Raw genomic sequence first — 236562 nt, 5'->3', positions numbered from 1 at the left:
TGGCTGGGTTAAGACACCTTAGTTAAGGTCCAACATGGTGTTGGCTCATGGTCTGTCATGGACTTTATGAAACAAGGCTAAATACAGGGAAAGTTCAAGAATAAAGAATAAGGTCTTTTGATGTTTGGCTGTGGCCCATTCATACTATTAAAGGGCAACACAGAAACTTCCAGAAGAGTAACATTGGTAGTGGTGAGTTACCCCACTCTCTGGAAAGCATTTCCTCTCCTACATCACCCCCTAACCCATCCAGGGGTACATGCTGAAGCAGCCCTAACATTCTCTAAGCTCCACATCCTGGTGGGGGTACTGCCCCTCTGCATAACTGACTGAGGTCGCCAGTACCCACTGCCCCATGTGAGATTCCCCAGCACCCCCAAGAGTGACAGTCCCAGGTCCTGGCGGTGTAAGACAGACAAGCCTTAAGTTTTGGAGGCTGTGCTACCACATTCCTTACAAGGCGCATGCTTTTCTTTTGGGTCCTGAGATGGTAGGAAGAGGCAGGGGATGTTTCTTGAAAAGCTTTAGGGGAAACTTATCCATTTCCTCATCCATCTATCCACACCTGTGATTCCCCTTTACCATGTCACAGGCCTAACCTAGTCCCAGGTTCCGGGAATTAAGATGTGGATATCTTGGCTGGAAGGGAATTATTCTGCTATCCACAAGTCTCCTAAGTCTCCTCCCAAAAAACATGCTGTATCTTGCCACGTTTGGGTATTTGATCCATCTTTCACTAATCTTTGTGTATAAGGAAAGGGAAGCCTCAAGACTTACTTTTTTCCCATTTAATATCTAAATGACCCCACACCATTTACTGAAAAGACCATTCCTCCCCGCCCCCATTAGGCTGCAGTGGTGGCTTTATTATAAATCAGGTGACCATAGTGTGGGGGTCTTCTGATCCAGGGGTCCCAAGGTACTCTGCAAAACAAATACTAAACATGGGGCTTGGCTGGGCTGGGCTGGAAGCCCCAGTTTGCAGAGTTTGCTCATTACCCCTGTAGCCAGCTTCCAAATACCACTGCGAAACTAGCAAGCTTGTAGCTGATTAAGTTTAAGTGGGCTCTGGTGTCCCAGTGAGGGCTGGCCCCACCCCTCTGCACTGGCTGGTCTGTTTTTGTGCCTGTATTGCATATTGACTCTAAAAGGTGAGGCGGAACAGCTAAGGTCTCCCCCATTCATTTTCCACTATCCTCTACACTGCCTAATGTACTCTGGCCCCAGAGTCAGTGTGACCACTTGGTTTTGATGAGTGGACCAGAGAAGGCAGCTCCCAAGGCCTGAGTGTCAGATCTCCACATGCTTGGGGGCTGTTCTTTGCACCAAAGTGCATGTGGTTGTGACTCTCCGTGGCACAAAGCGTGGGCCCTGGTGATGCACATTTCCAGTGTTATTGGCCCTGAGTTTCTCTCCAGTGACCTCAATTTCTGGAGCAGAGGAGCAAGAAGAGTGTTTTTGAACCAAAAGGACTTTTGCCACACTGAAGGCTTCTTCCCCATCCACTCTTTCTTCCTTCTTCCTCCCACCAAGTGACCGTGGAGGGCTGTTTTATACCAGACATTGTGCTCATCAGGGGAACGCAAGGGGGAATGCTTTCCGGGGGAAGGTCGGGTATGAAATTATTACCCCAAACATCTAACTGCACCTGCCGTCCGCTGCCAGGAAGGGAAACAGATGCTTATCTCCCACTCCTGGTGTCCGCGCCGAGGGAGGGGCATCCGTTCTCAGGGAGAGGTGCGGGCCTCTCCTGGCCTTCTTCCCCAGGAACTGCACCTGCTTGCTCAGTCTGAGAAGAGGGAACTGAGTGTGCTGAGGGGTGTCCTTTCCTCTCTCCAAGGAGATGGCTGATCTTGGACGTGGTTTACCATGAAGTCAATGATGTCTGCACAGACCCCTACCCAGGCCTGGGGGTGGGCTTAATGCTATGTCCACAGAGCCCTAGTTCCTGTACACTTTCAGCAACCAGAGGTTTGAACTGCAGCCAGTTAAGACATGATTTTCTTCCCCTCCTATGTCCCCGAGTATCAGGTGTCACTGGGGAGGCCATGGGCATTTCCAGGGTCGGGTCAGGGCAGATGGACTGGGATTCAGTGAGATGTTTCTGTGTGCTGGCTAGCCCAGCACAAACAGCCAGTCCCATACTACCTCTCCTGTATCAGGACGCAGAGTATGCAAGTACCGTGGCACGTGGTGTCAGAAGTGTGTGGCCCAAGGGGGAGGGACAGAGGAGCACCGAGCCAGAGGCTGGTCCACAGAACATCTCCTGGCTGCCAGATGTGTCGAATTTCAAGTGGAGAAATACTAGAATGAGGTATTATAGAGGTGAATGAGGCAATCCACCGATTTAAAAAACTATTTGTTTTGGATTTGTGATTTTTTTGTGGAATTCTGTAGGCTTAAAAAAACTAAATCCTTCATTCTCCTCTCCTCCCTCATTCTGAATATTGATTCACTTTTATCCCTTTGTAATTTCATTTGCTTTTTATTAAGCTCTTCTTCCCAAAATGTACACATTCCAGCACTCCCACCCCAGATCTGGTCTCCCTGTTCTTCTGTTCTTGTGGTGTTTCCAGTTGTCCCCACGGGGAAGGCTTGTGTCTGGGGCTATGTGTGTGGCTAGGTAGGAATGGAGGAGCGAGACTTCACAGCCACAGGACCAGTCGCAGCCCTCCAACGTGGCTCCATCAAGATCCATGTACAGATCTCCCCAACTGCTCTATGTCTCAGCTGGTTCCAAATGTGAATGGGAAATAAAGCCATGTTTATTTTTCCTCTCTTAGGCTAGAGCCCAAGGGGAGGGCTTGATCTTGTCTAGGGGCTGTAGGGAAGGTGCTTGATGTGAGTCCTGCCATTAAGATGTGAATGATGTTTACAGGCTTGTGAGGCAGAGATGAGGGGCAGGGTGTAGGGCTGTTCCAGGCCGGCAGCACAAACATCCTGTGCAAAGGCCCAGTGGCACGTGGGGGAGGACAGGTGTGAGGCCACGAGAAGAGACAGGCTGGGTGAGGGTGGGGCATCAGCGGGGCTGTGGCTGAGACCAGACCTTGCCAGGCCTTATGGTCTTTGTTAAAGATTTTGCTTTTTCTCCTTTGAGCAAAGAATGCTGCTGAAGTGTGCACCAGTCAGCTTTGGGTCTTGGGACATGTGGGCCAGTCAGAGGAGGCAGGGCAGACAGGAGACAAAGGTTGGAGCAGTTAGGAGTCTCCTGTTGTCCTGTCTAGATCAGCCCTAGAGGTAGGGGCAGGACAGACACCAGGCTGGCCAGAGAGGTCCCTGAAGAGCCCCAGCCTTCCTCCTTGCTGAGTTCAGACCAGACGGAAGGTGTGTGTGGAAGAAAGAATCCACTAACTTACTCACCATCCCCTTCCAGGTCACTTCTGTCCACCTCCCCAGCAACCTATCACCCGTAATACTCACTGAGATAGGAAGGGTTGGAGGAGGTCGGTGGCAATGTGTCCTCGGTCTCCTCTACACGTGTGCTGTGTTTGTGAACCCTGCCCCAGGCATCCCAGAGCCTGCGCCAAGCCAGTCCCATGGCTTCTGTTGTCCACGTTTTATTCTGATGTGGGCAGCAGATGCATTATGGGAGGCACCTCTGTGTCCTTGCTTGGAGGCTAGAAGGCTCCATCTCTACTGTGATGAGAACAGGAACAGTCCAGTGTCCACCGAGTCCTGTGCCCCGAGCTGTGCCAAGTGCAACAGCTATGCAGCAGGCCCGAAGAAGGGCCCAGCAGCACCGGCGTGCGACACCACCGCTCGGGCTGAGGATGCTACACACAGGAAACAAAACAATTTTCCCGCAAGATCTACAGAAGCTGAGCTGCCTTTGATCTTTCCAAGAGGACGGGGCTGCGGGGGGTCTGCATTTACCAAATTCAAGTCACCAGATCACACACGCCCAACTCCAGAATGCCTCTGTGTGGAGGACCCACGTGACAAAAGTGGTTTCTAAGTCAACCACGTTCCCAAAATACTGCAAGAAGGGAACCACAGCTTGTTCACAGACTCGGCAGAATAATGAAATGCTTTATTCAGCCACAAGAGGGAGCCTGTGGGCAGACCCATTGGGACCCGATGCTCTGATGGGAAGCATCCTTAACAAGCCAGGTAAGCACGGCGGATGGCTTCCGTCCCAGAGCCACTCTTTCCTGACTGAGAGAGTCTAACTGAGATTTTAAGAAATAAAAAGTCAGGCCACAAATGGCCCAGGAGATCGCCAGGACAGGGGCTCCCGGGGCCCACTCTGTCCAGACTTGCCAGGTGGTGGCACACTTTGATTCAGGTCGGGGTGATGCCTCCCGGGGAACATCTGGCCATGTCCCTGGAGACATGTCTGGATCCCACGGCTGGGCAGTGCTAGAATCTGGGGGGCCAGGGATGCCGTAAATTATCCCACTACGCACAGAACAGCCCCTACCCCCAAACGAAGAATTATCTCACCCAAAATGTCCATAGTGCCAAGGTTGAGAATCCCTGATTTCAATGAAAAGAATGATTTTCTTTCCGGGTGGGAAAGGCCTCTCCTGGCAGTTGTTTCAATAGGGCTGGTCTGGAAGCTCTGGGAACAGCAGAGACCCCCGCGGAAATGGGGTCTCCTTCCTCCCTGGGAATGTCCAAGGGGGCGGGGCTGCCCTCAGAAGACCCACAACAGGCGTCAGGATGTATCTGTGGGGCCTCAGGTCCCCAGGACTGGTGACATAGGCCCACAGGCCAGGGATTCTACAGTCTCTGTCAGGGTCCTGGGACCCTGAGACTTACCCCCAAAGTGACTGGCGTTAGCTACTAGCTGACCCAAACCCAGGAATGGGTCCAGATGAGAACACTGTAGCCAGGTGTGTGGGACATGGCACACAGGACACATCTCATGGGACAGACAGAACGAGGTGACAGAAATGGTGGAGAAAAGGCTTCTGGCCAGACGACCCCAGCCCTCCCAGAGACCACTGCACACCCAGCAGAACACCTGGGAGCGCCTGGGGAGCAGGGGCACCCTGGGGCTGGAGTGAGGCCACCTCACACTGGGTGGGCGGACTCGGAGGACAGCAGGACACCGTGGGGGGGTGGGGTTCCGACAGTCAAGGAGGAAGAGGTCCCTGAGGAAGGAAGCCACATCTCGAAGCCAGAAAGAGAGAAAACGGCAGACAGGTGTCCCACATGGGTTTCTAATTCCAGAGGTAGGAGGGTCCGCCCTGGTCACGGAGGCCTTGTCGGGCGCTGTCCATCAGTCTCTGTCCAGCCCCCTCACAGCGATCCTGGGAGGCAGAGGGGGACCCGTTCCCCCGGTGGCCCTCACTGCCTCACCCGGCTGGGGCAGGCAGTAGTGTCCAGGCCGGCTTCTCGGCTTCAGCCCTGACCACCGCCAACTACAAGTTGCTTCTTTCCCTCAGCAGCCTCTTGGGGCTCTCGCCATCACCAGCTTCATTTTCTTGCTGGTTCAGCCTTTTGCTGCTGAAAACGTGGACGCAAAGCAGGGATCAGAGCTCTGATTCCAGATCTGTCCAGAGGCAAGAACTTCTCCAATGTGATCAGAAAGAAAGGTAGTGACAGGCGATCTAAACCACCTTTCCTTTGACTGGGGTTGTTGGGAGAAAAACAAAGCTCCCAGTTTCCCTCTGTTTGATGTGTGTGTGTGGGGTCATCTGAGGACCACTGGGAAAGGGAGCCCCCTGCTCCGATGACTTGGTGCCCAGGACACATTTATCCGACTGGAAATCCCAGGGCGTCTGTAACGGTGGGGGCCTGGTGAGGGTTGGGTTTTGGGGGAACTGCCTGGTCATTTAGGCTGGATGCTGGTGGGACATGGAGCTAGGTCATGGGCAAACCAGCCATATAGGACACGGATGGCAGCTGTGACAGGGGTATTAACACCTCCCACCATTGTCTGTCATGTCTGGGAGCCTCTGGCCAACACCTCTGAGGAAGGTGCAGATTTCTCTGCCTGGACTTTGGGTGGTCAGTAAGCACCCACGAGCAGCATGCCGGGGTCCCCGCTGTACCTGAGCGATCCCGAGGGGTGTCTCCCCAGGGCAGGGTCATCGTCAGTGGGCCCTCCTGGGTCCCCTTTCTCCTGGGGTGGGGGCTTCTTCCTTCTCGTCCTTATAGGCTTCTCTGCAGAAGACACAGAAACCCGGACCTTGGCACTGTGACCCCCAGCATGGGACTCCAACTCAGGACAAGTATACACTCTGTACTTTCCACTATTGCACCCATTTAACTTGTAGGGAGACTGAGGCCTGGGGGATGAGGCGCTTTCTCAAGGCCACACAACCATTAAAGTGGCAGGGCTGGGGTTCGAATCCAGGACTGTCAGTCTCCCCATGTTTCTATCACATGAGCAGTAAGACCCCGAGAGCACAACACAGGTACAGCAGACCCCTGTGTCCTTCAATAGCTTCCCATCCCTATCCCGTTAGCAGGCCACACCACCTGTGAGGTCACTGAAGCTGCTGCTGGCAACCAGGTAATTAGTGGGGTGTTAATTATTCCCAGGGGGCCCCAGGGCCGCCCTGAGTCTGCTCATTTACAGACGAGGACACAAAAGCCACGCAGAGTATTAGTGGCGGACACGGGAATGGAATCCCATCCCCAGCCCCGAGAGCCTCCTGCCTGGGGCACTGCCTTCTAGGACTTACCTGACAGTCCACGCTTACTTGGCGACAGTCTACTTTGGGGAAGGGGCACCCGGGCCAAGGCCGCCAGCTCAGAGATGAAGCTCTGCTCAACTTCCTGAACGCAAGGAGGGAGGGTCAGCCAGGGGTCCCTCTGCCCGGTCCCGCCTCTCCACCGCAGCGAGGCTGAAGGGACTGTGTCCCTGGGAGCACACAGTACCCCCAGCAGCACCCCTGAGGGGTGCAGACCTAGGGGAGGGAGGGAGCCAGCGTTTTCTAGCTCCTCACTCACACCAGCCGGGGATCCCATTCTACAGATGAGAACGTTGAGGTGGGGGCTCCATGAGGGCCACAGAGGTGGAGCAGCAGAGTCGAGATCTAACTCGCTTCTGCCCAGCTCCGGGCTCTGAGTTCTTGGCTGCCAAGGCTGTGGGTTAACACGAGCATGGCTGCTGTGACTTATTAACTGTGGGGTGCTAGATGGTGACCAAGCTCTCAGTGTCCCCATCTGTAACCGGAATACAGCAGCGACCCCATCCTTGGCTGTCAGAGGGTGACATCAGAGGGCACATGTACGGCCCTCGGTTCAGTGACAGACCCTCAGTTAGTAAGCGTTCCCCGCCTTTACTGTCATCTCACCATGGCCGCACTGGGTCACCCCCAGTGCTGCCAGCCCCAGGGCTCATGGTCAAGCCCACGGCCAGAGACAACCTCATTGAGCCAGGGCCGAGGTGTCTTTGCTGCCCTGTGGTCACAAGAGTGGCGTTGTGCTGTTCCGTCCCTCATGGCCCAGCCCACCCACACTGGGCAGGCACTTTGCCAAAACTCCCACCTGCAGCTGGGCCTCGAGCTGGGCTTCCCCATGATCCACAGCCCTTGCCTTCTGCTTCCAAGCATCCAGGCGGACCCGCTGGTGCATGCTGAACTGGACCAGAAACGTTTTCCGCTGCTCCTCCATTCTGGCGGAAGGAACGGAGGCCATCAGCACTGCCCTTGCCGGCCGGTCAATCAGAGACCCAGCACAAGTTCTCCAGGTACCTGCTGAGTCGTGGGAACGGGTGGCCAGCAGTGGCCCATGAACCATGAGACAAGGATGGCCTCCACTGCTTTATGGCGCCTGCGCAGGGGGCGACAGCGGCCACCAGGGGGCTGACTCATCACGAACGCAATTCGCACTCTGGACCAGTTTCCAGAATCCCGCAGGCCTGTTTTTCACTGGGCCCTAACTGATCCTTGGGGATATCAGCAGGACAGAGAGCAGAATCATCAGGGTGGGAGCAGCTCGGGTCCCCCAGCTGCCAAGAGATTAAACAGCAAGTGGCCTCTTCATAAGAGAAATCATTGGAGCCCAGGGGTAGGGGGGCATGCTCCTGAGAGGACCAGAGGCCCACCAGCTACCCATCCATACTGAAAACGGAAACTAGAATGCTCATTGCCAAGCACTCGGCATTTGACAAATCCTGAATACGGGAGCCCAGGCCTCTGAGGGAGGCAGGGCTCCGAGTTGGGGCCTCAGGGAGGTCCCTGATCTGCAGACAGCCCCACCTTGCTTTCAGGGGCGGAGACCCTCCCCCCCATCCCAATTTCCTCCCTTCCTGGCCTGACCCTCATCTGACCCTCAGCAAACAGGCCCGATTCCATCCCTTCCACTGCGTTTGCATAACTGCTCTCTGCCTTTTTCTTTCCAATCTTCTGTGAATACTTTTCCAAACATGCTAAATTTCTGGCCCTGAAGAGAGAAGCCCCCTCTGGTGTCCACAGGTGGCTGTTTATGGTGTTCACCTGAAGGCACGTTTCACTTGGCTTTTGCTTCATGCTCTTCTCTTGGCCAGTAATATCTTTCCCTTCTTTGTATTTGCTTGGCAAACTCCTACTCATCCTACAAGACCCCTTCATTAATCCATCCATCCCCCTCCTTCAATTATACATAAAAATATCTCTGGCCTGAGTTTGGAAGGTGCAGGTGCCAGGAAGGGACTCACAGTGCCTGACTGAGTGAGGGGGCCCTGTGAGCTGGGGCTGGGGTGGGGACGGAGGAAGAACACGTCATCGGAGGAGCGGAGGTCCGGGCTCTGCCGCTCGGCCACTCCCACACCCTCTGGGAGGCTGCATTCATTTCCTGGGTCTGCTCTAATGAAGGACCACAAGCTGACATGGGGCACATAACAGAAATCTATTGTTTCACGGCTCTGGTGGCCCAAAGGCTTCAATCAAAGTGTCGGCAGACTGTGCTCCCTCCACAGGGCTAGGGGAGAGCCTCTTCCCTGCCTCTCCCCACTCCTGGTGGCTGCTGGCACTCCTAGGCTGGTGTCCACACCAGCCCGACCTCCGCCTCCATCCTCCCGTGGTCCCGTGTGTGATCGAACCTCCCTCGGCCCCACTTGCCGTTGGATTTAGGACCTGCGGAAATAATCCAGGACGATCTCTTCTCAAAAGCTTCAACTGGATGACATCTGCAAAGATCTTTCTTCCAAATAGGTCACATGCACTGGCTCCAGGGATTAGGACACGGGCAAATCTTTTGGGGGACCCCATTCAGCCGCTAGGTGGCTTCTTGCTGTGAGCACCCTGTCCCTTGCCTGGTCTGTCAACAGGCCTGGTCACTCTTGGCTGCCACCCACTGGGGACTTGGCTAATGGGAGCGGCAGGCTGGGGGAGCACCACATGGGGAGGGGTCCGGGTGGGGCTTCACTGTAAGGCCTGGGGAGTCAAGAAAGGGCCCAGGACAGCCTGAGACCCGGCTGTCTTATATTTCTGTGATGCCCTCATTGCAGTGTGGATGGCAGGACAAGATGGGAGCCTGGAGGCCACAGCTCTAAGCCAGGAAGGGGAGTGACAAGGATCTGAGACAGGAGAGTGGCCGAGGGAGGAGCCATGCACTGGACAGTCCTGCCTGTGGATGGACAGCCGTGTAGTGCCCGGCCCCAGCGCATGATCCCCTTCATGACTGCTGACCCTCCAGCATCCCTCCCGCCAAGGGAGGTCTGCCTGGAGGGTCTGTGACACCTGGACAAGGTACATCAGCTCTTAAACCCCTTATTCTTAGAACTCCATTTGAGTATGGAAATGGCGATTTCAAAGACCTCCGTTTGGTACAGTTCTGATGGCAAAGGTGTTCCAATCTCAAGGGGCACTGGGCACAGGGCAGAAGGCACCGTGGTGACGACTCTGCCAGTGGGGAGGGACATGGGGGTGCTGGCCATGCGCCCCCCCCGCCCCCCGCCATTGGCGCTACACGGGAATACATCAGTGCGGCTGGAGCTACTGCAACCCCACTTCACGGATGGGGAAGCTGAGGATTGGGGTGGGAAGGGACCAAGCTAGTGCGTGGCTCTCAGAAAGGGCCCTGCCACCGCAGGGCCACTGGTGTCCCTCAGATGGGCCTTCCCACGACCACAGCACTCACCAGAGATGCAATAATGGAATCTGCCATTGGACAGAGAACTGCTTTGTGGGCTCATTCTCGTGTTGCCCTTCCTAGTCGATTATCTGTTGTGACGACACGGCTCTGTCCCCAGGAGTTCTGGCCGGCTTTCACTAGGAACTTTGAGTAACTGGGCAGAGCGGGAAGGACACCGACGGCCACCTAGGAGGCCATCTAAGTCACAGTGAGCCTTGCTCATGCACCCACATCCTTCCTGGGCTCTGCTTCCCTCTTCCATAAGCCTGGTGGCGTTTGAATTGGGGGTGGCCGAGGCCCCTCCTCCTGGGTCATGTGGGTCAAAGTGAAGCCCTCAGACTACATCCACCATCATCCCTGGAGAGGAGGAGTGTGTTAACAATTCAGATTCCTGGGGACCCTCTCAAAGCCCCCAAGTCTGAGTGTGCGGGCCCGAGACCTGCTCGTCCATCGGGAGAACCAAAGGACACAATGCTGCCCGCACTGGATAGTGGCGGGTCCATAGGTGGATGGATCTGCCATGGTCAAGGCAGGATCGCACCTTGCAGCCTGATGGCAGGACACCTGCTGACCACAGCTGACGGCCCTTTGGAAGATTTGTGGAGAGCTGATGTAGGACATAGTCTGACCCAGGGGGCCCCGTGGATCTTGGTTCCTAAACCAACTGTCAGACAGGAGCTGGAACTGACCGTGAAACATGGCGCAGAGCCCACACCTCCATCATGCGGGGCGGTGATCATTCTGCTGCTGCTTCCAGCTGCCGGGATGCCTCTGCTTGGACAAGGGACCCATACCCCTGCCCCGCCGTCCTGCGGGGACCCTCCCCTCCCCCATCAGAACACCTGTGCCAATTTATTGCTGTTTCCCTGTCCGTCTCTCCCCCAGGCTGTGAGCTCTGGGGTTGCAGGTGCTGTTCCCAGGGGCTAGCTGTGAGCCTAGCGAGGGAGGTGCTTACAGGGGAAGGTTGAGGCAGCACTCACAGCCCCTTGCTCCCCGGGAGGCTGTCGGCGCATCCGAGGACAGTTTCCTCCCATGTCAGTGGCTCCTTATGCCAAGCTGCTGTGTCTATGTCTCAGGGCATTCTCTGTCCCTCGGGGGCTGGCCAGACGGGCTCATGACATCACACCTCCAAGGCGGGCCCTCAACCCATGGGAGCAGGGTGGAGATGGACAAACCCTTATTTTCCACATCCCTTGCTGGCAAAATTGGAAGTTGAATTTTATACAATCTCTCAGGAGGTCCAGAGTGGGCTTGAGCCTTGGGTGCTGTGGAAACACCTCACTGTCCTGGGGCTGATCTGCTTTGTTTTCTACTGTGGTCAGCCACACAGTGCCCCCCACAAGTGCCCTAATCCCCGGAACCCGTGAAGACGTTAAGTTTCATGGCAATCAGCTCCTTGCAGGTTTGATCAGGGTCAGCAACTTTTAAGATCTGGAGATTATCCTGGATTATCTGGGTGGGTCTCAATCATGGGGATGCTACCAGCAGAGAAGTTTCTCCAACCGGAGTCAAGAAAGACATGGCTGAAGAGGGAGGCAGAGCACAGGAGAGGTTGCTAGGAGGTCGAGGTGGCCCCCAGCCAACAGCTGCAAGGCAATGGGACCTCAGTTCTGCCAGGAACCTGGTGGTGCCAACAGCCCAAGGAAGTCTGGAAAGGGTCTTCCCAGAGCCTGGACAAGAGCTCAGTCCAGCCGGCTGACACCTTGGTCTCCCTAACTGGTCTTTCAGGAGTCACCTCCAGAGTAAACAGCCTGCCCCCCATCCTCGTGTCAGAGTTGGCACTGGGAGAACAAGCCGCACCCAGACTCCTTCTTTCCCTTGTGCCAGGCCCCTCCAAGGGGCCACAAGTCTAGCCGGGAGCCAGACAGAGGCGCATGGGCCTCCGGAACCAGACAGGTACAGGTCCCATCAGACACCAAAAGGGGGAGCTCACCTCTGATGGACCGCCTTGCAGGCTTTGCCAGCTTCACCTGCCACTGGGGTCCTTGATGAAGGCTCCCCGAGTCCTTGCTTTGTCCTCAGCTTGTAATTCTCCATTCTCTCACCTAGACCATTAAACACATGAGACTGGGGGCATGTCTGGAGACCACGTCTGTGCCAGGGCTGGGGCGGGGCTGGGGCAAAAAGATCAGCGGGACACCTGCTCTTGAAGCATATGTGTTTACCCAGCACCCACGCTCGCCCTGGGAAAGCCTCTGGATGCACAAGAAAGCACGACTTCCCTCACAGACCCTGCGCCCCTGGAGGAGGGGAAGGAGCTTTCTAGAACGTACAGAGAGGTTTAACCTGGATGGTCTCTAACCTGGGTGATCTCTAGGGACATAACCTTCTGTGGCTGTTCAATAACAAAGTACAAATGAAGCCAGAATTGCTCATGGGGCCAGTTAAGTTTATCATTTCAATGCATTGACGGAGAAATCCTCACATTAGAGCTGGGGTGTCAGGGAAGCAGGAGGTCAGAGCTCAGAGGATGCAGGGAGAGTGAGCCCAACCCTAGCCCCACAGATGGGGACACCAAGGCTTGAAGGATTAGTGAATGCTCCTGAATGCTCAGTGTGACAGCCTCGTCTGTCTCCTGCTGGCCCAGCCCAGCCCTTACTCTGGAGAACGATGAAGTATCCAGAGCCACCGGGCATGTCCCGCCCATGGCCTGCGGGGCTTCCCTGAGGAGGGGGCCGTACCTTGCAGGGTCTCCAGATGCTGGAGATTCCTCTCCTCATGGTCCTCCATGACCCTCCTGATCTGCTGGTAATAGGCTTGCACGAGCCGGTCGACCCCAGCCCTGGTCACGTATACGCTCTCCACGGCCGCCTCTGTCAGCATCCTCTGTGGCAGGAGGCAAAAGACTCAGCAAGGAAGTTGCATGCAGGGTCCTCTGCCTCCCCTTGTCCTGGTACTTGGCTTCCACAACTCCCAACCTTGACTGGTCAGGGAGCAAGCAGTGTGTGCTTGGTTTACACCCTTCTTGGTGACCTTATTTCCTTAGGCAGGGGTGGTCTGGGGCTGGCCGTATGACCCAGTAACCAGCCAATGAGACACAGTGTTAGGGAAAGACTGATGGGGGACCTTCCCTTTATAAACGTGAAGGCAAAGCTTAGTGTGTGGGGAAGATTTTGCTGTTTTCTTCTTTCTGCCTGGAATACAGATCTGATGTCTGGAGGGGAAGTGGCCATTTTGAGACTATGAGACAGCAAATTAACATCAAGAATGGTGGAACGGAAAGAAAGAGTTGGTGCTTAGTCACATCACAGAGCCTCTGTGCTAGCTTGAAGCCACCTACCTCCACGTTTCTTGTTATGTGAGGTGAATAACTTCTATTTATTTGCCATTTTAGCATGTCTTTCTGTTATAGGCAGCAGTACGCATTCTCAGGTGATAAACCTTCAGGCCCAAAATGGAGAGGAAATGCCCCCTCCTCATGGACATGTTGGCTGTGCACTGGCAAAGCCACCAACCATTACTTCATAAGATGATGGGAGAAAGTCAGACTCAAGGCTTCCCATTTCTACAAATATTTATCGAATGGTTCCAGGCTTTGGGCAAGAAGAGAAATGCCCATTTATTACCAAGTAGTTACTGCTGTGGTGTTGATTACGTTATGTCTCTAGAGCTATTCTGTTAATTTTTCTCTAAGCATCATCTGAGAAACGTACCCTGCTTTTGCAGGCGTGTGTGGAGGCTGTGGAGGTGAAGAGGGTCGGGGAGCAGGTCTGAGCGTCTGCAGCTCCCACAGCTACGCTCATCCCTCAGCGTGCCCTGTTTCTCTCCCTCTGTGCTGACTTGGGCATTCTCACAGAGGGGCTCCAACACCACTCCTCCAAGGACCTTGGACCTGGCCTTGCACTTCCGGTCAGGAGCTGCCACTGATGGCTATGGCCTGCTTTCACTTCCATTTAGAACATGGAGCCGGAACCGGAATGGGGAGACAGGAAGTCCCTCTTCTCCACCTCCCTCCCAAGTCGTTGGACCCACCAGCACCATCAGGCTTTCTGTCCTCCTGCCTCCCTGCCACAGGGAGTGGGGGCGCTGTCTGCTCCCCTCTGTGTCCTGCCCATCTGGCAGGAGGTGGTAAGTCCCACAGAGGGGAGATGCTGTCCACCTGGATCACTAGCCCAGCGTCTGCCATAGGACTCAGGGACAAAAAGTCCTGTGGCTGGAGCTTGAATAAAGGAGCATTCTTCCAGAAATGGAACACCTGTTCTTTCTTGTAGGTTTGTGGGGGGGTGAGCACCGTACCCTAGCCTGACTAAGAGCCCCTCTGGGAAGGGATGCCATGCTTATATTTATTCCATTTTCATGCTGTGAGCTCTTATCAGATAAGAGGTATAGAATATTAGGGCAAGGAAGTGACCCTACCAATGTCACAATCCAGGCACAGCCCGGATGTCTGGATTGCGTGTAGCGGACCTGAGATATTTGGAAGGAGAGGGGGCGTCCCAGCAATGTGGGTCCAACTCTTTGCCATGTGTGTTGGTAAAGTGACTGTATTTGAAGGAACGAGCTCATGAATGAAGCCCACAAGCATCCGGGCACATCGCAATGACAGCTAGCTGTTACAGGTTTCAAATCTGTGGCACCTGCTGTGCGAGCCAGCCACGGACACTCTTACTGTGGACATCGGCCACAAGTGGACGTGTCTCATCTTTCCTTATAGTTCAAGGTGAGAGGAAGCAGAGGGGAAACAGAGCATGTGCTGGCCATGCAGGCAAGACTGGGTTCCAGCCCCAAGTCAGCCACTTCTTAAATCTGGAAGGCTTTAAACATGTCTTGCCCATGATTAGCCTGTTTTCCCATCTGAACAAAGGAAAGGAAACTAAACTTTCTCTGCCACGTTTCAGTGCAAGCCTGGTGAGATAGGGTCCACACGGGTGGACTCAGAAGTACAGTGCTCCCTACTTCTGACCATTGTTATTTTTATTCCCATGGCTTATCATCATTGCCTGTACAAGGAGGAAGCCACGCCCTGCTACCCGCACCCCATCCCAATCCCTCTTGCCCCTTGGGTTCCCCTCACACCTGGAAGTCGTCCCTGTCCTTGGCCCGGCTCTTGGTGGCTGCGTTCCGAGCATGCCCCAGCAGCGCCTGCCCGATGGCTCGCTCTGTATGCTGCTGCAGGAGCCGCCCGACTTCCTGGGCCTCGGCCAGGAGCTGCTGCTGGAGCTGCAGCCGGATCTGCTGTCCCTCCTCCTCCAGCCTGCTGGCCTCCTCCACGACCCGTGCCTCCTGGAGGGAATGGAAGAGGTAGAGCCCCCGCTGCTGCACCGCGGGGAAGCTCTGGCTGGGGCCTGGACCAGGAGGTGTCAGCCCAGAACCCCAGCAGGGTTGAGGAAGGGATTGAGAAAGGGCAGAAAGTGGGGACCTCTGGGCTTGCAAAGTCAACAATGGATGAGCCGGGGTTTCTGAAGAAATCCCCCCCAAGCATTTATTGAGCACCGACTGTGTGCCCAGTGCCATCTGTGGCCTCTCACACCTACAAGAACTTCCTCATTCTTCCAAAACATCATGAGGCCTGAACACTGGGAGTGATGAGAATATAGAGGTCCAGAGACACTAAATAACTTTGTAGAAGTCACACAGCAGAGCTAGGTTTCGAAGCCAGAGCTGAGTCTGATTCCCATGGAGCTCTCCGGAGTAAAAGGAAAGTGACCGTGAGCTTCTCCCTCACTAATGGGTCAAAACACCAGCTGTTCCAGTAGCTCAGTGGCTCCACGGGAGCTGTCAGCCTGCTTGGGTTTAAATCCCAGCCCCACATATTACTAATTCTTTCTTTCGACCTGTTCAAACCTTAAAACAGATCATAGGACCCCTTCCTCCCAGCAACCTGATAATGATGGTATGGGTCTGTTTTCTGATTTCATATCTGTGTTTAGCATAATTCTCAATATAGCATAATTCCCAATATAGCATAATTCTCAATAATTCTCAATAAAGCCCTCTCGCACACCTGGTACCCCCCCATCCCCTTCAGGAGGCTGCCATTGTCTCACCCTGCACAAACAGGGGCGCCAAGATTTGGGCTTTGGCAACCATGGCTCAGACTGGAACCTGATGGAGTGGCATTGCCTGGCTGGGCCGGTAGGGGGCGGACATGCCGATCTTACCAAGGCTCTGAGTAGCTGCCACTGATGTTCATCCAGACACTGGGAGGAGCCCTGCTCCAGGGCATGCTGCTCACGCAGCTCCTGGAGAAGGCTCTTTTTCCCGGCAAGTCTCATGTGGGTCAGCGTGGTGATGGCGCTGCCCCGGAGAGCCAGCCTCCGGAGGGCAGAGCGCAGCAGAAGGTCATGTCCCTGCAGGATGCACCATGTGGACCTTTGAGGAAAGTAGGCACGGGGCTGGGAGTCAGTGCTCTTCGCTTCACCAAACGTGATGGTTACCTTTATTTGTCAGCCAGAATGTTCACAGGATGCCCGAATAGCTGATCAAATATTATTCTGGGTGCTTCTGGATGAGATTAATGTTTGGGTCAGTAGGTGGAGTAAACCAGACTGCACTTCCTAATGTAGGTGGGCCCCATCCAGTCAGTGGAAGTCGTGAAGATAAGAAAAGGTTGAACCTCCCATGGGTTGCATTGGTCTGGAATATGGGGTTCTTCCCCCCTGCCTTTGGACTTGAACCGAGATATCAGCTCTTCCTGGGTGTCAAGCCTTCAGACTTGGGACTGGAAATACACCACTGTCTCTCTGGGGTCTCCAGCTTGCCTGTGTATACATCCCCTGTTCGTTCCGTGTCTCTGGACAACCCTAATACATTGAGCTACCAAGAAACACCTCAAGTAGCCCAGCTCCTCAGGGAGCCTTTCCAGAAGGCAGTAGGTTGGAATTGTCCCATCTCATGCTGCCTGTTCTCTTAGACACGGCTGTTCACCTGTATTCAGCCATTTGTCCTTTTATTCATCTTTTCGACTTTATCTTATCCTGCCCCCAAGTTTCTGATGCATATATGCAGCTGTTTTCAGTAGATATCCACTTGAATTTCTTACATAACTTTCAAAATCAATGCATCCAGTACTGAAACTGTAGGCTGTTTTTGAGTTCCCATCCCAATGACTCAAGTGAAGAACCTGGTCTACCAGAGAGGTACACATTTGGTATTTTCTGACAGCCTGAAAAGGTGAGGAGAGTGTTGGCAGTCAACCTACTAAGGAGGAGAGACCTGGCAAACACTCCAGGCTTTCAGCTGGGGCTCTTATCCTAAGAATAAGGAATCATCCTTTATGGAAGCTTAATTTTGAATCAGCTACATTCACAAATAGGGTCACAGATCTGCCATTATGTGAAATCCCTGCTAGAAATAAGATAAATCCTTTCTGGAGAAAGATCTCATTATTCAAAACCTTAAATGATCTTTGCAATTTTCAGTTACAGGGTCCAGCATTCAATAAAAATAACCAGACTTGTAAACAGATAAGAACTGGTCAAAAATAGAAAGAAAAAATAGACAATAGAAAGACACCTAAAAGATATCAGATATTGAGACAATCAGACAAAACCTTTACAATAGTTATGATGAATATGTTTAATAAATTAAATGATAAGATGAAGAATTTCAGGAGATAACAGAAAACTATGAAAAGAAACAAATGGAAGTTCTAGAACTGAAAATTCAGTACCAACATTAAGAACAGTAGGTGGATTTAACAGCAGATGGGACATTGCTTAAGAGAGTGTGAACTTGGGGTGCCTGGGTGACTCGGTGGGTTAAGCCTCTGCCTTCGGCCCAGGTCATTATCTCAGGGTCCTGGGATCAAGCCCTGCATCGGCCTCTCTGCTCAGCGAGGAGCCTGCTTCCCCCTCTCTCTCTGCCTGCCTCTCTGCCTACTTGTGGTCTCTCTCTGTCCAATAAAAGTAAATAAAATCTTTTAAAAAAAAAAGAGAGAGAGTGTGTGAACTAGAAGACAGCTCAAAATAAGTATCTAGCCTGAATCACACAAAACAAAAGAATGAAAAATATAGGGTAGCATATAAGATGTATGTGGGATATGGTGAAAAATTCTAATAAAATGTATAATTGGAGCCCTAGAAAAGTAGGGAATGACTGGGCAAAAAGAATATTAAGGAGATAATGGCCGAGGATTTTAAAAAACTGATGAAGTACAGCAAACCAAAGAAGATTCAAGAGGCACTGCAAGTTTATTATGCAAACAAACAAGAATTACCCATGGAAACCATATGCATGTTTAGGCATATATAATAAACTGATGAAAACCAAAGAATAAAAGAAAATCCTTTTTTTTTTTTAAAGATTTTATTTATTTATTTATTTGATGGAGAGAGACATAGCGAGAGAGGGAACACAAGCAGTGGGAGTGGGAAAGGGAGAAAGCAGGCCTCCTGCCAAGGAGGGAGCCCAATGTGGAGCTCGATCCCAGGACCTAAGCCAAAGGCAGCTGCTTAATGACTGAGCCACCCAGGCACTCCAACAAAAGAAAATCTTAAAAGCAGCCAGAAATAACTGAAATGAAAATATGAAAGATTATCTTTAAAAGCATTTAAAAAATAACAACCAAACTAGGATTCTATACCCAATAAAAACATTCCTCAAAAGTGAAGATGAGACAGACCTTTTCAGACAAATAAAACCTAAGAGAATTTAGGTTCTAGCAGATCTGAAATAAAGAGAAACTTCATGCAAAGGAAAATAGTCCCAAATGGATCCGTAAAGATACAGGAAAGAACCAAGAGCAACAAAAAGGATAAATACGTGAGCAAAACTAAGTAAATGTTGACTGCATAAAATAATAATGATAACATCTCATAGGGTGAAAATAGAGAAGTAAAATACCCACTAAAAAAGCATACCTATGAGAGAGGAATAAATGGAATTAAAGTGTTCTAAGGTGTCCATATTGCCCGGAAGAAGGGATATATTAGTGTATATCAGATTTTGACACATCAAGGATGCAATTTAAAATCTTTGAACAACTAAAAGCACAATAAAGAATACATAACTAACATGCCAAAAGAGAGATAAATTAAAATTAAAAAAAGAAAAAACTAATCCAAAAGAAGGTGACAAAGGAGAACACAGAGCAGCAGAAAACAAACATAAAACAAACAGTAAGATGATAGATTAAAAATCAAAATATAACAATATTAAGATTTACATTAAATACAATTGGACCAAATATTAGTACAAATAAAAGACATAGGTTTCAGGCTGGACAAATCTTCCAATCACTCCCTATCATCTTAGCATGGCTCACTAGGTTTTTCTGCTTGTTTTCATCTCCTTCCCCTATATTACCCAATATGACAGATATCCAGCTACTTCTTGATGTATACACACACCAGGGTCCTGGAAAAGGCTGGCAACTAGAAAAACAGTCTTATCAATATAATTTTTCTCATATAAAACAAGGAAACACAAGGAAGTTGAATATGGTACTACACTAATAACTATAGAAAAAGTAGAAAAGAGGGGTGCCTGGGTGACTCAGTGTGTTAAGCATCTGCCTTTGGCTCAGCCTTTGGCTCAGGTAATGATCTCAGAATCCCCAGATTGAGTCCCATATCAGGTTCCCTGCTCAGTAGGGTGTCTGCTTCTCCCTCCCTCTCTGTTGCTCCCCCTGGCTTCCTCTCTCTCTCTCTCTCAAATAACAAATAAAATCTTTTTTTTTTAAAGAAAAAATAGAGAAGAATATGGATTTATTAATAAATTGGGAGTGGCTGAAAATGGGGACATGGGGGCTTTTTAAGTGATGGAAAATGTTCTAAATTTGGATCATGGTCATAGCTGAAGAACTCTGTAAATGTACCAAAAGTCGTTGAGTTGTAGACTTAAAATAATACATGTAAATTATACTTCCAAAAAAAGTATTCAAGAAGGTTGTTGTGAAAGAGAGCTCTATGAAGTAAGTATTGTTAGCCCATTTTATAGATGAGGAAATTGAGGGCAAGATTTTCCCAGATTAACTCTGATTGCAAGCTTTTTATCCACAGCACTCTACTATCACTCTTCTCCACATTTACCCTTCCAGACTGGTTGGTCTCAAAACCACACTGTAAGAATGGCAAGGGGCAGTTAATGTGCCCATCTAACAGATGAGAACACTGAGGTTAGCATGGAGATCGCACAAGATATAGGTCCTCACTCCTTCAGAAATCTGTACTCACTCTTCACTGAGGCCACCGAGTCGGCCCAAGACCTGGTGGACGATGCCCTCATGGTTATCTTGCAGGTGCGTCTGCAGCACAGAGGACAGGGTATGCTCCTCCATCCACACCTAAATCCAGCACAGAGCAACAGGGGTCAGCTCGAGGTCACGTCACCCATCATCGCTTTGTGTCTACGTGGAACACGCCTTCTGTTTCTTGTTTCCAAGAACATTTTCTCCTCTGATTTCATTAAAATTTTCTCTTACAGTTCCTTCTAAAGATTTTTTAAATTTCTAGTTTGCATTTAAGTCTTAAAACACTGAACATTCATTTTCCATGGCATGAGGAGGGCATCTAATTTTTTCTGCACAAATGGTTACCAGTTGTCCCAGCACCATTTTTTAATTTATATTTTTATGTCTGGCCTGTCATGTACCTTATCTTACACAGTTTCCACGTATACACAAATGTCATTCTAGGCTCTCTTAGTCTTTGGGTCTGTCTTTTTATTTCTGCATCAACACCATGTTGCTCTAATATCTGTTGCTTTATAGCAAAACTGTGTAGACATCAGGGCAAATTCTCCCATATTCTCTTAAACAAAACTATCTTAGCTATTCTTGCTTGCTTTGCCTTTCATATGTCAAGTTTTGGAAAACTGCCTTTTGGATTTTCTTGTAATTGGACTGACTTTATAGATTAATTTGGAGAGGATCACCATCTTTCCAAGATCAAGTTTTCCCATTCAAGAACATGGCATTTCTCTTCAGTCTTACTTTATGCCTCCAACATCAGTTTATCAATTTCTCCACTAAGCTCTTATACACATTGGTCAGGTTTATTTTTAGACACCCTACAGCTTTTATTCTGAAGAGGATCCTTATTGGTTTTATCACTCGGTGCTCCTGGTATTGCAGGAAATCTGCTGCCTTGGAATGCTGATTTTGTATCTGGGAAATTTACTAAGCAATTTGAATAGTTGCAATAGTTTGTAGATTCTTTGGGCTTCTCAATGGAAACCTTCATATCATCCACAAAAACCCTACAAAGAAGCCTCAGATCACCAATGGTGTTGTTTAGATCTTATCTTTATGGCCTGACTTTGGATCCCTATTTATTTATTTATTTTTTTGAGATGGGAGGGGGAAGAGCAGAGGGAGAAGCAGAGAGAGAATCTTAAGCAGACATGCTCAGTGAAGAGCCTGACACGGGACTCGATCCCAGAACCTTGGGATCATGACCTGAGTTGAAGGCAGATGCTTAACTGACTGAGCCACCCAGGTGCCCCTGGAATTTTCATCAAAGTCAATCTCTGACTTCTCTTGTAAGGAGTCTACAAGAACCTGTCAGAGTGCTTAGGGGGCTAGAACTTAGTAGAAAATTCTCTACAGCCCGGGTGTCTCAGTTTGTTAAGCCTCTGACTCTTGATTTTGGCTCAGGTCATGATCTCAGGGTTGTGGGATTGAGCCCTGATTCAGGCTTCACACTCAATGGGGAATTAGGCAGAGATTCTCTCTCTCTCTCCCCCTACCCACTCTCTCTCTCTCTCTCTCTCAAAAAAAAAAGAAAAAAAAAGAAAAAAAGAAGAAAATTCTGTACAGCCTTGCTGCTCTAATTGGTAAGTGAACAGTCACTAAAGTATATGGGGGTCTTTGGTGGGTACTTCAGAATGCAGATAAAAACAGCAACAGGACTCAAACACAATCGAGGGGACCAAGGCCATCTGACTCCAGAGTGCCTACAATTGTCACACCAACCTCTCCAATGTTATCAAGTGCTGGCTCATGAATGCTTAAATTCAGAAGCAACAAGCTGCTTCAGTTGGCTAGAGTGCTGACCTGGTCATTGTTACCCAGTAATTTTGTGACCTTGGGCAAGTTTACTCTTTATTTCAAGTTCATAGTTACCAAGGAGCAAAAGCAAGAAGCAATCAGGGCATGCCTGGTACCCTCATGGTTTTGCAGTGTCTTCCCATAAATGGGGCGGGTTTACAGGTGGCTCGTTCTAAAGCCAGCACCTCAGGCAAACATCGTCATGCTGAGGGAGGGGGACATTGCTGTTTTAAAAAACACAGTCAGGGCAGGTGTCATTGCAGGGGTGGTCTCATAGGAGGGTGACATGGGAGCAAAGACTTCAGCAGAACAAAGAGGTCAGAGGGAAGCCAGACCCTGACATGGAGGGCCTCGTAGGGCATGGTGAGGATCCTGGCTTTTCCCTGCATGAAAAGAGAAGCCACTGGGGGGTTGTAGCAAAGAAGTGACACAATGTGACTATGTCTTTTAGCAAAGCTGATGTGCTGGCAATTATAAGATGCACAATTATTTTAAGTATCACTAAGGGAGACAAATCACTGCCAATTAAATTATGATGCAACTCAATGTCCAGGCTGTTAAATGTTTTTAAAATGTGCATCTTAAAAATCAGTGTCATGTGGTATGTTTTTAAAGGATCGCTCTGGCTGGGGGTTGAGAGTAGATCACAGCGGGGGAGGCGGATTCAGGGAAACTGGGGGCCTGCTGTCACAGTGATTGGATGAGAGGTGTGGTACCTGTGACCAGGTGTAAAGGCAGACATGATGAAAGTGGCTCCGTTCTGGACTAGACAGAAAGGAGAGCCTGAGTGACTTTCTGTCAGTTCCACACTGGGGGTGAAAGAAGGGCAAGTTGAGACAAGCCCAAGGGTTTTGGCCCTGTCAACCAGAAGATGGAGGAAGAATGTGGATGGAGCAGGTTGGGCAGGAAGACCAACAATTCTGTTTTGGGGCATGGGATAGGTCCATGCCTATTCATCAAATACAGGAAGATCTCAGGCAGAGAGTGGAGTTTGGAATGCACTCTGAGCTGGTGACATAAATGAGGAAGGTGCCACCCTCAGTCCAAAAACGGAGGGACAGAGTCCTGCCGAGAACCATGTAAGTGAGCTTGGAAGTGATTTTCTTCTGGTCGAGACTCCAGATGAGACCCTGGCCACGGGCTGGGTTGCAGCTGTGAGACCCCAAGCAGAGGACTCCGTGAAGCCATGTCTGGACTCCTCACTTGCAGAAACTGTGGGATAATGAATGTATTTTGTCTTTTTCTTTTTTTTTAAGATTTTATTTATTTATTTGACAGAGAGAGATCACAAGTAGACAGAGAGGCAGGCAGAGAGAGAGAGAGAGGGAAGCAGGCTCACCGCCGAGCAGAGAGCCCGATGCGGGACTCGATCCCAGGACCCTGAGATCATGACCTGAGCCGAAGGCAGCGGCTTAACCCACTGAGCCACCCAGGCGCCCCTGAACGTATTTTGTCTTAAGCCACTGGTGATTATTTGTCATGAAGCCTTAGGACACCAGGACCGATGGTATGTGACTGGATGGGTCACCAACAAAGTACATGCAGACGGATAGGAGGGCACCGGGCTGCATCCTGGGCCACTCCACAGGCAGATGCGGTGAAGGTGAGAAGGAACCAGCAAAGGAGACTGAGAGCTCAGAACAGATAGGAGCAGGTGCGGTGGCCAGGTGAGGGAAACCTGCCTGCAGTGGGGCTGGGAGAGTGGGGGGAGAATGGGAGGTGATGTCAGGATTTAACACCTGGTGGACTGATGACCGAGGAGGTGTTCCAGACAATGGGACAAGCTACGGACCACACCCACCGCCATATGCCCTGTGAAAAGTGCAGACTCCCCTATGGCGGTCCACTGCTCTCCCACTGAGGCTGTTTCTACCACCTCAGTAGCTTGAAAACAACACAAACTCTGCAGCTTATGGTTCTGCAGGTCAGAAGTCCAAAATGAGGCTCAAGGGGCTAAATCCGAGGTGTCAGCAGGCTCACATGCTTTCTGGAAGCTCTGGGGCAAACTCCACCTCCCTGCCGTTTCCAGCTGCTGAAGACCACCTGCATTCCTGGGCAAGTAGTCCCTCCCTCCATCTTCAGTCCAGTGATGGCTGGCTGGACTTCCTTCCTCCAACCACATCACTCTGACTTTCCTGCATCCCCCTTTCACTTATACAGGACCCTGGTGATTCTATTGGTTCACCTGGATAGTCTAGGAGACTCTCCCCCGTCTCAAGATCCTGAACTTAACCACATACGTAAAGTCCCTTGTGCCACATGAGGTCCTATGTTCATAGCCACTAGGAATTAGGACGGGGACACCTTCGGGGGGACCCAGCACAGTGGACTGGGGAAAAGCCCAGAAAGCAACATTAGGACAGATTACATTTTGAGAACCACCATTCTACAACCTGTTCCAATTGGGTAATGGATAATGGACAGATTCCATAATATTTAACAATATTTGTGTTCCCTGAGTAACAGGACACGAAATTGCTATGGTCCTTTGGGTAGAAGACAATGTGGGAAAAGATTCGTACAATCTGGGTGTGTGTTTCATTTTCCATGAAGTTTTGTTGGTGCTTTTCTTCTTAGACTAAATATTCATCTGAATCATAGAAAGCTCATTGCTTGTTTTTATCATCAAGGAGGAAATCAAGTGAGGATGCACGTGCATCTCTAAATATCTTGTGGCAATTTAAGGCAATTAAACAACCAATCAGTAAATTAATTATGACATATACACGTTGAGAAAACAGTCCTGGGTCATACTTATTCAATCAGTTGATGAGGCCATTAACCACCCTGCTTGCTTCTTGCATGTAGAACTCTTGAAACCCTCCTTCACAAGACACAGAAAATTCATAGGCACATGTATACTCACTGAGTAAATAAATAGGAAGTAAAAACCAGAAACTATGCATTATCTAATATTTGTTTATAATAACTCAAGGGTTGCAGATGCATTATGGCTATTGATCTAATAATTTATCAGAAATGAAGTTCTGGATTTTTTTCAATGTCAGTATCATTAAATGAGAGAAAAGCTTTGTGAAAGGTCTTACCTTGCAACCCTGTTAAGTATTTTGATACTAATTTTTATTTTTATTTTTTAAAAGATTTTATTTATTTGTTTGTTTATTTTTAAGATTTTATTTATTTGACAGGCAAAGATCACAAGTAGGCAGAGAGGCAGGCAGAGAGAGAGGTGGAAGGAGGCTCCCCGCTGAGCAGAGAGCCCGATGCAGGGCTCGATCCCAGGACCCTGAGATCATGACCTGAGTCGAAGGCAGAGGCTTTAACCCACTGAGCCACTCAGGTGCCCCAAGATTTTATTTATTTATTCAACACAGAGAGACACAGTGAGAGGGAGAACACAAGCAGGGGAAGTGGGAGAGGGAGAAGCAGACTTCCCCCTAAGCAGGGATCCTGATGTGGGGCTCGATCCCAGGACCTGAGCCAAAGGCAGATACTTAATGACTGAGGCACTCAGGTGCCCCCTGATCCTTACTTTTAACTCAGCAGCCGAGATTCTGAGACATTTAGCAAGTTTTGCAAAATCCCAAAGATGAATGGGGTCGGGGGAAGTCAGGTAACCGGCCCGGGCCAACCAGCCTATGGACAGGGCTATGCTGGTTCAAATCCACATATCCAGCTTCCAAGGTTAGGGTCCCATCTGCAAACTACAGCTGCCTCTCAAAGGACCTCTCTCCTGTTTGGGGGGGCCTTCATCAGAGGCACATTAGACTCACATGGCCAGCCTATCCTCCACCCTCCCTAGAGACTGTAAATTCAGTGGTCTGGGCCCAGGATTAGTGTGAACCCATTGGATTCAGCTTCAACTCCATCCCTTGGAAGAATAGTAAGGTGACCCTGTGATAATTTCCAAAGCTGCGACATTGTTGTTGGTAATGCAGCCACATTTCCTGAGCCCTCGCTGTGTCCCAGCCCCTGGACTTTGAATAAGGGAATGAGAAACGGAAAGCAGAGTTGCTATCCTCTAGGAACTTAGAGCCAAGAGCAGGAGACAGACAGATTGAGAGGAACACAAGAGGCAGCTGTTGGAGGACTGAACGGAATTAGCAGGAGGTCTAACGAGAAGCGAGGCCCTCTGCTGCCCCATGGCTGTGAGCGGCCCTGTGCAGGCACAATGCCCTCAGCTCCTTACTAGGTACCCTGGACAGCGCCTGTTTGTTGCTTTGGAAAACCTCTCCCTTTCAGGAAGCCAGTGCACTTCGGTAGGAATTGGACCCCATGGTCATGAAGCAGGAGTTGTTTCTTATAACAAGCTCCCAAGAGGTGGGCAGTCCAGGGCTGGGACAGTGGCGTCCACTCTGCTCCACCATCCTGAGCCCATCCGCCTGCATCCTCCTGCTGTATCCTGGCTCTAAGTCAATGGAAGGCTGGCACGCCCCAGGCCTCTTACACATGCTCTGGGCAGGAAGAACAGAAGAATGCCAAAGAAGGGGATTTCTCCTAACAACCCTTAGCTCTTGTATTAGAAGGGAAGCTTTTTGCAGGGACCTTACTCTGTCTCATCAGCCAGGACTATGTCACCTGGTCACTGCTATGTACTGGGCTAATAAATACATTCTTATTACAGCCCGTGGTGTGCAGGAAGCAGGAAAGAATGGAAATGCAGGTGCTTTAGTACGGTCCCATTTGGAAATTCCTCCTTTATTTTACAAGTCTTAATTTTTTAAAATAAAAACCAATGTATATTAGTTTCCTATTGCTGCCATAACACATGACTACAAGTTCTGTGACTTAAAACAATGCAAATTCATGATCTTACAGTTCTGGAGGTCAGAAGTCTGACATGGGTCTTACTGGGCTAAAATCAGGTGCCGACTGAGCTGTGATCCTTCTGGATGCCCCAGGGTGGGGGAAGTCTGCACCTGCCTGTTCCTGCTTCTGGAGGAACCTGCCTGCCTTGGCTTGGGGCCATATCACACTGTCCTCTGCTCAAGTCATCACTTCTTCTCTGACTCTGATCCTCCTCCTTCCCTTTTAGGAGGACCCTGTGATTACACAGGGGCCCCCTGGGTATGCCAGGACATCTCTCCATTTCAATATCCTTAATACACTCACTTGGACAAGGTCCCTTCTGCCTTGTTAGTGACTAATCACAGGTTCTGGGTATTAGGATGTGGTCATCTCTGGGGACCATTATCCTATCTACTGCATGGATCCCCAGTTTTAATGAGGAAACAGGCTTTCACTGGAAAGCAGGAGCTCCCTGTGAGCACCTCCCCACCAGTCCACTCCCCCAGGAGCTACCTTCTCTTGCTGACTTCTGTCCTCCGAAAGCACAGGCATCACTGTCCTTTCTCGATGGACCAGTCAGAGGCATTATCTACTGACTTCCCATCCTCTACTCTCTTCTCTGCCCACCTTGGTTGTGAAGGGTTAGCAGGGCTCAGTGTTGGTCAAGTGCCCAGCACAGGCACTGATGAAATTTCTCATTATTCTTCCTAAGTGTGAAAACCACAGACCCCAGCCCCAGTTGGACAAAATGCCCACCTGCTTGTCTTGCTCCAGGAGATCTTGGAAGAGTTCCCACTGCTGCTTCCGGAAGCGATCTGACTGCCCCAGCTGCCGAGCTGCGTTCTCCTGGACCTCCTGCCTCAAGTACTCGCACTCTGCCCGGGAGAGGCCTGTCATGCCTGGCAGTGTCTCGAGGAAAAGGAGGTCCACAAACTTCTGGAAAGTTTCCATGGTGCCGCGGTACAGCTCCTGAAGCCAAGAGCATGTGATGGAGTTACAAGGCATGTTCTTGCCCTGGGCAGGGCCGCGGGCTTTCCACAAAGCTGAGAGGAAACCCAGCAAAGGCAACTCTCCAATCACACACACACACACACACACACACAGAGACACACACACACACACGAGGGCAGGGGGAGGGGTACAAGGAGAGTGAAAAACAGACTCTCTGCTGAGCGTGGAGCCCAATGCGGGTCTTGATCCCAGGACTCCAGGATCATGACCTGAGCCAAAGGCAGACACCTAACCAACTGACAACCTGGTTATCTCCTTTAGAAGCATCTACCCAGATGCACAGAATCACAAGCACACCTTCACCCTGCACCACACACCTTCGCATGCATGGTATTTCCAAGCATCTCCTAAGATACAGACTCCAGCAGGTGTAACCTCTCCACACCTGACCACCTCTCCCAATGTTAGAAAAAAAGGGAGTCTTTACCTTCGTGGCTCAGGCCCTCCCAGGCCTGGCAACCAGCCCCAGGCCCAGGAAAACCAAATACACAACATCCCAAGGACTTCGCTAGAAGGACGAGACCATGGTCACTTTAGAGTCACCACAAGCCTTTACTGAAATTGATATATTTGCTGCCACCCACTGAGACTGGCCCAGTGCTTCTACACTCCGTGCTCATCCCTCCAGTAGCAACACCTGATGGATGGTTTGGCCTTGCTTTGTGGAGGAGGAAAGGGGTTCAGTTGACCAAGATCTTAGGCTCGAGCCCTGGCTTAGGAGAGAGAGCTTCAGCCTGCTGGAAAATGTCCCCTACTGGGGGTGGGCTCAGGTGGGCTCAGGGGCCACAGGACAGGGCATCAAGGGCACCTTCCCCACGAGTATGAGCTCACTAGACCAACCCCATTCCCTCCATAACAGTAGTTCTCAAACTCGGCTGTGCGTTAGAATGCAGTTAAGATAGAGAAACTGAGGCATGAGTTAGATAAGCTGGTCCTGAGCCCAGAACTGGCCAATGGCCTGGCTGGGATTGGATGGAGCCCAGGCACCTGACTCCAGAGCCAGGATGTCCCTACCCTACCACAAGGCCCACACTGAGCGGCATGTGGTCTTCTTATGGGAATGTCCATCATTCCCCCCTAATTCAGGATGGCCTCATCTTAACTAATTAGGTTTTCAAGGACCCTTCTTCCAAGTAAGGTCACATTCTGAGGTTCCAGGGGAATAAGACATTTTGGGGGCTACTGTTATGAATGGAATCGTGTCCCCCAAATTCAAATACTGAAGCCCTAAGCTCCAATGTGACTGTATCTGGAGATGGGGCCTTCAAGGAAACGGCTGAGGGTAAGTAAAGTCATAGAGTGCGGCCTTAAGGCACTAGGGCTGTGTCCTAATAAGAGAAAGACCCCAGAGCTCTTTCTCTCTATGAGTACATGGGAAAGGCCAGGTCAGGACACAGCAAGGAGGTGGCCATCTAGTACCCAGGAAGAGGGTCCTCATCAGAACCCAACCCTGCCCACAACTTGACCTTGGACTTCTGGTCTCCAAAACAGTGAGACACTAAATGTCTGCTGTTTAAGGCCCTGTCTCGGGCGCTTTGTTACAGCGGCTGAGCTGACCGATACAGGCACCCTTCACCAGTACAGCTGCCAGGATGCTGACGGTTTGTATTTCCCACCTTCAGATGTTTTTCTGGGCCTGGGATGCACATTGACTGCTCATCCACAAGGCCTGTTTCCCCCTTCGAAGCTTGGCTCAGGCATCACTTCCTGCAGACAGGAAGTGTCTTTGACCTGGCCTTAACCCCAGGCATCGCTCATGCCTCTTCTCTGTACCCGTGAGCAGGGATGTTGTAAAGGGAGCCGACTGGGATCAGGCGCGTCCCAGATGCCAGCTGCCTCCTAAGGACTTCACGCCCATTCAGTGCCCACATCACCCCCGTGAAGGCCTATCATTGTCCCCATTTCACAGACACGGAAACTGGGAACTGCTAAGGCCCACCCAAATCTGGAGGCCACATCGTGAGGAAGGGGAAGAGCCGGGACGCAGACCCAGGATCTCCGAGTCTGGAGCGGACCCCGCAGGTGCTTCCCATCGCTGCAGCACTTGTCGATTTCCTTCGCGCTGAGATGTCTGCGTTTCGGCTTTCCAGCAGCTCTGGGTGTTGCCCGAGGCAGGGGCTCTGAGTCTCGGTCATCATCCCCTGCGAGGAGGCCCCTGTCACTTTGGAGAGGACGGATGGTCTCCCCTGTTCCCTGTCAGTCCTCAGTCCAACATGGAGTCCTCGTCGCAGTTCTGGAGTTGCATGAGTTTGCCCGGGGAGAAAGAGGTGCTGCTGTTCCTCCAACCCAGGCTCCCTGTTCTGGGGTCAGCTCCCAGCCCTCCGTCCTCAACACTGCACTGCCTACGGACCCCCACAAAAGCCAGCCTCCTTTCCATTCCTGGGAGAACGTTTGGGGCATTTGGAGGTCAGAATCCTGAACACCCCAGAAATGGAAGATGCCTCCAATAGGACCCTGGTGTGTGAGGCGGGGAAGGACCCACAGACGTCGTGCGGCTTGTCTGCTGCCCAGCCAGAGGGCCAGGGTGGGACCTGAGCCTGTATCTTTGGGGTCCGACCCACAAGGAGATGGATTCCCACACATACGCAGATCTGGAGGGTTCTCCGTAGGTCCCACCGCGAGGCCACGTACCTGGCAGAGCGCAGCCACGGCCTCAGTAGTTTTGACATTCTCCTCTTCCTCCAAGGAACTCCGGGTCAACCTCTGCCTCTCCAGAACTGCATGAAAAGCCTGTGAATGAAACAGGAGCTGAATCTTGTGGGAAAATGCCCATTTTTTTTTCCTAGAAAAATTCTCCCGAAGGGCCACTTTCATAGCTGGAGGATGTCGTCCCTGATTTATATACAAGGAAACCGAAGCATGGGGATATTATGTGGCTGTAATTGCAGACCTGATCCTGGCCACAAGCCACCCAGACATCATTCTGTGACTGAGTTGCTGGGGACCATCACCCAGGCGCCGGGAGATCACCCAGCAGAGCCCACCACCTAGCAGGGGCAAAGCACACAGGCCATGAGAGGTCAGTGTGGTCAGCCCTGACCACGTGGCTGAGCCCTGCTCCAAGGAGCCCAAAGAATGGGCTCCTCAGATCATGCCTCGGATATGATCAGAGGGACAGACTCCTCTTAGGGACGTCCCCTGGGGAAAACGCCCCTAGTTCACTTACTTATTCGTTCACTCATTCATTCATTCTTTTATGCATCTGTTCCACCCTCTTTCCTTTATCCGAGTCTGCTGAGCACCAGTGCACGCCTGGCCTGCGCTGAGGTGCTGGGCAGAGCCGACCTGGGCCGCCTGCCCCCCAGCCCCCCTGCACTCAGGATTATGCAATGCGATGGCCAGAAGTCTCTGAGCACACAGAGCAGCATAATCCTACAACCTCATTTAGCTGCATCTTCTCCAGGACAGAAATAGCTCCCCACTCTACCTCGCGACCTGGGAGGAGGCTCCTTGAAGGGGTGGGGTCTCTTCTCCTGGCTTCTCACTGGGGAGCTGCTGCGGCCACCAAGCTGGCCCCAGGGAGGTCCTGTGCCCGAGCTCTGGGTGGGGCCTGGATCCAGTGACCATCCCTCCGTCCCCCCGGCAGAGGTGAGACATGGCGCAGCTCACACCAATGCAGAGGCCCAGACAAATAGTCGGGCTGTGGCTGCCCCTCACTCTTTCTCCCAAGTTGTTAGGACAACCGGTGAGGTAGGTGCCAGGACTCCCATTGTGCAGATGAGGAAGCTGAGGGCTGGGGGTGGGGAGCAACGCGCCTGACATCACTCAGCTCCTTAGCAACGATGTCAGGATTTCAACCCATTTCCAGGTGGCCCCAGTGCCCGAATGCTTGACCATTGTGCTGTACGGACAAGCAGGCGCCCCAGCCCCTGCCCATTAGCAGGGAAATACAGGGGCAAAGGCCGTCTCTCTCTCTCTCTCTCTCTCTCTCCAGTCATCCTAGCCTGATGACCTCAAGGCGGGTGTCCTCTTGTTTCTTGTCCAGCAAGCCTCCTTGTCCCTGTCCTTGTCAAGACAAGGGCATGTTCTAGTCCAGTCACCTCCCTGGTCCTGCCATGGAGCCTCCCATTCACGGTTGTCCCTCCCTCTGGTCTGGCTGTGCCTGTGGATGTGGGTGAGTTGGGAGCAGGGTCACCTGGAGGAACCCGTCCGGGGCTGTGGTCGGCTGAGTCTCAGCCAGGAAGCTCCTTTCTTCCTCTTCTTGGGCCAGTGTGAGCTTGGCCATCTCCTCTGCTTGGCGAGCCAGTGACGCCTTAACCAGGCCTTTGCCTCTCTGGGCAAAATCTGAAATTAAAGTAAGCCACAGGACATCGCAGATTACTCCCCGGGCAAGACCTTCACAGTCTCCTGCCTGTGCTCAGGATGAGAAACATGGCTTTATCTTTCAGGCAGAGATGCTTCCGAAAGGCAAGTATTAGGAGCCCCTGACCATTCAAAGCCCACAGCCCCACGTTATTTGAAGGGAACCCCACTCCCTCCTCGGGCCCAGTACTCAGAACACCACAAGGGGCTACATTTTGTGGTTGTGCAGGGCGACTGGCCAACCTGACCAGAAGATGAAGAAGAGGTATTTTTGTGGGGAAAAAGGTGGAAGGCGTTGGTGACAAGGGGAGGGACAGGTGCAAGGACAGGACGGAGGAGCCTGGGTCCACAGGAAGACCGCGGACTCTCAGACTGCAGTTGAGATTTAAAAACCACGAGGACAAGTTATTAAATCAGCAGAAGATACAAGGAGGAGGGGGAGCCCAAGGGCAAGACCCTCTGCCTGGTGCGGAAGGTGAAGGTTGGCAGAGAGGCGGGGTCTAAACCCAATCTTCACCCCACCCGGTCACTGGGCTGGCAGAACTGTGCCGGGGGCTGGACTCAGTCGGCTCCTGGTGAAGTTCAGAGAAGGGCAGGGGAGAATCAGTGTCATGCCGGATGAGGGACAGGGTGGTGGGATGAGAAGGATGAGGGCTGATGGGCCGTGTAGGACCCCAGAGAGGGCTTCTGGAAGAGGAGACAAGAAGTGAGCCTGGTCCTTCTCCTTTGGGTTTTTACAGAGATGTTGAATGTAGAAGCAGGAGAAGTCAATGAGCGCCAGGCCCCCATGGGCCTGCAGTTCTGGGAGATGACTGTTTCAGGATTTCATACGTGTGTGTGCGCGTGTGCGCACACACAAACACACACTCTCTCTCTCAGATGAGCCTGCACGTACGATCCACACTTGTAAGACAAGCCCACTTTCTTGGGTTTTGTCTAAGAATGTTTAGTCTCTGGCACCAAAGAGTGTGACCAGGTGTCCAGGGAGACCGGAGTCCTCTCTCTGCCCAGGGTCCTTCCTCCAGCCCCCCGACTGTCTCCTTGCCTCTCTGTCCTGTCCAAGTTCAAAAGAGTCTGATCACTGCGGGCTGTTTTGGCCTCCTGTCCCTGTCACCCTGTGCTGCTGGGACCCCTTCCCACTGGGAGAGCCCAGGCCCCTGTGTGCAATAACCCCCAAGGCCTGATGTGCTTCATTCTACAGGGTCCAGACTCCAGCCAACAGCAGTCTTCCACATGGTCACAGAAGCCGTGACGCTGAGGGACACAAAGACCTCGTGGAAGGGCCTGAGGCCCCAGCTCTAAGTGCCTGCCCTCTGACTCCATCTCTGAAAGACAGCAGGCAGGCGTGGCAGAGGGGACATGAGCCACTGCAGAGAGAGGACCGGGCCACTGACTGCGACGAAAACCTCACACCATGGACTGAATTGCATTCCCCCTAAATTTTAACACAAAACCCTAACCCCCACGGTACTGCATCTAGAGGGTAAATGAGTTCGTGAGACTGGGGTCCTAATCCACTAGGCCTGGTACCTTAGAAAAAGAGGAAGAGGTCCAAGGAAGGGCTTCTCTGCCATGTGAGGACACAGAGAGAAGGTGGCCAGCTGCCGGCAGGACACGGTTTCTCACTGGGACCTGACTGGCCTGGCCCCCTGCTCTCGGACTTCACTGCCTTCAGAACTAGGAGAAAAGAAAGGTCTGATGTGTAAGCCCCCTCCCATCTGTGCTATCCTGATACTGTGGCCTGAGCTGACCAAGACCCCTGGAGACCCCCTGGTCCTAGTGTCCACACCGGCGTGGGTGTCAGAGTCCGCTGGGGAAACTGTGAAGTGCATGGACTCCGTGCCCTGGAGAGTCCTGATGGGGACCGAGAGAGGCCCCACCTCTGTGCGGCCACTCCTGGCCCTGGGGAGGATGTGCAGCCTTGGACCCAGGACTGCGGGACAGTGATGCACTCTCCTCCCTGGAGGCCTGCAGCAACTGATGCTGGTGGCAGAGGGGGTACCAGCCCTGCAGCCAGAAGTTCCTTTTTTCTAATGATGGGACCTGGACTAAGATTCGGATGCCCTCAGTGTCTTGAGGCCTGACCTGCCCACCTCCCAGGGTCCACCCCAGGAGCTGGGGGGTGGGCATGGGAAACAGCCACATCGGGTTCCCTCTCCTGCCCCACAGGCTCAGCCACTGCCCATCCTCGCCTGCGCTGCTGAGCAGGCCCTAGGACTCATGTCGAGCCACAGGCTATGGCTGAGTGGCACGTGTCTGGGCATTTTCCGGGTGTTGCCACCCTCCTTTGCCTTCTGCATGGTCCAGGGGCTTCTGCAGGAGGAACTCTGGGGCCTCGGTCAGCCTGGTCACTGATGGCTAATTGCAGCAGGCAATCCCCGCCCCTAGGGTCAGCCTTATGGGAAAGGCAAGCAAGACTCCTTCCAAGGGCCGGAAGGAGATCACAGCTTGTGCTGGTCTCCCAGGTCTCCTGAAGCTTCCGAGCTGCCCCCCAGGCCCAGGCCCCCTCCCCAACCCCGGCACAGGAGGGCTGTGCACCCTAGACCCCGCTGGGGCTCACTCACCCCTGCTGAAACGCTCCGCCTCCCCCCAGAAGGCCTTGTGCTGCTGGGTGAGCAGCTCCTCCTTCTGCCGCCCGGAGAGCTTCCCCTCGATGGTCAGCAACTCCAGGCCGCGGGAGAGGGCGGCCAGTCGGCATTTGGTCTCCTCCTGGATTTGGAGTTTCAGAGACTCGATCATCTTTGCCATGTGCGCCCGGCACATGGTTCTCTCCAGGGTGTCCTGGGAAGAGAAACCCTTGGGTCAGTGCCCCGCCCTGCAACAAGAGTCTGCCAAGGGCAAAGGGCTCCATCCTGGCACCCCATGCCCTGTGAGCCTCCCCAGTCTGCTTCTTGGCTGCGGACAGAATCATGAGGCTGACGTGGAGTAACAGATGTAAAGCCCTTGGTACAGAGTGAGAGCTCCTCGGGGGGCTGCACTTCTGGGGAGGGGTTCAGTGCAGGCACGTGACCAGAGAGGGACCTTTCTTATGGCCATCCCTCCCTGTCACTGGGACCTTTGGCCTCCAGAGCCCTGGAAGAGAAAGGCAAAGACACAACAAAGGTCATAGGGTTCCTGGGCTTTGGGGCCTCAGAGAGCCTGGGACACAGGGTTTGAAGAGATTTTCGAAGGTGAGACTGACTTGAGGAGTGTTTTCCTCGAGGTCAGACTTGAGAACAGCACCCCACCTCCCGCCCCGTCCCATCACAGCCTCATGACTCAGGACAGGACTCATGGAAAAGACCCCTTCCTAGGGCAGGAAATGCTGACCAGAGGCAGATGGGACTCTGTGGGTCTGGAAGGCTCAGAGGGCAGCTGCTCACCCTGCAGAATGACCGTGAGGACCGTGGAAGCAGGGGGCCACTTCTGAGTGCAGGAGGCCCATGTCCCAGGGCCAGGATGCCTCTCCCAGCTGGACATGGACCCAGCAGACTCTTGAGCCTGCCTCAGCCCTGTCTCGTCCTCCACGCTTGCAATCCTGCCTCTTCTCACTGGGCCCAGGCACAGCGGGCTCAGGCCCTGCTCACATCTATCCTGCCATCCTAGCCTCTCACCTGCCCCCTGGTCCCCGTGCTCTGCCCCCTGCACTGTGCCCAGCACACCTGGCTCTCATCTCTGCCAGGCCCCTGCATGCTCTGGGCCTTCCACCTGGGGCACACTCTCCATTCCTCTCACTCCTCTGCCTGCTAGTCCTACTCATCCTGGCCAGGCTGGGCTGTGGGGTGCCTTCCCTGTCCATCCTGCCCTGCCCCAGTGGGCCCCTCCTCCACACTCCCCTGCTCCGTGTGCTTCTGTCTTTAAGGAGCTAATCACACGGGATAGTCCTAGGTTGGACTGAGCTGAGCTTCACTGGTCTGTGTTCTCACAGTGTGTGACCAGGGCAAGGACAAGAATGGCCCAATTACAGGCAAGAATGCTGCGGTTTATTCTGGAAGGCCCCATAACTAGCCCAAGGACAGTGTCTTTGAACCTTCTATGATTAGGCACGCCTGACAGCAGTGAGCAGGCCCATGACCACTAGGGGGCGCAAGAGGATAAGCACTGGGTGGCCATGCGCCTGGTGGGAAGGCTCTGCTCCGCGAGGAACACAGACAGAGGACACTAGGGAGCAGGGCGCCGGAACCCTCCAGGAGCCACCTCTGAGGTAGCACGATGAGGCCTCCCAGCTCAGTACCGACAGCACAAGTCTGGGTTTATATTCAAAGGAAGACAGGAGTGGAGAGAGATGAGCGTGGACAGAGGGACATAGGATGGGAGGTGAAGAGCCCCTCCTTGCTCTGAGGGCGCCCGGGGCCAGAACTGGGCTCCAGCGGTCAGAGCTGCAGACTTTGGGGACAGTGTTCTCCTCGGACACCAACATACAGAGCTACAGTGAACATTAAGTTAAAACAACAGCCAGAACCTAGTAAGTGGTCAGGAACACAAGCGCCGGTCATAATTATCTACAAGGCCCTGGCATGGCCCTTGACCTGGCTTTTTGTTAGACATCCCAGGAGAGTGATTCTTACAACCCCTGGGGCTCTTTCCAGAGCCCTATTAGTTTGATTTTGATACTTAGTGATGTCATGTGAACATACAGGTCCAACTTCCCAGACTAGAATGCTCAGACGTGGACCCAAGAACTTAACATCCTTCTGGAATTGATCAGCCACATAACATGAGATCCACAAGCTGTATTTTGGGGGGATACACGGGATGTGGACAGAGCACCTTTCTTCTGTGCAAACACAGATTCCAGCCCTTTGCAGGCAATCCCATAAGGATTTGTTGTCTGTTTTGCCGGCGGTCCTACGGCCCACAGGGTCTAATCACTAACGCTCCGAGTGCGTCCCATGGGCCAGGCTCTGTTCCAAAGGCCTCGCATATCGTCCGCTCTCTAATGTTCTCAGAACAGGTGCTCTTCCGATCTCCACTTACAGATGATGAAATGGAGTCACAGAGAGGTTAAGTAACCTGCCCCAAGTTCATCCAGCTAACAAGCAGCAAGACTGTGGTATGAACTCAGGTTTCTAGCTCACGTCTGTAATAGTGTTTCTGTAACAGAACGTGGCCCACAAGTAGGTACTCATCAAATGCTGGCTAAGAGAAGGGCGTATTGATAACCTGGATAATTCTTTCCCTTCTTTCTATTTGGAAGTTACTGGCTAACATTCGGGCCAAAGTCAGCTAAGGAGACTTTTTTTTCCCCTGCATCAATATCCTGCTGACAGAATAATAAACAAAAAGACAAAAAGAAGGAAAAATAGTCTTTCTCTTTTGATAAGCAGTAATATCAGCAGCCTTATCAAGTTAAAATCCAATTCACAGGGGTTTGTATGACAAATCCGAAAGCTTGTTGCCAGGGCTCAGCGATGTCATTAAACAACCTGGGAATCCTAGGTGGGTCACTTAGCTGGCTCCCTGCTCATTGGGAAGAAAATATCCTCCATGCCTACCTTCTAGCAGTGCCGGGGAGGGAAAGGAGATTGTATGCGTACATGAGGAGCAAAAACATCATGTTCCCAAACAGCTGTTTTACCCGGGGAGTTTGTTAAAATGCATATCCTGAGACTGGCCAGGGGTGGGAGCGGGGGTGCCTGCATTTCTAAAAAGCCCTTGGGGGTTGTTGGGGCCTCTGGTCTGTGGACCACTTGGGGGTTGTTGGGGCCTCTGGTTGTGGACCAATGCAGGGATTGTCCCGTGAGACAGCAGGGCAAGGACAAGACCAAGCTGAGAAACCCCACAGTGACTAGGGCATTATGGGTCTCTGAGCACTTCCCCGAGCCCCACCTGCAGAAACTCCTGGGACCACTCTTTAATAAATAGAGTAATTGAAACTCAACGGGGTTAACTAAGTGGTTCAAGATCACACAGCCTCAAGTGGCTGAGCCTAGGTTCAAAGTCAGGTTTGTGGATTCCTCTCTACAATATACTATACTTGGATTGCATCTCCAAGTAAGTATCAGAATTGTTTGCAGAGCTTAAGACCAGCAATACCAGCACTTCACTGTAGACCAATCAGATTGGATCTGGGGGCATGAGGTCTGGGCAGAGGCATTTTTTGAAATCTCCTCGGGTGATTAATGGAGCCGCTGGAAGAGCAAAGAAAGCTTGATCCACACAAGTGGGCATCAACTATGACTACTCCCTGTGGTCACCTAGATCTCTAAAAACCCCAGACTCATTAAGTCAGAGTCTCTGGGGGTGGGGCCCCATCTGGGACCTAGCATCGATACTTTGAAAGCTCCCCAGATAATCTCAGTGTGCAGCCAGGACTGAGATCTAGTGCTCTCTGCTTCCACAACACAGAGCTGGCTGGAATCTCCACTTAACGAATGGGAGGGTGGATGTGTAGATGGATGGATGGGAAAATGGGTGGATGGATGGATGGAAAGAAAGATGGATGAGTGGATGGATGGATGGATGGATGGAAAGGTAGATGGATGGATAGATGGATGGATGGATGATGGATGGAAAGATGGATGGACAGATAGAAGAATGATAGATAGACGAATGAATGGTTGGATGGATAGATGAATTAATGGGTAGAGTGATGGATGGATAGACGGATGGATGAATGAAGGGAAAGATAGATGGATAGATGGATGAATGGATGGATTAATGGAGGATGGATGGATTCACTGTTATTCTCTGGGCTCTACACCCCCATCTACAATTTAAATGTGTTTGACTTGATCTCTATGGCGCATCAAGCTTCTGGATTCCACATCCCCAGTGTGGGTGTCTTCAGGTTCCCTCCCCTACCCCTTCAGCATACCAGAGCCTGCAAATCCTGAGAATCACGCAATAACCCTTCGGCTGCAATCATTCTTTCCGTGAGCGTCATCATGAGCTGTCGGGCTTTGGAGCTCGAACACTTAAATTGGTCCATAAGAAAGTGCTGGATGTTTTCCATCTGTTTCCAGAAAGCTTCCATCTGTGAAATGAGAATGAAAAGCAAGAGGTGGGTGTAGAAAACTTATTTAAGAAAGTGATAAAACCAGACTGTTCATGCTTGAGAATTACAATTCATTCCTTATCACACACTGAGATTCTAAACACTTGTGCAATTGGGAGCAAGTTTATCTCAGCAATAATCGAGTTCTATAGAGAGGTTCCTCCTTGGTGTATTGTAGGTGCCAGTCAGTTTCAAGGTGGCTTTTCAGCAAACACCAATGCTCTGCTGATAAGGAAGGCAGACACAATGAGATCGCCCAGCGTAAACAGCTTAAAGACTCTTAAACAGGCCATGATTGCTGCCTGGGGAGTGTGTGAGATTCACCAGTGTGCTCCTGGAAGCTTCCATATTTCCAAAAGGGATTAACCATGTTCTGGAAATAAAAGCACGAAGGGCATTTACATTTCATTTATTGCTCTAACAGTACAAAAGAGTAATAGGGCAAAGACGGTGCTGACCCTGAAAACCTTCTGCCTTGAAACCATTTTCCTCTCTCCCCATCTCATCAGAAGGAGAGGTGCTAATCACCGAGTGGCTGAGAATGTCGGGGCTCAAGCAGCCTCCCAGAGCTCTAAGAACCGGGATACTAGCAGTCATAACCCCCTCCCTTTACGGCATGCAGGGTGGCACGTAGGTGCCAGGCTCTAGGCCTCATGCATTTTGTGGGTCCAGGTAAAATGTCTACTGGCTGGCTGTGGGAATGGGTTCAGAAAGTTGGGTCACTGGTCAAAGGTCACAGAGCTGGGAGGCAGGGGCAGAGTTGGTGCAGGCCCACGGAACTCCTGGAGTGGTGGTTTTTCTCCACTGTGGCTCAGCCTCTCTGACTCTGAATTCATCTGGGCACCTCTTGCTGCACAGGGCATGGGAGGGGTCAGGGCTGAGCAGCACCAGAAGCCTGCCCTGACCTTGGGGCACTGAAGGAAAGGCGGAGACAAATGCAACCCAAACACTGAGCCACTCTGACCAACCACCTCCAGGAGGCAGCACACAGCAGAGAGGAAGCCCACACTGGGGTGGGCAGGCCCCTTACGCCCCCAGGAAACTGCTATGTGTCCCAGCCATCACACCTCTGACCTCCCTCCCGCTCCCAGCCCCCCACTGGATAGGCTCCTTCCAGACTATTCTAAAAGGACGTGACTATCACCTGCGACACCCTGCCCACCTCAAAACAGAGTTGGATGTCCAGCCAGCGCGGCTGCTTTTCCTCCAGCCCCAGAGATCCAGGATACCCATCCTATTTTTAGAAACTCTTGATTCCCTTGGCGTCTGTAACATGATTTTCTCCTGGTCCCTCAGAGTCCATATTCTGCCTTCCTGTCTCAATTCTCCTTGTCTCCTCCTCCTTAAACACCTGGTAGGATTCCAGACTGGGCACCAGGCACCCCTCCCTACCCTTTCCCCACACACCGTAGGCCTGGGCATCTCCACTGCTGGAGGTCACCACGTGTCCGAGAATCCTGAGTATACCACAAATCATCTGCTTGAAATACGCGGACGCGGACAGGTGCTCCACTGCTTTGTGGAGCCCATGGACCCGGGAATGCAGGCTGAGCACCATCCCTCTGCCACTCATGCCAGGAACATCCTCACTCTCCGTGTCCTCTAACCCAAGCTTAGTGGAGACTCTCCATCCTCAGGCATCTCCAGTTCAAGATGGCAAGCCAAGACTCACTCAAGGGGGCAAGCCGGCTCCCCTCCCAACTTGCTTCTCATTCTGGGATCCTTATTTCCATAGAACTGATCCTTTACACTCTCCTCTCCTCTAAACCTCATTATCTGCTAACCTATCAGCTCTCCCACCTTTTCTTACCATTCTCTTTTTGCAGCTGCATTCATGAAATTTTCCTATTGTCCTAGCCCCAGAGTGCATACCTATCTTCCACTGAGCTGCTCGAGTGGTCCTTCTAAGACAGAAACAGATCCAGCTGCCCTCTGCTGTCAAACTGCAGTGACTCCCACCTCCTTGGCATGAGATGAAAACCCTCAGGCCAGATTTCTGGCTTTCTCTGGCTCTGCTTGCTTCTCAGTCCGCCCTCGCTGCCTTCATTGTCTATCTATTGGCCAGCATCCACCCACATTTTCCCCAAAGGCCTCTCGATGGGTCTTCTCTTCTATGAAGACTTTCCTAACTCTAGGATAAAATGGATTCCTCTCCACTACACCTCTGCCTTCTGGTGTTCTCATCTATCACAACACTTGTAAGCTATAAAGTCCGCATCTGCTCACCTTTTGGTCCCTGTACTAGGCTAGCCTGTGCATCTCTCTGACAAGGCCAGGTCCAAGGCCATTCTGAATCCCCAGTGTGCAGCACAGTGCTTGGGTGTCAAGAAACAAAAAAACAAAAAACAAAAACCCATTTTTAAATACTTAATATAGGAACAGGGGGTACTGGAATGGAAATGCAAAAAGGGGTATTTGAAGGAAGCCACTCTCTCTGGAATTTAAAGCTTTTATGAGTGATGCCTTGGGTTGGAGAAGTTAGCCGCTAGCATCTGCTCTGATCCACAGGGCAGGAATGACATACAGGGTTAGAGCAATCTTTGCTTTGAATGACAAAAAGATCAATCTAAAATTTAAGCAAGGGGGATTCATTTAAAAAAAAAAACCAACTCTAAATCTTGGCCCCTTCATTTTACCTTCTCCATCACTTACTTTCTGAAACTAGATCCCTGGCTTTGAGGCAGAACACATCAGGGATTTCAAGTCTTAAACACGCTTCTAGGTGCCATTTCTTTAATCTCGCTAATTTAACTGCCCCAGAAATCAAGGTTCTTATAAGGAAAAAGAAAAGAAAAATCCATCACATACATTATCTATTAGCTGCTCAGCATATTCTCGCTCCTTCTTTTCCACATCCGCCAGAGTGATGTACTCAGAATCACCAGCCCCCAACATTTCCGTGTTTGACAGTTTTACCTGAAGTCCCTTTTCTAATTCCTCCAAGTCCTGGGGAAAACAGAAAAAGGAAAAAAAAAATGCAAATAAGCAAAGGAAAAATCTAACATATCTTAAATTCCAAAAAAGAAATGTTTTTATCTTCCAGCACAAAATATTTCTTAACCATCAATAGCTGATCTAGGTATCGTCCCACTTAAGGTTTGAGGATAGAAATCTCTTTTGCTCACTAGACATAGACTCTCAAGAATACTGGATTCTTTTCTTCTATATTGCTCTCTCCCTCCCTTAAAAAGATTGAATATACTTTTTAAAATGACGAATTAGTACCTTACATTTCTTATGAAGTCCTGGAAAATGCCATGACTTCGGGGGTTGCAAAGGAATACTTCTTCCCCACACCTCTGGTTTCCACAGGGAAGGATTATTCACTACACCCCAGGGAAGGCGGGACACGATGTGATTGGTGGGATCAACAGCAGGAAGTGGCCCCCTTAACTCGTCCGGCTTCTTCCTCTTTGGCATGGGTCCTCCATGGGGAGGCCATGATGGTGGTGTGGCCTCCGCCTGGAGTGTGCGGATAGTGAGGGCCTGCCACGGAGGTGGCCAGCGTGGTCAGCAGCGAGGTAGGCAGTCTGGGGAACCCTGGGCTTCAGAGCACGGAAGCCGGCCTCTCTGTAAGGACGCCGACTTTCTGTCCGCGTGCGCGCCGCTGGTCTGCTTCCGGAGGTCGGGGGCCATCAGACTGGCTCTCCGTCAGCAGGAGCCGCTGCGGTGACTATCGTGCTCTCTGGCGCGCGCGGAGGCGTCAGATCCGGGGTCTGCGGCCCGCAAAGCCCTTGCTCTGCCCTAGAACCCTGCTTCGCTATTCCGCGCGGAAGGACTCGCGTCACTGTGGTGGTCGTTGTTTGTGCAGCGGGGGTCACGCAGACTCGGTGCGCCTTCGTCTCCCCGGCTGCAAACCAAACCCTGACGGCCGCCCACGGGCCGCGGCGGGGCTGGAATGCAACCGCGTGTGCCTGGCCTGAGGGGACCGGCCCGGCAGCAGCGGCCCCCGGGTTGGGGGTGGTCATGGTGATGAGGCACAGCGTCCTTCCCGGGGCGCGGGGGGGGCGGGTGCGCGGCGACGCGTCCCTCCGCCCGCGACCCAGAGGAAGGGGGAGAAAGCTGCCCTCGGCAGCATCCCCCTCTTCTCGTGCGGCGGTGACTGGGAAACGGCGCTGCTGATGACGGGGACGAGGAAGACGGTTGTCGGGTGGTCAGGAGGATGGGGGCAGCCAACACGACGCAGGGGCTGACTCTTACTCGGCCAGGTGCCCCCTACACTTGTCTTGGCCCTTCCGCGATCCCGCAGGACGGGAGTCACGACCCCGGGGCCCAGGAGGGACCTGGGATTCTGAGAGTTTGCGCCTCCACCAGTTAGACTCCAAGACCCGACTCGTGTCACTGCCCGTAAAGCAATGTAAACCCCATGGAAAAGACGGACAGGGCAGCCCCCTAGTATAAACAGTTCAAACCAACAAATCAATTAGGTATTTAAAACACCCAACCTAGGGGCGCCTGGCTGGCACCGTCAGTCGGGTGACCGACTCTTGATTTTGGCTGAGGACATGGTCTCATCGTTGTGGGATGGAGCCAGGCATCGGGCTTCACCCCCAGCAGGGAGTCTGCTGCTCCCTCTGCCCTCCCTGCCTGCTTGGGGGGCGCGTGCTCTCTCTCTCTCTCAAATCGACCCATAAAAACTTAGCAACAGCAAACCTAGGAGTGCCTGGTTGGTCCAGCCGGGTGGGTGTCTTACTCTTGATTTCAGCTCAGATCATGATCTCAGGGTCCTGGGATCGAGCCCTGCATCAGGCTGTGCTCAGCATGGAGTCTGCTTGGGATTCTCTCTCTCCCCCTCTCCCACTGCCCCTTCCCTGCTATCTCTCTCTCTCTCTCTCAAATCTTTTTTTTTTTTTTAATAATTTTTTTAGTTTTTTAAAAATGTATTATTAGTCCCAGGGGTACAGGTCTGTGAATCACCAGGTTTACACACTTCACAGCACTCACCATAGCACATACCCTCCCCAATGTCTATAACCCCACCACCCTCTCCCTACCCCCTTCCCCCTGGCAACCCTCAGTTTGTTTTGTGAGATTAACAGTCTCTTATGGTTTGTCTCCCTCTTGATCCCATCTTGTTTCATTTCAAATAAATAAATCTTAAAAAGTAAATAAATAAAAATACCCGACCTTGTGCAGAAGGTGACAGTAACAGTGGTTCTGAGTAGCAGGTATGACCAACATTCTTCTCATTTTCCTGCTTTCAGTATTTTTCCAAATTTTAATAATAACTATGGTCATTTTTATATTTGTACACATATTTTTATATAATTGCATTGGGTTCAAAAGCACATATTGTAAGAAATTATTTTTACACATGAAAGCAAAAATAATTTCCTATAATATGTTTTATATATATTTTAATCAACTATTTTTTTATTAAAAATTTTTATTTATTTGACAGACAGCGAGAGAGGGAACACAAGCAGGGGGAGTAGGAGAGGGAGAAGCAGGCTTCCCGCTGAGCAGGGAGCCCGGGGCTGGATCCCAAGACCCAGAGATCATGACCTGACCTGAAGGCAGACGCTTAATGACTGAGCCACCCAGGCGCCCCTATAATCAACTATTTTTAAGTAACCTTGAAATGTAGGTTGAAGACTTACTTACATTTTCTTGCTTTGAAAGAATCCTCTGGTATAATTCATCATCAGACTTCTTTTTAGGCAGAAGATCAAGGAGGCACATTTTAAAAATCTGAATAAACATCTATTGCCAAGAAGGGAAACATAACCAAGAGAAAGGCTTAGAAATGGTATTGCCCTTTCCATCCCTCCCTCTCTCCCCTTCTTCTTTCTCTGTCCCTTCACACACACATCCTTTTTGCTGGAGGGTAAATACCTCAGGTTATAAATCATGACAATAGCCTATAATGGGCTGTATTTTCATTAAGAAGGATTAGAGGGACACTTGTTGGGAATTGCCAAGTATACAGTCCTCCTCCCCGGCCTCCTGTCACAATGGATGGAGGCGTCCTCTACACCAGAGGGAATCCTCCCACAAGCGGGGACACCCAGGAACGTCCAAGCCTCCTGTCCCCACACCTGCTATTCACCTCCGTAGGACATCTGTGTGTTTCCAGTTTGGGGCGATTGTGAATAAAACTGGTAAGAACATTCACATAACGGGTTTCTGTGTGAACATAAGATGCTCTGGGGTTAGGTTCACCAGAGTGCAGTTGTGGGGTTTTCTGAGAAACTGCCCATTCTTCGGTGTGACGCTCTGCATTCCCGCTAGCAATGCATGCGGGACCCAGTTTCTTCCCATCGTCACCTGCATCTCCTGTTGCCACCATTTGTTATTTTAGCCATTCTGATAGGTGGGTCGTCATAGCTCGTGTTTTTTTTTTTTTTTAATATATCTCATTTACTTCTTGTTACTCAAGATATCTCATTCCTTCCGTAAAGCCTAATGCTGTCCAGTGTCTTTTATCTCATTTTGTGTGTCTGTGTGTTTACCTGCCGGCTGTAGATGTCTGTTCACGGCTTTTGCCCTTTATCTTCTAACGGGATTGTTTGCTTCTGTGGAGGTTTGAGCGTTCTTTATATGTTCTAGGTTCTAGGTGTGAGTCCTCTGTTGACACATGGTTTGTGAATACTTCTCCTCTCCCCATCCTCTCTGATGGGGTCTTCTATAGAGCACAAGCTTATCTTTTTTTTTTTTTTTTTTTTTTTTTACCAATATCTGCTTTTCTAGATCCTGAAGATTTTCTCCTCCATTTTTTCCTAGAAGATGGATAGTCTCGCATTTTTACATTTAAGCCCGTGATGCATTTTTAGTTCATTTGTGCACGAGATGGAGGTTTGGTGTGAGTCCGTCTGTGTCTGCTTTGGACTGCTGATTGTTGCGATATCATATCCTGAAAAGCGTGTCACTCTTCCGTGGAACTGCTTTGCTCGGTTGTCAGAGGTGAGACGTATTTGTGTGGTGAGGCAATTTAGTACAAGGCTTAGCAAATGTTTTCCTGCAGAGGGCCACATGGTAAACGTTCCTGGCTTTGCGGGCCAACCTGTCATTTTTACAACCATTGGATTTTGCTGTTAGAGCATCGAGGCAGCCATGGTCAAGAGCAGGCATGGCTGGACTGGCCAAGGGCCACAGTTTGCAACCCTTGTTTTAAGGTTTGTTGAACACTGTGCTATGCCAGGCTAATTTATGTATTATCTCATTTGGTTTTTAGAGCATGCAGGACATTGGTACAATCTTCTCCATTTTACAGACAAAGAGCTCTTCGGCTGAGAAATCTGGATAACTGGCTTCATGTCACAAGGGACAGCCATGAGGGGCGGAACCTAGAACTTTCCCCTAACCTTCCTTAGGCTTGCCAGTGTTAACAAGCTCTAGGAACACAATGTCATGTTGGCTTTCTACCCACTGAAGTCGAGGCCACATAAGGTGACATTCTTTTCTCAACATGTTGGTCTAAACCCATTTTTCTTTGACCCCAGACTGAATGGGTGATGTGTATAGGTCTCATCTCATTCCTTTCAATTAATAATTTTTTAATAATACTGCTTTTATTTTTTATTTATTAATATTATTTTTTATTATATGTTCAATTAGCCAGCATATAGTACATCAATAGTTTTTGATGTAGTGTTCAACGATTCATAGTTGTGTAACACACAATGCTTATCACAACACATGCCCTCCTTAATGTCCATCACCTGATGACCCCATCTCCCCATCCCCCTCCCTTCTGCAAACCCTCAGTTGGTTTCCCGGAGTCCAGAGTCTCTTATGGTTTGTCTCCCTCTCTGATTTCTTCCCATTCAGTTTTCCTTCCCCTGTGGTCCTCTATGCTATTCCTTATGTTCCACATATGAGTGACACCATATGGTAACTGTCTTTCTCTGCTTAGCTTATTTCACTCAACATGATCCCCTCCAGTTCCATCCATGTCGATGGAAGGAGCTGAGATGCCCTTCAATAGACGCATGGATAAAGAAGATGTGGTCCACATATACAGTGGAATATTACGCAGTCATCAGAAAGGATGAATACCTACCACTTACATCAATCAATGAATGTTTTCTATTGGAAAAATTGCAGACTCGGAGGAAAGTGCCAAACCAATACAGAGTCCCTGTGTACTGTCACCTGGGTGGCATGTGACGTCACTGTGGTACAATACCAAAGTCCATCCTGACACGGACATTGGTCCGACTGTTTCCTACAGACCTCACTCCGTTTCCACTCACTGTCACATGTATTTGTGTGTGTGTTTGTCTATGCAACTTTACCCCAAGTACAGATTCATGAAGTCACCACCACAATCAAGACAGAGAATGTTCCAGCACCAGGAGAAGTCCCTAGGCCGAATGATCCCTCTGTTGGCAACCCCCGAATGCACACAGCCCCTAACCTAGGCTGTTCTTTCTGTCATTCTGCTTTTACTGGCATCAAAGGCAGCTTCTGTCCACCTCCTGACAAGCCAAGTGCTGGTTCCTCTGCCAAGGGCCACCAGGGAGCTCTGAGGTCCTAGCCTGCATGACCATCCCATCTGCTCTGGGTCACTTTTTTTTTTTTTTTTTTTTACTTTGTTAGTGACACAGCGTGGACTCAAAGTATGCAGGCAGTTTCAGCTGCACAACACAGTGACCCCCCAGCTTCAGTCTGAGTCACTTCTGAACTGACGTTGCAGACGGATCTCTCCCAGAGAAATGGCACTTGAGGCCTCCGCAAGGACTGGCGTGTGTCCCCAGGTCCCACTCACAATGAAGATGCGTTCTGCAGGGAGGGAAACGCCACACATGGACAGAGGTCCCCTAGGGCGGTGTCGGCATCTGCGGGCACATTTCTGTGGAGCGCCTACTGCACTGCAGGCCCACAGACCTTGCACTCAGACCTCATTTGGGTTCTGTGTCTATTATTCACCAGCTGTGTGATTTGGGGCGACTGAGCCAACACCTCTGCGTCTCAGGTTCCTCGCGAGCAAAAAACAACAGTAAGGCTTCCTTGAGCTCAGATGTTTAGAGGGCTTCCTTAGCCTCACAAGGGGACTGTGATACCTGATCACACAGCCTGGCCGAGCTCTGCCTATGGAGACCCTTCAGAGCTAGACAGCTTCAGTTCCTAGTACTTCCATGGGGTAAGAGTTGGAGAACATTATACCTTTTCTGAAGTGGCCCAGAAAGGGGAAATGACTTACCCTGTGTCACACAGCTCATGTGTGGGAGGGGGGACCAGAACCCAAGTCTCTGACTCCTCGTCCTTCCCCAGCTTCCCGCAGACGTGTGTCCCTCCAGGGAAGCCTGGCCGGCAGCCCCACACTCACTTAATGCCCCCCTTCCCCTCCCAGCACTGTACAGTTTGCTACGTGCTACTGTCGGCTGGGGAGCGTCTGTGCGGTTCCCCGCCATCTTCCCCTGGAGAGCGGGCCCCATACAGCTGGGGGCTGTCCCTGGTTCCATGCCAGGCCGGGAAGAAAGGCCGCCCACAGAGAAGACACGCAGATGAGCGACGGTGGCCGCTTCCCCACGGGCATCTGCTGGCTGCTGCGGGTGCGAGGTGGCCAGTACCGTGTCCCTCACCAGCTGGGTGGTGCTCTGAATGCAGACACCGTCAGCCCTCCAAGGAGCACAGAGCCTTCGAGAAGCCTGCCAGGGCCACCTGCCTGCTGGCCAGACGGGATGCGGCGAATGAGACCAGGCCACAGGCATGGGAAGGCCAGGGCTCTGCTGGATAGTGGGGCTGCCAGAATAGGGTCTATTTCCGGAGTCCTGGTAGGATTTCTGGTTTCCAGGACAGACCCCTGTTTACAAGGCCCATTCTGCTCTCACAGGGCCCCAGTTTCTTTCTACTGCATCTGCAACTTGATGTTTATATTTTTCCAGTGTATGACAAGGCACCCCGTGGGCGTGTCTGTTTGCGTCTCTGTCACTCTCTCCGTCGACCCCTCTCCCTTTCTCTTTCCAACAGGCCTCCCTGCTGTAGGTCACATCCCTCATTCAAGAATCCAGGAGAAATAACTCCTCTTTGTAGCTCTGTGGCCTGGAGGCCTGGCCAGCCCCACTGGGGTTCCACAGCTACAGGGTAGGAGGTGGCACACGTCTGTCTGGCTTCCTCACTGCATGGGCCCACAGTTGGTTCATTCAGAGCCTGTGTGCGTCCAGCAGAGACCAGTCGTGTTCTGCTGTCGTCTGTGGCTCCATAATTTCTTGTCTGTAATGTGGAATGATAACGGCACCCACCCCTCTAGGCTGTTCTGAAGTTCAAGGCTAACCGCCCGTATGACATGCTCAGGGCCCAGTACATAGTGAGCAGTCACCAAAGTCAGCGCTCCTAAATATTGTTGTCACTGTTATCATTCCTTCAGAAATGCTAGCGAGAATAAGGAGAAAAGGGGATCCCTCTCACATTGCTGGTGAGAGTGCCAACTGGTTCAGCCACTCGGGATGGCAGTATGGAGGTTCCTCAAGATGTTAGAAATAGAGCTACCCTACAACCCAGCAATCGCACTACTGGGTATTTACCCCAAAAGACACAAAGGTAGTGATTCGAAGGGGCACGTGCACCCCAATATTTGTAGCAGCAATGTCCACAATAGCCAAACTACGGAAAGAGCTCTGATGTCCATCAACAGAGGAATGGATAAAGAATATGCAGTCCATATATACAATGGAATATTACTCAGCCATCAGAAAGGATGAAATCTTACATTCATATTGACCTGGTTGGAACTGGAGGATATTATGCTAAGCGAAAGAAGTCCATCAGAGAAAGACAAATACCATAAGATCTTGCTTATATGTGGAATTGAAGAAACAAAACAGATAAATATAGGGGAAGGGAAGGGAAAATAAAATAAGACGAAAACAGATGGAGACAAACCATAATTGACTCTTAACTCTAGGGAACAAACTGAAGGTTGCTGGAGGGGAGGCGGATGGGGGGATGGGGTAACTGGGGGATAGGCATTAAGGCAGTCCCGTGATGTGATGAGCACTGGGTGTTGAATGTAACTGATGGATCACTGACCTTTACCTCTGAAACTAATAATCCACTGTATGTTAATTAAATTGAATTTAAATTAAAAAATGAAAAATGCTGCCCTTTTCCAGCACCTTTTACCTGTTCTCACCAGTAGGGGACCTGTGGGAGGATGCTGTCATCTGTCTGCCCCGCCCCACATCTCCCAGTAAAGGAGAGCATGTGCCCCATCAGCAGGCACAAATGGCTTCTGTCCCTTCCTGTCGCGGTGGCGCCACTGTCCCCAGCACCCATCCCCAGAGGGCATACATGACTCCCTGCGTGCAGGGAGAGGGAGAGCAACCTCACCCTGCACCTACCATGTGCTTCTCCCGCCTCAGAGCCGTGTCCAGATGCAGCAGATCTTTTAGGTGAAGGTTATATATACACAGCTCAAGATCCACACTGGAAAGTGGAAAGAGAAACAGAAAGCCACGAGAGTGTTTGGGATGGGGAGTCGGGGTTCCAGGGAGTTAGCATATCCCTGCTTTGTACAAGGCTTGGGGAACCCTGACTCCAGATTTTAAGTGCTGACCAACTCAGAGATGCCTAACAGCCGTCCCAGGTTTACACGAAGGAATCAAGGGAACTATTTGAAACTCAGCTGTGACCAGAAGGGAAGCAGCTGCCTGAGATATGGAGAGGAGGCAGCAAGAGTCAGAGGTGGGAGAAAAGAGGGTATTACACCCCTTCCTCAATCAAAATGCCCGTCACGTGTCCCCCTCCTCTGCCCCCGCAGGCAGACGTTCTCATGCCCATTTCACAGATGGGGAAATGGACTGAGAAAGTCAAGTAGCGGTCACACGGTCACAGGGCAGGTAAGTGGCAGGGCAGATTGGACCATCTGTCCTACGTGGGTAAATGCACTTTGAATGGTCACAGCTCCCCCGACCCTCCCAACTCTTTGCCATTCTGCTTTTACTGGCATCAAAGGCAGCTTCTGTCCACCTCCTGACAAGCCGAGTGCTGGTTCCTCTGCCAAGGGCCACCAGGGAGCTCTGAGCTCCTAGCCTGCATGACCATCACATCTGCAGGAAGGCCTGTTTACTTTGTTAGTGACACAGAGTATGCGGGCAGTTTCAGCTGCACAACACAGTGACCTCCCTAGCTGCTGTCAGGGTGGGCCCAGAGCACATCAGTGATTCAATGAGACCCCCTAATGGGTCTCTCCCAGGGGCTCAGGTCTGGCTCTATAACCCCCACATTGGTCAACACCACACAGTAGCTGGGGAGCTCCAGCTCGGACACTGCATAGCTGTGTGTGCGTGGCTGATTTGCTTAACCTCTCTGGGCCTCCATTCCTAATACTGACAGCGACTGGGTCCATTGGTGGGCTTCCCCAAGCTTCCCTCTATTTACCTCTCACAGATCAGCACCTCAGGGAAGCTGTTGGCCCCGACAAAGGTGCGGCTCAGGAACCTGTCGTAGCTGGTGGTTGAGTGGATGCTGGACGAGGAGCTGCAGTCCTCCTTCTCGGCCTGGCTCAGGCTCCCCAGGCTGCTGGAGGGGGAAGCCTCCACCGGCTGGTTTGGCAAGATAGCCTGCTTTAAGTTTTCGTGCAGAGAAGGGTTGGAGGAACCGTCGGCCAGCGGCTGGGGTGGAGGGACAGAAAGCACAGTCAGTCTTGGGGACCTAGTGTGACTTTGCTTCAGTAATTCCACCAGTGGCGAGGGACACCGGTCCCAGGAAGGCCAGGTGGGGGCAGACTGGGTGGGGATGATTAGACCATAGAGCTTTTGCCCCAGGGTCACACCCACACCCGAGGGACCCATGTCATGGCTCTTGTCCCCTGCAGGCCAGACCCTCTACAACAGGCTCCTACCCCTTAGCTCTAAGTCTGGGTCTGTTCCCCAGTGGCCCACCTGCACCCCACACTTGACTGCCAACCCTGACCTCCTCCACAGCAGTCCACCTGCCCCCCATCTTTCCCACCACTGGCTCAGACCCCTGGGGGTGCTCTGTCCACGAACCTGCTGACCACCCAGCTCTCCCACATACACTGACCTGGGTGTCACCCTCCTGTCCCCCGTCCTTTGAGGTGGCTCCCCACTGCCCTTGAATGGGCCCAAAGCTGCTCATCAAGAACTCAAGCCCCATGCACTGCCTTGACCATGTCACCTTGACCACACAAGGTGATAGCCTAGGGTCTCGCACAGCTGGAGGGCTCAACAGATGTCGGTCGCCCCCTCTGTCCAGCCTGTCCTGCTGCTCCAGGATGTGCCTGCCCAAGCAGTCCTGAGCCAGCTGCCAGCTCTAAACCTCCCCTGTCATTTCATACCTCTGGGCCTTTCCAGATTCTGGTCCCCCTGCCTGAAACAGCCCTCACTCACTGTCGGCTGGGCAGCAGCACCTCTCCCCCGGAGACCCAGACCCAGGGTTGTCCTCCCCAGCCCATGCGGGGTTCCACAGGCCTCTGGTCATTTCTGTCTTGCCTGGGCTCACCCATCATCCTACAAGCTCAGCCCAGACCGCGAGGGCCTTCAGGGTGAAGATGATGCCATCCCGACCACTGGATAATCCCCAGTGCCCACCAGGAGACAGCCTGCTGGGGGTGTGGACGATGAATCACGTCCCTGCTCTGGGAGTTTTGTCCCTTCAACTACCCACCAGATGGCTAAGTGCAGGGAGCAGTTCCCAATGTGTGTTCCTGGGAACAGTTGCAGTTACTGCTCCCCATCAGTAAGGGTTCCGCAGAAAGCTTAATTTGGGAAAGTCTGTGTTATGCCAAGTGAAGTCCTTGCTTTGATGCAATACTTTGCAGAGCCTGGCTCTGGCTGTCTTCAAAAGCAAATAATCATTGAAAAACAAACAGTGAACGCTTGGTTGTCACGCACCATGCTAAACCCTATGTCTCTTATCCCATTTGACCCTCAAGCAACCGGGGGAGGCAGGACGGCCCACCGCCCCCATTTCCAGATGAAGAAATGGAGGCACAGTCAGGAAATGGCCCACAGAAAATTGTTGAGACAGGAGTTAGGACGGAGTCTGTGTGACTCCAGAGCCTGTCCTCTTTATGGTCAGGAGAGCCGGCTGCATTTCCCTCAAGTACTGGACCAGGGACTCTGTCCTTCATGTCCTTGCAAACCTGGAAACACTCTGGGCTTTGCTGCTGTCTGCAAAATATCTGACCACAGGTGTGAATTCCCTGCTTCAGGTGTAAGACCTGCAGCCACGTGACCTCAAGCAGGTCATTAGCCTCTCTGTACCTCAGTTTCCTTAGGCATAAAGAGCCAATAACAGTCTGATTTACCTTATATGAAATGCCTAACATGTGACAAATGCTTAGCACTGTGCTAGCCCCCCCAGGACGTGTTCAGTAAGGTCGATCTGTGAGTGAGGAGCAGTGCTGGTAATTGTGTCTGTGCCTGGCTTTGTGTTAGTCTAGAACAGTGGGACGTGGCCCAGCTGTGCTGCCACCTGCTGTCCCTGGGGACACTTTGCTACACCCTGTCCCTGACAATGCTGTCATAAAGTGGATTCATCCTAACGTTTTCCTCCATCACAAAGCCTCAAAATTGTCCCTACTAAAATGACTTGCCATAAAACCCCCAGACAGGACCCCAAATCACTCACTCCATTGCCAACTCCCACCCCAATCTCTGGCAGTTACTGAGTAATAGCATTTCTCAGACAGAGCTGAGGACCCTCACCCGGAACTTCTGATTGATGGGATAGATGACTTTGGCCTTCAGTGCAAATGCTGTGATGTTGCTGTTGAAAGCCGGGTCACATTCCTGGGAAGGAAGAGCAGATGGCATGGGGTGCTTTATGTAAAAGGAAAGATAACGCACTAAGAGTTACCAAAATGCCATATCCCATTTGTAACAGTGGCCTCAGGAAGGGACCATAACAGGCACATTTACATCCAAGTAGGTTCTCACTTGCTAGGTGGGAGGGTGAAAGGGTGTAGGGATGGATAGATGGATGGATGGATGGATGGATGGATGAGTGGATAGGTAGAAGGAGAAGTGGATGGATGGTTGGACAGATGGACAAATGAGTGGATGGATGGATGATGGGTGGACAGATGCGTGGATGGGAAAATGGATGGCTAGGTAGGTTGATGGCTAGTAGATGGATGGATGGATGAATGGGTAGATAGGTAGAGAGATGGATGGATGGACAAATGGGTGGATGGATGGATGGATGGATGGGCAGATAGATGTCATGTAGCACATGCCTTATTTAATTCTAAGTCTTCAGCTTCGGAAAAAATAAGTATTTAAATATTGACAATAATTAAGTTTTCCTTAAAACTGCAAAATATCTTTTAGTGGAAAAAGGAAATACAGAATAGTTTTAGCGTTGCCACGGAGGTAAACACATCCACATGGCAATATTCACTCAAGACTCTGGATCGGATCCTTAAATGAAAAGCGGGTGGGCAAGTCTTTTCACTTCTCTGAGCCTCAGTCTTCCAAGACAGAAAACAGGTACCATATTCGCCCCCAGGACCACGTGGGTAAAGCACCCAGCGAAGTAGCTGGGACAGAACAGAATTGAGGCAATGGGCAGCTCTAAGGAAAGGCGAGAAGGAGCCACTTCTCCGGGGAGCCTTCTCTGGCCATAGCTGGACAGACTTCTTCATGGCTGCCCTACGTCTCCACACCCTTTCTGGGTCTCTCTCCTGCCAGGGCCGCCCCCTGCCCCTTGCTGGGTGGGCGCTGAATAAATGTTTTGGGAACCAGCTGCAGGAGATGCTGGTGACAGAGAGACAGTCAAGAGCCTGGCACTCCAGACCACGAGAAGTCTCTGCTTACCGGTTCTGAGCCGGCTGGTGGGCGAGCACTGCACCCACACTGACTTCAAGACTTCTCAACTACACCCTTTCTGAAGAAAGACCTTTGTGACAAATGACTGATTTCCAGTTGCCAGCTTGGAATGTGACACGCTCCCATGGGGCACACAGAGGGATCTGTTGCTTCCCCATGATGTGGACATTGACCGGCACTGCCCGAGCCTGTGGTGTGGACTCTGGGAAGTCTCCAGAGCGGGTGTCCCCACAATGTCCTTCTGAACTGGCTGGGGATGGGAGCCATGTGGTGAGGACTGGGCTTTGTCATTTCCATCTGTACTTTATGACTCACAAAAACAGACTTAGATGACAAGAATGGGTCAGACCACCGACACGTGCCACATTCTTCCACTTCTGAGGGCTCTGAGCCTTCCACGGAGGCTACTGTCTCCACCCTTGGGAGACGGGACACAGAGCAGTTAAGCTGTGAGCCCAAGGTCACAAAGCTAATAAATGCCAGAACTGGGATTTGAGCTCAGATTCCCTGGCTCCAGAGTCCTTCCTCTTTAGCTCACACCTTTCTGTCTCCTCCAACATCATGCAAATAAGAACGGGGGTGAGAGCCAGGAAGTGAGTGTTGGGTGGAGAAGCCCCTGGACTGGCCTCACCATGCTCCAGGAACACAAGGCAGATCCCAGATACTTTGTCACTCCCACACCCCAACCTGCCATGTCAAATCAACCACAAAGCCCACCAGCTCGAACTCCTAAATGTCATTCACGCCCATTGCGCTGGCCCAGGCCACCACCATAGGGCTACAGTAGACTCCAGGCTGGCTCCCATCCATGCACTGAGCGCCTACTATATGCTGGACTCTTTATGCCCTCTTGCTCATTTAATTATCACACAATAGCCAGCTTGGGGAGGTCTGTACTATTTCCATCATCTCTATTTCATGGAGCGAGTTTCCAAGGTTAACTCCTTCCAATGCATTCTCTCCATGGCCATCGGATGATCTTTTAAATCTAAAATCCCCATCACTGCCAGCTTCAACCCCTTCCTGGCTTCCTTGTGACCCGAGGGAGCCGAGCCTAGCCTGTCCCAGCCCTTAGCATCCAGCCCCAATCTCTGCTTGAAGCCGTGTGTGTACAAAAGCAAAGGATGGCAGTGAGATCAGAAAGGCTAATTTCAGACCAGGCTGTATGATTTGTGGGGCCTACTACAAAATGAGAAGGGGGACGTGTGTCTGATTAAAATATGATTAAGAATTTCAGGACAGGAGGGTACAGAAGCCAGAGGTGGGGCCTGACTGAGCTCGGGTCCTGCGAGACTGCACAGACAGGACCCCTGGGAAGCCAGCTGGCTGGGGCCACTTTCCAGCAGAGACTCACCTGCTCAGGCAAATTCAGGAAAGCAGAGGGCACCCTGCTTTCCTAAACTTGCAAACAGAGGTGAGGAGAAAGTCCAGCATGGAAGGGGTGGAAAATGAGAGGAAGACACAGCCCCTGCCCTCCAGGGCAGAGAGAAGCAAAAATTGCACTAAATGTAGAAAACATAATTAGCAGCACAAGGTGGAGATGCTGGGGTCCACCTGGAACGTCTGGAAGCAGAACTCGGGATGCACATCGAAGCACAAGGGACGGGTTACTGCAGCTGCCTGGGGAGCCCGTGCCTGTGTGCTTCCGGCCCATCCACCTGCAGACCACAAGCCCCTAGAGGACCAAGGACTGGCACCGTGATGGTCATGGTGTCCATCAGGATGAAGGACCCGGAAGCACTTGGCACACGCAATCCAGGAGTGAACAGACTTCTGCTGTTTTTTAGTTTTTTTCTCCCCCCCACAGCTTTTCTTATTAAGTTCAGATGCCTTCCAAATTCTGATAATCTTCTCAACCGTAGCAATACAATTGTACAGAAAATTGGTTTTAGTGCGAGCCTACCATGTAAAACTTCTCGGCGGAAGCAATGCAATTATTCAGAAAATTAGCGAAAACATAATTGCAGGAAAAGAAAAGGCCTTTCACTCACCAATGTAGAGGCGTCCTTTCAGTGAGTGCCCGGAGGCATCCACGAACAAGCCATCCCCTCTCCCTCCTCCGGAGCAAAAGGACAGGATGAAGAGAACCAAGGCTGTGCCGTGGCATGTGGAAGAGCCTTCTGGAATTTTCTGTTTGCTTTTGATTTGACGTGAGGTATTTATCAAAATAAAGTTTAGGCAAGGAGTGGCGTGAACTATAAGTGCCTTGGTTTTCCATGCATTCCGGGACATCACAGTCAGAGCTCAGCTCACCCTGTCAGAATCGGTCCTGGCCAAGATCTGCTGACAAGCTCGGTCTGCAGAAGGCAGGGCATTCTGGCGAGCCAGTCACTGGAACAGGCAAATCTTTAACTTGGCCCTTGGCAATGATTAGCTTGATCATCTGGTGTTGCTAAATGGTTAAGAGGTAAAACATTACTAGGTAAAAACATGAGCGAGGCTTCCAGGGAGGTAGAAGGACTTGGCTTCCCTGGAAACACTGATGAACACTTATCCTGTAGTTGGGAAGTTCACTGAGTCAACCAATCGGTGACCCGCGGGCCAGCAAAATGACCGTCTTCATGAAGCCAAGAAACCAGAGGCTCAGAGAGGTTATGTCTCTTGCCCAGCATCACACAGCAAACAGGTGACAGGGCTAGGTTCCTGGGATCCAGGCACCAGGATCCCCTGAGCCAGTGTGTTCCACCACGTCCAAGGCCGCCCTCTGCATGACCAGGACTGTATGCATGCAATTCGACCATGTGAAGCATGCATTTTAGTAATTTTCAGTATCTTCACATATATATGCAACTAGCCCCACAATCAGTTTTGGGACACTTTCATCATTTCAGAAAGACACCCCACACCACTTACCTCTCACCTCTGTCTCTCCTCTCTCACTCCCTCCCCAAGCACCCACTAGCCTACTTTCTCTGTCTGTCGATGTCTATTGTAGATGTTCCATATGAACGGTATCTCGTGATATGTGGTCTTCTGGGACCGGCTTCTTTCCATGAGCATGATATTTTCAGGGTTCCTTCATGTTGTGGCCTGTTTGGGCACTTCTTTCCATTTTCTGGCCCAAGAGTATTGCATTTATGGATAGAACACATTTTGTTGAGCCATTTGTCATCTGATGGACCCTTGGGTTTCCACATTTTGGCCGAAGAGTGCTGTTATGACCACAGTGTGTGTGTTTTTATGTAGCTGTGTGTTTTCATGGGTGTGAGCAGGGTTTTGATGAGACAGGCTGATAGGAACAGAGGGAGACAGATGAGGGAAAGAGAGACACCAGGAACCCACCTGTTCACAGAAACACAGAGATGCATGTGGAGAGAGACATAAGAGAGAGAGAGACAGGGGTCTCCAGAGAGCCACCCTGACACACACACATACAGACACATGGGGAGAGACAAGCACTTGGGGACGGGGAGGCAGGGAGTGTGGGCTGGACACAGAGCAACTATATGCCAGGGGCTCACTCCAGCCCTGGCTCTGGCTCCCCATGCCAGCCCCGCGAGGGCAGCCAGTCCTTCCCCCGGGCTGCATGATGGAAGCCAGCCTCTAGAATCCTCAAGAAGGGGACAGAAATAAAATCTACCTCATGGGGCTGCTGAAAGAGGTGCAGGAGGTAATTCACACGAGTGTTCACCTCACTCAAAAGTGACACATGGGAAAATGCCTGGTGCTCAATAAGTGTTTATAAAAAACAAAACCCAAACTGAACAACAAAAAAAACCTTTCCCCTTTTCTCAGGAACCCTTTACCTCTGTCTACCTACATATCTATCTCCCTAAATATCTATATTTCCTTTTGGGCATTTGAGGCTAAATGACCAGGATCCATGGTACTTTCTGGGGAGCAGCAAGTGTCTAGAAATAAAACCTTTGGCAGAAACATTGTCTCTCTCCAGGGAGCTCACGCACAAAGTGGTGCTCTATGGGCGGGCTTAGGCTGGACAGGGTGGGGGCCAGCGAGGAAGGACCAGGGAGAATCCACCTTTAACATGTCTGTCAAGAGGGCCAGAGCCCACACTCCTGGATATTTACTTGACATTCACTTAAAAGAAGTAAAACGACATGAAAAAGCTTATACACATACATTCACAGAAGCCCTAATCAGAATAGCCAGACACGGGAAACAGCGGCTCTACACTATATCCCCACAGTGGACTGGCGATTAAATGGGACAGATTATAGACACATGCAACAACATGATTAAGTCTTGAAAGCAGGACATTCAGGCAAGACAGGTGCGAGAAAGCACACGATCCCACTGATGTGAAATTCTAGAACAGCAAAACCATCCTGGTGATGGGGAATCACAGCAATGTCTCTTTCTGAAAGGGGCAGGGCGGGGGTGAGGGAGATGTGGGAGGGTAAGCCAGCAAGGGGCACTGGAGAACTTTCTGGGGGTGATGGAGCGTTCCAGATTGGTGCTCTGGTTACCAGGATGTATACACTTACCTAACCATAAACTTCAAATTTGTGCATTTTGCCACATGTAAATTCTATGACAGCAAAGAAGCCCAGTTGGGACATGAAATCTTTCAGAGGCTCATCTGGATGGCATCTGCACTGACCATACGCTGATGTGTACGACACCCAACACTCGACTCGGCAAATAAACCCAAAAACGCAGCTTACATCCACAGGCTCTTCTTTTGACGTCTGGGCTTCCCTCCTCCTCCTCCTTGATGGGGAGCCGGTTTCCGAGGGGTCCTGGACATTAGACTCTAAATTCTTGAGCAGACTCTGAGCGTCGTCTTTCTAAAATCCAAAGATGGGGGTAGGGAGAACACATTGAAGCCAGTCAGCCTAGTGCTCCTGAGAATCGAGCCATCAACCCCCTCCACCCCCGACCTGTGCCCATCTCTATGTCTCTGCCTGGCCCTCTGTATGTAGCACCACGCCTCCTACCCTGCCAGCCTTTGACACTGTCCAGGCATCAGCTTCCTGAGAAGCCCCAGTGTTCCCCACCTCAGGATGTCCTCAGGACCTGGAGGTCAAACTTGGATCAAAGGAGACTCCACTGTTCTTCTAGGCTGGGGGCCCTTGGTAGCCTGTGAGCAACCTGAGCTAACAGCTGAATACAGGATATGGCACATAATCATTAATTTTCCTATTATTTCCCATAATGCCATTGGATGATTTCAAGAAAATATTTTAGGTGCCCTTAAATTATAAAATCATTTGTGTAATGAAACTCGGTTGATCCTTGGTATTGGTAGATTCTGTATTTGTAAATTTGCTTACTTGCTGAAATTCATCTGTAACCCCCAAATCAACACTTGTGGTGCTCCTGTGGTCATCCCCAGGCACAGACAGCGTGGTGAAAAACCGAGTTGCCTGCCGTGCCTTGTCCAACAGAGAGTCAGCGAAGGTGACACCCTGCCTTCCTGGGTCAGCTCTCCTGCCACAGACTAGAGTCCCTTTTATGTTCCGTGAAAGCCATTCTTCTCCCACATGTCTGTGCTTCCCGTTGCTGATGTGGTTGTTTAAGAATGACCCGTACGTGCATGTTAAGTGCTGTGTGGTGTTCCTAAGGGCAAGAAGGCTGGTGTATGAGTCATGGAGAAAATGTGTGCTGGAGAAGCTTCTTCATTCAGGCATGAGCTATTTTGTGCCATTGGCTGTACGTTCACTGTTAACACAATAACAATATGTATTCAATAGGGTGTCTTTATATAGAAATACACAGAACACAAGGTTACGTACTGGCCTGTTAATGAAGATGTTGTGGCTGGAGTCTTGCAGAAACCTAGCCCTGTGTTTCCCCTGAGAGCAATGATTCAGTGTTTGTTAATTCTCTGTTTGCCATGATTCTGTAGATCATAATGATCAACTGTATTTGAAATCCAGTTATGCCAGAGACCCCAGATCAAGTCCCTCTTATGGCTGCTCATGGATATAATCTTTACACTGAAGAAGTTAGTTAGCAACTGTTACGAAGCAATACTAAGCATCGAGGCTTATTCTAGTCACTGGGAATGAGTAATGGACAAAATAAACCAAACTCCTGACTTCGTGGAGTTTACATTCCAGTGATGGAAGAGAGATGTAAATAAATAAGTAGTAAGTTAGCAGTGGTAAATGCTAGAGAGAAAAATGATGGAAGATAGGAGAATGGAGGGGAAGATCTCTTGAGCAAGGTGGCATTTGAGAAGAAATGTGAAGGAAGTGAGAGAGCCAACCATTCAGATATGTCAGGGACAAGCTTTCTAGGAGAGGGCACAGCAAGTGCAAAGGCCCTGTGGCAGAAGCATGCACAGCCTGCCCAGGGAAGGCCTTGTGGCTGCATCAGTCTGGGTATGGTGGAGAGGGGAGATGATGAAGCCAAGGATTTAGGAATTGTTTGTTGAGTTATAGCCGGCCATTACAAGGGTTCTATAGGAAAGGACCCAACCAGATCATCCTACAGTAGAGATATCCAGGCATAAAATTCATCCACTCCATAGAGAAGCATCATTATTTTGTTTCCCAGTTAAAAGTGACCAGGAAGCCAAGGCTCATTAGCCACTTGAGGACAGACTCTAACATGAAAGAAAACCCCAAAGGAACAAAAGGAAAAAGCAAAATGGAAACAGACGCTGTGTAAGGAGAAGTTGTTTATTAAAACAAACAAACAAAAAACAACTGTAACATCCTCAGAGAGCCAAGAGAAGATGTTGTACCCACAAAATAAGAATAGGGCAGCATGAACATAGGACGTTCCGAGGACAGAAAAGGACACTCAGAACTGAGAAATGTGAAAATCTCAACACAAGCGTTGTTGGGAGAAGCCTTCCACAAACGTCCTAAAAAGACAAAGAGACGGAAAACAGGAGAGAAGGAAGGCAATTGGCAGTCCAATTCAACAAGAACATGAGACGAGTTCCCAAAAGATGCAACAGAATATTTAAAAGGTAAAGAATCCTGAAGGAACTCAAGGGAGTGAGTCTGCCCCCTGGAAAGGCCTCCGGAGTGCACGCCCCGAGGAGGGCATCCAAGTGCCACCAACCCCCACCCTGTGTGATTCCTATGTGCTGGGAACAAAGAAGAGATGCTTCCAGATTCCACAGGGGAACAAAACAAAGTTATCAGGGATCAGAACAAAATCCTATTTCTCCCCCTCAACCATGGCAGTTGGGAGATGATGGGAAAAATGCCTTCAAAATTCTGGGGAAAAATTATTTCCAGCCTGGAATTCCATGACCTAACTACTCTCACCAAGTCAAGAATAAAGAGAGGAGGGCCTAGATAATTTCAGACACGCAAGTTCTCAAAAACCCTTCCCCCCATCTTTCTCAGAAAGATCCTGGAGGCTGTGCTCCACCCAAATGAGGAAATGAACCCAGAAAGACAGTGGGGGGTCCCTGAAAGAGGATGCAACTTCGGGGAGGTGACAAAATTTCCAGAGTGATCAGCCCTGAGAGGTCCCACTGGTGAGAGCAAGAGCCTAGGGGCAGCTGCTTCTCGAAGCTGAAGAACAAAAACAGCACTGGAAAGGCTCCTTAAACACAGCTTGCCGACCCCACCTGCAAAAATTCTCATCAGAGAGTCCGGGGTGGGACCCAGGAATTAGCATTTCTAACAAGCTCCCAGGGGCTGCTGCTGGTGCTGCTGGTCTGGTCCAGCTGAGACTGGCAGTGGGTCCAGAAAGCAACCAACTCAGGCTGAAGCAGGCGAGAAGTTTACTGGAGAGGTGTTTTGCAAGAAGATAAAATTGATCAAATACTTAATGCCTTCAGAATTCTCAAAAAAAAATGTACAGAAATGGAGGGGAATCCTGCATTAAGTGAGTAAGTACGCAGAATATAGGCCAATGTGGCGGGGTGCGGGGAGCCCTGGGTAAGAATTTCAGATGAAACAAAATATAGTAACAAAAGGGAGAAGAATCATAATCGTAGCTGATCCTTGACTTGCGGTGAAAAGTGCTTCTGGAATCGTAAGAAAGGAAACACTGAATACTGATTTAACCAAAACTGCCCAATGGCCACAGAGGGCAGGTGGCGGCGGGGGTGGCGGGGATGGGTGTGCATGTGAAGGAGGAGAAAAGAGAACTGAACCGCCCCCCAGTCCACAGCGGGAAGTCCATGCTATGCCCAGAGCCCCAAATGCAAGGAGCAGCCCAGTAAGCAGGTTGTTTACAAAGGGGAAGTAAATGACCAAAAAGGAGGCTGAAAGAGTTGGACGAGGTGGCTGCTGGGAAGCGGCGAGTGGACCGGGGCGTTGGCTGCTGCCCGTACATGAACGCTCGAAGTGCACGTGGAATGTCGATGCAATCCAAAGTTCTAAGGATGAAATAGAAACAAAAGAAAAGCAGCAAAAAGAAAGAGGTGCAACACGCGATTACGAGCGGGGTGAGGTGGACCAGAGGAAAACAGAGATCCCGGGGTGCACGAGGGTAGAAGTGCCTGGAGGGGCAACTCTGTGCATCCTGAAGGATGAGCGGGCAAGCCGAGAAAGGTCGCTTAGGCAGACAGAAGGGATGTGCAGAAGGGGAGCAAGGAGATGCGGGGGGATGGAGGGAGCAAGGGGGCTGGAATGCAGGGGTGCAGGGGCACTCGGCACCTTGCGTTCAGAAGGATGCCCCAGGGAAGGGCAACCATCTTGCGCAGCCCTTCTTTACGCTAGGAAATCGGACATGACCCTCTGCAAGCAGTCAGAAGTCGTTGGAAGCTTTTAACCCAGAGAGTCACTGCTGGATGTGTGTTTTAGGAAAAGACACTTAAAGAAGAGAGGAGGAAAGGTGTCCACTTAGGAAGAAGGCTATTGCTAAGGTCCCATCCACATCATCTGAAAATCCCATCAGCCGGACTCTGGAGCCAGAGACCGCATCCCACCCCCACCATGGCTCCTGCCCTGGTCTGAGCCACCATTACCTTCAACTGGACTAGCGCAGCCCTTACTGATCAGGGGCCCAACCTCAGATAGCTTGGTTAACCGCTGTGAACCTCAGCTGACTCAGCTGTGAAATGGGCCACCGCCACGGTCTGAAGGTGTGTGCCCCATTCCCCAAGCATAGGTTGAAATCCCAACTCCCAAGGTGATGGTATTCGGAGGTGGGGCCTTTGGGAGGTGATTAAGTCCTGAGGGTAGAAGCCTCCTTACGAAAGAGGTCCCAGAGATTCCCTGACCCTTCTACTCTCTGCGGACACAGTGAGAAGTCTGCAGCCCGGAAGCGGGCCCTTGCCAGAACCCAGCAGTGCTGGCACCTGGTCTTGGACTTCCAGCCTCCAGAACTGTGAGAGAGAAGCTTCTGTTGTTTGTGAGTCACACAGTTTATGGTATTTTTCTTAAGAGCAATCCGGACAGTCTAAGACAGATTCTACCCACTACGTCACCAGGTGGCAGAACACTAAACGCTCTGATTTAGGGGTTCCGACAGACTGGGGTTGAAACCCAGCCCTACGGTTTATTCATCACGTGCCCCTGGACCAAGAACAACGCGGGGGAGCCTGGACTTCCGTCTCTGGAAAGTGAGGATAATAACAGCTCCCCCACTCAGAGGTTTGGGGCGGGAATAGAGAACCAAAAGTCCACAAACACTCAGCTCGGAAGAGGACACCCGGCAAAGGTTGTGCGCGTGTTACTTCCCTCTTCACACAAGAAGCCAGTGTCCCTCAGTGTTCCTTAACCACCAGTAGGATGTGACAACTTCAGACGGACCTATAAGCATCTCGTTCTGTAAGTTCCGTTCAACCTTTATCATGCTTTTCCAGCAAAACACTCCCCAAAGTCTGCAGCAATCTGCCGGACTTGTCTCCTTCTTGCATGGGCCAGGAACGCAGGGGAAAAGACGCGAGCCTCATCTCACATCCTACCGTGTTCATCCCTCAAAGAGGTCAAAGTGGCAAGGACCCAGGGCAGTGATCACACCACACGGATCAAATGCCTGCTGCGTGCCCACATCTCCCCACAACATCCGATTCTGTAACAACGGTCATGAAAACCGTCCCTGAATCTCCTGTGACCACTGCCACCCATGAAGAATACAGTGACTTTGGGCTCAGACACACGTCTGTCACTTTGGCAAGTCACTGAACCACACTGCGCCTCAGTTTTCTCAAATGCAAAATGGGGTCCTTAGTAGAACAAACTGCCAAGGCTGTCCTGGGGAATCAGTGAGATAAGTCAGGGGCAGAGTAAGTCAGGTGCAGAGTCTAGTTCAGTGCCCAGCACACAGTGGCCATCTGCAAGTGCTAGCTAGCTTCATCACTTCCCATCACCCAACTCCCCAGCCTGGGCTACAGTCAGACGTTCACCTGACATCTAGTGTTTTCTGGAGACTGTGACCCTCCGGCAGCAAGGGCAGGGTCTATCCTGCACAGGACTGTGGCTGGCAGGGGTGATCAGCACACTTTTACTCTAGGGATGACATTGTGAATGAATGCATGAACGCATGCCAGGGTGGCAGCTGGGACTGGAGAGGCTATTCAGGTAACCCATCCGGCAAGCAGCAGAATGGACAGGGCTGGGAATTGCAGCCCTCCTGTCCACCGTGTTCAGCTGGGCCCCTCTGCCAGCGGCGAGTCCGGACCCTTGGTGCTCCCGATGAGAGACTGAGGCCTCCGTGGGCTTTAGTGGCTGCCTGTGATGGCACAGCGGAGTCGGAAGGAGCAGCCACTTCTGGCGGACCCCAGACTGGTGCGCTCCTGTCACTCCGCCGTCCCCCTCTGGACTCGGTCTCCAACCCTCTCCCGGGCTGGAGGGGAATCCAGGGCAGGACCCAGTGCGCGCGACGCCCGCGATCTCGCTCCAGCGCCGACGGGACCCAGGAGGCCCGCACGCGCCCCCCATCAGGCCACCCGCCCGGTGGACCCACCTGATGGCGCGGGCGCGACCGGGAGGCGCGGCAGCCGAGCCAGAGGCCGAGGCCGAGGCCGAGGCCGAGCGCGGCGCCCAGCAGTACGGCGGGGGCCAGCAGCGCGGGCGCCGGCCGCACCGCGTCCCGGCCCAGCGGAAGGCGCGTGTCGCTTTCGCAGGCCGCCGCGCCCCGGGCCATCGGGGGGGGCTCAGGCGGCGGGCCGGCCGCATCGCCCCCGCCACCGCGCGCCGCCTCGGCCCGCCGCCCGGGGCACCGTCCCCGCCAGCTCGGCGACAGCGGACTCACGGACCGGGCGGGCAGGGGCGCGGCGCGTTCCGCGGACTCCTCCGGCCTGCGCGCTCTCCTTCCTCTTGCTCCGGTCCCCCCCTTCCCCGCGCGGCCCCGCGGGAGGGAGGAGCCTGGGCCGTCCGCCCGAAACTTCGAGCCGCCCCCGCCCGGGCCTGCTTTTGTACTGAGCATGCCTGGCAGGAGGCGGGGGGTTCAGCCGGAGGAGCTTTCGGAGGATTCCGGGGGTCTTTTGGCTTCTCCCGAAGGAATTGAGTGGGGGGGTGGTTCTCAGCCGCGGGGGAGGGTGTTCCTCGGTTAAGTTTACTGAGCCTGTACAATGTGCTAAGCATTTAGCTTGATGATGTCAGTAACTTTCTCAACTGCCCTCTGAGAGGGGTACTATTCTCTGTTCATCTTCCTGGTGAGGAAGGTCTGGGTCAGAGTGGCTAAGCCAGGTCCCTTTTCTGTCCTGTTCCTATCTGTACCAATTGGTCGTCTTTGGACCGCACAGTCCACCACCACCTCTGAACTTGTTAGCCTGAAGCCTCGGTTTTAATCCTATTCTTCCATGAATAGTCAATACTTTTCCTCTATGATGATGTGTAGAGAGACCTTACACGGAGCCCCCACTAAGAACAGGACATTGTGGGGTCATTCATTCGCTCAGCCTTTACAGAGAACCTGCTGATGGAACCAGTGCCAGGCCAGCAAGGAATCAGGCAAGGTCCAGACATCCGGGATCTCATGGGTGTGTGGGGAGATAGACAACCAGATGAATTCAGCATCTGTTCTTTCCTTGAGCAAACATTTACTGAGCAGCTACTAGGTGCTAGCTCTTGTCCTGGGTACTGGGGATACAGCAGTGAACACACATGTATCTTTGAAGCTTAATTCCTTATGAGGGTCAGGGCGGAAGTACCATGGGAATCCACTGCAACAGAGAAGAGGAATTTTGTATCCTTAATCTGGATGTCCATCTCAAGTTTCTAGTTTTTATACTTCATCAACCTTCCAGGTGGGTAAGATGGCAACTAGTATCCAGATTTTCTTCTCATAGAAGTAACGGACAGCTAGAGTGAAGTTGCGCATTCAAGGTCTCACACCCAGGAAATGGGACGGGTATATTAACAGCTGTGTCTGGCTGGCTTCAGGACCCTCTCTTCTACCCCGGGCTGCTTAAATGTTTCCTTCAAAGCACCTCCAAGGCTTCTGGGAATGTGTATGGGACAATAACCTAAAGTTCTTGCTTTTTATGTTGGCTGTTTCTTTGGATACTCAAAATTTAGTTTTAAAAATATAGTGTTTTGGGGGATTACTTTATTATAAAGTTGCTTGGGTATTAAAATCATCTTTTAAATGACTCATGTCAAATAGAACTGATGGTTCCGCAATATGCTAGCATCTAGCCTTTGGCTGTGTCTCACTCCTGGCATTTTGCCAGGACCCCCCCCCCCCCCAGGGCACTGTACCTCTGGTGGGAAGCCTGGGTAATAAATTTTCAGAATCTCAAACCTTACTCCTTTGTCCATGTTGAGTTAGGGAGGGCCTGTCCTTCGAGGGGTTGGAGGGAAAGGGAAGTGACAGGTGCCAGGCTTCCTGGCCTGAGACTGCATGACAGGCTGCCCTCCTTCTCCCCAAGGAGCAAGTCACTGAGGACTCAGGGGAAGCAGGAAGAAGCAGAGAAACTCCTCTACCTGGCCTCCTCCCAGTATCTATCTTCCCCTGCAAGGCACAACCCTACCCCCATGGAGAGTTCAAGCCTCCTGGTTCCAGACACCAAATCCCCTCTCTCTGGTTCCCCAGAGATGTCCCACAGTGGCTGGCCTGACTACCAGTCTGGGTACCTGGGCAAGTCCAGGGGCTCCTCCACATTAGGGGCTCAGGCAGTAAGAGCCCAATGCGACTGAGCTAAATCCAATAGAAAGTCAGAGTGGCCTTTCCCCCTGTCTCAGGATCTGCCGGTCTCCCTCCCAGCTCATCTATGCTGTCCTGTCCTCTCTGGGCTCGCCAGCACTCAGGGCTCTGCCTCTCCAAATGCTTCTCAGTTCTCTAATAAGGGGCTCGTGCGTCTGGAGCAGATTCTGGGTTCAGCTCAGTATGGTGTGTGCATGTGTCAGGGAAGGCTTCCTGAAGGAGGTGGTTCTGAGAACTGGGTAGGCATCAGTGGAGGAGCACTTGGAAGCACTGAAATCTTTGGGAGCAGAGGAGTGACCCCATCTGAATCCGATTTGGGTGGAGCTGAGGCCCCGGGCGGGACTCGAGCAAACTCAAGTGTGGTTTGGTCCCTCCCTCCCACGCCCGCCCCCCTCCCAGCAGCCTCCCCGCCCTCCCAGCCCCAGATGCCGGAGTCCATTCCAGAAAAGTTTCCAGGGTGGCTCGCACTGAGCATGCTCCGCGGCGGGGCGGGCCTGGGGTCCGGAAGCTCCGGCGACTCCGGCTCGCCCGCCACTTTGGAGTCGCTGGTCCGGAGGGGCGATGGGCTCGGCGGGCGCCGCGGGGAGCGCCACGGCGGTGCTCGCCTGGAGCCTCTTGGCCGCCGCCCTGGCGCTGCCCGCTGGGCCCGGGGGCCGACGCTGGCACCCCGCGGGCCCGGATCTCCTCGGGCGCCCCCTCGGCCGGCAGCCCCTCCTGGATCCCCCTGCGGCTCCTGGGGCGGGGCCTGAGCGGACCACGCAGGTAAGGAAGGCCCGCCCCCAGCCTCCTTCTGTAGGACTTTCGTGGCTGAGCTTTGTCTACACTGGCGGCGGGGAGGCCCCTTCGAGTTGGGGAGATTATCGGAGGGAGGGCACGGTCTGAGTAGGATGCCTCGGGTGTTCCTTAGTATTTGGCGCTCAGGCCCGCAAAGTCCCAGGCAAGGTGGAACCCCGCAGGGCTTTGCCAGCCTCCCGGTCGAATCTCGCCCTGAAACCTAAAAGCCCTCTGACCTAGGCCAGGCGCTTCACTTTTTGTGCCTCGGATTCCTGGTCTGTAAGCCTTTGCGGCCTGTTCGCCGCGGGAAGGTGCGAGAGGTAGGCGCGTTTCCATAGACACCTACTTTGCAGAGGTGAGCACGCCCCTAGCCCCCCCCCCCCCACTCCCAGTGTAGGAATTTTTAGAAGAACAGTTGGGATTATCTTGGTTGCTGCATTTATCCACTTCCCATCCGCCCCTCCCTATGTGGCCCCAGATTTGGGAAGGCACAGAGCCTTCCTGTCTCCCTAGATTCCCCTTGCCCTTTCCTCCAAAGCTGGCCTCGAGTTCTGCTTTTGTCTGCAGCCCCCGCCCCAGTCCCCTTGTTCAGTGGCCACCACTTAGCCCCTGGCTTTTGGTGACTTTCTTCTGAGTCTCCTCCACCCCCTAATTTGTGCTCTCCCTCACCCATTTCCCCCTATGGCTGGTGTCCAGGACAGGTGATCTGTCCTTCGTGTACCTATGGCCACTTCCCTCTCCAGCCCTCACCCCCTCACACGGACTTCTGGCAGAGCTAGTCTTTTGTTCCCAGGACTGCCCTGTCCAGTGGCCTCTCCCCTCACAGCCTTGGGGTCCTCCCTGCCCACCCGCAGGGGCTGGCTTCCCTGGCTCTGTTGGTTCTCTCCTGGCAGGTCCCAAGGGGCTTGCTACACTTGCTACAGAGTTGTAATCTTTAAATCTTTAAAGGAGATTCTGTTCATTTTCTGTTATTAGATTTTCACTGGAGAATAGTGAATAATAACCCTGTATCAATTTACTGAGCTTTAAAAAAGTCCCATGACAGAATATTTTCACAAGGTCCTTCCACTTGCTCCTGTCCCATGAGGTGGGATGTGTCTGGCTCATTTTGCAGGGGAGAAAACTTGCCCCCCCCCGCCCCCCAGGCCTGTGCTAGGCTCCCAAGAAGGCCTCCAGGTTCAGAGCCCACTCACCTGTCCTGCTTTGCACTTGCTTTCGTCTCTGAGAAACCAGGGCCAGAACATTCTCGTGGACGCTTGTCCCCAGGCTCTACCGGAAAGTGCCTGAAGATACATGCTTAGTGTAAATTATCATCTGTCCCTTGTTGCAGAGGGGAAACTGAGAGCCAGTTACAGCAATTTCCCACGTTGCCCAAGATGCCTCGTCAGTGCAGGAGCCTCTAGCCACATGTGGTTATTTAAATTTAGACATTTCAGGTGCTTCGTGGCCACGCATGTTAGAGGCTGCTATGTTGCGGACAGCCCAGACTCTGCAGCATTCTCACCGTGGCGGAAAGATCTGTCGGGAGTTTGTTGGCAGGCGAGAAGACCGTGAAGGGTCAAGTGGACAAGAAGCTCTGAGTCAGCCATTCACTTCCGGTGTTCGGGGACGGCTTTCTGGGTGGCGGGCTCTGCTCTGGGTGCTGGGATAGTAGAGAACAAAGCAGGCTGTCTTAAGAAATCTGCCTTCTTGGGGCAAGAGAAGGAAGTAAACAGTGGTGCCAATCTGAGCCGTAGCTGGCAGTGGTTTGGGCTGCAGAGAGAGGTACAGCGGGCAGAGTGGACTGGGAGAGATGGCAGTGAGCGCGCTCTAGTCGCCAGGCAGTGAGCCCGCTCTAGTCGCCAGTGGTCAGGGAGCGTGCTTGGAGGAGGTGACAGGTGAGCTGAGCCTTGAGTGGAAGGAGGGAGGGCAAGGCCATGTCCAGGAGAAGAGCTTTTTCCCGAGTGCTGTGATAGCGAGGCCAGAGGCAGGGTGTGCTTGGTGTGGTCCAGGAGCAGCAAGGAGACCTGGGGGCCCCCGGAGTGAGGGAGTGGGTGGACGACCAGGAGGTTGAAGAGGGGCCAGATCAGGGAAGGCCGCGTGGCTTATGCCCAGGATCCCGGCTGTTTTTCTGAGTAAGGTGGAAGCCATACGGGTTTGGAGCCAGAAGCTGACACACTGTGGCTCATTTTTCTAAAGCACCCCGGTGGCAGGGGTGAGGATAGAGGACGAGGGCAGAAGCGGTTGCAAGAGAAGAGGTGGGTGGGAGACCAGGCCAGGGCGGAGGAGTACTGGACCGGGGTGGTGAATGGTGGGCTGCTAGCTGCGGGTTTCCAATGTATTTTGAAGGTGGAGCCAGTGGGATTTGCTGGGATCAGCTGTGGATTGAGAGAGAGAGAGAGAGAGGCGACCAGGATGAAGCCGAGGACTTGGGCCTGAGCAAGTGGAAGAATAGAGGCACCATTGGCTAATACGCCGAAGCCCTGTGGGGCCATCAGGAAATCTGTTCTGGTCTGGCTGACTTTGGCCAGGAAGACACGTACGGTAGAGAGCTGGACGGGCAAGTCTAGACTGGGGTGAGAGAGTCTAAATAGTCTCTAAAGAGACTTCACTGTTTAGATGAGGGTCTGAGGCTCAGAGAGGCTGAGAGACTTGGCCGAGGACACACAGCAAGGAAATGGTTCCCGCTAGAACCCAGTTCTCCGGACTCCATATCTGGCATCTTATGAGCCTCTCTGTTGGAATTTGCAAGATCTTGGGAATTCAGAGGCTGGGGGACCAGCCAGTGTCGCAGGATTAGTGAGAAGCAGAGCTGGGATTCAAACTCAGGTCTGGGTACATGAAATTTTGACCCTGCAGGGCTGCCTTCCGGGACAGCTTCCCAAAATGCAGTCATGGCTGGGTTGCTGGCCTCTGTGGGAAAGAGGGGATAATCCTGGACTCCTGGTGGGGATGGTTCACTTGGAAACATTTTGTTTCAGATTTCTGGGTAGGAGTGTAGCTCCTCTCCGTGTTTATGAAAATGACTTGTAGACACTTCTCATACGCATGTTCTTCATTAGTGACTTTTGGATTTTTTAGGACTTGCCCCATTTGATTTGGCCCAGTACGGAAAGCTCTGGCTTTAAGACTGCAGGTAAGTTTTTGTTTCATTTCATTTTCCTTCATGGGACCCTAAAGCCACGTCCCTCCCCACCCCCTCCTCCAACTCCCTCACGCCCTGTCCTGCTGTGGTGCCTACCATGGGCAAATGTGGTACGTTGCCCCCTGACCTGCAGAGCAAGGGCAGTGTGTGCACCTCCCACCCCCAGTAGCTGGCTAGAGCTCTCGTGCAGGGATCAAGAGTCAGGGGAAGGTGGCCGGCCCGCATTCTCCCCTGAAGGAGTCCGATGGATGGAATAGGGAATGTGCATATGAGCAGGTGTGTGGGTTTCCTGTGGCTGCTTTCACAAATCACTGTGGACTTCGTGGCTTAAAACAACACAGGTTTCTTCTCTTAGCATTCCAGAGGGCGGGTTGGGAATCAGCGTGGCTGGACTGAAGTCGAGGTGTGGGCACAGCCCATTCCCTCTGGAGCTCTGGGGAGAAGGTTTGCTTCTCTTCCAGCATCCCCAGCCACGCTCCTTGCCTGCCGTGGGTCCTGGTCCCTTGCTCCATCTCAGAGCCAGCATGCCAGCATCTTGCCTCTGGGGGCACATGGCCTTCCTCTCTTCTGCCTGTCAGCTCTCCCTCGGCCTCTTTCTTTAGAAGGACACCTGGGTTTACATTTCTGACCCACCCAGATAATCCAGACAATTTCCTTAAATCAGGGACCTTCATTTAATCCCATTTGGGAAGTCCCCTGTTGTACACAAGGTGACATATTTACCAGTTCCCTGGACTAGGACCTGGGCATCACTCCCCCCACCACACGGGGTGCCAGAAATTGAGCTGAAACTCACCTAAGAAAAGCAGAACTCGCTGCACTTAGAACTGAGCCAGGCAGGCCCAGCCGCTGCTGGTCCAGGGGCTCGGCATGCCAGGGCTGTGCCTTTCTCTTTGCGTCTCAGCTCTGTTTTCCTCTGATTCTCTCATTCCTGGAAGCCCTTTGGGAGCCGCACACCCGATACTTATACAGCGGAAGGCTTCCCCATATCTTGGTGAGAGTTCCAGGGAAGACCAGTGGGCTCAGCCTGAGGCTGGTGCCTATCCTCGAGCCCATCCCCGGGGCTGGGGTGCAGCATTCTGGGTTCTGAGTCCCATTCTGCCTCCTGGGGACCAGGATGGGCTTGGGTCCAGGTTGGCCCTGCTCTGTCTGCATAAACTGAGCAGGACACTTCCTAAGGAGAGGAAGGGCCTTGGTGCAAAACCGTCTTTCCATCCAGAGTCTCCTTGGCACAGATTGTGAATACACCTTCCTCGGGGATCTTGTTTTTTACAGATCTCACTTACTGGGGAGTTAAAAAGTATTTCCTGTGTCTTTTGTTACCCTCTACAGACTTCACATTTTACAAAATTCAGTGTTTTCTCTTGAGTACTGTAAGTTGAGGTGATTTCATTGCATTCCTAGAGACCTCTTATTCGTCAACAGGCAAACTCCTTGGGGAAAGGGAGCCCGACTATTACTCTGTGATTGTATTAAGAGCAGGGGCAGAGTGGCAAGGCCACTAGGAGAGGCTTCAGGGAAGGCTTCCTGGAGGAGGGGCTCCTCAGTACAGTCCTGAGAACTGACAATCTAGCAGGTCCAGGGGATGGAAGGAGAGGCTTCCAGGCATGTGACAGCCACAGGCAGAAGAGTGAGGGTGTAACCAAAGAATTGCACAGATGGTACAGACGGGCCCACTTGCTGGTGGCAAGAATGGGGAGGCCACTGGCTGGTGACCTGCTGGGTGGTAATAGTCACTTCATAGCATGAATTTCTTCTGTACTGTCTGTCAACACCTGCCCTCATTCAAGTCTTCATGAGAGCTTGTGGCTGGGCCTTTGAGGACCAGGGGGCATAAGCAGGTGCACCAGAGATAAAGCCCAGTATGGCCTTAAGGGTTTATATCCAGCAGATCTGCAAAGAAAGCATGTCCCTTAGCCTGAGGGGCAGGGTGAGGGTCCAGAAACAGATGTCACATCTCCCTGGCACCCATGGGATTTACTCAGACACTCCCGACTGAGTCAGCAGCTGGCCTGCGAAAGTGCCCACTTGCTTCCATGGCGAGTCCCCCGTGCTCACTTAGATCCCCGTTCCAACGTCATAACCCTGACCTGACTCAACCACAGACACTATAAGGCATGAGATTTTAATGTTATCCAGGATCCAGTTCTACATCTTTTTTTTTTTTTTCTTCAAGTTTTTCTTTCTTCCTATGTGGATTCTGAAATTGTAAAAGTTTTCGGAAGCACTTACAAAGATCTTGTTATCAATAACACCCTAAGAACGACTGAAAAATAAAGTCATTCTTTTTTTTTTTTTTAAGATTTTATTTATGTATTTGACAGACAGAGATCACAAGTAGGCAGAGAGGTAGGCAGAGAGAGAGAGAGGAGGAAGCAGGCTCCCCGCTGAGCAGAGAGCCGGATGCGGGGCTCGATCCCAGGACCCCGAGATCATGACCCGAGCCAAAGGCAGAGGCTTAACCCACTGAGCCACCCAGGCGCCCCCAAAATAAAGTCATTCTTAATCAAATCCCAGTTTGCATCTGGGTAGCATCTCCCAGGCATCTCTCCCACTGGCTGGTCTAATTCAGTAGATCTGGGAGGGAATGTGCATTGTAGCCTGCGATACACTCTTTGAGAAGCATTCTCTTTAGGCTTCATAGCCCACCTCCCTCCCCACTGCAAGGGGATCACATCTTACACACCTCATTTTCCTGGCAAAGAGACGAGCATTCATTTCTTGATTCATTCACTTACCCAGTTTCAGCAAACACCCTCCAGGGGCCTTCCTCATGCATGTGGTCCACGTCCTGAGTTCACCCCCACGTCTTACTGCCTCCTGCATTCTGTCACGCACGCGCTTCACTGTTTTGCAGTGGGAGCACCGTTTGGAAGGAAATCCAGCGGGAGAAGTGAAGTCTTTAATCCCCTCCCGACTTTGGCACCCTCCAGAGGGCCAAGGACTCAGTCTGTGCTTGCTTTCACACCCTCGTGGCCCAAGAAGACTCTGTTTAAAAGAGAGTCTCCTGTAACACACCGCCTGGTAAGTCCCACGTTTGGTCCTTTAATGGAATTAGAAGTTGGAAAGAAACTAGTTTGGGGCCCCCTGAGTAGCAGATGCCACGGGCTTGCGTTCTTCAGACAAGCTTATTCCTTCGAAACAGAAGGATCTAGTATTGGAGGTGAAGAGGGGGTGTGAATCTGAGCGGTGGGAGGCGGGTTCTGAAGCAGGGCTCCCGGTTCTGCTTTAATGGGCTCGCTTTGCCGCCGGCGGTATAAACACGTGCTGCATTCCTCTCGCCTGAGCATCAGACCCGGTGTTTGGTGTTCCCATGACGGGGGTATTGTTCACATGAGCCCCCTGGACTAGGGGAGAGCTCCAGTGTGACCACACGCCCACGTTCTTCCCTCCTCAGGGGCTAAAGTTCCAATCCTTTAAATGATTTCTTAAAAAAGTTTTCAAGATTACCTAAGGCAGTTATTAGACTACAGAAGTCAATCTCTATCCTTCCTTTCAAAATTCATCTTGTTACATGTATTTCCTTATTTTTAGTTTGTTTTTAACATCTTGTACTTTCATGAAACACGTATAGTATGCAGCGGTTTTCATGTTCTAATTGTTTCTGTATTTTATTGTAGTTCAGAGACATCTCAAGAGATGTTCCAGGGACTGCTGAGGACGGAGTGATTTTTCAGAAGTGTGCCGTGGTAGGTGTTCATAGGTGGTTCATAGTGGAAGAGAAAATAGTTGGATTTTGACCAAATCGTGTCTGGGTAGAGTTATGTATATGAGGAGTGCAAGTCATGGGGCTGTCTACCTGTGTCTGGACACACGAGGGATAAAGTACTGTACAGGGGATTTTCTGTTTCATATCATGGCACCAGAATCAAGAGTTTTGGTAACAATTAAACTCCTGTTTGTGAAAATGCACTGTGGTCATTTAGAAGGGGAAGGAAAGAATGATGTATTTTCTTTCAGGTTTTAACATTGATATGGTGCTTGGTGGTATAAAAATTTTATTCAGTGTTTTTAAAGTCTTGGATCTTTACTGATCCCCGTGAGGTGGCATTTCACATTATTGCTGTGTTGGAGGTCCCCAGGACCACCCTCCCTCGGGCTCCGTGCTTTACTGGAAGGACTCACATAACCCAGGAAGCCGTTAGACTCACAGTTATAGTTACAATTTTTTACAGCAGAAGCGTGCAGATTCAAGTCAGCAAAATGAAAGGCACATAGGATGGGGTTGTGAGATCAGGCACAAGCTTCCCACTGTCCTTTCCTGGTGGAATCCTGCGGCCGGCATTTCGTTTCCCAAAGCAGTGATGTGTGACGTCCTATGCCAAGTATTGTCCCCCAGAGACACTCGCCTGAGCTTCGATGTCCAGGGGTTTTAATGCAGGTCCCTCACGGAGATAGGCAGTGCCTGTGTGGCTGACTTTGGTAACTGGTTTCTAGCCGCTCCAGAGGTCCCCTTGACACAGCTTGGCTCAAGACCCCCACCTCTAGTCGCACCGGTTAGCACACCAATCACAGCCAGCGGAGGCCCGAGGCCCCAGGTATATAAAGGTGCTCTTCTCAGGCAGGATGGTCCAAGTGCTTTACAGGTCAACCTCCCAGGAGCTGGTCAGGAGTCAGTCCTTTCCTCTGGGTGGGTGGGGTCTGGGTGGTCCACGCCTACGGAGTTAGCCCTCTGCTGTATGAGCCTCAATTTATCTCAGGCCTTCAGCTGTCCTGTTCCCCTTCCTGGATAGAGTTGGTGCTACCAGATTTTCGTGCATCCTCCTGGAGCTGTTTCTGTTGTCTGCATGCGTGTGTGTGTGTGTGCGCGCGTGTGTGTGTATCTGCATATACAGACCTTGCTTCCCTCCTTCCCCAGCTTCTGTGTCTGTTCCAGCAGGGCTGGGAGAAGCGGGGCAGGGGTGTTGGGAAGAGCTTTGAGGGTGGGAATGGGGCAAGGTTGCAGAGCCCAGGCTGGGAGCCAAGCTGCTGGGGCCACCGGACAACTTCCAGAAGCCGAGCTGTTCAAATCCATGACCAAGCAGAGCCCGCCTGGGGGAGACTGGCCAGAAGGATGGAGACCTGCCAGCTCGCTCCATCCTGGAGGTCAGATGGCAGCCAGACGCCCTGGGCGGGGCTCTGGGACATGGCTGAGCCTTCAAAATGATGGAGCCATTATTTGCTCTTTCTTGGTGATGCCAGTGGTTACCATCTCCCCAACCTGACTTTGGCTCTGTGCTTCTAGTATTTCTTTCTGTTTCCGTGTAGGAACAATTTCACTGCATTTCAGGGTTCCTATGACTTTGAAAGAGTCACCAAACAATAGCTTAGCAGGAGTGAGTCAGAACATAACCTGGGGCCTTTGAAATCAGACCCAATAAGTTCTCCAGCCCCTGGGAGACTGTTTTGCCCTCCCTCTGCCTGAGGACGGGTCGTATGCAGGTTGAGCTGGGGGTCACATGAGGAGGTGGGACTTGCCAGCAGAGCTGCCCTCTTGTCATCTCCTGTCCCAGGTGTCCGGGCAGAGCGAACTGCAGACAGCTCAGGTGAGACTGCTCATAGATAACACCAGGACCCCTGCGGCCACCAACCTCTCCGATCTGCTCCTATTCGACAACATCACTGGCCTCTCCGTTAGGGGGTCAACGGGAAACCAGACCATGCCGGGATTCCAGGCTTTCAGGAAGAAGTTTCTGCAAGGTAATAGTGGCGAGTATGAAGTCAGGGAGGGAAGGTGAACCTACAGACGCTGTTGGAGTGTGTGATGTGCAACAGGAGTGTTCTTCAACATGTGACGTGTTCACACACGATGGATTTGACGATAGGGTATTGAAAAAGGAGACCAGCACTCAATATCCACACCCGAAAAGCTGGATTTGTTACTGAGGTTAGAGAGAGGCCAGATTTGGGGGAGGAGTTGTTAAGAAATAGGTATTTTTAGTATTTTTATTAGTGTATCAATTTTTATTATGAAGAATTCCAGACATAATGAAACAGAGTTTATAGCCAAACTCTGTCCACCACCAGACCAGATTTCTCATCCCTCAGTGAAATGCAGAGCTTGTCTGTGGGGGGTGCTGCTCGAGGTGGGAGTGGTTTGACACTGGCCCTGGAAGCATGCGCGTGAGACCTTCGTGCGTGTTCTCGAGTGTTCCCTGGAGTACCTCCGCACCGAGGGGCTAGCATTCTGAGCGCTATCGTACCCGGTTGGCTTTGGAGCCATGTGTCCTGAAGCAAGCTGTCATTGGTTAATGAAGCAGATTTCAACAAATTCTGGGATTCGTTGTTACCATGACCTCAGGACTGTCCATTTTCTTGGGAGGGTGAGACTTCTTTAACTCCAAGTCCCTGTCTCATTGACAGAGGAACAGACCACATGACCCTCGTGCTGTCGTGGATACTCTCACTTGCTCAGGACTGACTTCTCCGTGGAGCCCACGTAGCTCACCAGTCAGGCCACGCTTTCCCTCTGAGCCTAGATAGGGCCTTGGAGTCCTGCTTGACCACATCCTCTTGACAGAAGCTACCAGGTTGGCCCACAGGCAGCCACCTACCTCTTTGCCGGCGGTGGTTTAAGCAACATCGTAAAAACTGCTAGGATATGTCCCAGCCAAGAGATCCTCAGGGCTTTCCCTCAAAGATGGAAAAATAACCATCCCCCATCCCCCCCCACTGCATCCTGAAGTGAGTGAGCAGAGCACACACTCCATCTCGAATGGACCTTAATGTTAATCCTCACTTGGCCACTTTGGAGCTGGTCACCTCTGGAAATTACTGAGTTTTCCTGAACTTGGGATGTGACGTGTGACTGTCAGGACCTCGTAGAGTCATGGCAGAGACTGAGCAAGGCCATGTGCCCCAGCTCTGCCCGGGGCCCTCCCCACGCTCTTCCAGCCCCTGGTCCAGCAGGCCTGCCTCTCTCCTCTCATAGCCCCAGTGGCTCCCAGTGTCTGCGCTCCTGCCACACAGACCACACTTGTCACTCTCCCCTGCCCATCGGTATCTGCTCAGGCCCTGGTGTCTTCCTGGGAGGCCCCCCTCCCCTGCTCCTCACTTCCCTGCCTTCCTGCACGTCACCTGCCCGGGGCCTAGGGTCAACGCTGCATGCCAAGCCCTACCAACCCCAAGCTTTGTGCCCGCTGCACATCCCAGAGTGTCAGCCTCTTCTCTGTCCCACAGGGATGGTGACAGTGACAGTTTCAGGATGGGACTGTAAGGAGAAGGGAGTTGTTTCACGGAAGGCCTGACCCAAGAAGTGGGCCCCATATCAGTAGTAGTGATCTTGTGGAATGGTTTTGTGTATGTGTGTGTGTGTGTCTTGTATGGAGCACAGGTGATGGCTCTGTGGGGGAAGTGGTGTCCTGTTCATTCCCCAGCGGAGCAGGTGCAGGGCACCTCCTCAGCCTCTGCCTCCTGCTCTGGGCATCACAGGCTATGAGGTCTCCTCCGTCCACCTCAGGGCTCCCTGTGGGGCCGGGGGTCTGGCGCACAGGCTGTGAGGGTGACAAGCCACTGCATCAGGTAAGGTGCGAGCACAGGACCTTCACTGTGGAATCATCTCAGTTGTTTTCAAAGACATCACGCTGTCTTTGTGAGTTTCACGATCTATCATTGCATGAAAATACAGGTGTTCACTTCTCTTCTCCTTTACTTTTTTTTTTTTTTTTGAGGTCTCCACGTGTTGAGAAATGAAGCACGTGACAGCATTTGAGGGCTACAGTCTGACCCGTGTTACAGGTGGAGAAAGAGCAGGAGGACAGGCTTACGCTGATCAGGCAGCCCTAGTCTCTGACCCACAGAGCAGGATGGGCTTTGTCCCCCACTGGCCATTGCTGGCTGGCACCCTGAGCCAGCAGCCCACTCCCGTGGGCCAGTCCCTCCCATCATCAGGTGGAGTGCGCTGCCCGGTGAGGAGCGCTGGGAAGAAGCCCACCTTATCTCAGGCAGGGCGCCCGTGCTTGCGGACTGAAACGTCAGGGGTGTGTGGTGAGCCTGAGCTTCTGCCTTGGACCTCATGTGTTGTTCTCCACACTCCTGGGGCTTCTCACGAATCTGCAGATCAGTTCTGGTCCCCTGGGGAAGGAGATCAGCCTTGGTCAGGACTCAGGACAGCCCTGTTCCCCCAAACCACTCAGCCTTCACCCCTGTGTCTGTCCCTTGGGGACTGCTGGTGGGTAGAAGAGGTGGTTTTTCTGTCCTGTGAAGGTTTTGACTCAGAGATTGCATTACCCGATAACTCAAAGGGTACACTGCATCCAAGGCTGAGAATTCTCCGATTTTGACACCATTCAGTCAAGTCTTGCCCCACTAGTCAACAAGGCGTGTGTCAACCAGGTGGGTCACAAGATTTGCAGGGCCCTTAGGGGCCAACACTGAGTTCATTTGCATAAAGGTCTTCCAGCAGTGACCTGCCATCACCTCCCTTTTGCAAATTCTCAGGGAGAAATGAAAACCCTAGGAAATAATTCCCTGCAAGTAGGAACCCAAGTATATTCAAGTCCAAAAGGAATCAACATGTTTGCCCTTGTAAGTTTGAAGTCAAAAGTCCAACATACTCAAATTAATATGCCCTCTTCTTAATATTTTATTCTGTCCACTTCCTCCCCCCACCCTGAGATTTGTAACTGTCCAGAAGGAGTTGGGGTCCCTTCAGCGGCATCCTGGGTCTGTCCCTACAGTGGAAGACAACTGGCAATAAGAAGGAATGAATTACAGATTCACACACGACATAGAGGAACCTCAGAAAACATCTGCTCGGTGAAAGATATCAAAGACAACACATATTACATGATTCTATTTCTAGGAGATGTCCAAAAAGAACAAATTATTACCCTCCCCCGACCCCCCCAAAACCAGATTAGTGGTTGCCTAGGCCTTGGCGTGGCAGGGGAGAGTGACTGCCTTTCTTGTTCGGGTGATGGAAATGTTCTGAAATCAGACTGCGGTGTGCTCAAAAACCTCTCAATACACAAAATCCCTCGAAGTGCACACTTAGAATGGATGGACTGAGTGATGTGTATGTTTTATTTCAAAGCTGTTAAAAAAAATAAGGAAATATCACAAGCTCAGCCCTACCACTGCCCAGTGCAGACAAGAAGCCAGTGTCCCACTATTGCCAGGTGCAGCCATGTCCCCAGACCCCGCCTTCTGCGCTTCCACACGCGGTGGCTGAGGTGAGAGGGTATTGTCAGAACCGCAACAGAGATGGTCTTTCCGGTGTTAGTTTACAAAGTGTCTTGGGCTCTGCTGGGTGCCCAGAGCCCAGGAGAACGTTCGTCCACTCCATGGGAAGTGTCCGCTGTTGGGACTTAAGGTGGGCAGGACCCGTCTCCAACATCAGTTGCGAGTTCCCTCCAGGAAGCGGGGCTGAGAATGTGCGGCCTCCCGCAAAGCTAGAAACCTGCAGTGGTGGCCCCTCCACACCCCTCCACATCTGGGGTTCCTCTCTTTCCCAGCTGTTCGTTCACCTTGGGGTCTGAGGGTGGACCCTGTCTGGGAGCAGAGCTGCCTTCTCCAGAGATCCTGGATGTTCGGTTCTGACTTCTTACCAAGGAGAGCTTTGAGCCAGGGAAGCTTTCCCTTAAATACAGACGATTAATTTTTGTAATGAAGCCGTCGAGGGCCAGCTAGAGACCAGTGGGCCAAGGGGACCCCACATGAATCCACAGTGCTGGGTCCTGCCTCCTGGCGCCCCTTACCATTCTCACAGAACCAGCCGCTCAGGTCAAAGTAGGGCTTCATGTCCATCTGTCCACCGAGGCCCACAAGTCTGATCTAAGGCTCTTCTCCTTAGTTGTGTGAACAGAATTTTGGAGAATAAATAGAGATCCTTGCCTAGATTCCAAAGAAAACAGAAAGGTTCTGGATTTCCCAAGTGTGGGAGTTAATGATATCCTGGATCAGGAATACTGACCCGCCAAGTCCCGGGCAGTGCTGGATGGGCCGGAGGCGCAGCCAGAGAAGACAGCCCGGGGGCAGCAGGGGGCCCTAACTGGCTCCTTATACTTGCTGACAGCCTCTTCCAGGTGAAGAAGAGGGACCCCATGAGTGGGCACGCACAAATCTCTGTCCGCATCGTGGGCACCCGAGACCTGAGCGGCACTCTTGCTGGCCATGTCGTCTGTGGTGGCAGACTCCTTTGACCTGGGTCTTGTCTGGGGTCTGGCGGAAGGGCCCTCTTGACTCACATGTGCATTCTCTCTGAGCAGTGGGAGACTCCTTCTTGGTCAGCTACACAGCTTCCATCAAGGCTGGAGAAGTGGGGAACGGAGAGGTCCTGATGCTTCCTGCCCAGCTCACCTTTCAGAACTCAGCACAGGTATGTCCTCCTTACTCTGCTTCTAGAAGCCTTGATACTTAGACCACTATCTCTTAGCTTCTCTCTTCCTTTCCTCCCTCCCTCTCTCCTTCCTTACATCTTCCCTTCCTTTCTCCTTCCTTCCTTCCTTCCCTCCTTCCTTCCTTCATTGATACTGAATTCTAGATAACTGGGTGGGCCCCGGAATCTCACACATTTTGCTGTGAACTTGGCTCCCTTAGCATCTCAGTGGGACCTCTAGTAATGCCTTAACTCCTGTGGGTCTGACATAAAATTATCATAAAAATGTCAGTAGATTTAAGTTCTTTTTTTAGTGCCTTGCTTGTCATAAGCACTCAACCCGTAGTTTCTGTTTGTATGAGGTCACTAGGAGCTACCCTGACGAAGTTCCACAGCCTAGAAATGTATGTTTTCATGATCCTGGAGGCTGGGAGTCTGAGATCAAGGTGTGAGCAGGGCTGGTCTTCCTGAGGCCTCCCTCCTTGGCATGCGGATGGCATCTTCTCCCCGTGTCCTCATGTGGGCATCCCTCTGTATGTGTCTGTGTCCTGATCCCCTCTTCTTACAAGGACCCCTGTCAGATTGCATCAGGGCCCCCCTAATGGCCTCATTTGATGTTACTCACCTCTGTTAAGTCCCCACCTCCAGATACCATCGCGCTATGAGGTGCTGGGGGCCAGGCTTCAGCATATGGATTCTGCGGGAACACAATTCAGCCTGTAACAAAATTACTGTTTGTATCTTCGTTCACCCTTTAATCTGTGCATGCGTCAAATGTGGTTCATTGCGTGTCCTGCCGGGCACCGTTCACATCTTGGGGATGCAGGAGCAGTTTCTGTCCTTGTCCTCAAGTTGCTCATGCTCTAGCTACTTTGGTCATTTTGTTCTGACTTTGGCCTCTGGAGGAAGTACCTTTCGCTCAGTGGGGAAAGTGAGGCTCAGAGCACGACTGCCCTGGTCTCAGGACAGAATCCTAATCGGACCACACAGCTGCGAGCTCCTTCCACCCAAGTCTCAAGGATCTGTGTGTGGCATTGCTGCCACAATAAGAGAGAGAAAAAAAATACTAGATAAAACGAGATAAAAAGGGGGATTCCAAAAACGTAAAGACTAGATACAAGGAAACTATTAAACTGTCAGAAGAGACCAATGTCTCGGAAAATAATTAGATACAAAGTCAGGAACAGAGAACAAAGGATACAAAAATAGAGATAAAATCACCCAGAAGAAATACCGTCCCAATTTCGGAGGACACAAACCAAGCGAGTTAAAATCAGAAGGGGAGAAGGCAACAGTCAGAAACCAAGGGTAGAAACTCAGAACTTCAACAAAACCAAAGCCTCCACCTCCTCCTGACAGAGCATTAGGACTTCAAGATCCTGAAAGCACCTGGGGAAGGCGGGTGTGCGCGATAGAGGGAGGATGGTGGGGGGGATGAAGGGAGGGTGGGGGGGATGGAGGTGGGATGGAGGTGAGGCACGAAGGGGCTCCTCAATCACTACAGGACCCCTCATCTGTTCCTTTGCTTGGGGTCTCACCTGTCTGTTATACTGACTTTATTTCCCTAGGAAACCCCCATCCCCATTAGCCCCACGAGACCAGGGACCTCATCTTTCCTATTGACACCTGCATTCTCCGTGCCAAAAGTAGAGCCATGCACAGTCAATGCTCCGTAAATATTTGCTGAATAGATAAATGAACAAGTCCGCAAACTAAGGAATCTTGGGCAAGGTTTAGTTTTTGATTTCTCTGAAGCTCAGGTTTCTCATCTACATAAGGGAGATGTTTTTGGCAATGTCTCCAGTCTTCCGTGGGGGGTACATGAGATGTGTCTGTGCGCAATGGCCAACAATTTCCTACTCCTTCCAAACCGTCAGGGGCTCTCTGGGCAGTTCTGCAGGTGGAGCGTGAACAGCACACCTGCCTCCTGAAGATTCCTGAGTTCCAAGCTTCACTGGCCTGCGTTCTGGGCTTCTGCTTGCCGGCTCTGGTCGACCAGCAGCACGGCACCGACCTGGCTCCTGCCAGAGAGATGAGTTCTGGGAGGCCAGTACTTGCTGAGTGATTACATGCTGGAAGTTGACAAGGAGCTCCTGTACTTTGTTCTCAAGTTGTTTCATCTGTTTGGACTTGACTGTCGCTTGGGTGACCGCGAAGCTTTTCTCCATGACCTGTAGAAGATCAAGTGTATCTGGGGCTGAAAATGACCCAAGGCTGAGTCTGCACATGAGAACAATGATTTGCGCTGCTTGTCATTCAGTCCCAAGATGTCTTAAATGACAAAAGAGAAAACAGTAACAGATTTAATCAGGTGCGAGCCCGATGGGATGGAATCCTGGCCATAGAGAGGAGGTAAGGTCTGACAAGGCCGCGCCTAGAAACCACTGCCCAGCTGAGTTTCAGAAGCAGTGCCAATTCTTTGGGCTTCACTGTCCCCACCCCAACAACAAGAGGAGTGGGAAGATTCTCCCCCGATCTCTTCTCTTCCTGGCGTTTTAGAATTGCGTGAGCATAGCAGAGGAGAGGGGAGGAGTCCCCACCCTCCCCACCCCGCCCACCTCAGGCTGTGGTCCGGAAGCACAGATCCTCCTGATGTGTGGTCTGAATGACAATAGCAACTTCAGACAATGTCACCGTCCCTTTGCCCTTCATCTCACTTGGTCTCGTCACCAGGCGTTTTGTCTCGCAGATCTTCACAGAGGGATGAGTGAGAGACCGTGTTCCCACAGCTTTTATCATGGAGCATTGTTAAAATCGTTCTGTTTTATTGTTGGTTATTGCCGTCAGTCTCTTACTGTGCCTAACTCATCAGTTAAACGAGATGTATGTATGGGAAAGAATGGTGTGTCTAAGGTTGGGGACTGACCGTGGTTTCACATGCATCCGCGGGGGATCCGGGAACGGACCCCCAGCAGGTGAGGGTGGTGAAAGGGTCCGTAGACAAAAGGACGAGACTGATACAAAGCGAAGGTCAAGCAAAGCTTTATTTCGCGCCAAGCATCAAGAATCAAACTGACCGGCCAGGGCCGTCTCTTGCAAAGAGGCGACCCCTCCCAGTCTCACAGACTAACTTATATAGAGTAAAGGCCATGTGGTTGAGCCTGGCCACACACAGGTGGCCAACTGAATTACATTCTACCCCATGATAGTCATCTAATTTAGCCTATGACCTTGGCTAGAATTGGCGCCTTTGTCTTGTGCCCAAAAGGCGGGGGCTCACGCTCCCTGGCGGGTAATACGTGCGCTTTCCCTTGATTGGACGTTTCCATCTGGCCGGACACGTCCTTGAATCTGGACTCCGTTATCGGGGGCTATTTGGCCGTATTTCGCCAATTCTGTTTCTAAGCGCTTTTCTCTTGGGGGGAGGGGCAGGTTCAATCTAAGTTTACTGCATAAACAACAAAATGGCTCACTCTGGCTCAGTAGGCCCTTACAGGTGGGGACGGCTGTCGTTCACGCTCACGAATCGTCTAGTCGGAGGTGGTTCCGTCAGATGTGCGTTGTGTCTGGATCTGGAAGCTGCTTTCTCAAACGTGCCTGTGTACCCCAGATTCATACAGGATTGGATAAAACAGGCCCTACGCGATGGATGGTCGAGAGGGAAAGCCCCAGAGCCATTTCCAGTTTCTTGCACTATATTATGAAATGTCCTGCCTGCCTCACACACGCATCCCTGGATCTCGCTGGGCCGGCGTTTTCTGACTTCAGGCCATGATCTCAAACGTGTTTCTCAAGCCTTGAAATTTCTGTAGGAAGCACAGGGATGAGGACTTACATTTTGTGAGGAGATGAAGTCAAGCATCATAACATACTTACAGATTCTCTCTGCTTAGACGTTGGATGTCAGAAAACACACGGAGGAGGGGCCCAGAGGGAGAGAAGGGAATCGAACAATGTGATCGAATGTGGGCTTCTGAATGCAGCCTCAGGCTGCCGGGTCCGCAGCCCTGAAACTCACAGGCTATCGTGAATATCCCCAAACAGATTCAATCCAGGAATGGGAAGGGACAGGTGATTGTTTCATATGTGTCTTTTCTTTAAAGACTCATATTTTAAAAAATTCCCTTTTTCCCCGAAACAAGGACCTTGCAGTGTTTTTAATGTCCTTTCTGAGCCTCCGCTAGGGTGTCCTGCTGGCCCGTGATGGGTTTGGGCTGCCCCAGTGCTGCTATGGTAACTGTGGGGCTCAGGTTGGGGCTGCATCTTGGCTGGACCGCAGCCGGGATGGAATGAGCAGGGGTTGCCTCACTCACTGGACATCATGCCCCAAGCCTCTAGGCCGGGTTATACACCCAGACCGCACCACCACCGCCATCACCGACCACAGCCAACACCAGCAATACTTTCGGCACACTGCCAGACTCTAGATTAGCTAATTTAATCCTCACAGCAACCGTACCGAGTTGAATAGGATTCCCGTTTTATAGATGGGAAAACGGAGGCACAGAGAAGTCAATGCCTTGCCTGCGGTCAGGCTGCTGGTGAGCAACGGGGCCAGGTGCGAGCCCAGGCAGCTGGCTCTGACTACTGCCCTGTACTGCCTCTCAGTTTCAAGATCTTCCACCTGCATCCCCCCGACAAAGTGTGTTCTCTTGGTGCGTCTTCTCAGATACTGCACGCATGGACAGATAGCTGGCCTGACAGCTTCCTTCCTGAGCTTTGGCATGGGTCCTCAGCCCCCATCCAGCCTGAACCCACCCCCTGGTGTTTTACCAGCGGGCCCACGGCCTGTGCTTTCTTGCCAGTTAGGGAAACTGGTGTTCCATTCATACAAGCATCCGGGAGAGAAGGACACCCTGCAGATCCACAGACCTTTCCACCTGGAGGGACTTTCAGATCCTCACAAGCCCCGGCCCCCAATAGTCAAGGGCCTCCTATGGCTCCAGTCATGGCCAGTTGCAAATACAGCAAATGATACCTTCTGTGTCAGGCTCCAACAACTGTTGACGAAAGTGTTTTCTTTTCTCTCTCTCTCTTTCTCTCTTTTTTTTTTCTAGAACAGAACCCAGCTAAAAGCCCTTTTCACCATAACAGTTGAAGAAAAGATAAAGGTAAGAGCAACGGCTTGAGCCCCCAGACGCCCCTCAGTGTGCCTTTTCCTGCCTCTGGTGTGTTGGTGTCTGTCTGTCCTCACGGCCAAGGGGAGGGGGTGGCTGCTGGCCTTGGTAGCCCAGACGACCATGCAGTGTGGGGTCCCCCAGTGTGGCCGGAGGCTGTCGGACTCGTTCCCTGGATGGCCCGTCTGTCTGGGCAAGGTGTCCTCACCTTGTAACCACATTTCACATTGTTTCAGCATCTGCTGGGGCCAGACATTAAGCAGTTGACATGCACTGAATTGTGTGGTCTTCATCACAATCCTGGGGCGTAGATTCTATGTTAAAATCACCCTCATTTCATAGATGGGGAAATCGAGGCACACGTTGGCCAAGTAATTTGCCCAAGATCGCCTGGCTAGCATGAGGGTTCCTAGGACCATTCCCAGGCTCTGTGATTCACTGGGAGGACACACAGGATTCCATCCATAGTCATACTCATGGCTGATTTATTACCGAGAAGGATCCAGAGTCCAATCAGCAAAGGGCAGAGGTGCACGGGGCGAAATCTGGAGGATGCCGGGCACCAGCTTCCAGAGTTGTCTCCTGGTGGAGTCCCACGGGAAGCACGGAGTTGTCGAGAATGAGTGTGACAGCCCAGCTCATCAGAGACCAGCACCAGGACTTTCTTTGGGGGCTGGGCACATGGCATCCTGTGCGTGGCACAGACCACCCGGAGGAGTGTGTTCAGTGTAAACTGCATTCTTTACATGACGGGTTAGGTGCGGTGAGCCACTCTTATCAGGGAATGGTGGGAACCCTCCCGAAATCCAAGTTTCTAGATGCCAGCCACGGCTCCCTGCCTTGCACGCTGGCCTCTCAGAGGATAGCACTCCAGGGCGTGCCACGTGTGTGCTTTTCTCATACGGGTTGGAACTGGGATTTGAACACAAGCACTTTGGCTCCGGGGCCCTGTCGTTGGGCAGTGGGCTACACTGGGGAGCTGAATCCCTACGCTAAAGAGATGGAAACAAAATCCAGGTCTGGCTGTAGCGAGGGGAGGATTTATGGGGGGAAGGGGCGGGGGAGTCAGGAAGACAGGAGCCAGCAATGGTTCTGGCTGGTCTGTGCGCTCCGGAGGGCATGTCCGCGTCATATTTGCACTCCACTCTGTGCTTTATATTCTGGGTTGGCACTCGATAGGTAAATATCCCTCGATTGAGCTGATTGTTGATTGTCATCAATGCCGGTGATTGCTTCCCGGTGGAGCAGGTGTCCGGTCACTGCGTGATTGTAATAGAAGTCAGAGGATGTTTGCTTAATTGATGTTTATGAGCCCTTCCTCCAAGCCCCAGGCCCTCTCATGTGGATGGAGATAAGCCACACCCAGGTCTTTGGGGCAGCCTCCAGCCCACACCTTGCCTTCAAGGGCAGCAGGAGTAGGTGCCTGCTCTGGGGCGCAGACTCCTAGGTGCATGGTTTGGCAGTGGAGCACCGGGCTGGATCTCAGCCTCACAGCCCCTTGTCCAGGTGACCCTGCCCTGTGGACCACATTCAGGGACGTCACCACGGAGCAGGAAGATGAGGTATACAGATGTGATGGCCCTACAGTGTTGTGGGGACAGCAGGTCCTTGGACCAAGGGCCTCACTTTGAATCCCTGCCTGTCCACCGATTGTGTGTGACTGTGGGTATGTGCTTTGACTCCCTGAGCCTCAGTTTCCTAGCCGTGAAATGAATGATAGTGTGGTAAGCACTCGACACAGTGCCTGGCATTTTGTAGGGGCTCAGTTAACAACAGCCGTTGTCTTTGCTATCATCATCATCATCATCATCATCATTATTATTATATGCACCTGCAGACATCACTCCTCTGCAGGTGTTCTGTGATAATCGTGAATGACGTCAGGTATTGGGGTCTCAATCCCAGATGCCCACGGGGGCCATACAGGTGCTGTAAGTGTGAGTCAGGCCCAGTGCAAGATTCCAAGGCATAGTGGAGTCTGGGGCAGCCTGGAGACTCAGATCACCCAGCACCCACTGTCCCCCTGCCCTCATTGAGACCTTAAACGAGGGGGAAAAAAAGTCAACACCCAACTGCCATGACTGAATTTGCGAGGTTGTGACCCCAAATCTAGGTCATACATGCTGCAGATACTGACTGTAAAGTGCTGGGTAGATGGCAGGCTTCGTGGAGGAGGTAAGAATTCAGTTGGATGTAGTGAAAGGAAGGACATGGTTCAAGATGGAGGGAGGGTATTCTAGAATATTCCACCAAAGGTCTAAAGTCGAGTTTGAGCCAGCTGGGCTGGTGGTTGGATGTGAACCCAGGTCTCCTGGGGGCTTGGCACCAGTGGATTCACGTATGGATGAGGCAAGTCCCTTGCCAGCTACGGTGTGTTCTAGCGGGGCTACTGAGCACCCGCGTGGTGACATCATTGCACTAGGAAAGTGCGAGGGTGAATAGGAGGAGCAGGGCATGGGGATGGAGGCTCCCCCCCCCCCCGACATTCCATCATGCGGCTAAAACATGGAGGAAAGCCATTAACTATCCATTGTATGGGTTGGGATTTTGGAACCCTGGGAGACCCCATCAGCTCCTTCGTTTTCTGTTACATTCCCAAGGGTGAAACTGGCAGGTGTCAGCCAAGGAAAGCAAGGCCTCAGAAAACTGCTTCCCATTTCGTATCACAAGGTCCTCTTGCCCTTCTGTCTGCTGCATGGAGAGTCTGGGGTGGGGGAGGATCACACTGTTCGTGCTGGACATTGGTGTTTTGATTGGGCTGGAGCTCCCCACAACTTCTTGTGCCCTAAGAAGGGCCGGGTGCCAGGGCAGGGACCCGGAGAGCAAGGATCTTGGATCTAATCCAGAGAGAGACGTTTAAACCAGCTGTGACATCCCCGAAATTCATGTCCAGTGCAGTTGCAATAATGATTTTAGTAGCATTTGGGGGGAGATACCTGATCAAATTAATCAGAGTTTCACCTGAAAATATACATTTCTGAAACTAGATGCGAACATTGTGACAATGAAGAGGAATGTGGGAAGATTTGCCCTAGGAGGTATTAAAGAATTATAAAGCTACGTTAATGTTGTTTGCAACTCAAGAAAAGCCAGACCAATGGGACAGGATAGAGTATGTACACAGATTTCCATTTAATAAAGATGGTATTTCAAATCAATGGGAAAAGAATGTATCACTCATAAATTTATGGGCAACTGGCTGGATCTTTTGGAAGAAAAAGATGAATTCCCTCATCAGATTAAAATCTCGGTAAAACAATTTCTAAAAGGTAAATATAGGTCAGTATCACATGGTATGAAGAAAGCCATGAAGGAAAACCATGGATTTGAGTACACAAATAGGTGGAAATTTTACATTTAAAAACAGCATTAAGAAAGATAAGTGACAAGTTAGGGAAAATACTTGTAACAGACATAAAAAAAGATCCACATCTTTGATATATAAAGAGCTTCTATTAATAACAAAAAGGAAGTGTCAGTAGATAGCTATGCGACATGAGAATTTCTCAAATACAGAATTTTACAGTGTGTTCCCTTGACCACAGTGGAGGGAGTGTGTAACTGTGGGCAGAATCTTGTGGCGCTGGCTTGCCCTCAGAAGATGGGTGGTGTGCAATCATACATCACGTCTACCTTCCCTGTGTTACCTCTTGTGTGGATTACTGCACCAGCCTCCTGCCCGTTCAGCCCTAAGCTCCTCTAGCCCCATATCCTCGTCATCATCATCTTTCTAAAACATGAACCTGCTTGCTTTTCCTTTTCTGGAGGGACTCCCTATTGCCTGCTGGATTCAGCCCAATTACCTCAGGTTAATATTCAGGAGCCATCAGAAAAGTTGGCCTCTGCTGTCTCCTGGTGCTGTTGGGTCCCTCTGTTTTCCACACTTCTCCAGTTTTGCATATGCTGTTCTATTTTTAGACATGCTTTGGAGAACGTCCTGCAGGAGCCTAACCAACCTCTGCACCTCTGTGGTTCCTGACTCTGCCCCAGGCGTTCTGGTCCCACCCTTGGCTGGGATCCCATGCTGCTGGGACTCCTGATAAACCTTGTCGTTCTGTGACATTGAGTTAGTCTCCTGGTTGGCATTTAATACATTTTTGTGATAGCAGAATAGAATTTTTGCCCTGGAAGACTTTACAGATGCTTTAGTTTGACTTTTTCATTGAAAAAAATCAGATCTGGAGAGGCTGTGGGAACTGGCCAGGGTCCTGAAGCTGAGGATAGAGTTAAGGAACAGGGAGGGTCAAGCTGTGCAATTTTTTCTCAAATCCACTTCTTTAGGAGACTGGTACCTTAGCAAATCTCCATTAAGAAGTATGATTCCCTCTACCAGTGATTACTCCTAAACCCCTGCCTCCCTCAGGATTGTCAGCTGGGAAGCCCAGAGAAAATTTGCCCTCAAGGGCTGTGTGACAAAGGTCCACAAACCACTGACCCCCTTGTGCTTCTTGGATCTTTAACTTAAAGTGAAAGATTTCAACAAAATTACTTCTGAAATCTCTCCCAGAGAAGTTCTGTATGGTCTTCTCTTTTCTACAACCTTTTTCTGTCTTTGAGGGGTAGGTGGGTAGGATTTAATAGATGTCCGTTGTGGACTTTTAGAGGAAATGCTTGCTCTATATCACACAAACACAGAGAAAGCTGGAAGAATAAAATAACATTACCTCATAATCCCACCACTGGAGGACTATTACCGACATGTTGGTTTCTTGCTTCCACAAGTCTGTGGATTTATTTATTATGTAATTGAAGTCAAACTGTATAAACAATTCCTCCTGATGCTTTTGTAACTTGCCGTTGGATTATAAGCATTGAAAGCATTCCTTTTGAAAGGCTTTTTTTTTTTTTTTTGGTCCAGCATTGCTCTTCATAAATGCAGTGATAGAACTCATCAAAAAAATCAGCTCTCAGCTAATACATGATTAAAGAGATGGTAATAGCACATGATTCTTTGTCAGAGACAAGCAGGAAAGTAGGGGCCTGGGGATGAGGAGGTTGGGATCACTGAGCCGGTTCTCTTTCCTTATTCTTTCGTTCATGAAGTTTATGGTAAATAGGCTCTTTGAAATCTGTACTTATAATGCTTATCAGTGAAATTTGGCTGCAAGATTTCTGGAGGAAATCTCAAAAGTATGATTAACTTGGGGCTGATTTCTAGGGTCCAAATGCTTAAAGTTTTGCACCTGTCCCTGTGCTGGGGGAGCCCAGCACCCAGCCTCCCAAGTGAGACATCCAGGGACATTTCTGGTTCCTATCTCTGGCATCCCACACATTCATTTCATGCTCAGTCACTGGATCCTGTAGATTGTGTCTCCTAAATATTCCTGTAATTTCTGCCCTTCCCTCCAGCTTGCCAAAAGTAGCAGTAATAAACAGCAGCTCAGATTTACTGACTGATCTCTGTATCCTGCACCCCTAGCTAGTAGGTCCTACCTTGTGCATCTAGTAAAGTACACACATGTGAAATTTACCTTTATTGACATTTAGCATACTCAGTGTCGAGCAGACAAGCACCACTGTCGAGCAGACAAGCACCCAGCCTCTGGCAACCACTAATCTGCCTTCCATCTCTACAGATTTGCCTGTTCAGGCCATTTCATATAATGCAATGTGGCCTTTTGTGGCCAACTTCTTTCCTAAGCATGGTATTTTCAAGGTTCGTCCATATTGTCCTGTTTATTGGTACTTCCTTCCTTTTTATGGGTGAATCTTATTCCTTGTATGCGTGGACCACATTTTCTTCATCTCTTCATCAGGTGGGAGGATCTCTGGGCTTTCTCCATCTTCTGACTATTGTGAATAGTGCCCCTGTGAATATTCAGGTACAGATTTTCGTTTGAACACCTGTTTTTCTATTCTTTGTAGTATACACCCATGAGTGGATTGCTGGATTGTATGGTAATTCTGTGTTTAACTTAGCAAGGAACCATAGGCACTGTTTAAATCCTCAGTTTATAGACAGGAAATTGCAACTTACAGAAGGGTCCCACCATGTGGTAGGGGGTAGAGCTGAGAGCTGAACCCTAAGTGGAGCCTCCGTCTTTACTAGCATGTTTTACTGCTTGCCGCGGCCTTGTTTCATATCCTCATTCTTTCTTCCTTGGCTGTCACATCTAGTTTGTCCTCCTCCAGGCTGATGTCATGAAGTAGCCAGATTTAACTTTCTTTCTATAATACCCATCTGACCATGTGACTTCCTGGCTTCAAACCCTGCATTGATCGCCCCACAAATCCTTAGGATGATGTCTAGAATCACTAACCTGCCCTTGAATGTCCTTTGGGACCTGGGCTACATCTCTCCACCTGTGTGTGCTGTTCCTGCTCTTCCCTCTGCCTGGCTTGCCCTCCTCCCCGATCATTCTCCCCTGCCCCTGGGTCACCTCATGGAAAGCTTCCTTTGTCCTTTGAGCTAGGTTAAGGGCTTCCCCTCCTCCCAGCCCCACTCCTCCAGGCTTCTCCAGCCTCACCCCAGTCACACCGTGTCACTTCAGCCTGCTTACCTGTGTGTTTTTCTGCAGGATTGTGAGGTCCACAGAGCAGGACCTGGATCTGTTTCCCCCTTGTCCTTCCAGCATGTAGCCCTGGGCTCACTGAATAAACTAGATGTCAAGAAAGTTCACCACATCCAAACACTGAGTCAACCCTAGTAGCCCACTTAGAGAGTTTCAGCAAACACACTTATAGCAAAGCTTGGTTTCTGCACATATGAAATGGATGTAAGAATTCTGAGTTCAAAGTATTGTTTCAAAGACTAAAAAAGGAGGAAGGCCTGGCCTCTGGCAGAAGTTCAATAAAGATATTGATGGTTAAGGGTAGTTTCAAAGAATGGATTGTGAAAACTTTTGGCCAGACACTGGGAGATTTTTTTTTTTTTAAGATTTTATTTATTTATTTGACAGATCACAAGTAGGCAGAGAGGTAGGCAGAGACAGAGGGGGAAGCAGACTCTCTGCCCAGCATAGAGCCCGATGTGGGGCTCCATCCCAGGACCCTGAGATCATGACCTGAGCTGAATGCAGAAGCTTAAATCCACTGGGCCACCCAGGCGCCCCGACACTGGGAGATTTTTAAAATCTGCCCTTACCAGTCAGTCTAGAAGAGTGAGCTGTCTACTCAGAATAGGAATCACAATGTCCACAGTGGCCCAAGACCCTGATGACCCAATGCATGGCTGCTGGTAAAAGACCAGGCTGGAGCCCAAGCCCCAGAGAGGCAGCTGTGGTATGAGGGCTACTAGTCCTGGCTGCTGGGTGTGAAACCCAGGTTCACTATTGACTAGCTCTGTGATCTTGGGCCATTTATTTAGCATCTTAGTACTTTTGTGTTCTAATTTGTAAAATATAGACTAAAGCAGTGCCCAGTTATGATATTGTGAGAATTAAATGGATTAATGCATGTAAAGCACTTGGAACCACCTCTGGTACTTAGTGTCTGCTCAGTATGTGTCAGCTATGATGATGAGGATGGTGATGGTGATGATGGTGATGTGATCATGAGGATGATGGTGATAGTCATGATGGTGATGATTGTGGTGAAGGTGATGAGGATGATAATGGTGGTAGTGATTATATGGAGCCTCCTTTTTCCCATAAAGCTACATCTTAAGATTTTACTCTCTTTTAGCCATTTACATGGAGGAGGAAATTTGAATAGCAGAGGCATTTTGGGCAGATCAGGGGAGCAAGACCTAGCTTAATTTAGCAACACTGATACTGATAAATGCAGATTGAAAGAAGAAAGAGTTATGAGTGGACCTGCCCCAAGCAGGCAGTCTCTACCTACATGCACTTATTACTTGGTATCAGAAAGTAGGGATTGCAATAGAGAAGGGAGAAAGATGGCAGGATCTGGAAGAGCTTACCCTACCTTTGGCCTCTTCCTAGATAACAGTCATTCATTCCTGCCTCAGTGTCAGGTCCTGTTCCCAATGACCTGCCACATTGCCTCTACTCTTCAAATTCTCTTGGCCACGTGAATGGCCAAAGGAGGGCAAGACTTCAGGTGGAGATTCAGAGAAGGTGGAGGTGGGAAGAGGGAGACAAGCATGGTGGCCTGACCTAGCTGACCAGCTCTTCTTCATGAAGTAGGAAAGGAGAAGACAGAGGGAGACAAAGGAATCTGTTTCTACATTTTATAGTACAGTTTCTACCTTTCTACCTCCCTGCGTGTAATTCTGTTCTAGTCTTTGTTTCTGGTTCTCATCAGTCAGGCAGGTATGGGAGGCTGGGACTAAAAATGTTTTTGGAAAGCCACACAACTCCCTGGATAAAAGCAGTGTGATCTAATGGGTGGAGAACATGGACTTGGGAGTCCAGCAGGGCTAGGTTTGTTTTTTCAGCTATGGACTTTGATTTTTTAATCTCTTTCCATCTACATTTACCTATCAATAGGCTGGGGATAATACATACCCCATAGGATTGCTGAAGGTCGAATGATGCAAAGCATGTATCATACCGTGTTAGTTTTCTGGGGTGCCATAACAAATCATCACAAACTGGGGAGCTTAGAATAACAGAATCTTATTCTGTCACAGTTTGGAAGGTGAGAAGTCTGAAATTAGGGTATTGACAGAGCTGTGCTCTCTTTGATGGCTTTAGAGAAGAAGATTTTCCTCTTCCTAACTTCTGATGACTCCTGGGAATCCTTCCTTGGTTGCACCTACATCACTCCAATCTCTGCCTCCATGGTCACGTGGGTGTCCTTGTGTGAATCTGCCTCCACATTTCCCTGTCCTTTTAGGGAACATTCATTCGATTTAGGACCTACCCTAATCCAATATGAATTCAACTTGATTGCATTTGCAAAGACCTTATTTCCAAATATGGCCACATTTATAGGTATCGTGGGTTAAGACTTCAGCGTATCTTTTTGGAAGACACAATTAAACTCATCACATGCACCTAGCCTAGGGACTAGCATGTTTTGGGTGATGAGATGCCATTAATTCCCTGTATCTCCCCATTATTCTTGCTAAAGCTGGAAGAAAAGAAGCACTTACCTTCTGTGAAAGAGGAATCCTAAAAACAAATTGCTCATCAATATCCCCTTTGTTCTTTTTGGACACAGATCTTTTGTTTCCTTTCCATCGGTATTTTAATGTAACCTCTGTGCAGTTATTCATATTTATACAATGTGTTGTTTGTTTTTTTCTTATCCGGTAGCTATACCTATCAGGGCACAGAGGGCTATTTCCAGCACAAATGGAGAAATTGCATGTCATTTTGGTGTTAATTAAAATGTAATATTTAGAATCAGGAGGATATTCAAATATGGAAACAGAACTGTTTCCCTGACTGTGTTTGATAACAGCATCTTTGAACCAAGGTTGATTAATCAATAGCCAAAAAAAGTCCTATGTGCCATTGCTCTTTGATTCAGGTTCCAATATATGGACCAAAGCTCCTGTTTCTGAATTTACTTGGCTTTGACTGTCTTGAAGGTCAGGTAGGCCTTGTTGGTCTGTGAGACAAATTTAACCTGGACTAGAGCCTGCATTGTTCCCACAAGAATCAGGCCTGCTTTTGTTGTCTTCTAGCCCCTAAGTAATACATTTAATGTTCTTATAATCTATAGCCATTCCTAATTAAACTAGTCACAGACTGGCTTCTCCGGAAGCAGATACTGAGACAGAGTTTGGGGTATAATATGTTTACTAGTGTGCAGAAAAGAGTTAACATATCTGGCCTGAGATGGCCTGCTTGCAAGATTAGCCCTTGGCAAATGTATGAGAACTTGGAATTCAGAATAGTTGCCACGATTCCCCAAACTGTTAAGAGTGGCTCACTGTGTTGAAGCTATCATATTACAAATATAAATAAATACAAGTAAATGTATATAAATGTGTTATAAACAATACATTTTATTCTTCAGGCCTGCTTTTGTTCTGGGAGTCTGGAACTGGTACCTACTAGGGAGAGGGTGCCTAAGGGACCAGTCCTGGATCAAAGCCTTGGGCACTGAGTCTCTCATGAGCTTTGCTGTGTTGTTATACCCGTTGCTGGAGGAACTAAACAAGTCCTGTTTGATGGCCTTGGGAGAGGACTCTGGAAGCTTGCTTCTGCTTTCTTCAGGATTTAATCCTCTGTGCCTTTTCCCTGTCCTGATTTTGCTCTGTGTCTTCTCCCTGTAATAACTCAGAGCAGTGAGAATGACTTTAGGCCAACCTCTGGGTCCTCCTGGTGAATATCAAACTTGGGGTGGTTTGCCCCTCCCCCAACACAACCAGTGATTACCCATGAAGGGAAGAAGGAGGAAGCAGGATTGGGCAAAAGAAGACTGTGTGAGTTGTGATCTGAGCTGACAAAGCCGCACCTGGGAGTGAACTCTGGAGCAAGCATTGCCTGTCTGAGGGTCCCTTGTCAGGCTAAATGGCTGGCCATTAGGCTTCGCATCAAAGAGAATAAAATAATTAGGAATAAACTTAATCAGGAGGTGAAAGTCTTGTACACTGAAAACTACAAAACCCTGCTGGGGAAAACTAAAGAAAACACAAATAAATGGAAAATCATCTTGGGCACATGGAAGGGATGAAAAGTGTTATCAAAATGTGAGGCTCTCAGTCCAGGTCTGCTTTTGAGGCCACCTTCTGGTAAAATGACTCATTCTTCACCTCCATATAGCTTCTCCATTACTGTGCCAAAGGAGTTGCCTTTGTTTACACGGCCCACAAAAGAAGACGTGGCAAGAATCACTGGTGTTTAGTGAGCAAGTATTAAAAGACAGATGCTCTTTTAGTGACTTCATTCAACTTCATTCATATTCTTGTTTAATCCTCTGTACGACCTTTGGAGGGCTGCTGTCTCAGTTTACGGGACGGAGCAGAGGCAAAGAGAGATGAACTCATCTGACCAATACTGTATGACCAATAGGGTAGAGATGGTGCCGCACCCAGATGGTCTAGGTCTTGAGCCCAAGCTTCACCCGCTCTGCTGTTTGCAGTCCCCCTTACCTGTGAATAGGAGGTGGACCTGGGTCAGACCCAGTCAGTACCCACACACCCAGTGTCATCACACCAAGGGAGGAAGAACCGCGACTCACAGCCCGGCAGACAGCAAATACTCAGTAAATAATTGTTGATTAATAAATGAGCCAAGCTTTGCACTAATCTATCACTATTCTGTTTAATCCTGATTCTAGGAGGTATGTTTTTTTAAAGATTTTATTTATTTATTTATTTATTTATTTATTTGACAGACAGAGATCACAAGTAGGCAGAGAGGCAGGCAGAGATGGGGGGGAGGCAGGCTCCCTGCTGAGCAGAGAGCCTGCTGCAGGACTCAATCCCACGACCCTGAGGGCATGACCTGAGCCGAAGGCAGAGGCTTAACCCACTGAGCCACCCAGGCGCCCCTCTAGGAGGTATTTTTATCCCCCTTTTACAGATGAGAGAAGTGAGGTTGCTGGAGGTCAAGTCGCTCACCCAGGGTATCACAGAGGCGGCATTTCCATCCAGATCTGTAGGATTAAAAATCTAGAGCTCCTTGTTTGGATCAAAGTGTCTTTGGGAGAATTCAAGGTGTTAAATCTTGTGAAACCCTTAACCTAGCCATTCTCAGTGTGTTCCTCAGACAAACAGCTCAGCAGCTCAGAACTAGGAAAAGCCACTCCCGAGGCCGTGTGCCCAGGTCTAGTGAATCAGAAGTTCAGAGTGGGGCACAGGGACGCGTGTTTCCACAAGTCCTCCTGGTTCGGATGCATGTGTAAGTGTGAGCGTGGTCTCAGTCCTGCATCTGACCCATACGGAGTGCTTGTCAGATGCCAGCAGCTCCTGTGGTCTCGAACTGGAGGAGGGGCTGAAGGTGGAGCCTCTAGGACTCAGTCAGCTTCTCACAGCTGTCCGATGCCCACTGCTCCCAGCCTGTTAGGGATGTACGTTTGTCCCAGGCTCTCGAGTGCCGGAACCCAGGGGTGCCTCTGAGGCGTGAGAGAGGGCTGGGCATGTTAAGGCAAGCTGACGGCTTGCTTGGCAGCCAGCCGCCTCTGACTGTGGGAGGTTCCCCTGCCCCGTGCCTTCTCCAGCATGGACCTGAAGGCCAGTGTGCGCCGCGGGTTGCCTCTGCAGTGCTCTTGGGAAGGGGGAGCACATGGTGTGGGGAGAAGGAAAGAACACTACAGATTCTGACCCTGTCTCGAAACAGCTCACAGCTCACGGGTTCTTAGTGCACATTAGGTTTGTTACAGATGGATTCCCGAACGTAGTGTTCTGGGGTGCCTGCGGTCTGCCAAGCTGGGGGTGGATGGTCCACCATGCTGGGCTCCTGGGCAGTGTTTGTCCTGCTCGGTGCTCCAGACGCGCTGCGTGGAAGCCACGCTATAGGGAAACAGACTCCGAGAAGTCCAGCGATGGTCTCAGGGCGAGACAGTTTCAGCCAGTGGGTCCAAAGCCAGGCCAGTCTCTCTGCTTCTTCTGCTGTAACTCTTCCTTAGAACCTGACTGAAAGATGTGAAGCGTGACTACGGACAAGTACCCTTCTCTCTCTCTCATCCCCTAGGTCGTCCCAAACCATGGCCTTCATGCGGCAGGATTCTTCGCAGCCTCCATTGTCTCCTTTGTGCTGACCTGGGTCACGCTTTTCTTCATGGCTCGATATCATTGTTTGAAGGGAAGCCTGCTCACCAGACATGGGGTGAGTCTCCATGTGCGTCGTGTTCCTGGAAGGTAGTTAGGTTGACAGTAGACATGAGGTTGGCATTTGTCCTCCAGTTCAATGGGTCTCAGTCCTGGATGGATGACCCAATCCCTGGGGAAATGACAGACACATGCTCATCTCCAGGCTTAACCTGCAAAGACTCTGACTGGATGGTCCCAGGGTGTGCCCCTATCATTAGTCATTTTTAAACCTCCCTGGAGGATTCCAGAAGGTGGCCAGGGCTGGGCGCCCCTGTGGTCTGACTGAATCCCCAAGCACTGTCAGTGTGGCCAACTCTGCATTCATGCCATGCTAGTTCAGGTCCTGGTCCACACTCCCTGCTGAAAGGTCTTTGGCTCACTTCGTCCTCATGGGGAGACCAGGTCCTTCAGCCTGGCTTGGGAAGCCCCCTTGGCCGGCTTCTGCCAACCTCTGCTACCACTGTCTACTTCCCACCTCAGCCCCAATCGACCCAGTGACTCAGCATTCCCTGAGAGCGTGAGCTCACCACACTCACACCGGAAGCTTTTTTGATCCTCTCTGCCCTTCAGTGAGCATAGTTCTGGCTGGGCTGGGAGCCGTCTCTCTCAGTTCCTGCGCTAGCTTCCGTAGACCCCACATAGTACACCTCCTAATTTCTTGGGCTCATCTGTGAATGTCTTGATCTCTTTATTCCTGTCTTGGTCTGGGTTCCCACGGAAGCACATCCTAGGCCTGGGGTCCAAATGCAAGTAGTTTATATGGGGACTGATCCCAGGAAGTATTTGTGTGGGGTCAGGAGGTGAGGCAGGAAGGGAAGGCAGCTGGTCACGTTACCACTCTGGGCCCCTGGAGCTTCACCTTGCCCAGGAACTCAGCAGAGAGTAGGAAAATAGCCTCAGAGTCATCCCACCTAAGGAGGGAAGGAGCTGGGGTATATGTCATACACCATTGGTCATCGGTCAAGGACATGGGGGCGATGGAGCTGTTAGAAGGTGGGGGAGGAAGGACTGTTCTCCCCACTGAGAAGACACTTGGAGACCAGAGAAGGAAGCAGGCAACTCCATACCATTTACACAGACTTTTATTTAGGATAACTTACTGATAGGTGATCAGGTTGGGGGTGATCTGGATGCTATGCAGCTAGTCTCACAAAGTCCAGGCCTTAGTCCACAGATTGTATAGAGTGAGGGGTTGTGCAGAGGGCCTTTTAGTGAGAGCAGAGGACTCACTTCCTCCAAGGGTTTGCGTGCACGTAATTGACAGCTACCCTTTCATTAGATCTCATGGCACCGTCTGCATCAGGAGGGGGAGAGATCATGCTATCTTTAGCAAATTTACAGAGCGCCTAAACAAGCCTCCCCCTTCCAGCCTTGGTGGGCATTTCCAAGGTATGTGTCTTAATCTCCGAGGTCCCTGGAACACATAGCCTGAAGAGAGAACATGAACAAGATGGAGGGCCACCGAGGGAGTCAGTATTGTCAGAGTTCCCACAGGGGCCCGGACAAAGGGTGACATTATTTCCCTGGCATGGGCTCCGAAGGCCAGCACAAGCCTTTAGGGAAAGGAGCATAGGTATTGGCTGATGGATCTTCAGTGGACACTGAAACAGCAAGGGGGAGGGGACATGGGTAGAAAACAGATTGTATCTGCCACCATCCCCGCTGTGTGGTATGGAGCCTGGTGCTTGGAGGGCACTGAATAAATGTGTGAGGAAATGTATGAGCCCTCAGCCCATCAGTGGATGGACAGAGGGGAAGGAAATCAGGGCAGCAGTTCATAGAGTGAGATGGGCTGCCACCAGGAGACACTGTGGGAAGTAAGCGTCCGTGGCAGTTTGTTGGCCCCTCCAAGGTTGGGAGGGCTGGAGCTGCTGCAACTCAGTGTCACCCAGGGGCCCAGCACCTTGAAGGGAACATCTGCCATCTCTCCCCCTCATTTGTATTGAGGAACCTGAGGCCCATGAATTTAAACACTTGCTTCAGGCGGCCAAGTGTAGGCTGGATCTGGCTTCTGAGGGCCGTGTCTGGAGGCTGGAGGTCTTGTCCCCATTGTTCACTTGGTGTCTGCTTCCCAGAGGAGAGGATGGTCATTTCAAAGTGAGATCGGTCCGCAGTGTCTGTAGCAGGCAAAAGGGGGGAGGAGAAAAAGGACCCCTTTCATCAGACCTTGGGCTTGTCTCCCAAAGCCATTATCCATCACAGAACAAAACTTCCCCACTGCTTTGATGAAGGAGCAGGAATCATTTCCTGGGGATGAAAGGCTGATCGTTATACCTGCAGAGAGAAAAGAAAAGCGTTGATTCAAGGGTCTGAAGACCCTTGAAGTTCACAGAATGAAATCTTTTCACATTTTTCTTTATTTTTGGAAACCCGAGGCAACCAATGAGACAGTGTGCTATAAAACACAAGACAGACTTCTTCACCCCTTCTAGCCTTCTTCACTCCTTCTACTCTAGGAGTTAGACCGATTTGGGACCAGATACCAACCCTGACTCTTCATGAGCTGTGTGGATGCACATAATGTTATTTTACTCCTCTGAGTTATGGTTTCTTATATGTAATGTGGAGCAATAGCACTTATTTTGTTGGGACAGTTTTGTGATAATAACACATAAAAGCCACAGGGACAGGAATTCTTAAATATTAACTATAGTTATCACCCATTTTGCAGAATCAACAATAAGGACAAAACAGATAGAGCTATCCAATCATTGGCTCAGGCTTAATTATCTCCCATGTCACATCCATTTGACAATTCTATTTTCTGATTAGAAACCAGCCAGATGCATGAAGTTGAAGTCCATCTGCCAACTAGAATTTCTGTCTGCATGATGATTATGGTGGTGCTGCTGCTGATGGTAACGATGATGGTGGTGTTGGTGGTGATGATGATGATGGTGGTGATGGTGATGATGATGGTGTGATGAGATGATGGTGATGATGGTGATTGGTGATAAAGATGTTGATGGTGATGGTGGTGATGATGGTGATAGTGTTGGTGAGGATGGTGGTGATGATGTTGATAGTGGTGATGATGTTGATGGTGATGATGATGATGATGGTGTTGGTGGTGATGATGTTGATGGCTGATGATGGTGATGATGATGGTGATGATATGATGATGGTGATGATAGTGGTGATGATGATGGTGATGATGGTGACAGTGGTGGTGGTGAAGGTGATGATGGTGACAGTGGTGGTGGTGATGGTGATGATGGTGAAATACTTCACAGGTCTTTACAGGTTGCAAAGGTCTTTCCATCCATTGTTTTGTTAATATGCACAATATCCCCATGCAGGGCTACTAGAACTAAAATCCCATTTTTTTTTTTTTTTTATGAGAAAGTAGATGCCCAGGGAAATACAGTGTCTTGTCTGAGTTTACCCTGCTCACAAGTGGGGCCAGCAAGGTTCTCTGACTCCTGCCTTCCCTCATAACTTTCTCAGTACATGACATTCACAAGAAGGCCCACTCAGTTGTTTCTGAAATTTCTCTGCAGGTTCAGCATCATGAGAGCAAGCTGGAGCACTCCCAGTTCACCTCACCCGATGATGTCAATGAGGACCTTGCTCTCAATGACCAAATGATTGACATTCTGTCTTCAGAGGACCCCGGGAGCATGCTTCAAGCTTTAGAAGAGTAAGAATTCTTAACTGCCCTGTACTTGCTTGGATATGATGAATGCTTTAGCTGCACTAGCCTGAGAGCAAACACTGAGTACATTTCATTAATTAATTAATTAATTAATTATTCAGTTAATCATTCATTTGTTACTCACTAGTCATCATGGAACTACTGCTATGCTTAGTATTTGGGAAAAGGGATGAATAAGACATAGTTCGTGCTGTAAGCTAATGGGGAAGACAGACACATAAACAGAAGAGATCAAAACAGTTTGATGAACACCATGCTAAAAAGGAAATCAAGACTAGCTGAGCCAGGAAGAGGAAGTAATTACCTCAGAGAGGGTCAAGGAAATGCTTCCCAGAGGAGGTCACATTTTAACTAGTTCTTGAAGCATGGCTGTAGGCTTTCCAAGTGGGTTAAGAGAAGAAAGACTTCAGGCAGAGGGAAGAAAGGGCGGATGAAAGGATAGGAAATGAGCAAGATCCATTTGGTGAAGCAGAGTAGCTCAGTAGGACTGATGTGTGAATTGGGGTATTGAATACAGAGAAATAAAGGAAGAGGCAGCTGGAGAGAGAGAGGCCAGGCCAGGCAGTGTGTTTGATGAACTGAATTCTTTTTATTTATTTAACAAAAACTTACAGCGTCTCACTTGTGTACAGCAGAACCTAGAGCTGGACACAGTTCTGAACACTGCATGGATACGAACTCATAATCCTATTAGCCTCCTTACGGAGGTGTTGCTCTTTTTACCATCTCGTGGATGGGGGATTGAGAGAGGCTGCGGAGCTTGCCCCGGGGTGCACACTAGTAAACGAGAGATCCAGGGCTTCAGGTCTTTTAAGGGCTGGCCTGTTTCTGGCTCATCTTTACTCTTAAGTCATCTGTACCAACCAAAGGCTCAGTGTCTTCATCAGGGTGACCTCTCCTTGGAGTCCCTGGACTTGAGTTTCTGTCTCCCTAGTTCTACAGATCTGTTAAGGATTCTGCAGAGTTTATCTGCCCTTGGGCTGCTGCTTCCGGTATTTGGAAGGTACCCTTTGAAATGAGGTGACCCCAGATGTGGGGGTACCTACTTCTCTGAGTTTCTTTGTTCTGTTAGGTCTTGGCCTCATCTTTTATTACTCCTTCTTAGTTCTCGGATGGTCTCAACCTGATTGTTTTTGGTCAGCTTTTCATTGTTTTTGATGGGATAGTTTGTCCAGATTACCCGGATCACTCTTAGTAAGAACAGAACCTGTCTTTGTGTAAGCCACATTCTAGACGATGAACAGCCATGTTCCCTGCCATGGGGAGAGCCTGTGAGAGAGATGGACAGGGAAACAAGCAAAGCCCAACATAGCTCAGAGCTCCTTGGAGTTAGATCGGGTTTACGTCGGGCTGTGTCACCATGTACCCTGGGTCAAGTTACTTAAGTAGAAGTTCTGGGAAGGACGGGCTAGGTTGTGGAGGGTTCTGGATATCAGGCTCCACAGTAGGCACTGGAGACCCAGGGAGTAGCCTGTTAATATGGGCAGATCATGTTCCAAAGGCCACTCTGAATACAAAAGGAGAATGGCTTAGAAGGTTAAATCCAGACTTTTGTAGGAGATGTGGATGTATGACGAGGGCAGGAGCCGTAGGTTGGGTGAGGAGAGGGATCCAAAGGAAGAGCTTACAGAACTTGGTCACTGGTGGTCATGTGGCTGAGTAGGTCTGCATAGCGGGGTGTAGTTTGCCCACTGAAGGGGAGGGAAAAACTCAGGAAGCCTCCCTATAGTTCTGGGTTCTATTTGCTTGTTTGTTTGAGTGGGAAAGGAGGGGGCATCAGTTTTACTGCTTGGTAGATTTCTGGGTCTTCTGCTTGTAGAATGCCCACAGTGGCGTATGAGAGGGGTACGCCTTCACGAGGGCAGTGTGATGCTCAGGCTGGGCCACGATCTTTGGAAGATCCATTTTTACCAAATACACCATCTGAACACGTAGGATTCTTACTGGTTTTATCATGCTTTTATTTTTCCTTTCTTTGCTTCTTTTTATATTGATGACGATTAGCAACGGGACCCCGTGGGAACCCCTCAAACTGGATTCCATTTACTACAAGCTTCTTCTGATCCTAGATTCGGATGCATATCTTTACCTGTGCACTTCCCCCTAAACTAATTGCTGTCAATTTGGAGTCATCATGATGCTGATAAGCTGTAATGACTTGTATTTTTATACAATACCTTGTATTTGTGCAGTGTTTAAAAATGCAGTCTCTTTTCCACACGTTGATTTGGTCCCCATGCTAATGCTCTTTGGGAAGGCATCTTATTTTGCCTATATTTGAACTAGTTTCGCTAGTTGAAGGATCTGGTGCTCTTCTTGGTAACGAGCTGTATTCAGAGTCACTTATGTAGTAAGTGACAGGTTAGGACTGGAGCTTTCTCGATGGAATCTCGGCCACGTTATGTTTCACAGATACTCTCTGAGCCCCAGTGTCTTCATCTCTCGACTGGGGAAATCATAAGTGCCGGGGATTGCTGCTAAGTTTAATGATATGACAGGGACTTGGTGGCCAAGTCCTCTCTGGGTTTTGCCTCGGAGCTGGGGCCTGACTTGAAGGGCGATGATCAGGTGGTAAAGAGATGCCTTTAAGTAGATCAATCCCTCTTGGAGTCCTTCTCAAGAGCAGTGCAAACAGCAACTGAAAATGGGAGAGCTTCGGAGCAAGGTAGAGTAGCTCTGGTCCTATCTCCCGGGAGTCTGGAATCAGTGACCCTTGTTCATCCATTTCCAGGTCCAGAGTCGTACAGCTTGGCTAACTGAGCTTCGTGCCGCCATTCACATGTGATCCTTCATTTTAGCTTAATTCTCTAATCAGAATGCCAAGGGCGACCAATTAAAATTTGCCACACTACCCAAGAGGGAGGGGGGAGGAATGGATGGGCAGTGGGGAGAAAGGTGGCTGGTTACTGGCAGAGGTTCTTAAATGTCTCTTATTACATTAAATGGTAGAAGCACGTGATTAGCGAAATATTTCCTAGATAGAAGTCTGTTTTCTTTCAAAACGTGGAGATAAAAAGTGGAGTCAAATGATTTGGATTGTGTGATCAGCTCCTAGATATTTAATTTGCAAGTAGGTCATACACCACAACCTCTGGCCAGAGGAATTAGGGCTGTGATCAGCATACGCATGTGTGTAATACATGTGTATATTAATAAACAATAGTACTTAAGGTTGAGGGTCCATATCTGGGCTCTCTACTCTGTTCCGTTGGTCTGTGTGTCTGTTTTTGTGCCAGTACCATGCTGTCTTGGTGATCACAGCTTTGTAATAAAGCTTGACATCAGGCAATGTGATGCTTCCTGCTCTGTTTTTCTTTTTCAACATTTCCTTGGCAATTTGGGTCTTTTTTGGTTCCATACAAATTTTAGGATTGTTTGTTCCAGCACTTTGAAAAATGACGCTGGTGTTTTGATTGGGATGGCGTTGAACATACAGATTGCTCTAGGCAGTATAGACATTTTAACAGTGTTTATTCTTCCGGTCCGTGACCATGGAATGTTTTTCCATCTTTTTGTGTCTTCTTCAATTTCTTTCATGAGTGTTCTGTAGTTCCTTGAGTACAGATCCTTTACCTCTTTGGTTAGGTTTATTCCCACGTATCTCATGGTTCTTGGTGCTATTGTAAATGGCATCAAGTCTCTAATTTCCCTTTCTGTATTTTCATTGTTAGTGTATAAGAAAGCCACTGATTTCTGTGCATTGATTTTGTATCCTGCCACAATACTGAATTGCTGCATGAGTTCTAGTAATTTGGGGATGGAGTCTTTTGGGTTTTCCACGTAAAGTATCATGTCATCTGCGAAGAAAGAGTGTTTGACTTCTTCTTTGCCAATTTGAATACCTTTTATTTCTCTTTGTTGTCTGATTACTGTTGCTAGGATGTCTAGTACTATGTTGAACAGTAGTGGCAAGAGTGGGCATCCTTGTCGTGTTCCTGATCTTAATGGGAAGGCTGTCAGCTTTTTCCCATTGAGGATGATATTCGTTGTGGGTTTTTCATAGATGGATTTTTTGAAATTGGGGAATGTTCTCTCTGTCCCTACACTCTGAAGAGTTTTAATCAGGAACGGATGCTGTATCTTGTGAAATGCTTTTTCTGCATCAATTGAGAGGACCATGTGGTTCTTCTCTCTTCTGTTACTGATTTGTTCTATCACATTGATTTGCAAATGTTGAACCATGCTTGCATCCCAGGGATCAATCCCACCTGGTCATGGTGGATAATCTTTTTAATGTCCTGTTGGATCCTATTAGCTAGGATCTCATAGCAGCAATGTCCATAATAGCCAAACTGTGGAAAGAGCCGAGATACCCCCTTAACAGATAATGGATAAAGAAGATACAGTCCATATATACAATGGAATATTACTCAGCCATCAGAAAGGATGAATGCCCAATTTTTGCATCAACATGAAGGGTACAGGGGGAGATTATGCTGAGTGAAATAAGTCAAGCAGAGAGTCAATTATTATATGGTTTCACTTACTTGTGGAGCATAAGGAATAACATGGAGGACATTAGGAGAAGGAAAGGAAAAATCAATTGGGGGAAATCAGAGGGGGAGAAGAACCATGAGAGACTATGGACTCTGAGAAACAAACTGAGGGTTTTAGAAGGAAGAGGGGTGGAGGGATGGTTGAGCCTGATGATGGGTATTAAGGAGGGCACAGATTACATGGAGCGCTGGGTGTTATACGTAAACAATGAATCATGAAACACTGCATCAAAAACTAATTATATACTGTACGGCGATTAACGTAATAATATGTTAATATAAAAATATAATAAAAATAAGTAAGTAAATAAACAATAGTACACATGATAGTAACAGTGTGTAACAGAAATGGTAGTGGTACCATATACAAAGTTATTAATTATCCTGTTTTTGTTGTTGGTTCAAGAAGTGATGGCCTATGAGGAGCACAGTCTTCCCTGAGCCCCGTATTCTCTGAAATGAGCAGTGCTGCTCCTGGTGTGTGAATGCCACGAGGACATTGAGGTTACCAAGATTTTATTCTTGTAAATCACCTAGGAGCTCTGGAATTTTATGTTCATTTCTCCTTGGGCACCAGACTTGTTTTGCTCGAAGAGCGTTTGACATTGATTGTCAAGCATGACCTGAAGAGTGCTCACTGGAGAGCTGCATTTGTCCCGTCCCCCTCCCCCAGTCCTCCTCCCCCAACCTCCCCCACCCCCTCCTCTTCTCTGCCACCACATCCCAATATTCAGTATTTATCAAACGTCCATTCTGTTTTCACACTCCGTGGTTGAATGCTCATTTTAGGGACCTGGTGGGGTTTTTGTTTTGTTTTGTTTTTTTAATCATAGCATTGTCAGTTACTTTTAATCTTTCCATCTTGACTTATAGTCAGGCTTTAGGAGCTCCCAGAAAGAAAATGTCACTCAGAATGTCAGGGGCTTAGGATGAGTGGAAATCTGTGGTGATCTCCGCACTAAAAACAGCTTTTTTCTCTAGTGAATTATTTATCCCATTTGTATTTCTTATGTGAAGCTTAGCTAGGCTTCTAAATATGTTATTAGATGTCTGGATTGCCGCCTTGTTGCTCAGACCCATCGGAGCCCTACCCTTGCTCTCTCTTGCTGATTTATCTTTGACAAAAGCATCTGCTTGGTTTGTGTGGTTGTGTATCTTTGACATCATTTCTTCATGGTCTGTCTCTCACAGAGAGGATCTGAGGGAGAGGTCTTTCCTTTGGTTTGTATCAGGCTCCTAAACGGTTGTCCTAATGGAGGCGGCTCAACCCTGGGCATGCGGAAGCAAGAGGGAGGAGGAACAGGGCACTATTGGCAGCTTTCGAAGGTTTGAGAAGTGTGGAGAGCCCACAGTGTCAGCTCTGGAAGCTTCTAGAAGTGTGGAGAGCCCACAGTATCTTAGCTGTGGCCTTAGTCTTGCCCTGACCACTGCCAAGCACCTCTTGCCCATGGCCTTAGGTAATTCTCACAGCGGCTCTGGAAAGGAAGCTGAGGTTCAGAAAGGTTGATTGGTTTTGCCTGAGGTCACACAAGTGGTAATGGGTTTGGGCCCAGGACTGTGTGCTTTCAGATCTACTGTTGTATTGACAAAACGGCTTTTTAAAAAATATTACACTTAGATTTTTCCAAGAGAGACAAAGGAAAAGAAGAGAAAGAAAGGAAAGGAAGAGAAGAAAGTCCAGGCGAGTGTTTATTTCCTGTTATTTAAAGGAAGATAATCGCTGTCTTTTAATGCCGCCAACATCCCCTTCTAAGCTGTCTCCGAATTATGGTTTGGACAGAGTCATTGTTCAGTGAGTATTGGTTGAATCAAGGCTTTTAGTTCCATGTAATGAATGGTTTCTGTGTGCCAGCTATGTGGTATTGTTTTTTCTGTGTTTTTTTTACAACTATGCCTTTTTTATTTTATATTTTATTTTATATTAACACTGCGGAGATATAATCTTGTTTCTCATTTCTGGAACTTAAACAGGAAATTAACTTCAGGGAAATTAAGCGACTCACCCAAAGTTTCTGTGGTTCCTTTGCCCTTTCGGGGTTGTTCGCTCCTATGTGCAGTCACTGGGAGGCCCTGGCTGGATGCTGGCGTGGCGTCTGGGTGTGGGTCGTCACGGGAAACACACAGGCAGAGCATAAAGACGTGCACGGCTAACCCTGCAGTTCCACAGCCTGGAGGGGCTCTCAAGAGGAAGGGGCTCTGTTAGAGAAAAGCAGGGTTTCACTTTTGCCTGGGGGCTCCAGGAGGACCCCCGAAGTGGAGGGTCGGGGGAACCAAGACCTGAGTGATGAGCATCCTGTAGGGGCCAAATGGACGGAGCACAGGAAGGGACATAGGTGGGCTCTTGAGGGTCTAGGAGGCGATGAGGCCAGCATGGTAGGGGCACGTGGAAGTGGGCTGTAGGGTCACGCCAAGCCAGCACAAGTGGGCCCCAGAGCAGCTTCCCCCATAAGCCTGATGGAGAGTCACCAGCAGGTATGTTCGAAGCTGTAGGGTTAACTTGACAGCTAAGGTGTGAGAAGGTGCGGCGTTTCTCAAACCAGAAGTAAGCGCAGTGCATTCCCAGGTGTGACATGGCTTCACAGGCAGCCCAGAGTCCATCCCAGGGAGTCCAGCCGTGGCAGGGACTCCCTTGCAGAGCGACTGTTCCATCGGCCGTCACCAGCTCCCTTGGTCGTGGTCCGGCTGGATTCCGCAGGGGCCCCTCGCTCAGGGCCCGTTTCCCAGGAGGACCCCCAGGCTGTAGCTCTGTGTGATGTCCCTCCCAAGGGCTACATGGGGGCCTGTGGAATCCAGGGACAGATGAGGGAGGATGAGTGGTACCTACTGACAGCCTGGAAGTGGTCTTTGTGGGAGAAGAGCCGTCAGCTCGTGGCCGTGCTGCTTCCTAAGACAAGGGAAGAGGGAGGATTGAGTTTTGAGGAAGGATCCAGAGGTGCTTCTGGGCTGGGCGAGTTGAAGATGCCTGGAGACACGAGATGGACATGTCTGTTCAGACACGGGTCTGGGGCTAGGGGTGGCAGGATGGGGATCCAGGAGGAAGCCCCTGGAGAGTGGAGAGCGACATCGAGGGGAGGGAAGCAGGATGGTGTCCTCAGGAACTGCATCCTTTACATTGTCAGAAAGGTAACAGGAAACCAGGGCAGTGAGAGCGGGAAAGCCAAGAGAAAAAGGATCCCAGAAGAAGGGGTGAAGAGCTGTGTCTGGTGTTGCCTGCAGTTCGGTCAGGTGAAGATTGGAAGGTGTCCTGTTTTTGCTGTCGGGACATGGCCAAAGGCCAGAGCAGGCTTGGGGAGCACGGGGCAAATGCAGTGGCCACCATCACCGCTGTGACTCACCCACTCTGCTGTGCAGGGGAACAGCAGATGAAGGGAGCTCCGGGCTAGGAGAAGGACATTCAGGGTGATGCCAGAGGCTCTGAGCATTCTGTGGGGGATGGTCCGCAGATGGGGGGAGGCTGAGAGTTTGAGGGGAGAGCAGGTACAGTTGCAGGGAAGAGGGTACTGAGAAGGTGGGAGCCAGTGCTCCTGTGTCGGCACAGGAGAGGGGCTGGGACCTCCGGGAAGAAAGGTCCAGAGAACACAGAGGTGTGTGCAGGGGTGTGGATGGGAGGTGTGAACAAGGCACGTACCTGTGTGATGCTTCTCTGGGAGGTACAGGTGAGGACATTTGGAAGAAGAGGGGAAGACTGTGGGAAGGTATGGCACAGTCCTGAAGAGTGGGGAGGTGGCTTACTAGCAGAAGCCAGAGAGTTACTGGGCAGGTAGCATGCCCACGTGAGGCTGGAGGTCCCAGCCCAGCCCTGATGAGGGATTTGCTCCTGCAGGTCTCCAGGGGGAGGTGCAGAGGCTGCCAAAGGTCGGGGGCGGGGTTGAAGCCCAGCGGTGAGAGATCAGGTTGACAAGCAAGACCTCCTGGTGTGAGTCCTAGCAGGGGCACTTACTGTCAGGTGACTCTGGGTGTCTTATCTATCAAGGGGGGCTAGCTGTGGCTGCCCCCTAGGCTGCTAGGACAGAAGCTGACCCCAGGCTCTCTGTTTTAAGGGAGCAGGAGATGGACGAGAGGTGTTTCCTATGGCTGCTCTAACAAGTGACCACACACTCGGGGGCTCCAGAGAACAGAGCTTCTTCTGTCATGGGGCTGGAGGCCAGAGGCCCAAAGTCAGTTTCACTAGGCTGAGGTCAAGGTGTTGGCCTGCTGCCTCCCTTCAGATGCTCCGGGGTGGAGTCTGCTGGGCGAGGCGGAAACCCCATCCACAGAGCTGTTCCCCGCTGCCCAGTTCCCACGAGGTGCCGGGTTCCTGCCAGCCGCTGACAAGCCAAAACAGGATTTTTTTTTTTATGGGGGACAGAACGGGGACTGTGGTGGAGCAGAGTGGCAGTAATGCCCATCTGGTTTCCATGGCAACCTGTATGGTCTGCTTCCTGGCAAGGTGAGGGTTTCTGGGAGAAGATGCTTTCCTCCTTCCAGCAGGTGCTTTCTGAGTCCCCGCTGGGTGCCTAGCACTGTGGTAGGCGAGGTGCGGGAGAGGAAACTGAGAAAAGCAAGCAGCCCCAATATGCCCTCCGTCTACCGGGGAAACAGGTCACAGATGGATAAATACAGCACCGTGAGATCGTGCAAGCTGGAATAGCCTCGAAAGCTCCCGTGCACGAGTGGTTTACACCTGGTCTGGTGAGACTTTGCCTGGCACAATGTGATGTTCTCCCTGACTTAGCGTCCCACCTAATCCACACCGCCCCATGCAGGCCACAAGGCTCATGCCTTCTCTTAGGGGTTTCTTAGAGATAAAAGGAATCACCGCAACTGTTGGAGTATCTGAGGGGGTCCAAAAAGAGCTCCCATCTCTCCTCAACCTGGAGCCCTAAGCCAGCTGGGAAATAAGACATACATCAGGCAGGGGCGCCTGGGTGGCTCAGTGGGTTAAGCCTCTGCCTTCGGCTCAGGTCATGATCTCAGGGTCCTGAGATCGAGCCCCACATAGGGCTCTCTGCTCAGCAGGGAGCCTGCTTCCTCCTCTCTCTCTGCCTGCCTCTCTGCCTCCTTGTGATCTCTGTCAAATAAATAAAATCTTTAAAAAAAAAAAAAAAAGACATACATCAGGCATCTTCTCCAACCTGGCCAAAAGAATAAATCCGCCATTACTTTCATCTACACTGAAAAGCTAGGTCGAAGGATGTGGCTTTATGTGCAGGCATTGTGAGCCCCGCAGTGAGACACTACTTGCCTCTCCATAAAGCCTACTTCAGGGACCGCCTGCTCCAGGACACCAGGTGCTGTGGCTGTTCATGCCGACTGCCAGCCCCTGGCCCCCCTTCAGTTCCCTCACAGAGCTCCTCCACACAAAGGGGCCCCAGGAAAAGGGAGAAGGGCATGGCCCCTCACCGGCCCTGGCCATTTTGATTCACCAGTCCCCACCCAGTGGATCCTTGTCACAAACACGTAGTCCACACAGGCAGGCAGGAGAACAGCTGACTTTTCTGGGGATTGCGGTGCTTCTAGCAGATGTTTGGGGTCCTGCCCTGGGCCCACCACCTTGACCTTCCTATATGTAGTTGGTCTGGCACCAGCCCCAGATAGCAGCTCAGAGAGAGGCTGTCGGAAGCTACCCAGAAACTGCCTGTGCCCCAGGGAAGAGCATGCGCATAGCCCCCGATTCTGATTAATGCCCACTTTTCTTTTTTCTGTCGCTTAGCCAATTTTTTGAGTAGTAAATAATGAACGAAACAAAGAATTAGAGTGGCTCAAAAGACCATAACCGTGAAAGTCAAATTGTTTTCTCATCCCTGCACTGAAGGCAGTCTGTTCCCCGTGCCAGGCATGGATCCTGTGGAGATCGTCCATGGCTCTGATTGTTTTAAATTATTTATTTAAACTCAATTTAGTTAACATATAATGTATTACTAGTTTCAGAAGTAGAGGTCAGTGATTTCATCAGTTGCATGTAACACCCAGGGCTCATCATATCACGTGCCCTCCCTAATGCCAGTTACCCCAGTCCCCACACCTGCCTCCCCTCCAGCAACCCTCCAGTTTGTTCCCTAGGGTTAAGAGTCTCTTGTCTCCATCTCCGAGTTCATCTTATTTTATTTTTCCCTCCCTTCCCCTATGTTCATGCTTTGTTTCTTAAATACCACGTATGAGTGAAATCATACGGTATTTGTCTTTCTTGGACTGACTTTTTCACTCAGCATAATACCATCTAGATCCATCCACATCATTGTAAATGAAAGATTTCATTCTTTTTGATGACTGAGTAGTATTCCATCATATATATATGAATGATATGGTATATATACCACATCTTCTTTATCCATTCATCTGTCGATGGACATCCTGGCTCTTTCCATAGTTTGGCTATTGTGGACATTGCTGCTATAAACATTGGGGTGCACGTGCCCCTACGGATCACTACATTTGTATCCTTTAAATAGATACCTAGCAGTGCAATTCCTTGGTCATAGGGAAGCTCTGGTTTTAACTTTTTGAGGAACCTCCATGCTGTTTTCCAGAGTAGCTGCACCAGCTTACATTCCCACCAACAGTGTAGGAGGGTTCCCCTTCCTCCTCATTCTTGCCAACATCTGTTGTTTCCTGACTTGTTAATTTTAGCCATTCTGACTGGTGTGAGGTGGTTTCTCATTGTGGTTTTGATTTGTATTTCCCTGATGCTGAGTGATGTTGAGCACTTTTTCATGTGTCTCTTTGGCCATTTGTATGTCTTCTTTGGAGAAATGTCTGTTCCTGTCTTCTGCCCATTTCTTGACTGGATTTTTGTATTTTGGGTGTTGAGTTTGATTAGTTCTTTATAGATTTTGGGTACTAGCCCTTTATCTGATAGAACAAATGCAAATATCTTCTCCCAGTCTGTAGGTTTTCTTTTAGTTTTGTTGACTATTTCCTTTGCTGCAAAAGATTTTTTTTTATCTTGATGAAGTCCCAATAGTTCAGTTTTGCTTTGTTTTCTGCGTCTCTGGAGACATGTCTAGCAAGAAGTTGCTGTGGCTGAGGTCAAAGAGGTTGCTGCCTATGTTCTCCTCTAGGATTTTGATGGCTTCCTGTCTCACATTTAGGACTTTCATCCATTTTGAGTTTATATTTGTGTATGGTATAAGAAAGTGGTCCAATTTCATCCTTCTGCGTGTGGCTTTCCAATTTTTCCTAACACTATTTGTTGAAGAGACTGTCGTTTTTCCATTGTATATTCTTTTCTGCCTTGTTGAAGATTAGTTGACCATAGAGTTGAGGGTCCATTTCTGGAATCTCTGCTCTGTTCCATTGACCTGTGTGTCTGTTTTTGTGCCAGTACTATGCTGTCTTCATGATCACAACTTTGTAATAGAGCTTGAAGTCAGGTATCATGATGCCCCAGCTTTGGTTTTCTTCTTCACCATGACTTTGGCTATTTGGGGTCTTTTGTGGTTCCATACAAATTTTAGAATTGCTCCAACTCCATGAAAAATGCTGATGATACTTTGACAGGCATTGTGTTGAATGTGTAGATTGCTTTGGATAGCATAGATATTTTAATAATATTTGTTCTTCCAATCCATGAACATGGAATGTTTGTCCATTTCTTTGTGCCCTCTTCAATTTCTCTTGTAAGTGTTCTGTAGCTCTCAGAGTATAGGTCTTTTACCTCTTTGCTTAGGTTTATTCCTAGGTATCTTATGGTTTTTGGTGCAATTATAAATGGGGTTGATTTCACTTTCTTCTGCCTCATTTATGGTGTATAGAGACACAACTGACTTCTGTGCATTGATTTTATATCCTGCGACTCTGCTGAATTGCTGCATCAGTTCTAGCAATTTTTTGCTGGAGTCTTTTCAGTTTTATACGTAGAATGTTGTGTTGTCTATGAAGAGTGAAAGTTTGACTACTCTTTTCATGATTTGGATGCCTTTTATTTCTACTTGTCTGACTACTGAGGCTAGGACTTCTAGTACTATGTTGAACAGCAGTGGTGAGAATGGACATTCCTGTTGTGTTCCTGACCTTAGAGGTAAAGTTCTCAGTTTATCCCCCACTGAGGATGATATTAGCTGTGGGTCTTAACTGTGTGGCTTTTATGATGTTGAGGTATGTTCCCTCTGTCCTTACACTGTGGAGAGTTTTCATCAAGAAAGGATGCTGTATTTCATCAAATGCTTTTTCTGCATCTATTGAAAGAATCATATGGTTCTTGTCCTTTCTTTTATTAATGTGGTGTATCACATTGATTGCTTTTTGGATGTTGAACCACCCTTGCAGCCCAGGAATAAATCCCACTCGGTCGTGGTGAATAACCCTTTTCATTTCCTATTGGATTCTTTTGGCAAGTATAGCTCTGTTTTATGTGCATTAACTTATCTACTTCTCAGAGCAGCTTCTGAGCTAAGGACTATTTACAGATGAGGAAACTAAAGCACAGCGTGTGAGTCACTTGTCCAGAGTCATGCAGCAAGTAGGAGGATGTGAGCCCAGGTGGTCTGAGTGCAGAGCCCATGTGGTGGCCCTGTGCTCCCCAGCCCCCGGTGACTCTAGGGCTGTTAACTTCCCTCACTGAGGGCTGCGTGCAAAGTTTACTGCAGCTTGGTTTCTTCAAAGAGGAATTGCCTTATTGTGTGCTTTTCGTTGAAGCTGTCCAACTGCCCACCATCGAGGCCAGGCCAGTTACCGTCTAGCATAGGGGAGTCTCTGTGTTGCATACCTGAGTCACAGCAGCTCTAGATTATTCTACCTGTGGCAGTCTGATAGGAAACCATGGCATTTCCTTATAGCTCTAATCTGCTTGTTTCCTTCTCATGCACGAGGCTAGACATCTTTTGCACACGGAAAAGGTGTTTGTGTCTCCTTGCCTGGTGAGCAGAGCATGTGGCCTGGGTTTAGGCTGGACCATTTGTGCACAGTGCTTGTCCCCTACTCCTGATCTGCCACTTAATCATCTTGACCTTGAGTACAACCCTGTGCCTCTGGGGTCTCATCTGACCCCAGAGTGGTGATGCTGTATGCCCCATGGGAGGTGAGGGTTTAACTAGATCCTCTATGCCCAGGGCTGAGAACCAGGGCTCTGCCCGGGCACGCAGGCAGGTGATTGACCTGTTTCCAGACCCTTTAGTTCTTGGCTCTTTTCCACCCATGGGACTCCATAGTTTCCTTCTATGACTCAGTCTCACAGAGTTCACAGGAATGGGCTGCAGTTACCCAGTGACTCCTGGCTTCTAATTCCTTGCTCTACCTGAGCATGTCATGCACTGTTCAGTCCACAGTGGGCGTGAAGGCTAGCAATGCTACTGTGGGTCCAACAAGCCAGGTCCTGACCCCCAGGGCTTAGAGTGTATAGTCGGGGAGACGGGCATTCATGAGAGAATCACAAGGAAAAAGTATGTGATTACATACAGTGCCAGGCACCATGAAGGAGGTGATCTCTGGTGCTCTGAGGACCTGGCATTAGAACCCTTCTTGCTGAGAGAGGTTTGTGTGTTGGAGGTTTGGTGTGTGGTCGGTCACCGGCGAGGCTGACTGGGGGTAGCAGTGACTCAGGCAGGGGCTTAAGCTTCAGGAAACCCCAGGCCTCAGGTTTTTCCTGGGTTGTTGACCTGTGGCTGGGTGGGACGCTGTGGGCAGTCAGCTGGAGAGGGAGGCCAGCCAGTTGTGGAAACTGGATGGCTGGGTATGAGCTTCAGGCTTTGATCCGGATTGGGGTCTGTCAGCCCATGAGAAAGTGAATACTGACCCAGAACTCTGTCCAGCCCCCTTGCTGCTCCAATTTCGGTGGGACTTGCAAAGAGCCTTTCTTTTCAAGCATTCATCGATTTTGTGTCATGATGCTTACCCAGGGATTTAGTTCAGACTTTTTACTTTGAAAATCTATGCTTTGTTGTTTTTGCTATTTTTGTCTATTTTTTTCACAAACACATGAAACTCTCCAAGGTGCCTGGTTCACTCATATGCACAGATCTCTTTGGGAGGATACTCCCGATCCTGATTGCTGCAGTCTGCGTGGGGGCCAGGGGACATCAGTTTGAGATTTCTGAATGTCATGGGTATTTTGATGCTGGGGGGCATCCACTCTCTAGTAGATGTGTTGTTACCAAAGATTATGATATAAGCTGACCCTGCAGCCGGCAGGGCAGCCCTTCACAGCCCTCCTTCCTGCTTCGCTCATTTATTCCCTTGCCCAACCAGTGTTTCCCAGGCACTATCTCATTCAGAGCCATTTCCCATGAACCGTGGATGCTGAGCTAGGTCAAAACTAGAAACTCACAGTTGACAGAGAAGATAGACTCAGACAGTCTTTGCAAGATGGTACAGGGTGCAGGTGGTAGGGGACACAGCACTGCACGGGGTGGTGGGGGAGGGCTCCTGCTCTGACACCGGAAACTGGAAACAGGAAACTGAGAGGCTTCACCCGGCAGGCGTGGCCTCGGGCAGATGGAGGAGCCAGAGGAAGAGGGAGGGAGTCAGGCTCCCGGATGGATTGTGGCCCCATGAGCTTAGGCTTTCCGTTCATCCATCTGGAAGACATTTAGTGAGCAGCACCTCTTGCCGGGCACTCTCTAGATACAGCAGGGACCACAGTAAAGTCCTCGCGCTCATAGGCAGTCTGTAGTTGGGGGACGTAAAGTAAGTACACGTGAAATACAAGGAGGTGAGGAGTCCCTGCAAAACCACCTTGTGGAGTGGGAGCGGTGGGTTAAGTAAGTGCACGGGGAGCAGCCTTCCTCACAAGGTGGTGTCCGAACAGGAAGTCCTGGAGGGAGCTGTGATGAAGGTGGCCCTTTCTCCCTGGGAGAAAAGTGAGGACGTCTGTAGAGTCTTGATGCTACAAAGAATCCTGGAGATCATCTGGCCTAAACTGCGGGCCTGGAGCGGAAATGTTTTCTCTAGCACACCTCCTGCAATGGCTAACCCATTTCTACTTGGATATCCTGTTGATCGTGAGGGACCGCCATCCCTGGGAGATGGTTACAGGTTGAATTATGTCCCCCCAAAAGCATAAACTGAAGTCCTAAGCCCTTACGTCAAGCGAATGTGCCCTTATTCAGAATAACTTCTTGGCAGATATGATGGGGCTGAGGTGACATCTGTCAGGTGGGCCCTAATCCAGTATGACGAGTGACCTTATAAGAATTGGGAAGTTTGGACACGGAGGGACAGCTGTCTGTGAAGACAGAGGCAGGAATTGGGGATTTCCTGAGCATTGCCAGCTAGGAGAGGGGCATAGGTTTGTAACCCTCAGAAGGAACCACCCCTCGCAACCCCTTGGTTTTGGTGTTGAAACCCTGTTGGTTACAGTTTGTTACAGCAGTCCTGGGGACAAGTACAGTTCCCCATCTCCGTGAGGGCAGCTTGTCCTCCTTGAAAATACCTCCCGTTTTTAACCAGACACATGAGTAGTTCCATGTGAGCAAACACGGGGACTAACCAGGCGAATGGTCTGCGTCCTCCTAACACATCCTCGGCAGGGCCCTCCCCACCTTGCTGTCTTGCCCTCTCACGGCCACTGTCTGAGGCCTGACTGTCACCCTGTCTTCACTGGCCTCCTGCACTGACCTCACGTCCATCTCTGGGCCCTGGTCCATTGTCCATACACCAGCCGGGGGGCTCTTTTCATGACCCTGACTGGGACGGGACATTTGCTGGAAGCCCTGTGCTGGCATGCTCTTGGTAAAACCCTAACCCTCACCGCAGCCGGTAAGGCTCTGTGTTATCTGCCCAAGGCAGTGAGGCTCAGGTTGGAGATATTTTGTGTGCACATGATCACAATTGCCAGATTTCTGTGAGGTGGTCATGAAAAAGACAGAGGGACTAGGACAACGTTGGGACCTGTAGGGAGGCGCATGTCAGGTGGTGAAGACCTTTCTGTCTGAGCTCTCTGATGGTGGAAAGCCTGCCTGGAGAACCGGGTAGCTCCCCATCATCATGTGAATGTGTTTGTATGCACGTGTGTGCCCACACGTGTGTACGTGTGTGTAGGTGTGTGTGTGCAAAGCAGAAGCTGAGGACTTGGCAGGGAAGGTATTAAGGAAATCTGAGCATTGGTTGGAAAGATGACCTAGCTGACATGTGGGGTTTATCTTATTTCATCTTTAAATGTTTCATCCTACAGTTTCTTTCAGATGCTTTTCAGGTAGAATACAATCTGTCTTTCCAAGTAAGAGTTGCACGAGTTATCTGTCTATCTAGCCCCCTAGCTATAATCCATCTGTCCACTCATCCCTTCATCCAGCCAGCCAACCAGCCACCCACCCACTAATGCCATCATCCATCGACCCAGCCACCCATCCCTTTATACATACATACAGCCTTCCATCTGCCTTCTCACTCATCCATTCATCCTCCCACCCATCCATCCACCAGCCACCCATCCATCCATGCATACATATGTCCTTCCATCCACCTACCCTCCCATCCACCAATCCATCCATATGTCCGTCCATCCTTCCATCCATCCATCCACTCATCCATCCATTCATCCAAACATATGTCCTTCCATCTACCCACCCATGCTTCCATCCATTTACCCATCTCTATGTTATGTTTCCTTCACATCTTCTTTTCTTTGCCATAAAGAATGATATCAGGGAAGACTATGGCAGACATACCCACAGCAAGAGCAATGTGAAACAGCAATTTCTAGCATCTGTTTTGTGCTAGGCACGGCTCAGTGCTTTTGAGCATGTTGGTGTGACGGAGGCAGTAGATAGAAGGTAGACTGAGGACTCTGAGGCCACATGCTGTGGGTTCAAATTCCTGCGCTGCCACTTAATAGCTATGCTACTTTCGACAAAGTATTTTAAATTCTCTGCACCTCAGTTTCTTCACCTGTTTAAAAAAAAAGTTAATCACCTACTTTATAATATTAACTGGGTTGATATTTATAAAGCTATTGAAACAAAGCTTATACATAAGAGGCACTGCTAGTAACCCTCTTAATGATTTTTATTTGACATGGTTGATAATATTCTCATTAATCAGGCTGGGAACAAGGCTCAGAGACATCAGGTAACTCCCCTGAGTTGCCCAGCTCTGAAGGGATGATGCCGAGATTAGAGGCTGAGTTGCTGTGACTCATAAGCTCATTGTGCTTTCAGACGTGATGAAACACTCACCACCTTCTGTGATGAGGTGATTAATATGTACCTGAAACGAAGCTGGGAGGAAGTTTCCAGGAGGATCAGAAGTGGGCTGAAGAACGCTCATTTCTTTTTCTCTGTTGCAGAGGACTAGTGTGTGTGGGTGTGGCCAGCAAGTGGGCGGGGAGCGGGCCATGGTAAGCATCTGGTAGCATCCATTCTCCCTTCATGGAGCAGGAGGCCAGGAGAGGGTGGGCCCAGCCAGGCTTCAGAACAAAGGGATCTACAGGAGGAAAATGTCACAGAGGATGGATGCAGACCGCTGACCCCTTGAATCCTACAATCTGTTTGAGTTTATACAAAACCAGAAGGGTATGATCTAATCATAACTTTTACTGATGACCTGCTCACATACAGTGACTATTTTCACTCTGATTTAAGCTTTTACTAGTTCTGACAGTGAAGATACTTGGGAGGTATTTTCCCCGCTTAACTTGCATTGTCCAGGCCCTCAAATAGACAGTTAAAAATATGATTTTTGGTCCTGGCATGGAACTCCCCTCCCTGCCTTATCAGCTGTCCGTGGAAATTGACTCCTAGGAGGAAAATTCCAGTTTCCTTAGTCCTGATTGGCTTTCGTGGGTTTTCATTTGTTATGCTTACCCCAGCTAACTTGAAGATACTGGATTTATACTGTGAAAAATGGGCGTGGATTCTTCTTTTTCCTTCTGAATTAATTATCCTCCATGCTAATGAGGTCTCTTTCACATTCAAGGGGACATTTTCTGCCTTGTGTGCAAATCAATCCTGTCCTCATTTTGTGTTCTGACACCTACCTGCTATTTGGTGAGAACTCGATTAATGTTTACATGAAATAAATAAGGAAAAAGACACGACAGTCATTCCCCTTTCTTGATCATCAGTAGCTAATCAAAGTACTAATCAGGTCCGGGGTAATATATGCTGCACAGTTTCTTTTAGAAAGAGGTCATCATAAGCGACCCTGTTAATAAACTTGAATGGTTTCTATTTTATTATTTATTTATTTAAGTGCCTCTTGTGGGGGACATCGTTTTACACTCCTGTGGGATGACCCTCCTTTAAAACAGGTGAATGGTTGGTATGGGGTGTGCGTGCAGCAGAACTAACCTTTGCAAATACACGCATCTTACAATCCGGTGACAAGATGACATTTTTGTGACATGGAAAAAATGGATATCCCCTGGGAAAGCAGTGCTTGAATCCTGCCAACTCTGCTGACTTGTAGTAAGAATTCAGCCCAGCGTGTGTGACTCACAGGGGCTCTCTTTGTCTCATGGAACCATTAGGACTTTTTACGCACATTTCATTATAAACAATTTAAAATGCCACGGGAGACAGTGGGAGTTACCCCCTCAGCAGTGCACCCTGTCCTGGAGGTGACAATGAATTCCTAATACTTGTTTTTCTCTCTTGTGGCCATTTGGGAAATTAACGGATGAGAGTTAGCCTCATTAGCTGCACGGTATTTTAATTGGTTTAAAGGGACATTGTTCTTTTCCTTTGTGGCCTTGGGACATCCTGGCAGTTTTCATTGTTGTTGCTTCTGACAGCTGATCCATGGTGATTAACATTAAAACTTTAAAGGGAAAGTGCTTAGGAGATTGCCTCCCCAGACAGTTGGGAAGGGCGAGCTGTGCACGATACTCTGTTCTGTAGCTGGTGTCCTGGGATTAAGATAGCCAAAAACAGGGAAACGAGGGTGACTTGGAATGGACAAAATTCGAAGTACTACGCCGTGCGTTTTAAAGATTGCTTGCTTGCTTGCTTTATTAATTTGACTTATTCATTTAAGAGAGAAAGGGGGAGAGCACATGGGTGGAGAGGGGCAGAGGGAGAGAGAGAATCTCAAGCAGACTCCACCCCAAGAACAGAGCTCACCACGGGGCTAGAGCTCATGACCCTGAGATCAGGACCTGAGCTGAAACCAAGAGTCAGATGCTCAACCAACTGAGCTACCCAGGCATCCCTACACTGTGCCTTTTATATTTCTTACTCTTGTAACCATGAGCACTACCCTGTGAGGGTGGTCCCCTTTATGTTGCAGGGGAACTAAGTCCTTAGTTCCCAGGTCCCTTAGATAGGAGGTGGTTTGACAACAAAGACCTACGGAGATGTCCATCTGTTCATCCCAGCCCCCGTATTCCTGGTAAAGCACTTGCAGTTTACCCAACATGCAGCCCCAAGATTTTCTTGTGCAAGTTAATCAATGAATCAATGAATGAATGAGGGAGGGAGGGGTTGGGCAAGGTGTATGAGTTTCATATTCAGCAGTCACAAACTCTCACAAACTTGGTGGCTTACAACAACACAAGGGCCTTATCTTATGGTTCTGGAGGTCATAGTCCCAAATGGGCCTCACCAAGAAAAATCAGGGTGTCAGCTCTAGGGGACACTCCATTTCCTTGTCTTTTCCAGCTCCTTGAGACCGACCCTCTCCCTGGCACAAGCCACTCCTTCCTCTTTAAAGCTGATGATGATTCTGCCCACCCCTGCCTCCTCCCTCCCCTCTGCTTCTGATCCTACTTTTCTTCTGCTCCTGATCCCACTTGTCTTCTGCTCCCTCCTCCCCCTGTTAGAGACCCTTGTTAGTCCTTGACCCTGGTCAAGGTCAGCTGACAAGCAACATTGTTTCTTCTTTGCCATGTAACCGGGTGCTGGTCGGAGATTCTAAGGATTAGGATGTGGACATCTTCGGGGAACCATTATTTTGCCTGCCATGAGAAGCATCCTTAAAGATGTAGATCTACTGTGTCTGTCTCAGTAGAGAAGTCATTTTTTTTTTCCTGAGCCTTTGGAACATTGGTTCATTGAACATTTAACCATGCGTGCTGTGCCCAGAGCAGCTCTTGTGCTTTCCTCTTGCTTTGTGACCCAGGACACTCTGCACGTGTGATATTCAGTAAGCACTTGTGGAGAAAATGAAAGACGAGGTGCATGGGCTGTTGTTTAAAACTAGACTAATTGGGTTGTGTCCAAAGGACACAGGAGCTGGTCTGACCTAAGATGGAAAAATCTGAGCATTGAAAAGAATAATACCTGCATTTGATTGAAACCCACTAAATCTATAAACATCTGTAATTTCATAGCAATACTGTGCAGAGGCATGGAATGTTCCAGCTGAATAAACCCTTGGACTTGGAAGACTCCTATAAGCCCCACCTTCACCCTGTGTATGCACACGGCTGGAGGGTAGGAACATAGCTTGCTGTGAGGACACCAGGCGTCCTTCCATGGGTGCCCTTGCCCCAGGTCACACTGCGCATGGTTTTTCCCCACGTGACACAGCTCAGCTGCAAGGAGATGTAATCCACCTCAGGCAGGTGTGGGAGCTTTCTTGTCTTAAAAGCTTCATCCGCCCGGGGTGCCCGAATCTGCTGTAGCAACTCACACACTGAACAACCAGGGTCCCCACAAGGGACACACCCAGTTCCCAGTGTCACCTCACTCTTCCCTGTTAGATGTCCATGGATGTCTTTGCTTTGCTTTCAGGTCCTCCCATCCCAAAGTGATCTACCAGTCAGGTGTCATGTCCCCCCCAAGCCATGCTGCCTGTAACATATTTGATGTTCTTCCCCTTATGAGTTTTCCAGGTAAAGGTGATACAGAGGTCAGACCCTCTTAGGGACTTGGCCAAAGTTTATCAACCTTTTCCTCTCAAAGCAATCCAAACCAAACCAAACCAAAACAACAACAACAACAAAATAATAGGCCCAAACTCATTCGGCACCAGGAAGTTGCTATGACAACCAACTGTCATTAGCAAAGGCTCAAACATCCCTTCTGCCTATAGACTTTATGTCAGAGTAACTGGATTATGGAAGAATCTCAGCTTTAAGAATGTGGTAGGGATAGAATTAGAAAATGTGCATTTTTCAACCCTTAATGAAATCGTGGGTTTAAGTGACAGTTACACGTGGATGCTAAAGCCATTAGGTGAAAGTGGGTAGATTTCAACAGATCATGTTGTCCTGCCTTGAACCTACTGATCTTAGTAGTGACCCGCCATCTGACGTGATATGAAGCACACGGTACCACTTACGGGGTATTTTGGACAGCAGATTAAGTCTGATTCTAATCAAGACCTAAGATCCAACTAGGACTTTACAGGAAATACAGAGGCTAGAGGAACAGTGATACCCATGAAAAGAATCCACCAAACCCAAAATGGGGGGCATTCTGCAGGATAAATAGCCCAGCCTCCCCAACAGATCTGTGGCATAAAAGAGGAAACGGGGTTGGTGGGGGCCAGAATAAAGTGGACTTAACTGACACTGGGGGATCTTGTTTGGTTCTTGAATGAAATTTCCAACTGTAAAAATCATTTTGACACATTTGAAATCGTTTGACTAATGACTGATATTAATTATTGGAGTTACTGTTAATATTTTAAACATGATTGATAATATATATGGTATGATCATGACATCAAGTTTAGGCAAAATAGGTACACACACATTGATATACATATACACATGCTTATATAGGCATATATCCTTGACAGTTAAAGATGCACACTGAGGAATTTACAAGTAAAATGGAAGACATGGGATTTGCTTTAAAATGCTCAAACCCTGGGGTCCTGGGATCCAACCCCGTATCAAGACTCCCTGCTCAGCACCAAGCCTGCTTCTCCCTCTCCCTCTGCCTGCCATTCCCCCTGCTTGTGCTCTCTCTCTCTGTCAAATAAATAAAATCTTTTTTTAAAAAATGCTCCGACATTAAGAGAGTAAAGAAAATGAGTTTGGTAACTAGTGACAGTTTTTGAGGTTGGGTAATGAGTGCATTGGGAGACATACTCTTGTCTCTACTTTTAAATGGTTGACAATTTCTGTAATAATGTTTTCTTAAGACACTTGTCTTTTTACAATAAGATGCCACCTTCTCCCATCAAATTTTCAAAGATTTTTTTAAAAGATTTTATTTATTTATTTTTTTAAAAGATTTTATTTATTTATTTGTTAGAGAGATGGAGTGAGAGAGCACAAGCAGGGGGAGCAGCAGGCTCCCTGCCGAGCAGGGACCCTGGGATCATGACCCGAGCCAAAGGCAGATGCTTAACCGACTGAGCCACTCAGGCATACCTAATTATCAAAGATTTTTGAGCATTGTAGAGGGAGGGGTGAAATAAGAATCCTACTGCTTTGCTCGGCGGGGAGTTTTCTGGAAAGCGGTTTGGCAGAACATTCTAGAAGGCTTTGAAACGTTGCTCACATTTGATCCAGTGATTTCATTTGTGGATCTCGTGCAGATTATCATTATGAATAGCAAAAGCTATTTACGAAGATAGTTACTGCCGGATTATTTTAGGTTTTGAGTTTCTCAAGTAACCCAAATATGTGACACTAGAAAAATAGTTTAAATGAATCATGGTACATCACAAGATGAACCATTTTGCAATCATTATTTTGCAACCATTGTAAAGGAGAACTTTGCAGTTTTGTTTTGTTTTGTTTTTAGATTTTTTATTTATTTGAGAGGGAGAGTACGCACGAGAGATGGACAGAACAGGATCAGGAGGAGAGGGACAGGGAAAGGGAGAAGCAGACTTCCTGCTGAGCAGGGACATGGGGACTCAGCCCTAGGACCCTGGGATCATGACCCAAGCCAAAAGGCAGACCCTTATCCAACTGAGCCAGCCAGGCACCTAACCTTTACAGTTTTTAAACACCCCCAGAAGATACCTGTTACAATGCTGATTGAAAAGAAATGGACAGACTTGTCCTTGCCTTTGTGTAAAGGCTATGCATCCATGGAAAATCATAGGCACAGAAAAAAAAAAAAATTGGAAGCAAATACAACCAAATGCGTTCACTGGTTCTGTTGAAATGTTGGCCTTACAGTGAGTGAGAGCTTTCTGTCTTTATTTTCCAGGTATTTTTAATCATGAATATAAATTAATTTTTTCTGTGCATCATTTTATGGCTGTATAGATATATAATTATTATACATAGAGAGATATAATTATAATTATAAAAGTATTAGCATACTGTAAAATTCACCCATCTGAAGGGTATAGTCTGATCTGTTACTATAAAACACATGGTCATACAACCACCGCCGCAATCAAGTTCTAGAACCTGGGCCCTGTGAAACATCCCATTGATATTTCTTGAGTACACTTTATGTTTAGAGCACTTCCAGATTTACAGAAACACTGGGAAGCTAGTGTGGAAAGTTCCCACTTTCCACACTGAAACAAATGTGTACCATTTGAGTACACAAATCTGTACTCAGATTTGCCTGTTGTTCATGTTATATGACGATAGGCCACTTACTACAATCAATGAGCCAATGTGATACACCAGGATTAATCGAAGCCCAACCCTCATTCAGATTTCCATAGTTGATCTTATGTCCTTTTCCTGTTCCAGGATCCCATCCAGGGTACCATATTACATTTAGTTGTTATACCCATAAGTTAATTTTTAATCAGAAAAAAGAAAAATTAATTTCAGTTTATAATCCTCCAAATATATTAACTATCCATTTTCTCCTCAGCCTTCTTGTTATTATTTTCACTCGTCGACAAGGACCAGGCCTTGTATTAGTTCTATTCCTTGCAGTTTCCAGTGGGGCACCCTGCAGATTCTCTAAATGGAGCAGGAGGGAGGGAGGAAGAGGAGGAGGGAAAAGGGAAAAAGAAAGCCCTTACCTACAAGAAGTAAAAACCTCAGAGCTCTGAGGGACCTTCGGTTTCTGCTGTGGCTTCGTAAGTCATGTCCTCTTGACTTTCATATCTCCCAGGCTGGAGATTGCAACCCTGAACCGGGCAGACTCAGACCTGGAGGCCTGTCGAACCCAAATCAGCAGAGACATCATTGCCCTTTTGCTGAAGAACTTGACCAGCTCTGGCCACCTCTCCCCCCAAGTAGAGAGGAGGATGGGTGCTGTTTTCAAAAAGCAGTTTCTGTTGCTGGAGAAAGAAATTCAAGAGGAGTATGATCGGAAGATGGTGGCCTTGACGGCTGAATGTGACCTGGAAATGAGAAAGAAGACAGAAAGCCAGTACCAAAGGGAGATGGCAGCGACGGAAGAGGCAGAGGAGTTGCTGAAACGAGTCAGTGAGAGGGTAAGGCAGCTTCGAAAGGAGGGCTTCACTCGCCTCTCTGCTTTCTCTCACACATCTGCTCATCCTTCCACCCATTCACACACCCAGCCATCCTCCTCACCCATCTCTTCATCCTCCACTCCCTGCCCTTCCATCCACCTGTCATTCAGCCATTCCTCTGTCCACCCACCCACCACTCTTGCATCCACGTGTCCATCCATCCATCCGTTCACCCCTCCACCTACCACCCTTCCATCCACTTGTCCATCTGCAGTCCTTCTCTCCATCCTCCCAACCACCACCCTTTGACCACCCTGTCCATCTATACATCTATCCGTCTATCGCTCTACCTCCGCATGCTTCTGTTCACCTGTCCATCCACCCATCCGTCTATCCATCCACCTACCACTCTTCTACCCACCCATCCAACCATCTATCTGTCCATCCACCCATCTACCTACACTCTTCCATCCACCTACCTATCCCACCTGTCCATTCACCCATCCATCCATCCATCCACCTGTCACCCTTCCATCTACTTGTCCATCTGCAATTCATCCATCCATCTACCTATCATTCTTTCACCCACTCATCCACCCATCCATCTGTCCATCCACATGTCTAGTCACCCATCCATTCACCCATCCATCTAGCCATTCACTCACCTACTATGCTTCCATCCACCTGTCCATCTATACTTCCATCCACCCATCCACCCACCCACCCACCATCCACCCACTCACTACCCTTCCATCTACGTGTCCATCCACCCATCCACCCACCCACCCACCACTCTTCCATCCACCTGTCCACCTATGTACATCCACTCATCCATTTACCTACCACCCTTCCATCCAAACATTCCCCCATTCATCCAACCACCTACCACCCTTCCATGTACTTGTCCATTTAGAGTCCATCCACCCATCTACCCACCCACCACCCTTCCATCCACTTGTCCATCCATCCATCTGTCCATCCATCCTTCAACCTATCATCCTTCTGTTCACCTGTCCATTTACCCATCCGTCTATCCATCCACTTGTCCAGTCACCCATCAGTTCACCTATTCATCTATCCATTCACCTACCCACCACTCTTCCATCCGCCTGTCCGTCTATACATCTGCCCATCCATCTTACCTACCACCCTTCCTTCCACCCATCTACCCATCCATCTATCCATCCATCCATCCACCCCCCCCAACCACCCTTCCATCCGCCTGTCCATCTCTACATCTAGCCATCCATTCCCCTACCTGCATTCCTTTTGTTCACCTCTGCATCCACCCGTCCATCTGCATACCCACCACCCTTTCTTCTACTTGTCCATCCAACTATCCCATACTTATTTAGAAAGACTTTATTGACCACTGTCTGCCTCTTGGTCACTGGACTAGGCAGTGAAGTACTGAGGAAATGAGACATGGTTCTTGGGTTCAAGAAGTTCATAGTTTAATGAAGCATCTTCACATATAGAAGACGTGACCTCATTCAGCTGTACTAGAATAGATACATGTTCACAGGTTCATGGGACATCATGGGGAGAGTAAAAAGGCTTCATTCATGGAAGAGTGCATCCACAGAAAGCATGGTTCAGGGAGGTTGTGTTGTCAGAGTGTGTGTGTGTGTGTGTGTGTGTGTGTGTGTGTGTCCGTCTGGGCTGCACTCTGCTAGGTCTTGGAGCCCTCCAGCACCAGCTCCACCATCAGACAAACCTGGATGCCCATTCCAGTATATTCCAGTTCTGCTCCTGAAGGGTGTAATTAGCACGACTAATTACAAGGCTGAGGGCACCCCCTCTCGGCTGGCTGGGAGAGGAAGGAAAAGCTCGCTGGGGCATGGGCTGCTCTAGGCTCAGTGCACAGTGCTCAGAGAGTTCTGACCCCTCAGGCTTCTCAGGGCTGACCTCTATTGATCAGAGATGAAGTCTCATTTTTCTAAGAAATGCATCTGTTTCTGTCTTGGGGGAATCGTGCCAGAGTTTTTTCCTGAGTGTGTCAAATCAAGCCTGATTTCTGTCTTCTTCTATGAAAGAGCGGACTTATGCAGCTCCTGTGGCTTGAGACCACATTTCCAGGTCTGGAAACCTGTCATCTTGGGGAGGTCTAACACCTGCTTGGGAATAGGCTTCTGAACTGCTAACTTCCGTTCCCCAGACTGCTGGCCGGCACAGAGATCCCCTGGCGGTGGACAAACAGGGCTGACAGCTCATGGCTCTCAGCGGGTCATCTGCCGTCAGCCCTCACGCAGAAACAGATCAAAAGAGGAAAGATTCATGCTGTCTTAGCCCTGCCTTCTCCCTTGCATTCAGTTCCCCTTACCTTAACATGGATCCTGTTTGAGGGTGAGGCTTGTTTTCTGCTTGGCTCCCGTATGAGTTTCTGTGGTTGCTCTTTTTTTTTTTTTTTTAAGATTTTATTTATTTATTTGACAGAGAGAGAGAGAGATCACAAGTAGGTGGAGAGGTAGGCAGAGAGAGGAGGAAGCAGGCTCCCCACTGAGCAGAGAGCCTAACGCGGGGCTCAATCCCAGCACCCTGGGATCATGACCTGAGCCTAAGGCAGAGGCTCTAACCCACTGAGCCACACAGGCGCCCCTCTGTGGTTGCTCTTAACAAATGACCACAGATTTCGTGGCTCAAAGCAACAGATTTTGATTCTTTCACAATTCTGGGGGCCGGAAGAACTAAATCCAGGTGTCCGCTGGCACACCCCCTCTGAAGTCTCTAGGGGCGCGTCCTTTCTTGTCTCTCCCAGCTTCTGGTGGATCCAGGCGTTCCTTGGCTGGTGGCTGCCTCCCTCCTGTCTTGACTTCTTGTCTTCGCATGGCCATCTTCCATCTTGGGACCGTCTATCTCTTCTCTTATAAGGATGCTTGTCTTTGGAGTTAGGTCCCACCCAAATAATCCATGATGATCTCCTAAGCGCCTTATCTTAATTGCATCTGCAAAGATCCTCATTCCACAGACAGCCTCAGTCGCAGGTTCTGGGTTAGGATGTGGTTGTGTGTCATGGTGGGGAGTGGGGAACACTCTTTCCACCACCAGAGTTCTGCCAGCTGACCCCCCTCTCTGACTTCCCTCCATGACTATATTGGTCCATGCGGAGTCTCCCTGAGCCTGGCACTTCAGAAACCGTGCGGAGCTCACAGTGCCGTGACAGCCCCTAAACCATCTCATGGTCTTTCACTTTCTTTTCTCAAATTTGTTATATCTTTTGTTCCCGTGGACACAGTGCCTGCTTGGAAAGTGTTAGAAAACAGGAGTTAGCAACTAGACCCACGAGCCCAGACTGACCTGTGGGTGGAGAATGGTTTTTATGTTTTTAAAGGATTGTAAAAAATCAAAACAAAACAAGCAGAGGAATATGTGACAGCAAACCCTAGGGGGCCGGCATGCCTTAAAATATTTATCCGGCCCTTTAGAGAAAAGCTTGTCAACTCCAGTTCCAAAACATGAAAAACCTTGGGGAAAAAATATGTAGAGCCCACATCACCATCCAAGGCAGACAGACGTTCGTTTGGTCTGGGTTTTGAGTTCCTGCTATGTACCTGACCCTGGAGATATAGGGATGTTAAGGCAGCCCCCACTCCTATCATCCAATTTCAGCATATATTTTGACCTTTTGCATACCTTTTTTTTTAAATCAAAATCAGGAGCATGCAGTTTATAGAATTGTATGTTTTCACTTAATATCACAGTATAAACATTTTGTGATTGTAGTAAGTGCTCTCACTTGTAAGTTTCGGCCATTGTTCTAAGCACATTACACAGGCCTTCTCATCAGATCTTCACATCACCTCGGTGAGGTGGGAATTGATAGGATCCCACTTTTCCAGCTTAGGAAACAGATTCAGAGAGGGTCCCCTGCCTGTGGACACATGGCTGGGGCCAAGACGAGGACCCAGGCAGCAGGCACCCACCCCGCACCTGCCCACCCGCGTGGTGCAATGGTGTGTCATACGCCCTCACTGCTGTGGGCCTGGGTAATGCATCCTGCTGGGCTACTGCCTTTAGCAAACTAAAGGCTCCCTGGAACAATGTAGTTTTAAGTGTTTCCCGAATACTGGCACAGGTCTTAGGGCCACGAGGACGGATGGCGGGACAGCGTGCTCCTGCTTCCCTGTGCACCTTCCCCCACTCCCCAGTCTGCTGGCTTGCAGCAGGAGGCCCCCATCACTCTGGGTCCCGTGGGTCACTTCGTTCAGACCAGTCGCCTTATCTGAGTCAATGTGCTTCCAAAAGTAGCATCTGAATGGCAACGTCAATAGAGGTATTTCTCTTCCAGCCCTTGCAAGCCACTCTATCTTATAAAACTGCCAATGACCTTGTAACTTATCGGTATATTTATCATAGTCAACTTTAAATAAAAGGTATGGAAATATTTTGGACATATTACTCCAATAAGCATTTTTTTTTTTAAGAAAACTGAGCAGAATCGGGTTTTTTGATTAGAGGGTAGTAATTCTACTAATTAGAGAGGAAATCTGTTCACATTTAAATGCCTGTGTCATCTCATAGGGTTTTTAAAGTGTGTCTCTGTTGAGAGGCCTTGGGGAGAGTGGTGGTGACTGTGGACTGCGCAGAGACAGCTTGGGTTCAGGTCCTCACTCTGTTCTTGCAGAAGGTGCATTGCTTGGTCCTCCTGGGTCTCAGTTTCCCCATCCGCAGTTGGGGATACAATTTTTACAATTGGGCATCTTGCTAAACTGAGTACAGGGAGTATAATTTAGTACAGACACAATTTTCTGTTGCAGTCTCACATTTTTGATGGTGCAGAGTCAACAATGGCAAGTTGCTCTGGAACAACCTGGCCCAGACCTCTGATTCTATGTTCCCCCCTATTCTCTCCACAGGGTAAGTTACTTTTTAGGGAGCGCTGAAAACCACAGGATAAACATGCCTCATTTCCCTGCGAAGTCCATTGTAGTCGAAAGTTCAATGGGGAGTTGGAGTCTGTGACCATGACTTCAGTACGTCTTTAAAAATGCATATTTGGGGGCACCTGGGTGGCTCAGTGGGTTAAAGTTTCTGCCTTCAGCTCAGGTCATGATCCCAGGGTCCTGGGATTGAGCCCCGCATCAGGCTCTCTGCTCAGCGGGGAGCCTGCTTCCTCCTCTCTCTCTGCCTGCCTCTCTGCCTACTTGTGATCTCTGTCAAATAAGTAAATAAAATCTTAAAAAAAAATGCATATTTGTTGCCGATATGTACAATATAAGACTTCATGTAAAAATGCAGGCTTCTAGCTTCTCATGAAATGGGAGATGTACTGCACTGTGTCCAAATTCCTGCAGAGCCCTCTTTGGTGGGCTGAGTCGTGACTGGCCCTATAGGCAGGCCTTGTTCTCCACTTTGCCCCACTCCCCACCACTCCCTAATGGTTCTCATACCAGGACCAGTCTCTCACTTCCATCCACAAGTTGCCTTGCTCCTGCAGGCCTTTTGTAGCAGGGTGTGGGGGTCCCCCTGCTTTATGGCATGGCCTTCTCATCTGTGCCCCCGGGGGATTGAAATAGGTCAGTGGGTGAACACATTTCTGCAGGTCTCTGGACCCCTCAGGAGGCCAGTGTAGATAGAATTGAGGGGGGCTCCCATCATAAATTCGTGTTAAGGAGTATTTAACCATGACACAAGCATATCATTGACTCATGCCTTATTCTTCAGAAATATAAGTCTAAACAAGGACGAATAACTTTATCTTGGGATTTCCATGTGTGCACATGCACTTTTTGTCCAGGCTGTGAAAAGCTATATGGATCTCATCCCATCTTTCATTCCTGTTAATTAAAATAAATTGAGGTTTGAGGCTTGTCGAATTTCATCCTGCCAGGAGAGAAGGTCACATTGATGACTGAATCAGCCTCACTGGGTTCCAGCCCCTCCCTGAACAGCAGAATGTCCCTGCGCTCCCAGAGTCAGGGGCCTGGCCCCCTCCTGGCTGTGGGGAAACTGCATTCTTTACTGCAGATAAAAGCTGTGAACAACCACTCTGTCCAGAAGAGTGACTCACAAAAGTCTGATCCAACCCTGCTTATAAAATCAGCTTTGCAAAAAGGCCATGTTGTTTCCTGGTGACCGAGGCAAACCATGAATACCAGGGAGGGCCCCCCCACCCCCGGAGCTGTGGGCAGGAGGGAGTTCTGGAGCTTGGGGGCTGAGGCTGTGCTGTACCCTGAGGGCAGGGATTGTCATGTGTTGGCTGCCAGGCTTTTGGGGGGCCCTCTCAAAGTAGCACTCTTCTTCTTGGGCCAGATTCTGAATAAATTGAAAGGTAAGGCAAAGGAGCTGGGAAGTTAGAAATCACCTTTATAAGGCTTCTGTGAGTGATCGGAAGTGGAGGTTGTAGGTCTGGGTGCTCAGTGGCGTGGGTCCGCGACAACCCTGAGTGTCAGTGGGTGTATGGTGCTCTGGTCCCTGATTAGCTGGAGGAAGTATAGCCCTCTCCCTCTGTCCTCACCACCCTCTGACTTTCCTGGGTTCCCACTTAGCCTGCACAGCCACTGAAACCATAGTCTTTTGACCTCGACCCCTCGAATTGCTGTGCCCTTCTCCTCAGGGACACGAACACCTTCCCCTGACTTTGCTCCACCAACATGTCCATCATCTGTGTGACTCCAGAACGAAGAGCTTGAAGATTTGGTTTCATCTCCTCTCCTCTCCTGGTGCTGCTGAGAGCTGGGGAAGAACCCATAGCTCCTTGGACCATGTATTTCTGATATGGACTGTGGCTGCGTCCCAAATCGCCACACATTCAGCAACTTAAAAATAACACCCACTTACCATCTCTTTCTGTGGCCAGCAGTCTGGACACAACTTAGCTGGGTTATCTGCATGGTCTCAGAGGCCTGAAATCTGGGCTTCATTTGGGCTGTCTGGTGCTCGGTGTCCTGTCCCAGCTCATTCATTTATGCACGGAACTCACCTTGCAATGCGGACCGAGGCCCTCAGCTCCTGCAGGCTTCCCTTCTCCATAGGCTGTTCTCTCTTCTTCAAGGCCAGCAGGAGAATGTCTCTCCGTTCAGGAAGGCCCAGTTCCTCCTTAAGTCAGACCCAGGATCATTTCCCCTCTGGCTAGCTCAGAGCCTACTGATTAGGGACCTCAATTACATCATCAAGATCTCTTCAGTTTTGCCGTATAATTACCAGATCATGGGCTGACGGTCCGGTCGCATTCAGAGTTTATGTCCACACTCAATGGGGGAGGATTTATATGATGTGGACAGCACAGGCCAGGTATCCGGGGCGGGGGGTGACTTAGAACTCTTCCTCCCCAGGAGGAATTAACTGCAGTCCCCTCCTGGGGCATGAGTCTTTTGCACTAGCTGGAGTGAGAAGGTACCAGGAACCCAGTGCTGGCATGTCTCCTCCTTCCTACCTTCATCCTGAGCACATGAGTACAGGCATCCAGGAGCCATTTCTTAATGACTCTGCCTCCTTTCTTACCCAAATCATCTCAACTTCGGCTTGATTTCAGGTATTTTTCTCTTCAACTAAGTCAAGTGCAAAAGATGATGGAAATAAGCGGGAGAGTCTAACAGCACAATCTGTTGATGTTTCCATTTTGCAGACTATTTTCAGGCAGTTTGATTTGCAAATTTCTATCTCTGTGAATTTTCTGCTTTGAGACTGCTCTGAAAAACAGTAAGATAGCAGGGAAGGACAGGGTGCTGCAGTATTTCCCAGAGCTTAGCAGCTTTATCATTGCCAGCGTGGAGCATGTGTGTGTTCCACATGAGTGTGTTTCCTGTGTGTTGTTGTGCATATGTTTATGCACTGTGTGCTGCTGTGTGTGTATATGTGCTGTGTGTGCACTATACATTGATGTGTGTATGCATGTGTGCACCTGTGCGCACTGTGTTGCTATGTGCATGTATATCGTGTGCTTGTGTGTGTATGCATGTGTGTACCTATATACATGGGCATGTGTGTATGTACCTGTGTGTTGCTGTGTACATGTATATTTTCCATGTGCATGTGCACTATGTTCATGCATGTGTGCGCATGTGCTTATGTGTGTATGCACTGTGTGCTGCTGAGTGTATATATGTGCCGTGCGTGTGTACATGTGTGTATGCACTATACACTACTCTGTGCATGTGTGCATGATGTTTATGCACTGTGTTGCTGTGTGCATGGATATTTGCTATGTGCATGTATGCATGTATGTGCATGTATGCATGTGTGTGCCTGTATACATGTGCATGTGTGTATGCACTGTTGTGCACGTGTGTATTTGCCATGTGGGTGTGCACTATGTTTATGCATGTGTGTGCATGCACTGTGTTGTGTGTACATGTAAGCATGTGCACCTGTGTATGCATGTGCAGGCACACACAGCACATATACACACACAGCAGTGCTGTGTGCACACATGTATGCATGCATGTGCATATATACATTTGCATGTGTGTATGCACTGTGGTGCTGTGGAAGTGCACAGTATTCCCATGTACATGCATATTTGATATGTGCTCATGTGTATGCATGCATGTGCCCATACACATGTGCATGTGTGTGCACACTGTGTTGCTATGTGTGTGGGGGTTCATGCATGTGTGTGTTCATGCACGTGCATGCCTGTGCACTTGCATATGTGCATACGGGCACATGTATGCACATGCATGTGTATATATGCATGGTGTGTTGCTGTGTGCATGCACATGTGTGCCTGTGTGCATGTGTGTGCTTGCATATTGCCTGGGTGTGTCCGTGCATGCCTGTGGGTGTGTTGTCTCTCACCTGCTGCCCCCTCTGCCTGCAGTCTGCTGTGGAGTGTAGCGGCCTCCTGAGGACCCTTCATGGCCTGGAACAGGCGCACCTGAGGAGATCGCTGGCTCTGCAGCAGGAGGAGGACTTTGTCAAGGCTCACCGGCAGCTGGCTGTTTTCCAGAGGAATGAACTGCACAATATCTTCTTTACCCAGATAAAAAGTGCTATTTTCCAAGGGGAACTAAAGCCAGAGGCAGCTAGAATGCTCCTGCAGGATTATGCCGACATACAGGTAAGGCTTCAGATCAGGCTCGTGGCGATGGGAGTGTGACTTCCCATAACCGTGCCGGTGATTTCTCCTCTCCCGGACTCTGTCCTGTCTCTTCTCTTGGTTGTGGAGCAGGAATGCACCCCCACCTTTTCCTTCTGCCTCTGGACGTGCAGATGAGTTTCCAATAAACAGGGCCATTAGTAACTTGAAGCCCAGGCCTGGGACTCAGGCTGACTTGGATTTGATTTCCAGTTCCACTGGCCGTCAGCTCTGTGGCTTTAGGCAAACGGCCTGACTTTCCTGAGCCCCAGGTTCATCACATGTAAAATGGAATAATAGAGCTAATTCTCGGAAAGCCTGCGCTTGGCACGATATACATTGAATCCATATGGCAGCGGAAAACACATAAATATCCATATGCCTCTCTGTGTGTGTGTGTGTGTGTGTGTTGGTGTAGACCCGGGCCTTGCAGTCCATGTCTGCAGATGCCTGGGGGCCTCTGTGTGTGTTCTTCCGTGTCAGTCTGAGTGTGAATATTATTAATCCAAGTGGAATAAATTACTAAACGGTAGCAAAAATAGTTGATTCAAGGCCATCATCGTTGCTGGGGATTTCTCAGGCCTGCGTGGAGTATTTTACACGCACATGTACACATCCAGCGTGAAATCACTGGTGTGCGGTCCAGTAGCAGATCTCGCGTCCCCCTGGGGTGAGGGTGGTGAGGAGCAGGGCTGTGCCAGAGGAGATCGAGTGACCATCCCCAAAAGTCTCCCGAAAGTGAGTCTTGCGGGATGAGGGGGCCACTCTTGGGAGGCACGGAGCATGGAGAGAATGAGCCAGCCTCCCCATTTTGCTCTAGGTTTTTCCTGCTCCAACCTCAGTGAGAGTAATTAGAGCAAGAATTCTATCCCCAGGTGGGCATCCAGACCCCAAGGCATCATGTGGGTCTTGATGGATTTTGCCGTCATTTTTCTCCTCGTGATGGCCAGTGGTTGATTCTCACCCCCAGAACATTCGAGCTAGAATGTGTGATTGTCAGTCATAACGGAGTCAAGAAGGAGACACCCACGGGTGATAATGGTAGCAGGACACAGGCATCTTTGACCCCAGCTGCTGGGGTACTGGAAGACGGCAGCTCTGTGTCTCTTTATGAGCACAAGCCAGCGGTTCCCGTGGATCTGGTTTCGTGGAGAATAGCAATATTGCCTCCGCATTCCCGTTATATGGATTCTGCTGCCAGCAAGTCAGGGAGATACCAGTATTCAGCCACATCTGAGCGGCCATTCTGCTTTTCACTGTCTGGACAGTGCACGTTCCCAGGCATCAAGAACTGGAGATCCCACATCTTTGGTTAGAGACGAGACTGTCCGTGGCATCATACGTATCTTGCTGAACAGAGCATTGATCTTTTTGGTGGCCCACTGCAGGGAGACCATTTCCACAGATGGGAAAAGACAGCAGAGCCAATCAGGGCGATGATTCCACTTGGGCTAACGTTTTACTTACTGCCAGTCTGATTACCATGCCACTGGTCATAGCTGCATTTTGGAGCAGCCTACTATGATGTTAGAGCACAGGTGCCGGAATTAGATTACTGAGTTCGAATCCCTGCTTCACCATCTACCAGGAGTATGATGCGGAGTCAGTTTCCTCATCTGTGAAATGGGGATAATAGTACTCTCTCTCTACATTAAGTTAAATAAGGCACGAAACGCTCTGAGCCCAGTGCAGGGCCCAGAGAAGACTCCCCAATGTAAGGTAGGTTATCTCTGTCTTGTGTTTGGGGTTCGTTATCTTGATTCCCATCTCCTCCACGAGGGTGGAAGTTCTGGGGGTCAGGGCTGATGGCTGATTTATCCCAGAACATGGCCCCTGTGTTGGTGCTGGGTTTTGAGAGCCCCATGGGCGAAGGCTGAGTGACTGGGTGAGCTTTGCATCCCCTTTCCTAGGGCAGCAACGTTGTTTTGACAAGTCCTAACTCTGGGTCTAGAAAGCCCTTTTCCAAGCTCTCATTCCGTATTAAGCCTTTGTTAAGAACGGGGCATTTTAAGGTGTTACTCCCCATGCTTCTATGCCTGTGTGTTTTCTTCGGGAAGGAAAGGTAATACTTGATGGGTCTAGAAAGAATAGTCTCTAAATTTTAATCAGGCATATTTTCTTGATTTTTTTTTTTTTTAAACAGGAGAAATTAGAAGAGCTGATGGATTTTCTCCAGGCCAGTAAGAGATACCATCTAAGTAAGAGATTTGGCCACAGGGAGTACTTGGTTCAGAACATGCGGTCATCAGAGACCCGTGTACAGGGCCTTCTGAGCGCTGCTGACGCTCAGCTCTCCCTGTTCATCCAGAAACATGAGCGGTAAGACTCGAAAGCCATCCCAGAGGATGCACAGGAAACGCCTTGCCCTGCTGTCCTCATTAGAGAACCCCCATGCCGCTCGGTCAGCGAACGCACTGACGGCTCCTAACTTACTCCTTGAGAATTCTCTAGGCGTAAGAATCTTTTGCGCAGTAGAATTTCTAAGACCGTTATGATAACTGGGACAGCCATGCGGTGAACCTTCCGTGTGCCCTTCATTCAACCTCAGTGGCCAACCCTGATGTCACTCTATAGCTCTACCCGGAGTCATCTTTTTTTTTTTTTTTTAAATAAGTATTTTATTTATTTATTTGACAAAGAATGCGAGAGAGCACAAGCAGGGGGAGCAGCAGAGAGAGAGGGAGAAGCGGGCTCCCCGCTGAGCAGGGAGCCCAACACAGGGCTCGATCCCAAGACCCCGAGATCGTGACCTGAGCTCAAGGTGCCAACGGAGCCACCCACATGCCCCCCCCCCAAAACCTGGAGTCATTTTAAAGGAAATCCCCTACATTTCCCTAAGAAATCAGTGGAGGAGGCTTATGTCTGCTCCGTGGTGGGAGGGCCCGCTTCCCCTTGAGCACAGACACTCTGCCAGCTCTTGTATTCACCTTGGCAGTCAAGTCCAAATGCACAGACGCTTGTTGTGCGTTGTCCCCGATTTTTCTCTGCAGGCCCCGGGGAACCATGCAGTCAGTGGTCATGCAGACTCAGAGCAAGGCAGCCTCGGCCCCTATCTGACCTTTGCTCCCAGCTGGTCTTTGGGGTGGTTACTTGCAAACAATGACTTTTATTCTCTTTGGTTATGAGAAGCTGTAAAATAAATAGAGGCATGCCTATGAAGTCAGCTTTCCCAGGCCACTCTGTGGTTTTAGGAATTGGTCTGTCACCTTGGTAATTTTATTAGGACTCTCTCGCTCTCTCGCTCAGTTTAATGAGGATTCTGTAAGGTGCAGTGTACTTGAACGCTCGCTACCTGAAGATGCTAATGAATTTGTCACTGCAGTTGCCTTGACACTCGTGATTAATTTTCACTCAAGTGAAAGAAACGGTTCCTGGCCTTGAACCAAAGCACCTGATAGCTGGTTGTACCATTGGGAACAGTTGGCGGGGAGGTGTCTTTTACCTCTGATTTTTAAGTTCTATTTTAAAAATTTGGCACAGGGACACCTGGGGGGCTGTGTGGCTCAGTCGGTTAAGCGTCCCACTCTCGGTTTCTGCTCGGATCATGATCTCAGGGTCATGAGATCAAGGCCCGTGCCAGGCTCTGCACTCAGCCCCGTCTGCTTAAGATTCCCACACTTTGCCTCTCCCTTTCTCTCTGCTCCTCTACCTGCTCGTGTGCTGTCTCTGTCTCTTCTCTCTCAAATAAATAAAATATTTTTAAAAATAAAAAAGTTTAAAGTTGGCACAGACTTACATTTCTTAAGTATGTATCTGTCATTCATTCAGTTACTTATTCATTCCTTCAAGAAGCTTCCGTAGATATCTACCCTATGCCAAGCAGGAGACCCAGCCCAGTGAGGCAGATAGACCGGGAATAGTCTTGGTGATCGTGATAGTAACAGACTGTGTCACTCAGGCTTCTCCAGAAAAACAACCAATGAGATAGATATGAGGGACTGGTGTACGTAACTACAGAGGCTGAGGACTCCTACCACCTGCCCTATGCCAGCTAGAGACTCTGGAATGCTCTGGAAAGCCAGTGGCGTAGTTCAGTCTGAGTCCAGAAGCCTGAGAACCAGGGGATCCCAGTCCGAGGACAGGAGAAAGTGAGAGGAGGTGTCCAGCCAGAAGCCCTGAAGCAGGAGAAGGGGGCAGTTTCCTCCTTCCTCCACCTTTTGTTCTCTTCAGTCCTTTACTGGGTTCGCTGGTGCCCCCCCAACATTGGGGAGGGCGGTCCCACAATTCGAGTGCTAATCTCTCCTGAAATTGCCCTCCCAGATGCCTCCGTGCTCGGTGTTTAATGTGGGTGCCCTGTGCTAGCCAGGTTAGTGTGAAGAATTAACCCTACAGGATATTCCCAACATTTACCTCTTGGACTTTGCTGGTGACAATCCCATCACCCCCAGTTCCAAACCCACGGTCTCTTCTTGGAAAACTGTACCTAGAGCGCTGTGGTTCCCAGGGTGCCACTTTCTCCCAGAGCTCTTGCCCAGTTTCTGCCCGAACAGGCGATTTCTGACGTCGAGCTTTCTGGGCAAGTCTCTAGGCACGCCAGCCTTGCCCTTCCTGTATTCTGGGACTGTCTCAGCCACCCGTTCTGCTCCTCCTCCTTCTGGGTAAAGACTTTCCCTGATCAGCCCAAACGAAGATGGAGAGGAACGTGCAGCCACCGCAGCAGTCGGGCCAAGGCTGGGTGTGGAGGGTGCGTCATCCTCCTGCGTCTCTCCTAGAGCGGGGTACCTGGATGAAGAGCAGACGGAGGCGCTGCTGGGGCGCGCGCAGACCGAAGTCTTTTCCATCAGACAGAAGCTGGACAATGACTTAAAGCAGGAGAAAAGGAAGCTGCACCAAAAACTGATCCTGAAGAGAAGACGAGAGATGCTGCAAAAGGTATGTGAGCAGTGACATCTGTGGGGCCCAAGGCCACATTTCTCTGATGGTCAGAGCTGACCGTGTTTGGCCACCTGGACCATCCCACGTCCTTCCAACCCAGGACAGAGATGGTCCGCAAGTGCTCCGTGAAATAAAAGCACGACGGACATCTTTATTATGCTTGTCCGCGTTTCCTCGTCCCCCATGGCACCTTCATGCCTGTGGCTCTCTCCCCGGGGATCTTCTGACCTGGGCTCGCCTTCCTGAAAGTCCTCCCCTGACCTCCTCGTTTCAGTTTTGTGTCATGGATCTCGGGGTGTTTATTTTCCCCTATAAGCTCACAGGTCCTCTGCGCCCGGAATACGGATTAACAGCAGATGTTCACAGACGTGAGCTCTGCCCCCGGGCGCGCTTCTGAGAACCACACAGCTGTTAAACAACTCACTGAATCCCCCCAGCTACTCTGTGAGGTAGCTCAGCCCCATTTTACTGATGAGGATGTGGAGGCACAGAGGGTTCTAGACCTTCACGTTGGGTCCCTCAATGTGTCCTCTGAGGAGCCAGGCTGGGAACCCAAGTGGTCTGTTCTTGGACTTTACCTACTCAATAAGTACGGGTCCAATACATGTTCAACAGATGGAGCTCTCGCTCTATTTGGTGTTATCTTCCTTTCTTTTAGAGAGCATGTGAGCAGAGGGGGAGGGACAGAGTGCAGGAGAGAGAATCCCAAGCTGACTTCCCACACTGAGTGCAGAGCCCCATGCGGGGCTTGATCTCATGACCTTGAGATCATGAGCTGAAACCAGGAGTCCGACGCTGAACTTACTAAGCCACCCAAGCGCCCCTATTTCGGGTTCCTTTCTTAAGGACAGCTTTCTGAGTGTGCGATGGCTGGGAGAAGGCTGTCTCCATCTCATGCCTTCCGTGCGGGTCTCCACGCGTTTCCCAGAGGGCTGTGCACGCCCAGCCTGTCCCCGCTTAGTTTTCCTCCTTGAAACCCCTGCAGCACAAGGAGCAGCGGAAGGAGCAGCTGTCGCTCGGGGAGGCCCTGCGAGTTGCGGAGGACGCCGGCCAGTACCTGGGCCGGTGGGGAAGCCTGCTGGCGGAGCAGGGCGCGGCACTGGAGACGCTGCAGGAGCGCCTGGACCAGGCCGCCCTGGAGGAGCTCAGGGCCCTGACACTATCGCTGTCCGAGAAGGCCGTGGAGGAGCTGCGGCGCCTGCAGACCTCGGGGATGACCCAGGAGCTGCTCAAACGTGGCGTGCCCTGGCTCTTCCTGCAGCAGATCCTGGAGGAGCACAGCCGGGAGCTGGCCGCCCGGGCCCAGCAGCTCGAGGGTGAAGAGAGGGACAGGGACCAGGAGGGCGTCCAGAGCGTGAGGCAGAGACTGAAGGACGATGCGCTAGAGGTGTCTACTGAGGAACAGGCGGAGCTGAGACGCTGGGAGCACCTGATCTTCATGTAAGCTTCCTCCGCGCCTTGCTCCGCCCACAGGGAGGGCAGGGCTTTCCGGGATTGTGGGACCACCGGCCCTGCTCTCAGGAGGCTCACCGCAGGTCCTTGCTCGCCTGAACTCGCAGCGCAGGGGAGAGGGCCACCCCGGGGCGCAGCGTGAGCAGCCAGGGCTGGTGGGAGGCAGGCTGTGTAGCAAGAAGTGGGTGAGGTGCCTCGGGTTCCCATGGGAGGTGGTGACGGGAGTGTGTGTGGGGGGGGGCAGCTGGAACCTACCACTCCCGCATAAGCAGGAACTGCAGTGGGTCCCCCTTGCTCAGAAGCTCATTTGATAGAGGGGCCTTATCCCAGGGAGCGGAGTGGGGAGCAGAACTAGCGGCGGCGGAGGGCATTCTGAGCCCGCTCGGTTTCACCAGATGTCAGTGACGTGGGATACTGGGCCCTCGTTTGAGGCTTTACCCTCACCGTCTCTGCACTGGCCCCTTCCTTCCTTCACTGATTCGGTGCTTGGGCTATTTGCTTCATTCTTAACTGGAGAACCAAGTAATGACATCACTTCTGAGTAGGAGGTGGGGCTGCAGCTGGTCAACTCTTCAGGTGATACCAGGAAACATTGGATATATGGCACAGCTACTGTTTTTAAAGACACAGGGACACCATGAGAGCCATGAGTACCAGCTGAAGTCACATGTCAGAGGGGCTAGAGCCCCACGGCCCTTCCCCTCCTGCCAGTAGTTACCAGCTCTCCATGCAGACTGAGATCCGCGTGGCCCAAATGGGACACATTTCCTGGTGTAGCAGGGACCCACGAAGCTTTTGGCAGTTGGTTGAGGCTGGCCCATCAGACTGGAAACTGAAGGAGTTCCAACAAGGCTAGTATGGAGCTGTCAGTCGGAGTGAGATGTGGCCAGTGTCGACCAGAAAACCTAGATTTAAATCCCAGCACCACTACCTGCTGAGTATAGGAGAGTTACTTAACCTCCTTTGCCTCATCTCATCTGTCTTGCCTTAAACAATAATACTACATCATTTAGGATGCTTCCAGCAGCACATAATATTATCAGGTTGGTAAAAGATGAAGAAATTATTTTATAAGGAGGAGTCAAGTGGTAAATTCTTCCCATCTTGATTCAGTGGCTCAATGATTCCATCAAGGACCAAGTTCTGTTGGTCTTTCTGCTCCACTATCCTCAGTGTGCCACTCTGGTCTTTGGGGTCATACCTTCATGGCTTCAGGATGGCTGCTGTGGCTCCAGGTATCACACTCATCATCTCTTTTTAACATCTGAGCAATCACCCCTTCTGATACCATTGGTCAGGACTGCCCAGGGCATAGGCCCATGCTGAAACCATTCAGCGGGAAGGAGAATGCAGTGACCATGACTGTCGGAGACCAGAAGGCTGTCAACTTTTTAAATGAAGAGCAGATAAGTGTAGTCACTAAGGGCTACATGATTTCTGTTGCGACTACCCATCTTGCCATGGTAGCAAGAAAGCAGCCACAGTCTATGAACTAATGAACTTGACTGCATGCTAATAAAACTTTATGAACAAAAACTGACCAGGGGAGCTGGACTTGGTCCACCAGGCCAACATTTGTCAGGTCCTGCCTTAGACCAGTTGTGGCTTCCTCCCTAGGGCTGTGAGGGGTGTTCCTGTCCCCAACATCGTTAGAGGGCAGCTCCTCTAAACAAACACTGAGCTGACAAGGCGCAAGGAAGTGGCTCTGGGTTAGGTCATCAGCCATGTCTAACAAGATGCCACCTTCATGGCATCAAGGAGGAAGTGCCTGAGTTCGTATATTTACATCTTTTAACACGACCCATGATCTGCATTTGGTGGTTAGTAAGTAGCAGCTGCTACCCTTGTCACCATCATTCCTGTGCTGGTAGAACTCAGATGATCAGGAGAGAAGACACCTAAAGAGGTAGATCAGGACAAGCAAGCATAGGCAGGTAAGGGTTCTGGGCACACTGAAGGGTCCAGGTCTCCGCCAGTCTTCGAGGGAGGACTGACCTGGCACTGGGAGCCAGAGATGAGTGGCCACGGGTCACCGGTGCTCTGCTGAGGGTGGGGCAAGACCCAGGGGGGAGCAGCTTGATAGGAGGTCCTGGTCCATATCTGGGTGTGTAGTGGGGAGACCAGTGTGACTGCTGTGAAGGAACAAAGTTAAAAGCCATCACCAGCAGTGCAGGGGACATAACCCATAACCGCTCTCTTCTCAGCCTGTTTATTTAGAGCAACTAAGTCACTGTTTCATTGCAAAGATGTGGTTGTACCCATTTGGCAATGACAGCAGCTTCTCCCTTTCCCTACAGACCTCCCAATCAACATTCTTGAAAGTTGCTTTTCCTTTCAACAAACCAACCAGCCAACCCAGCATTTTAAGCAAACAGACAAACCCAAACAACCTGTTCAAGCAAAGAAGCAAACAAAGCTCGAGCCCATTTAGTATCTTTTCCTGGGTATCGATGTTTCACAACTTTAGCTGAACCTTTGGCACAACGTAATTCTGAATCCAGAGCCCTGCTTGTTGGACCTGGTTGCAGGGACAGGAGCGTGCAGGGGATGTTGTGGGGCAGGGTCGGGGATGGGGACGGGAGGAGCAGAATGAGTCCTTTCCTGCGTATCTGCTCAGCAGGTCTGTCTCCCCTCTCTGCTGGGCCAGCGTGCAGTATGCTGGGCGTCAGTGGTTCCTCCCACCTGCCCCCTTGGATGGCCACGAGAACAAGAGCATCTTCCCGCCATGCCCATCCTTCCTTGGCAGTAGCCTCTGGGGGGACAGGATCTGCCTGGCTTCAACCATTTCTTCTCTTCTCCTACAGAGTCCTCTTCCCTGGAACCAGGGAGAACGGGTCCCTGGGTATTTGCAGAGACAGAGTGCCATCTCTGGGCTCCTCCTCTTCTCTGTCTTTGGGTTCTGTCCCTGTTTACTTCCCAGGCTTTGTTAATGTTGGTTTTCTTGAGCACACAAGATGCTGTCTTCTCTCCAAGCCCGTAAAAATCAGATCCTTAAACACGTCTTCTTATTCCTGTGAGTTGTTCTCCGCAGTAATGATTCAGCTCAACCCCCATCCCACGCACATCTCTTTACGCGCTCCAGCCAGCTTTGGACTTTTGGAAGAGCCTGCATTAGACTTGACATTCCCATTACCGTATGGTCATTTTCGGCAACTTCATTTGGATCCATTTTGTGGAGAGTATTACCCGAGCTGCCGCTGATTTAGTCATTTCCCGGGAAAAGAGAATCCTCCCTTTGCTATCAGAAAAGTCTTTATGATTTTTCTCGGGGTTAAAGAGGGTCAAGGAACGATGCCCACCATGAGCGTCTGCTTGTCTGCTTTGCTTAAGATTCCAAAAGGTTGCAGCCTTTATTTCTGAGGAATCGTTTCACACAATCGTTTTGAAACACATTTTTAGAAGCTTTGTGATTTCAGGCAGGTTGGAGTTGCTCTAAACCTGGTTAAGTAAGGTAGGAATCAATAAGGACGCATGTTTTTTGCCAGGAAAAGTGTGTCTTTGAGACATCCTTCCTGACCTCCTGCCTGGATCTTAAACACCACCAGGGCCAAGACCCTGCCTGGCTCCTGTGTTTCTAGAAGTCTTACCTGAGTGCCGACAGAACAGAGGATTAAGACCAGACCAGGCAGGACCGATCGGCTTGAGGATGGGCTGGAATAATGAATGACTCGCCTCTTTCAGAGCTGCTTTCACTTTGGAGTCCACACACCTGCAAACACGCAGGGCAAAGTTTCTCGGAAAGGTGAAGGACAAAGGAGCAGCTGCCATTGCTTGGGGCTCTTTTTAAAAAGTTGGTGCACCCGTGGGGTGCCAGGGTGGCTCAGTTGGTTAAAGCCTCTGCCTTTGGCTCAGGTCATGATCCCAGGGTCCTGGGATTGAGCCCCACATCAGGCTTTCTGCTCAGCAGGGATCCTGCTTCCCTTCCTCTCTCTGCCTACTTGTGATCTATGTCTGTCAAATAAATAAATAAATCTTAAAAAAAAAAAAAAGTTGGTGCACCCTCTCTTGGTGAGAAAACCAAGATGGGGTGTTGAGTCATGGGCCTAGGCCTTCAGACTGTGTCAAGCTGAGGACTCATGTCAGCTGGAAGGTCGTATTCTGTTTCCAGGGAAGGACATTCTAGCTGAACTGCAGGCCAGCTTTCCTTCCTTGAGATACGGGCATGACAGGGCTGGCCGTGGCCTCCCACAGTCCTGTGGGTACATCCACGGAGCACATTTGACCCAGCCACTATTGTCTGGACATTGCCAAAATACCAAACAAATCTGGGTTTTTCTATAGATGATAGCTGTCTGGCTAAGGCGTTAACAGACCGCGCATTGCCCAAAGCAGGAAGGAGAGGGCCTTGCCGGAAAGGAAGACTGGGAGCATTCTTCAGTCTCCTTATCTGTAAACAGAGGACCTAGTTGCTGGAAGGATTAGCAATGGTGTAGGTAAATATATTTGTCTCCTGGGGCTGCAAAGTACCCCATGCTGGGAGGCTTCAAAGGACAGGAGAGTATTCTCTTGCTGCTTTATAGGCCTGAAGTCTGAAATCAAGGGGTCAGCAGGGTGTCACCAGGCTCTCTCTGAAGACCCTGGGTCAGTCTCTGTTCTTTGCCCCTCTGTTGGCTTCTGGGGCTGCCACAGTCCTTAACATCTTTTGGTTTGCTTCCTCACTCCAGTCCGTGCCTCTGTGGTCCTGAGCCCTTCCCCTGGGCCCAGGTCTTTCTGCTTACAAGGACACCAGTCATGTTGGGTGATGGCCCCATTTCCCTCCATTATGACCTCATCTTACTTTTGCATCAGCAAAGACTCTGTTTCCAAATAAGATCATGATCCCAGGAACTGGGGGTTAGGATTTGACATCTTTTGGGGGGACACAGGTCAGCCTTTAGCAATAAATCACTCAGTGTACTCCCAGTGCAGAATGGGTTTCCTCTGGGTGATGGCTGTTGGTCATGATCCTTGAACACCCAGGGCAAGGCCCCCCTTGCCCCTTGTCTTCCTGAACTGAGCTGGGCATCTCTCCTCTAGGTCATGTAGTGTGATGGTCACCGGGCTCAGCAGATGACGCTTTGTTTTCATGTCTGTTTCCTTAATTTTTTTTTTTTTTTTTTTTAAGCGAAAGGCTCTGTCCAGGTCAGGAAGGCTGGGAGGTCTGTTGCCTGCCTGTGGGCACCCTCACAGCCCTGCCTCATCCGGCTGTAACTTCACTCAGGCATGGGGGTGTGTCCTTCACAGCGTACCGTAGGGGCTCAAGAGACTCCTGTGAAAGAAATGCATGATTAAAGACGTGAAGTGTTTCACTCAGCAAAATCTTCTCCAGTCCCATCCATGTTGAGACAAAAGTTGGGTATTCATCCTTTCTGATGGCTGAGTAATATTCCATCATATATATGAACCACATCTTTATCCACTCATCTCTCGAAGGGCATCTCAGCTCTTTCCACAGTTCAGCAATGGTGGCCATTGCTGCTATGAACATTGGGGTGCAGGTGGCCCTTTTTTTCACTAGATCTATATCTTTGGGGGTTAATACCCAGTAGTGCAATTGCAGGGTCATAGGGAAGCTCTATTTTTAATTTCTTGAGGAATCTCCACACTGTTCTCCAAAGTGGCTGCACCAACTTGCACTCCCGCCAACAGTGTAAGAGGGTCCCCCTTTCTCCACATCCTCTCCAACATATTGCTTGGAGCACTGGGTGTGGTGCATAAACAATGGATCTTGGAACACTGGAAAAATAAAATTAAATTTAAAAAATTAAAATTAAAATTAATTAAAAAAAATAAAGACATGATAGGTTCTCCAGTCATGGATTTAGTGAGTAGAGTTCGCTCTTTGAATTTCTAGCTTCTCCTTCCCTAGCACTACCCCCTCGCCCATTTCCATTATTTATTTATCTATCTATCTATTTATAAAAGATTTTATTTCTTTGAGAGTGTGAGAGAGCACACGCACTGGGAAGGGCAGAAGGGGAGTGAGAGGCAGGCTCCCCACTGAGCAGGGAACCTCATGTGGGGCTCAATCCCAGGACCCCAAGATCATGACCTGGACTAAAGGCAGACACTGAACTGGCTGAGCCACCTAGGCTCTCCTTTTTAATCTATTTTTAAAATGTTTTAATTTAAATTCAATTTACTTAACACAGTGTATTATCAGTTTCGGGGGTAGAATTTAATGATTCATCGGTTGCCTACGACACCCAGTGTTCATTGCATCACATGCCCCCTTAATGCCCATCCCCCAGTTACCCCAGCCGCCCACCCCCCAGCAACCCCCAGAGCTAAGAGTCTCTTATGGTTTGCCTCCCTCTCTGTCTTGCTTTTGCAGGAAGCTCTGCTCCTCGGCCTTCTCCCTATCGGAAGACGAGCTGCTCAAGCTGAGGCAGGAAGTTCACGGCTGCTTTGCTCAGATGGACAGGAGCTTGGCTCTGCCCAAGATCCGGGCCCGCGCCCTGCTGCAGCAGTTCCAGACTGCCTGGCGAGAAGCAGAGTTCCAGAGGCTGGACCAGGCCCTGGCTGCCCCCGAGCTGCAGGTAGGAGGCACGCCCCAGCCGCTCTTTCATTGTAGACATGGGCATCTCCCTGCCCCTGATGCAGGGGGCCTGGGCCCCGCCGCCCACCCTGGGATCCCCTCTCCTCTGCTCTGTATCAGCATCCAGCTACTCCTGGAACTGCCAAGCTTGTCCTAACCTTTAGGTGCCCATCGCAGACCCCCTGCCTGGGCCCTCAGCTGCTCACGGCTCCACCTGCACCCTCTTCTGGGCCTGGCCCTGGGCAGATGGGTGCCCCCTGGGCTGAGAGGTTTCTTTCTCTCCTGCTCCCTCAGCCACGCCCAATGACTGACTCCTGGCCCCTTCTGTAAGTGGCACAAGGAGGATGCTCGCCTCAACTCAGGGGAGTCAGGAAAAGGGAGCCTCTCACACCGGGTCCTGTATCATCGTGATGGACAGCTGCCTTTTTTGATCACCTATTACGTGCCTCAAAGGCAGACCAGTCTTGTGCCATGTTTGCTCCTGAGGCCCCCCATGGAGCAGCCAAGGCTGGACTTAACTGAGACCCCTGCCCTGTGTGGCCCTTTCCCCTTCCTGACCTGGTTCCCGAGCTCCCCACAGGCAGGTCTGAGCTGCTCTCTCAGGAAACCCTGTACACCCCAACCCCATCTCTGGCTCTGCCTCTGGGGAACACGACCTAAGACGAGGCTTTTCTTCTGATGGGAGCACGCTTCCCTCAGAACATCAGGGGCCAGCTTTGTGGTATGTCCTCTTCTTCATTCCACTTAACCCTGCAGAGGTCCACTCTGAACACCCGTCCAGAAGACCCCCGTCCCCAGGCATTCATCACGTGGCTGTGGTCCATGTCTTCACATAGTCGATCACTGCAGACAAGCCCCCTGACCCGTTTGCCGCTCCGTCCCCAGTACCTGGAAAGTACCGGGCACACAGTAGGTGTGCAGTGCACGGGCCTGAGCCAGCCAATGTATGAGAGATGTTGGGCTTCCCCGGAGGGGTATTATGTTGGGACTCAAAGGCCTTCAGTTTCAGTGAGCTCATGCACGTTCACAGCAGGGCCAGAAGCTGGGTTTCTGTGTTCCTTTCCCGGAAGAGAAACCCACCAGCCCAGGAAAAATGAACCGATGGAGGCAGACAGTGTGGCAGAACTGGGCTCAAGGCTGTTATTTTCTGACTTGAAACCCACTGCTTAGCCTTTGGGGGAAGAAAAAAATTTAGACATATCCTTATTGAATAAAGAACAGCACAATGCAAAAACAACTTAGAAGCTTTTATATTCTTTCATGTTTAAAAAAAAAAAGTTTTTTTTTATTTCTGTTCCTAGAAGAGTGCAGGATTTATAAGACGATGGTAGTTAGAGAGTAAGGGACAAAGTAGCAAAGTTGTTTGTTTGTTGGTTTTTTGTTTTGTTTTGTTTTGTTTTTTAAGTTTTGGAGCAATGCATAAACATATTTCCTTAGAAGTGAAGCAAGGTGCGCTTCGCCTGCTTTGGAGAGGACTGGATCAGATGGCCGATCCTGGCAGTGATTAATTTCCTGATTCTGAAGTTGTTTAGTGCTCGGTTTGGAAATAGAGTTAGCCTGCAGCGAGTATGAACTATGCTTGCTTGATACCCTGCAGAAGAGGGGTGCCTGGGTAGCTCAGTCAGTTAAATGTCTGTCTTTGGCTCAGGTCATTATCCCAGGGTCCTGGGAGCAAGTCTGGCATTGGGCTCCCCGCTCAGCGGGGAGCCTGCTTCTCCCTCTCCCTCTGCCCCGCCCCTGCTCATGCCTGCACTCTCTCTCACATTAAAAACAAACAAACAAACAAAACACCCCACCCTGCAGGAGAAATGCACTGATGTGCTGGCAGGGGCTGGTGTCTGTGAGTGGCTGAGCCTGACTCCCTTCCCGAGGACTGACCTGCGAAAGCAGAGGTGCAGGTGGTGGTGGAGTCCGCTGGTGCCAGCCAGGAGAGCCGCTCCTCCCAGCTTCACCAGGACAGGGACCTCTTGGATCGCGTCCCCTGCTGAGAGAGGCTGACAGGTGGAGGTCCCACGGCTGGGAAAGAGAGGTGCCGGGGTGGCTGTGCTGTCTGACGGCAAAGCTGTGGCACTGCCAGTGGCCGTCCTTCTTCTCCCTTTGGGCCTGAAGGCCTATGAACTGAGCTTGCTCAGGCAAGTGTCCATCTTTCCCCCTCTGTCCAGCCGAAGACAACTGGGCAGCCCTGGGGGCCACAGGAGCCCCTCCCAGCTCTGGGAGACAGACCTGCCGGGGCTCACCTTCCCGTCCGTGTTCTCTCTTGCCCCCTCCAGCAGCAGTCCAAGGCGAGAAAGTCGCGCTCCAAGAGTAAAAGCAAGATAGACCTTTTGAGGAAGTGCATTGAAGACAAAATTCAGCTCTTCAAGGAACAGGCCCCTGAAGACCTGGTTGAAAAGGTCAGTCCTTCCGCTTTATCTGTTCTCATTGCCCACACAGGGCTGATGTCACACCAGTCCCAGGGCGCACAGAGTCCCCCTTTGGGGGAGGGGTGTGTGCGCATCTCTGTCAGCACCCTGTTGTTCAGCGTCTCCTGCAGCTGGGACCCCCCCCGCCCCCCGTGCCCCTCAGGCCTCTCTGGAGTCCTGTCTGCAACCTCCTCCTGCATTTCCCCACTCGCTCTCTGGATCGTCCTGCGGGCTCCAAGGTGCTGCTGCCTCCGCAGACGTGGGGTCCCCACCTCCGTGCCTGGCCCTGCGTTGAGGCGTGTGCACGTGCTGTACTTGACGTTCCTACATGCACGGCGCACGAGCCCGCAGTGCCGGCTGCGTTCTTCCTTCTTGGATGGACCTTGCCACCTTCCCTTACCTGGATAAATGAACCTTGTCCTTGGCAGTCTGGAGGCATTGCCTCTGTCCTCAAGTGTCCCCTCTCCCAAGAAGCCTGCCTGGACCACCCAGTTCTTCCCGCTCGTTCCTCTTTTATGTCGTCCTTCCTTATCCTAACACGCCCCACACTGCCCATTCACTGCACTGGGATTCTGAGCAGGTGGCAGTGTCCCAGGCACGGTGTGGAGCAACTCTGGGTGATAGCGGTGACAGACAGGCCTGGCCCCGCTCTCATGGGGTACACATTCTGGCTAGAGGAGACGGACAGAAAGCACTCCTCAACAGTGGTCAGCGCCTTTGGGAAATGAACGAGATGATGTGACAGTCACGGGATGGGGTTGAGATGAGTAACACAGATTGTAGGCTGCTGGGTCGGGTCAGGTCTCTCTGAAGAGGTGACACCGTGTTACCGCTGTCTGAGTGCCTGCTGTGTCCCCCAGTGCTCAGCAGAGGGGAGGTTCCCCAGAGGAATGTGCTCCCTGCACAGACGTATCAAGCCATCCTTCAGAGCGCCATCTTGTTTCTACCTCCTATCCCTGTTCTCGCCCTAGTGTTGTGTCCGTTTAATGCAGGTGTATTTCTCAGAACACAAAAGCATCAGGTGGCCAGGAGCCCTAGAGCCTGTGCAGGGTGAGGTCCAGGCCACAATGTCTCTGAATACAAGTAGCGCCCCCTCCCATCTGTGTTTTATGTAAAACTGAGAAGGAAGATGGGGACAAGGCAGGTAGAGGCGAACACATCCTTTTTCTCAAGACTACCACCGAAGATAGAAAGTCGTATGAGAGCCAGACGGGCTCGCTGAGCGGCCCCAGGATGAAACACTCAACCACCTGATCACAGCCTTCCCTGGGGCTCCTGGGGGTGGCCTCCCTGGAGGAGTGAAGCGGAAGCGCATCTCTAAGCAGAGCTGGGCCTGACTGGCTCCCGGTGTTGTGGTCCAGGTTCACCAAGGGGCAGCAGAGGAGAGAGGGGCCCCCAGCTGCAGAGGAAGTAGCCCTCTGGGGGTTGGGTGGGGTATTTCCTCCCACACCTGCTGGTCTGTAAGCCAAACTCCTCGACTCTAGGTGGATGTTGCTGGAGAAGAAAAGGTTGCGATTTGTGTTGGTGGAGAGAAAGGGTGGCCTGAGCCACGGCCAAGGACACAGTGTAGGCTCAGGGGGAGCCCAGAGAATCAGCAGCCCCGTGAAAAGGCTGCTTTGCTGGAGTGCACGGCTTCCCGAGGGAGGAACAGCAGACCATGATAGAAGGATCTCTCATGCCAGGCTGAGAAGTCTAGCTGAATCCTACTGGGCCCATCCATCGAGGAGAGGGACAAGGTGAATGACCGTGGGACCGTGGTGAATGGTGACAGGTGACATCCTGTCCCGGCAGTTCCCTGAGCCAGACTCAGCAGCCTGCTCTGCCCTGACCTCACCTCTGTTGTTCCCCTGGGAGGTGTGCATTTGTCCCAGGCACAAGCTGGACCCCTCATGTGGACAGGAGGCTAGCCCTCTGCCCGGCTCTAGAGGACGCGCTGGCATCGACAGGGCCATGTACATGTCATTGTCCTGTGCACTGATTTAAGAATTCGACTCCCCTCCTAAGGTGTAACAGCGCTTTATGGAGAATAGTGCTCAGTTACTTTGTTGGCTTTCGAGTGCCTGTGATTGCAGGTGCTTTGCTCAGTACTTCCTGTCCACATCTGTATTAACTTACGTGTAAGAGGTACGCCAGGCAGTGGTGGCTCCAGGGCCCGAACCGAAAACTTTCCCTTTGCTCCCTGCCGGCAGGCAGCCTCTGCGTCGAATGCCCTGGTCGGGATTGCCGGGGAATATTCTCATGGCGTGTGGTCGTCTCCCGTAGCCGTGCAGTGTGGGACAAACATGCGTTGGCTCCCGCATCAGTGAGGGTTGTGACAGTGATAGCCCACTAGTCACAGGGGTTTTGTGATGACCAGACAGGAAGGCACTTTTTAGCTTTCAGTGGCTACAGTGCTAGTTTTGCTCAATGATGGAGCAGCTCGGTGGGTTTGCGCTAGAACCCAGAGAAAGGCAGACAAGCGGCATTTGCCAGCTGTAACAATTTAATGACAGGCCATCTTCACAGTCGGCTGTCTCACTGTGGCAAGTGCCAATAGAATACGCACTCTCAGCTCAACGGCTTTGACGCTCCTCCCAAAGTTGATTGATTGCGTTGTCTTAGCATTTGAGCCACAACCGTTCAGAGTTTTCATTTGCAGGGTCATTGTGGAAGGAAATGACAGCCCTGGGTTTGCATGCCAGCGGCTGACAGTGGTGTGATCGTGTTCCAGGATGGGGAAATTCCTCGGGGCACGTGTAGCTGCAGAGAGGGACTTGGTCAGAGAGCCACCGCACAGCCTCAGTGGGGCTGGCCGTATGGTTCCCCGAAGGGACTCCGGCTTCACTACTGGGGCTGCCAAGCATGCTGGAAGCACCTCCTTCCCTTACGAGAATCTGCATCCGTGATCCCTGGAACCCTCCACCCTGGTTGATCTGTGCCTTTTCTGGACTCTGCCATCTGAAGAGGTTGGGAGAATTGCCCAAGGTCACACCATCAGTATTCACTAGAGCCGGGGATGGAAGGGGGCACGTCTGCCTCCATCGACTACGCCCTTCTGTGACAAAGGAAAGGCTCAGCCTCCCAAGGTGGCTCTCCTGTGACTTTCCCATGTCCCCTCGCCTTTCTTTGGCTTCTTCCCTTGCCCTTCTTGTCCTGCTCCTATCCTTTGGTCTCCTTCTACTTTATCCTTTAGGGAAGGTTTCTTGGATAGCCTTCTCTGGGCCAGCCCCTGGTCCCGGTGTCTGCTGTTGGGACAGCTTCAGATGGGTGACCACTTTGAGCATCAGCCACTTGGAGGTTTGCCTCCTGCTTTCAGATAGAAAATCCACTTGGCTGATTTGAGCTCCACGTTGCATGAGTGCTGTGTGACTGATTCACAAAGCGTCGTGTGACTGATTCAGGGAGACAGACAGACAAGGGCGGGCTTCCTCCCTGACCTCTTTTTCCGAATAGCTGAGAGGCTAATGGAGTGAGGAGTCTGCTCTGGTCCCTGGCAGCTGCCTGAGGGGTTGGGGACATTCAGCCAGGGACAGCCCGACTGTCTGATGGGCTCACTGTAAGCTCACAGATGCAGCATTTTAAACCTACAAGAGTGGGGAGGCCATATACGTTTTAGAATAAGTTAATCAAGTTCATAATTAAATTTCTGTTGTGATTGCATGAAATTTACAGGTTAATTTGACAATTGTCATCCCATCCTCCAAAAGGTGGAATGTTTCTTTTTTATTTGGAACAATTGTTTCCATAAGTAGGGTGACCATAGATCTCAGTTTGTTTGGGATGGTTCCAACAACATTTCCTCCTTTTGCCCCTCAACGTGGTGATAAACCATATGGTCCCCTTATACATAAGGTGTTTCTTTGTGATGGTTCCTAGATATATTATAGGTTTGCATGCGGATGTGAATGGTAACCTATTTTCAATTATATTCTTGACTTACTCAATCCTGGTGTAGAGAAATGTTACCAGCTTTTATTTATATCTTTCCAGACTGCTTTATTCTGTGTCTGGAGCCAGACATCTGGGTCCAAGTCCTAGCTATGCCACTTGCCAACTGTGTAACCTTGAACTTCTTAACTGTTCTGTGCCCTGGTGTCCTCATTCTTCAAGTGTGGGTAATAGAAGCACCTGCCTTTTAGTGTTGTTGTGAGGATTCTTCTGCTGGTTCTGCTGATTTTCTGCATGGTCAGTCATCCTGTCCACAAATAATTGCAATTTTGTCCCCTCTATTCCTAGCCGCTACCTCATTTCTTTTTCTTATCACTGCTTCCATGTCCTTATCTGCTGGTTCCATCATCTCTCTCATTTCTGCTGATGGATCGTCCTGTGGATTGTGGATCCTATTTTCCAGCTTCTTTGTGTGCATGGTAATTTTTGATCGGATGCTAGGCATTGTAGGTTTTACATGCTGGGTCCCAGGTTTTATTGTGTTTTCTTTAATCGTGTTGAAGTTTTGACATGTAGTTAAGATGTTTGGGATTAGTTTTACCCTTTCAGGACATTGTTTTGTTAGGCGAGATCGAGAGCTACCTTTAATTGAGGGCTAATGTATCCCTATTCTGAGGACCGTGTGCCTGTGTGCTTTTTTCACTCTGGCTCATGGGAACGCTAGCTCTTTCCAGTTCCATGTGAACTCTGGTATTCTCTCTGCCTGTGATTTTTGGTGGTTCGTTTCCTGGTCTGGTGTAGTTTTTTTTCTTATTCAAGCATGCCCACCACTTAGCCAAAGACTTGAGGACACCCCTATAGGTCTTTGGAGTTCTCTTTCTCTTTCTCTCTCTCTCTCTGCAGCAATTTCCTCTTTGGGACTGTGCTCCACAAATTCTAGACATAGTAGCCTCCCAAACTCTATTTTTTTTTTTTTTTTCCTTAACCTGATGCACTTTCTGGGCTTCCCATGGGTCCACATCCAAGCAGCAAGCTGGGGTGGCTATAGGGTCACCTTGTCTATTTCCTTCTCGGGCCACCCATTCCTGTCCTGCCTCTTGTCCAGTATCTGGAAACTTTTGCACCATGTACTGTACCTGGTTTTTGGTGGTGGGAGAGTAAATCTGCTCCCAGTTCTTCCATCATGGCCAGAAGTAGAAATTTTTTTACCTATCCCTTTGACATTGATTTTGAAGTTTAACCTGTCCTTTTTTAAAAGTTTTTCAGTTACTCCTTTCTAATTTTGTTCTGTTTTAGAGAATAAAGTATATATGATAATGATGTTTGGGAATTTATTGTGGCTTACCTGTGGTTTTATACCCGTTCTGTTTTGAAAGATATTTGATTTGTCCTCAGAAAGTTTGTTTTCTCTTAGGTATGGAGAAGGGAGGCCTCAGAGGCAGCTAGGAGCTAGAGCATGGGAAGCTTGGAGGTATACAAAGGAGCTCAGCCTTTGAGGCAAAATTGGTAAGATTTAGGCACTTTTCAGAGAATATTTGGGGTGATATATTCATTTTTAGTTCTGTAAGGAGGTCTGTATTGGCCACCCTTCCTTTCCTGACCTCTGCTCTCTTTGGCTGTAGGGGATGTGGGTCTTGTCTTAGTCTGCTGAGATAGAAGCTAAGGTTGCAGACCCAACCCTCCACTAAGAAATGGCTTGATTTCTGTGAACTGAAGGGCCCTGGGGCCAGACACATCAACAAGACAAAGCATCCAATGCAGGCTTGGAGGCCAGAGTCAACCTGCAAGAGTCAGTCATGTCAATCCCACTACCCTCTCATGGAGGGCACCCAAAGAGGGCTTCTCAGAAGCAGGTATCTGATTGATGAAGGGACATTCTGGCTTCTTCCTTGACCTCCAGGTGACTCTCACCAGCTTGGGACACTTGATCAGATCTCTAGGACTGGAGGGCTGCCACTCAAAATAGTGCCTGGCCAAGGTCAATGTCTTGACCAGGGCTGGGAATGTACCTCTTCCTCCTGGAAGGAGGCCAATCCACAAAGCAGAGTAAATCCATGGCACACATTATGGGGCTAATTTTTTTATTTTCCAACTAGTAGAAATAGTTCTATCTGTCTGTCTACATCTGCTATCTCTCTCTCTCCTTCTCTCTCTCTCTCACCTGTCTCTGCTTTTTACCTAGTACTAAAACTTGAAGACCTTCCATATCAGTACTTAAGAGTTTCCTGGTGGCTTTTTACAGCAGCATGACATCTCATAATATGTGTGACCCTTAAATGATGTAGCCAGCCCTCAACTAATAGACATTTAGGTTATTTTCAATCCCTCGATATTTCACACCAAACTTGGATCCTCTCCATAGATCCTACTTCACTCTGTGGTGAGACAGGTGGTGCAGTAGCAACTACTTCTATTTCACAGATGAGAATATTGAGACTCAGAAAGGTGGAGAGACTTGTCCAAGGTCACATTGCTGGCAGGTGGGAGAGTGGAGCCTCTTGAAGCCCGTCCCTGTGTCACATTAGCAGATCTGAGTTGATGGATCCAGAAATGAAAGGAATGCTTCAGTAATTCTTTGATATGCTCTGCTGCTGTTTTTGCACACAGTGTATATAAATTTCTCATAAATATTCTTTAGGAACATTTAAATATGAATGTGAAAATGACATGATTGTATTACTAGCTGACTGGTCATTTCTGGTGTTATTTTAATGATGTTGTCCTCTGTCCAGGTGGCATGTCTGTCACTATATCCCTTCACCCATTCATTATTTATTCACCGTTTCCAGGTTTCATGACATGCCGTGCGTACACAGTTCATTAGCGTTCCCTTCATTCAGGAGTGGAACTCCCGCACTGCAATCGACCGTGCATGCTATTGTGTTCCTGCAGCTGCCGCAGCAATTATGCAAAGGTGGCTGGCACTTCTGTCAGGAACAGCTCTCCACATTTCAGAAATGACTAGAGTTTAAGCATGAGAATAATGTGCTCATTTTCTGATGACCTGACAGGAGAGAATACTGATGGCACAGGTTCTTCTAAAGATTAGAAGGGAAAGTGCAATGACAGGGAAGGCATTTTAGGAAGGGGAGAGAAAAATCTCTCCATCCACAAAGGCTGGGAAAGCCTCTAGATGGTTCCCTTTATGTCTGCTTTTGCCTCTGTTTTATCCCTTGAGCCAGTATCTGTCAAAGTCATCTACTGAAGCATTGTTTTAAGGGAAGTTTCATAATTTCCCACCATTCCCAGACAGAATCCAGGTTCCTGAGTGTGGCATTCAGGGTCTCACTATTAATCTTCATCTTAGCTTTCTAATCTGTCCTACTTCTACGTTTCATACACCAAAAGGTTACCACAGTTCTCTTTTAATTTAATGGTTTGAATGTAGTAACTTCTTTTTTATATTGTCCGTTTTTAAAAGTTTACTCTTCATTTTTATAAAACTTGGGCATGCGTTCTTTTAGAATCAAATAATTCTACAAGGTTTGTGCTAAAAAAAAAGAGCAACTTCCTATTAAAAAACCATATATATATATATATATATATACATATATATATATATACATATACATATATATACATTTTCAAATCCTCAGAGGTAATGATCTCTAATTTTTTAGCTAGATCTATTGGCACTTACCTCCATATTTCCAAATAACATGCTTGTCTTGCTATTTCTTGATGTCTTTACTTTGGGTATTATCTAGTCACATTTCTTTATGGAAATAAGATTCAGCTGTCTTTCTTCTTTCAACCTGCAACACACATGAGCCTTTTCTGTTTTCCTCAGTATGTAAAATGTATATCTGAGATTTCCATTTAGATGTTATTTACATATGAGCCATATAAAACTGAGATTCATTTTTCTTTTCTGTATAACTTTTCATTTTTCCTGGAGTTAATGCTGTCTTTTGGTTCCTTTTTTGGTCACTTTTCTATGTACTTATCACTAATTCAATACATGTTTTGAGAGTTGACCAAATATCCTCTCAGGACCACCACACAAGTCATGCTTCTATTAATTTCATCATCTTTAGGACGTCTCTCTCTGTACATCTGCTGTGCCCCAATTGGGACATTGTACTTTATACCTTATATGCAGCTGCCATCTTGGGGTTGTGCTATGAAATCCCTTCATCCTTCTCTTTCTTGATTTGTTCCTTGTTTTAATGAAACGCATCTTATGTTATTTCCTTAAGAAAGGGCATGTTGGAGATTTAATATTTTGAAATTTTGTAAGACTGAAAATGTTTTCATTCTGCTCCTATTGTTGATAGGTAGTTTTGTTTGTCTGTTTGTTTTTGTTTTGTTTTTTTAAAGATTTTATTTATTTATTTGACAGAGATCACAAGTAGGCAGAGGCAGGCAGAGAGAGAGGGAGAAGCAGGCTCCCCGCCGAGCAGAGAGCCCAATGCGAGGCTCAATCCCAGGACCCTGGGATCATGACCTGAGCCAAAGACAGAGGCTTTAACCCACTGAGCCACCCGGGCGCCCCTGTTGATAGGTAGTTTTATCAATTGGGGATTTTGGAAAATTTTCTTGAGTTACATTGATTATGAACTCCTCTTCTTTTCTCTAATCTCTTTTTCTAGATCGCTAATTAATCAGATATTGGACCTCTTATATGTTAGTTTTCATTTTTTTTTTCTTTTTTTCCTCATTATTTTCCTTCTGTTTTTTGTTTTGTTTTGTTTTACTTTCTGGGGAATATCCTAAGTTTTACCTTACAAACCTTTAATTGAATTTTTCATTTATGTTTTATTTACTAATTTAAGAAGAGCTTCTTTTCCTCTCCTAATGCTCTCTTCTTAAGGAAATGATATTCTTTTAGTTTTTAAGGCTACTACAACTTTTTGTATCCTGAGAACATTGTTTTTTGAAGAAAATTTTAACTTCTGCATATTTACTGTTACCTCTGTATCCATTAGAGGCTTTCCCCAGGTGTGATCATCCTTGGTCTGCTCATATTTAAGAGTGAAGTACTCAAAAGCTCCTTGGAAGCTCTGATATATAAGCAGGGCCTGTGGACTGTGACCTTCACCCTGGTGTGACTGGCCTAGACCATTTACTTGGGGGAACCCCAGTGTTAGGATCTTTCTCTAAGGCTGGTTGGAGTCTCCAGAGAAGACCATTCTCCTACCAACACGGTAAAGGCCTGGCTGCCCACATTTGAAGAACCAAACAGAGGAAGATAACTGAGATTTTAGTAGTCTGGATGTGAAGTTTCAATTGAGTCCTCTGCTTTCTATATGGAGCCTGGTTTTTCCAAGTTCAGAGACTCTTCTGAAGATTAAATCTTCAGTTGTCACAGGGTAGAGTTTGCGTGATGAGAGTTCTGGAGGCTCCACCTCTCCTCTTGTTTAGCTTCAGCTTTTACCTCCAATGGTGCCTGAGTTCTGTGATACTTAGCGGGATCCTACAGTACAACTTATGTTACTTCTTTGCCAACCTCATTCCTGGCTTAGAATTCAGTTTTGGGGGATCAATTGAGTCCTTCACTACTCAGTCATCCCCTTTCCAGCTTTCAAAATTTTGTGGCTACTGTCTCTTCTCTCATTTTTTCCCACCTTTCCATTCTACCTTGAAGAAAACAGTAGATGCATGTTACAAATCTACCATCTTCTGCCAGGAAGCTCTGTTGTTAATATTTTTCTGTATTGTGCATGTATTTCTTTTCAGAGAGAGAGAGTATGAGAGCTGGGGTGGGGTGATGCAGAGGGAGAAAAAGACTCCCCATTTAGTGCAGAGCGCAACATGGGTCTCCATCCCAGGACCCTGAGATCATGACCTGGGCTGAAATCAAGAGTTGGACTGTTAACCCTACTGAGACACCCAGGCGTCCCGTGCATGTGTTTTTATAATTAAAAGTAGAGAAACTTCTTTAAAGGAGGAAAGAAAATCCCCTGCAATCCAAGGGACTCAATTTAACTAATTATAATAATGATAATAAAAATAATAATAATGGCATAATATGGCAGTTACCATTTATTAGGGGCTCATTAGTTATCAGAACGTATAATGGGCATTATCCCTTGTTCTTTTATTATCTCTTTTTCACAGACAAAATTGAGACTCAGAGAGGTTAAGCAACCTGTTGAGGTCACATAGCTAGTTAAATGGTAAGTTTATAAGTAAGAGATAGCAGGTCAACCATAAACCAACCAAACAAAACTATACTGACAAGTTTAAGGCAGTACTCTTGATTTGTTTGAGATTTTGGCACTGTGATTATCTAGCTGATGGGGTGGGTGGAGAGTCTTTCCCATCTTAGAAATAAATTTTCCTTCTCTAAATGTCAGCAGTACTAATGTTTATTTAGCAGTGTGGCATTTTACTTAGTAAATATTAACACACCTTTACTGAGTCTACTCCCTTCCTGATGCAAGATGGAGGAGAGAGTCTTCAATTTTGAACACATCCTGCAAAGCATGGGTGAAACTGATCTGGGTGTCCCAGGACCAGCCATTGGGATAAACGGGCACGCTCCTAGATAAAGAGCATTTCATCAGCCCGACCCTTCAGCCTTTGGGCGTGAGATTCTTGATGTGTGCACTCGCTCTCCACGTGCGACTTGGCTAGCGACCTCCTGGCCGCACTCCGTGCTTTGCTCCCTTTTCTCCAAGGTGGGCGTTATCTGACTGGTGGGATTAAAGAGGGCACTGGGCGTGTTTGGTGTGCTCCCTCAGCTCTCCTCCAAAGCCAGGCAGCCTGCAGGAGGCCCCCATTCTCTGTCCACCTTGGGCCGCGCTCAGTGGTGGGGAGTGAGGTGTGTGTGTGTTCATCTGGACATGCTCAACCCCGCGGGGGCCGCATTCTCTAGTGTAGATCTCATCACTATTAAAGCTGACATTTGGCCTCTGCCTGGCTCACCCGTGCTTCTGTTTGTTCCCAAACCTGGGCAGGGAGGCTGTGGTGTCTTGAACTCCTTCAGTGCCAGTAATTTTCTGCTGGCTGACAGGGGTTGATTTTAATTTTCATTCAAAACACATCACCAAGCCTAGAAGAAACTACTCTTTTGAAATGCACCGGGAGGTGAGTCAGAGAGACGAGTAAGGCAGTGGCTGGAACTTCCCATTTAAAAAGAAAAAGAGTATTTAGCAGCATATTATTTTGAAAATGAGTTTTTATTATTGTAGATAACTTGAATATTTAATGAAGTCTGTCACAGAAATGCAAATCTGTACCCCTTCCCGGGGCTCTTTTTAGATAAGGATGGAAGCCCTCGCTAGATGCATGTTCTTACTGTGCCGGAATTAAAAAATTAAGCTTTCCAAAGAAGAGGAAGAAAGGATTTTGGAGAACTTTCTTATCGTAATTTTACTGTCCACATGATTCTTACAGTACATAGGAAAGGCTTTGCGCTTGTCCCCATGTCTCTGGTATGAACTTGTGGAAATGAATCTCGAGATCCCCTTGTGGCCACCTTGCTCTGTCCCGCACCCCTGAGGGGGCTCACTTTACAGGATATCTGGGCCACCACCCACCCAGCAGTGGAGAGGATGGAGACCCCATGGAGGTGACTTGGAGATCTGAGCGCATGGCGTGATAAGAGGAACCGTTCATCCCTTTCTTGGCCACCTGCCTGTCATTTGTGTTTTTCTTCTTGAAGGACTTCCCCTGGGTTTGCCATCACCTTTCCTCTTGCCTTAGGGTCTGCAAAGATGTCACAACTTACCAGACAATAGCCTTCAAATATGTGCAGGTTTTGTATGACAATTGTACCTCAGTAAAGCTTTTTGTAAAATCCTGTATGTTAGGAGGTGGTATTATTCCCATTTTACAGGCAGCTCATTGAAATTGCCCAAGGTCACGAGCTAGCATGTGACAGAGTCAGAGCCCACTTCTGTCCTCAGTGATGAGCTCCTTCAGGGTCAGATCCATGTCTCATGCATTTTCGCCTCTTCTCTACCCCCACCCCATCCCCTCGGTGCATCATATCTTCCTATAAATTATACATATATGGTGCTCATGAATTATTTCTTGGACTGATGAATGAAGCATACATATACTCTTTTTGTAACCTTGGGGTGAGAAAGCAGCTGTGGGCAAAAGGTGTTTGCAGAAAGACTGCTAAGATCCGGGAAGCCCTTTAGAGGCTTATGTCCCCATGTCCCCATGAGGGAGCCATCAGACACGCTCTTGGGGTCCCACTGTCACGAGGCTTCGCCCAGTCTTGGAAGGACATGGGGCCACCACTGGAGGGGTGTGAACGCCTCAGTCTGAGGATGGCTGCCTGCCCTTCTGCAAGGCCGACCCGGGAGATTCAGGTGTGATCCGCGGTTACTATGGAAACCCATCGGTGGGCAGGGGGCTGTCACCTGGTTCTCCAAGCTAGGGAAAGTTTGGGGTCTAATAGCATCCTTTCAAGAATAAGGCTTCTTGTTCCCGTTCAAGCAGAGAAAGGAGCCTCTGTCTCCCAGAGCAACTGGGCTCTTCTGCCAAAGCTCTTGGCGTTGCTGCCTCTGGTCCCTGCTCTTTGTGTTTTTTTCCGTGAACCAAATGCGCAGGTGCCGCGCCTTGTGTCTTTGCAGACCCTACATGCCCTGTGGCTCTCTTCTGTGTTCCCTGAAGCTTGTTGAAGGCACTGCCTCTCCAGAAAGTGCTTGTAGGTCCCCCTCCCCACCACCAGCCAACAAGCCATCTGTGTGTTTCTTTGGAGCCCTTCTTCCCTCTTCTCCCCATTAGAGTTTTTCCTGAAGGTCAGGCTGTAGAGATGAAATCTGAGCTTTTCAAACTGGGACTTGCATTCCTCTGAGGGTCACAACAGATGGACAGAGGAAGGCTGTGCCCCTTCGGGACGCACAGGGACTTCGTCCTCTGCAGCCTCCACTTCCTGTAAATATTCTTCTGTATGTCAGCCACTTCCGAACCTCCGACGATCAACAGAGGATTAAAAACAGGCCACATGGGATGCCTGGATGGCTCAGTTGGTTCAACATCTGCCTTGGGCTCAGGTCTTAATCTCAGTGTTCCAGGATCAAGTCCCACATTGGGCTCCCCAATCAGCAGGGAGTCTGCTTCTCCCTCTGCCCTTCCTCATGCACCCTCTCTCTCTGTCTCAAATAAATAAATAAAATCTTAAAAATAAATAAAAATAGGTTACATGGCAGAAAACAAAATTCCACAAACTTTTTCAATATTTTTTATGGGGGTAATATATATATGTGACGTTGACTGTCTTCACTGCTTTTGCCTGCACAGTATGGTGGCATGAAGCACATTCATGCTGTGGGGCAGCCACTCCCACCCCATCTCCAAAACTTCCATCTTCCCAAACCAAAGCTCTGTCCTCATGAAACACTCACTCCCCATGTCTGTGTCCCCCGACTCACCGTCTAGTTTGTGGGCATCTGACCACACTAGGTACCTCACATAAGGGGAATCCTGCAGTGTCTGTTCTTCTGTGACTGGCTTCTTTCACAGAGAGCATCGTGTCCTCAAGGTCCATCTGTGTGGTAGCCCGTGTCAGAACCTTCCCTGTTGAAGGCTGTGTAATATTCCATTGTCCGGAGAGACCACACTGTGTTCATTCCTGTTGATGGACACTTGGGTTGCTTTTACCTTTGGTTTTGTGATTGAAGTTCCACATGCTTCCAGAGATTAAGTGAAAGGCTTCCCCAAGATATGTGCTTGAGTAAGCTGCTCTTTGGCTGGTGGTTTATTGAGCTCCCTGTAGGGGGAGGGGGTGCATAGCTATAGGGACCTGCCTTTAGGGGCTCAGGCAGTGGCATCTGAGAAGGATTAGACCCTTTTGTTCACGTGGCAAGTTTTCTGGAGAAAGTATGAGAGGTGGTGATCACAGAGCAAACACACAGATGACAGAATGAGGGGCTTGGTTGTGTGACCAAGAGGATTGGAAGGATTCCCTCCTCTGGAATTCATGGAGCCCCTTGAGTGCAGGGCCCTTCCCCAGAGAGGCTCATGGCCTGGCGGGGTCAACAGTGTGGTGAAGGCTGGCTCAGGAGAAGAGCCTGGAAGGAAGGGAAGATGGAGAAGACAGTGACAAACACATGCCCAGTCAGGATACTTCAAAGAGAGTGGCTGGAACCAGGGACCCGAAGGACAGATGGAGATCCTCAGGAAGACAGGGACGCGTAGCATTTCCACCACCGTGGGGGGCCCTGACAGTAGGCCCACAAGCGTGGTGAGTTGGCCGGTCCAGAATGGCCTGGAAGGGTGGACTCCCGGGGGCACACGTCGGGGTGACAGAGGAACAGACCGGACTTTCAGGGCACGCCTCAGCTGGGATGGGAGTCCATGTGAGAAAGGTTGAACTTTCATCATCTGGGTGGGGAACCTTGAAGGATTTCCCACTGGGTAGCCAGCCACACAGTTCCCTGTACCTTCCAGAGTGAGAAAGGTGGCGTGAATGCCAGACTCCGGAAGCCCCGGAGAGGGTTTGTAAGCAGAGAAGTCCTGTGGTCCTAACTGACACCCTGCAGTTCCTAGGGCTGTGAGTAGTGGAGGTCTTCCCGAGTCCTGAGTGAATGACTACCGGAGCACAGCCATTGCCTCGAGACCTCTCCCCGCAGCCCGCCCCCCACTTACCTGCCTGGCTTCCGGCTTGCCCTCCCCAGGTCCGTGGAGAACTGCTCCGGGAGCGTGTGCAGCAGCTGGAGGCCCAGGAGGCCCGCTTTGCCGAGTCCCTTGTCTCCCTGCAGTTCCAGAAGGCGGCCAGGATGGCCACCACCCTGTGGGCGTACACCGCCCTCCTGAGCATCCAGGACCTGCTCCTAGAGGAGCTGAGTGAGTCGGAGACCCTGACGAAGCTGGCCTGTGAGCAGATCCTGGGGTCCCACAGCCCGGTGAGTGCGGGGCTTGGGGCTGGGGAAAGAGGAGGATGGAGCCTGTGCCGCATCTCTGGGTTCCTGGGTTCATCCTGGTGCGCTCTCCAGTGTCAGGTGGGACCTGTCGTGCTCTGTCTAAACTGCAGGGTAGCAGGGAGGACTGAGTGAGGTGACTTCCAGCTCAAGCCTGCTGGATTTCATTGCCCCCAAGAAGGAAATCTTTTGAATTTTAACATTTTGAACATTGCCGAGACTGGGGCACATCTTAAATCAACAACCCCAGGACAGTCCTTCTTAGAGCTGTAAAAACAGCATGGCTTTCTGTTAGTGGTGCCTTAGATACGGTGAAATACTGGACTGCTGTTTATCTTTATAATTACCTTTATTACCACTCTTCCTACACGCTGCATTTTTTTCAAGGTGTGAGAGCTCTAGTCCTAAAACAAAAGCGATGGTATCTTTGAGGACTAATCTTAGGTCCTCGATGAGTTGATTGTAGAACTTCGTATGTTACTATAATTCCTCTAGAGAGGAAAGGAACCCACGCTTACTGGGTGCCAGGTGCATGCAGGCAAGCACGAACAGGCTGTGATCGGACACACTCTTGTGTAAGCATTAATCATTCTTAATCACATGTCTCAACATGACCCTTTAAGCACGACTGATTGTAAGTGGCGATCTTATGCTGCTCTACTTTTATGCTCTCTGTCACTCATTATATTACTTAATTATAGAGCTGGGTTGTGACATGGGTACTGCTCGGATATTCAGTTCTCGGGGAAAGAAATTGAGATCCATGCAGGTGACAGGTCAGGTTCTTTGTGACGACCACGAGGCTGATAAATGCCAGGGGCAGAATGCAGTCTGCTTCTGACTTCAGCCCACAAGGTCACGCCTGTGGCCTCTCCCCATTGATCTTGCCAGTGGGGGTTCCTGTCTTTCCTTTTTGAAAGCCATGAAGAGTCCTGAATTGTTTTTCCCATAAACATTATGCACCCCGCATTAGGTCAGATGTTCCTTAAGGAAAGAAAGAAGTGGAAACGTTGGCATTCCCGCTCAAAACATTCAGATGCTGGAAAAATAACAATAAACCTACATCTTAATGTTTTGTGAGTTCACAAGAGAATGTGGAAAATTCCCAAAGGCCAAGGATATCCCAGGGAAAGCAAATCCAAAGACTCAGATCTTGGGGTAAAGACTGAAATCTGCAACCCAGGGATTTGGAGTTCATTTGGGGGAAGAGGAGATATGGCCTGGAGTGTCCTGAGGAAGTAGAACACCCAGTGAGGGGGTGAGAGGAGAAAGCCACCTGATGTCAAAGGAATCACCTTGGATAGGGAAATCTGTCCTTTTCCAGCCCTGCTCCAGAGGGCTGGGGGGAGTGGAGTCTCCCCTGTGAATTTTTTTTTTTTTTTAAGATTTTACTTTACTAAATTATTTGTCAGAAAGTGAGAGAGCACAGGCAGGGGGAGCAACAGGCAGAGGGAGAGGGAGAAGCAAGCTCTCCACTGAGCAGGGAGCCTGATGCAGGACTCGATCCCAGGACCCTGGATCATGACCTGAGCTGAAGGCAGACGCTTAACCAACTCAGCCACCCAGGCATCCCTTCCCCGTGAATTCGTAGTCAAAGGCTTCTGCTGGTGTGAGGAAGGAATCCCAAAGTACTTTAGCTCTCCAGTCAGGAAATCTCCCAAGGCGATGAATCAAATTAAAATGGTTCTAGCATGGCTGACTACTACAGTGCATGACCAAAGCAAAAGCAGATCCTCCCAGAGAAAAACAGTCTCAATCTGGGCAACCCAGGATTTTCACAGATGACCTTCAGCGAAATAGGAAGTCTCAATTAAAATCAGAAGTCCCCAAACACATGAGCAAAACAAGATGTTGTATATATAGAAGAAATAAACAAACGAAAAAACCCAACAGAGTAAGGTCCTTAAAGATGTTAGATGCTCAGATCATCAGAATAGACTATAAAATAATGATTTATGAAATTATTTTTAAAATTAAAAGTAATACCGAAATGACTTTAAAATTTTCATTCATGCGGAGAGCAGAGAGATTCTAAATTTGCATGTATGTAATAAAATACCCAAAATAATGAAAGAAAACTTGACAGAACAGCAGGGAGAAGATAAATCTGTCACAGTAATGGGGGATTTCAGCACACCCCTCTTCCTGTGGTTGATCAGATGAGACATATTTAAAGATACAATGAACTGATTAACCCATTAATCAACCTGTATTTAATGTCTACCCACAGAATCTTACAGACAACAATTAACAAATACATGTTCTTTTTGACCGCACATTGGGACAGCTACAAACAGTTAAGGTATACAATATTACTTGACCATCTTTTTGAAAAAGATTAACCTTGAATCCATTTAAGAAAAGATTGTTTCTCAAAGTCCATACTTTGAAAGTTTTAAAACTTACTCCTGAATAATTTGTTGGTCCAAGAAATGATAATGGAAATTTGCTTAAATGTAGAATAGAAAAATAATGTAAATACAACATATTAAAATGTGTGGGATTTGGCTAAAGTAGTTTTTTAGCCCTAAGGGAAATTAACGCCCTAAACTTATATTAGAGAAGAAAGGCTTATGATTAAGATCATATAAAAAGCTAGAGGGGAACAATGACAAATGAATCTGTAGAAAGAAGGAAGGAAGATCACATAAATAAAATAAGAAAAAGACTACCAGATACCAACCAAACAAAACCATGATAGAAAGGATAAGTAAAGTGAAAAGTTGAATATGCTGAAAAAAAGTCTAATAGAATACACAAAGTTCTGATATGAGTGACCATATAAAAAAGAGATAAGAGACCAGTAAATAATAAAAAGCAAGGTAACTATACATGCAGTAGAGTTTTGGAAAATAAAACAAGGAACAATTTCATGTGGATGAATTTGAAAACTGAAAGGAGATGGAAAAATTTCTGGAAAATTTGTCAAAAATGTCTCAAGTAGAAAAACAGTCTGTGTATAGTCTTATTACCATGAGAGAAACTGATTCAGTAATCAAGAAATCTTCTGACACACATAAAAAAGCATGCACCCTGATAGTTTTATAGGTGAATTCTAACAGACTTTTGCAACCTCATTTATACATTATTCCTGATGTTAGAAAAACATCACTGTGACCAAAACCAGATGTGAGTCATTATGAGAAAGAACAATTACAGTTCACCTGTACTTGTGAGCATAGATGTCAAATTCGTAAACAAAATATTACTAATATAATCCAGCCGTCCATAAAATAATTAGTACAGCATGGCCAGGATGAGGTTTTCCCAGGAATGTAAGGTTGGTTTAACTTCAAAATATCCATTTGCAAAGTTTGCCAGGTTAACAGATTAAAGGAGAAAAGAAAAAAAAAAAACTCATATGATCATTTCTGTATAAACTGATCAAGTATGTTATCAAATTCTACACCCACCCAAGATGAAAACTTCTCAGCAAATTAATGACAGGAGGAAACCCAAAGTCTACGGTAAGTGTGAGTGAGAGGTGGTAGGCATGGGGGTGGGCCAGCCCCAAATTACAGGTGAAGGATGTGAGGAGCAGGTCAAGGTCATGTATCGATGAGGGGCAGAGCTGGTGACATCCAGCTCATAGTTCTTGAGTTGCCCCTCAAGGGCCCTGGGCAACCCCTCAGCTCAGCCCTGAGACACCTCCTGGCTCTTTTTTCTTGAGACCCCCCTGATTTCTGTCATCACCGGACAGTACGATGCTTACAAATGTAACATCAAAGATTCCTTATTCTCGACTGGGTTTGGAAGAGTTATGTGCCCTGAACTGGAAGTGACTGCTCCTAGGTCACGTGATGTAGTATTGAGTTGGTGGAAAGCCAGCCAGCATTTCCTTGGTTTGCATTCGGAGGGAAGACCAGCCTGTTGTTTTGCTCCAGATACTAGAATTTCATTCCACAATTTGATCATTCTGCGAAAGCAGCTGTCCCACTGTGAATGGTCTTTTAAGTCAAACATTCAGGGGAATTAAAAAAACATGAAATGAAATGCTTTGGAAAAAATGACTGGTAAGAGAAACGTACCGAGCACGCCTCCTTGGATGAAAGAGTTAGATTCCTCTTGTGAAATGGGAACATGGGCAAGACCTACCTAAATCACAGGACCGAGCAGCATGATGGGCAAATCTGCAGAGGACACACTTCCTCATAGGAGATAAGGGGACCCCAGACTGACCGTACCCACTGCATCAGTCCTACAGCTTCAGTTGTCCTGGCCCACCCCGCCCCGTTCCATGCCCGAACCCAGTGTCTTCTTCTGTTCTTCCTCTGGCTTATTGCCCACTTGCTGCTTGTCGCCTAGTTTGTGGATTCTGCTGCTGGCCCAGCTTCGCTGCTGGGACGAATCTAGATGTAAAAAAGAAAAAATAACACTAGCAGTAAGTTGCTCCCATTAATCTAACTCTCATTAAGTCCAAAGCATCATGGGAAGTGTTTGAACCTTCTGTCAAGCCCTTGATACTTTGATATCCATTCTACAGATGATGGAGGGAGGCTAAGGAAGGTTACAGCATTGCACCAAGCTCCTGTCCCTGGAAAGCAGGGCTGGCGCCTTCTCCCACAAAGCACAGCTCCTGTCCTCACATCAGTTTCTGCCTCCCTCCCTCTACACTGCAGCCCAAGGAATCTCTCTGAAAAACCAAAACAATCACTGGCAGCCCCACCCCCAGCTCTGGATTTAAAACCCTGTCCTTCACTACTCTTGGAGGCACCCTGCATTTCAACCCCCGGACCTTCTCGCTGCTCCTGCACCCCTGCGTGACGTTCAGGCCTCCATTCCTCTGAATTACCTGCCTCACTTCTGCTTCACCCCTTTGCAAGCTCATATCCATAATCTAAGACAAGCCAAATGTTGCCTCTTCCGTGAAGCCACCCATAATTCCCTCGGGCAGAGCTGGTCTCTTTCAGCTTTGTGCTCACACACCCTCCCTCCTGAATCTCTACGATAGCAGGTGATGGCTATTACTGTCACTATTAACTGTGAGGCTGTCGTCCACACTGGGCTGTAAGTTCCCAGAGTCCAGGGGCCGTGTCTCATTCACCGCGATTGCTTGTGCCCAATAAAAGTTCTGGTACTCTGTCAGTCTGTCTGTCTATCACCTTATCATATATTTTTCTAACCATTCATTCAGCTGATACCTACAGAGTGCTTACCAGAGACAGCAGAGCTGAGGGATGGGGCCAGGAGCCAGAGAAACCGAAATCAGTCCTTAGTGAGGCTTTCATGCAGCTCTGGGGCTTCAGAAGTTTGACCAATACTCTCTGTGCCTCAGCCACCGTACCTATAGAATGGGATAATAACACATTTCTGCCTTGTACTGGATTGAGTCTAGTAGTACCTGCTAGCTGACATTATAAATAATCAAGATGATGATGCTGATCAGGACTGTTCTTCCTTGTGTGAGCCAGGCCCTGGGCTCCCTGCTGGGGAGAGGGGTGGACAGGCCAGCTGTGGTCCTGGGCTCCCTGCCCTCAACAGTAAAACTCCATTGAGAAGAGTTCCCGAATCAGGTCTTGGATTCCACTTGTGCAAAGCAGCAGGTGGATGCCCAGGGTGCAGAAGGAGTTTAGGGAGAGGCTGGCCTCTGGGGGAACATGTCATCAGCAGCCACAACCTGCAGGACACCTTCCTGCCTCATTTTCTGTTCCCAGCCAGAACTCACCTGGACTTGGAAAACACGTGTGATGCTCTCTCTGCTCTACTCATGCTTTGGAGACACTAGCAGCTGTGGGTTCAAGTCTGCCTTCTTTGCGCAGTAGCCAGGGCTGGCCAGTGAAATTGTGACTTCAGTGAGTCGGGTCCACACTGGGCTCTGGGCGTGCTGGCAGAAAAACTGTCAGAAACTCATTAGCGCTGTTGAAAGTTCTATGTTTGGTCATGTTTGCATGTGGGATGCTGCCACGAGACAGATGGCCGTAATTAGAAACGTCAGCATGTTAGAGGCCCTGCTCAGAAGCGTTCAAAGGCTTCCATGGCCCTGCGGGCAAAACCCAAATGCTCAGCACACGATGGCCCCAATTTCTCTCTCTGGCCCCATTTTCTTCACTCTTGGTTCTTGAGCAGTGTTTCTGAGCCGTGGGGGGGCTTTGAGGCCCTTTTGACAGTTTGATGTAAGCTTTGGCTCCTCGGCAGAAAGGCAGACTTTTCTGCACTTATTTAGGAAGACGATGGACCACCATCTGCTCTGGAGCCCATCCGAAGCCCCTTAGAGGTAAACCCCAGCTCTATCCCTGACCCCACTTAAAGCCCTGGACTATCTGGTGACTAACAGGTCCGATATGTCTGCATTTTATGAGGCTCGGGACCTTCCAGCCTCCCCCTCCCCTTACCTACCCAAGCAGATTGTGGACAGCCTCTTGTAGCCATATTATCTGACTCTGGTGGCCCAAGAAGGCAGATTTCTTCTGCTCGGCCAATGAGAGGCAGAACAGTATGATGGTTAAGGACACAGACCCTGGCGTGAACTGGCCTGGCCTCAGATTCTGGCTTTGCCCCCTAAAAGCTGCATAAGACAGCTTTTGCCTTAATCTCCTCCTCTGTAATGGGGGAAAATAGACTGTGTATTCCTTGGGGTTGTTACAAGGACTCAATGAGATTGATACATGTGAGCATTTAGAACAGTGCCCAGCGTGCTGTGGGGTCGCGTCAGCGTCAGTCGTGCTGGTTGTGCCCGAGCACAGGCTTCCCCCCAGATGGATGAATGTGTGCTGGCGCCTTACATAGATCAGCAAAGTGCACCAGCTGCCAGGCACGGTGCTGAGCGCTGCAGACAGGGGGCTGGAGAGGCGGCCCTGCTCCCCGGAGCTCACACTCAAGCAGAAAGGTCCGGGGCATCAGGCAGCTACGAAGATGGGACAGTGTCTGAGTCTGCTCGGGCTTCTGGAACAAAACACCATAGCCTGAGAGCTGAAGCAACAATGGGTCTCTCCCTGTTCTGGAGGCTGGAAGTCCAAGATCAAGGCATCAGCAGTCAGCTGCTGCTGAGAGCTTTCTTCCTGGCTTGCAGACGGTCACTTTCTTGTTGAGTCCTAACCTGGAAGAGAGTGGGGGCCCGGGTCTCTCTCTTCCACGTCTTATAAAGGACGCTAACCCCATCATGGGGCCCCACCTTCATGACCTCATCTAAACTCAGTTGCCTCCCCAAAGCCCCACTCCCAAATCCCATCCCGGGGTGATGGCCTCAACGTAGGAATTGGGAGGGGCTGCAGACATTCAGTCTGTGATGGGCACATACAGGGGAGGGCAAGTGGGTGCCTTTGGAGATGGGGTGTGCCCCATCCCAGGGCCTGAGGAGCCCTTCCCTGAGGAAATTCATGAGTTGGGTTTTAGAAGGAGACTCGGGAGTGTCCAGACAACCAGGGGAGGGCCCTGCAGGTGGTGGGAGCTGTTTGCGCGAAGGCAAGGAGGCACGAGAGGTCACGGCATGACCTCCTTACGCTACTGGGCACAGCTAGATGGGGGAGGCAGGCAAGAACAGATCGTGCCAGGACCAAGAGGTCTGGTTTAATCTGCGGACCCCTTGCCTCTCTGTGCACAGGAGCTTCAGGAGCTGGAGAGGAAGCTGGAAGACAAGCTGGCACAGCAGGAGGCGGCCCAGCTCCAGCGGGCCCTGGCAAGTCGACAGCAGTGGGCTGGGGACGGGCCCGGGCTTCTGGGCATGCCTGAAGACACGGATTCTGGAAGGCAGGTCTCTGCTGTCCTGCAGCAGGCCCTGAGCCAGGCCCAGAAGTTACTGGAGCGCCAGCAGCAGAGGTGAGCCCAGTGCCCGGTGGTGGGCCCTGCAGACCTGGGGTTCCCTGACTTCTCCGCTCAGCTGGATGCACCCCTGGCTGCCATGCACCTGTCCAAGGCATCTCGCAGCACTCAGACCCCCGCCACTGTCTTAGGCATGCACTTCTTCCCTGGCACCTGACTACACTTTGGTTTATTTTCTTGGTGAGATCATTGAGGTTTTCACTGAGCACATTTTTTAAGCTTTTAATTTTTAAATAGTTGTAGACTCCCAAGAAGGGACAAAGATAGTTCAGGGAAGGTGTCCGTGCCCTTCATCCTACTGTCCCTGATGGCGACATCATACGGGAATCCTGGCGCTTTATGCAAACACCCGTGCGGGCAGTGAATACAGACTTGAACTCAGATCTCACCGTGACCAGAATAGTTCAGAACCTGCTTTTGTAAAATTATGAAGCAGACTGAGCCCCTATCTTTAGTTAGGGCTGTTCTTTGCATTCTTCCTAATTGACATACAGTCAGCCTTTGCCCACGGCTTTAAGCACTCTTGGAAAACCTACTTTTTACAGCTTCCTGATTTTCCATGGTCAATAGAACGTTGACATGGAAAGGACAGGGTGCAAACGAGAGAGGCCGTGTGATTCCGTTTTTGAAAACACATGTGCACAAACTAATTAGCAGCAGAGAGACCCAGTTGTAATGGGTGTGACTTGTGGGTGGTGAGTTTATGGGTTATTTTTAACGTATTTGATTATGCTTTCCTGGAAACACAACATCAAAATGAACTAACGGTATGAGAGGCTGAATGTGTGTGATTGGAAGGCACAGGGCCTGGAGATGCAGACCTCGTTTAATTACACCAGGATTTTCGGGCATATGACGCCCTCACATGCCTCCTGTCTCGTGGAGGAAATTGCTCATGAGGAGAGCTTTTGACATGAGTTTGGAGTTGTGTCAGCCAACAAGAACGTGGGGTGGGCCTATCATGTCACCACATCTCTCACCTGAGGGACGGGGTAGGCAGACCCTGTCACGTGGAAGTCAGAAGGCCTGGGGGGACCCCCCCCCCCACTCCGTGGAGAGGTGCCACCAACCTGTGTGGCCAGAGCCAGGACCAGGCTGGGTTCATGGTTCTGGGTCTGCTTCCACACAGGGAACATGGTGGGCGAGGACCCCAGATCTGGGTCTTCTTGAGCATGATGACAAATACTGAGAGTTTTCCAAGCAGGACCCCAGATGGCCCAGCCAAGCCACAGAAATGCTCCCCACAACTCCCACAAAACTTCTCCCTTCAAGGAACCCTCTGTCCTGGCAGGCCCCCATAATACGATATTTGCAAACTGTTCTAGAACAAGACGAGATGTGCCTCTACTGGGCATCTCTTTCAATAGGTTTAAAAAATAATAATAATGTAGGTGAGATTTGTGTTATTTAAATAACTTGTTGGTCTTCTCCTGGATCACGTGACAACCAAAGTGGACTCACATAGATTTTGTGTGCACTCCAGTTGGAGGGAGGAGCGAGACCACAGCGTTGTGCTTGAGGATTTGCTGGAGAATGTGGAGTTCGACACCTTTGCGACCCTGTACAGCCAGGTGAGGATCCATTCGCCATGTTGTGGGCCATGTCCTCCCCTGCAGCGCTGACACAATGACAGTGGGACCCGGGGAGCTACTGGGCGGATTGTGGACAAGCGTCCGGCACCAGGCCGGGAGGCAGAGGATTCCCATCAGGCCCAGCAGCAGCAGCTACAGTAATCGTGACTGCCCTGGTCAGCCTCTTTTCTGAGACTCGCCTGGCACCCAGACATGCTTCCTCTTCTCTGTTGGACACGAGTTTAACACACACAGGAGAGGCTCCACCGGGAGCAAAGCTGGCCACTGAAACCAGGTCTCACTCTCTTAGATGCTCTAGCCATTCCGTTCCAGGCTCCTTCTCCCTCCCTTTAAAGCAAGATACTTCCTCATTGCTGCACGAATAAAATGGGAAGGGGATGCCCCTTGAGAAATGAACAGCACTAGCCCAGCGAGTCAGGGAGCTTCCCTGTGCTGTGGGAGAGGCTGGGACCCCATCCCTGTTCCTCACTGAACTCCTCCCTTACACCCCTCCAGGCTCCAGAATGACCGACCCTTTGTAGATAAGGTGGAGTGCCCTTGACTTCAAAGACCCTGACATCCTCTGAAGAGGCTTTTCTCATGAATAAATATTCACTGTGCTCTAGTAAGCAGCAAGGACTGTCTTGGGTACTGGGATTTCAGCAGTAAACATGAGATAAAGTTCGTGCCCTCAGGAGCTGATGGTCTAGTGGGGAGAGCAGGCAATCAGCAAAATAAATATATAACCTGAATAGTATTTGATGTGCACTATGATCTCATTTTTATAGTTATGTCCATCTGTCCATCCATCCACCCACCTGTCCATCCATCTAGCCATCCATCCATCTATCCCCCATCCACCCATCCACCTGTCCATCCATTATCCATCCATCCATCCGTCCATCCATCCACATATATGTCTAGAAAGATGGTTGGAATGATGCTTGCCTAATATTACTGATAATCACTTCTGGATAAAGGCATTTGGAATAATTATTTTAACATTCATCTTTGTGCTTTTTTGCATTGCTTAAATTCCTTAAAATAAGCCACATTTCTTAAAAACAAAGCCGAGGATGAAACATGCCGAGAACACACAAGCAACAGAAACCCACACAGGAAGGAGGAAAAGGGTCCTTGTATGGAGGGAGGCGGGAGCAGGCACAGGAAGAAGGCAGGGCCATGTGACTGTGATGGAGGCAGAGGCTGGAGGGACGCACTTTGAAGACGCAGGAAGGGCCATGAGCCCAGGCAGGCAGATGGCTGCTAGAAGATGGAAGAGGCAGGAAGACAGATTTTCCCCAGAGCCTGAGCGGGAACTAGCCTTGATGACACCCTGACTTTAGCCCAGTGGACGTGACTTCAGACTTTCGTCCCCCAAACTACGAGAGAAGAAAGTATGTTATTCTGACCTGCTGTGTCTCACCAGTGGGGGGCCGTTCCACACGTGGCAGCTTATTCTGTTCTCATGGAAGCCTCTGCTGTAGGTGGTATAGGTACCCCACTTTACAAATAAGGAAGCTGAGCACAGAGAGAAAGAAAGGCGTTGCCCCAGGACACACAGTGTCCTTTCGGTGCGGTGGGGCCACAGGCCAACCCAGACTCCCCAGATGGAAGGACCTATTCTCTCTCTCTTTTAACCTCTTATTTTGAAACACTTTGAGATTCCCAGTAAGTTACAAAGCTAGCATAGAGAATTCTGGCACCCCGTGTTTCACTCAGTTTCCCCCCATGGTTGCCTCTTACAAAGGGCTAGCACTGTATCAGTGTATGACACTGGTTGCAAAACACGTGCATGGTTCTGGGTCCATTTCACGTGAAGATTCACATAACCAGCACCACAGGCAAGATACGGACTGTTCCATTTGCACAAAGACCTGTCTTGGGCCACCCCTTTACAGGCGCACCCACTCCTCTCCCATCCCTGACCCCCGGCAACCACGACGCTCTCCGTGTCTGCATCTCGTCAGTTCGGGAAAGAAGAACACGTGAACTCTGATAGGATGTGATCCGGGGGGACAGGCTCTTTCCATGCGGCATCCATCCAGGTGTGCCCTGTAGCCTAGCGTCTTCAACCGTCTGCTGGTCTGGGGGACATTCCAGATGTTTGCTGAGCTGCACCGTTCGATCTGAGCCGTATTGCCTCATGGTGCACAGGGCAGGAGAGGCCAAGCCTCACCTGCTGTCCCTGCTGCTGGCCCGGAGGTGCAGCCCTGGTGCATGAGTTGAGAGCAGTCGGGAGCACAGATGAAGGTTCTGGACGCATCGCATGAGCCAGGGTTGCTGACCACATAGGTTTTACTTGACAGCTCTGTGAACTGGGGGACATGTTTTCCAGACCGAGCTGCTAAAATATTTACTTCTATGGGACAAAACATCCTAAGACTGTCATCCGTTAAAGCGTGGTGTTCATCAAGGTCAGAGCAGTGAGCTCATGAGCTTCCCATTAACCCTTCTAGGAGCTGAGACTGGCATCGTACCTGTCCAGGCTGGCCATGGTGCCCGGGGGCACGCTGCGCCGGCTCCTGAGCGTGGCTCTGCCCACGGCTTCACAGTCCGAGCTCCTGGCCGCGCTGGATCCGAGCAGCCAGAAGCATCCGGACCACATGGTAGAGAACAATGGTGGTGGGGAGCCTGCTGACCTGGGCAGAAGGAGGTAAGTGTGCCGTCCCGGCTACTCTTGGAAACCAGTTGAGTGTGATTCCAGGAAGGGAATGCGCGGAGGGAGGAAGTGGGACACCTGCAGCCCTGGGCACACACACCTTCCCGGTCGGCACTTCATTGCGCCAGGAGCAAAGGACAGCCAGACCAGGGGAACCCTTGATAAATCATGGGAGGCCTGATTATTTTGTCCTGATTTTTACCTTCATCACCGATTTATTTTTCAAGTGGAATCTTCAGAAAATCTTTCGACATACTAGATGCTGGCTAACTGAACATAATGACAAAAAGTAAATTAATTAAAAAAAAGAAAGTTAGAAGGTTTGGCTATGTGAAGAAAGAGAAATCAAAATAAAAACCTTTGACTACCTTAAAAATAAAAAGAAAGAAAGAAATGTTTCCCCTGCCATAAATGCCATACACATGTTAAAGGAAGTGTAAAAAATACATACAAGGAAAAAGAAGAAAAAGAAATGTCCTGGTTCCATTCCCTGGAGAAAATGGCTGAGAGCATTTTCTTAGAGTTTTTCGTCCAGAATGTGTTTCCTTGCTGGGCTTTATCAATGTGTTTGGGTCTGTCTGTGTCTCTGTGTGTGTAGTAATCCCAGCATATACTCTGCTCCACAGAACAGGGAGTTTGCTTTTTTCCTTCTGATTCTTGTCCACGTGCAGACATCATTCTATGCAATAATTATCACACCATTTAGACTGTATTCTCTGCTGTAATCTCATTAATTTAAAATTCATACTTTTCAGTTATCGAAACCCCTTCCTAGTCCTCTTGTTAACAGCTGTGTAATATTTCACAGAGGTGTGCAGCAGAGTGAATGCAAAAGTTACTCTCTGACTGGATGTTTGGTTTGGATTCATTTTTTTCCTCAATCATGGATAAGGCTGCCTCGAAAATTTGCTTCAAGAGCCGATTCCAGGCATGAATTTGGTCATCAAAGTCTCTTAATAAGGAAAGGCAGGAAGCAGGAGTGTGGAGTGAGGGGGTGTGGGAGCCGCAAGAGGGCCACTTGAGAGCAGAGTCTGTGGGGGACGAGGTAGCAAGAAAAGCCACAGCCACACCTGAAAAGAGTGCTGAACACCCAGTGGTGAAGCCGGCCTCCTCCCCCAGGGCCCATGAGTCCGCCGAAGTGTCATGACTGTACTCACAGGTGTGGAAGTACATGATTTTCCTGAGAAAGGGGGCTGTGTCTTTTTATCAAGGTCATAAAGGGTCCCTGACTCAAAAAGGTAAGAAGCACTGCTAAGGGGGAAGAGTAGGGTTGGGTGTGAGGCAGGGTGGGACTGTGGGAACAACGGCTGTGGGTCCACAGGGTGTGGTCGGAGGGCTGAGCATGGGTGTGGGCAGGTTTGGGTGAGTGTGGTCAGGGGATGAGTATAAACATGATGAGGACTGGGTAGGTGCTATTGGAGGGCTGGGTGCGTGTGGGTGTGGTCAGAGGGTTGGGTGTGGGCGTGGTCAGGACTGGGTGTGGGTGTGGTCAGAGGGCTTGGCATGGGTGTGGTCAGGGCTGGGCAGGTATCAGAGGTCTGGGTGTGGGCGTGGTCAGGGCTGGTTTTGGGCGTCGTTAGGGGGCTGGGCGTGGGCAGGGTTAGAGAGCTTCATGCCACTGGTTTCTCTTGGTGCACAGGCAGGTAGGGACACGCAAATATTGGAGGTGACCCTGAAGCAGGAATGTGGCCACCCATGAGGACCTTGTTTACTGGGCTGTGCCTTCAGCCAGTACAGTTTGGGAGGCTGGTGAGCAGAGATCTCTAATGGACAAGGCAAGAGAATCAGGGTGGCTGTCACCACGAGTATGGAGCACGTGTGTGCCATTTCTTTGCCCCGCTTCATGGCCAACTGGACTGGATCAATTCTGGAGCGCCTCGGCCACTTGCCACAGTCTCTGAGGGCAAGGCAGTCACCACTCCTCTGTCCCAAACACCTCGTGCCTGGCCACAAGTTCGGGGTCTAGGGTTTCAAGCAATAAAATCTGCCTGACTAATCTCAGCACAAAAGAGTGTGTGAGGGACCTGTCAGAACCCAGGGAGAGCTGGATGCCCAGGTCCTGGGACGGGCAGGACCAGGAGAGTACAAAAGACATGCTCTCTGGGGTGCTGCCCTCAGGGGACCATCTTCTGTGCCCAAGAGTTCGGCTCCTGGGAGAGTGAGCTTGACTCAGCGTGGGAGGTCTGTCTCCACCACCGGCCAGACAGTGTGAACCAGCTTGGCCAGAGTAGAGCAGGACAGACAGGACTCTGGGTTCCACACTGTCCTTTACTGAATCGACCTGAGCCCAAGGCCCATGAACAACTACTTCCTCTTGCTCCCTACACGATACTGCAGTGTCCATTCCCCTATGGTGAAAGTCACAGTCCTTCCCGAATAGCCTTAGGGTTCCTAGGCCAGCCCACCTTCCAATCTTCTGCTGTGCTATTTCAACTTAATATATTCATGAAATACTTCTGAGCTCCTACTGTGCCCACCGTTATAGGCAGTAGTGTGTGCAGGAGAGTAAGGGGCGTGTGGACCCCCTGTCAGTTAACACATAGATCACGTTCCTCCACACATGTCCTCCCTCTGTGGGGATGCAGGGCTCACCTCAAGTGTCCCCACCTCTACACAGCCTTCTGCTATCTGACTGATGTTATCCATTACCTGGCTCTGACCCCCAGACTGGGAATCCCTTGGGGGCAGAGATTTTATCTTGACCAAAGAAGGTGCTCGATCAGTGTGCCTGGAGAGAGAGACAGACCATGAAAACGAGTTCTTCCTATCAATCCAAGGTCATGTTGAGGGATGGAATGCCATCATGCTTTTCAGGAAAAGTCTATTCTAGGAAATATTAAGACCCTCCCTTCTTGCCTCCAGGAAGCACCAGGTGTGGTGGCAAGCCCTGGAAAGCCGACTGCGAGGAGAACTGATAAGCAGAGGACTGGAGAAGATGCTCTGGGCCCGAGAGAGGAAGGAGAGGTAACACTGGGTACCTGCTCGAGTGGGCCGGGCAGGAGGTTAGCCCAGCTGCCTGTGAGCGGGACGGGAGATGAAGGGCCATCCTAGGAACCTGGGAGAGGGTGAATGCAGCCATACCCACATTCCTTCCTGAAAGACCACCATCTTTGCTCACAGTGACTTAGTTTAGGAGTTGAAGATAAGCCTCTCGCTGTCAGTGGGAGAATGTCCTTTTATCATTTGTTAGCACTTTACAACAGTGGCTGTTTTCAAATGGGATGTCATTAGAGGGAGAGTAAATCCTCATTGCTGTTTAGAGTTTATAGTTTACAAAGCCCTTTGCCTCCTGCGACACTGAGCTTCCCAGACTTCCAGAAAGTGGGGATGGTAACCCTGGAGCTCAGGGAGGTCAGAGGATGAGGCACCAAGCCTGCAGCTGGGAAGCTGGCGGCCATGGGGTTTGGGACCATCGAACTAACCCCTTTCTTGCCCTAGACTTGCAGGCCAGTGATCTTTCTACTCCACCGAGCACCTTTCTCTTTTAGCTGTGGTTTCTGCACACCTGGAGGTCAGAGGGAAGTTAGGGGCGGGGTGGTGTTCGATTGCTACAGTTGACCAAGTTTTTCCCAGTGTTTTCCACTAGAAAAGTGACGTCAGGTCGGCTCATAACAGGGTAGAAAGTGGTCATACCCAGCGAGTGCTCTGGAAACCCTCAATGTCCAAGCGGAGCGTGTATCCTGAGTCCTGCCCCTTCTACCATTTCTCAGCTACAGGAAAGGAACTGAAGCCAAGCTTCACGAATGGTCCATGTTAACAGTCCTAGAGGCATAATCATCTGGATGTCAGACTTTAGTCCCAAAGAGATTAGATCAGGATTTGGAACCCAAATCAGGGCAATTAAATTCGAGCTGTATAAATGTGAGGTCCTCCAGGAAGGAGCAGAAGTAAGCTCCTCCAGATTGGGATGGGGAAGTGAAGGCACTCCCTGGCTGTAGGCCTAGGAGGGGAGTGGGTACAGAACAGGAGGAGTACAGGTCCCACCCCACTGGCACCCTCTACAGGCCTTTGCCCTGCCAGGAGGCACATGGAGCTATGGCAGGAAGACAGAGACTGAGTCACACTGAACTGGGTCGAATCCTTGCTCACAATCATCCCAGCTGCAAGGGTAGGAGGCCTTGGAGCCTCATGGTCCACATCTGCCCTGGAAGGGCCAGTGAGCCTGTCAGTGACATCCAGCAGGTGACCCCCAGTGACATGGCCTCATCATATACTGCTTGGGCACTGAGAGAACCCGTGGCTTTTAGCTGGTGTAGGCCTCTTAGAAGTAGTCCTGGCCGTTACCAAGAGCAACTATGGATTTAGGGGCTGGGCCACTCATGGACAGGACTCCAGAAATCCTTTTGTGGGACATCCCCAAAGAGTGTCAATCTTCTGTTTCAAATGCAGTTGGCCTGACTTCTAACTCTTGCTTTGGAATCAGGTCTCATCAGCCTGCTTTGATATGAGACTCCCAGGCAATGATGTCCTAGGAAACGTTGAACCATTGGCTGGTGGGGAGGGAAACAGAGACAAATGCTCTGGTCTGTAGTATTTCCCAGTGTTCATGGTGTACCTGCTCCAACCAGAGCTGATTTCAAGCTAACCACATGATGACAAGAGGCTTACAAAACTTGTGCAAAGTTAACAGTCATGAGTCAGTAAGAATTGTCTATAAATGCCACCTGCCATAGGCTTTGGCTCATTTCAGGGGTGACCTGATGACCACAGTGTCTTTCATTAAAATGACACCTGGTTGAGGACCTAAGGACCCAAAGTGGGTTCTCCTAGAGATCTCCATCAGAACACTCAGGAGGGTAAGTTGCCAGATACATCAAATCTGGTCTTCTGTTCTTTCTTTAGTATATTAAAGAAGACATGTCCCCCCCTCAGAGAGAGGGTCATATTCCCTGGAAAAGGAAGCTGGCCACACCTGTCCCTGGAGTCCATTGGAGAACTGGCTGCTATCCCAATTATAGGAGCAGAGACCATTGATTTATTAAACACAGGCGAGAAGCTCTTTATATTCAGAAATCCAAAGGAGCCGGAGATCTCATTGCATGTCCCTCCCAAGAGAAAGAAGAAGAACTTTCTGAATGCCAAAAAGGCCACTTGGGCCTTAGGCATGCACTAGTCCCAAGGAAAGCTCCAGGGAATCTGAAGACAGAAAGACAGTTTTCTTTGTGGGGTGTGTGTGTGTGTGTGTGTGTGTGTGTGTGTAGTGTACAACTCATGGATATAAGTTACACTGCAGAAGACGCAGACACCCCCAACACCCACGACATTCAAGGATTCACTTTCATCTGGTCTTATGAATTTCCAGAGGGTCTGCTCTTCTCAGCATCATGAGGGACATGCCGAGACTCAGGAGCAGCCTCGAACCCTTGTTGCCTTCAGACTCACCTCTCTGAGGGTCTGGGGGAAACTCTGGCCCCCAGTTCACACTCTACAATGTCTGGCGGCATATGGGCTGTGTGTCCAAGTGAGGTTCTTTGTTCCTGCATTTTATGTTTGCTACATATTCTATTTTTATCAAGGGAACTTCTGAAAATAAATGCATTTTACAAGAAGCTCTTCTCAGTGACACTTGGTTTTGCTTTATGTAGGAACCCTTTATTTTTAATTGCTTCTGTGTTTTGGCTCCACATTGTTGTGTTCAACAGAGACTTGCCCTCTATCATTCCAGTGGCCAGGAAATGGGCCAGCCACTGGGACATAGGCTCTCCAGCTCAAGTTAGAGTTATTTCATAAATGAGGAAATCCAAAGGCTTAAGAAGATGAGGTGATATGTGTAAGATCACAAAGCCAGTAAGTAGAAGAATCCAGGTTCATGCTCTTTTTAAAATATTTATTGATTTATTTGAAAGAGAGACTGAGAGCACGAGCAGGGGGAGTGGCAGAAGGAGAGGGAGAAGCAGACTCCCCACGGAGCAGGGAGCCTGACAAGGAGCTCAATCCCAAGGTCCTGGGATCACGACCTAAGCCAAAGACAGGAGGGTCCGTTGGTCAGTTACTGACTGAACCATCCAAGTGCCCCTAGGGTTCATACTCTTTATGGCCCCAAACCCTCGCCCTTTCTCCTGGACTCAATCAGTGGTCACGTTTGCCAAAAAACCGCACATAGGTCCTTGTGTTTCATGTAGAAAGACCCTTTCTACTTTCATAGCAATGGCTGAGCCAATGATGTCTTGGGGCTGGACTGGGTCATGGCATGAGCTTTTCTAAGAGCCAGGCAAAGCATACAATTGTATTACACATTTCCTGAGGGTAGGAAATGATTGAGAAGGAAATTCTGGCACCAGCAAGGAGAAGACGAGGGATCCTGATGAAGCATCTTCTGCAGGAGAGTCACTCCTGGACCCTTCCAACTACCTTAACCCACTTCCAGTGCTCACTAATACCCCAGCAAGGTGAGCATCACTACTCCCATTTTGCAGCCAAGGCAGCTGAGACTCAGTGTAAGTAACTTGCCTCCGATTACACCACCTACTAGGGATCTTCCAACTTTCAAACCCTTATCAGCCATGAGACATTTTGTTTGTTGACGACCAGAAGGCCAAGTCTTCTTTGTATTTTCCCACCAGCACGCACGGAGCGTGGTGAACAGGAACCTTTGCTGGGGATCTTACTTCTTCAATAATGAGCTGCCACGTAGCCATGTCATGACCTTAATGGATATGCATGAGCGAGCAGTTCAAGTGTAAGAGAGAAGAGTTGATCTTCCCATCAGAAGATCTAGTGAGCAGAGAGGACAAAGAACAGTGATTTTTACACATAGGGTAGTGAAGTGGAAAATGCATGGTTCGGTGTAAGATGACTTGAGTTCATCCTGCCACACCACTTGTGAGCTGTGTGTCCCTGGGCAAGTCACCTGATCTTTCTGAGCCTCATGTTCATCACCAACAAAATGGTGATGAAAATCCCTTCTGAGGATTAGAGGAACTGGATCTGTAAAGTGCTTGACGGTCGTGTGGGCCTGCCATGTCTGTGTCCTTCTCTACCTCTTGAAGGTGACCCATCTGCCTTTCTAATAATTTCTTGTTTCCACAGGGCTCTGCTAGAATCATGCATGGTTGAAAGTAGATTGCACATAAGGATCTCAAAAAATAGCTCAAAATTATGGGCTGGAGGCTGATTGAAGAGGCTATTAGCAACAACAGGAGGTACCCAAGCTGTTTAAAATACAGCATTTCAACCTAATAATAACTCCCAGTGTTAATAGAGAAAGACTAACTATGGATTTACTTTCTCTACTACATGACAAACATGAAGACTGGGGGAAGCCTGTGCTTCTGCAGTCAGATAGATCAGATTTGAATCCTGGCTGGACAACTTCGGAGCAAGTCACTGTACCACTCTGAACCTGAGCCTCCTCATCTATAAAGCAGGGATCCTACTACCCTACCTTAGTGTTAAGGTGTCATAAAGAATGGAGATATTGGCTCTTTTTTTCCATAGTGTCTGATAAAATATTGGCATACAATAAATGTAGCTTATGTGTTTTCATTACATTTTTACATATTCACAACATTGAGCTTGGTGGCTCATTTTATTTCCATTGACATGCTAGATGAACACGGTGGCCCTTCTAGAAGGGGCTGTTCCTACCATAATACATGGAAGCCTATTCATAAGAGAGATGCTCCAGGGAACTTGAATTAAAAGGACTTCAATTCAAGTTTGGGTTCCATTACTTACAAGCTGCAGGAAATTGAGAAGATAGCTAAACTTCTCTGAAGCTCAGCTTCCTGTCGATTTTGTCTTCAATGATGAGTTCAGTCTGATTGAGTTGACTGACATGAAATACATAATTGTCAAATGCAAGGGATAAAATAGATATATGAAAATCATGCTGTGGGATTTGGGATTGAGAGCCAAACTGACTGGGGAGATTTGGGAACATCTTTATGTTTATGACTCCAAATATTTATCTCCAGATTAGACTTCTTCTTGGACTCCAGGCACTATGTCTGCAGCTTGCTGGACATCTCCTCCTGGATACCCCACGCTTCACTTTTACATACACTGATCCTACTTGGCTTCTTTGAAGCAGTTATCATTTAAAGAGATTTAAAATGAGAAAATTGTATTTTATGTTCATGTAAATATTTACAACTTCTGGTGCTTTTTTAAAAAAAATGTAGATCCATATTCACAGATGCCTCAACCTCAGCATGTCCATCCCTGAACTCATCAGCTTCCTAGAAAACCGATTCCACCATGGATGTCTCCTCTTTGGAGTGGATAGTGCCAAGCCAGAAATTTAAAAATCATCCTAGACATCTTCTTGTTTCTCAGCCCCCAAATATGATGACCAAATCTTGCTGATCATATCATTGCATGAGCCTTGACATCTATGCCTGCCTTCACCCCTTCACTCCTGCCCAGGCCAGGGCATCACCACACCACCTCTCTCCTGGTTGGTGCCAACAGTCTCCTTTCCTCCAGGCTGGTGCCTGCCTGTTTGCCCATGGTAGCTATATCTAAGTCATTCCCTTGCTGAAAGACCTCCAAAGACTCCATTTCTTCCAAGACCTCCATTCATTGTCCTCTGATTACCTTCCTAACTGGTCTATAGAGGAAGCCCCTGCTTTCTAAAGATCCATTGAATGACAATAAGATGCCAAAGATAAGGTGGATTTGGATTTGCCTCTCGGATCTGGTTTGTTTTGGAAAGGTTAATGGCCTTGTGGAGGATGGACCAGAGGTAAATCAACTACTTAGGCTTTTTATCAACCCATTCTCCAACATGCAGCTAAGGCAGGGAGTGAGGAGAGCCAATCCTGTTACTGCTTTATGTGTACCCTGGCTTCTCTGGCCTTCATTCACCAACACTGAAAGCAATGGCAACCACCACATCACCAACAACCACAACAGGAACCATAACAGTAATTGTTGAGTTTACCTTCATTTGAGTAGTGTGCTCAGGGGAAGGGGTGTCCTCCCCCAGCCCCAGGAAATGAACCATCACTGTCTCCCCACAGACTGTGAATTCAACCATCTCTGAATTCTCATTGGGATGTTTGGACCATTATATTTAATGCATTTGTTGATACCATTGTGATTGAGTTTCAATCTACCAAGTTGCTATTGTGTTTTTTATTCTTTGATCTGTTACTCACCGTCTTTTCCCTCCATTTCTGCTTTCTTTTGCACTGAGTCTCTTTTATGATTCAATTTTATCTTTTCTGTTGAATTACCACACCTCTCCTTTTAGAGGTTGCCCTAGGGTTTACAATATACATCTTTTACTAATCATTTTCCACCTTCAAATAGTACCATGTGCCTTCACATAGAGTGTAAAAATCTTACATGGGATACTTCCAATTCCCTTTTCCATCCTTTCTGCTGTCATTTGCCACGTTTTGCTTCTATTTGTGTTAAACTCCTACATACACTGATATTACTTTGCTTTTTAGAAGCAGTTATCATTTAAAGAGATTTAAAATGAGAAAACTGTATTTTATGTTCATGTAAATATTTACAACTTCTGGTGCTTTTTAAAAAATGTAGATCCATATTTCCATCTTATCTCATTTTCCTCTATATAATGTCTGTAGAATTTCTTCTAGTGCAAGTTTGCTGGTGATGAATTTTCTCATCCTTTATGTCAGAAGTCTCTTTATTGCCTTCATTTTTGAAAGCTATTTTACTGAGTATAGAATTCTAGGTTTGCAGCATTTTACATTTTCGTGCTCACTACTTTAAAGCTGTGGAGAGAGCTGAGATGCCCTTCAGCAGACGAATGGATAAGGAAGATATGGTCCATATATACAATGGAATATTACTCAGCCATCAGAAAGGATGAATACCCAACTTTTACATCAACATGGATGGGACTAGAGGAGATTATACTGAGGGAAATAAGTCAAATAGAGAGAGTCAATTATCACATGGTTTCACTAACTCATGGAACATAAGGAATAACATGGAGGACATTAGGAGAAGGAAAGAAAAAGTGAATTGGGGGGACTCAGAGGGGGAGATGTGAGAGACTGTGGACTTTGAGAAACAAACTGAGGGTTTTGGATGGGAGGGGGGTGGGAGGTTAAGCTAGCCTGGTGGTGGGTATTATGGAGGGCATGTATTGCATGGAGCACTGGGTGTGGTGCATAAACAATGAATCTTGGAACACTGAAAAAGTAAAATAAAATAAAATAGATGTCACTCTGTCTTCTGGCTTGCTTTGTTTCTGACAGAATGTGTGCTGTATTGGTTAAATGTTCCTCTCCATATATCAGTATTTTTTTCCTCAACCTGTTTGAAAATTTCTTATAGTAAGAGCAGCCTCTTTATTATTTTTTTTAACTCAAAATTTTGCAGCAATTCCACTATGGTTTTTCCTTTCTTTTTTCCTTTTTCCTTTCCTTTTATCCCTTTTGTGGTTTTCTGCTTGGGGTTTGCTGGATTTGGGAGAATTTGTATAGTTTTCATCAAATATTAGAAAAGTTTAAGTCTTTGAATCTTCAAATATTTTCTTGTTGTTTTGTTCCACCTCCTTCTCCTCTTTGGCAATTCCAAAGACACTTGTATTAATCTGCCTGATGTTGACCCAGTGATCACTGAAGCTCTGTTCATTTTTTTCACTCAAGGACACCAACATTATTTTCAGTCATCATGTCTCTCTAAGCTCCCCTTGGCTGTGACAGTTTCTCAGATTTTCCTTGTTTTTGATGACCTTGGCAATTTTGAGGAACATTGGTCTGATATTTTGTTTGTAGAATTTTTCTCTGTTGGAATTTTGCTGATGTTCTTCTCATGATTTGACTGGGTTATGGGTTTTTGAGAGGAAGACTACAGAGGGAAAGTATCATTTCATCACATCATATCAAGGAGAGATACCATCAACTTGAATTAATACTGTTCGTATTGCCCTTGACCACTTGAATGAGGTAATGTTTGTTAGGGTTCTCCACTGAAGAGTTACTGTTCTACCCTTTCCAAACTGTACCCTTGGGAAGAAAGTCACTACGCACAGACCACACTTAAGGGGTAGACAGTTGCACTCTTAGAAGATGAGGTGTTAATATAAATTATTTGGAAGACTTGTATATGGGAGATTTGTCTTTTCTCTCCTATTTATTTGTTTCTTTGTATATGTATTAGTATAAATATGTACTCATGATATTTATTTTATACTTCAGGCTTAATCCATTGCTACTTTATTTTGTTGCTCAAATTGTTCCATCTTTGGCCACTGGAAACTATTTCAGTGGTCTTTGGGTCCCTTTGACATACCCCCCATCACTGTGGGTTGGTTTGTTTGTTTGCTTGTTATAGAGCAAATGCATCCTTTTCCGCACTACAAAATTCTCCTGGCTTGTCTTATGAACTGCTTGGCCCAGTCTTAGAATTAGCCATTTCTCTAAGGAACCCTCGTTCCTTTTATTGGTATGAAAAATTACTTGCCCCTGGAGAATTTATTATAGATGATTTTCTTTTCTTTTCTTTTTTTTCCTTTGTGCTTTTTGGTAGCTTCCAAATTTGTTAAAATGAATCTCTATTGCTTCTGTAATCAGAAAGAGTACAAAAATGGTATCTAAAATCAGAGAGTTGGGATAAAGAAAATAGTTCCCATAATTTGCCTTCTAATCATCATGGTTTGGGAGTATCTAAGACCCACTTCACATAACAATCATAAATCATAAAATTAACTCTTCTTACCAGTTCTTGCACTGTGAACTGAATAGGGAAATTTGAGGGATCTGTAGACAATCACAGTGTCAGAGTTGTAAGAGAAAAACCCAGATATTAGTGATTAAAATAAAATGGGAGTTTAATTTTCTCCCATGTGACAAGCAACCTGAAGTGGGCAGTCCAGGCTGGGACAGGAAAACTCCACATCTCTAAAGCCACTTTTCTCCTCAGCCATGCTGGGTAAATGGCTTCAACCCCCGAGGTTATCTCATGGTCCCCAGGTGGCTGCCACAACTCAAAGCTTCACATCATTCCTGACTGAGAGAAAGAGAAAGTAGAAGAGCAAAATATACCAGATTGAGGAACTTTGCAGAAGTCCCACTTAGTGATGTCTGCTTACAAATCATTGGCTAGAACCAAGTCACATGACCACCTCAACTTCAAGGGATGATGGGAAATGTCACTTTTAATAAGCATCCTCCAAATTGAGATTCTGTAGTAAAATAGAAGGGAAGAAAGGGTTTGGGTGGGCCACTCAAAAATCTCTTGCCAAATTCTCATGTGCCAGTGGGAGACAAGAAAAGGTCCAGCCTTTTTCTCACAGGGAGAGAAAGCCAGGGCCTTCTGTGTGCATTCCTTCCACATAGATTCTCATTTGCCCTGCAGAACTCTTGAGACTCAGAGGTGGATATTACTATTCCCACCAACCTTTGAAGAAACTGGGGTTCACATAAATCAAATAGTTCCCTCAGGGTCACCCAGCTTAGCAAATTCCAGAGCCGGGTCTCTAACTCCTGTCTGACTTCTTCCCACTGCACTCTCCTGACTTCACTGGTCCGCAGTTGGCCTTGTTGTTCATTTATTCTTTCAACTACTGACATGTGCTGTTGTGTCCTGGCACATAGAGATAATTTAGTGTGGGTCCAACGGATGAGTGAACAAGGGACGCTTACTGTAATGGAGAGCAGACATTGACCAGGTCCATACAGGGACATCCCCAGGGCGTTATGAAGGGCCCCCTCTTTCTGGAGGCCACCAGGGAAATGTCACCAAGAATAGAGTGTGCACCAAAGCCAGGAATGCTGGGAAAGGGAGGGCAATGCAAGCAGAAGGAAGGGTGCAGGCATGCAGGCATGAAAAGGTTTCATTGCAGATGGGAAGATGGGGAGGACTTCCCGAGCAGAAGGACCCAGGGTAGCAGGACTGGTCTGGATGCTCCAGAGGCTCTGTGTACTGTGAGGAGAGCATGTTGAGGGAATGACCGGTCAGCAGAGCTGGGTCTTGAATATCTGCCAGTGCCCAGTCTGCTTCCAGTGTGTGTTTACACCTCTCGCACACATCTGCTCTACTGTGTTCTTACACATTCTGTTTCTGGAGTTTACACAGGGAACACCCAATGGGATGTGTGGGAAACACTGGTGGTTTGCACTGTGGTTCCTTCATTTTTTGAAGCATGTGAGTTTACTCCTCCCTGCTGGTGAACTGTGGGACTTGATGGTCCATGGGCTCACCCGGGTTCCCAGCTCCTGTGACGCCTTAGCTGTGTGTGCCCTGAAGCTTAACATCATGGGCCATGCCTTCCTTAGAGCCACACCTCTGGAATCCAAGGTCAGAGGTGTGTGTGTAGAGGGAATGGCCATAGAGAATGGAGTTTTTTTTTTTTTTCCAAAGACAGGTCTGTGAAAGCAATATTCCTTCTATAGTGGGTCTATGCATGGACAGACATTTCTCCAAGAAAGATAGCCAAATGGCCAACAGATGCAGGAAAAGATGCTTGACATCATTCAGCATCAGGGAAATGCAAATCAAAACTACAAAAAATATCACCTCACACCTGCAGAATGGTTAAAATCTAAAACACAAGAAGAAGTGTTGGTGAGGCTATGGAGAAAAAGGAAACCTTGTGTCCCGTTTGTGGGAATGCAAAGTGGTGCAGCACCGTGGAAAACAGCATGGGGGCTCCTCAAAAAGAGAAAAATAGAACTATACTATGATCCAGGAATCATACTACTGGGTGTTTACCCAAAGAATACAGAAACACTAATTCAAAGGGAGACATGCACCTTGATGTTTATAGCAGCACCATTTACAATAGGCAAGATATAGAAGCAGCCAAGGGATCATCAACTCATGAATGGGTAAAGAAGATGATGGAGTCAGGATTAGCACCCAGGCAGTTTACTCTCTGATCCTGCATCCTTAGCAGGTTGCAAGGATGAGTGGTTGCTCCAGAGGGATACGTGTGCTGGCTCTTTTAGGAGATCTCCATAAAAGCTGTGTGCACTGGAAAGAGAGGTCTCCTTATAGGAAGCTGAGATGCCCTTTTCGGTTATAAGTGCTGAGGACTTCCTGGGTACTTTCTCATTGCAAGTCCAGGTTGGATTCACTCAGAAGCTGATTGTGTCATGGGAATCGGTCAGCCTTAAGTGGACTGGCTTGACCCAAGCTGCTGTCAATATCACTTCTTCCAAAATTTCAGTCCTCATCTACAAAATGAACACAGGAATCTCAACTGTCAAGCCTGTGCATATAGATTACTTGCAACAATGGAACGGAAGTTTGCTAGATGGGTGATAGGTGCTGTGACAGTGTCTTGAACATTGGTGGTGGCTCAGAGCTCCAGGAAGGAAAGAAAAGGAGTCACATGTATGAAGCATGCCATGGAGGGAGTGATGTTCTTTCAGGTGATCATATTTGACACTCATGACTTTGTGAGATGAACATCTGAATCCACCAAAGCTGGTCCTAGACTTTCTTAATTCATTGAAACATAGCAGTGTTGATTCTGCTTCATCGTCTTTACCTGATGTTTCCTGCTCCCTGGGACATTTCCCTTCTCTGCAGGACACACACATACATTCTGTCCTTGGTCTTTTGTTGGCTAACGTCCTTAGATCCCATTTAAATGTCCCTTCTGAGAAGCACTGTCTGATGTCCACCTAGCTTGGTTCCCTTTTTATGCTCGCATGGTCCTACATGGGTTGTTTTAAATACGCATCATTCTGGTGGTTTATACAAGCCAGAATGCCTGGCTGGACAGACTCAGGGAAGGCTCTACCTTTGTCTTATCCATCACCATGTCCCCAGCACCTGTGCACAACCAGATGCTGGTTGTTTGTTTTATACATAATAACTGCATGCACAGCCAGATACAGGATAACTGCTCGGTTCACGCTCGGGGGATGAGTCAGTGAATTTTTTTTAAAGATTTATTTTTATTTTTATTTTTTTAACATACTAATTTAACTTCATTTAGTTTTACCTCTTTTCAACGTTCCAAGATTCATTGTTTATGTGCCACACCCAGTGCTCCATTCAATACGTGCCCTCCTTAATACCCACCACCAGGCTCACCCATTCCCCAAACCCCTCTCTTCCAAACCCTCAGTTTGTTTCTCAGAGTCCACAGTCTCTCATGTGTTGTCTCCCCCTCCGATTTACCCCAGTTCACTTTTCCTTTCCTTCTCCTGATGTCCTCCGTGTTATTCCTTATGCTCCACAAGTAAGTGAAACCATATGAGTCAGTGAATTTTTAGCATCTCCAATTGCACGCTGGAGAGGAACGAAGTTCAGAAACTCCCAGTGACCTACTCAAGGTCACCCACCTGGCGAGAGGCACTGGCTGGCCTGTGACTCTAAGTTTACCATCCCAATGACACCAACAGGTGCTAAAAAGGCTTGCTTCAGAGCGCTGTGGGAGAGACTGAGAAGAGAGGACATGGAAATCATTCCTGCATTCCAAACACATATCAAGGGAAAAGAAAACGCATGCTTGAACAGGAGCTTGTTTTCAACCCTTCCAGATCATCTTATTTCCACACTCGCTCACTTCAGGTGTCTGCTCAACCGTCACCTTCCAGAGACCTGCCTGAGCCCTTACTTTGAAACAACTCACCCTGAGCTTCTCCCTTCCCCATGCCGGCTTGTTTTTCTCCCTATGCTCACTACTGTCTGACACATTCCTTGTGTACCTGATGGGCCATTGGTGGCTATGCCATGGAGCTGCGGTGTCATGCTGGGCGATGGAGACTCTGGCAGGTTTCTTCCCAGCCACATCTATCCCCAGTGACCACAATGGTGCCAGACACCTAGAAGACACTCAGTAAAAAATTGTAGAGTCGATGCAAAGTGAACAAAATACATAAATGAAAAAACCTGCATTGTCCTCATATGCTGCTTCCTGTCGTAAAAATCTATTCTTACTGAGCAATCTTATTACAGCCGTTAGACTGGAGCTCCACTCTCTGGAAAGGTCACAGTCAGCTGGAACAGCTAAAATTAAAATTTTAAACTTCATTAGCATGGATGAGTGTGCAGTGAGGGGGGCAGTCAGACACTGAGGGCGGGGTGTACATTGAAAGATCTTCTCTGAAAATCCTGACTCCTCACAACCTTGTCAAGAGTATGTGTTGTCCAACATTTAGAATTTTGTGAATCTGATAGGTGAAAAATTGCATATGAAGGTAGTTAAAAAGCTGCACTGAGATATAACTAGCATGTGATAAATTGCACATACTTAGAATGCACAATTTGATGAATTTTGACATATGATTATTGTTATACCATCATCAAAATCAAGATAATGGACATACCCATCCCCCAGAAAAGTTTTCCTCTATCCCTCTGCAACCCTCCCTCTAGAGGCACCCCACCCCTCTTCTGGGCAACCACTGACCCGTCCTGTTACTATAGATTAGTTTGCAATTTTTTAAGATTTTATTTATTTATTTGAAAGACAGAGATTACAAGTAGGAAGAGAGGCAGGTAGAGGGAGAGGGGGAAGCAGGCTGTCTGCTGAGCAAGGAGCCCATTGCAGGGATCAATCCCAGGACCCTGAGACCATGACCTGAGTCAAAGGCAGAGTTGAACCCACTGAGCCACCCAGGTGTCCCTAGATTAGTTTGCATTTTAAAGCATTTTATGTAAATGCAGCCAAGCAACACATACTCTGTTTTGTTTGACTCCTTTCACTCTGCATAGTTATTTGAAATCTCATCCATGTTGTTGCACAGATCAGCAGTTCATTCTTTCTGTTGCAGAGTAGTGTTCAAGTGCATAGACATACCCCAGTTGGCTTGGTTATCATTTTGCTGATGGACATATGAGCTGTTTCAGGTTTGGGCTATTGCAAAATAAAGCTTCTGTTCATGGTTGTGTATAAGTCCTTGCGTGGACATACGCTTTTACCTCTCTTGGATATAGATCTATGGGTGGATGGCTAGATCTTATTATAAGTGTATGTTACACTTCATAAGAATGTATCAAACTGTTTTCCAAAGTGGCTGTGCCATTTCATACTCCTATCAGTACCGTGTGAAATTCTAGCTCCTCCACACCCTCACCTAGATGTGTGTGGTGAACCTTTAGCTGGAGTCATTCTAACATGTGAGTGGTGATTTCCTTCTCTGGTTTTAGTTAGGATTTCATATATTTGTTGCCAACCATATGTCTTCTCTGGTGAAGCATCTGTAAAATATTTCACCCACTTTTCTATTGGTTTGTTTGTTTTATTAGTTTTGAGTTTTGAGAGTTTGCTATATATTCTGGATACAAATCTTTTATCAAATATGTGGTTTGCAATTTATTTTCTTATTCTGCAGCCTGTCTTTTCATTATTTTTTAAAGATTTATTTGTTTTATTATTTTGAGAGAGAGAGTTGGGGGGAGCAGAGGGAGAGAGGGAATCTCAAGCAGACTCCCTGCTGGGTGTGGAACCTGACTCGGGGCTCATCACATTACCCTGAGATTGTAACCTGAGTCAAAATCAAGAGTCAGATGCTTGACTGATTGAGCCACCCGAGCACCTTGTCTTTTCATTCTTTTAACAGTGGCTTTTTGAAGAGCAGAGTTGTTAATATTGATGATGTCAAATTTGTCAGCCTTCTGTTTCATAGATAGATACCTTTCATAGATAACTATGAAATTTTTGCTTAACTCAAAATCACAAAGGGTTTTCCCTGTGTTTCCTTCTACAATTGTGTGTGTGTGTGTGTGTGTGTGTGTGTGTATAGTTTTATAGCTTTGCATTTACATCTCTGATCCATTTTGAGTGGGGGGTTTTGTTATATGGTGCAAGCTATGAATCACAGTTCTCTCTCTCTCTCTCTCTCTTTTTTTTTTTTTTACATGTGTGTGGCCAATTGTTACAGCCTTATCTTTTGAAAAGGCTGTTCTTCCTCCACTAAATTCGTTTTGCATCTTTGTCAGAAATCAATTGCGCACATATGAGTCAGTCTATTTCTGTCATCTCTATTCTGTCGCATCGATCCATTTGTTTATTTTGATACCAATAGCAGTTTCTTAATTGCTGTGGTTTTATTGCCTTAGATGAGGCAGTGTTGGATATGTTAATTTGTTGTTCTTTTACAGGGTTGCTTTGGCTAGAAGAGGTTCTTTGCATTTCCATACAAATTTCAGAATTACTTGTCAATTTCTACTCACGAGCCTGCTGTAATTTTGGTTCAGATTGTGTTGAGTCCGTAGATCAGTTTAGGGAGAATTTACATGTTAACAAGCTTGAGTCTCCTGACCCATGGATGCAGTGTAGCTCTCCACTTCCTGCAGTCTTCTGAAATGTCTTTCAGTAGTGATTTATAGTTTTAGGTATACTTTTGTCAGGTTTACCCATTGGTAGTAAATATTTGTAATACTATTGTAAATCTCATTGCTCTTTAAAATTTCAATTTCTTTTCTTTTCCCTGAAAGCATATAGAAATTCAATTATTTTTTGTTTGTTTATTTGTATCCTGCAAGTTTGCTAAACTCACTCATTAGTTTTAGTGGCTTTTCTGGAGATTCCATCAGCTCTATTCAGGTAATCATGGAGTCCTTGAGTGAAGATAGTTTTACCTCTTTTCCAACCAGGATACATTTCATTTTTTTCTTGACCTTATTGCACTGGCTAGAGCCCCCAGGACAATGTTTAATAGAAGTGGTTAGAGCAGATATAAGTGATTTTTTCCTGATTCAGTCTTTTGTTGTGAAGTTATGATGTTAGCTGTAAATTTTTCATGGATGTTCTTGATCATGTGGAAGAATTTCCTTTCAATTCCTACTTTGCTAATAGTTTCAATCAGAAATGCATGTTGGATTTTGTCAGATGGTTTATTTTCATCTATCAAGATGATTATATGGTTTTTCTTTTTCGTCCTGTTATAGGATGAATCACATTGATTATTTTTTTAGAAGATTTTATTTATTTATTTGACAGACAGTGATCACAGGTAGGCAGAGAGGCAGGCAGAGAGAGAGGAAGGGGGGAAAGCAGGCTCCCTGCTGAGCAGACAGCCTGATGCAGGGCCCGAACCCAGGACCCCTGGGATCATGACCTGAGCCGAAGGCAGAGGCTTTAACCCACTGAGCCACCCAGGTGCCCCTCACATTAATAATTTTTAAGTATTAAATCAACTTTGAATTGTTAGTCTAAACCTAACTTGGTCAAGATATGCCATTCTTTTAAAATATATTATTGGTTTCTATTTGTAAAAATTTTGCTGATAACTTGCATCTAAACTCATAATGAATATTGGTTTGTACTTTTTTTGTAATGCCTTTCTGGCTTTGGAATCAAGGTATTGCTGACCTCATAAAATTAGTTGGAAAATCTATTCTCACTTTATTTCATGGAAAAGTCTGGGGAGAGTTGTATTTATTTCTTCCATAAATATTTGCTAAACTTCATCAGTGAATTTTGGTGTCTGGGGTTTTTATTATTAGAATGTTTTTAACTAAAAATTCCATTTCTTTAAATATATAGAGCATATCAGGTTACCTGGGGGTTTTGGAATAATCTTTGGTGGTTTGTGTCTTCTAAGGGATCTTTACATATCACCTCAGCTCATAGAGCTGTTCCTAATATTTCCTTATTTTCTTTTTATTTCATGTAGATTCTGTAGTGATGTCACTGTTTTATTCCTGGTCTAGTAAATCTGCCTTCCCTTCTTTTATTTTATATGTTTGTTTATTTATTCATTTATTTATTTATTTATTTACTGATTGATGAAAACACAGGTTTTACTGGAAAACCTCAATGAGCAAAAAGAAAGGGGGGAACATTATGTAAGCCATTGTTTCAATACATTTTCAAACTATTGTTTATTGGTAAGCAGAGTAGTTTAAATGAATCCTTTTGGGGGGATATTGAATTTGGATGATATATATTTTGCAAATGAAATTATTTTAGAAAATATTATACTTGAACAAATGGCAAATTATGACAGGATAGTGACACAACCTAGGATTACTACAGAATCAGGTGCTTTAGTCCCCAAACCAAAAACAACATGACCTTAGAAAATACAAGTCTGAGAGTTTGGTTTTCCTAACTGTTCTTTTATTTTTTCCTAAAAATAAAAGAAGCCTGGCTAGAGGCTGGTCAATTTTAATGGTACTTTCAAAGAAACAGCTTTTATTTACTGATTTTCACCACTCTTTCTTGTTTTATTGATCCCTGATCTTATTTCCATAATTTCCTTTATTTTTAAAAATTTTTGTTTAAATTCTAGTTGGTTAACATACAGTGTGATATTAGTTTCAGTTGTACAATATAGTGATTCAACACTTACCTACAACATCCAGTGCTCATCACTAACAAGTGTACTCCTTAAACCCCATCACCTGTTTCCCTCATCCCCCCACTTCCCTCCCCTCCATAACCATCAGCTTGTTCTCTGTAGTTAAGCATCCGTTTCTTGGTTTGTCTGTCTTTCTCCTTTTTTCCCCCTTTATTTGACCTCCTTCAGATTTAATTCGCTCTTTTTTTTTTTTCCAGTTTCTTAATGGAAATTTAAAATGGAGATCTTTTCTCTTTTCTGACACAGGAAGCTAGTGCTGTGAATTCCCCCCTAATAAATGTGTTAATCATAGCCAACAAATTTTGAGAATGTCAGTTCTGAGTGGAGTCCAGTTGATTTCTTATCCTCATTTTACATCACATCTTCTGTTTCTTTATGTTCCTGGTATTATTGATTGAATGACAATCATTTTAGCTTGTTGGGTGCTAGATATTTTGTATTCCTATAAATAGATAATCCTTAAGCCTTGTTCTAAGATGCAGTTAAGCACTTTGGAAATATTTTAATTCTTTTGAATCTGGTTTTTAAGATCTATTAGGTGGGACCAGAACAGTGTTTAGTTTACAGCAAATTATTTCCCACTATTGAGATATGCTCTAAGTACTCTACAGGCTGATCCCTGAATTACAAGGTTTTCAAGTCTGGCTGGCAGGAAACAGCACTATTTCCAGCCCCCTATGAGCACTGAATGTTAATCCCTCCAATCTCTTTGGGTGGTTCTTTCCCTGGCTTCAAGTAGCTTTCTCACACCTGTTAACAACACTGTACTGAGTAGCTGAGTGTGACCCTTTGGAGATCTCTGGAATTCTCCTCTCTTGTATTCCTACCAGAATCCTTGGACACCTTGAACTGTCTGGACACTGAGCTCTCTCTCCTTAATTTGGGAAGCCCCTGGACCCCACCTGGGTTCCCTTCTCTGAGGTAGTGCCTAAATTGTCTCTCAAGGCAAAAAGTGAGGGCAGTTGTGGGCTTATGTCATTTACCTCCCATCTATCATGGTCTTTGTCCTTCATTGTCTGATGTCCACTGACTTGAAAACTATTGTTTGTACCTTGTGTTTATTAAAATTGTTTTTCCAGTGGAAGGCTTAATCTGATCTTTATTATTATATTTTGGTTTTAAGCTTCACACTAAAGTAGTTTTAATTTACCTTTCTCATATCAGTAAGGTTACACATTAGAATAATACAATTATGATTCTTTCTCCTTTTCTGTAAATTATCTATTCATTTCTTGGCTCACTTTTCTCTAGGGTTTTTCTTTCTCCTATGATTTTGGTAATCTCAATAGAGATTTATATATTAAGGATAATAACCCTTGTTATTATTATGAATTTAAATTCTAAATATTTTCCAAGCATAACACTTTAATTTTTGTGGTTTTTATCATGCAAATGTTTTTGATTTTTACGTAAAAATATTTCCCTTATTGCTTCTAAATTAGTAACTGTATTTCTTTAAAAAATGATTTTCATGTAAAAATATCTTCCCTTATTGCTTTTAAAGTATTAAATGTATTTCTTAAAAAACAATAAATAATAAGTACATTAGGTGGAAATCAAGCAATACAGATAAACTTAAGCATCCGTTGAGTGAGGCACACTAAGGTTCTGACAGAGTAGCTAGACTCTCAGTACCCAGATTTGTTTTTTAAGAGATTAGTATCTTTGAAATGGATTGGATTGAATATCTACATGTATCTGTGTTTGGAATCAGTTGCTAATGTTCCTAAGGTGAAGCTCTGCATGTTGAGTTCAGTTGTTCTTCCCCTCAAAGCTCTGTTTATAGAGAAACAGTTTCGGTGAAGAAACCCCAAGCGCAGGAATCCAAGCAGAATGACTCCTGTTCAGAAATGGGCAGTGAGTGGGAACAGGGAAGCAGGACTGGGGAAAGAGCTGCCACCATTTGAGCACCTGCTGTGTGGCAGCCCCTGTAGACAGCAGTTGTATAAGAGATGAGCTGCACTGGCTATCGTCCTGTTTGTTGCTGCCTTGTCTTTGGAATACCCTTCCTAAATTTGGAAACTCTCCCTCCTTGTTGGACGTGCAACCCTGAAGTAGAGCTCAGTAACTCACTTTCCCAGCTCCCCCTGCATTCAGGACAGGTGTGTGACTCCAGCTTCGCCAGTCAAATGCAGGGAGGCAAATCTCTGATTTGGAAAAAATGATTGGATGTGGCAGGCGCATAGGGAAATCCATTTGCCCGCGAGAATTACAGCAGAGGCTGCTCTCCAGGAGGGACAGGGCAGACAGCTCTGGGTTTCTGGGCTCCAGCCTCACAGATTGTCCTATGAGACAAGATGTCTGGGTTCAATGGAAGTGGCAGCAGGGACACTGGGACATTTAGCCACCAACCCTGGTCCTCAGGCCTTTTGTGGGAGGAGTCGTCTAGGAGGTCTCTTATACCTGTGAATTGGTGCTGGTGAACCTCTGGCTATTGCCTATTATTTCAGGCTTGTCAGTAAGGAGACACATTTGAAACTTGTATCTTCTTCACAGCTCACACACACACACACACACACACACACACACACGCCCAAGGTAGAGAGAGAGAGAGAGAAATTTTCCTTGTTTTCCTTAGAGAGTAGGGACAGTGGAAATTACAACCGTTATGTTGCAACACCAACCATTCCCTTTGTTCACTGGAATAGGGATCTAGCATTTTCTATTGTCAAAAGATGTGCTAGGCCACCAATCATTATGCAGGAGGAAAACCAGGTTATCAAAACTCTGTGACCAGCGAGGATATCAAAACAACAAAAGCCTCCATCACTCAGTGTGGTCTGGTCTGGAAGATAATTGTGTGCAGTCTGCATAGAGTGAGATATTTGAAATAAAGCCTAGACATGTTAATTTAAAAAAATTAGCAGGAAGTTATTCCCTCCAACCCCCAACAAGATTATAGGAAATTTGTTAGCACCTAATGGCAATCTTTTACAGAAGAGAAGTCCTTGGAATTGCTATCCCCAGAGCCCTTCAGCTCCATTACTATGAGTTAGGTTCTCTTGGGAAAGACTTTAAGGTTGAACAGTCAATGCAAACCCTCAGCCTCTCATTTTTATATGGCATCTCGCAATTTTTAACGCACATCCATTCATCCAATCCTTCAACCGGTAGTTAACGGAGCTGTATGCCAGGCACTGTTCTAGAATCAGTGAGCAGCAGTCAACACTACTTATAAATTCCTTCCTCTGTGGAGGTAACACTCTCATATTGTTCTCTCACAGCATGAACAAAGAGCTCTCTTAAATAAGTACCATTTTCCAAATGGAAAATTGGGGCTCAGGTCATATAACCTATAAGCCCTTCCCCAAATTTTTCTCTACAGAGCAACAAGACTGGTCTTTTATTTTATTTTTAAAAAATATTTATTTATTTGAGAGGCAGAGATTGGGGGTAGGGGTAGAGGGTGAGAATGTTCAAGTGACTCCCTGCTGAGTTCAGAGCCTGATGTGCAGTATTTGATCCCACAACCCATGAGCTCATGACCTGAGCTGAAACCAAGAGCCAGACACTCAACAACTGAGCCACCCAGGAACTCCAAAACTGATTTTTAAAAAAACTGCAGGTCACTTTTGTTTAAAGTCCTCCAGTGGTTTCTCATCACTCTTTTTTTTTTTTTTAATTCAAGTTAGTTAACATGCAGTATATTATTAGTTTCAGGGGTAGAATTTAGTGATTCATCAGTTGCCGATAAAACCCAGTGCTTGTTACTTCACATGCCCTCCTAATGCCCATCCCCCACTCACCCTCCTCCAGCAATCCTCAGTTTGTTCCCTAGAGTTAAGAGTCTATTATGGTTTGTCTTCCTCTCAGATTTCATCTTTTATTTTCCATCCCTTCCTCTATGATCCTCTGTTTTTTTCTTAAAGTCCACACATGAGTGAAATCATATGGTTTGTGTCTTTTCTGACTTTCTTAGCTTAGCGTAATACCCTCTAGTTCCATCCACATCATAGCAAATGGCAAGGTTTTATTCTTTTTGAGGGCTGAGTAATATTCCATCACATAAATATATATTTACACACATAACATCTTTGTCTGTTTGTCTGTTGATGGATATCTGGGAGTTCACTCTTAAGAGTAAAATTCGAATTTCTCATCATGGCCTATAAAGCCTTGAAGGATATGCCTTCCCTTTGACCTCATCTTGCACCTCTCCCCAACTTACTCATCAAAATCCACATTTGTTTTCTCTCTATCCTTCCAGTATGCCAGGTTGGGTCCTGCCTCAGGACCTTTGCACCATCTATTCCAGAACACCTTACTCTGTATACATCCTTGTCACTGTTCAGGTTTCGGCTCAAATACTACCTCCTTGGAGAGGCCTTCTCAGACTTGTCTATATTACCTTAAATTAGCCCATATGCATCCATCTTTCTTGCAATATTTGTTTTATTTTTCATATAGCACTATCAGTTTTCTTAGTCACAAGCAATGGAAACAGACTCTGGAGGAGAAAAAACAGACTTCTAGTTAGATATACTGGCTTATTCTTCTGTCCCTTTCCAGCTGCATGGCCTGAGACAAGCTCCTTAATCTCTGTGATCTTATAAACATGTAAGTCAGGTCATGTGCTTTCCCAGCTCAAAGTCTTATAGAGGCTTCCCATCTCAGGCAGAGAAAAGTCAGGCTCCTTTCTCTGTCCTGGAAAGCCACGCCAACTGGATCATTCCTTGCTTAACCTCTTCTCCCATGGCTTCCCTCTCACTCTGCTCCAGTCACTTTGGCCCTTGAACAGCCAGACTTGATGCTGTCTCAGGGCCTTTGCACTTACTGATTGCTTTCTCTGCCATCTCTGCTCTGAATATCAACCCAACTTTCTCCTTCACTTCCTTTAAGACTTAGATAAAATCTTACCATCTCAGTGAAACCTTCCTTGGTTGAAAATTGCAGCTCCATCCCTACCTCTTCTACACCTATCCCTGATTTATTTTTCTCCATAGAACTCATCAGCATGCAACATACTGTGTCACTTACTTACTTGTTTATTGTCAGTCTTTCCTGAATCCAGTGACTGCTCCGTGAGAAAGCATGCTTCATCACCAATGTTTTCTACCACCTAGAATACAGGCACACACAGATCTGTGAACAAGGCTCCCTTCCTTTCCCCTGTTCTGTGTGATGGGTGATTAGAGCTCCATCCAGATGTTAGGACTGTGAAGGTGAATAGGATTAAGTCATTAGAGGGTCTGGCATGCTGCCTGCTGGTGCTGGTAGTCTCCAGGTTCTCCCCACTCAGCTTGCCAGCTCAACTACCCACCCAAGGCAAGCAGTCCAGGAAACAGATTGATTAACAGCCTTCATCTTGAGTATCCTGAGAACTGTGTTTGAAGAAGTCTTAAAACCAGTAAATATCAGATGCTAAAGTCTGTCCACTAGAAAGTTAGTCCAGAGGCAGCAAGAGTCACACTCAGTTGGTCCCTGAGGAGAGAGGATAAAGACACTTTGCTTTAGAAGGAAGCGGGACATAATCAATCACTGCTCACCTAAAGATGGAGTGGGCAGAGAATCAATGAAAGCAGAGGCTCTCCAGTTCAGCTTTTAAGAACACAACTGTGGGCTCAGTTGTACTTTAGGAGCCTGAGTCCTAGATCTTACTATGTGACATTGGGTGTGATTGCTCCTTTTATTTGTCAACTTGCCTGGGCCATGGATTCAGATATTTGGTTGAACGTTATACTGGATGTTTCTGTGAAGGTGATTTTTGGATGAGATTGCCATTTAAGTTCAGTGGACTTTGGGTAAAACAGATTGCCCTCCACAATGTGGGTGGGCTTCATCTAATCAGTTGAAGGTTGAGTGGAACAAAAGACAACCTCTTCTGAGCAAGAAGGAGTTATGCTCCAGATAGAGTCTGGACTTGAACTGAAACAGTACTTCTTACCTGGGTCTTTAGCATGCTCACCTGCTGCACAGATTCTGGATTTGCTGATCTCCTTAAACTAAATCTACCTACATGTTCTGTTTCTTTGGATAATCCTGACTAACACTTGGGGCAAGTTTATGTCTTGATGAAACTGACACTCAGTTCGCTTGTCAGTAGCGAGGTAGTATGGTCAGTGGGTAGAAGCATGAATCCTAGTGTCAGTTGACATGGCTCCCCACTCCTTCCATAGGCCTGTGACCTTGAGCAAATTACTGAACCCCCTTGTGCCTCAAGCTCAAAAGCAAGGGAGGTAATCATGCTCTCTTGTGGAGTTAGTGTGAGAATTAAATGAGCTAGTTTCCATGCATGCTGACCAGCTACAGCTGCACAGGACACTACCAGGAGAAGCACCACCTCAGAGTGTGTGAAGACTGAGACAATGCATGAAACCACAGAACATAGCAGTGAGCACACTAGGTCAGCAGGCTCACTGCCAATTCTTAATACCTGTTAGATGGCATTGTTGTTGTTCTTTAATTAATTAATTAATTAATTTGACAGAGAGAGAATGAGAGATCACAAGTAGGCGGAGAGGCAGGCAGAAAGAGAGAGGGAGAAGCAGGCTCCCTGCTCAGCCGAGATCCCAATGTGCGGCTCGATCCCAGGACCTTGAGATCATGACCTGAGCCGAAGACAGAGGCTTAACCCACTGAACCACCCAGGTACCCCTTAGATGGCATTGTTAATCTTTGTTTGTAAATGAGCGAAATCTTATTCACAAAGTGAGTACAAATTCAATCCAGGCCATAAGAAGTTGGAAATACCTTTTTCTTTTAAATTTGGATTGGAATTTTATTGAGTCTGTAGAACAGTTTACAAAGAATTGACAACAATATCCATAAGCATAGCAAACCTAATTTACTTTTTGAAATGGTCAGATGTCTGGTAATCTCAGTCATGTGGAATCTGTTGGCAAATCCAGGTATTGGGATATCCTTGAGACATATGGGGTACATGCCATCCAAAGCCACACAACTGATTCTGTGCGAAGAGTCAGGGAAGGTACTCAAGTCCCTGGGCCCCCAGGCTGCTGGATCAGTGTCATCTCTAAAACAAAGCATCAGAGAATTAATTAACTTTCCAACCCTTGGCCTTTCATCTTGTTCAGCATCCAGCCCGGTGCCTGTCCTACTGGAAGGACGTGCACTTCTGTTGAATTGCTTGTAACATTAAGAAGTTAAGATCAAAGGCAGGGGACTTGATGGATCTGGAAAATTAAAGAATTTTAAATAGAATGACCTAGGGCCATCTTCATGAAGGATTAATCAGTTTTCCCTGTTTCTATAGCTATCAGGGCATCCATGCATCCTATGTAAGTTCTGGAATGCATATCTCAGTTAATGTTTTTATTCCATGAGGCAGGGTGATATACAAACTCAGCATGTAAGAATATATCTAAGTATGAAGCACCCAGTTTGTTCCCTATTAAGCATTTATTGAATGCCTACTACTTCTCATGGCAGATGAAGTGCAGATGACATTTAAAGTATGCTTTCAGCCTAAAGGAGCTCCCCTGTCTAGCTGAGTTCACATATATCACAGTATATACTGGTATATGAATAAATAGTCAGCTGCTACCAAGATTTACAGGTGGGTGAGATCGGTGTGGGCAATAGAAATAAGGGAAGACTACGTTTGTATCTTTGGGGTAAATACATAGCAGTGCAATTGCTGGGTTGTAGGGTAGCTCTATTTTTAATGTCTTGAGGAACCTCCATACTGTTTTCCAGAGTTGCTGCACCAGCTTGCATTCTCACCAACAGTGTAGGAGGATTCCCCTTTCTCCACATCCTTGACAACAATTGTTGTTTCCAGAGGGACATTTGCATCCCAATGTTTGTAGTAGCAATGTCCATAAAAGCCAAACTATGGAAGGAGCCCAGATGTCCATCAACAGAGGAATGGATAAAGAAGACGTGAGACACAGACACACACACAATGGAATATTACTCAACTATCAGAAAGTATGAAATCTTACCATTTACATTGACATGGATGGAACTAGAGGGTATTATGCTGAGTGAAATAAATCAATCAGAGAAATACAATTATTGTATGATTTCACTCATATGTGAAATATAAGAAACTTTGCAGAGGATCATGGGGGAAGGGAGGGAAAACCAAATGGGAAGAAATCAGGGAGGGAGACAAACCATGAGAGACTCAATTCTGGGAAACAAATTGAGGGTTGATGGAGGGGAGGTGGGTGGGGGGATGGAGGTAACTGGGGGTTGGGCATTAAGGAGGACACATGATGGAATGAGCACTGGGTGTTACACGCAGCATGAATTACTGAACTCTACAACTGAAACTAATGATGTACTATATATTAGCTAATTGAATTTAAATTAAAAAAAAGAAATAAGGGAAGAACCTCTTAGGGGAGGTGAAAATTAAATTGAATTGTATCATGATGAATTTAGAGGTGACTTGAAGACAAATTAATACCCAATTTTGAATAAATTAAGCCAGCGAAGTGTGACTGATGGCAATGAGATTATATCTTTAAAAGCTGCATTGGGGGTGCGCCTGGGTGGCTCAGTGGGTTAAGCCGCTGCCTTCGGCTCAGGTCATGATCTCAGGGTCCTGGGATCGAGTCCCGCATCGGGCTCTCTGCTCAGCGAGAAGCCTGCTTGCTTCCCTCTCTCTCTCTGCCTGACTTTCCGTCTACTTGTGATCTCTGTCTGTCAAATAAATAAATAAAATATTTAAAAAAAAAAATAAAAGCTGCATTGGTCTATGTACTTGTGCTGGGTCCTCCATGGATTTTCTCCTATCTTACCCCCTGCTCTGCTGGCAGAGCAAGTCACAGCAATTCACACATATGAGATAAATACGTATTTAACCCAAGTCAATGGTGCTGTCTGAGTGTGCACAATGGGCAGCTCAGGTCCCTGAGAACCATGCTCAGTTCAGGAATGAGGCAGAGAGAAGCTGGGCTCTGCTCTCATAACTTAACCTCTTGAGAAGTGGGATAGAAATTCTCTTGCCTCTGTGGAAATGCCAGGAGCAGGGAACACACTTCTCTTCACAAAGCTGGTAAATTGTGACTGGCTGAAGAGTAAGTTGGTTTGGAAGTCTGTGGCAGAAGCAGTGAGAGGAATAGGGTGTATCAACGCCACCAGTGTTGTCAACAACAAGGACAGTGTCAACAGTGTCAACAACAAGGACAGTAGCAGCAAGAGCACCTTCTCAGTAACAGCAGTGGCACCATGACCAACACTCCCAGAGAGCTACATCGTGTTTACTTCACATGCATCATACCATTTAACCCTCATGGGATTTGTCTGAACCGGAAGAAAGAGGAGAGAACGTGGATTAAATTATATCCCTGAGATTTTTGTCATCCAGCAAAATAGGATTGTTTTGGGGGTAGTTGGGTCTGGATTCTAATCCAGGTTCTTCAATTAAAGTGAACATCAGGCAAGTTCTGTAAACTCCCTGAATTTCAACTTTTAATCTCTAGATGGGAAAAAAATAATAGGAATCCTAATTTGTTGTGAGGACTACATGAGGTCATGCATGAGGTATGAGGCACACTCTCAGTGGGATACCTGGGTGGGGAGGCATCTTGTCAAATCAGACTCTAAGAGAAACTTCTGAGGGGGATGAGGTCACCATTCTGCCCACTCCTCTCTTCTCTGGTGTTCTCTGTCATTCACCATTTTGGTTTATCCCAGCTGGGAATTGTCAGAAAAATGCAGAAGGGTTGGCAAAGGCAGATTTCATCCCCAAAACTTGTCATCTTTAGCTTTTGCTGATGCTCAGTTCTGTTTTCTCAGGAAAGATTTAAAAAAAAAAAAAAAAAAAAAACCTTCCCAAACAGAAACATCACAAATAACCCTCCTGAAACCCTTGTCTTCTTCAAGACAGAGTTTCAGAAGATGAGGAAATTGGATTTCAGTCCAACTGACAGCCTTATTTGTGTGTGGGGTTCCCTGTGTTTGTGCCCAAGAGAATTGGGACCAAGGTAAGGATGCTTGGTGGGGGGGGTGGCCTGTGTTTGGCTAGTGACTTGCCCTTAAACACCACTGTTTGGTGTTTGGGCTCCATGCCTGAAGGTAACACAGTGCCTATGAGAAGCAGAGGTGGGAATGGTCCCTAGGGAACACACATGTATGGAGGATGGCTAAAGCAATCCCTGACCTTCACCTGCCTGACAGAATTCATCCATGAACATAGGCCCTCTCCTCCTTTGTTCTGGCCTAGGCTAGACACCAGTCAAGGAAGTCCTTGTTCTCCATTAGCTTCTTCAAGTTAGGGGTTGCACTGTTTGCTTCCCCACTGTATTCCTGTAACTTTTCCTTCCCTTAGGTTCTCCTGGAAGCAGAGCCTTGGTCAAGATTTCAGGCACAAGTGATTTATTAAGAAAGTTCCCCCAGAAAGCCCCAGTTAGGGGACATGGGAAGGGGCAGGAGAGGGAGAGACCTGGTGTTGTGATCTGGGTAAAGCCCCTGCCTGTCTGATCTTGAGTGGTATGTTGAAGCAGATATTATATCTCAGACTTTCTCCTGCTCACAGCAAGGGGATGGGCTTTTTAATTCCCTCACTGGCCAGTCATTGGCTATGGGGCAGAGGGGTGGGCCCAGATTCTTCCAGAAACTCATGCCAACAAGGAAGGTTTAGTGCTCAGGGACAAGCCTGTGAAGGTCGCAGGGGCAACCCCTAGCAGCAGAGCATCCACAGCCTAAGGAAGAGACTCAGGGCTAGTAAGACAGTGCTGAGAAGCTCTAGAATGGGCACCAATAGTACATGCTATGCTTTCCCTGCATCCCAGGAATGAGTGAGGGATTATGACAAGAGTAAGCCTGCATTGATTCTCTTATGGAGACCCTCATCTGGACAGAAAGAGACTTTCACTGCCATGGTCTGGGTGGGTGAGCATTGGGGACAGTCCCCCGGGATTGGGGGCTGTTGCCCAGGTATCAGTAGAGTGTTCCTGGCCTGGCCTTACCTGAAGCCTGTAGGATTCCCACGTGTGGAGGCACCCTCTGGAGGGTAGGAGGAGGCTGATGTTCCTGGGTCTCTGATATAATGCCTTTTTATAGTTGTAAAAACAATACATGAAAAGCAAAAAAGAGAATTCAAGGTGCCTGGTTGGCTCAGTCGGTTAAGCATCCAACTCTTGATTTTGGCTCAGGTCATGATCTCAGGGTCATGAGATCGAGCCATGCACAGGGCTCCACACACAGCTGGGAGTCTGCTTGAGATTCTTTCTCCCTCTCCCTCTCCCCTACCCCCTCTTATGTGTGCTCTCTCTCTCTCAAATAAATAAATAAATCTTTAAAAAAAAGAAAAAAAATTCAATACTTCTGAATGAGATGAAATGAAAAATGAAAAATAAGTGTCCCTATTAATGCCATGCCTCCTCCACATGAGGCGTGTACCTCCTGGATCAACACACACAAAACAGATAATCACGTCAAAAAAATGGGCAGAAGACATGAACAGACACTTCTCCAATGAAGACATACAAATGGTTAACAAACACATGAAAAAGTGTTCATCATCATTAGCCATCAGGGAGAGTCAAATCAAAACCACATTGAGGTACCACCTTACACCAGTTAGAATGGCCAAAATGAACAAGACAGTAAACAACAAGTGTTGGAGAGGATGTGGAGAAAGGCGAACCCTCTTACACTGTTGGTGGGAATGCAAGTTGGTACAGCCACTTTGGCAAATAGTGTGGAGATTCCTTAAGAAATTAAAATTAGAGCTTGCAAGGCGCCTGGGTAGCTCAGTGGGCTAAAGCCTCTGCCTTCGGCTCGGGTCATGATCCCAGGGTCCTGGGATCGAGCCCCACATTGGGCTCCCTGCTCAGTGGGGAGCCTGTTTCCCCCTCTCTCTCTGTCTGTCTCTTTGCCTACCTGTGATCTCTCTCTGTGTCAAATAAATAAATAAAATCTTTAAAAAAATATAGAGCTTGCCTATGACCCTGCAATTGCACTACTGGGTATTTACCCCAAAGATACAGATGTAGTGAAAAGAAGGGCCATCTGTACCCCAATGTTCATAGCAGCAATGGCCACAGTCACCAAACTGTGGAAAGAGCCAAGATGCCCTTCAATGGACGAATGGATGAAGAAGATATGGTCCATATATACTATGGAGTATTATGCCTCCATCAGAAAGGATGAATACCCAACTTTTGTATCAACATGGACTGGACTGGAGGAGATTATACTGAGTGAAATAGGTCAAGTAGAGAATCAATTGTTATATGGTTTCGCTTATTTGTGGAGCATAAGGAATAATACGGAGGACATTGGGAGAAGGGAGGAGAGTGAGTTGGGGGAAATTGGAAGGGAGACGAACCATGAGAGACTGTGGACTCTGAGAAACAAACTGAGGGTTTTGGAGGGGAGGGTGGTGGGAGGTTGGGTGAATCTGGTGGGTATAATGGAGGGCTTGTATTGCATGGAGCACTGGGTGTGGTGCATAAACAATGAATTCTGGAACACTGAAGAAATAAAAATAAATAATAATACCCCCCCAAACAAACCCCAAAACAAACCAAAAAAAGAAACCATGTTCCACCATTCTGCTTTTGTTTTATCTGATTATCACCCAATTTAATATGTATAGATGCATGTGTTCCTATAATTATATATATGTAAAATTTTTTCAGGTTATATTTTTTGAGATTGTATTTGAGTTATTCTTTATAATGAAAAATAAGGGATCTAGTCTGTTTGCTCTATTATCCAGTTACTCTTCTCTCCTTCTACATTTTCTTAGTTTTCTCGATGTTTTGGGGTCATCTATGGATTAGTTAAGAGTAGACTGACTGTAAATATAAAGCAATTTGACTTTGGGGTTCTTTAATTTCTCAGGCTCCTTCCAAAGCCCTGAGCCTAATTTTGAATTTGCGATATTACACTCATTTTGTTAAAGATGGTGCCCAAGATCCAGAATCTGGATCTTCCCTGTTAACTTTATAATGTCAAAGATGTAATGGATATGTAGAGTGTAAACTATACTAATGAGACATGATCCCCATACTGCAGTGAGAGGATACTAATAAGCTCTATTTTTTTTATTTTATCAATTTTCAGTTGTGCTTGTAGACACAGCTATACAATATATTGTATAGAAAGAAATTTAAATTTCTATAATCCACTTACAGATTATAGAAATGAATTGATTAGCATGTCGTGGTCTCCCCATTGCTTCACCCCACACCTGCCTCTGACTTCCATAAGCTATATCATGATCAACTCTCTTTATCCAATATAAGGAAAGCATCTGTGATTTGTCCATGGTTTGATTCTAAAATCTTTAAATCAACAAAATTATGTTGATTACATTTATATGAATATAATGTTTTCTGAAGCCAAGCAGTTTGGTGAGACTCGAGGAGAAGCACCAGCTATGAAAGCAGCTAAAGGGTTGAAAAGGGTTGTTACCTTGGTTTGAGGTCTTGTTCTTTCCTTCACTGGCTGCATGCCTTCCACCTGTCCCTCCTCACCCTGTGCCTCAGTCTACCCATCTGCAGAATGGGGTTCCTGACAGCATCCACCTCACTGGCTTGTAAAAATTATGTGTGTGTGCAGTGCTGGTGGGCTGCTCAGCATTCAGGAATCGCTCTGCACACCTCACTGTCATTACAATGACAGATCCTGTGATTTTGCTCATATTCTCTGTACCCTCAGTTCTGGGAAGTTTCCTCTACTTATTCCTCCAGCCATTTTCTGAATTCATTATTTTAGCAATGATTTTTCATTTTCAGGAATTCTCATATTCTTCCCCCTTTTTCAGAATAGCTCATTCTTGTGTTTTATAGCTGTTAGACTGTCCCAAATCTCTTTGAAGGTACGAATTCAATCTTTCAAGGGTCTCTTCTCTGAGTGAGCTATTTCCTTTGGGGAGAGTTCTGTATCTATACTGATCCCTCTCTCCCATAGTGATGTTTTTCCCCAAGGTCTGTTTATCACCACCTGTCCTTCTGGTTTATCAATAAAGGACCAAGCTGATGAACAGAGGTGGCGCCAAGGGTTTCTGCTGGGTGTGTGTGACTGTGTTTGATCTTTTGGCTTCCTCCATGGAGGGCAGGTTGACGTGGGCTTTCACCTGTGAGTGAGGTCTGTCAGCCAGTGGCTTGATGTCGGTCTGTATGCACTGGTACAGACAGACAGAGCACCTCACCTCCCAAATGTAAACTCTACCCTATGCACTAATATCTGCAATTAGGTTTGCCCTCCTCAGGCTTTTCTGTTTCTATAGAAAGTGGAACTCTAATTTCAGAAAAATGCAGCAACTAGTGGGGTGGAGTGGAGGTAACAATGCTGGGGGTACTGATACCTAGCTCTTTCACAGATATATTTAAACATTATTTTTAAATAGTGATTTTAGGTTTACAGAAGAGATTCAGTGATAACATAGAAGGGCTCCTATGCAACCCTTGATTCACTCCTCTTGATGTCTGTATTTTATATATACAAGCAGCATTTGTCAGGCTTTTTTTGTTTTTGTTTTTAATTTCACCAGTTTTTCCACTAATATCCTTTTTTCTGTTTCGTGAGCCATTTGAGGTCACTGCATTTCATGTAGTTATCATACCTCCTTTGTCTCTGGTGATCTGTGACATTTCCCTATCTTCCTTATTATTCATGGTTGTGATACTTTGGTGAGTGATGGTCATGCATTTTGTAGAGTGCCCCTCAGTCATGGTTTGTCTGGTGGGATTTTTTTATGGCTAGACTGGGGGTATGGATTTGGGAGAAGTACACCACAAGGATGAAGCATCCTTCTTGTCACATGACTTAATGTGGGTGTTGCTCTTTAATTGCCTGATTTAGATCGCATCTGTCAGACTTCTCCACTACGTTATTGCCTTTTTCTCTCCATGCTCTCTCAGTTAGAAGTGAGTCTCTAGGTCCAGTGCACCAGGCTCCAAGATATGCTTTTCCATGCTATTCTATGACCTATCTTCCCACCACTCTTCATTGGTGCGTGAATCAGGACCTCAGCTAAGTTTGGTGTGTTCTCCCGGGCTTTGGCCTTAGGAGATGCAGAACTTCAGGGCAAGCCCTCTCTCCAATTCATTTTTAGAATTGGAGATGTATAAGGGCCTTTTTTTTTTTTTTTCCAATTTATCATGTGTGGAAAGCTACTCTGTGGTTTGGGAAATGTCATAAACTAGGACTTCTCCAGGTCACAGTTTCCTCCTTTTGGAAGGGGTTAATGGTTTTGGCCTTGCAAAGATCTGAGGATCCAATGGAATCATCTGGGTGGAATGGCTGTGCTGGATGCTGGCAGGTGGTAGTCTCAGCAGATGCCAATTCCCCATTGCCCGAGCTGTCAGGACTGTCTGCCACCTCTAGTATTTTAAAGTCCTGCAATTACAGTCACTATAAAGCACAAGATGACTGGGAGCTACTTCTCTTCATAGGACAGAATTTTAAGATGGAAAAATAAAATATGAAATCACTAGTCTGCTACCTCTTGTCTGTCTTTGGTAAATTAGAGCCAGAAAGTTCTATGGGAGGGGGAATGGCTAATAAAACTGTAATATTTTCTTTCAAATTCAGTGAAATTTGGGTTTCCATTTGTTAAGAGCCATGTGCATAGCCAAAATCCATTTTCCTCCCTCTTTCATAATGCACCTTTCTTTTTGGTCATCTTAACACCCACTCCATTATACAGAGGGAAATGACCCCATCTGCTGCTTATTGAAGACTAAACCACTTCTATCATCCATATCAGTGCTTGGTTTAGGAAGGGCATGAGACCCAATTTTGACCAGAGTCATGAGGGAAAGTTTGGGGGTTTCTGACAAAGACTTCCCATCTTTGAGAGAAAGCTGCAGAGTCCCTCTTACCTCCCTGAATGCTCTTGTGTCTGGATATGATGTGCACAACCATGGGGCCACCAGACTGAAGATGATGCCAGCACTTTAGGGATATTGGTGTAGAAGGATGGATAGATCCTGGACCCCTGATGGTGTTATTGATCTGTAGACTGATTCTGTGCCATCAATTTTCCCTCCGCTGGACCCATTGTTAAGTGGTATACTACTTTTTCTGTGTCAAGCAGTTAAAATTGGATTCCTCTTGCTTACAGAAGAAAGCAAAATGATACACTTTTAGAAGAATCCTGCAAACAAGCAGCCTTTAAAAAATACCTCTCCAGGGTGCCTGGGTGGCTTGGTCAGTTAAGCATCTGCTTTTGGCTCAGGTGGTGATTCCAGGGTCCTGGGATCGAGTCCCACATCAGGCTCCCTGCTCAGCAGGAGACTGCTTCTCCCTTTGTCTCTCTCTCTGTGTGTGTGTCTCTCTCCCTCTTTCATGAATAAATAAATAAAATAAAATAAATAATATTTTAAAATAAAATAATATATTTTTAAATAAATAAATAAATAAATAAAATCTTAAAAAAAAAACCCTCTCCAGAGACTCTTACAGAGATGTCCTTTAAACACAGCTGATGTCTGTATCTAAAATAGAGTGCATGTCTGTGTGTGTGTATGCATGTGTGTGTGTGTGTGTTCGCAGGGCAGGTTATAGAGTGGTGGGCAACTCACCATGAAGAGAAGCAGATGGGAAAGACCTCAACCCAAAGGATGCAGAGTTTTCATTGATCTCACAAGAGGGGGGAAAGAGAGGATAGGATAATATTTACTTAGTGTGCTTTGTACACCAGGCAACAGGAGCAATGAACACGTGATTTTTGTCTAATTACCATGATAGTTCCTTGAGATATTAGGACTGGGAGTCAGAGATTTCAAATGTCTTGAAACTGACACAAAAGTCCTGCCCTATTCCTTCAACCCCCCCGAAATGTCCTGAATCCATCCATTTTTCCCCCCATCATAAGGACTACCCTGATCCAACTTCCTGTGTCTCTTCTGGACTGCTACTCATCCATCTGGATGGTGTCCCATTAGCTGTCACCCTCATTCCCACATCTCATGGTCTCATGTGTGCACAGTGGTCACCCCCCTTTCTCAAACAGTTCCAGGACATCTCATTGTGCAAATCCAAACTCCTCCCTGTGGTTCCCCAGCACTTCCATGATTTGGTCCTGCCCAGTCCTGTAGCCTCATCTTCTACCACATTGCACTCCATTGACCAAGCTCTAGCCTCCCTTGGAATCCCTACTTTTCTTGTAATAATCCAGGTAATTAGACTTATGGCCTTTGCCCAACTGGTTCTCTGTGCCTGGAAGACATCATCATCCATTATCTCTTTGCACAGCTGACTCTTTTTTAAGCTGCAAGCCCTGACATGGGATGCTTTCACTGAGTACACCATGGTAAGTAACCCTATCCATGTGCCACCTTGTCAACTGAATTGATTACCTTCAACTCAACTTGAATTATTTTTATTTCTTACATACTTTTCCCTTGACTGACTTCCCTGTTGATAATACAGACTCAATGCGGGCCAGGAACTTATTAACACTGAGTATCTAGCACTCAGAACAATGTCTACCACATGAAAGGTTCTCAATATGTGTTTACTGAATGAATGAACAAATGTGGAAGAGCTCTGCATTTATTTCTTGCTCATTGATTCCACAAAGGTTTTGAGGTAGTTCATGTAGAAGAAATCCAATAACATAGATCAATGTACATTTAAATATAAAACATGAAAAATAGGAAAAATTATACATTAGATAACAAGGTCAGCACCAGATTCTCAACCCCACACAGTCTTTACAGATGAGCCTAATCTTGACTCAGGGAACCCTGTTCACTAAATAAAGCCATTAGTAAATGTCAACATGTTCTAGACCTGTCCTTTGTGTCCAAGCAGCCTCACCTAATTGGTCCAGGAGTCACAATGACCTGAGGTGGGCCAGCCAAACTCTCTCCCTGGGGAACTTGTACCAAGGGATACAGAGAAGGATTCAGACAAGTGGAGATGGCTCTCAAACTATGAGATGATGAAGTCTTGGGAGCTAGGCAAGGTGATGAATCAGCTGGAAAAGCAAGTGTGCCAAGAAGGGCAAGAGCACAGCATGCAGAAGATGGAGCTGAGGGAGGATCTTATGTAGCTTCAGAGAGTGAGCAGGCAACAGTGGCTGCTGGCTGACTCCCCAGTTCCTATGAGGGCATCTGAAGTGCTCCAGATGTGATCAGCAGGCTTCATCTTGGTCCTTCTGACAAATCTCCTTTTCCTGGAGCTTCCTAGCATCTGTTCTTGATAACCATGGTTCTGAGACCAGGACCAATGAAAGAAAATAACACTGAACCAGTCAGTTGCGTGGCAGTAACAAATATCCCCCAAGTCTCAGTGGCTTAAAACAGCAAAGACATACACATGTTATACATCCATCATGGGCTGACTGCTGTTCTGCTACACATGTTTCCGCTCTTGGACCAAGACTGATGAAGTAGCCTGTAACCGAATCATACCAGTCACTGTGGCAACCACCCAACAGGTTGTAAAGGGTTGCAAAGAGGAATTCACCTGTATGGCAATGACTATTGTAGATGGGCACTTGACACTTGCCAAAACCTACCACCTGCTTAAGCCATATTGAATGATTTGCTCTTCTTGGAAGATGACCAGGTTTCTTTCTTACCTTTGGGACTTTGCAGAAAAGACTTTAACAATACCCTACAGGATATGGAACTATTCTTCCAGAGGTATAGACATAAAACATACTACAGGTAAGCACATCCACCATCACTCCCTGGTTGTGACCTCAAAGAGTGATAAGTAGGTGAGGGTTGGGAAATTCTATGGAAGGAGATGTAGAGAAGGAGAGTGAATAAATCTTGGGATTATTTGTTTTTGGTCTCTAATGGAGTAGGACTGCCCAAAGGGAATTTTCACATACTGTCCTCTACTAGGAATGTCTGTGATCAACACTTCCCCACTTCCCCCACAACAAAGGAGGAATTTCTCTACTGGTTGGTTAGAATCTGAGTCACTGGTGGGGCCACTATTACTAATGGCTGGAGCTGCTATGCTTGACATCTTGAACTTGCCAGTGCCAAGGTCAAAATTTGAGAAGAGTAGAGGGCCTTGCTGAGATCCTGATCCTGGTCTTCTTGCTTAACTTGAGCTTCTCACAGGGTTCTGCATGAGGGCACTTCTGTTGGTATGGTCACTAATTCACTGAATCCTGTCTTGCTATTGTCTCATGACCTATATTGAGACCCTATTATAGTGTGGATTGGGGATACAAGGAAGAGCTGTCAGGACAACACGATTTAGGTTTTTCTCATCATGCCTCTCAGAGCACCACCTAAGAGCCCCCAGTCTCCACCTTAATTTTTAAGAGTTGGCTAAACACGAGATGTGAAATGAATTTCTACTAAGAAATAGGTGTGGTGCACAAACAATGAATCTTGGAACATTGAAAAAATAAAATAAAATAAAATGCCATTGGACTAAGCATAGAACATGGTTGTACCAATAACTTCTCAGAACCAGGACAATGCAAAATGGCAGTGTCGACACTGGGAAGGATCTGTGTGTAATGCATCACTCTCTGCAGAGAGGAGAGAATTAGGAAGTGTGTGTTTGGGAGATGGGGAATCAACATGAAGAACAGAGACACTGAGAGGAAAATCTATTAATCATGCTTGTCCATGATTACCCAGGAAAAAAAAAAGCTACTCATGTTTTATGACAGTCAGTAATTAAACACGAGAGAGACCTCACTATGATTTCTTGTTCCTGGTCGGAAGAGGAAATTGTGAGAGGCACAGTGCGTGAGCTGAATCATCAGAGTGACAGGCATTTGCTAAACATGCTAGAGCTGGGCGCCAAAGTGGGGTTGTGTGCACATGTGCACTCCTTCCACACCCAATGAGAACCTGCCTAAAAGCAGCTCTGTGCTGGGGACCAGCTGTGCACAGCCCACTTGATGGAGTTCACAGCCTGGACTGGGGAGGAGGGTTTGGGACATTATACTGTAATATGTAGCAGTAAGCGGGAAGGGACTCATAGCATCCAGCTTTGGGATTAATATTACTCTAAATACGAATTTTTTTTACCCCCTGTCATGAGAATCCTGCGATATATTTTAGTGGGGGTAGGAGAGCCCTGTGGACACCACCAGTCTATAGCTCGTCTTACTATGCCTAGATTTCAAATAATAATTCTTATGCAAATTCTTGCTTGGGAATGGGTTTCTCTAATCAGATTGCTTGCTCAACCAGTACTGGGCTGGGTTACAAACCCTGGGAATGGGGGTTTGAATGAGGGAGAAGGGAAAACTCTTGTGGAACTTGGAACTCAGGAGAGATATATCTGAGGGGGTGGACAGGGATTAGGCACTCCAGTGCGTGGGGGTGGGGGCCGGGCAGTACTGGGACCTGGAAAGCCAAAAGCCCCAGGAAGTGGCAGTGGGGCCAGACTGGAGACAGGAGGCTGCCAAAAGAAAGCTTCACACAGCCCACCCCAATTTGTGTTGGGCTTGCTCTTATTCATTCCAAAATTATTGATTACCTCTTATGAACCAGGTAGTGTTGGGACTGGAATATGGATGGTGGGTACAGACATAGCCCTGAAGAGGACCTGGCATCTCTTAAGGGCTTGAAGGCATGGAGGATGATCCATGGGCAAAAGTAGCCCCACTGTGCAGTTAACAGCCACCAGAGCCAAGAGAAAGTGATAGAAACTGCATGAGCAAGGATGTGGACGAGATTATGTCTGGCTTGGTTTAGTGCTGCCAGGAGACCAGAAGGCATCATGGAAGAGGTGGAACTGACCCTTAAGAGATATATATTTTGATGTGCAAAGATGGGAGTTGAAAGGCATCCCAGGTAGGGATGACAGGGTGGGCAAAGTCAGGGAGGCAGGAAATGAAGTCTGTTATAAAGCAAATGCTGGTTACACCCACACGTGTGCTGTATAAACGTCTGAGCTGGAATTCGACATTTTAAGAATGTTTTCCTCTAGGTGAAAAATTCTCGTTTTTCCCCTAATGAATAGATCACAGATTTCTAGTGTAAAATAATCATTATGATGAATAATAATAATATAAATTGTGATCAAGTTGGATGGAGCCCTGAATTGCCAAGTTTGGTTGTATTCTGTGAGGAAAATAAACACATCACCAACTTGGGACCCTTCCCATGAAAATAAATACATCACCAACTTGGGATCCTTCCCCTCCAATCTTTATGTTTCTAATTCAATTTGAGCCTTTTGACTCAGAGGCACACTGCCCATCCCACCCAACCCCAAATAAGAACAAAGTTATAAGAAGGAATGTCCAAGAAATAGTTTATTCTGAACAAGAAACAACACTGACTTAAACACAGCCAGGAAATCCAGCATCTCTTGGGCTGCTTGCAGCTCTTGCCCCCTACTTCATGAATTCAGCCCGGCAAGAAATCCGACATGCTGCCCGGGTCACAGTGAAGAGAGGAGCAGCCCTGTGATTTCCTGGAGGGAACAGGACAGTGCCGATGGGGGACAGAGAGTGACAAGTGTGCAAGACAAGTAGACTTATGTGGGCAACGTAATCGAGAAATAGGCTTGGTTCGAAGGAGGAAAATAATGATCATTTCTTGTTTTTAAAATAAAAATATAAAACCACACCATCCATTAAAACATCTCTTAATATATCCAAGAGACGACGTCGACAGCCCCGAGCATTGATTCATGATGTAAAAAGTAAAAACCGGAAGTTGTTAAGAAAAAATTAAAAACACACCTGAACTTTGAACAGGGATAGACAGAGTTCAAAAACTCCAGAAGAAAAGTTTAAGGGGTTCTAAAGACCAAGCTTATTTCTATAGAAAGTGACCTTCCAAATGAGTGACATAGCAAAGTTTCTCCAGACGATGACAGTGATGCCCAAAAAATGTGGTTACCATTCAGTGAGCGGTGCATGCTGGGTGCGCCATGTGCCTGATGCCATTGAGCCCTACAACAACCCTGCAAGGCTGGTTTTATCATCACCGCTTGAAAACAAGGAAATGACACATAAGTGATTGTGCAGTTTTGCCTAAGGTCTTCTGGTTAGTAAACAGCAGGGCTGGATTCTGGAGGAGCCTGACTACATCTGAGCTCTGTCCCTGGCGCTACAGCTTCTCCCCATTCAGAGGCCGAGTGCTCCCCCACAGGTCCTTCTGCAATCTGTTCCTTGTGTGAGTCTACTGTCCTTCTAGAGTGAACTTTCTAGTCACCCATACTTCTCTGTCTGTCAATACAGGACCACCTCATCAATGGCATTTGGGTACCCTCTTTAAGACAATGCTGAGGAGACCACTTCACACCCTTTGCAGGAAAAACACCTAGAAGGGGGATGGGCACTCAAAATTTGGCTGTAGGACTCAGTATGGGGAGAAAATCTGATGGCACTTGATAAGAGCAACTGATGGTCAGTGACTTCACCTTCCGAAGGGCATCCTGGTGCAGGGTGTGGGGTGGGGTGGGGAGCTGCTGAAATTATAGGTGGGAGGCAGTCTTCTGTGAATAAGGGCAGACGTGTACCTGCAGCATCGAGACCCAGGGGACCAGGGTGGTGTGCAGGTCATGCCCTCTTCCAAGGTCAGAAAGACTGGCCTGGCAGAGAAGCAAGTGAATACACGTCAGGTCTTGCTCCAGGATTTGGAAATGGTGTTCCCATTGGACGGGCAGGAACAGAGATATTTATTTTGACACCGGGTTGCATTTTCAAAAGTACTGTGTGACGAGCCCTGATGGTCCGAACTGTAAAGTTGGGATGGTCTAATTGCTTTACAGGACAGGAGTGCACTTCAGATATCAAGGTTGTATTTTGCCTGTGTAAACAATTTCAGAAACGTCACAGGTTTTCCATGTCTGCTAACCATTTGGTTTCTCCCAATAACCTTGTAGTTTTAGGTGGGACAAAGAGCTGTTTTAACCCCTTTGGCAGATGCAGAAAACAGGCACAGGAAGGGCAAGGTTGTCCAAAGTCACTCAGAGAATCAGTCAGGCACCTGGGACAGGAACCTGGGCTTCTCAGCTCAAGTTCAAGGCTGTCTCTCTGCCTCTGATGTCATCAGGGGTAAGACAGGGGCCATCGTGGCACAGAGAGGGGCTTCCAGTGGGCAGGACAGAGATGTGTGCAGTCCCGTCAGGCGGCTGCAGGTGGTGGCTTAGCTGCTGCAGCCACGGGAGCAGGCGTGGGCCAGAATGTTGTTGTTGCGTCCGTCCTGGAGCTTGCCCTGGGTCTGGCTCCCAGCCCGAACTTCTGTGTCCATGAGCTGGCTGCTCTGTCCCTGCTGCCTCCTCAGCCTGCAAACAAACATAGCACAGACTTGAGATGGTGACATGGAGTAGAGGGCAGCGGGATGGCCAGGAGATGCATTTGTGCAAACAGGGCAACTGGGAAACCCTCAGTCCGTACCTTCTCCAGGCTAGAGTGTGGTGCCCTAGAGCCATGCAGGCCTAGGGTCCAAGCCTGGGTCAGGTGCACTCCTGTGTTAAATACAGAGCCTCTGTTTCCCCATCTGTAAAATGGAGATAACAATTCCTGTCTTATGACTCCCTGGGAAGTCTATAGATCACGCATGTAATTTGCCTAAGCTCACAGTGTCAGTGTAGGTGATGAGTCCCACACAGCATTCATTCATGTGTATGTATTGAACGTCCATTGATGTACCAGCCATTCTGCCAGGGAGCAGGGGAAATCCTGGCCAGCAAGGTAGTCATCTTCTCTTTCCTCATGGAGCTTACTGTCTAAATGGGACAATAGACACTAATCAAACTGCCTGCCAAATAAATATCCAAACGGATGTGCGCCCAGCCTTACAAAACGGCCCCTGACAGACTGTTAAGGAAGCATGATTTTAAAGATTGCATTTCTTCATACCTGGCCTCCTGGTCACCCTCCACATGATCTAAGATGTCAACATCCTTCTCCTTGTGACCTGCAAGTTCAGGTTCACGCAGTATCCCACAGCTGTCACTGCGTGTATGGTGCAGGCAAAAAATAGAATGGAGACATTTAGGGAGGAAGAACATGGCTCTCTGTACTTGCTTCTCAGGCGCCGTTGGTCAAGCTGCTGAATTCCAGACCTTGGCTTCCCTATCTAAACCTGGGATTCTACCATTCACTTGGAGGAAGCTAAGGGGATCAGAGAGAATGTGTGTAAATTATCTACTATGGGGCTGGAAATACTATAATTGCCACCATCCTCCTTGTTCTGAAAGATGCACGTTTCAGTCTGAATTTACTTTTCATGTTAGGAGGTTCTGTCAAACAGAGTGCAGACCTAATGCCTGACACAGGGCAGTGCGGATGCCCCCCAGTGACTACAACACAGTCCATGGCCTTGACGGATCACAGGACCTGTGTGCATGAATGTGCGTGTATGTGTAGTGTTTGCAGCAGTGTCAGGATATGAGTGAGTCCTTCGGGTTATGGCGAAGTAGCAGCAGCAACACAATATTTTGAAGGCCGTCAACTTGGTGGCCACTGCCTCCTACCCTTTGTCCACCCGCAGGGGCAAGGACCAGGTGTGCAGTCCCTCTGGCCCCGAGGCTTGTGGTTGTCCAGGTTAATACACCTGGGAAAGGAGGTTAGGGTTAACATTCATCATCTTAGTGAAGGAGGGGTCAGCTCCCAGAGGGCAAGCTGGGATCCAGAGTACAAAGCAGGGGAGGCAAGGAGAGTCTAGTGCGAGGGGTGGGGGGTGGTCGGACTTCCTGGGCAGGCTGGGAACTGCTTGGGAAACCTTCTCCCTTATCTCGTCTCTGTCCTCCCCTCTACACTGGGAGACTCTTCCAGGCACCTCTGGAAAGAAAATCAGATCATAACTAGGGAAGACTTAAATGGTTAAGAAACTAAATGGAAAACACCTGTACTTCCAAAGTAGGACATCCTGTTTGGTTCACATTTGTAATGCCATATAATTCTCTGGGTGTATCACAAGGTAAAGGTGAATCCCATTAGGATTTTCTTTGAAATGCTCAAACATAGCACAGATGGCATTACTGTCTCTACTACTGACACAAAATATAGCTTCCAAAGTTGCATAATAAAGAGTGCAGCAGATGAGGAAAAGATGGATTTGGAAGTCTTGAGTAGGTCAGGAAAGGCTTCCTGCAGGAGGCAGCATTTATTTATTTATTTATTTTTTCCCAGCATAACAGTATTCCTTGTTTTTGCACCACACCCAGTGCTCCGTGCAATCCGTGCCCTAATACCCACCACCTGGTTCCCCCCACCTCCCACCCCCCGTCGCTTCAAACCCCTCAGATTGAATTTCAGAGTCCATAATCTATCATGGTTCACCTCCCCTTCCAATTTCCCCCAACTCCCTTCTCCTCTCTAACTCCCCTTGTCCTCCATGTTATTTGTTATACTCCACAAATAAGTGAAACCATATGATAATTGACTCTCTCTGCTTGACTTATTTCACTCAGCATAATCTCTTCCAGTCCCGTCCATGTTGCTACAAAAGTTGGGTATTCATCCTTTCTGATGGAGGCATAATACTCCATAGTGTATAGGGACCACATCTTCCTTATCCATTCATCTGTTGAAGGGCATCTTGGTTCTTTCCACAGATCCTAGCAAACAGGATCCAACAGCACATTAAAAAGATTATCCACCATGACCAGGTGGGATTCATTCCTAGGCTACAAGGATGGTTCAACATTCACAAATCAATCAATGTGATAGAACAAATTAGTATGAGAAGAGAGAAGAACCACATGGTCCTCTCAATTGATGCAGAAAAAGCATTTGACAAAATCCAGCATCCATTCCTGATTAAAACGCTTCAAAGTATAGGGATAGAGGGAACAGTCCTGAACTTCATAAAATCTATCTATGAAAGACCCACAACAAATATCATCCTCAATGGGAAAAAGCTTGCAGCCTTCCAGTTGAGATCAGGAACACGACAAGGATGCCCACTCTCACCACTCTTGTTCAACATAGCATGAGAAGTCCTAGCAACAGCAATCAGACAACAAAGAGAAATAAAAGGTATCCAAATTGGCAAGGAAGAAGTCAAACTCTCTCTCTTCGCAGATGACATGATGCTTTATATGGAAAACCCAAAAGACTCCACCCCCAAACTACTAGAACTCATACAGCAATTCAGTAATGTGGCAGGATACAAAGTCAATGTACAGAAATCAGTGGCTTTCTTATACACTAATAATGAAAATACAGAAAAGGAAATTAGAGAATCGATTCCATTTACTATAGCACCAAGAACCATAAGATACCTGGGAATAAAACTAACCAAAGAGGTAAAGGATCTGTACTCGAGGAACTACAGAACACTCATGAAAGAAACTGAAGAAGACACAAAAAGATTGAAGAACATTCCATGCTCTTGGATAGGAAGAATAAACATTGTTAAAATGTCTATACTGCATAGAGCAATCTATACTTTTAATGCCATTCCGATCAAAATTCCACCAGTATTTTTCAAAGAGCTGGAGCAAATAATCCAGAAATTTGTATGGAACCAGAAGAGACCCTGAATCACTAAGGAAATGTTGAAAAACAAAAATAAAACTGGGGGCATCACGTTACCTGACTTCAAGCTTTACTACAAAGCTGTGATCACCAAGGCAGCATGGTACTGGCATAAAAACAGACACATAGACCAGTGGAACAGAGTACAGAGCCCAGATATGGACCCTCAACTCTACAGTCAAATAATCTTCAACAAAACAGGAAAAAATATACAGTGGGAAAAAGACAGTCTCTTCAATAAATGGTGCTGGGAAAATTGGACAGCTATATGTATAAGAATGAAACTCGACCATTCTCTTACACCATACACAAAGATAAACTCAAAATGGATAAAAGACCTCAGCGTGAGACAGGAATCCATCAGAATCCTAGAGGAGAACATAGGCAGTAACCTCTTCGATATCAGCCACAGCAACTTCTTCCAAGATATGTCTCCAAAGGCAAAGGAAACAAAAGCAAAAATGAACTTTTGGGACTTCATCAAAATCAAAAGCTTCTGCACAGCAAAGGAAACAGTCAAGAAAACAAAGAGGCAACCCATGGAATGGGAGAAGATATTTGCAAATGACAGTACAGACAAAAGGTTGATATGCTGGATCTATAACGAACTCCTCAAACTCAACACACACAAAACAGATAATCATATCAAAAAATGGGCAGAAGATATGAACAGACACTTCTCCAATGAAGACATACAAATGGCTATCAGACACATGAAAAGATGTTCATCATCACTAGCCATCAGGGAGATTTAAATTAAAACCACATTGAGATATCACCTTACACCAGTTAGAATGGCCAAAATTAGCAAGACAGGGAACAACATGTGCTGGAGGGGATGTGGAGAAAGGGGAACCCTCTTACACTGTTGGTGGGAATGCAAGTTGGTGCAGCCACTTTGGAGAACAGTGTGGAGATTCCTCAAGAAATTAAAAATAGAGCTTCCTTATGACCCTGCAATTGCACTACTGGGTATTTACCCCAAAGATACAGATGTAGTGAAAAGGGGGCAGCATTTAAGCTGGACTTTAAGGATTGGTATGGAATGGGGGTAGCATGAGGGAGGGACAGGGATTTGAAATGAAGGGACATGAGTGAGGTAAGGCACAGAGAGTAGAGCAGAATATGGCAGCATAGACCAGCATCCTTTCTCGAACTGATGGTTTAGACACTTTGGTAGAACTAGCAGTTTCAAAGTTCCATACATATTTTATGTGACCATGAGTACTACACCCTAGAGCATCAACTAAATGAGGTATGGGTCATCTCCTGGCAATCTATCATCAGATTCAGTGTGAACCAAGGTTGCTGAATGAAGAAAGAAGGACCTTTCTCTAAACTTCCATCCATCCATCTATAGCCTATGGAGCTGAAATTCTAACCCAGTTCTGGGAGGCATCAAAGCCAGCATTCTTTCTACTTCCCTCTATATCTGTGCCCCTACTCACCCACCAACCATTTACCATCCATTCTCCACCCACTCATCCATATGTTCATCCACCTACTTACCCGTGTGCCCATTCATCTACCCCATCCATCTATTCATCCATACACCCACTTCTATATGCCCACCCTTATGTCCTACTCCCAGTCCATCTATCCACTCCTCATTCACTTACCTATTTACCTCCCACCCACCTTTCATATACACACCCATCCATCTACCTCATCCATTCATCATCCACACATCTGTCCATCCATCCATCCTCTCACCTATTCTTTATCTATCTCCTTATCTACCCAGTCACCTATCCATCCATTTGTCCACTTCATCTATTCACTATACACCAATCTGTTGATCTCACTCAGCCCCATTTCCCATCCACCCATACACCCCTCAACTATCATCTATTCATTAGCTTCCCTTCTACCCACCATCCTTCCATCCATCCATCCATCCATCCATCCATCCATCCACCACCCTCCCAGCTTATCAATGTCTTTCCACCTTCCACCCACTCACCCACCCATTCGGTACCCTCCCCTTCCACCAGCACTGCCTGTGGCTCACAGTGGAAGGGACTGTGGAGCAGGACACAGAGCAAACAGTGAACATTCACTGTGACAAAACTTCTGCTGGAAGGGAGTGGCATGGCATAGCACTAAGGGCCCAGGCTTAGATCCAGGCTCTTTCTGTCCCTGGGTCTACCACTTACTAGCTATATGACTTTGGGAGGCTGGATTCAAAACCAGAGCTTTTGTTCCCCCAGTTCCCTGTTCTTTCCACCAACTCCTGTGCCATTCAATTCTGACCTGGAGGGAAGAGGGCATGGAATGATTTTTTCACGCTCTGAAGGAATTAGAAAGTCTCATGTTGTTCAAATAGGAATCTGTGAACCAAGACAGAGATATGAAACCATTATGATTGTCGCTCTGAGAGCTCACTTCTGTGACAAGCCCACAGCTCAGTTATCTGTAACTCTGGAAGAAATGAAAAAGGATTTTGCATATCCTACTAGTCTGCTGATGCAAATTGGCTGGTTATCTCTGCAATGGCAGGAACATTTAATTTTCTCAGGCAACTTATCAAATTAATTGTCAGCTTTGTGGTCAGGATTCCAAGTGACAGACATGAGTTCCATCAACCTCCCGAACTCTACCATCAGACGCCAGAAGAAAGCATTCTGAGATAGCGAACCTTGACCAAGGAGAGTAAGACACACATTAAAATTTGTAATAAATCTGGCTGGAGGCATTTTTTCAAAGGCATAGCATTTAAGAAGAGTAAAATAAAATGATTAGCAATCAAAGTCATTTCAAATCAAGCTACTTCCCACACACAGGATGGAGTGAGTCTGCTTAATACCAACATCCATCTGCTATGGACTTTCTATAGGTGAGGTCTGACCTCTGATGTGAGGGCCTGGTTTTCATGAACGCAGTCAGTATAAAGTGCTTTCACACCTATCCTTAGCATTCCACTGGCTCTCCCCATGTATGTTTCCTGGCAGAGTAGAAACATGAATGGAGGGGCAAAGTGGTGCAGTGGGAGAGTGCAGGGCTGGGAGTTAGGTCAGAGGCCCAGCCTCACCATCACTGGCCGAATGGCTGGGCACTCGTGACTTCTTCAAGCCTCTCTCTCCTCACCTGTAACACACGGATGGGAGAAGATGAACCACTGTGTGCTATCCGACTGTCTGTTCCATAGCAGGTACTTTATAAAGGGCAGCTATTTTTTTTTAAAGATTCATATATTTATTTGAGAGATAGCGCATGAGGTGGGGTGGGGGGCGTCAAACAGAGTGAGAAGGAGATTCCCTGCTGAGCAGAGTGCCTGACCCTGGGCTTGATCCCAGGACCCTGGGACCATGACCTGAGCCAGAGGCAGTTGCTTAACTGACAGAGCCACCCAGGCAAAGAGCAGCTATTTTTATGATGATGACCAGTGTGGAGTATTCCCCTTTTGTAGATGGGGAAACTGAGGATCAGCAAGTAAAACTTAACTACCTGCAGTAGTTCTGATGAGTGATTCCCAGCAAGGAGGTCCCCAGAAATGGCTCTTCAGGCCACATCCTTGTTGGGGATGGGGTCAGAGCAGAAGAACTGGAGGAACGGAGAGTGCTGAAATGGGATATACATGGGATGGCTGAGGGTCAGGACCCAGAAGTGGGTGAACTAGGACAACAGGCTTAGTACAAGAGAATCCACTCCCCAGCATTTGTGGCAGGATGCAGAGGGGGCCTTAAGCCAGGGAAGACCAGGGCATGGAACTGGAGACTGGAACCAGGTCTCTCAATCCACTGTGTCTCTCATCCACTGGAAGGGGGCCACAGCATGGCGTCTGTTATGTTTTCAGCACCCAGGCCAGCAACCAGCCTGCAGCAGGTACACAAACCGCAGATGCCAGAAGGATGGGTGGGCCAATAAGGAATAAATGCCCACCCTTTAATAAGCAGGGTGTTTTCCACGTTGGCAGGCTCTGTGTCAACACCCCAAGGGGGAGAAAAGGCCAGGTGTAATTAGATGAAGCAACAGGGTGTCCTAGCTGGACAAAAATTGGATTGCCGTTTGCAAAACTAGTGAGTCATGGCCCTTGTGGGCAACAATTCACATGAGTTAACATGCATGGAGCTTTTTCTCTTGTAGCTGAGGGAGTTGGGATAGGTTGTTACTGTGTGTGTATTAAAAAAATTAAGGCAAAACAATGTTTGACACAGCAATTAATGGATATGGTTTGATAATTTTGTATATAATGAATTATATGAACAAACACTTGTGTAGGGCTGCTTATGTGGCAGAGGCTTTTAGGTACTTAACATGTGTTAACTCACTTGTTCTAACAACCACCCTAGGAAGTATTTGCATCCCATTTTGCAGATCAGGAGACTGAGGTGCTAGCGTGAGGTCCAAGGTCACAAAGCTAGCTAGCAAGGATCAGTATTGAAAACCAGCCAGTCTGACTCCAGAGTCTGTGCTCTTAGCTATTATGTATACTGCTTCTCTGTGGTTCATGAAAACTAGAGTTGAAGTACAGGAAAGTTCTGGAAGCACACATGCCAAACTGAGCAAAGTTTATCCAGTTAGGGTTGGGAGGTGTCTACTGAAGTCACTTGTGTGTACGCTGCAAGAATCTCTTCTCTAGCATCCCTAGAGGAGACCACTCTTAGCAGAACATTGCTGCCCACCCCCCCCACCCCAAGACAGCCCTCTGCATGGCAGATAGCTCAGAAGAGCAGGAGCTCTTCTACTTAGAAATGAAACAGAAATATGCTTGTGACAGCTGCTCCCCTTTGGCCTTTATTGTGTTTTCTAGAATAATTCTCTCTTCAGTTCTTTGAAGCCCCCTGGGCTGACCATCTCCCATTGTTCCTTACCTTCACTCAGCCCTGTTCAGTGCCTGGGAATCTGACTTGGTGGGGAAGGGGGGCAGAGCTCTCAAGCCCTTGGCTTGAGCTCGTTTAGTCAATGGGGATCCCTGCAGAGATCAAGAGGAGCAAGGGGAATCAAGTTGGGGCATCTATTCCCCAGGCCCTCCCTGCACAGTCTCCTTGAGCATCTGGGGACACTGGAAGGTCACTATTCTAGCTGAGGTAGCCTTGTCCCCCAATGGTATCCATCTCCCCCTCTCTTCCTGGCTTCCTTGAAGCCCCAGTCCACTGCACTAGCCTGTGTGTGAGCAGTGGGACATGCAGAGGGCCTTTTCAACTAACATCTCCTTGGAGTATTTCCTCTGGGATTCTGACCCATGAAACACAAGACCGGAAAGACTCTTCCTTAAGTAAAGACTCAGTATAACTGGCTGTTCTACTTTCAAACCTCATCACTTACTGGGAAGATCAACTTGTATGCAACTCTTATCTCACAAATTCAATAACATCCTTTGGCCAGAAGCATTAGAATTCTGTCTGTTTTATCTGCTGTTGCCTAAAGCAAACGTATTTGAGGGAGTCTTCGGATGGAGCCCGCTACACCACGGGTGTGATATAGCAAAATGTAGCGGATTATCTTACTATCCTCTCCTTCTCTCCCCCACTTTGCAAACAGATCTCGCTGGAGGAAAATGGAAGGGAATGCAGTCTCGGGTTTCTGAGTGATGGGGACTAAGAGGTATTGAGTGTGTTCTCCAACAGCTCCTTGCTGAATGCCTATGTCCACCTTCTGGAGAAGAATTAACAATGCCCCTAGTGAGGATGAGAAGGGATATCAAAAAGATGAGCAACTGGTGGTGGGTCACACAGCTTTTCAGACCCAAGCCCAGGCTTGAAAGGAGGACTTAGCTCTTTCTGCCATCCTAGCCACATGTCTCTTCCTGCATGCCTGCATGAGCAGATTTCTCTCTAGATTTAGAGGTGAGGCTGATCTGTATCTGAGCTGAGTTCCAGGGGAGACTTGCTGGGTCCTCAATGATTTGGGTGCACAAGAAAGGCATGCATGGGCAGCCTTGTGGATGGGCAGTCACTAATGGTGTTTACCAGCTGGATCTGCCGTTTTCCCAGCACCCAGCAGGATCTTACTTCCAGGCTCCTGGGGCTAGGCAGGCTGTGTTCCCAGTTTTGGCCAAGGAGGGTGAGTAAAAATGCTACCAACAGGCTGGAGCAGAGCTGATGCTAGACCCTCTCAAAGTGTCTTTCCTCCATCATTGTGATGCTCCAGAAATGCTGTTTCAGGCTGGGTTCTGGAATGAGGAAGATGATGGTGATGTGGGAGCAGCAAACCCCCATCCACTTCATGACCTGCCATAGACATATAGCATGAGTAAGAAACAAACCTTTGTTGTCGTAAGCCCCTGAGATTGGGGAATTGATCTGGGTGTAGGATCTGGAGGTCCAGACACTGGTCTATTGGTGAATAATGGCATCAGTGCAGTTCAGGGCTGCAGAGTTCCCGTAGGGAAACCCTGTGTCCCCAGACAAGAATGAACTCTTTGACAGGGCCTGAGTTCAGGGTCCACTTTGGACAGATAGCTAGCCCTGTCTGTCCCCTTACCCTCCCTGCCCGCATCCATGTATGGTTACCATGTTTCACCTGCCCAGAAGAGGAGGTCAGATGGGAAGCCAAGTGGGACCACCTGCTTTTTCTTTATTAATCTGCTCTAGCCTTCAATATCTGTCACGCCCCCCCCTTTTTTTCCTCTCCTGGATTCAATTAACCCTACACTATCAATTCCCCTCAGTGGAGAGCATTGCCATTGTCTTGCCTTTGTGGTTCTGGGTTCAGACAGCAGCTGCCACCTTTAATAGACCTCACCTCCCTGGTCCTTTCTATTGATTGGGTAAGGGCAAGAGCTTGAACCAAGCAGTACCAGTCAGAGTCCTCCTCTGATGGTCAGATCAGATTGGTCCAGGAGATATCACCTGACCCAAGCTGGGCCAATCAGAGCCATTCCCTGAGATACTAGAATTTGAGATCTGGAAAACCTTCCCCTTCTTGACTTCCCCTCAGCGTCCTCTTTCATCTCCTTTCTTGAGTTTGGTGGTAGAGCTGGGAGACTATGGCACTCTCCACACTGTGTCTTCCACTGTGTGGAAAGAACTGGTTTACAGTAAAAGAAAAGGACTTCAAAGTGCAGAGAAACAGAAGTTGCCAAGAGAAGGAAGGAGTGAGTCCTGGCCTGGGTCCCAGTGACCTTGGAGTCCCCGTGCACCCCAGCCCTCCCTGTGGCCACAGGAGCCCCCCAGTGAATCCCGTTTTACCTAGGCCATTAGCTTTTTCTCTCCATCCCTTGCAGCCATGACAGTTCAGGGAAGTCACCATTTATGCTGGTATCTGTCTCTGTGACTTTCCGGGGCCACAGTCTTTTCAGGTGATGCAATGAGACATATGTGGATAATTATTAAATTTATTAAAATATCACTCATTTATTTTTGTGTCAAATGTCCATCCTTTCGAAATCACTAATTTTTATTTATTTTGCGCTATTTGTAAAATAACTTTTCTGCGACTAATAGGTATACTTAAAATTTTGGTTAAAATTTGGGAGGAATCCAGGGTTCATGGCTGCCAGTCATGGAAACTCAATCAGTCCCTGGAAGGTGTGTGTGTTTCTCAGGGGTGCCTGATGAAGTACCAGCTGCTGGGTGAGATGTTATTTTCTCGAAGTTCTGGAAGCCAGAAGACTGCAATTCAAGGTGTCAGCGGAGTTCTGGGGGAAAATCCTTCCTTGTCTCTTCCAGCTTCCAGGTGTTGTCAGTAATCCTGGCCATACCCTGGACTGTGGCTGCATCATTCCAGTCTTTGCCTCTGTCTTCAATGTCCCTCTCCTTATGGAGACCCTAGTGGTTGGATTTATGGTCCACTCTCATCCAGTTCAACATCATCTTAACTTGATCACTTCTGCAAAGACCTCTATTCAAATACAGTATGGGGGGGTGTGCAGTCCAGGAGTTCATCATATCCCTTTAAGGGACACAGTGCAACCCACAAAGTAGGCATTTCAGGGAGAGAATCTGAGACTTTTTCATAAGAAGCCTGGGAGAGGGCCAGAGCTGGATTAAGTGGAGGAAATCAACATTAAGTATCCTAAGAGAAGTTGCCAATTACCCTTAAGCACTTATTTCAGACCATCTTACTGTTTATACTCCATTTTTTTACATACATTCTAGGCAATGCTCTTCCTTTGCTTCACTTGGGTATTTTAATTACGGCTTCAACGTTTATAAAAAGTTAAAGGCGAGAGCCAGAATAGTATAGTGGAAACCTATGTGGGTCCCCAGGTCTATAAAACACGGACTGCTGACCTCAGGCAAATGACTACTTCTCTCTAGATGTCTGCATTTACAAATCAAGGTTGTGGTGAGGATTAATTTTAGATAAAACGTAAATGCATGGCATATAACAGGTTTGCAATATGCACACAAAGTGATAGTATTATTTCATTTAAGGCTGGTAATGATATTTGTAGATGTAACGGAGAGAAAATTAGACCAGGACTAAAACAACAACATTTACTTCAAAACATACCATTAGATCCTACTTATAATTTTCAAATTCATACACAGTCCTATTTCATAAAGGATTTAATAAGGCCTCTAAGTACTCCCATACAAAATAAGGTACCTCTGTCTTACTAAAGAGAACTGACTGAAGGGGAAAAAAGACGGGACTTTAAATAATCTAAGCCTGAGCAGACCAGTGACAGCATTGTACTCCTAATACAAACAGGGTCTTATGGACGCAGGGCTATTTGTCAGGGACCACATGTCACCCCTTAACCCACTGGAAACCTGCCATGCTACATTTTCCTAGGTCTTCCACTGGTTGGGAGGAACATGTCAAGATCAGGAAGCCCTTTTCTTTTTATTATTATTATTTTTTATTATGTTATGTTAGTCACCATACAGTATGTCATCAGTTTTTGATTCAGTGTTCCAAGATTCATTGTTTATACCCAGTGTTCCATGCAATATGTCCCCTCCTTAATACCCATCACTAGACTAACCCATGCCCCCAAAAACCCTCAGTTTGTTTCTTAGAGTCCATAGTCTCTCATGGTTTATCTCCCCCTCCTATATCCTCCAATTCACTTTTCCTTTCTTTCTCCTAAAGTCCTCCATGTTATTCCTTATGCTCCACAAGTAAGTGAAGCCATATGATAATTGACTTTCTCTGCTTGACTTAGTTCACTGAGCATAATCTCCCCCAGTCCCATCCATGTTGATGCAAAAGCTGGGTATTCATCCTTTCTGATGGCTGAGTAATATTCCTTTGTATATATGGACCACATCTTCTTTATCCATTCATCTGCTAAAGGACATCTCAGCTCTTTCCACAGTTTGGCTATCGTGGCCATTGCTGCTATAAACATTGGGGTACAGATGGCCCTACTTTTCACTACATCTGTATCTTTGGAGTAAATGCCCAGTAGTGCAATTACTAGGTCATAGGGTAGCTCTATTTTCAATTTCTTGAGGAGCCTCCACACTGTTTTCCAAAGTGGCTGCACCAGCTTGCATTTCCACCAACAGTGTACGAAGGAGCCCCTTTTCAACCAGGCTTCAGTCCCCCTTGATGGAACCGGCAGAGGGCCTTGACTCTTGAGTTTTCATGGAACTCTCGAGTTTTCATGGAACTATCAGGATTCTGCAATCCAAGCACCCATGAGGCCATCTTTATCCGTGGCTGAAATTCCTCCTGCTGCTCCAGGTCACTGAGCTGATTTTCCCTGGCCATTTCCTTGGGCTTTGGAAAGGCGCCATCTTCCTTGCAGAGCAGTGATCCCAGAAATCCTGGCCTTCCCTAAAACAGTCACCTGGGCTCTTCCCCTCCGCCACAGTGGGCAGTAAAGCTTCGAGACCTTCTGAGATTCAGAGAGGCCACTATAGTCCCAGCTAGGGTTTTATCAGTTTCCCTAACTGTGAAATGGGAGGAAAAATCCTATGAATAGAACCATGATGAGAATGGAACGAGCAGATGGCTGTAAGGTGCTCCCCTTACTCCAGAGTTTAGAATAGAGTTGTTCTCAATCGTTTGTTGGCTCCCTTTCCTGTCTATCCTCACCTATAAATGACGTTGGGACCATATGATCAGAATCTCAAAGACTGGAGAGAACCTAAATATGCTGGCCTTGTTTCAGAAGGCAGGGTCCTTGACCTTCACCTCTTTCTAGCAATGGGGCCAGGGGACGTGCCAGCAGCGAAGGTCCCTCCTTTGCAGATTAATCTGCAAGATGCAGGTAGAACTCTTTTCTTCCTTCCCCATGCGTTGCTGAAGAAACAAGAGGGACATTAAAGGACTCTGCAAATGGCACAAACTTTGTATAGTCAAAGATCACTGATATCCAAGGCAGCCCAGGGTATGATGTTGAGCCCAAGGCCAGAGAGGCTGGGCCCCTGCTCAGGCACTGAGGGCAGCAGGACCAGGGCCTGCCCCATTCATCCACTTTCCGAGCTTGAAATGAATCATACTTTCATGCTTCTTGGCCTCCATTCCCCCCAGTGGCTCCAGGCCACAACAGAGGGTTCCTATCTTACTGCCGGGGTCCTCCAGGGAGGCAACCTGGGCAGATGAGGTCACAACACGTTTTAATTGTTCATCCTTCTGATGCCTTAGTCCAGGCATCCCACCCTGGTCCCCAGCTGAACCTGGTGGTGGCTTGATGCTCCTGTGCTGTCTCAGGATGGGTAAGGAGGACAGACTGCTGTCATGTGAATGTGTACCATCTTATACCTGTAACGCCTGGGTTCACTGACAGGCAATATCTATGCAGCTCGTGGAAATCCCTTGTTCAACATCAAATGTATGGGGCAAGGGACCGTTTTGCATTTTGAGTTAGTGCCTGGGCCCTGGAACCTGATTCTCTCTATGGAACCCCAGCCCTGCCACCTCTTAGCCACGTGCCCTCAACCTGCCCTTCGTTACCAGTAACGGGGTGGGGGAGGGGTAAAAGTACCTGCTCACAGGATGGATGGACATACTGCATGGAATAGACTAGGTGCCCAATAAAAGTGTGCCCTCGTGGCCATCCGTTCCGTGCGAGCCACTGCCCCACCTGGATGCCGTGGAGAGATGCCCTGAAGACACCACTTGCAGAAGTACCCCCTCCCTTCAGGTCCTGAAGCTCATGCTACCTGAGTATGATCCCTGTGAGAACAGGGGAGCTTGGGGGTGCCTGGGTGGCTCAGTGGGTTAAAGCCTCTGCCTTCGGGTCAGGTCATGACCTCAGGGTCCTGGGATCGAGCCCTGTGTCAGGCTCTCTGCTCAGCAAGGAGACTGCTTCCCCCCACCTCCCCACCCCCTTGCCCCCGCCTGCATCTCCACCTACTTGTGATATCTTAAAAAAAAGAAAAGAATAGAAAAGAAAAGAAAAAGAACAGGGGGGCTTTCTCCCAGCTGTGTCTCCCTGTATTGGAC

The 236562-nt window shown here is 48.4% G+C and overlaps 3 protein-coding genes across 4 annotated transcripts in view; 1 reads left to right on the top strand and 2 right to left on the bottom strand.

Moving 5' to 3' along the window:
- Positions 1–4683: 4683 nt before the first annotated feature.
- On the bottom strand, positions 4684–65680 carry EVC (EvC ciliary complex subunit 1). 2 transcript variants are annotated; one of them, XM_032855266.1, is made up of 21 exons: positions 65501–65680; positions 59341–59463; positions 53594–53677; positions 51303–51535; positions 50264–50348; positions 44583–44681; positions 41787–41924; positions 38799–38957; positions 34567–34783; positions 31836–31984; positions 30332–30430; positions 27446–27658; positions 20127–20236; positions 16113–16323; positions 15028–15234; positions 12693–12837; positions 11945–12056; positions 7444–7570; positions 6636–6729; positions 6000–6111; positions 4684–5451 (listed from the first exon to the last, which is right to left on the bottom strand). In XM_032855266.1, the coding sequence occupies exons 1-21, from the start codon at positions 65678–65680 to the stop codon at positions 5367–5369; spliced, it is 2982 nt and encodes a 993-aa protein (XP_032711157.1). In that variant the 3' UTR covers positions 4684–5366. The 2 variants fall into 2 exon arrangements, with proteins under 2 accessions (XP_032711157.1, XP_032711166.1); XM_032855275.1 differs by lacking the exons at positions 4684–5451; positions 6000–6111; positions 6636–6729; ... (2 more) ...; positions 12693–12837; positions 15028–15234 and having other exon boundaries at positions 16119–16301.
- Positions 65681–68202: 2522 nt separating this feature from the next.
- EVC2 (EvC ciliary complex subunit 2) lies at positions 68203–184337 on the top strand. Its single transcript, XM_032855253.1, has 22 exons — positions 68203–68446; positions 71519–71573; positions 74440–74606; positions 75203–75271; positions 77075–77261; positions 81770–81879; positions 86877–86930; positions 99428–99562; positions 103047–103186; positions 127539–127863; positions 136604–136843; positions 139005–139180; positions 141574–141733; positions 142722–143176; positions 149502–149706; positions 151976–152098; positions 166552–166779; positions 174335–174549; positions 176036–176123; positions 178583–178779; positions 181648–181749; positions 183628–184337. Exons 1-22 carry the CDS (start codon positions 68246–68248, stop codon positions 183896–183898), a joined length of 3903 nt encoding a protein of 1300 aa, XP_032711144.1. The 5' UTR covers positions 68203–68245; the 3' UTR covers positions 183899–184337.
- A 35734-nt stretch (positions 184338–220071) lies between these two features.
- The window catches only part of STK32B (serine/threonine kinase 32B), a 368267-nt gene continuing 351776 nt past the window's right edge, over positions 220072–236562 (bottom strand). The window contains exon 12 of the mRNA XM_032855239.1: positions 220072–222071. Within this exon, the coding sequence (XP_032711130.1) occupies positions 221933–222071 (139 nt within the window). The 3' untranslated portion in view covers positions 220072–221932. The remainder of the gene's footprint in view (positions 222072–236562) is intronic.

The sequence above is a fragment of the Lontra canadensis genome, unplaced genomic scaffold (assembly GCF_010015895.1).
Source record: "Lontra canadensis isolate GAN:19392208 unplaced genomic scaffold, GSC_riverotter_1.0 scaffold1, whole genome shotgun sequence".
NCBI lineage: Eukaryota > Metazoa > Chordata > Mammalia > Carnivora > Mustelidae > Lontra > Lontra canadensis.
This window is presented reverse-complemented; position numbering and strand designations above follow the sequence as displayed.

Excerpts from the sequence above, each read along its gene's own strand:
- EVC (XM_032855266.1), bottom strand. The coding sequence starts at position 65,680 with ATGGCCCGGGGCGCGGCGGCCTGCGAAAGCGACACGCGCCTTCCGCTG. Across the intron at positions 50,349-51,302 it reads GAGGTGCTGATCTGTGAGAG|TGTGGATCTTGAGCTGTGTA; the intron begins GTAAATAGAGGG and ends TCCACTTTCCAG. Across the intron at positions 6,730-7,443 it reads AGCTCGAGGCCCAGCTGCAG|GAAGTTGAGCAGAGCTTCAT; the intron begins GTGGGAGTTTTG and ends CCTTGCGTTCAG.
- EVC2 (XM_032855253.1), top strand. The coding sequence starts at position 68,246 with ATGGGCTCGGCGGGCGCCGCGGGGAGCGCCACGGCGGTGCTCGCCTGG. Across the intron at positions 75,272-77,074 it reads TTTTTCAGAAGTGTGCCGTG|GTGTCCGGGCAGAGCGAACT; the intron begins GTAGGTGTTCAT and ends CTCCTGTCCCAG. Across the intron at positions 136,844-139,004 it reads AGGATTATGCCGACATACAG|GAGAAATTAGAAGAGCTGAT; the intron begins GTAAGGCTTCAG and ends TTTTTTAAACAG.